At 37.1% G+C, this 255,769-nt stretch overlaps 2 protein-coding genes across 2 annotated transcripts; one reads left to right on the top strand and one right to left on the bottom strand.

Annotated features, from left to right (window-relative positions):
- Positions 1-16,429: 16,429 nt before the first annotated feature.
- On the bottom strand, positions 16,430-37,394 carry LOC150089657 (hemocyanin B chain-like). Its single transcript, XM_090389581.1, has 9 exons — positions 37,104-37,394; positions 32,796-33,016; positions 30,099-30,304; positions 27,014-27,410; positions 25,828-25,956; positions 24,495-24,629; positions 24,051-24,237; positions 19,770-19,993; positions 16,430-16,781 (listed from the first exon to the last, which is right to left on the bottom strand). Exons 1-9 carry the CDS (start codon positions 37,300-37,302, stop codon positions 16,596-16,598), a joined length of 1,884 nt encoding a protein of 627 aa, XP_090245707.1. The 5' UTR covers positions 37,303-37,394; the 3' UTR covers positions 16,430-16,595.
- Positions 37,395-41,208: 3,814 nt separating this feature from the next.
- Positions 41,209-185,618, top strand: LOC150089656 (uncharacterized). Its single transcript, XM_090390066.1, has 22 exons — positions 41,209-41,323; positions 64,394-64,483; positions 65,270-65,399; positions 101,420-101,507; positions 103,193-103,360; positions 107,213-107,491; positions 107,780-107,917; positions 110,339-110,424; positions 112,676-112,775; positions 114,713-114,870; positions 134,181-134,406; positions 134,572-134,767; positions 137,735-137,932; positions 148,828-148,979; positions 150,710-150,884; positions 154,774-155,188; positions 158,446-158,501; positions 172,099-172,389; positions 172,591-172,662; positions 175,988-176,020; positions 176,919-177,056; positions 185,185-185,618. Exons 1-22 carry the CDS (start codon positions 41,239-41,241, stop codon positions 185,202-185,204), a joined length of 3,294 nt encoding a protein of 1,097 aa, XP_090246192.1. The 5' UTR covers positions 41,209-41,238; the 3' UTR covers positions 185,205-185,618.
- The last annotated feature ends 70,151 nt before the right edge of the window (positions 185,619-255,769 follow it).

Below are 255,769 nucleotides of genomic sequence, written 5' to 3'. Positions count from 1 at the left end.
TAATGGCTCACTTAGAACGTTGTTATTCTCTATATCAAATCCTTTAGCCATATTTCTGACTCGAATGAAGTTCTAAATACAGTACCGCTTTAATAGTGGTAGTATTTTGCGCTGCTCTTTTTCATTTTATGCAGCTTTCCTTTCACGAACGATTAAAACTACTGGTAACTACCACCATCAACTGATTATAAGATAATTAAACAGAAATCGATTGGTGGAGAATATTGCGCAACACCATGTATCACCAGCAGAGCAGAAGTGTCTGTATAGGCTGGTGATGATGTGTGTGTTAAGAGCCAAAGAAACTAAGACTATGAGGTGCCAGTATATATTGTGCGTGTAGTAGCGTGCATTCTTTGGTCGGTTTGCCCGTTTTCTGGTAGAAAAAAACGAAGCTTCTGGGAGATAGAACTGAAGGACCAACTCGGCTAAGTTGTGAAAAAAAGTCGATAAAAGTTCCTCCCATCGAGACAGGGTTCGAACCCAGACCTTTCCTACACGGTACTTAATAACGGCGATCGTAATCACTTTACTAACCCCATATGCGTGTGTCGATTAGTCATGTGGCTTGTTTAAATGCGGATTTACACGTGCCTGTGAAAAGTCAAACAAACAGAATAATGACCTCTAAAAATAATTTTCGAGAGTGGCGGAATCTGAACATTTTATCATGGGTTTTACGCCTCTCTGTTATGAGCGAAATAAAATCATGGTGAAAAAGACACATCTTTAAACGACTTTTGCTCCAGCTGTTAACACAAAGGTTGTGATTGCGTCCTTCTCCACCGTGTGGTTCGAGCTCCATCTAGATGCAACTTTTATGGTTTTCTTTTTTTTATTAACACCATGACTGAGCTAATCGGTCTTCACTGATGGTTTCATGGTGCCTTTTTTCGAGAAATATACAATATACAGACAATACATTGACACCTCATGACTTCAGTTGCCTAGCACAATATAAATAAATCTTTTACTGAAGGGATTAAATATCACAGAAAGACCTACAATAAATACCAGATACTGCACAAAGCCGTGGGGTTAACAAATCAAAGAAACAGCCAAGGCTGCTTAAAATAGTAAAAAGCACTTCTATTGTTCTATATCAAGTTATATATTTTACTAGCTTTGCACTTACCTTATCCTATATTTCTATTAAACAAATCTTTCTCTCTTTCTCCCTCCCTCCGTCCCCCTCTCCTCTCTTTCTTTTATCTGATCCATGAAATGATCTATTCACATCTGGAGAATTGTTTTCATAACTTCAGAAGAAAAAAAAAATAACTTCTTAAAAAAATTCTTAACTCTCTAAAAATAAATAAATAAATAAAAGGGAGTCGGAACCTTACTCTTACAAGCTTTCTCCATTCTCTATCCCACAGATGTTTATTTTCTGCTGGATTCCTTTTCTATGGATGTCAAAGTGTGTGTTATTTTGTTTAGCTCATGTTAGATTCCAATTTATTTCTTCTAAACTAATTAAAACAAGTGGCAACCAGCTAGCATCTGATCACGATTCAACTCTGAAACACACCGAAGTAACTTTTGTTATTTATTCATTCTGATTCCAATCTTTGAGACATTTATGTTTCCCTAAAAATTGCACTGTTCGGAAATTTAATACATTACTTCTATACTTCCATCTGCTGTGCTATTAGTTAAAATATTTCCAAAAACAGTATTACGACAAAAATTCTTGATATTTAAACAATTTTCTTTCCACCACCTCGGCTTCTTGCATCTAAAGACGTTGTACGCACATTTCATCCTTATGTTGCAGTTTCATTGTAGATTTTGTAAATAGCCTTTAAAAATAAATTCTTCCAAATTGTTTTCTTATTCCTTAGCGATCAGTAACATGAGTTCTGATGGTGGATAAATGATAATGTGGAAGTTGGACATGTTCGGAGTTTTCTTGTCTTTCAGGTATTCTTCGCCTGCACGACGAAGTGGGAAGTCTATTGTTCGCTTGTCTGAACGAAGCTGATATCTTTTTCTGCGTAGTCGCTTGTGGTGTAGAAACTGATTCCAGACTTTTGGTGGTCACCCATCTATATAGATAAGGCTTATCGATTATTGTAGGCTACTTGTTTTGTACAGTTTATGTATCATTGAACACAGGAAGCTACACTCCTTCCAGAAGAAGCCTCTTGATATACTTCTATAAAAATACAATTCACTTATTAAATACTTATTTAAGTATGCTCTTTGCAGAAACCAACTACAGAAAAACGGAATCCCTATCAAAATATGACTTTTACATAGTATTGTTTCTTGCATAGCTTATCAATAAATAGTATTTCTCCATATTACTCTCACTATTGCGAAGAAACCATGCACTGGGATACCTGTCCCCTGGGAAGAAATGAAGTCATGGTGAAGTCATGGCCATGGTCGCAAGACAGGGAAATAGCAGTGTCATTTAAAAGTAGAATGTGAAAGGCATGCGCACACTCAGCATGTAGGTAGATGGAACAGAATAGGAATAGAAAATTATCTAGATCCCTTCACAAGAGGCGTGGCGTAATAGTAGACTGTCGCGTAGAGGATATGACCGTTCGCCATTATCCTCTACGTTTTCAGAAAGAGTGGGACACCCAAAATCAACTGTTAGAACACCGTACTCCATTGGATGAAGGAAGGAAACGCAATCATTCATCGCAGTCCATGTAAATCACCATTAATGACCCTCAGAAAATGTCGACAGTGGAAATGGATAATGCTCTCACTATTTGCGAAGAAATCGCAATAGCATCAATAATGAGCTGACTCGAGAAACAGTTTACAGAACTGGGGTCAGTGTTTAATCGTAACGTCATAAAACGGGTCATGGATGTCTCGCAGCTACTCATAAGCCGAGGTTATCCTAAGTTGTGACAATACAATCAATAACTAATGTCATAATAGTCTGCTGTCTACAGTGACATGAATAAATCTACTTTACCTAAGTAGATTTATTTATTCAAAAATACGGCCCTCCCCAAAGAATTGCCTACATTGTGGCAATTCTTTGTGGAGGGGCCGTATTTTTGTATCAGTATGGCCACGTTCCGAGTCACAAATTTGGCACGGTCACGGCGACAGTGGCTTCAGGAGAATAATACGGCGAATTAGCCATCTCCAGCCCAGATCCAAATCGAGCTGAGCATCTTTGGGATGTTTTGGAACAACAGATGAGAGACAGAACGTGATATCCTGGTATAAGCGGAAAGCTAGACACAACCTTATGGTACGAATATCCAAAATTCTAGGCTCCATATTGATATCATTAAAACCCTATGAGAGTCATACAGAATAAAATATTTTTTTTTGCCTAACCAGATGATGTCGGAATTAGTTTAGTGTCCCTATTCCTGTTGGAACCTAACAAGTATAGGAGGACTAAATGAAATAGCATCTGATTAGGAATTAAAGAATAGTGTATATGCTAATGAAATAATTCTATTCTCATGTATCTGTTATGAATATGACAGTTGTCATTATATAGTCATGAAGCATTTTAAATAGCTCGTATTATTCTTTGCATTACTTGAGAAGTTAGCGAAATCCTGAGGAAGTAGATAATGGCGTTACATCTTTTCCAGAGAGGTACAAGGTTTTCAATTTGGTTGAAATAAGAAAAGTTGATCAATACAGGTCTGGAGATCATCGATATGCATTTCGAGATATCTAAAAGATACGATAAAAGTGAAATGACTACAAATTGTGTTTTAAAACGTCTTCTTCGGCTATTATGGTGCGACAGTCTTGACCTCAGTAAGGTTGAGGGTACCAAGTATTATGATCTAAACTGTCTAAATGATTAGGACCAACTTATAGGGTAAGACAATGAACTATAAGTTTTCTCATATTGCACTGTTACTCGTTATAGCGTGGTACATATAAGGGATATTTCGGATAAGAGAAACTTTTAGATTCAGGGGAGAAATCTGAACAACACAGGGAAAAAATTGCATTAACATACTTACCTCCTAACCATCACTCGCTCTTGCCGCACGGTGAGCACCCATGCCCTGCAAGTGCTCGCCGGCACTCTCTCGCTGGACTTAGAAATCATACAACGCGGCCTACTGTACTACCTAGACAAAGGTACCCCACAGACTTTTCTGGGGTTCACTATTGACCTAACCAGCAACAGAAATGTGGAAAAGAAGAGGATACAAACTCACCTGCAGCAGGCATGGCAGGAAAGGTGGAGCAACTCTCAAAAGGGAGAGATCACAAAGAAATTTCTACCCAATATTGAATAAAACTACCCAACCTCACCCAACTGGTTCTGCCCAGGTCTACAAGTAACGTACCTCTTAACTGGACACTGAGCGATTAATGCCAAACTGTCTCTACTTGAGATCCAGGTTGATCCAACTTGCACTTGCGGGGGGCTGGAGAGCTGGCAGCACCTCATGTATGACTGCAGGCTCTATGAAGACCTAAGGAGCAGCAGTGGTAGCACACGCTTCTTGATTAGACCGGGGTTCGAGCCCGTCACCACCAAATACGGAGGATGCGGAAAGGTCAGGGAATGACCACCGCATATCCCCGAGCAATATGGCCTTAGTTGCTAATGCTCCTAAAAAAAAACCAAACAACAACAACTATGAAAACCTACGTGGTGTTTTACTCACCAGAATCCACTACCTACCACGTGGACAAGAACATCACCTCCTAGACACGAAGGAGGAGTATCAAGCCTTCTCGGATTACGCACAGGCACTGTTCGCGAGGAGGAGGAGGAGGAGAAACCAAATGGCCGCAGCCCACAACTCACTACCATTATAACCAAAGAACATCTGTTCTTCAGCTCGCTAGGACTGGGACACCAGAAATGATCCACCCCCAAGAATTAGAAAACTCAGGAAACAAACTATACCAAAATAGACTAACATGGACGGGACCCATGTCCCATGAAAGACAAATGGAGATGACTACCAAACTTAGACACCCCACCAGCTGGGTCTATGTGAACAAGACACACTCCTGAGAACTGGAAGGCTTAGGAAATAAACCACACTAAGGTAAAGGACTAACATGGACCGGACCCAGGTCCCAAGGATGACAACTCGGACATGACACCAGATTGGACACCACCAACAGGGTCATTGTATAGTTTTCCTGCAGACGCTTGTTGGCGATCGCACCGGGCTCCCTTGCCTGGTGCCTTTCCACCCCCTCCCCCTGCGCCGATGGTGGGCGCCCCCCCCCCGGCGCCCCTACTTTCTCCTGGTGAGGCATGGGCCTGCCTCACTGACTTCTGGGGTTGCCTACTCTATCGTCCCCATATTTCTGCCTTAACCCCCCAGCCTTCAGTCTCCCACCCACTCTATCTTTATGCTAGCGAATGTCCCACACACAAAAACTTAATTATGTCAAAATTCCCGTTCGCCCATTCTTTCGGCCTTTATTATGCAAGCATTATCCCCTCACCTAACGATCATCAAACCGACGATGATGGATATATGTATCGCATATATATGGATCTGTCTGTATGTACGTGCATATAAAAGGGCGCGCGCGTTTTTTTTTTTTTTTTTTTAGGTCCTAGCCTCTGAAATCTCAGGAAATTAGGTGGCAGGACCTGCCAGAGTGAAACTGAAACTACTGGATTCCTGGTCTGCTTCCACGGGGCGAAGGTGGGGCAACGTTGGGCCTCAGCAGGGGTCCAGCGGTTAAACGACCAGATTAACAACGGTACATGACACTACACATATACAATATCCATACACTTTTAAACCTCTGGCATTTCCAGCAAACTGGTACACCGACAATGAAAGCAACACGGAGATGGGGGAAACCCCTGTTGCCGTCTGACACTAAATACACCTTACACCTATACCTTAACAAACTTACCCTATAGGAATCTAAAAGTCTAAATTATATAATACTTTCCACGTTTTTTTTAAATCTAGCATTATTTTATAAACTGTTATGGAACTTTAATTTTCACTGCTTTTCTATTGTTAGTGGAGTGACGGGTCCAGGAAAACAAATTGTCATATTAAGGTTACCCGAGAGCAACCACATCTGCCCATGTGTATTATGTCCATAAACTGCAGGTTTTCTGGTAGATTTGCCTGTTTTTCTGGACAAAAAATCCAGTTTCCGGAGAACAAAACTTTGCTATCCACGCTTTAGATGGATTTATTCAGTTACGGAGTGAAAAAAAAAACAACAAAAACTAATGAAAGTGCCTGGAATCATTGACGGGATTGCGTAGATTGGGCTTTTCCACCCAGTGTTGCTGTTGTAGATTTTTAGGCACCTCAGTGACTTAGATCATATTGGGCTATATATATTATTTGTTGTTGTTTGTTATTTGGTTTTTAGGAGCATTAGCAACTAAGGCCATATTGCTCCGGGAATATGCGGTGGTCATTCCTTGACCTTTCCGCATCATCCGTATTTGGTGGTAACGGGCTCGAACCCCGGTCTAATCAAGAAGCGTGTGCTATGCACTGCAGCTCCTTCCCACCTGGCTACGGAGGCGCCTGCTATATATATTAAGTTTGTAAATTGTGTGTATTCTGTGGCCGATTTGCCTTTTTCTGGGCGAACAGCCCCCGAGTTGCCAGGTGAAGGGCCGACCGGGCTAGCCGAGTGGGTAAAGTACCTGCCCGGCAACCCAAAGGTCGCGGGTTCGATTCTCGCCTCGGGCTTGGATCAAAGTACTGCAAAAACCTTGGGAGGTGCAATATGGCCACAGAAGCCGATGCGCCAACAACTACCAAATCAAATCAAAATCAATCAAGCCAGGTGAAGTATCATGCAACCCTCGCTTGAGACCTAATTCAGCCACTTTGTGGAAAAAAAAAATTTTAATTTAAAAAAATAATAAAAATTTCTCACTTAAATGACTGGATTCGAACCCGGGCTCTTTTCGACCTCGTGTGGGAAGGACAGTGCATATATGTCCTGTGCAACCCCCGAGGGCCAAATCAGTGTGAATCGCGGTAGCACAGTGATTTTCCCCGAGGGCCAAATCAGTGTGCTACCGCGATTTGTTGTTGTAGCAGGATTTTAGGAGAATCAGCGACTAAGATCATGTTTTATATATTGTCTGTAAAAATTGCGTGTGTTCTGTGGTCGATTTTCTGTTTTGCTGCACGAAAAACCCGAGTTTCCGGAAGAAAACACCATGCTACCTTGAGTTCGACTAACTCAGCCACGTGAAAAATGCCCATAAAAATTCCTCACGTCATTGCTGGAATTCGAACTCAGGTCCTTTCCAACCTTTGTGGAGAGGACGGCGATTTTACCAACTATGTTACCCACGAGGGCGCTATAAGCGAGAACGACGGATTCGGTTATGGGGAATCTGGGAAATTTCTCCCCCTTAGAGGCTGATTGTTGTTACTGGGTTTTAGGAGCATTAGCGACTTAGACCATATTGCACCATCGTGTATTATGTCTATACAAGTATGTGTTCACGGTCCATTTGTTATGACCTCACTGGTCGCACAGTACATATAATCATCGTTCTCCCCACACCGCGTGGAGACGGTACGTATTCGAATCTCATCAATGATGGAAAGAACTTTCCACAGCGTGGCTGAATTAGTCAGCCACAAGCGAGGATAGCAAGGTGGTTTTTTTCCCCGGAAGCTCGTGTTTTTCATCCAGCACACAGGCAAATCGATTACAGAATACATGCAATTTATGCCATAATCCACTACCGCCTCATAGCCCTAATTTCTTTGACACACACACACACACACACACACACACACACACACACACACACACACACACACACACACACCTGATATGCATTGGTTCAGTTCTCCGGGAAACTCACATGCGCCTAAAACTCTAGAATAACAATCTGATTTGCATGTTGTAGGAGGGGCGCTCTACTTCCTCCATCTGAGGTCGGTTAACTGCAGGCTCTATTGCATTAGCAGTGAAAAATGATGCAAGAAAGCAAGCTTATACAGTAACAGACAAAAAAAAAAAAAAATTAACACCTGCCATTTCACCTATTCATTCCCTCAAATTGTTTGTGTAATTCTTCTTTGAATTAATTTAATCTATCAACTTCCAAAACAAAAGATGAAAGTTCGTTCCAGCGATCAACCACTCGCTGGCTGAAGGCAAACTTCCACACATCTATTCTGCAAGCGTTCTTCCTCAATTTGAATTTGTGCCCCCTCAAGTGTGTGGTCTGAGCAAGTGAAAGAATCCCATCAGTATTGAACTTGCTCAATCCATTAAAAGCTTTAAATACCTCAATAAAGTAACCTCGCAGGTGTCTAGTCTCCACAAGCTGTAATTTGCAGAACTGAAGCCTTTCTTGGTAACAGCACCCCTTTGTTCCGCTTACCAATCTCGTTGCCCTTCTCTGTACTCGTTCCAGCAGCTCCACATCCTTCCTAAAATGAGGCCTCTAGACCTTTATGCAGTACTCAAGATGTGGCCTTATACAATGGGATAATTACCTCCTATTGATGAGGACGTTAGAAATTCCTTCAGTAATCGACGGGAAAAGGATTCAGATCTCTGAATTTGATTCCAGTTGACGTCAAGGGAGTAATAAATGGAGAAACAACGATATTATCACAGGAGACCCTAAGGCCTGAGTATATTATTGTTATAATGACTAAATAATGCAAGGAAGCGGATTTTATTGCATACACAAAAAAAAAAAAAAATAATAATAATAATAAAAGTAATTAATAAATAAATAAAAATAGAATAAAATAAAAAAAGTAAAAGAAATTCGACCATTCATATTTTCTCCTTGAACTTTAGCAAACTCTTCGCTTCAACCACCGTGGCAGGCAATTCCTTCCAGTATTCTACAACACGCTGCTCGAAGGTAAACTTCTATTACTCCCTAAAATTTTATAGTTGTGACGTTACACCCCGCATCCCTGAGATAACCAGTTTCCAAGCTTTGCAGTTCACACTTTCTAAGACTATTTATATGAACATCAATTAGCACTCCTCAATAATTTGGTTTACCCGTCTTCGAACCCTTCCTAGAAGCTCTAAGTTTTTGTTGAAGTGTGGCGTCCAGACCTGAGCCCTCTCCAAGAAAATCATTATATCTTGCCCCTCTAGAAAATCACTCTGGATTCGGCCCTGTGTCGGTGTGTTGTTTAAAGGTCTACTTGAAGTAGCGAGCCGGCGAAAAGCGTTCACTGACCGAATGCTGAGTAAGTCTATTTCCACAGCAGATCAGTTTTATGGATTATTGACGAAATGAATAAAGTCGAAAGCATCGAGAACTTTATATCTTTCTATTAGACGCTATCTAAACTCTTTCTGTCATATACTCCCACCAGTTTCCAATAAATCACTACGATTCGTCACGCCTCGAAGGATATACAGCAGGATATAGTCCGGTTTTATATTCCGCGATGAACAGCATTACGAGGCCTTTGCGTCCTCGAAGAAGGGAGGTTATCTAAAATATCCTTTATAGCTGACTATATTAGTATTATAAAGTGAAGCACATTTAAGTGACGTTTTCCTTTCAGGGTATCTTCTTGTTTTAGAAGTCTACTTTATTACTGTCCTATTTGTGCAAGGCAGTACTTTAAAATAAATCCACATTAGCAATATGGTTGGAACTTTACACGGCTGAAGTCATCTGTATTGCTGTAAACAAATGAGCATCATCGCGGTGTTATCACATTCAATGGCATCTAAGAGTAGAAAACTGGTAAGGAATGTGACCTATGAATGGAAAATGCGTACTAATTCAGTGATCGACAACGAAGTGTCTTTTAAAGTTTACCTCTATGATATCGTTTTCTCAAACACCTCCTCAGATAGGATGTGAAAAAGATGCGACTTTAATTTACTGCTTAGATTGAAGGGGTGGTGAAGAACATGAAAAAATAGGCCACAACAGCTCTTAGAATATACAGTGGAGGATTTCTAACTCTCCTCCTGAAATTCAGCAAATATGTATATATTTCAGCTCAATATTTCACTCGGTAAAATCTATTTCAAACAGTGAAGGAATTAAAATAATTAACAAAGATGAAATGTTTGTTTTGTAAAGGAAACTGCCACCTCAAGGTGATAAAAATAAAATTCGTTTAAATGTCTTAAAAGTGCCCTTTTGAAAATACACAGTAAAAAAAGGTAAAATGCAGCTATTATCAACCCACTGCAGGATGGAAGCCTCCTCAACAATTCATGCTGAGGGAAATGGACCATAATCTGCCACGCTGGTCCAGTGCGGGTTGGCAGATCGACCGTATTCAGCAGTCAGGGGCTTGAACGCCGGTCTACTCAAGGAGCGTATGCTACTACACCCCCGCTCCTGACCACTCGGCTACGGACACGGTTATCCAACTAAAATTCAACAGTTAAGAAACAAAAGAAATTTAGGAAAAACGAACAAGAAATTTCATTAAAACTGTTTCTATAACAGTTTTAATTAAATTAAATTTTTAATTAATTAAGTGTCACAAATGTCCAACTGCTCCTGTACTGACTCATTCATTCATCTTAGTGTGTCCGATTCAACTTGACGAAGAATATGATCATCAATGGGGCACACATATGCACTTCTCAATGTTTTACTTCAGTCTTATTTGGTTTAATTGAATTTTTATTAGTGAATGTCTCTTATCACTATAAATGAGATTTCGATGCAAAGTAATGTTCAAAAAATAGACACGTCTCCGGGGGAAAAAACTTACGGTGCACAGCACTAATATGTTGACAGGACCTTATGGGTTGGTCACTCACGCAGTAGCAATACTTATGTGGATTTATTGGATGATTGTTTCCTATACCAGCATGTTAGAGATTAGCAAAAAGAGAAAGCAGTACTATTGACCTTATTATCAGCAGTTACTTTTCTAACATTAAGAATCTGCAGGTAAAAGGCCAACTAATTGGCAGCGTTCACAGTGTTTGATGTGAATATATTTAAAGATGTAATTATTATCAAGGGCAAAAGAGAAGGCTTTCATAAAGATGACTACAGTGATCTCAGAAATTTGTAAATTATATACAGCGGACGAACTCATGATGATACAACGGAAAATTCTAAATGGAAAACAATTATAGAAATAATCATAGAAACTACTAGGCTTTTCATACTACTTAAGAAACATTGTTTAAGGAGTCGACCTTAAATGGACGTCAGATGAAATGATGAGACGAAAATAGAGAAGACATGGCAGAGAAGAAAAATGCTTGGGATGCATATAAATTTATCAGATGATACAGATGCTTAGAGTAGATATAAAGTAGCCTGCAATCAAGTCAAAAAGGAAGTTAGACAAGCTAAGGCAGATTGCAAGAAGTTTCTGGAAAGAATGCAAAAAAAGCAGTAAAAGCTTCTTTACTTATGTAAACAGCAGAAGAAAGGAACGGGTTGAATCACACCAGGCCACTTAATATATCAGTGGTTTAACTGTCGATGACCCTGCTCAGGTTACATCTGTGGACACTGTCTTCTTGGATAAATGTTATTAGCGGAGTTCCCCAGGCACTCCGCTAATAACATACTCGGTCCGTTGTTGTCTTCAGTATTTATTAATGATATTGATGAGGGCATATCAGGATTAATGTCTAAGTTTGCAGATAACGTTGACAGGGTAGTTAATCGTAGTAATCAGGGTATGCTACTGCAATAAGATCTAGACAAATTAGGCAGACGAACTGAGAAGTGGTAACTGAAGTTTTATATTGACAATTGCAAGGCACTTCATAGGGAGAGCAATAATCTCAGATTAAAGTACTAACTGTGTGATACTAAACTCAGGGGCACTGGAGAATGAAAAAAACCTGGGGCTAAATTGTGAATTCAGGTTGAAGTTCTCTGAGCAGTCATGACAGGCTGCCTGCCAGCAGAGCCCATGGGGTTTTGTCGATGACACACAGGAATTTTGCAAGCAGGGATAAAGGAGCTGTTATCTCTTTGTACGAGACCATGGTTACGCTGTCTTGAGTGCTGTATACAGGTCTGGAAGCCTCACTTTAGGAAGGATGTAGATCTGCTTGAACAGGTGCAGAGAAGTGCAACCAGATTGGTGAAGGGACCAATAGAGTGCTCTTACCAAGAAAGCTTCAGTTCTGCAAACTGCAGCGTCTGGAGACTAGGCAACTGCTGGAAGATCTGATTCAGATGTTTAAGGCCTTGAATGGATTGAGTAAGCTAAATGTTGAAAGCATCATTTTCCTTCTGTCTCTTCTGAGATTACACGCACGTTGGGCCATAAATTCAAGTTGAGGAAGAATGGTTGTAAGATAGATGTACGGAATTTTGCCTTTAGCCAGTGGGCGGTTGATTGTTGGAACAAACTTCCATCTGTTTTTGTGGAAGTGGATTGTTTGAGAAAATTCAAGGAACAGCAAACCAAATTCCTGGAGGGTATGGCTAGATGAAATAGAAAGTGTTTTTTTTTTTTGTCGACCCTGTATAAAGTTTCTTTCAACAGGAAGGGGGATATTGCAAATTATGGAGTGTTGCGCCAATCGTCTGACTTAAATCCAATAAATCTTTTATGGGATAATCTAGACCTCAAGTCCGTCATGTGTGCCCATCTTCACAAAATTTATGGAAATCCGCGAAGATCTCTTGGAATAATGTTAATCAAGACACTGTTATAAAATTAATCACCAGAATGCCAAGTCTGTGTAAGGCAGTAATATAATCTCGTAGAGGATATTCTGATGAAAAAAAAGTCAGTATAGGTCTTAATATTAATCCGTTCAATAATCGTATCTGTGATTTCAAACTTTCGGGCGTGAATGTATATTTACAGCTTTAATTTGAACACATTATTTTGTTTATTTTTTTAAACTTTCTTTTGACTTTTTATTTTTAATATCTGATTCCCGAAAGAAATTTCTAATAATCGATCAATCATTACCACATTCTTGAAGTACAAGCAATTGTTTCAGCCATAAATATTCCATCGCTTAATGTCTGATATTTTGCGTTCATTGCTTCCCCCAGTTTGTTTCAAATCTCTTTAGTAACATTAAGTGTGTTGCTTAATGTTTCGACGCTAATGTCCTATATTATGTATTACATCTCCTCCTATATTGCATTCAGTATCTAATTCTTTCTTCATTAAAGAAGGTAAGTCGCATATGACATCAACGGCTCTACTTGGCTCTTAAAACAGTATAAGGGAGGTGTGAAAATTAGTCTCAAACTGCAACAAACTCCAATATTGTTCTGTAGAATCTGAGATAATGCAAGGAACTGGTTGATGGTGGTGCCATTGTGACTTGTCTTAAAAACGTCTGTCCCTCTTTGTTCTTTCAGTTCCTCTTTGTTCAGCATTGTCAACTCACACTTAAACAAAGTTTTCCTTTCTTTTATAATTATATCGCGGTGCATGAGGGAACTCCTTGAAATCGATAAAGATTCACTACTTTATCTCTGCAGCTGTCAGTGTTCGAAATCTGATGTTTCTTCCTTTTCCTGGAAAGTTAGCGAAATCCAGTATATTAAATTTGGTTTAATTGATTCAAGGTACGGTTGTGGAGTTGCCCAGATTCGATTCTCGATCCCCATTGGCTCTCGAGTTTTCTAATTCCCTCCAAGACTATTTGTTTCTTTGGAGATGTGTATTAAATTAATTCACGGAATTAAAAATTCATTAGAAAAATCATGTTTAAGCCAGGTCCGTATGGCCCAAGTTATACAGTGGGCCCCCTTTTGAAACAAGGACGTTTTTCGAGAGCACGATGAGGAAAATAAGTCTTGATTTTTGTCTTAACTGCGTAGATTATTTGGTTATTTAGTTTCTTGTCTTTTTGACTTAATTTATCAATAGCTATAGCAATTTTTGTTAATGAAGTACTGTCAAATGGATTTCTAAATTTGCTCTATCAGAAAGCTTCAGCACTATTTCGTTTTTAAGAAAAAGAAACTGTCTCTTAATAACAAAACATGGTAATAAAAGAACCATATTTTGTAAAATTCATCAATTCATTTATTATTATGTCATAACACGCAATTTATGTGAATTAAATTTTATTAGTAGTAATCTCAGACTGATTTTAATTCTGACATCATTTAAATATCACTGGAACAAGACCGACGCTGCGATTCGGACAATCAAAGAACTTGTTGGAAATAGAAACCCGAAACTGCTACATCAACATATTATTCGATGCATTAACCCCCTTGCATTTTATGCATCTGTAGTATGGTCTTCTGGTTCTCCAGCAGACGTTTTGCTGTATTCAAAGCCATGATGCTAACAAAGTTTAACCAATAAAACCGCTGCAGAGATCAGATTATACAAAAAATTTGTACTTGTCAAAATGATTAGTTGTAAACTCCTCTGACATACTGTGGTAGTGCTGGAGTATAAAAGGAACGTTTATAAAAGAAACCCGGAACGTGATGTTGACTAGTTTTAAAGAATTTTTTAATATTAGTCACTTCCCAAAGCGGATAAAATATTAATGAGTTGCTATATTTTTCGGAATATGGTAACTCTTTACAGCTATCGGTATTTTTATTTCTTTTCAGTGAGAATGTTTTTTTCTCTTTCAGTTCAATGTAAAGAATATTCAAGTCCTGATGCATCAGTGTATTGCGTTTGTATATCCTTAAAGCAAATTATGCCCAAACTCTGGGTCTCGAATTTCTACGAATCTCAAAATTATTCTGAGTTTGAGAAAACCATCTGTGCTGGAATATATATAAGGAAATTGGCAATGAAAGGTGGAAAGTCGTGTGCCACATTAAATTGTAAGGGAAAAAAAAGAAAAGAAAAATCCTTTGAGAACGGGAAGAACGACAACAAAATTTATGTTCCCATTAAATATACAGTTTTACATTTCTTACATATGTCAATAATTATATTTTAATCGTATTGGTTTTCCGTGTGAACTTTCGTTAATTAGCAAATTGACTTCATATTCCTGTTCATTGAAACGCGGACGTTTTTATTATAAATAACGCAAGTATTTATTTCAAATGTGTCAGCTAAATTTAAGTAATATATAGTATTTCAGTCGCGCACAAGCATGCTTTATAAACTTAACAGCCACTTGATAGCATTATTTTGTTTCTTAACTTCTGGAATGGACTGCACTTCCACACTTTCCAACTGACTCTAACGATCATCCTGATTTTGTGGGGACTCTTTTGCTGCATGGTCCTGCAAAACAAAACAGTTATAGCAAGTGGAGAAAGGAAGGAAGAGGGTGATTCATGATAACTTCCCCTTTGTTTCGTGCTATACCGTTCTTGTCAGCAATCCTACACCAACTCACAGCTGCATTTTCCCATGAATGCAATCGAAAGTTGGGTGAGAAGTATGCACAACACGCTCATCCATGTTCTTTCTTGCTGTCGACTAGTCACCAACTCATTCGCAAAGAATTTAATATTTAAATTAAATGGTAAACTTTAAAACGATGTTAGATAGAGAAGAAAATGTTTGAACCAATTCATAGTTGATTTTATAACTGCATATATCATCTTAATATTACAGGCCACACAAACTATGTTTAAAGAAAATGAAATATCTTCTATTATGGAACACGTCTATAATTTTGCCATCAGAAATGATAAAAACTAGAATATCATAGAATACCGCAGAATCCATCGAAAGAGTATTCATTGGATTATATAATATCCACATTGTAATATCCACAATCCAACGAACACACTGGTAGAATGGTACACTAGCAAAATCTTCGCTTAGAGATTTCGTCATTATAAAAGGTTTCACAGAGTTCTGAATTAAATTATTCTTAAGTCCAAGTTGTTTTTAGCATTCCCGCATCGAATTACGCAATATTTAGTGATTAACGAAGTACAGAAGAAAGCTTATTTTAAATTTTCTAGGATTTCCAGTTAGATTTTGTAGCAAAAATTCTATTATAATTATTTCGTGCTTAGCTTTCTAAAAACAGGAGCTTGTAGGGCAATGCATCTTTTAGTCTCTTTTCAATTTTTTTTTCTCTAAGTAAAGCGCGTTTAATATTTCGTCTTCATGTGAATTAATCTATATGTAGTGTATCTATCAATGGACCTAGTCGGGCCCTTGTAAAACTAAGTAGGTGTTCATTTTGAAGTTTTTTTTTTCTGTATTTTCGCCAACGAAGTTACAGAAAAATTGATAAATAAACAATGCTGACTGCTACAGAATAATATGGAGATCTTTAATAATGTATTTAAATGAGACGTTTTTAAATTAGGGGGTAATGGAGAATTCCGGGAAGGGGATTGCTGGAAAGGTGACACTGTCCAAACACAATACTGGATTGGAGATACCTTATACAATGTGACGTTACCAGTTAGAGAAAGGCCAATTTGTAATTCTTGTTCTTAATCATTATGCATATGAATGCGTTGAAGGGTTTGTAACGTAATGCTCGTTTATTAAAATTATTTATCGTTGTGTACAAAGTGTGAATAGTTTATTTCTGGATTCTACATGGAAATTTGTTTCAACTCCTTTCAAATTTCCAAACATATAAAATAAAGCACATCTGAAACATGTTAATTCATTAATTTATTTTTTTTACATACCCAACTTGTTACATCTACTCCAAAAAAGATTTTTTTTTTTCAGTTTCACAGGCGAAATTAGTATTTAAAATTTTTCTTTATCATTCCATTACTGAAGTGAATCTTTATAAGGACACGAAGAACATTCTGCTTAGTGGTGGATGATAGTTACGATGGTGTTCGACATATTTGGCAGCAGCCATTTCTCCAAATGATCCTCATCAACCTCACGATCGAAGGGGAATCCCATTGCACGCTTGTCGGGATACAGTTGATCTTTAGCTCCGCAGTAGCTCACAGCGTCAGAACAGACACCAGTCTTTCCGTGGTCGCCAACCTATAGAGATAAAAGTTGGGAATCGGTAAAAAATATCAGTAAATGAAAAAAAACAAAAAAACAAAATTAGCCAACTCACGTTTAAATAATCCTTTATCCTTATTGTCTACCACGATGAATCCCTAATTCAAATATATGCAGAAATATTCGTGATTCGAAGGTGAGCAACAGATTAAGTAACAGATTCTGTTTTACGAGAAGAAAGATAAGACTGGGTTTTGGAAGGATTAAACTTAATTCAGTTTTATTCTCCTCGCTGGATGTGTGCCAAGTTATATCTATTTGGGCAGAGCAGGGCCTGTCGAACTACAAGATGGATGGTATTGTATTATATCATCATTAGAAAAACTAAACATAGGATTTACAGGTGAGGTGTGGAAGTAGGTCATGAATACACAAGAAGAAAATCGTGGGTGAAAGAAGAGAATCTTGAGATGCTCCGGCATTAGTTGAGAAATTAAATGACAAAGGGGTCATATACCATCAAATGCAATAAGCGGTAAGAGAGAAAATTGTCTATCGAGTTTCAAAATTGGAAAGAGGTCGACCATAAGATAGAGATTTGAATGAAGACCTTTATTTTTGATCAAACTCCATAGTGTATAATAAGTTAAATAGAAGATTTAAAAATAAATTTTAAAGGATATTTAAGAGTCATCTTCTGAACGAAGTTTTAGGAACAAATAGATCCTAAAACTTGTTAATTAGTTTAAAAGCATAAAATACTAGATAATAGAAGAATAGTTGGTTCTAAAAAGAGGCTAGCTAAATATGTAATTGAAGATGAAACTTTTCACAAGAAAGTATCATAAGATGAAAGCTAGGAGGAGAGAGAGAGAGAGAGAGAGAGAGAGAGAGAGAGAGAGAGAGAGAGAGGAGAGAGAGAGAGAGAGAGAGAGAGAGAGAGAGAGAGAACCAGTAAAATTATGAACTAAACTGTATATAAAACAACAGAATGATTGACTTCTGTAATTGTCATACTGAGTTTTGAAACAAGGGTCTGAAAGTGCGCTCATTCATTCGTCGAGTGAAGAAGTATTAATGATGTCCTAAGATCATTAGTGATCTTAGGACTAAGTGAGGTCTAAGTGAGGGTACCTGAGGGTACCCTCACTGGTACCCTCACTGGTACGGTTATAATTACAGTCCACCCACGCCAGGTGGAAAAGGCCAGAGTTCAAATCCCGTCAATGACGCAAGGCATTTTTTTTTTTTTTCAAAACGTGGCTAAGGAGGGTTGCTTTTTTCATTCGGAAACTCGGTTTTTTGTCCACCAAACGGTAAATCGACAGAAGAATACACACAGTGTATGGACGCATTATACTGACGTCTCATAACCTTAGTTGCTTTGGTGTTTAACACACACACGTACACATCTTAGATCAGTGGCGCTATAGCTATGGCCTGGGAGGAGGGTAGCAAACAGATGCTTTCCTTGGATAATAACAAGACAACACAACAAAACACATACTGCGCAAACATGAGCCCATTCTCATTTCTGGCCATTGTACAGAGTTCTGTATTCATGTCCACACATGAGTAACAGCTGCCTGTCAATGCGGTATCTCGGCTGGAAAGGATATCTTTAATATTCATTGTTAACTGGAGACCGAGAGCACATCGAGGATGTCTTCTAGTAGAGCACTGGAATGTGGAGCTTGGGTATTAGATCCTAGTCTGTGGTTTTGTGAGGCGCTCTTGATAATCTTCTTTGAAAAGGTTTATTTAGTTTGTTTTAACACTGTAGGGATCCCGATTTCTGTTGACATCAAAATGAGGAGGAAAGCTTGTATGAAAACAAAAGATTCTTGTACTCTCTTCGGTTGTTAATCCACAGAGAAGATATGGGGTTATTCATATTTGACACTATGGATCTCCATCCAAGAATGGCTGGCTATTTCGGAGCTGTGTAAGTATTCTGCCTAGATACATTTCAGTGTTCGTTTGTTCCGTTCGTCCATCTTTTATAGGTCTGTCTAAAGTATATCAGTGTGCAACCAATCGATGGCTTGATGTACTTTGCGACATCCTAGCACCTACCTTAAGAGAAGAGCGCACACATCCATCTTCCAGACATCCACATCTGAAGTTTCATGTTTGACCCAGTAATTGACTACATATGTTCAGATGCCACCAAATGCATGTGAAAAACTGCACATACGTCTTTTGGCAACTTCTAAGTTTCAGAACCTCTTGACTCTTCGTACGTATAATAGGTACTCAGCTCTGGTAAAGATGATATCCTTTATGTATTAACTCTCCCTTGTATGTGGGGTTACGTATAACAGGGTGTATGACTAAACTTTCGTATAGTTTCCAATTTTCTTAAGATTCAAGAAGTTCTGTAGACGAGATAGAAGAGGAAGACTGCTAATCGAATAACAAGACCAAACAAGGTCTTCCTATAAAGCAAGCAAAAACAAGAATCCGATTAAAGTGTTTAAAAAAAAAACAAACTTACTTTGTTAGGGCCATCCAAGTCCGAACTTATAACCACAAGTGTATTGTGTGGTCGGTTTTCCTGTTTTTCTGGAAGAAAAAGCAAATTTTTCTTATACAAAACTTGAAATTCACGCTAGAGACCGACTAATTCACCCACGTCCAAGGAGGGAAAAACGCACATTAAAGTTCTTCACGTCATTGACACGATTAGAACCCGAACCTTTTCCACCCAGTGCGGGTAGAGAAAAGTGATTATAGCCACTTTGCTACTCGCTGAGACGGTTTACTGATATAGGAAGTGTTGAGATCAACTTTCTCAAAAGAAACTAATGATAATATATCAATCTACAAGCAAAATCAGATGATAAACATGAAAAATGAATATTCTGGGTAAAACAAAGTATGAAAGTCCAAAGAACAAGAGTTATACGCGCTACGAATCACTGCCTTAAATTTTTCTTTTGTTATTATTATCAAAAATGTAGATGATATACGAAACGAACAGTTATCATTTGTAACATAGGATGCAACTTTTACAATACTTACCGCATCCATACGCCTGTCGGTGAGCATGACAAATAGATGGAACTTCATACCCTGTTCGTCACCTTTTGGAACAAGAAGATGATCAGGCCAACCACAGCTGCAAAATTCTTTCTCATGCTCATCAGCTAATTCTCCTCTAGCAAGTTCGTCAAGGGATTTCGGATCCTTGATAGTGACACTAGATTCGGACGATTTTCTTTCAATAATGTTGTCCCCAGGTTGCACTGAAAAACAGAGAAAATAAAAGCAGCTATTCATAAAAGAATATTTTATTCAATTCAGACTGAATTCAAATCCACTCAAAAAAGTGTATTATTTAAGTGTCAAATACGTTCAGTGAGCACTGAATTATGACCATCTACCTAATATCGTGTTGGGCCACCAATTGCACAGATAACAGCGGCTATTCGCCTAGCCATTCACTCCACGAAAATATCCGTAGGGATCTGCAGCCATGCTGCCTGAAAGGCTTTCCACAGTGTCGAAATGGATGGCGGTTGCGTGTCTATGCGCCTCACTTCTCGTTCCACAGGTGTCCAATTCGATCGAGGTCAGGCGAATTTGGAGGCCAATCAAGATGGGTGATATCTTTACTGTGTTCCTCAAACCACTTGTGCATAGTGCGGAACCGACGATATGGCTCATTAGCGTCTTCGAAGATCCCGTTTCTGTCTGGAAAAAAATGCAATATGGTATGGTGCACATGGTCTCCTAAGAGATATCGGTTGGCTACAGCAGTGAAACGTTGGTCCATACGATCCACAGGTCCTACTTTTTGCCATAAAAATATCCCCAATATTAAGCAACCACCGCTGCCTGCCTGGATAATGAGCACCATGCACGATGGATCCATGAACTCGTGTTGCTTGCGCAACACACGAAGGCGTCCGTCAGTATGTTGCGCCAGGTATTTGGATCAATCAGACCAGCAAACTAGTTTCCAGTCCTCCAGTGTCCAACAGTGCCGTGTTGTTTACACCACGGAATACACCGTCGATGATGATCAGTGGTGGGGAAATGGTGTCTTTTGGGTCGTCTGCTGTGGAACCCCATTTGTCTGAGTGTGCGTCGCATCGTCATTTAGGATATTGTACTTGCATTTCCCATATTGTACTGCGATATCAGCTGCCTCACAGTGACCTGTCATTCAGTCCTTACAACGCACTGCACCTTTTGCTCCCGTTCGAGGCCATTCTTTGTATACCTTAACCACAGTGGGCCTTAAGCAAACGACGAGACATGCCGTTTCCGATACGGAAGCACCCGATGCACGAGCTGCCATAGTCATTAGCTCTTGAAACTCCATGTAGGTAGCACAGTTGATTAGATTGCCCTCTTCCCCACATTGGGTGTAAAAGGCCGGAGTTTGAGTCCTGTGGCTGTTAGTCGGTCTCAGGTGAAGGATAGCATATTTTTTTCTCATGAAACTCAGGTTTTTGGTCCATAAAACAGAAAATCGACCTCAGAACACACGCTTTTTAGAGACAATAAACATGGAACAATATGGCCTTAGTAACTGCAGTTCCCCTGCCGATTCAATATTTTTGACATGCCAACAATGTCGATAGTCGTATTGATACGCCAATCAATCCAATATAACTGTTCGTCATTAAAATTGCCTGATTCGCGAGGAGTTACGTATACATTTAGTTGAAATATATCAGATAAAACGGTATTCATTAAGAGAAAATGCAGTTTTATGTTGCAAATTAATTTCTTTATTCTCAGAATACGAGCAATATCAATATTTTGTTATGGCTAGGGCAGTGATCTCGCATCTCCCCCTCTCGGTTAGAACATCATCAATGTTCTTCCGTACCGTGCGGAAAAGGAATCAAGATGGGAAAAATGCGTATGGCTTTTTTTCACACTGTGGCCAAGTAACATGGTCAAAACCCATGGTCAAAGAAAGGTGGTCTTCTCCCTACGAAACTTGATATTTTCGTCCGGAAAACAGGCATCCAACCGAACACGCACGTCTCTTGGCATACTTTTGTACAGTCCAAGCAGTTTGTATTTGATTTTATTGCTGCATTTGAGTTTTCCAAAGAGGTCAGTGTACTTTTCATTATATCAAAGCAGTGCTCCATCGGAGAAAGAGCGAGTTGCCTTCCAGATCTACAAGAACTCTGCAGCATGAAGATGATTACATTACTAGGCGTCCAGAGTTCTTATGTGTAACGCTGCTCTTCATTCTCCACTAAGCAAACCTTTAGATTAGTCAACAATTATTCATGGGGATAACTTATTTAGTGATTCCCCAGACATAATCGGCCGGCCATCAGAATTCCTCCTAGTTGCTAGTCTTTATGACCGAAAGGTGTTCTTTTGATTTGTTCATTATCTGCTTCTCCCTTACGCATACTCCAGTTCACAGTCCCTCAATTTTGTATTTGATCTGACTACTTCATAAAATCATACAGATAAAATTTATATGATTTTAAACAGATAAAATGGATCTTATTCAATGCTTGGAATAACTAATCTGGGCAGCCAATGAAGAAAGTTATTCCTGGTCTAGTCCGTAGCTATATGACAAAAATTTCTTTATCTCAGTTGTGGAAAAAAATGGGATCTTTAAACTTGCAGTTATAAATGCAGTGCAAATGCAAATCGTCTAAACCCTTTATCTGCCTTATCAGATGCTGGTATTTCCCAAAGTGTCGGAATCCATTTTGTGTGTCATGCTCCAGTTGGAAAAAAAACCAGCGCTGACAATGCTGGTTAAAAAAAAAAAAAAAAAAAAAAATATGTTATATTAGAGTCACTCAAGAAATAACTTATATGCCCATATGTATTATGTCCATAAATTGCGTTAAGTTCTCTTGTCGATTTGCCTGTTATCTAGTTTTTGGACAGGAAAAACAACTTTGCTATCTCGTATGCCTGTCACCGACTAACTCAGCTGCGAAATGAAAAAAACCCATAAAAGTCAGTCGTGTCATTAACATGATTCTAACTTGGGCCTTTTCTTCGGTGTGTTGGGGGGAGGGATTATAACCACTGTGCTACCCACCTAGACTAACAATTTGAAACAATTTTAACGTGATGAACAGAATGACTAATGCTACTTAGACTAACAATATCTAACTACTTGCTTGCAGGCCGGTTCAACTTAAGAAGAATTTTTATACAGCTTTCAGAGCAATCAGAAATAATGCCGAAATTTATTTTCTTTCAGGCCTCTCTTCTGCCAACATAGTGGACTTGAACTGCCTATAGGTGGCACATATTGTTGTTGTTGTAGGGTTTTACCGATTAAGCGACAAAGGCCATATTGTTCCATATATATTCTTTGTAAATTGCGTGTGCTCTGTGGTCGATTTTCTGTTTGCTGGACGAAAAACCCGAATTTCCGGGAGAAAAAGCCATGCTACCCTCGCTTGAGACCGACCAACTCAGCCACACTGTGAAAAAGGCCCATAAAAAATTCTCCCGTCATCGACGGGACTCGAACTCAAGTCTCTTTTCCACCCAGTGTGGGTAGGACGGCGATCCTACCAACAGTGCTATCCACGAGGGTAGGCGACAGATGGCCCAACCAAAAATTAGCCGGAAGGATTAATACCATGGAAGTTTACTGCTAGTTAACCTGGGCTTGTTATGCATATAAAAAGAGATTTTTTTCGATTTACTTCTTATTTTTTATAAATTAGAATTAAAATAAACTGTTTATTTTCTGTTTGTTCTTCCCATATATCATGACTACGTTCATCCGACTGCGTTTATATTTTCTTAGTTGTTTGAAAAGGGATGGAGAATCTCATAAGAAAACTTTACTTCCATTGTCGGAAACAATTATTTATAAAATAAAATAAGGAAACGGATTGAAATAAATCTATTTTTGTATATAATAACTCTAGTGTTGACTGCCAGTACACTGTTATCGTACTGAAACTTCTTGGCTGAACTCTGGGTTTTAAAACGTCTATATACAGTTTAGATTGGCTCTGAATAGGTAGAAGGAAGAGAAGCCTGAACGAAGACAAATTTGGGTATTTCTCCGGGTGTTCCGAGGATCATATAAAAGTTCGTCTAAATCCAGACCAGTCTGCAGGCCTTAGGTCTAAGTAATATTGACCATTCTGTGTATAATATTAAATGGTTTTAAATTGATAACATCGATTCTTGGGAACTCAGATAAGATTAAATTGTCCGCTCAATGGCTTACCTCCAGAAATAAAGGCGAAATTTTTATGGTCGTATTAATTTATGTTGTAAACAAATGTTAAATAAATTAGAGCATATTTAAAAAAAAATAATCAAGAAAAATCAACTTACACGCCACTTTAAACTTGTCCATTTCTATTGCTAGGCGTCTGAGCGTGTGAAGATCGATATCGTTGCCAAGCTCATCCTTGACGGGAGCCAAGAAAATTCGAACGGTTGCTTCTTTGGTCTTGGAACCTTTGTTGAAAACATTGATCTTGTAAGTGAAGGGTTCGTGGTCGATGTGTTGGTATCTGATCTGTATGGAAGAAAGATTGTCTTATTAGAATACGCGATTGTAATTGTACTTGAATGTTTTTTTTTTTAATATGGCAGTTCGAATGCAAAATTAGAGAAATAAAATGACAAAAAGTCCCGAGCATAAAACAAACAACCTATACCCAACTAAGTTCCTACGATATAATGTTCGTGTGCTTGTCACAAAACATCCATTTATAATTACAGAATACTTTCACCACTCTTCAATATCCTGAAAGTAATGAAATAAAAGAATACCTTAATTGCACCAGTCCTGGCCATATTGTAAGCACGGCTAATATTGAGTTCATCCTTGGTGAAGAACGTTGTAATTTCATCTGTTTTTTTAGCACGAATGCAGGTAGATTTGATTTCTACACCGGTGAAACCAAGCTAAGAAAGAAAAAAAGGTCTTAAATTTTTACGTCGATATCATATACAGTAAGCTAATTGTATGTTATTTCTAGAAAAATACCTCATAACTTTAAATCAGCCATTAAGAAGTTTTGTTCCAACAGCTCAACTTAATACTAGGAAGTGGTGGAAAAGGGGGGACTTTAATACAATTAATCGAAATTACTCCAATATCTTGGCGAAAACCACCTCTAGCTCTGCAGGAACACAAATTTATTTCCCGGACTTCAAATTTTCTTTCGGATATAAAAACCTTGCTTTAAAGTTTGATAAGGGTACATAGCTTTCATTTTACCCTTATCTAGAACCAAAACGAATGCCATTCACTTCAGGTGATGTTTAGTCAATGACTCTCGTTTATATTCCCATTTCTAGTATTTCCCTCTTTAGAAAGTAATGTATAGTTTAATAAAGATGATGGTGACTTTTAAAGGAACATTTTTATGCCTGTTTCTAAATTATTGACAAAAGTATGAAATCCTCTAATAGATAAAACATGCAAACTGGTGTTTGAACACACTTATACAAATAAAATACACACAATAATGTTCATGTAGGACCATATGAAATTGGAGAACTATAATTACATTCCATGTACTAAGGAACTTCTAAAAGCAACCAATCGGTCAACTGGCCCTCTGTCCAGGATTCTTTATGGAAATGCTTTTTTTCACCTCTCAAGTGTTCTTAAGCAATAGAGCCTTATACTTACACATTTTTGAGGTATCCAAAGGGGAATAGGGTACTTTAGGATAATTAATCCATTGAACGCCATGTCTTAGCTTTACGATATAAGCAGAAATTCCCTGGTCACCACAGTTTCTGGATTTGAATTAATTCCAGAATCTGTGGGATTATTTGCGGGCGAATCTGAAAAACTTGATCCTTACTTAATCGGGATTTAAGCATTTTAACATTTTGGAAATGTAACGAATCGCTTAACAATTCTAATTCTGAAGTCTAATTCGTTTGTCTAAAAATTAGTTAATTTTATATTGGTTTTAATCTAATTATTTTATTTGCCGCTGCAGTGCTAGTAGCAGAAAGAATATTCCATAGAATCATGTAAGTCCTTTTACAGTTGTATTAATGACAACAGGTTATTTATTTCCAAATAAATATACGAATATACTTATATTTAGCATACTGCAAAAATATTTCTTCTTTAAAATCTTACCTGGTGTTTAGTATAGTGAGGCAATGACTTTTTGTACTCTAGGAGCATATCATCGATAAACCTGTGCCAGCGATAGAAGATGGGATCACGGAGAGAGGTAGCAGTGTCAGACATAACGCCAGGGTTAAGCTGCAAATAGAAAAAACCAAGCTGATAAGAAAGATATCAATCTTTATAACTACAAAGACTTAAAAAATAAGGAATTGTGTAAGTTTGTGCAAGAACTGTGGTTAATAATGGCATTGCATAATATTTAAAAGTCATATATAGTATTAATCTACAAGTATTAATTAAAGAAGAGGAAGGTACTGAAGAAGTTTTTCTGTGGACGAAAGCCTGAAGATAGCATTTCAGAAACGAAGCTGAATGATAAATTTTAAAATTGTTACGTGCTAGGGAGGTGTACATTTAAAAAAAAAAACGCAATAAAAGTAAAATTGTTAAGCTACACTTGGTCCCAGTGGCTGACCATCATTTAATTCATTAATCGTATTATTTGTCACATTGGTGCATAATCTTCTTTGTAATTGAGACTAAAAATTCGCTGAGCATTTCTCGCAACCCCAAAATTAACGGCATTTTAACTTCATAAATCATGTAAGTTTTTCACTACCCCGCTTCTATTTCACTTTCAAGAAATTTGTGTTTGAGGATTCTTCGATAAGGAATGTGTGGATGTTTATTAATTTGCTTAAAGAGGACGAGGCCAATGTGTTAAATAACGAAAATTAACGTGAGAAGCTTTTATAAATCAACTCCAACGCTACTGTCAAATGAAATTTCAGCGATGTTCGTTGGGGTTTTGCGAGATTTGTCAACTGCAGCATTTCCATAAAAAAGATTATATACAATTTGTATATCACTGTTGTATACAAAACCGAATCCGTGTAACTGCATAAGGAGAGCATTTATAGACACGTGATTGACGCTGGTGGCTGTGGCATCATTAAGACTGTGGGCAGTTTTGTTACTTACATTGGTTGTTACTTAAATCTAAGATGTTTTCTATACACTTTTATGCCAGTTTTACTTATTATTGTTTTATATTTTTGGAAGGACGTCTAAATATTTTGGGCGGTGTAAGCATAATACAGTTACTTCTAACAAAGTAATTACATTTCCCATTTTTTAAACCGTATTTTAAATAATTTGTTTAGCATATATTCCCAATGTATATTCCCTTTACCTGGAATCGGGAATCAGGATCCTTGATTGCTGCAAACAGAACATGGCCCCAGTTGTGAATGCTGCCGTAGTATTCTCTATTCACAGAATCGTAACTGGATTCAATCAAGTCGCCAAGAACATTAATTCCAGTTTCCTCATCTAAGGGAAATTCTGTGCCGGTTTCGTCAACAACGTGTCCTAATTGTATGGCGCCTATTATACGGTCTCTCCAGCGTTCAAGATCCTGAACAGCACATTCTGGAGTATCCTGAAGTGTCGAACCAGCAGTACGGAAAGCATAAGGCATGAAGTTGATGGAAGCCACAAGATGAGAAGAATACCCTTCCATTGGTTCTTCGAAGTTATGGAAAGGTATCATCCTGGGAAGTCCATTAGACAATCGTTCACAGTCATATCTAAAGGGAAGTAGTAAAACAAATATTAATATCACACAGAGATGGACATTAATATTGAGTTTATTATGATCAAACTGCTAAGTATTTTATGATGTATTAGTCAATTATCCTTGCGTAAGGTAGACAGAGGAAGAGGAGATGTCAACAACTCAGCTATTGAACAAGAAGACGTCCATGGACGTATGTTTATAAAATAGACCGCTGAAGTGTTCCAAGGGATTTCCACTCTAAATATCAATACAACAAGACAACCATAACAAATATTTTTATGGTTATTTACCATATACAATATCTTATAATGAGCATTAATATCCTAAAAATTCCAAATATAATTACCTGAAAAGAAAGAAGTTAATTATGATACCGTGTTATAACAAGATGACTGCTATTTTGTGAGCGGAACATATTTCATAGCGGATTGCATCGCCATGTGCTACGTATAGAGCCTAAAATTATCGTTATAGAATAATGACTTCCTTGATTACTTTATAATTCAATTTTATTTACATGCCAACGAGTTCTTTGCATACTTTTGTTTTCAGACTTTCACTTTCCCGAATATGCTCAATTGACTCCTCACTAGCATTCCATATATTTAAAAAGAAAATCAATCTTAGATTGATCTTTTTTTAAATACATGTTTATAATATTGCAAAAGCACATGCCTAAATCAAGTAACTGAACTAATTATGTGCAAATAAAACTTAGACTGAAAGATTTAGAGAAAGCGTATTTGATCCTTTCACACTACCATATCCAGTCGTCGACATCCTCATGTTTAAATATTCTCTTCTTCTGAATGGATGATTTCAATGACTTCCCTCCAACATATTAGTTGAAGGTAAATTGTTAAAAAATGAAACTTATTTTAGAATCACACAATGAGGCATTCATAAAGCAGATTCTCTCCTAGCCAAGCTCCTTGGTCTCCCATTCTCTCTGATCGATGAACAGAAATTACGGAATGCTGATATTATGCTTGTGCCGTTCCAAAATTTTCATCTTTTTAAAAACTAAGACCTCAAGAAATCCATATCTCAAGACCATATTCAATGCGAACATCAAATACTCGTCGATTTCTGGAAGACTTCACTTTACTGGATTTTCTAGGAGGGAGTCTTTATTTTTGTCCAATCAATTAAGAACAGAAAAGAACTTTAGTTATTGTGAGAATACTTTTATTTTAGTTAAATGATATCATAAAAGTATAATATTCCCACATGTCCAAGAACCTAAAAAAATATTTTTGCGCCTTTGTTTGTTTTGTTGTTTTCAATAAAGTTCTGCATGTGAAGGCTTTTGGTTTTGAAAGAATTCGCGTTTCATTCGAAGATATCAGGACTTTATAACTACGCTCTGTAGGAGTGTACGTTGCAGGGTACAACGAGGGGAAGTGGTCTGCATTGTTCAACGTTGTATCTGATGTCAGTTGCGTCATCCTCCTAACCGACCTGCTGGTCAGCATGAGCTGCTGCAGCCGTTTCTCATTCTGTTCAGCCATCGCCAGTTTCACACCACAAATTTTGTACAAGCAGTTTGTTTTATTCCTTCTCTCCTCCTACTACTACTTCTGGTACACCGTCTGCGTCGGTTCTCACAGTGGTTATAATCAGTGTCCTCCCAACATTAGGAGAAAAGGCCTGGGTTCGAATCCTGTAAATGATGCCAGCAACGTTTTTTTGGTTTTTTTAAAACTACTTGGCTGAGTTAGTCGATCTCAGTTATGGACAGCAAGGGTTTTTCCCGGGGAAACTCGGGTTTTCCGTCCAGCAAAAGAAGCAAATCGGCCAGAGAACACACGCAAGTTATGGACATAAATACACTTGGGCAGATGAATTTGTTCTCACTTGGCCTTGACATAACAGTATTCTTGATACACTTGCAAAACGGTAGATTGGAAACAATCCACTAGACACACTGTCTTGGAGATGGACCACTGCCCATTGTAGCAACAGTTTTGCCTCTTTAAAAGTCTGTCATATTTTGGTCTCTTTCTATGCTCATAACATGTAACACTACATGCCAGCAGCACGTGCACAACGCCATGCATATCCTGTTAAATTCGTCATGCAGCCGAGCTTTTATTCCTGTTGTGCAGTCCACTTGCCTCCATTAGGATAAATGGTTCTATTTCAATATCGTTCCAGCGTATTGAAAGTACTTTTTGTTCCTTTTTTAATATTCATTTTTAATCCCACATGAATCATCTGAGCCATTCAAACATATTTTGAATGAATGAACAACTAGCAACTCTTTGGTTTGAGAATTTAAGATATTTCCACTGAATTTTGCTATTTATTCTTTAAGAGATAAAATAAAATGAAGAGAAACCTTACTTTCATGTTCGATTTCCCGAAGAGCCAATGAAATGAAAAGTTCATGATTATATTTGTTTAAGGAGAGAATTCACTATATACGGTAGATCTTTGAGTGCAGAAATATTAAGGAGACAGCTGATCGTGGTCACCAATTATAAATAAATAATAACAACAGTAATAATAAAACATGAGGAAAAGCGAAGGTGAACGAAACGGGTGTTCTAGAGGCATATAACGATTTCGTTGCATGAGAACCTTTCGGCATAACTGTGACTAAGAAGGAAAAAAATATTTTATCCTCAATTCTTTGAATAGAAGTAATAGATTTAATTGAGACTAATTAAGCCCATCAGATCCCTAAGAGGCTTACCTTGCGCACATCTGTTGGTGCATGTAGTAGAAGAGTTCTCCCTTGCGATCCTTCACTATTCCTGTAATTTCAGGCCTCCATGTGGCAGGGTATACCAGATGCCAATGCCAGTGGTGCACATTGACACCGATATCCTCTCTGTAGTAGGCTAGTTTGTATTCGGGATCCAGGATATTTCCAGTTTCTTCCATGTCGTGAATAACATCCTAAAATATAAAGAAAAAAATTATGAAAAACCACAGGCTTATTTAACAGATAGGACGTTACAAAAATTACAGATAAAAAAAAAAAAAAACAGCGGGAAATTAGTTTAGGTATTGAACAGAAGAATAGCAGAAAAGAGGAACGAGGTATAGCCAAATGTTTCGGGACTATGAAAAGTATAGTCTGCGATTATTCTTGGACTAATTATGTCGCAATTCCTCTTTTCATAATTTTCAACAATGAAAATTTCAAATTTTGAAAAGAAAAATATTGCACGTTGTTAGATCTGGAGAGTACGAAGGATGGAGGGGGGGGGAGGACAATAGACAAGCAATTTTTGTTCAGAAAACTCTGTACATTCAAAGAAGAGTAAGCAGGAGTTGCTGTTGTGAAGATACCAACTTGCAGTGATCGTTTTCTTTGGACGCTTTCGCTGTACATCTTCTGTAGACGTAGCAGAAAATCTCTATATAAATTTTGATTAGCAGTTTTTCTCAGTGGGTTGAATTCCTTATGTGCACTTCCTCAATAACGCAAGACACAATTAGAATGCTCTACACATTGAAATGAACTTGTTGGTTTTCTTCGGCAGCAGTGATTTTGGACTCTTCCTGCTTGAAGACTCATGATTTTTTTGAGTCTCCCATAATCCCATATTTTGCCACCTATGATGATCTTAGAAAGGAAATGTTCTCCCCGAATCCCGAGCTTTTCCGACCGGAAAACCCGCAAAATGGCGAGTGAATACACATGCAACGTATAGCCATAATGTACATTGTGTACGAGTGTTTCTTCTCCAGCAGTCCAAAAAGAAAATGTTAGAAAGGCAAGGTAGACCTCTTTAAAGTGTTTTCTGGAGAACCTGACACACGTTGACCTGACTATAGTTTTTACGTCTGTTAGCAGAAAGGAACGGTTTTGCGGTAATTCGTCAAAAATCGAAATCTTGCGTCAAAATGCTTTAACATGATCGAGAGCTAAATTATGGATAGCCACTTACCTGTTTTCTTAAATAAGTTCTTTATTTTGTTTCGCATTCCCATCTGCTTTACTGAAGTTCATCGCCATTAATAAATGTTATTCCAATTTGGAATTTTGGAAAAACATTCCGATCATTCGCTTTAAAAACAATGGAAATGTCTAGGTTTTGCTCACTGTTTCATCTCAAAATGCATATTTTAACACATTGGCTCCAGTAGTACACCACCCGACAAAATTAACAGAACATTTAGAAAACGTGATGCAATCCTATTATTGTTATTATAAATCTTTTTGTTTATCCGTCGAAGACGACGGCCATTAAATCTAACAGCGAAAAAACATTAAATCTAACAGCGAAAAAACATTAAATCTAACAGTGGGTGAAATAATAATAATTTTGAATTAGTCTATTAAGGTGTCCTTGAAAGCATGGTAACGTTTTATATTTCATAACTTCGTTGCTTATCCTATGCAATATAAGTAATGCGCAATGAGACCATGAAATGAGGAATAATGGTAACATAATCAAGCGTGGATTCATAGAAAGCTTGCAATGTGCAGAAACTGAAGGTATAAATCAGGAGATATAAAAGAATATTTGCAAAGAGTAAAAACGAATAACACGGAGAAGAAAAAAAGAAGGCAAATGCTATCTAAACTAGACCCTAGTGAGTTTTTTAATATTCTGAAACCGAATAATCAACGGGCACAGATTACGCAACTGTAGTTGACCATGGGTGTGACAATGGGTTTACTTTTATATAATCTGTGTAAGACAAAGTCTGGCACAGCAAATCTAAAAATAATATGAAAGTGAGGATGGGAGGCAGGAATTCCCATCTTGTTTCTTACTCAAAAGTTAATTTTTTGTCCTTCTGGAACTTTGGATCTGTAGGAATTTAACAGTAGGTTTTTTCGGAATTCAGTTTCGTGGGAAAGCCGTATTTGGATTTTAAAAAATATGTATATAGTTTTATGGCTTTATGCAAGTTAATGTAAACAGTATGCAATAATGTGCATAAATTATTTGTTGCTTGGACTTGACCTAAGCCGAACAGGAGAAAAACAGCCAAATGCAGAATGTGAGCGAATAACCACATCTTTCGACATAACAATACCATTATACGAAAAATCGGTGTCACTCATTTATCTTCGATGTTAAATAACGTAGACCATTTTTTAAATTATAATTTTATTTGTACTTTCTTATTTATATTAATATCTATTGATTTATCAGGTTGTAAATATTATACGTGTACAATCTCAGACTAAAATTATTTGATTTCTTCTATCTTTCTCGTTTAATATAATTTCATTCGTTTGGATGATCTTACTATTGGTAGCATGCGCGATAGGTGCGTCTTTCTGCATTTAATTAATATACTTCGAATTAACAATATTACTTTTCTTTATTTATTTGTTTTTTATTTCTTAATTTTCATTTTATTACAGATATCTGAGCAAAAGTGAACAAATGGGGACTGAGCAAAACAGAGACTAAGCGATACATACCTCATCTTCAGGGATTTTGGTGCTCTCGTAGTAAGCTTTGTTTAGAGTCTCTCCAGGGATGAATTTGTCAGGGAATACTTCCTGGAGTGGTGGTAGGGACACGCCACGGCAATCAGGCCGGTGGAGGACAGCCACTGAGACGGCATAGGTGTACAGACCTTCATTGACAAAGTCACGGGCTTGATGGCAGAGCTCTAGGAATTCGTCGAAGGTTTCAGCAGCTGTAGGAGACGGTAAACAGGTCATTAAATTTTGGAATAATTAATCCTACTCTTTCCCTCTCCTGGTGATCGCTTTAAGTATACTTATAGAGGAATTTTAAACTTGCGAAGAAGGTTTATTTCGAGAGTAATTAGGCTTTCTACAATATAAAAATAGTATTACACTAGCCATTCTCATATCCTTGGTCTTACACGTGCTACTGAAGAGATAGAAGGTATTTATGATCAACGTGACCTTTTGTGGCTTTTGGCTTTCCTGCTGTATATCTGTAATGGTTTAAAAATATTGTGCAGAACTATCACAATAATAATTATTTATTTGGATATTTATTGTGTGGCGGTTGCAATCTTGACCATATTTACTTTGTGTGGTCAAAACAAAGTTTACGCAGCATTTGGAAAAACTTTACTCTAGAATCAAGAAAAAGGCAGATCATTGAACTCTGTAGGATTGAAAGAGAGAACACGCAAGGCTAAAGGAATTTTAAAATCACATTCCTTCATACAAAATTTGGATCTGTTGTGGAATACTTTTGTTCAGTTGTTTGAGCCAATAGTGAGGTCCCAAATACCATTAAGAAGTAAATTTTCTGCTTATAGTCCCGTACTACATAAAGTCAGGGTAGTTAACAAGATAAAGAGAAAATACAAGGACATTACACGGTATTTAATTGTCATGTGGGTTGACCACGTTTATTCAAAGCACGCGTACTTATGCGCCATGTACCATGTACATGACTACTCGGCTACCATGGCCGTGTATGTTTAGAGAACACAAAATAAAATTATTAGAAGGGAATATTAGAATTATTAAAATTATTATTACTGAAAGACTATGGAGTTTTTAAAGAAATCCCGTCTGTAGAAATTTCGCAAGAATATTAGTAATGCCTGCTGTCCGTGTTGACAGAAAACAATTTATTTTTGTATAGTTTCATAAACCAGATGAAGTCAATTAGTTATATCACTAAAGAAAATAACGTTGTTAATGATCAATATTGCTACATCCTGAATTTTTATGTTTTATAATACAAAATATATTAAAATAAGTCTTTACTAATTTATGGAAAGTCATAGTCAGGAGTAACCTGCGGTTCTAATCCGAATCAATAATGGTGGAGTAGAAACGGAAAACGCTGCAAACTTCAATTTTTTTTCCCCAATTTTCCTATAATTTAATATGTCATTTTTTTTAATCTGATGGTAAAGACTGCGTACGAGGATTATTCAACATAAATCGTTCTATGTGTGACAGTTCTCACAGATGGAGAAAAAAATATGCATACGTACATTTAAATTAATACGTCAGTATGCTAGCTCATAATAAGACTTTATTTTGTTTGCTCTTTGTTACCGTTCTGTATGTGTAATTTTTCAGAATTTCAAATAGAAGTTATTTCCGAAACGAACTGACTCTCAGCGAAGAAGAAAAAAGGTACAGTGGAAGCACCTCGGTCTCAAAGGGTGAAAAGCATGTTGACTCAAATTTTTACAGGAAAAATTAAGGTAACTGGTTCCGTCTACCACGGTGATATTTTTACGAGCTTTTTGAGAACTTGATACCAACATTAACTAGGCAGTGTAACGCGTTTTAATTGAACAGTCTTCGTACGTTACAGAGTTAATAGAAGGTACTGTAATACGTCATTCTATCAAATCACACGTTACGAATGTTAGTACATTAATTGAGGAGCCATTAAATACATCATTAGCAGTTATTTTTCATAATAGATTTAATTATAGACTTGAGAGAAACTACTAAGAAACTAAGTGGAAAAAGTCTTTAGCTTTATGTTTAATCGAAATGAAAATCGAAAACGAGTTGTGGATAAGTTCCGTTTGTTTACTGACCAAAAACGAAATATACTTTCTAGATATTTTATGCTTCAGTATTTACAGATATGAAACGCATGTTTAGTTCCATTAGCTCCATATTTATGTGAAAACAATACTGTTTTAAGTTTAATTTAAAAAATTACAAAATGTATGAGTCATTTTAAAAATTGAAAAACCAATTAAGATTAAAAATTTTACGAAATCAAAATCAATCACTACAGAAACTTCTCTAAATGTAGTATAAAATCATTAGAATGCTATACAATATTTTATCTCGCAATAAATTTATAAAATTACACTGAGCTCATTCAATGTAATTCAATTTGGTGCGTAAGATAAGGTCGCTGCTGACATCAAAGTACAGTACAGTACGTGATCAGAAACTGATGTTCGAGAAACTTAGCTTCTAATGTATATTAATAATAAATATGAACATTTCCAAAAAACTCAAGAAGCACTTTTCATTATCAAACTCATAACTGGTAACCTGCTACATGGAGTAATTAATTTGGGAAAGAAATGCGAAAGAAAAGCCACTGCTCAAGAACATTCCGCGAACAAGAATTAAGAAATCTTCGAACGTTAGAATTAATAACTAATATCTTCGCACGTTTAGAATTAATAAAACAGAGAATAATAGAGAATGGAGCAGAATGATTTTGTTGAAAGATCTAAGACAACATAATTATAATGGTGGTCGGTACTCAGAGTAAATTATTTTGGTTTGAGAATTCTAAAAAAATAACGTCCACAACTCTCATGCTCAGTCGTAGATGAAATTAGAGTTATATGTAATAGGGAAAAGATAGATATAGCTTGTCTTCAAGAGCCTTTTGTAAGCAAAAGTTTTACTATTGAATATCTGTTGTCTTCAGGGATAGTTGAGTGTAAATGTCAGCGTCTTGAAGGCAGGGATAATAGTTTTCAAAAGAGACTTAGTAATAACCGTAATGGATTCATTATGCAGAACACATGCTGTCTGCCTACATGGCCAATCCCAATTTGGTTCTTTTTACATTATTTCTATACATTCTCAGTACAATACTGAGATTGAGCCGTATATTCGATATGTAGGAAGTGTCCCTCAAACGGTTTGGCGACACACCAGTTATAATAACGATGGATTCAAATGCTAAAAGATCACGGTATTGTCGAATCACTGATCAAAGAGGGTCAAAACTGGATGAACTGGCTGCTGCTGCTGACAGCTTGGTAGTTCCTAATACATAATAATAGGTACCTAGTGATCTCACTGTAGATAGAAGCTCCAAAACGTAATAAGTACCCTATTACAAAATTTCTATAAGCACCCCTATATTCTCTAGTTCTCTTAGATCTGAGTTGCGAGCCAATGATAACATAATTGTTATACTATTCCGATCTGAGTTATACTATTATCTGAGTTAAATATGATGTTATACTATTCCGATTTTAAACTCTTCTCATCTACATCGTGGTTATAGCTACTATAACTATAAATAGTCACAACTGACCTTTAAGTCTTAGAGAACATCACTGGTTCCTGGTTCTCAGATGATTTTACGACAGTTAATGAATAAGGAGAATTATCGCACAGCTTCAGAACAGTTTCTTTCAGGAATGAATAAATAAGTTAACTTTTATGATCTGCGCTTTCAGGGCCCAGAGAAGGTTGCAACTTTATTGCCATTGTTTATTCCAGAATATAAACTGCAACAGTTAATAATGTGATATTATAACTTAGATATAAGTAGATTTAGCTCGCTAGAGAGGGCTTGGTTCTAATTCTGTCGGAGAATGAAGGAATTCTAAAGGTCTCTTCAGTCGGGGCTGTAGTTAGTCGATCTTAGGAGGAGGAAGTTGGGTTTTCTGTGAATTAGTCGATATTTTAGCCTACACAACATGCAAATCAGCCTGTGACCACAATAGCCGAAGTACCATAAACATTGGCTCACTATGGTCTGGGTATCAGATGTGTCAAAAATTCTCAAGGATACGATAAGACGATTTTAAAGGAGTTAAATCTCCAAATTCTGGTTAGATTTTGAAAAATCCTGTATTTAAAAACAATGCAACTGTACATTTTTATGTCTTAGTAACATAGATATATACATTGGCTTCTTCCTATCTACGATTTGTTATCTCTTAACTGAGGATTATAATAAAATTATAGCAAAGCGCCGCAGTTAACATCCTTTCATGATGATTATTTAATGATTATCCTAAGTAGAGAGCTACAGGGAAAATATTGAACATAATAGAAAATACTTACAGATCAGGGCTTCGTACAGTTGAGTAGCTTCCTTCAGATGAGGTTCGAAGAAACAAGAGAATATCTGACCGCGTCCCAGAACTCCCAGACCCCTTAGTTTATCATCACGCTGGACGCGGAGACCAAACTTATCACGGGTGTCCAAAGCCACATATTCGAACAGCGGCAAAATCCGGTCTTGCTTGTCTTTCACAGGCATGGTGATCGCCAATTGCGATATTTACCTCTCGGAGCAAAAACCAAAGAGGAAGGTCGGGTCAGTTAAAGGACGCGATCGCGCGGGCAGATGGAATTACGTTTTTATATAGCTGTCATTTTTTGGGACGGGCAGCTTCTCCGAAGTGTTTTTATCGATGGTTGTCTAAGGAAGATAAGGGAAGGCGCTGATCTAAATAAATCGCTGTAAAGATAGCCATTGCAACGCCACTTCCTAAATAGGGCGAAATGCCGGAAATGGTTATTAATAACTTTCCTGTACGTATAGGAATATATAGAGACAATTCTTAGAATTATTTATTGTTAAGAAATATTAGAAAAGCAGCGTTGGAAACTCTGACGCACTCTTAAATTGCTTTATGTATTTAATAGAACGTTTTAATAATTACCAGTATCAAGCAGTAGTTAGAAATGTCTGTTGTCTGATTACTTTATTGATTGCTTTTCATATTTCTATAAAGAAGTATTAATAGCAATTAAACTGTCTGTTTTAAATTGACTAAAGGAAATTTAAACGTGCAGTTTCGAAGCTATAAACTTTAGAACAACGACATTTTCCTTAATTTAATCCACCATATCTTATTACTATTTTGTTTTTTTTAATAATATGAATATAGTAGGTCCTTGATATACACTACTTCGCTTATAAGAGATCTGTTAATCGAAAAATCAGCTGTCAAACACACATGCATATGCGTGCACAAACTATTTATGCAATAATTGTTCTGGACCATGCCGTGTACACAAGTTCAAACGTTGTTGTTTTTTTTAAAAAGATGGGAAAAGTGAGAATTTAGAAACACAAGATTCCGTTTATACTTTACTGCTCCCCCTCCCCCAGAGGAGTTCCTAATTTCATCGTAATTCTTCACTGTAGTCAATAAATTAAGGCAAGGACGTTAATGATGGGAAGTGTCTAATTTTTAGGGCATTGTACGGATTCTATCTCGCAATTCGCATAATATTGTTAATATTCTTTAAAACTTATTTTCCGAAACAGAACTTTAAAATTATAGTAATCTATTAGATTACAGTTTTAAAGAAAGCGTTAATGCAGACAGACGTACAGACTCGAGAGCTATTTAGCATTTGTATATATTGAAAGGAAGGCAATGGAATTCCAATAAATAAATATCTAAATTAATAAAAAGTGCCATCGTGAAACCGAAATTTCATGACCATAAAGACTGGTTTTTTTTTTTTTTTTTTTTTTTTTTTTTGTGGTAGGATGCTAGAACTCACAACTTTCAAATTCAAAGCTAAGGAAACTTGATTCCTTTTTGGTGTATGACTAGCCCATTTATTTCATTATGCAACAATTTAACCACGCTTCATATTATTTATTATTTCATTTCATTTCATTATGTTTTTGTTTTATTCGTATCTTACCTAATATGAATTGTATCCAAGAGAGGTCCATCCCCATAGGCGAATATACCCTAAATGATCTCGAATCCTGACCTAAGCGTCTCGAACCTGACGCCCGTGACCTAAGCGATCACGGGCGTCAGATTAGAGAGCGCACCGTACATGCAGACGAATTGCAGTGTCCAAGGGGACCAACCTAAAATCCAACAACAACAACAACAACAACAACAACAACAACAGGGGACCCAATTCGACAAAAAAAATCCAAGTTTAAAAAAATAAAAAAGTGAATAAAATACAAATAAAATAAAGCATCCATTATTTCAAATCCAGTGAGGAGATAATTTATTTATTTAATTCATTTCTCCGCATTTCTGAGAATTTATTATAAAATGTTTAAGTTGCAAAGATAAATAATAATTTACCAAAATTCTTTTTTAATTTTTGCTATTGCAATTTTAATACCTAATAACTCAGCCACTTAACAAAATACTTCCCCAGTTTAAAAAAAATAAATAAAAAAAAAACTTATCCTACATCTACCCTTGCGGTCTTGGGGGTGCTCTGATTGTATTGTTGCCTGGGGAACCAATTTCGCAGCTCACCTAAGGCGCCATTTTTTGGCAGATAGTCTAACGTCGCCTATTCTTGTATTACACATTTTTGTACAAAGCGTAGAAACACCTTTAAGTAGCAATTTCTCATTTATCTTGTAATTGTGTTCATGCATAACTGATAGCAGAGGACAAGAGGAAAACAACAACAAAAGTGAACCTTACATTTTCATTCCTATCTTTATCCTTATAAGCTGTTTTGTGCACTGTAAACAGCGTCTTTTTTAATGTTGTCGCAAAGATACTGTTTATCTGCAAAATAATGATCGACATCACGAAAGAATGAAGGCGATGGTATAGACTGGCACAAGCATTTCTTGACATAGTATCAGTAGCTAATTAAGAAATGCTGCACCGAATTTATAATATATTAATATACAATAAAGTTTTCACAAAAAACAGTGCTTTCTCTCTGAAGAAAGCAGTATTTTTGAAGACGATATTTAGAATTCGAACAAAAGAGGCAACCTCGATCCAAAGTATCTAGGGATACAAGACATACTCTTTAAGAAGTACATGTATTATTTTTTGTGGTTGATATACTTTACACGATTTTAGCTTTGTCAAGTTTTGTACTCTTTTACATCTTTGAATTAAAGTCTCTTTAGCTTCTCTGAAAAGAGAAAAAAGGAACTTTCCCAAACTCTTGTAAAGTTTTGAGGTGAGGAAAAGGCAAAAAAATATAAAACTGATTATAAAATGTTTACGTTCCACGTTTACATTTATGTAAATATAGTTATTGCAATAAAACGTTCGAGGGGCACACTAAACTTTCCCTCTAAATTCGCTACTGTTTCCAATATTTCTAAGTTTTTCTCCAAGGATTTTATCTGTTTTTTTTTTTTCGAAACAGAGATATTGCTTTGTTTTAATAATTGATTTGTGTAACTATTCCGCTGCATTAACATTTTTTGACAAACCGATTCTGATGTACTCTGGTGGCATCTCTATTTTATAACTCAGCCAGAGAAAGATAATTCAAATTTGCCGAAGTCTATTGGGATATCTTTATATATCAATCATGTGGCAATTGCCAAGACAAACCGTTCGAAAGAGCGATGACAATCCAAATATAAAAATACTTTTGTTAATGTAGTGTTTGCCACTTTTCTTCTTGTTTTCTTTCTTTTCTCAATTGGGTAGGTGGGACTAGCGATAATACATTTCCCATTATTTGATAGTTGGTGGCATGTTCCAGCATATCTCTTGATGGCTGCACTGGCGTGTTTTGAATATATTAAGTGAAAGCCCGATCAAAGTCTTCAACTGTGACTTGTATAAAGTCAGGAGAGGATAAAAGCATTCATGTTTCATGGAAATGTCCCCGAAATATCTTACGCTCTATTATTGGCAGTATAGCAAACTCCCGTTTTCGTGTTTTTTTTATATTTACTGCTGTGCACACAACAAAATGAGTACGGAGCAATAAGCAGCACACTCTATTGAATACGTCATATGTTCGATTTTCGGTACGCGTAGTTTCCCAGGAGACTTCGGCATAATAAATGTAGAATATAAAAATCGAACTCATTGATATCACATGTTTATGCTGTCACCGTGACGTATTGGAAACTTCATTAGATCTTAGCGGGCCATTCGTTGTGAGTGTGCTTAGGTGCGACTTAATTTCATTGTGATGTGAACACCTGTTGTGATGTAAAAGACCGCAGTGGCGCCTTCGTTCAACCCAGGTGTGACTTGTGAGTTGTCCAGGAAACAGAATCGTTGTTGTACACAAATGACGTTGACTGGTAGACGAGGCCGTGGGCCGTGTGATTGAGACAGCCATCAACGAGAGATAGTAAGCCATGGAACCTATTAGCTTTCCAGTTTTTGAATTTGATTTTGTTTTTGCTCTGCGATTCTACTTATTAGAGATAAGTAGAGTCGGCCTCTCATTAAGACACTGCTGTAGAGAAATATTCGCCCGTTAGAGGATGGGGACTGGATACAAGTCATCATCTGAACAGTCATGGATTATGCATTGGAGATGTCGGATCTGGATAGCTGTCCTCTGTTTCTGTAAGTACAAAACTACTTTGTATTATTGCTTCATAAAGAAAATAACGAGGAATCTTTTTGGTCTTCACAAATTGTTTTTGCCTGATTAGTTTTATATACAAAGAGAATTGAGTTTATTTTATTAAAAGTTTAATTTTAAAATTTTTATCAGTAATCTTACACGCTGTCTTAGATGGATAGTTGGTTAACAGTTAGAAGGGAGAGAGGGTCCCTCAAAATCAGTCTATCTATTTGGGCCTCAGTACTCGCTTAAATGTCTTAAATATTCGATATAACATCACATAGATACTCCTCAACCTTCAGTGGTACTTTTATGCATATGACACTAGGTATGCATCTAGGTGGATCCGATATTTAGGGTCTCAAATAGTTTAAAGATACACCTTATTTTATTGTAGGGCCTATAAATGATGCCCTCCAAGAAAAAAATTAATATGGTTGAAAATATACAGAAGAACGTTTAGTGTTGCTGAATATTCTTCAGAATATGGGAATAGATCCAACTCATAAGAGATAACAAACGTGTCATCTGCCAATGTACACCTAGACACGAAGCTCCAAATTCGAGAAAATCTTCAACGTGACCAGTTAGCCGTTAGCAGCATATTTCACCGGATTTTACTCATTCAGAGTTTTTTTTTTTATTATTCCGAGGACTTCTAAAGGGGGAAAGTTTTCAGAAATAAATTCTTCCGATATGGTTTGTCTGAAGACAGCTAGTGCTGGTGAGATTTTGAAAAAATCGAAACCTTTAGCACGTCCTATGTAGGATTTATTTCATTGTGTTTTCTATATATTTTCAAGCGTTTATTAATGAGATATTTGATTTCCTGTATTTCAATTAGTGTTACACTCAGTATATTATTCTGTGATCTACTTGCCTGATACAGGACGAAAAAATCTGAATTTCTAGAGGAATCAAAATTTCTCAGGAGAATTGATGGAAATTGATTCTCAGATCTTTTCTACATGGTACGGAGAACAGCAGTTGCAAATATTCATGTATTCACTGTCTGATACAAGCTTAGTTTATGCGATATTTCCATATATGAAGAGGATTATGTACATTAAACATTCATATAGCAAAGTTAGACTGGCATATGGAAATAAATAAATTAATTAAGAGATGGTTTATTAAGCAATTTTAGCACACTCTTTCGAGGTTTTTGTATTCCATACATGATGGTTCTAATGGAGGATACAAAGTTCCTCACCCTATACAATTATTCGTATTATCGAAAACACTGATATAGGAAGTTACATCCTTTTAAAGATAAACATTCCTTTTCGTTTTTACAATTAATAGGAACAGTTAAATAAATGGTTATAGCAACAGCGGAAGTAAAAAGTTAGAAATTAGTTTGAAGATATAGAAAATTATATAAAACTATTTTTTTATAATAATGTTTAAAGAAAACTATAAAAATCGGTTCTAAGCGGATAAAGAATTAGTTGAAGGGGTAAACGTTTTCAGTTCTATCAAAATAATCAAGTTCATATGAAGCGACAACACAAACTATAATTTATAAAATTGATGTAATCTTAAACCATAATTTATAGTAAATATAAACAGTAACAAAAGATAATTCTGTTCCGCTATAGTAATGAAGATTACAAAGCATGAATTATAAGAAAAACCGTGCTGTATTCACTTTGAAGTCAGACAGATAGCATAAAAATATAACCATATCACATGATCATTGTTCAATTATCCGACATGTTCTGTATGCTGTATTTTACGCAGTAACGGTAAGTCCCTTTCTTCCTGCCTATTCCGATATTCATTACTTTAGTTTTTTCAATTCTTTTCACTTACTTCTGTAAGGTCATCCATGATCTGTATGCACCACGTAACATAACCACTTTTATTAGCACAATCTATTAGACTCTTACCGCAAAATTTTAAAAAAATTTAATCTTTCTCAATACGTGGCAACAGCTCACGTGCAACACAGCATACAGAACATGCCGGAAACAGAAGCAAGAACATTGCTGTCTTTTTCATAATTTCGGTGGATGACCTCTGATGATGACACTGAGATTGTGAAAGACACCGCAATGTTATCTTATTTTGGTCGCCTTTTCACTTCTTATCTTTATTGTAATTTCCTGTCTATTTCTTCTTCTTTTTCATACCATATATCGCTCACAGGGTATATCGTATATTCAATAGGTTTAAATCAAATTCTTCTTCACACTTTCTACATACAATATACTATATATATATATATATATATATATATATATATATATATATATATATATACATTATGGCTATAGGGTACGTTTTGCTAATGCAGTGTCCCTGATCCATAAGCTATGTTATCTTCTTTTTCGTACAGGCACATTTCACCCCCATATTAATTACTGTCTTAATACAATTATTCTTTACTATATATATATATATATATATATATATATAAAGATTTTTAATATTAATTGAAGAAAAAAAATATGTTAAAGTTAAATGGTAGTAGAAGTCACGAGCTAATGAAGACCAAGCAGATATTACCAAACAGGAAATCGCAAAGTGTAAAAAAAAATCAGTATAAAAATCAGTATGAAGTGTCAAATGAGGCAAGGAACCAGCATCAGCCAAAAAAACAAAACACACTCTATTCACTTCTAATAATTTGTCTAATTCATTCTTAAATTTATTTTCCTTGCAGAGTAGGTTTCCTCCTCAAATCACGCTTCCAGACCTGTATGTTGCATAGCTGAAATTATCTCATTATCCGCTCTCGTGGGTAGAACAGTTGGTAGGATCGCAATACTTTCCACACCGGGTGAAAAAGGCTTTAGTTCAAGTCCTGTCGATGAAGTGAGGAATCTTTATGTGCCTTTTCCAAAACGTGGCTGAGTTAGTCGGGCTCAGGCAAGGGTAGCATGGTTTTTCCCTCCAGGAACGTCGGGTTTTTCGTCCAGCAAACAGAAATTTGACCACAGAGCGCACACGCAATTTACAGACAGTATATACGGAGCAATATGGCATTAGTCACTGATGCTCCAAAAACCCTACTGAAATAAACCTGCTTATCCCTACTGGCAAAATAAGCATGCCTAGTTTCTGGCAGCTGTATCAGTGGAGAAACACCCTCCCCCCCCGCAATCCTTATGAGTCCTCCTATCTCTTCAGTCTGCGGCATGGAGGCTCAGGAAAGTTGAGAGGTTCCTGCCCATTGAAATGCTTTAAATGTTCAAAAGATAGACGCTGACTTCAAGAAGTTTAATGAGAACAAATCCTACAGAAGACGTGCAATCAGCACAGTTCTCAACATAAGCGGAGTGGTTATCTATGCGGTCCCAAGAGCCGTGATGCACTAATGACCAGGGGACCCCAACGCTGACAAGAAAGCATGACACTACGATGACCATCGTGGTAAAAAAAAACTATCCTCTGTAAATAACTATTCTTTTTAATTAACTTTTCGTTATAATGATATGTCAAATCTCTAGCAATATTGCTGTTATGGCTATTGCTTCAGTCCTCTATGTAATCCCTTTATTTCTATTCACTGACTGCAATTAAGATATAGAGAAAATTCCTGTATATCATTTGCAAAACACTGTGAGCTGTCCAAGTAGCCCGCTCTGCACTGCCCTGAGAACTTACCGTCTAACAGCATAATTACTCCCATGGTCTTTTGCATTCTTCACTACCCTGGGTTTGGTACCACAGTTATATTATTCTGAGATTACCGTTGCCCATATGCAGTACCTTTCTTTTTGTCAATGTTGAACTTCAATTGTCACTTCTCAGCCCATCTGCATAGGTTTTGTAGATTTTGTTGTAGTTAGTCGCATATAGCCTGTCTCATTCTGTGATTAATATTAAATAAATAAAATTTGGAACAGTGAAGTTAGGTTGGGTTGCGTTGCTACAGATAAGCATCAAGGAAACTAAGGCCAAGTTTCTTTAACTGAAGAAAAACCACTACAGAACACTTTTATGGAGAGAAAAAAGGCTTCCCAGTTCGTTCATTAATAACGAGTATTCTTCCAGTCAAGTTCTTAATCCTGAGGATTTTACACAGGGTTATATAGTGTTCCTATTCCTGCTTGTGCACGTTGCGGGAAGGGAAAACACCCGGAATAACTCATGCGGGGAACTTTCATCTCTCCGAGATTGATCATATCAATATTTTACTAACTTATGCGAACTTCTTGATGGGTGTAGAATTGTAGAATCTGAAATAAACAGTGCGCGATGAGGTATTATTATCTGTGGGCAACTTATTTTTTAGAATTCTGAGGAAAATTATGAATTTTTATGAACGAGTGGAAGACGAGCTTTCCAATCACAGATAAATATACAGAACATCCAATTATTTCAAAATGAAATTGCAAGTTTGTCTACAGACAGAGAATCCAAGAATTATATCACAGATTCATTAAGCAAGATTCGCCTGGAGTGTTCCCAGTTTTGTAGTAACCATCCGTGAATATCGTTTTCAAAAATTTAAGATTTAAATCCCCTACTCTCTTTTGTGTAGTGTTTTGTATAGAAAGAACAATGCGTCACATCGCAAAGTTAATTTACTTAAAGCGAACGATCTTCGAAATAAGTTATCCCTTATTCTAAATTTTTTAAAATCATTTCGCTACTCGGAATTGTACTGATTTTTAATAACGCACTCAATGTGTTTTAATGCAAAACGATGCATTTTCTTCTTCTCATTTCCACCTCCATTTGCTCCATTAACTAAATAGCTCTTATTTGATTAATTTGCGGTATAACGTAGGCCACTTCGATAACGACTCCGCCTGTTTTATTACTTCAATAACAGTAGAAGCGTACCAATTTAGCTCAGTCTAGACTTCTGATGTCGTTTTTAAACTGCATTGAGCTTCATTTATACTTTCGAAGTCCAAATGAAAAGAGTCGACACCTGCTGCTACTCCTCTGTGGGTTTCTATGTAATATATCACTGCTTCTAGCCATGATCACCTCTTACAATTACGGACTGTGGTGAAAGATTGGGATTTGGGGTAGCTGTCTTCGAATTTCAGAATTCTACCATGCACTTTTCAGAGATGGCTTTTGTTACTTATCAGACTGTCAGATCGATGCTAGGAGAGAGCACTGACAGATTACTTCAGTTCCTATGCAGAATGAATGAAAAAATGGCGTGACCACGTTTCGAATAAAACACATTCCGTGACCGATCAACCTTGACTAAATACGATCATGGAGTCACTGGGTAATTTCGTAATTGTATGATAATTTCTTATATCTCAACAACATATTTTATTAAATTTGGGCAATGTTCAAATTTCTAACAAATCTTCAGTCGGCATCTCCCATTTCCTTCCTTATTTGTTTCCGTCTAATGTTCTCTTCTAGAATTTTCTAGACTGGCATAGCATTACATTGTATTTTAAAATCCAGACTTATAAAAGCTTTTAAAAACTCACCAGACTTAAAATTATTTACTTTATTTTCACAGTGCAATGCAACCTTTTGTCATTAAGAAATTAAAATCTCTTTTCTAATTTGCCTGCAGTATTTAGCTGTTTCAGTGCATTCACTGAAACATTGTATATATAAACTAGACCATAAGGCAATGGTCAGGCCACATCTTGAGTATTGCATATAGGTCTGGAGGCGTCATTTTAGGAAGGATGCGGAGCTGATAGAACGAACACAGAGAAGGGCAACGAGATTGGTTAGCGCTTACTACGAAAGCTTTACTTTTGCAAATTGCAGAGTCTGGAGACTAGGCACCTGAGAGGTGATCTGATTGTGGTGTTTAAGGCTTTGAATGGATTGAGCAAACTCAATACTGATGGAATTCTTCCTCTTGCTCAGACCACGAACATGAGAATGCACAAATTCAAATTGAGGAAGGACAATTGCAGAATAGTCGATAGTTTAAACAAATTCAAGAGAGAACTAGATAAAATATTGAAGGGAATGAATAGGTATAATAGGAGGTGTCGTGATTTATTTTTTTTATTTATTTTGGTTGATGCTGTATAAGCTTGCTTTCTTATATCAGTTTCCACTGCTAATGCTAATATCTAAGAACATTTTCTTAGTTAAGACAGAACACTTTTCCCTTGATTTTTCTGCATTTTCGTGTTCATTGATGGAACCAATCAAATGCGTAACATGAAATGGCTGGTTGTTGTAGGGTTTTAGGAGCATAAGCAACTTAGGCCATGTTGAGCCATATTTAATATGTTTTCTAATAAGTTGCCTGTTTAACAAGCAATGTTACACTCAACAATAACAACTTTTCAAATAGAAGTCTACGCCTATAAACGCGAATTCGATTTTTATTTTTGCAGTCTCTACTGTACTAGCAGTGCCGCCCTGACAATAATGGATTCTAAAAAAATTTTCTCGGAACAATTATGGAAATTAAACAACGTCAACTACTGGCAAAATAAATATTTTATAGATAAATAAAATTATCTGTGTAATGCCATAAGGCAAGTAAAATAACGCACGCACGTTTCTTTCGCAATGGCATTACGAGCGATGAGGGATCAATTATTAAATGAATTTGTAACGTACTTAAGACATGTTGAAGGCCAAGGGGGCTTAGACACATCACGAAGCTAACTCCGAAGGAAACTTGGTAATTTAAAACACTTATGGCGTTATTACTAGTGGGTGGAGGATTTCAGAAAAACTCCTTTCGTTCTTCTCGGCCAGACCTGTTGGTTAATACCTCGCGATGTTCAGGATTTTATTAACCACCGTCCCAGCTAATACAAAAGTTACAATCGCCGCCATTCCGGTCCCACTTGGACGGGGAGAAATTTTATGAGTTTCTTCCACGTCGTGAAATTCATTGCATTCGTGGAAGAAGCCCATGACCAACTTTTAGTAACCCTGGGTATAACTCCCACACTAAAGGCATTGGTTTATTACGTATAGATCTATATACTAGAGTTAATAACCAAAGTAATCTGGGGAGAGGTCGGGCTACTAATCGCTCCTTACGGTTGGCAAAACAAAAAACGGAGTCTCTTGCTTTTAATGGGAGTTAGAGAGTCATGGTGTTATAGAATCTCACTGTTCCAACAGGTCAGTTCATAACTTATCTAAAGTTCTGAGTAGTGGTTAACGACTGAACTCTTTCCAGAATGTTTCGTGCATACTCAGTGAAATTCTAGTCTGGAGACCTGGGAGGATAATTCATTATCCTCCCATTAAAACGAATTTTAAGATGAAACAGATTTAAAACGAATCAAAAAAGAAAAAAATCTCATCCATCTAAAATGAGACGAAGCAGAGCATTATCTAGGGTTGCAACCTTTAAAGCTGTAACAGAAAAAAAAGTCACAGGGACTTGACAGGGAGACCTTCAATGCAAGGGATATCGTCTCCTCTCATTGAAGGAAATAAATTACGCTGAGAGAGAGAGAGGGTCTCAAGGGGTGCAATAAATCATGTTCAAGTAACACCCTACTCTACGAAAGTATTTCAAGCTATCAATTCTTCTTTTGCGGAATCCAGGGATATCTGCATGAAAAATATAGATTCACGAGTCTGAACTCCTTACACACTGCAAACAATCTGCTGACAATCTCTTGCCGACAATCTGACAATCCGCCGTCTCTAAATGGATGGCTGACGTTTGCTTTTGTTTTTCGATAAAACACGAATCAATTCGCTGCAATGAAATATTCTAATGAGAATGCTAATGTCGAAAACAAGGAAGCAAAATTAATACTCAGTAACAGTCCCATAGCTAATGAATCTGTCATAACCTAGCAAAAAGCTAAAAATTATATTTTCATAAACTACCGATTACAACTTGGAATAAGAAAACTATATTTCTCGCGTTTAATATAATCCAATTATTCTTTCGTTCCATTTGAAGTTTTTTCCTTTTCCATAACTCTCTTCAGTTTCTATATGACATGAAAAATAATTATAATTCGAGTGTAGCCATTTTACTTTTGAGGCATAGCAGTGTGTTTGCTCAAACCTCTGTTCGTGTCTTACCTTGTCAACCTTGTGTTTCTACTCACGTGATTCTTTATACCAGCGTAAACGTTTAGCTATTAAAACTACCATAGTTAATGGTAGCGTTATGGCTAAAAGTTTACAAACCAGCACATCCGTACTTTTTAAGAAAATGTTTTACTATCTTTCATTTACGAAAGTAACACTGTCTCATTCCATTTTTTACTTTAATGGCAGCTATGATTTTTCTGTGAATATTTAAGCTAGTAGGAATCTTTTACTGATACTTTTCTTTGTAATTCCATCGAAACAGTGTCAGCTACACTGTTGAAGAAGGAGAGTACTGGCAGCTCCATTAGTTGATGCAACAAAGCGTTTCAGAGGACTCGACTAATTTTGCAATACACGAAGGATCCAGTTTCAATATGTTATGATTGTCGCAGTATAGTTAGCAAGAAATTTTTCGTGTTAATAAAAAAACATGAACAACAGCGACTTTGCACTATGACCAATGACTTCGCATTATGTCAGTCCCACGCTATCAAGCATGTCATTTTTATTAAATGGAATTTTACACCTCCATTTAAAAAAAGACGGTGTTCCTTAATGATATTTCATAATAGTTTAGCAGTCATTTGAATATCAAAATCCAGTTTTATGAAGAAACCTTTGGGCCATCATTTAGAATTGCTTCGTAGACTTTGAAATATCGCTTTCTGCAATATCAGAAATGTTAACGTAACAGTCAAAGTCAGTGTTGTGCAATATTTTTCTCGGAAACAGTGCGTAATAACACGATGATCATTATGTGTAACTGATTTTAGTAATTTCAGACCAAAATATTGAAATCTATTGTCATTACTACAGTGGATTCATTAAGAATTATAAAGAGAGAAGGGAGTTAAGAACACTCTACTTTATATTATTATAAGTTTTTATTTTTGTAAGAGATGTATATGCGGTAGAGTGGTGTTCAGGAAAACAGACATAAACTGAATAAGTGAAGAAGAAAAGTTACTCCACTGAGTGTAGAGGTAAATCTTGTATGGATACTGCTTGATGCTGCGTCTGGAGTGATTTGGAAAAACAAAAAGAGCAATAACTGATATCATTCAAAAGAACAGTGTCTCTAGAAATCTGAAGAAGCGGAGATGATAAGAATGATAAGAAGCAGAGTCCATTGTTAAATGGCGGGAGGAAGGGGTTGATTTACCTGATTATTCTTTTGAACAGAGTAGAGGAATTCTTAGAAAGGCTCACCGAATTGTGAAGACAATGTTCATTTGTTCAAGATTAATAGTTGTTCAGAAGGTATACTTTTAATGTTCTTTGCGTTAAAGTTTTCACTCTTAAAAAGAAATAAACCACCTGGAGGCATCTTTATTTGTTTTCTATGTTACTATGGCAGTGGTTTCTCACGTCTTATGTGGGCTATGTTTGGATTCTGTCGGAATCCGAACACATATTTCCTAAAGAATTCCTAAACTTCTTCAATCACTGCTTTTCCGTGAGTTATTTCGGGTTCTTCAGCACGCACAACGTGTAAATTGATCCGTAAACATTCACTTGTACACACATTGCGTATACAAAGCACTATGGCATTCGATGTTAATGCGCTTTACACATAATAATTGCAACAACAGTACCTATCTATGTGTTTGGTTTCCGGATGTTGTTTGGGACCATTGTTGTTGTTGTTTGTAGTTTTATATTATATTCAAGTTCTGTAGTTTTGTGGCGCAAAAGCTGATTCGGCTATATTGCGCCTTTTGGGACCATCGTGGCCCACATCTTTCTTATGGTGCAATTTTCTGTTAGGATCAATCTAACAATCTGCCTGTTGTTCAGTTCGGATTTTATCATTGTCTGTTAAAGATCGGTTACAGAATACCAAACCAAACCAACCTTTTTCAACATTTCCACATCATTTTCGAAGTTTATACGCACTCAGCGCTGCGTCGGTTGGTTGAGTTTTAGGAGCATCGGCGACTAAAGCCATGTTTCTCCGTGTATAGTGTCTGTAAATTGCGTGTGTTCTGAGGTCGATTTTCTGTTTGCTGGACGAAAAACCTGAGTTTCCGGGAGAAAAAACAACGCCGTCCCCGCTTGAGACCCACTAACTCAGCCACGTTATGAAAAAGATCCAATAAAATTCCTCCTATCATCGACGGGATTCGAACTCAGGTCTTTTCCACCAGGCGTGAGGAGGACGGTGATCCTACCGATTGTGCTACCCATGAGGGCAGCCCTGCGTCATTACTTCCACTTCTTCTTCTGCAAAACTTCTTGGCCGATTTAAAACAAGTGATATTGTATTATTCTTGTAAACTTGATTCACACTGTCGTATATATATATATATATATATATATGGCATATTCATTCAGCTTCATTAAATACTTTATGACTTTTCTATATCGTACAAATTTGTATCAACAATCATTTTCACGTGACTGAGAAGGTCATCGAAAGTCCAGTAGCGAAACCCAAGTCAGTACTGTCATCTAGAAAGAGAAAATAAATCAGTCCAGGAATTTTACTGTAATGCATTATAAACATCTGATATTTTAACGGTAGTTAAAAAACAATCTCGATCAGAGTGGGATTAATTAATTGGGCGATTACTTAAAATATAAAGGTGTTTGTAGGCTCGTACTTCATTGCTATTTGTTTGATACATTGCAGAGGAAGAAACATTTTTGTTCTTACTTTTTTAAAAAAAAATATATTCCTACTCTTCAAAGCCAGGCTAAGAAAATATTAAAAAGAAAGTGACAAAATGAAGGATCGTTTTGTAGATATTACATCACGTCATAAAGCACATTTTCGAAAAAAAAAAGAGATTAGAAATTAAAGCAGGATTAGAGAGAGAGAGAGAGAGAGAGAGAGAGAGAGAGAGAGAGAGAGAGAGAGAGAGAGAGAGAGAGAGAGATAAAAGTACTGTATGTATGAAAGTTTATAAGAAATTGAGAAGGAATTTAATTGTTCAATTTATCTCGAGTTCGCTGCTAACTATGGTGAGTTGACCAACACAGTCTATGATGTTCATAAAGTTTTTAAATCAGCCTGACAGAAAAATAGTCTAAGAAAATTACGTCGTGAAACAGACAGCCCAAGGGATGAAGGTCACATCTTCCTGAAAACGTATGGCGCACTGTGGCTGATCCAGACGGTTTTTTAGGGGATGGGGCGATATAAAGATGGTGATATATTTCTAGGGGATGATATAACGATGCTGATATATTTCTGGGGGATACGTAACGCTGAATTCTGATGATATATGTGATTCTGAGTACTTGAAAATTTATCTCGAATTATTAACCAGCCATTATATAGTATACATTAAACATGAATAATTACTGTACAATGGCTTAATGTCATAAATCGCAAAGTATTTGTTGAAATTTACCGAGACTCTGGGACGGCCATTTACCGATCATCCCCAACTGGATTCGCGATTGGTGAAGCAGGAGTTTTCTCAAATCCGTTTATTTGTTTGCGTTTTAGGTTAATTGGATTAATGACAACACTCGCGTCATGAGACAACATTTTATCTGAAAAATTCATGTATTCCAAGAAGGAGGGTTTGTGGGTTTTTGTGAAAAAAAAACAAAAAAAAAAAAACGGGAAAAGCATCTCTACCTCTGAGATCAAATGACTCAGCTCCTCTCGAAACGTCTCGATTTCTCCTGTTATTGAGGAATTCCGAATTCGAACTTTTCGAAATGCTTAGGAAGTATCACAGTCACCATTCAAAACGACCTCTCGAATGTTTGTGGAGAAGGAGGAAGGGGGTACCAGATACCTTGATGAAAGATGACTGATTATCGTGCTCTGTTTGTACTATACTAAAGCAACTACGAATACAAATTACCTTCAACTTAATTACCTTAATTTTAAGTTTTATTTTAATTTTAATTTACCTTAATTTTAAGACACGTCCCATTCTTATTCGTGAATAAGGCAAGAATTGCCTGCAACTCAAATGCCGATTTTTTCATGTAAACATGTAGAGATGTTGCTACCTCTGAGGAAGAGTACTTTTTTTTCCCGCAAGATATCTCTGGAGTCCAATGAACTGAATTAAAAATTCAACATACTGTTCAACATAAAAATTCAGCATACGTGATTGAGTCTCTGAGGAAGCGAACTCAAGCCATGGAGCAAATCCAGCCGATAGTTGGCCGATATAGCATCAGACATATCTGATGCTGTGTAGAACAGTCTCAGATATGAATCAACAAGTACAGGATGTTTTTAGTTCCACAGGAGTTACTGTTAACTCGGATTTCAAGTGTAATGGAGACAGCGAATATACTCTGTAAGAAAGGAAGATGATGGAGCACCAGAGAATATTTATCGGGTGCAAAAACTAGCAATATAACAAACAATTTATCAATTCGTAATAGTACTAGTTGGTGAATGGAAAGACATGTGGGGACTGATGACTTAAAGCTTAAACGAACCGATGAATTATAGTTTGCTGGGTCACATTAGGCACGAGGGGGAAAGGAATCAAAAATGGTTTAAGACGAAAAGACTTAAGTGTTACAATTCAATTAGACATACATTTTCCATGCCGTGTAAAGAGGCGGCTAGAAAGGCCCATGGCGTCCTGGCCTTGGTTTATAAGACAATTGTTAGTAGAGAGGAGGATTATCCTCCTCTATAAGACGGTATTTATAGAGAAGAAATATTGTATTTAAGCGTGGAGATGGAGATCGCACCTAAAAGAAGATATAGACCTGGAGAGGATTCAAAGAAGGGCGACAAGATTAGTCATTGGTGAAAATCGATGCACACATGATGAACGGCTTAGAAGGCGAGGACTGCAAATTTTGATAACTAGACATCCAAAGAGAGATCTGATTGAGGTATGTAAGACGCTGAAGGGTTTGAGTAAAACGAATGAGGAAGATCTGTCTTCTCTTTTAGGTGAGACACGAACCTGAGTCAAATACAAAATCGCAGGGAATAACAGAAGACTGGATTTCATGAATTTCATTTATGAGCAACTGGTTGTCGAACACTTGAATAAATTGCCACCAAATGTAGTAGAGGAAGTGAGTCTGGCTAAGTTGGAATTGGTTGGTTATCTCGTAGGAATGGGAACAGTATGGATATTCTGTTTTATTTTATTATTATGATTTTCTATTTTTTTTTTTTTTTTTTTGGTTGATGAAGAAAATATCCGCCTCTCTGTGTCATTTGGCCAAATTCTAATACTGATACTTACCTAAAACGTCCTATTTTCTGGAAAATAAAGTTTATAAAATATAGGTGAAAGATCTTGCAATGGTCAGAGTAATAACTGAAGATTTTTTCCGATAATGTATTTCTCAGCATCAGTTACATATGCAGTTATTGTAATCGCTGAATTTGTCTAGGACACAGGAATAATTATGATAATGTCCATCCCGTGAAGAATTAATGATAGTCTCAAGGCAAGACTCGGTAGACACTTACTGTCTGGAAGTTTGTTTCTTAAGGTACTTGTTATACTTAATGCCTACATACAGTATATTTAATGTCCACATTCGATGTTGCAGATCACATCATGTGCTCCTTTCACTACGTTGTTATTCTTGTTTCTGATAGTCTGTTTTTGGTGCCAAAAGAACTAAGTTTGTGGGGCGACAGTATATTGTTCTTGTTTTTACTTCCAGGTCAGAAGAATTTACAATTGTTTATCGCATTTAGCAGTCACGGGCTTGAACCACGGTCCACTCAAAGAGTGTGTGCTACTGCACTTTCGCTCCTGACCACTCGGCTGCTAATTGAATGTATTCTGTGGTCGATTTTTATTATGGTTTCTCTTTGCCATTAGCTTCATGAGATGCATGAATCACTTCCGCAGAGGGATTCTCTTGTACAGTATTTTGAAATTTAGTTGAAGAAGAAGCGAAATTTAAATTCGAGAAAGCATAGTATATATTTATTTCATGTTGATGGTTCTGCCAGTGGACATAACGTCACTTTACTATGTAAGTAATAAATGCAACGTACAGTATTATCGCACGTTCATGTTTACTTGTAATTGGAGTACAAATTTTTCATCAACTTATTTTTGGAATCGTATTCATTGAAATAAAAGGGTAAAGAGATGCAAGAAAATACATAAGGGACAAAATATAAAGTGAAAAAGAAACATTCTGATATATATATATATATATATATATCAGAACGCTTCTTTTTCACTTTATATTTTGTTCTTTTTTCTGTCTATATAAGCTGGTTAAGCTTACATTATGTCGGGAGTGTGGCTCTGCTCTGGAGTGCTGGTTCTGTTCTATAGTTTATTTCTCGCTGCATAAGGACCACCGCTCTGCAAATCCTCTGCATTTGTGGGATCAATCGGGGGATGGGAGGATGGTTTGACCCTTCCATCGGTTCGCTTTTGCGACGATTTGTCTAGCGATTGAAATGCAGCGATTCCATGACCATTATTAGCCTCGTGGTCCTCTGTCGATATGGGGCATAATGGTCAGTCTATTATTTTGTTACTTTGTTTTATTTTAGTATTCGTTTTAGTCCCGTTTTGGTGATATTTCACGTCTGTCGGAACCGGTACCTTACAAGGGAGGTGCCGATAAATTATTATATAATTGGCTTTATATTTTAAATTTTAAATGGATTTATTATTAATTGGATTTAATTGAACTTCTAAATTATTCGGAGACTTTCGGCTACAGGTTCAGTCGTATTATCTTTACTTTTATCCTCCCTGTTGATTTAATTTTTATGTCAATTTTTCGCTCTACAGTTTTGCTATGCCATGCTACTGGCGTATGTATTAATTTGATTTTTATTTTTTATATTAATTATCGATTATATATAAACATTTGCTGGGAATGACAGGATAGAAACCAAGAACTTTGGATGAGAAATGTTATTAAGAAGTCACAGTCAAAACCAACTAACTTACTACTGGAAAAAATTACCAAATTGCTTTCAGCAGAGGCAGACAAATTGAACTTTTTTTTTCTTTTTCTTAACTCACGAATACGCTTTATTTAATTAACGTGGTGCTCTTATTGAAGCATAAACTGTCTCCTGAATTCAACTAACTGCTTTAAACTCACGTAGAAAGTATTTGTTATTTACATATGGAAAGTATTTAGTAATGTGCATTTGTTAACTGTGTTCGAACACGCATTTATTTCATCGCCTGGATGCACCAGTCTCCAAACAATACCATCTTCTGAACAAATGCATAGTTTATTTTCCAGCTCGTGCGGCGAACCATCCAGTAATTAATCTTTCTTCCTCTTCCAATTCGAAACAGCTGACCGTTCCTAATATATTCGATTCATTGGTGATGACAAATGACGCTATCGCCATTAACAAAGTGCTATCGTAGAAATTCGATTTTATGTTCCTTGATTTACGGCTCTTATTAATAAATGAAGCTTTGAAAGCTGTGGGTTATTAATGCGGCTAATTCACCCCGCTAATGTCTGGAGGTGCCTGATAAACACGTTTCAATGGGTAATTATTTTTGTAGGCGGCAATCTTCCACTTCTATTTTAGCCTCTTTGTTCCTCTGTGCACATTTTCAACTATAGTCGCACATCTTCCCTGTCTTAATTGATTAACTTAATGTTTCTTTGACTTGCGTGCTATTCTTAAAGTTTATTTTCTTAGAGTTAAAGGTTTGGTCGCTTTAGGCACAGCGTTATGAGATGTAAGTATTACGTGTCGATATTGGTGATAAGCAGCGTAACTTCTGGTTAAGATATTTAAGAAAGAGAAATGGATGGTTTCAGTGCTAGTGAAATCGTATTTCGATAATTTCTGTGAGCTCTGTCTAGCTGTTATGCATGATGAATAATAGTCTTGTGTTATAAGATTGATCTGTACATTAGAATTACAAAGGAAAGGAAAAGAACAGTTGTAAACTTTAAAATGCTCAATGAAATATGTTACTTTTCAATACATTCAACGGGGAAGCTTGAGAAGTACTTTTTTCCAAATAGACGGACTTAAAAAAAGACAATTTGAAAGAAACAATGTTTCCGATATGAACAAGTTGCTTCATGTCAAAAGTTTAAGTAAATATTGTACTATGTTTAAAAGACTTTCTTCAATCTACCAGAAGCAGTTCAACAAATATGAGGAAAAAACTTTAAAAGTTGGACCAGCATTAATAGTAGAGATTATTTCACCGCACCTTAGGGTACTTTCTTCAGCTATTTGAATCAGTCCTACATCTCTACCTGAAAAGAGCCATTTCTTGTATAACGCTACGTTCCCTACCATATATTTTCTTTTCTCGGCCTCTTCTGTGCACTTTTCTATCTGTATTATCCTTTTCTTTTTTTTTTTTTTTACTCTATCCTCTGCAGGCCGCCTCATCTTCCCTTCAGAACTGTCCAACCTGCAACTTCTATAAAACTATCCCCAATACCTTCCTTGATAGCATAGTGGTTTGCAACTTACCCCTCATTTGAAAAGACCTAGGTTCGAATCCCGTGGTAGATTGGAGGAAATTGTAAAGGTCTCGGACGTACTTAGCCAATCTCAAGAAGTGGGATTCTCCGTTAGATTTTTTGTCAGGTATTTAAGCTCGTATAACGCGAAAATCAGCCATTTGTACAGATAAGGAACTTAACTGTCAAAGTTTCATAATTAAGTTCCAGGATGGAGCCAATTTAAAGAAACCAGGTATTAGAAAATGTCTTGAGCTGCTATCGCCTTGTGAGATTGCTTGCTTGTAGAACCGTTCTAAATATTTTAAACGCATTTGAACTGACTGAATTCCTTCGTTACATTTCGTTTAATGTCTGTACACTTTAAAATCTTTATCCTTTCAGTGTGGATGTGATTTTGAGAAAACGGATAGTGTGCAGGGATGGGAACTGCACACAAATTTTGGTTGTTTGGTTCAAAATAAAAAACAAACTGTCATTTATTAGGCCACCCAAGAATTAACTTATATGCCCATGAGCATTATATTCATAAATTGCGTGTGTTTTTGGATGAGTTGCGCGTCTTGTACTTCAACCAACCAGTAGAAACCATTAATGAGTCATTTGGCAAGTTTCAGTCGTCTTTCGTGAACAGTAAATGCACGCGCATTTTTCTGTACTCTCGGATGTGGTTCAATGCAGTGCATTACAAAATTACTCTGACTTCAAACGCTGGTCACTCACGAACTGGTGAATCAAGGGAATGAGCTGTAAACATCCTTAAATATGTAGTAGCTTGTCAGGTGATGGCTGAAGTAGTGCCTCCCCCGTTGCCTTATATCGGAGTACGTGATTAGCTTTCGCATCACAGTAAATGAGGCTGCTATGGAGATATTTAAATTAAAAAAATGCGATCATTTAACATCACATCACTTCTTTTTCGACGATCTGAGAGAGAGAGAGAAATTAAATGAAATGAAAGCCTTGACATTTAAAATACATCGCTATACTTCACTTCTGAGAACTATTTTATAAACAGTTAGTTCTTTATATAAAAACATCCCATCCTTTGAATCTATGTCCCATTCTTGGACTACGAAATGCCGATTACAAACTGTATATATTTAATGTCAGCTAAATCAACAATTCTAAAATTAGTCGCTGTAACCCTATAAAGGTCTGCTAGCTTCTTTAAGGAACACGGCAAGACTTTACTATTATTATTATTATTATTGCTCTTTATATTATTTCTCCCCTGATTAGGGGTTCCACCTCTTGATGGATATTGCTACCAAGTACACAGGGTGGTTGTTGTTATGTCTGGTGTTACTGTTGGTCGAGGAACTCTCTGACTATCCTACAGATGTTGAGGATTGCGACTTTCTGGAGTTCTTTGTAGGTGTTCTCTGGGAGACCTATTGCTTCTAGGCTGTTAAGTAGGATCTTTGGCAGCATACCATATCTGTGGTTGACACGATGATCGGGATGGTCGTTACTTGTTGCATATGCCACATCTCTTTGATTTCCTGTCTTAGGTTCGTGTACGTTCGTGTTCGTGTACTGATTTTTCCCCATGGGTTTTCTGCATGTTGCCAGTGTTGGGTACCGCTATATCAATCAGATAGGTAGCCTTTTCCTTCTTGTCCACAAGGGTTATGTCCAGTCTGTTGTGAGGGATTGTCCTATCCGTTATTATGGCACGGTCCCAGTACAGCTTGTGGGTTGGGGTCTCTGGTACTGCCTGGGGTTCATACTTGTAGTACTGTACACTTTCTTCGATCAACTGGTATTTCCTTGCTAGCTTCTGATGTATTATCCTGGCTACCTGGTCGTGTCTATGAGTGTACTCAGTCTGGGTGATGTGTTACATCCAACACGATCCAACACATCACCTTGCACTCCGTGTTGATGTGTTGGATCGTTTCTGAGGCCAGGTGGCGTCGTCGATATGTCATCGGACACTCCGGGCTCCTTGGCGATGTATTTTCTATAGTTCTTGGTGTTGATTACCTTGTCTTGGATGACGAGCATGAATCCTTCAGTCTCGAGGAAGAGCGTCCCGCTCGTGAGCCATGCATTGAAGCAATTTTATCTGTGCTCTTGATGGAGATCATTGTAGTATCTGCCATGGAGTGTCTTCTCTGCCCATATTTCTAGCATCTTTTGTACCTTCTGGTTGGGGGGGACTCCTCGCTTAGGTTGAGTGATGTATATCGCTTGTCTATCTTCCTTATGGCCTGGTGGAGTGCGGCTATGTGTTTCTGGATGATAATCCTTCAGATAAACCATTGCTGTCTTCTGTTGCTCAATGAGGTCTATCAGGTCCCTTCCTCCTTCTTCCCGGGCAATTGTCAGTCTCTCCACGGCAGATTTCGGATGGTGCTGACGGCTTTTGGCCATCATTGTCCTGGTCTTTCTCATGATATCCTGCAGCTCGGAGTTAGTCCAATCTATGACCCGGAACTAGTTCGTTAGCTCTGGGACTGTATGTTTATGGCTTTAACTGTATTCCCTCCGTCCAGCTTTGCTTTCTGCAGGGTTCTGAGTCTCTGATGGTATTTTTCGGTCAGGCAAGCCTTAATTTCCTTGTGTTGTAACTGCTGAGCCTGCATAATCCCCAAGTATTTGTAGGCCTCTCTCTTTCTGCCATGGCTTCGATGTCTTTACCACTCTGCAGCTGGTAGTTTCGGTTGACTAATTTTCCCTGACACAATCCGTGGGTCTTGCATTTGTCTAGACCTTCCATCCTAATGTCATTGCTGAATTCTTCGGTGATCTGGAGTAGTTGCTGAAGGTGCTTCTCGGTTCCCGCGTAGAGCTTGATGTCATCCATGTGCATCAGGTGGGTGAGGGTGTACAGGTTCTTCCTTCCTTCTTTGAGGTTATATCCGTACTTTCTACTGTTGGGAATGGTAGATAGCGGGTTAAGTGCTAGACAGAACCACAATGGGATCAGGGCAACTCCCTGAAAGATTCCTCTCCTGATGGGGATTGGTCTCGTTGTGATGTTTTCGACCTTAATGGTGGTACTCCATTTCGCCATCGTTTCTCCTAGGAAGTTTGTCACTATCTGATTGACGTTGTAGATGTTCAGCGCCTCTATTAGCCAGCTATGAGGCACGGAGTCGAAGGCCTTGCGGTAAGCTTCTTGTAGGCTTGCTGCATTCTCCCAGCTTAACATCGTATATACTTACTGGCCCTGCTCCATCAACTCCAAACTATTTCAATTTGGCTTGTCCGACACCAATCTCTGCTTATGTGGTGCTGAGGAAACATGGACGCACATTCTGTATCGCTGCAGCCTGTACCATGGCGACAGATATACTACAAGCTGATATCAGCAACTTCTCTGAAGGAAATGAAGTGGCACTGACTGAAAATTCTCAATCGTTCTCAGCTCTAAAACAATTCTGCTCTGCTGTTTTCACCAAAAAAAGCAACTCTTCTCAAGTCTATCAACATATCAACAACAAGGAACCAACCCAACACCTGCAATGTCTATCGATATCTCTTAAAACTGATATTACCTGCCATCTCCTTTTTTTTTTTTTTTTTAGCTGGTACCCCAGTTTGGGCAGCTGTGGGTACGGGATTAGCTAGCACCCACTGGTATAGCACTACCACCAGAGGGTGCGGTTTTCGTTCTTCCTAGGACAGAAAAAGACTGCTGACTTGTGGTTCCTGTGCCACAATTTATACTGATGTGATTTGCATTGTAAAACCGTACAGGCTTATTACACCTATGACAGTGTAATTAACATGATTATGTATATCATTGTAAATAATTGTATATCTATGTATATCATTGTATATAATTGTATATCTATGTATATCTATGTATATCACTGTATATCTATGTATGTCGTTGTACATAATATGTATGTATGTACATAGCGGATTTGTAGTTTCTGGCTAGGGGCCGCTTGTTTGTTTTTGTTAATAAGAAATAAATAGGAGGCTTGCTCCATAACCGCGGCATCTATATCCTTTGCTCAACCGCTTGCATCCTTTCTGCTGTTCGGCCATTATGTTCTGGCTTTCCAAGTGGTCTGATATCTTCCTGGTTATGCAGCTGGTCAGGATCTTGTACATTGTTGGGAGGCAGGTAATTGGTATATATTTTTCCGGGTCTCTTGTATCTTCGTCTTTAGGCTTCAGATATGTGATTCCTTGAGTGAGAAACTTCTGGATTGTCTCTGGGTGCCTTATCATTCGGCTGAACTGCTTTGCCAGGTGCTTGTGTGTGCAAGTGAACTTCTTGTACCAGTAGTTGTGGAAGTTATCTATTCCTGGAGTTCGCCAGTTGTAAGAATTCTTGATCGTCTGTTTTACTTCTTCCCGAATCTCCCACCCTCTCATTTCTTGTTCGTCCTTGGTTTTCTTGCGTTCTAGCTCTATCCAGGTGGCTCGGATGTTATGTCTTACCTCCCTGCTCCATATGTTACCCCAGAACTCCTCAATCGTCTTCTTCTCGGGTGGAGCTCTCCTTGTATCGGCGTAGTCTCTTGCTGAGTGCAAGGAGGTTCTGCTTCAATGTGTCCAAGTACTCTCCTATTCTCTGATTTTTTGTTTCATGTTTGTTGTGGACGCTGTCTCTCTTGAGGATGCTCTTTACTTTTCCAATTAATTTCTTGTTTCTATTGCCCCGTTGGTACTGGGTCAATTGCCCTATTTTGATTCTTAATTCTTCTATCTTCTGCTGAAGTCTTCTTTCCCAAGCTGGTTGTTCCTTCTATATTCGGTTCTTCTGCTGCTGGACTCTCGTTTCTCTTCCATTAATCCTCGTGGCTGCTACTGAAGCACAATATACGGCTGTGCGGATGGCTTCCAGTGTTGCACCATTGCTGTTGAGGTAATGCGGTATTATGGACCGATTGAGGTGGTCTGTGACTTTCCACAAGTTCCCTGCTCCATATGTTTCACATGAATGGACACCACAATCTATAGGACTCAATCTATAATCTATAGGACCCAATCCATAATCTATAGGACTCAATCCATAATCTATAGGACCCAATGCCACTGAAAATGTTGTCATTATGCCTTCAGAACAAATAATTGTTTGGTAAGTGTTTAAAAAGACGACTCTTCTCGCACGTTCTGCGTCAAGAGAGACTCACTAACGGAACACACTTCATCCCAAACTCGATAAATGGTTTCAACCTGCCGCCTTTCATCAAGCCATTTTTGCAACAATTTACAGCTCGTGTCTCATCACCTTTGAAGATAACTTAGTTGTTATAATCACCATCCTCCCCATACTGGGTGGAAAAGAACCGAGTTAGTCGGTCTCAGGCGAGGTAGTATTTTTTTTTTTTTCATATAAACTTGGGTTTTTCGTCTAACGTACATACAAATTAACGACAGAACACATGCAATTTACAGACATAATATATGTGTCGCAATATGGTCTAAGTCGCTGATGCTAAATCCTGCAACAACAACAACAACGCGCCTTACCGCAATCCATTATTGCTACATATGAAGCATTTTCCCCATTTTTCTGAACTGAGATTTTTTTCCAATAAATTAAAAAAGTTCTAAGAGACAAAAGGTCTGGAAGCCAATTCATCATTAAAAAGATCAATTTTCCTGCTTGAAAAATGTCTTCTCGACAAAATCTACCCAGAAAAAAAAAAATCCTATACCAGGTACATAAGGTGTCCTACCGGGGACACATTTAACAGTCATTAGCAGGCGTTAAAAACGTTTTAATTTTCAGATGTTAATAAAATTTATCGATAATAATATAACAATGTTTTTATTTTTATTAATAATAATTACATATCGGTTAGTGAAACTATTGGTCTGTGATCACTATAGTAGGATATACAATTTTTACATTTAAGAGTTCACGACTAAATACACCATCTATAGTTGTACCATTACGTGTACTATTTATCGGAAAATTTGATGACATGTCCAAGTTGAAGAATGTTTTCATAAATGTGCACAACTCTTTTCCAGCCTCAGAATTTAATTGTAAAAAAAAAAATTACATTCAATCTGAAAACACCAGGCGACTTGAAACCAGATGCATTTCCCAATTAACGCATTTCCCAGTTTCCGATAGTGTCTTTGTTCTTAAAACCTTAATATTTCTGTTTCTAAATTTCTTAGCTTTCCAATGATATGCTATACGTCCACATATCCCGTTTATTACGTGAGAAAATTTCCTCGATCACATGTTCATATTTTCCACTATCCTGAAAACACTACTGCAATTTTCAGAGGTTTGAAAGTTTTTCCTCTAGTATAGAGCTAAGATGAAGCTCCGTGCAAAATTTCATCACATTTGGTCCAGTAGAAGATAAATTTAACTGGAATAAATTTTCGTAACGCTTTTCGCATGACGGTTTTTCGTTACAATTTGTTTGGAATAACGCCAGTAAAAACGTTTCTAACTTAAAAATGGATCCATCAAATGGAATCTGGTACGTATAAGAATTCACTGAAAAGTACTGTGCTGCTGCTGTATATGTTTTCTGATTTTTCGTTCATATCTAAGTAAAAAATGATAAATCCTTTTTTTGAATGCTTTGTACAGGATAAAGTATTTTAGGCTAAATGTCTGTCTATGATATTATCTGGAATGCTTTCTTTAGCGCGTGCATATTTGTACTAAATATTTAGTAATTGAGCAGAGATGCAATTAATATTGAAATATCGTATATAATAGTGCTATCGAATTTTCTAAATTATTGCTTTTAAACAACTATTTCCATTTTTGTTTTATTTTTCAGGTTGCTCAACGAGCCAGGCATGGTGGGTCGAGAAGACGGCACCTTTTCGGATAGGAATCAGCGGATCGACGTTATGTGTCATCGACACAGGTGGGTCATTATTACCGTGCTATATTCGATGCTGCATCCTCGTTGATAGCAAAGCGGTTATAATTACTCTTCTTCCCACAACAGTTGAAAAATGCTTGAGTTGGAATTCCTTCAATTACGCGAGGAATTTTTTTTTTTCACAACAAAGTTGAATTAGTCACTCCAGGCAGTGATTAGATTTTATTTTTATTCTCGTAAACCTGGAATTAATTCCAACAAAACGAAGAATAGATGCAATTACAGATACATTGACGCCTTATAGACTTATTATTATTGACGTAAAAATTATGTTATAACCATCAAAACGTATCAAGAAAAAATATTTTTGTTGAAATTCTATCAAATATTTTTGTTGAAATTCTATCAAATATTTTTGTTGAAATTCTATCAAATATTTTGTCGATTATAAGATTTAATTACACTGAATCATATAATGGACAAAATGCATTTTTATGATTCATAATCATGACTACAAAAACTGTGGTGCTAGCCCTACGTACCACTCGTAATTAAGAAATTTAATAGACACGCTTACGATCGTGCGTCACTCGATGTTCACCAATATTACATCCGAACTTTGTTGTAAAATAAATAAATAAAATAAAAGCATTAGAAAACCAGTTAAAACTAATAGAACCACATCCCATTGTTTTAATGAATTAAAAGTCCATGATCTGCTATACCAAGAGATTTCTTAATTATCTGTACAAAAAAGTGATGATAAATCTTTATTTAAATGAATAACTCAGATTTTCTTATATTTATTTTCACATTCTCTATATCTAGGTTACTATAATAACAGTGAAACATTCGAGGAAGCCGCAGTGACTCTTAGACTGGAGAATGACCGAGAATGTATTCAGTGCGAAGTCACCAGCTACCGTGGAACTACAAGGAATACGTCATGTGCCACGATGTAAGTACTTCACCAAGTTTTTCATTTCTTTAGCGACAACTTTAATGCTTTTAGGTGATGTAAAGACAACTTGGGATAAACGTTGAAACATTAACAGCTTCTAAAATGTAGATTTAAAACAGTGAAACGAGAATTAGGAATGATGAATCCAATTTGAAGACATCGAGTCCAGTTAAATATTAGATTTATTGATATTGATGTTAAGTAGAAGGAAAGGGAGGACAAAAAGACAAAAAGCAGTGTTATGGAATAAAAATGTCAGTTTTGTACTCTGGGACAGTTATTTGAACCAGAATCATAAACGTTTATTTTTATCCTGGAGGAATAAATTAATGGATAAAGAAAAAGGCAAATCCATAGTATTTATTCAAGCGAAATTAGATTTGTAGAACGAGAGAAAAGTGGACCACACAGAGCCACGCAAGCTTGTGATAGAGATGCATACAAAATTCAAACGGAGTATGTGAAATGTGCAGCGAAATATGTGTGACACACATCTCAGATGCGCACAATGGATTCGTTTAAATCAACGCAGCGTGCAGTAGCCTATTTTCAACTACAGAGGGAATACTTCAAAGTGAAATTTTTGTCACGAGCAAATTATTTATAAGTGGACAGTCAATACAAGTACAATCGATTCATCACGAATCTTCTAAAACATGGACAGCCATATCATGACATTAATAATGCAACGATTGTGAACTTGAATGACCTGGTTAGGAGAAAGTATGGTGCAACGCTTCGTGAGATGATAAAAGCAATGAATGTGTGTTGGTACCGAATACACCATAATATACAATCACTCGAATTATAGTGTACCATTTTATTGGTACTACTACATTCAGCTCACTGTCTGGAAGCCATGTAATAAATCAGAACTGCGTTACTGCACTACGGTGCACAAAGGGAAGAGATTTCATTGTGAGGCGTTCAAACAATTTCCCAACAGCTCGGCTCTTAAGTAACACAAAAGAATTAAAATGCAGTGACATCAAACCCTAAGCCAGAGAGAGTAAATATATAAATGTTAGAATAAATATATACACGTTTATATATAATATTTTGTAATGTAAAGTAAAATAGGTTAAGGAAGATTCATTCGACGAAATTTCTAAGTTATGAACATAAATTAGTGAGCAGATTCGACATATGAATAGTAGCGTAAAGGAGGATTCATCTGTCCACATCGATGACCTCCAGTTCTGCTTCCATCCTTTACGTTCCTGGCATCAACGCAGCCATATTTTCTGGTTGGTGTCCAAGGTCAGTGCTGAGTTAGTCGGTCTCAGAAGAGGGTATTATGGTTTTTTCTTCACATACATTATATACAGCACAATATGGCCTAAGTTGCTAATGCGCCCAAAACCCTACAATAACCAAATCAGTGGCTTCCGTGGAGGTCTCTTACTCCAGTAATGCATTTTTTGTATGGGTATTTGCATGTTGCGAGGTCATATTCCTTGGAGTATACCGCATTAAATAGAAAAGTTAACTGTATCGTCTTTGTAACGATTGCTTTGATAACCCTCTCAAGACATTAAGGATCTCGCTCGGCCAACTTACATTTTCAGTTGATTGATTCATTTGTTGTTTAATGGCGCATTGGCAGCTGGAGCCATAATGCGCCAAGTTAATACATTTTCAGGTGGTGCATCTGTTCACAGATGTTTCCATGAATTTTCCCATTCATTAAAGACTCAAATGACACTAAAAACAGAATAAGATTTCTTTTATACTCCAAGATGGCCACGGGTCAGCGAAAATTTACAATCAGACATAATTGGAAATTCGTGAGATCTTAGGGTTCTCCATTGCAAGGAATTTCAATGACAGTACAATTAAAATGACTGAAATTTTGTCTTTAGTTGAATCACATGGTTTTATAGTTCTTTACTACACAAACATCACGCTTCACGTGACCTATTCAATTTACAAATTTTTGCATATGATCCAAATCACCAAGTTCCTAATAAAGTGTCCAAGTAGCGTATATTAATATAGTTCATAAAATTGTAGATTGAAATACAAGTTAATCGCTTTTGTTTTATTCGTTTATTGTTATTTTGTTAGGTCTTTGGGTGACAACAGTTTTTTGTATGAGAACCCACCTCGAGATATATAATGGAAGCGACTGAGATTAAGTTTCATTTAGCCAAATTTTGAAATAATTAACAAAAGATTAGCTGATGCGACATAAGCCTGCTTCCTTGCGTAATTTTCCACCACTAATACTGAGTTTATAGAAACATTTAACTTTTCTTAACCTAGTTGTTGGAAAGAAACAAATATGGTAATAATGGAATAAAGGGAACAAAGAATAAGACAAAGTGTAATAAAACGAAAATGATGCCAATTAGAGAAATAGATTCTATGCAAAAATCATTTTGCTTGATAAGTTCAGTCGAATTTAATTGGCAGAAATTCAATGTGATATTTGACAGTTTCTCAACTCCACCATACGTCAGCACATCTTGATCTTTTTAAGAATTCACGAATGGTTCTAAGTGTAGTATATACGATAGAGCCACATTGCAATAAAAATGCAATGAAAAAGGAATTAGGGCAGATATATAGGCACGTGCCAATTTCGCAATATAAGAGAGGTTTTTGCTGATGTTATTTTTTCTTAATAGTATCCACTACTTTGAAGAAACGATGTTAGAGAAAATAGTGGAGCGCGAGAAGTAAACATGATACTTCATGCCGAAATGAATAAAGCTATCCTGTCCTTGTATCATAAATAGATGAAACAAGTTTGAATATGGATTGTCTGCGCTGCCAGCTGGTTTCAGTTGACGTGACAGAGTGTTTTTGCAAGTTGTTTTGAAGTTGCGTGCGATCTCCTAACTGCTTATCGAGTAAAGTATTTCAATGTACGATATTTTTATATTTAGAATTAGTTCAAAAAAATGTTTCCATGTTATGAATATAGCTTGTTGATTTGATGGTTTTCAGAAATAAAAATAACAGATATATCCACACATGTATTATGGATAATCATCATCATCATCATCTATCATCGTTCCGCTGTTCCACGGGTCGACGTATAAAGCCTCACCATCATGCCCTGTCCGTGTACTTCTCTCCGTCTTTGATTTCACTCCAATTTCCTCCTCTCTTAATGACATCGGTTTTTATCATGTCCTGCCATCTCATTCTTGGTCTCCCCCTTGGTCTTTTGTCCCTTAATTATAAATTAAACATTCTTCTTGGCAAACGCCTCTCTTTCATCCTCTTGACATATCCAAATCATTTCAAACGGGACCTTCCAATCATATTTCTGGAGTTTTTCAACCTGAATTCTCTCCCTAATCACATCATTCCTGATTTTGTCGCGTCTTGTCTTTCCGGCTATGCTCCTCACAAATCTCATTTCTGCCCCCTGAATTCTGCTTTCATCTGTTTTCCTCATAGTCCAATTTTCAGATGCATATGTCAGAATTGGTACGTAATAGGACTGATATATAGCCTTCTTACACTTCAGTGGTATGTTCCTGTTCCAGATCAGATCTCTTGTCTGCTTATAGAAATTCCCACCCGCTTGTATCCTTCTACTTATTTCTTCGTCTATTACTCCAGTCTTTGTAATGGTGCTTCCTAGATACTTGAAGTTGTTAACCATTTTTAGCTGTTTCTCTTCCATTGTAATGTATCCGTCAAGCTCGCCACTCCTCTTTAGAACCATTACTTCACTCTTCTCCTGACTGAAAACCAGTCCAAATTCATTGGCCGTACTAGCCCATATATCAACTTGCTGTTGCACTTTTTCTCTGCTTTCTCCCCATATGCAGAGGTCATCTGCGAAGAGCATGACTTTCATCTGGTTCTGTCCAAGTTGTTCCACCACTCTACATTGCACATAATTCATGACAGCTATGAACAGTAGTGGTGACAGGACTCCTCCTTGCCTCAAACCTGATGTTATTTCGAAGCTCTCCGTCAACCCCACCACTGTTCTTACTTTGCTCATTGTATTGGTGCACATATTCTCAATTCTCTCCACAAGATGTTCCTCTGTCCCCAAGTTTCTCAAAACCTCCCACACTTTCTCTCTCTCTTTACGGCATCAAACGCTTTCTTTATATCCAAAAATGCGATCCATAATTCTTTATTTTGTTCATAACACTTTTCCATCAGTTGCCTGATGCAGAAAATTAGATCCACCGTTGATCTGCCAGGCCTAAAGCCGTACTGTTCTTCGGCCATCCTATTTTCAATGGTTTGTCTTATATTCCGCTCTAACACTCTCTCATACAGGTTAATCATATATGATGCCTCTATAATTGGAACGCTTCTTCCTGTTCCCCTTCTTGAACAATGGGATGAACAAATATTCTTTCTAGTCCTTCGGCACCAGTCTCTCATCCCAAATCTTACGGAACAGTCTGTATTTCCACGCTATCCCTGCCTCGCCTGTAGCCTTCAGCATTTCTCCATTTATCTCAACCATACCAGCAGACTTACCTGTCTTGATGTCTTTCCATGCCTGTACTATATCATTCCAAGTCAAGTCTGTCTGCTCTCTCTCCGTATCTTTGCTTTCATCCGCTCTTTTTGATCGACCTGCCTTTGTCAATAGATTTTCAAAATACTTCTTCCATGTTCCTCTTATCTCTTCGTCCTTGGTTATTAGGTTCTCATTCTCATCCATCAAGTATTTCCTCTGTTCACCCTCTCTTCTCCTTTTCCTCACCATACCATACAGCGTCTTTTTATTACTGTCGATGAGTTTCACTCCATTCTTCCAACCACAGTCTTCTTTCCTCGTTAACTATCCTCTTGGCCTCTCTCTTCACGGTTTCATATCTCTCTTTATTCTCGTTATTTCTGTTCTGAAAGTAGGTCCTGAATGCATTATTCTTAATTTTCACAGCCTCTCTCGTCCTATCATTCCATCACGGGGTTTCTTTCCATCTCCTTCTATTGCTTATCCTTCCACAAACCTGCTCTGTCAGGCCTACTATACAGTTAATTGAATGAATGCTTTCCAATTGAATGTTTTCCATTCTGATTCCACGCTGTTCACCACTGTCTTAGGTACAACCTTCCTTAAACTCTTCTCTGAACATCGCCCTTTTTCCACTTCTTTCAACTTCCACATCCGTAGATTTCTCTCTCTTGTTATTTTCATCCTCTTCAATTTAGGGAATCTTAAAACTCCAAAAACTAAATTTGTGACTCTTTCTCTTCTTGAACCAGGTGTTTCCTATGACCAAGCTGTTCCATAAACAGAAATCCAACAGCCTGTCCCCATCATCATTCCTAGGTCCCCAACCATGAGCACCCATAACGTATTCCAGTCCTTGTCTCTCCACTCCGACCTTTGATTCAAGTCACTCACGATAACTATATCTCCACCTGTGATGTTCTCTTTGAGCTTTTCCTCAAACTCCAGCTTCTCCATTTCTTCTCAACCGGTTTGAGGTGCATAACATTGTACTATCTTCAATGTTTCGCTTCCATTTATTTGAGTTTAGCTAACATGAGTCTGTCGCTGATATTGTTCGCCTCCATTAGCCTTTCCTTAATCCTGTGATCTATAATGATGGCTACACCCTTCCTCGCTACATCACCCCAGACCAATATAGGAAATAGCCTCTTCATAACTCTCTACATCCATTTCCTTTCCATTTTGATTCACTCAATCCAAGTATGATTATTTTTCTGTTCTTTAAGATGTCCACACATTCCTCAATTTTTACTGACAATGTCATAATATTGAGTGTGGCTAGTTTAATATACGTCGTCATCAGCTTATCTTGTTGGTTGCAGATACCACCACGTCCGGGCTGATTAGTTTTGAGGCTTCTTTTTCTATTAAATGCAATAAATTTAAGCTGCCGATTTGCCAAACCTGTCGCGGACCTGTTATGGATAATATGGCTAATAAATTGTAATTGTTATTTTATACAAAGCAGGCGTTGAGATTGCGCGAAATTAGATTTCAGCGACAACATCAGGGGAAAAGAAGAAGATTAACAGATCATTCACTCAATCGGGGATGAGAGTACGGAGATGATCTTCTGATGTTCTAAAATGATCCAAGCAATAGACGATGCTTTCTGTCAATTGATAAAATCAAATTTCCACTCAATGGGTCACTCAGCTGCGATTCTCTCCCTTTATTGTATTGTCGGTTTACGTGAATTCCACTGTACACAACAGAAGTCTTCTTCCTTGTGTAATTTATATTATTGGACACAGTAACTCTCAGCTATCTATTTTGAACAATCCAAGCTGTAATGTGGAAGCGACATTTTTATTTTTTAGCTGAATATACAGGACAGCAACAGACACTTTTCACTGCTCATACCATACGGTCTGCGCGGGTAGCACAGTGGTATCGACACCGTCCTCCCCACACCGGGTGGAAAAGGCCCGGGTTCGAATCCCGTCAATGACGCGAGGAACTTTAATAGACTTTTTTCACTCCGTGGCTGAGTTAGTCGGTCTTAGACTTAGACAGCAAGTTTTTTTTACCCAGAAATTGAGGTTTTTTCGTACAGCAAAACAGGCAAATCGACCAGAGAACACACGCAATTTACAGACACAAAATGAGGGTTTATGTAATCAATTATGGGTGACCCTAATATAATAATTTGATTTGATTGGCATGGATTAGAAAAGTAGGCAAATCGACCAGAGAACACACGAAATTTACAGACCCAATACATACGGGTAGTTGAAATTACATTTCCAGGTGACCCTAATATATATATATATATATATATATATTTTTTTTTTTTTTTTAATTTTTTTTTAATTGGCATGGATTGAGACTGACACACTGCCGAGAAGAATCATTTCCCACACTTAAGGTCCCTGGCATGGTTGTTTTGTGGGGCTTGGGTTTTACCGGCCCCGTATAGCTGTTTTGATTGTCCATCAGGTTAGATCAACTGAAGACAAATGTATTAATGAGAGTTAGGATAGTAGTGACGTACTGCCTCGTGGTGGGAGTGTGATGACCTGTCCCTGACACGAGGCCAAAGGTCGCACCATTTCTGATTAAATCTCTTTTTCTTTATTTTTGCATTTAAGTTGACCCAGAGATTCGGGCCTCTGTTTATAGTTATATTACTTTGCTGTTGTTCGATTGTGACATTATGAAACACATGAGACCTATTTTATTTACGTGCTAGAGCACTGGGCGAAAAATGTGTATCGGCTCATTTAAATGCAAATACGATATATATCGTGTTCCATAAAATTCCTCAGTGGTAACGGAAAACCCACTTACTGGTCATTGTGTCGGAGAAACTGGAGGCTCCTGTGAAGGATTCGGCCACCACGGAGAGCCTGCTGGTTGTAATGGTGAAGATCTTGGTTCGGACTGGTCTACTAATGAGCTGCGTATTTCTTAGTAGTTAATGAAAGGATGCTACATCCCCTGTTCATCCCATTATGGAATAGACTTGTATATGGATTGTGTTCCATTTTCTGAGCAGGGCTATTATTGATTACGACCTCAAATTTGCAATGTGATTGGTACACTAGCTACATATGTTGTTGCAGTTACAAAGTCCTTGACTTATCCTGATTGTGATTTTATGTAGCGAATGCAAAGCTTTATGTGGTCGGGTGAAATAGTTAAATATTTCCTCTTGAGAAAGACGACTTATCCTCTAATCAAGACCAGCAGACTCATGATCAGCTTTAGTGCGAAATAACTGTTTTATTGACATATGAACTAATGAACTGACATACCATTCGAATTGTCTGCGCGTGCACAGTGGTATCGTCACCGTCCTCCCCACACTGGGTGGAAAAGGCCTGGGTTCGAATCTTGTCGATAACGCGAGGAACTTTAATGGGCTTTTTTCACTCCATGGCTGAGTTAGTCGGTCTCAGGCGTAGATAGCAAGGTTTTTCCCTCAGAAACTGAGGGTTTTTCGTCCAGCAAAACAGGCAAATCAACCATAGAACATACGCAATTTACAGACACAAATACGGGTTAATGTATTTAATTACGGGTAACCCTAAAATAATAATAATTTTTAATATACCCTTCGAATTGGGAGTATTATATTGATGCTGTGTATGATGTTATCAGACGATTGATGCTGTATTTGATTTCATCCGTACGCAGACAGACGATCCCTGTGTCTCCATGTGAAAGGAATGATAACCAACTAGTGGCAGTATATGTTGTGCTAGAAATTACCTGTACAGTATTGCAATAGATGGTAGGGTTGCCAAGAAAATTGGCTGGGCCCCCTTCTTTAATAAATAATTTAAAAAAATGCCCATCGGATGTGGAAAGAGGCAGTTGGAGTCTAAGAGATATAACAATGATGAGTGCACCCGTATTACGGGTGAAATAATTAACAATTTCCTTTCGCTATTGACAGCAGGTGTATTACCGAGAAAATATAAATGCGTAAATAGTCTGTCTGAAAATAATTCTGTATTTATAACGGGCTTATAACGGCCAGCAGCTTATTCGAGATTTGTTTTATTATTTGGTTTATATGTTTATTTAGTTTATTGGTTTAGTTGGTTTATTTTCTGTTTAGAGATTTCTTTATATATCGATTGCTTTGGTCATAGTGAGCTAATTCATATAGCACTCCAATTTATATGGTTCATTTATTGCATATTATGACTGTACAAGCGCGTGAGTGTTCATGGGCAGATTTGCTTGTTGTGCGCTATACAAAATCCAGAATAACTCACACAAAAACCTCTATTCACTGTGCTGGAGATCAGCTAAATACAGCTCTGATTTAGGAGACCTTTTGGATTCCTCTGGTCTGCGACATGATTCCAATCTGGCCTTTTCCAGAGGAGTGACAAGTGGCATACCAACTATGCTGTCATGGAGCACATTATTCGAGATTAGAACAAAATTATAAAGGGGCCACAGACCTATACTGTATGCATACAAAATGTACCACTTTACAAAACATAAGCAAAAACGTAAACAATCATTGAGAATTATCATAATGAGGAATTTTAAGATGAACGATCCAAAATATTGAGATAAATTAAACTAAAAATATAAAGGTTGTTTAATTGAGCTTCTGATGGCTATTCCATTTCGCTATATCTCCCATATAGTTCAATACACTTGTCCCATATTTTCCTTCATTTTCTAAATATTTCAGAGAAGCCGTTGTTTGAGACAGATTTATGACATACATTGAGTGACGTTCATTAGCTGAGTGTGTGATGGAAAATGGCAACTTTTATTTAATCCTTAAGCTTAAGAAATAGAAATAAAATGACATGAGACAAGATTTTTACCATAGAGAAGATAGGAAACTGTTTTGAAGCGTAATTCAATATTGTTTCTGCAAAAATAAAACACTGAAGTCAGACTAATCGGTCTGTAGTTACCGATTTCACTTTATAAACTGCCATTATGTACTAGAGATACGTTGCCACTTTTCCGATCCAAAGGAATCTGTCCCGAGTCCAATGATGCCTTCATAATTAGCCTGAATGGTTCAATACACTCTCTGGACGCCTCCGTCAAATTTATTGGGCATGTTCCATCAACTTTAGGAGCCTTACTTGCCTTTAGGTTCGATCATCTGTCATTTCAAAGTCAGTAATTTCATATATCTCAGCCTGTCCTAAGCAAAGGGTCTTTTATCAGTAAAGACCGATGCGAATACCTATTCTATCCATTAGCAACAACAACTGGGTTATTTTAAGACCTTCCCACACCCATTATACAATGGTTCGGTTTGATCCATTTTCTTCTTATTTGTATTCACGTGTATGAAAACTCGTTCTTCCGATTCTTTGCTCTCTTAAGCTATGCTTTCTCATTCTCAGCCTCCCTAACCGTGTCTGTAGTATTACAAATTTCACATTATAAACTGTCATTATTTACTGGCGATACGTTGTCACTTCTCCAATCCAAAGGAATCGCTTGTAGCCGTTGTAGGCTTCGTACTTTTCATCGTCCCGTTGACTTTCTCATGTCATTTTTCTGGAATTTCAAGGCTTTTGGTAGCGAAAGTGTTACAGATAGTGATCGGTATGTTTGAGGTGGTTGCGGTTTGTTGTGTTCGCACACCAGTGATTTTTTATTCATTATTATTATTTTTGAATTTTGTGATTCTACAGTTTCTGCTAATCAAGTTGTGATTCCTTTAGTTTTACTAACTAGTTCAAGTCTGTTATTACTGACTGAGATGGTACTGTAAGTTTTGATTGTAGCGAAATTTCACGATTTCTGGATAAACGGAGATAAAATATCTATTATTCCGAAGCCAATGATTAGGAAAATCTGGCCGTTGTTGAGTGCTGCTTTTTTTCAGAATTATGGATAGGTCTCATAACAGGAAGGCTGTGGAGGGGGAGAAAAGAGGATGAAATCGGAGTGTTTCCCCCCTTTCCTCATGTTCCAAAACTGCATATTGATGGGTCTAGGAAAAGTGTTGACCCTAAGACAAGACACTGATGGGTAAAACTATACGTCCTAGCTCAGCTGGAGCTAGTTCTCAAAATACTGCTTTAGTGATTAATAATGGTACTCAGAGTGGTAGGCAAGTTGGAGGAAATGAAATAAGTAAAGTTGCGGTTCAACTCACTGAGGCTTCACAAAAGGACGGAGTGAGTTCAAGTAAGGAGATAGAGCTTTCGATTAGTGATAATAAGTTTGGAAACTAGACACCTTAGAGGAGATTTGATTGAGGTGTTTAAGGCTCTGAGAGGCATCAGTAAAATGAATGAGGACAAAATTTTCAAGATTATAAATGATGCTAGAACTAGGGGACATAAATTCAAGTTACGGGGGGAAATGTTTAGATTGGACTGCAGGAAGTTTTATTTTAGCCAGCGAGTTATAAATTACTGGAATAAGTTGCCTTCGTGGGTGGTAGAGGCCGACAGTTTGGGGAAATTCAAAGGTCATCTGGATAGTACTTTCGGGTAAGGGAAGCGCATAGGATGATAGGATTAAATTCCTCTTTATTTATTTTTTATTTCATTTTATTATTTTTATTTATTTATTAATTATTATTATTTATTTATTTATTAATTATTATTATTTATTTATTTATTTAATTTTTGTTTTTATCATTGTTTTGTTCGGATTTTTTTTTTTTTTTTTTGGCTGGTGCAGCATAAGCCATAGGCTTTCTTGCACCATACGGCCGTTACTAATACTAATACTAATACTAATATTTTACGGGAGGAACTTATGTGTGAGCAGGATGCACAGGTGGAGGATATTGGTATAGAAAATACGCCATTTCTCCCCACATGTGGAGGTGATGATTTTGCATTGGATATGGACAGTTTCTTTGAGGGGTGTGGAAGGAAAAGTACTGGGACAAATGTGAGGGAATCTGATATTATTGTAAGCAGTACACATGAGCAGCGTGAAAGATATGGAGACGTCTCCACCATTTATGAGTTACTTACCAGATTGAAGAAGCAAGTTAGTGGATTATACTACTCATGAGGTTAATAAAGTGACAAAGGCAGCGTCAAACTTTATACTTGACAAATTGGTGGACATAGAAGTCATTACAACAGCATTGCTTATAGACAATGAGAGGCTAAAAGCTAAGTTAGAAGACATTCAAACAAGGGCAAACTTGTTTGAGGTTATGAAGGGCCAGTCCCTCCCTTTGAATGGAAATGAAACTTATGCGGACAAAGTTCGAGTACTAAAGCCAATTGATTATGAACAGTGTATTTATAATGATAGGTATCTAGGCGACGGGGATGCTGAAGTTAACGTCGACAGGAAATCTAAGAGAGGGGGGATGAAACTCTGCGAAATAAATAGCAGCATATGATTATACTGAGACTAGGAGATGGATCTGAAGCAAAATCAAGTCAGGAAATAAAAGACACTGTAGTCAATACACTTAAACAGGAGTTCAGTGATATTAAGATCAAGAATTTAAGAAGTATACGAAATAAGGGTATTTTAGTGGAGACGCAAAGGGATTTGGATTTAAAGAAAATTAAACACTCAAACTCACTCTAGTTGATAAGGGAATTAAATGTGATATGCCAAGACTGAACAATCCAGCTATATTCATTTATGATATTCCAAAAGAAGCTACCCAAGAGGAGTTTATAATGGAATTATACCATAAAATCTTAAAGATTATGGTTTCGAAGAGGAAGAAGTAAAGGACAATGGAAAGATTAGGTTTAGTACTGGAAATAAAGTGAAATCTACAAATTGGGTGGTGAGCTTACCCCCTAAAATGTTAAAAAGCTTAATGAGCTGTGACAGGATATTTCTGGGTTACAGTTCATATAAGTGTAGGCGGTTTAGTATTGTAATTAAGTGTTTTAAATGCCTAGAGTTTGGCCACTCTGCACACATAAGGTAACATCTTGTGGGCATTGTGCAGAGGGTGGGAATGTGTATACAGATTGTACAAACAGGGATAAGTCTCCACTTTGTGTGAATTGTAAGAGGAAGGGGCGGTCTTTTGAGCATTCTATTAGGGATATTACATGTTTAGAGACTAGAGCATTGGAACTAGCTAGGGCGAGAGAAAATTATGGATAATCCATCCCAAAGTAATTTGATTGATTATGAACAAACAAATTTAAGCTTATGTTGGGCTGCAATTTTGGCAGCAGAATGCATGCTCAGAGATCCCGTAGTGTTTTAGCTCAACTTAAGAGTTGTATTATTTGATAAAAATATAATGTGCTTTTTTTGCAGGAGCCATACCCAATGTTGGTAAATGGTCAGTATAAAGTACCTGGGTTCCCTGTAGGAAGTCAAGTTGTACATGTCACTGGAATTAAACCTAAAACTGCAGTTGTTGTACTGAATAAAGATATTAATGTGGTTAAAATAGCTGGACTTTGCAATGAAATAGCTACGTGTGTACATAAGTACCTCATACATAAAATTTTATTTAGTAACAGTATATTGTTCACCTAATGCAAATATAGAAGTGTCATTGAAATATTTAGAATTAGTTATGAGAATGGTTGGAAGGGAAATGTATTGTTCACTATGGAAGTAAATGCTAGATCCCTTCTGTGGCATTGTCACAATAGTGATACCAGAGGGGGAGATGTAGAAGAGTTCATTGACTCACGATTTGAACGTTTTGAATAGACCTGGTGAGTTATACACTTTTGATAATCTCCGTGGTCAGTCTAACATTGATATTACTCTTGCAAACTATGCTTTGTCACAAAGAATTATAAACTGGAGTGTTGAGCTGGATTTTACAACTAGTGATCATAGAGCCATCATATTTCAACTTACAGTGGACACAGATTTATTCCTGTTCTCAAAATAATGAAATTATAAGGTTCAGGTATAAAAGTATTAATTGAAACAAGTTTTGTAACTTGGTAAAAGAGGAAATTGAGTCGGATCAATATAAATATGTGTCTAATATGAATGCAGAGGAATTTGTATTCTACATTGAGAACATAATTTACAGTCCGCTGTATTTTTCAGTTAAAAAATGAAAGGAATAAAGAAGTTGGTTCCGTAGTGGAATGAACAGTTAAGTTTTAAGCGTAGAGAGGTATTTTCAGCCAGGAAGGCTTTTCAGCGTCATAGGTCATGGAGTTTGCAGGAAGCCATGTATTATAAAGAAACCTATAAAATTAAGAGGGCAGCTTATCATAAATTAATACTTAAAAGTAAAACGGAATCATGGAAAAACTTGGTCTCGGGGGCGGGTAACTCTGATCCCTGGGGCCTTGTGTATAAGTTAGTAACTAATAAAATGCAAATCAGTCTCCTGTTATCTACTATTAAGTCAGGTAGTTGTGAAACAAGTGACTAGGAGACAACAGTTGCTGGTATAGTTAACTGTTTATTTCCAGATGATAATGTGGGGGATGATACTGTAAATCAATTGCATATAAGCTGTGATAATTGTAATTATATTGGTTCAGGTGCGGATACTTTATTTATGGTTAATGATCTTAAACAAGTTTGTTTGGGTTTAACATCAATAAAACTCCAGGTATTGATCTTGTTGAAAATAATGTAATACTCAAAATGGTTCAGGTCTATCCACATCTAATGTTGGAAATTTTTAATAAGTGTTATTTAGCTGGTAGCTTTCCTGGATATTGGAAGGTTGCCTTGCTAAAGTTGATACCCAATTACTTTACTTCCAAATATGTCTAAGATTTTTGAAAGATTGTTACTCCTCAGATTAAATGATTGGTTTATTAAGTGTAATTATACACTACCGTATCAATATGGTTTTAAACGAAAATGTTCCGCTGAAGATGCATTAAAGACCTTGTAGATTATGTTGGCTCTTCAAATAGTTAATATGTATTCGTTATTTATATAGACTTTGAAGGAGCTTTTGATAATGTCTGGTACGAAAGCATACTTTATTCTTTGCGCTTGTTGAAATGTCCTCAATTGTTATATAAATGTTTGTCAAATTATTTGCATGGCAGGAAGATTTTGGTAAGATCTCAGCATTTGGTGTACTCAAAGAATATTTGACAAAGAACACTTCTTACATCAACAAAATATGAGGAATAACCATTTATTACAACTCTCTGCCTCCTGTCCTGAAGCAATCCAAGAGGTTGTCCCCATGGATCTGTTTTGGGGCCAACCTTCTGAAACATGGTATTGAATTTATGGTTACAAAACACAGATATGCAATGCCATAAAATTGCATTGCATATCTGTGTGAATGTGATGCTTGTGCTCACTGTGAAAGTGTCTCTTCATCGGTTTCTGTTGTAGCCTACTTGTCCAGCTCGTGATGATCAGTCTCTAGGATGTGAGTCTTGTGCTCATCTGTGGACAGTGTCTCTTCAAAGGTTTCTGCTGTAGCCTACTTGCCAGGTTGTAGTGCTGTAGCTGAGGGGATGACCATTGCACAGCACAGTTGATTTGTAATGTGAATGTTAAATTTTCATTGTAAATAATTGTATACTATGTCTATATGTATAGCGGATTTGCCAGATTTTTTGGCTAGAGGCCGCTTTACTCAATAAATGAAAAAAAAAAAAAGTTTGCTGGACGAAAAGCCAAGTTTCTGGGAAAAAAAACAAACCATGCCATCCTCATCTGAGACTGACTAACTGAACATCGTTGTGAAAAGATTCACAATGACTCATCGCATCATTGACAGGATTCGAATTGAGGTCTCTACCAGTATTGGGGGGGGGGAGTCTTTATGCTATATTTTCTTCATGGTATCTATGCGTTCGTGGTTTCTGTGATTATTGCTTTGTAGGTATTCCATAATTCTACTATATTCACCCTCCATCTACAATCCGCTCAATTATGATGCCAAGCAACGCTTTAAACTCTCATAGTCCCTTTTTCTGAAATTGAACCGTGCCTTTAACTACTAAAACATCTTTCTTTATCTTCCAACTAAAGACGGCGTGATCACTACCAGCCAATGGTTCCAGTACTGAAAGCCCTACGATGTCAGCTAATTCGTGAGTAATGACGAGGTGTAGAATATTCGCACCCCTAATATTTTCTGTAATTCAAGTACAAATGCTAGTAGCTTGGTAGATCAAGAGATACTTGATTCCCTAACGAGCTCCCGGTTAAATTTGTTCCTCGGGAAAGCACCCGTTTCTTCAGTGACTCAAATTCTTCTAGAAATGCATATATAAATACGTATTATCATTTAATTTTCTACAACCTATTTTACGAGTGTGCAGGCGCCTTCGTAGCCAGGTGGGCAGGAACAGCAGTGCGTGCACACGCTTCTTGATTAGACCGGGGTTCGAGCCCGTGAGCCACCCAATAAGGAGGATGCTGAAAGGTCAGGGAATGACCACCGCATATCTCCGGAGCAACATGGCCTTAGTTGCTAATGCTCCTAAAAACCAAATAACAAACAAACTAGTGTGCACTGTAAATTTATTGTTTATTACTATTTGCTTATTATTTACTATTTATCTTTATTATTACTTACTCATTACATTCTATATAATACCATACTTCATGTAAATGTAATCTTGAAATGGTTCTATAGATCCTAGTGATATTACGTCTATTACAGTTTTCTATTTTTTATTTTATGCAAAAACAAGCATATTTGAATTAACTGTTGCAAAGATTATCTCTCTCAGGCAGACTGAGAGAGATAATCTTTGCAACGGTTAATTCAAATATGCACTTTGTACATATACAGTACAAACTACATGAAGGCTGAGAGTAACCTTGAGTATCGCATGCTTGTTGGATAAACAGGAGGAAAGGGTAAAGCAGAAATATAGACTATACAGATGACATTTTTGCGAGACACGCTCGCATGGGCCTTGATTCTGCTTTCATTGTTGACTGCAGCAGTTGTGTTTACATTTGTAGCCAAGAGACCCATATCGATCCGAGGACATTCCGCAGTATTGCTATCCCCATCATAATTCATCGGTTTAGACGCAGCGTTTTGAAAGGTTGCTATGGTGCGTATACTCACAACAGTGTCCTAACCCTTCAATATCTATCTTTGTTAGATATTGAGGTAGGTGGCCTGATGATTTAAATCATAAAATAGACTATCAGGAAACCGGGAGGGTGATCGAAGTTAAAACAATTACAGATGTGATTTTAATGAGGTGAACCTCATTTTTTGGTGAGTGATACAGTACATAGTTTACATCAAACACCTTCCACCAATTTATGACACATTTCGAAGGAAATATTGCGCGGTTTCTCCAAATCAGTCTGTAATTTAGAAATTGACGAGAAAATTTTTCTCTCTCGACAATTTTTTCACATGTATTTAAAATTATCCCACAGTTGCGCTATTGGGCTCAGATTGAGTATCGCACATCGAGCTTTGTGACAAGAATTATTATTCTCAGCAATAACATTCTATCAGTGTTAAAAAACGGCGTTGTCGAAGGTGTCACAATATTGCTCCATCTGCTTGGTACCATCCAAAAACCATCCATTTAATAATAATTTTGGTTATTATATTATTGTTTGTGCGGTAGCACAATGGTATCATCACAGTTCTCCCCACATCGGGAGGAAAAGGCCCGGGTTCGATCCCGTCGATGACGCGAGGAACGTTTAGGGACTTATTTCACTCCGTGGCTGAATTTATTGGTCTCAGGCGTAGATAACAAGGTTTTTTTCCAGCAGAAATTGAGGGTTTTCGTCTAGCAAAACAGGCAAATCGACCAGAAAACACACGCAATTTACAGACAATTCACATGGGCATATGTAATAATTTGGTTTGGTTTGGTTTGTGATTCTATTGAATGGATGGTGCCAAACAGAAAATGCAACATTCCGTCATCGTGGCTCAGTTGTACAGGTTTTTCGGGTTGTCGCCATACTGAAGTTCTTTCTGATGAAAACAGCGGATATCGAGATTCATCTCTCAATGGTATCCTATTCTTCTGTTCCTTCAAAGACCCTGAACAATGTACTACTGTACCAAATGCTGCGCATTAATTTTCCCAATGAGAAATTTGTAAACAATACTTTCTTCATGGAACCCTGTTGACGTAACTCTCTGAGTGCGCCTCTGTAGCCAGGTGGGCAGGAACAGCAGTGCGTAGCACACGCTTCTTGATTAGACCGGGGTTCGAGCCCGTGCCCACCAAATACGGAGGATGCGGAAAGGTTAGGGAATGACCACCGCATATCCCCGGAGCAATATGGCCTTAGTTGCTAATGCTCCTAAAAACCAAATAACAAAAAAAAAAAACAAACAAGTAACTCTCTGAATGGGACGGGTCGGGAGTAAGGCACATGTAGTTCCCGTTCCAGTTTATGATTGAAGAATAAGCTGGTCGAAACGTGTCATTCAGTAGTGAATGATCTTCTTAAATATTCTTTTAGCGGTATGGTGCGCAGATATATCAAGAATACATCAGGTATAACCTGCGTGGAGTGTAATCTGTGTTTAATTTTTTAAAGAATTACAGATTACTATCAAATTAATCTAACGTCGATTCTTGTTAACTATGAAACGAATCTGATCCAATAATCTTTCTTTGCTTTTCTTATGAATTGTCGGGCTTTTGCTGTGAGTTATTTAGAGGTTATGAGGTTGAGAGTATTAGAATATTCGAGGATTTGGTTCCTTGCTGATGTGATGTGGGGTGATGTGGATGAGGTGATGTGGTCTCAATCGCTTGTTTTTATAGGCATAAACAATTTGCATAATGTGCGGCTCTGTAAGGTGGTAGATCGATTTCTATTGGACATTTGGAATTTGCATGCGTATTATATCAAATATTCGCCTTCGGCAACGCTCTTCACAATAAAATATTCATGAAAAACCTTTTGTTCTGTTAATTTTGTCGAGCAATGCACAAAGGATCCATCGTACGTCACAACTCTTAACTATTTGCTGAGTACGGTACTCTGCACTTTCTCATACATGGAACACTGTGCATTTCATTATGTGAAACAGTTTATGTAATGTTTTAGTAACTATGTATTGTGTATTTGTAAATGTAATGATGTATATTTGAAGCTTAGTACAGTACTCTGTGTAACCCTAAGTACTACATACGCGTACGTTCATGGTTGAATAAAACCATGAACGTGCGACCCTCGAATGAGATCAGCTATCTTGGTTATGGTGTTAAATAGCTAATAAAGTGCTTCCCTTATCGTCAGGAATGGAATCCAGGACTCTCTTTTACTGCTCTATCAGTGAGGACCATTAAAATGACAAGAAGTCCCAAATTCAATGAGAATGACGGGATTTTGGACAGAATTTCGCATTGATAAAAACAGTTAGCCAGAGCATATTCAGTTTTTTGAATTTCTAAACTATCATCATTCGATTTATTGTAGTATTATTTTAAACACTGCAATAAAAGTCTGAGAATTGTGCAATGAAAGCACTCTTTTACTTGATCTAAATAAAACTTTCCACTCTTTTTCGAAATGACGACAGGATTTAGTAATTCTTGATCCCATTTAAGTTTATCTTATCACTTATGTCGTAAATCATGAAAGCTTTTCCGTATGTTAAAAGTAAGCCAAATGCTAAGCAGGTTTCGAGAAAAAACACATTTGCGATTTTGAAGTAAGACAAACTATATGCTTAAAGTAATTTATAAGGCAGATGAGGAAGTTCCTTGCGAGGATCATAGACAGTTTTCCGTATTTCATAGGCAAATATTTTACCTATGATATACCGAAAACTGTCTGCGAATGTGATTTCCATCACATTCACAGACAGAAAATATTCCATAAACAATATTTGCATGCCTCAAAGATGGAAAAGCTTAGTGTATAAATAAACAGTGATAATATTCAGCTTGAATAATAAAATTTTTAAGAATTGAGAATAAAATTTCGTATTAAAAGGATTATTGTGATATTTTTGCTATTTTCGTACTTTAACAGGTACAGTATAAAAGAGTCTTGAGAAAAAAGTCTTTAGGCAGAGAAATAGGCATTGTCCATCTTTCCAAAGCTATTTCTATACAACGGTCGCACAGGATTATAAAATCCTATCCCGCTTTTACAAATTAATAACTTCAAAACTACAAGTCTTATCGCAAAATAGTTTTTTGCATTGCAATCAATGTACGTGTGATTTACAAAAAATAATAATATAATAAATAAATAATAATAACAACAAATAAATCAATAATAATAATAAATATTTCTATATCTGGCTAAAGAGGAGAGGGCAGAGCCATTAATTTACAAAACGAACACGAAGCTAAACTTTTCATCGATCGTTATTGGCGATGAAATCTTAGTAATTTCAATCCCTCTAAGCCTCAGTACTGTTTCCCCCCCCCCAAAGAAAACACAGTCTACTACTTCTGTGTTCATCTTTGATGTCACTCAAATTTCTAAAGAGGATCACCTATCTCTGTTGGGAATCATCCTGATGTCTAATCTCTCTCTTGGCATAAGCACATGACAATTATCGTTTTCTTTGCATTAAAAAATTGTGACAGCTACTAACTCCCTGCAAATCTCAAATCTATTCTACAATAAAATATTGTTGACACATCTACCCTAAAATCCAGAAAGGTTGAAAGCTGTCTCCAGAGCTTTCGACCTTTCTGAACTGGCATCTATAATTTCTCCACCGTCTTCCAAACCAGTAGGAACACGCGTCACAACCAGTCAGCATCCACTCATTGTTCAATTCCAAACTCTTAGAGCCAACATTTTTCTCCATTTATCCCTTCACTTCTGTTCCGTGGAACAATCTTCTTCCACATGTATCTCTCGAAAATTACAAACTGCGGAAATTTAGGTCTAATGTCAACAAATATTTTCTGCCTTCTCAGCGTTCAACCTATGCTTGATACTAAGTACTGTACAGTAGGTTCTAATACATTTCGTGTTTAGAGTTTTCATTTAAAAAATAGTGGGAATGCCGACAACCAGATAGTAGAAGGACTGGGACACACAAAAAACAGAGTGAGCGGAAATGGCAAATCTTAATGAGCTGACTCGAGAAGAACTAGGATAAGTGTCTGACCAACAACTGTCTTAAAAGCACTATATAGAATGGTTATTATGGTTTCGTAGCTAGTAATAAGCAGAAGCTCTCTTCCAGCTGTGTACTCCATCGCCTATCCCTGCTCTGAAAACAGAAGCCTGCACCTTACAGTAGTTTACAGTATATATATATATATTAAAGAGGTCCTAGTCAACCTATGGTAACCCCGCTGTCAGTTAGTGACAGAACGTGATGTGGAGTGATAAATCACGTTACATATTCCGGGAATCGGATGGACCCGTCTTGGTATAGCCTATACTTGGTGTAGCCTATATATATTTGGTGGTAATATTGTGATGGCGTGAACTAGTTTCACCTAATTTGAGCTTAGTCCACTGGTTGTCATCGATTAAACTATGAGTGCAGTTATCTATTGTGATATCGTGAGCAGTTCTGTCTTGCCTACCGTCTTTGCTACAATAGTGTCTACAAATTACCGTCCTTCTTCCCCTTCCCAGTGTGGAAAAGTCTTGGGCTCAGATCGATTCTTGATGGAAGAAGGGATTCGAGTTGCCTTAACACACACATACGCGTGTACACATAATCTGCTCACCTGCATTGTGGTAGGTTCTTGGAGAGATGTCGTACTCGAATCCGCACAACACTCCGTGTTACAAAGCACTATCATTACAATAGTAGTTTGAGGAATAATATGGTGAATCTGCCCTTTGTAGCCTAGAGTTCCAGATTTGAATCTAACTGAACATCTTTTTATGCTTTAGAGCGACAGTGAGAACACGAAGTTCTAGATAATGCATAGAAGTAGTAAGAGGAGTGACTCAAGATGCGTCTTCCATACCAAGCACTAATAAAATGTGTCTGCCAAAGTGTTATTGAGATTATTGAAGCTCGCGAGAGTCAAAATCTATGTTAAAAAGTTATTTTTTTGTAACCAGATGTTTTTTTCCCTTCATTTAGCATCTCAAATACATATCGATGGAGAGTGTATTTCTGCCGTTATGCGATGGTGAAGATGGCAAAATCATCAAAGAAAATTATTCAGTGGACATTTTTGTACGAATGTACAAAAGTGCCCACAGAATAATTTCGAATTAAAATATAAATAAATACAATAACATCCACTAAATTGTCCTACATGCTTTCTCATAAGGTTCAGGAGGCATATTTGATCATATGACGACTCTTTCATTAAATTTAAATGATTTACGATAGTTATATAATGGTCACATTTATTAAAAAACGAAATTATTTTTGGAAACGGTTAGTTGCTGGGGACATATGCTAATGCAGTTTTGAACGCTTGGTAACAGACAAATTAGACCTATTTTTCTACCCATCCGCTATTTCCTTTGCTAAAGGTGAATAGCCGAAGAAGTTCAATAAGGCTTAGAGATATTTGCACAGAAGAGTTCTTCGTCGTATTTGCTGTTTGCTTATCCACTGCAAGGATTAGTTATTTGTGTCGCCGCAGGTACGCAATCGACGTACATGTAGCAAATCTGCCGACCGCTGACCTTTCACCAACTTGATATGGAGGAATATATAAATTCAGAAACCGCTTGAATTATGGCTTAAATGTAATTCTCACACCTCTCTTTCTCAAACTCTCAGTATTATCTTCTTATGAACAAAATTAAATCAAGGAATATCAAAAGTGGAAATTTTTTTTGCGAGAGAAGGAAAACCAATGTATGAAAAGTTTCTATAAAATATTAGGAAAATTGAATTCATATTAAAGGAAGTCACAGCGTTGAATAAAGTGGGAATTTAATATTTTTTCTTTAGATTTCTATGGATATAACAAGTGACAAACCTGCAGTATGCGAAATTTGCAACTCGTACAACTCATATGAAATTAAGTCAGCACATTTATTCAGATTTTATGTTGTAGAATTTGTTGTAAATTATGCAATATTGTCTGCTGTAAAATTCTGGTTCAACTATTCATGAATTGTTGTTAATATAATCTTCATATAATCTCTTAAGAAAATTTATTCGCTTTTTCAGAATCAGCCAAGGTTTAAGAAAGTATAGATATTTTTTTGTTAGGCTTGCTACATCAATTTTATCAATGTAATATCATGAAGGTGCAGCCAATCAACTCCATACACCTTCAAAGGAAACTAAGTGGCCGAATCCAGTATTCTAAGATGGTATTTAAAACAGGTTTGGCCAAAAAGTCGTACACATGCTTCAGACTTTAAAAGGGGAACATTTAAAACAAATATTTAAAAATTTAGTGTAATAATAGCCGGTTATTTGAAAATAGATTCCATGTATAAGATAACAAAACTTCAAGCATGTGCAAGATTAGGAAGATCCAATTTATTTAAGTTTTGCTTAATACATGCAGAATAAAGGAAAGCTTGGAGAAAAGTCTAAGAAATTCACTAAGAAAACCGACCTTCTCTGATGCTAGCAATTTCCAGGACAAGTCTCGGATAATGTTACTTCTAAAATTCAAAATTTATCATCCCACATTTGTAGAAGATCTTAACGAAGATTATCGTGATTACAGATTTGAATTTGCAGAAACAGCCTGCGATGCGTTTTCAAATACTATGGCCCGATGATGCTATTTTCAAATTAAAGGCCAATAGACAAAATCTTATTTATTATGTCTCAGAGAATTACCAGATAGCAGTGACCAAGAATTAACTGCACCAGGAGTAACTGTATGGATCAAAATTTGATCAAAAGAGATTACCCTACTTTTGTTTGGCATAGTCATGGATGGAAGCAACCTGGACATATTAAGAATAATGTAGTCTCAGCTATGCCATGTAAACGTAATCAAAAAGATGTGTTTTTCATTCATGATGGAGTCTTTTCTTCTTCTCGTTATCCTAATATTATGCTAAGCTTTTAGAGTGAAACATTTCATGGATGATGGATCGTTCGTTGAAGTGTTGTCGAATGGCCACAGCATTTACCTGCTTGAATAACTTGAGTTACTTTCTGTGGAGGAATATCAGTCTATCACTCTATGCATAGGACCACTGAATATTTTCATTGTCAAAGAACGTAAATCATTATGAGTGGATTCGTCGTCTATCGCAGTATTTATTAAAAATAGTAGAATTTTGTGAAACAGAAAATGACGGTTATTTTGAACACATGCATTGAACTATAAATATTTTTCAGCTAATAGCTAAATGTCTTTTACGTATTAAGATTTATATTCTATGTAAAATATTTTATGAACTATGTTCAAATAAAGACGTCCCTTAACTTTTGACTCACTACGTACATTATCAAAATACTTTTTGAATATGTTTATCTCTAGTTTTGCATCTACCGAGACGTCATAAATCACCTTCAGAGAAAAAAAGCAACGGTTATGATCGTCGTTCTTTCACACAATTTGGGAAAGTTCTGCGTTCGCGTCTCCCCTTGATGGGACGAACTTTTATCGCAACGAGCTGAGTTAGTCGGTCTTGGCAATGGACTCCGCTGAAATAAAATGTTATAGTGGAAACTCGAGTATTTCGTCCATCAAACAGAAAAACCAACCAATTAAAAGACACGCTCGAATAAAGACATAATATATTAACGTTTCATGGCCTTGGCAACATTAACGTTTAACACACACATATATCGTTCGAAAGGTTTTGGTATTTGTGATGTTAACCAACTTAAATAAACCAATTTTGATTAGGAAATTGCTAACTGAATATGCAATATACGATTTATTGATATACTGTACGTGGATAAGAAACGAACTGTGAACAGGGGAAGATTTTTTTTATACTTTTTAATTTTTTTTGAAAAAAATTAGTATTTATATACGTGATTGTAAAGGATGATGAGGTATATATACGAGGGGTTTCCGAAAAGTAAGGTAACACATTTTTTTTCTTAATAATGGTGAAAGGGAATTAGATCAAACGCGGTGGACAGATAGACCCGTTAATAACGTTCAAAAAGACCGCCAGTGTAGTGTTGAGTACTGTCGCCTCACAGCAGATTCCAGTTGCAAAATGGCGGCTACCGTGCAAGTGTGGTCCAAAACAGGTGTTCGTGAAGTTATTCGCTTTTTGCAAGCAAAATGGGCTTCGCCAAGTGACGTTCACCGTGAACTGGTTGCTGTGTATGGCAAAAAAGGTGATGACAAAGTGTGTTTTTGGTGCAATTGAATTTAAAGCGGGCCGTGTTGACATTGAAGATCGACATCATGGCCACATTGTTCTGGGATTGCCAAGGCGTTCTGTTGGTGGATTTCTTTCCGAACGGAGGAACAATCAACACAGCTTTACTGTGAAACGTTGGAAAAACTGAAAGCCAACATTCGACGCAAACGACCAAGACTCCTGACAAGCGACGTGATTTTGTTGCACGACAATGCAACTCCACACACCACTCGTGAGTGGTTGTGCCGTAATCTTTGGAAAACTCTGTAGCGCCTTCAGACTTCCATTTGTTTGGCCCTCTGAAAAAACACTTTTCAGGAAAGCATTTCACCACGGATGAGGAAGTTCATCAGGCGGTGCGATGTTGGTTACTGCGTGTGGGCACGGACACTTCTTCACCACTGCACTGGTGCGCAAAACTTAAGGACCAACACTATTTCTAAAGGTTACAACCATAAAATCTTTACTTAAGGTACTCTTTACTGATGAGAGTAGATTCAGTCTCAGCAGCGATTCTGGACGTCAGCTAATCTGGCGAGAGGTTGGCACACGCTCTCACCCCGCAAACATCACTGAAAGGGGTCGATATGGCGGTCGGGGTGTTCTCGTCTGGGGAGGCGTTATCTTGGATGGACGTACACAACTCCAGATACTGGAAAGCGGTACTGTAACCGGTGAACGCTACTGTACTGAGGTAATCCTGTTCTACTGAGGTAATCTCTGTTCCGAGGTGCTATTGGCCCCGAGTTCGTGTTTATGGATGATAACGCCACACCCCATCGCACTGCAACTGTTGATATGCTTTTGGAAAGTGAGGACATTGTTCGTATGGACTGGCCTGCCCGTTTCTTCCGATCTAAATCGTATTGAACACATATGGGACGCTCTGGGGAGACGCCTAGCGGTATGTCCATACCCACCAGAAAATGTTCACCAGCTGAAGATGCCGCTTACAGAGGAATGGACGATGTTACCGCAAGAACTTATCAACAATGTTGTTCATTGTATGGACAGGCGGTGCAAAGTCTGCATCGACATTAGGGGGTGGCCATATCTCCTATTGAGGACCACCTCTTCCCTTTGTTCCATCTTTGGCCGTGATGCATCTGTATCATGGCAGCCAGTGCTATGTTGCCATTTTTGAATAAAGTCCCTCTGTACCGTTTTGTTTCCGTTGTTGTGTCGGTGTTGTTTCCTTCATCAGTTCTGTACCTCACGAGGTTCCTTTGGTATGCTTTTCCCATATTCAGGCCACTCCTATGAGAAGCTACAGGTAAAAACCGGACTGGTCCTTAAATTTTGCACAGCAATGTTAATATTGATAAACTGATCCATCGTTGGGACAAGTGCATCAATAAAACTGAAGACTTTGTGGAGAAGTAGTGCATGTTCATTTATTTCTTGGTGTGCAATTTCAACTTCGTATTATTAAACATCATCGAGAGAAAAAATGTGTTACTTTACTTTTCGAAAACCCCTCGTATAATTTGTTAGATATAGCTTGTTTTAACAAATAAGAAGTAAATAATTTAAAGTATTTATGCTTGAAATATCGCTTACAGTCTTATAATCAGCCTACCTGCTAGAATGCCGTGGAATATCAGTTATATTTGTTACAATACATTTTATTGATCTGTGCTCCTTAACTGAAGTAGTTATTTTATCAGACACTCCTAACGGTTGTTTGGCGATGAATATTAATGTGGAATGCATTAAGATGGGAAAAAGGTTCCTCTTCAGCTGTCAACCTTGGACTTTCAAATCACGTATACGAAAGCAACATATATCTTTCAACAGCTTTTATAATAGCAATGCTAGTTGATATTTTATTACTACAGGCAATAACAAGAGGAGGACCTTTGTATAGCAACAGCATGCGCACTAAACACGTAAACTGTGTTCTTGCAGTGATGGAGTGTTGAACTTGACAGGTATTCGTTGCTGTACAAAGGGAAAAAGCCAAGCAATCAACTTCACTAACAGCCAACCTTGAACAATCAACTGTAGATACTAAAGTTAAGCAATAAATAAATTTTATCAATAAACTCATAATGAATTAATCTACAAATAAACTGATGTTTTCACCTTGAGTTACCTACAAGCATTTTCACATTAGGAATTTCCTAAGCCATAGCTTGCACAACAGCAATAAATTGTATATATATAAAATGCGTGTGTTCGTTGATCGGATTACCTGTTTGATGAAAGACTGACTAATTCGGTCACGATGTCAAAAAAAAGTTCTTCCATCTACACTATAGCACCGAATCCCATGCAGGTACATTTTCGTTTCGTGACCTTCGAAATTAGGAAATATTGTATTTACTTTCTTATACGCTTACTACTTAATTTACAGTTCGCCGGGCAGTGTAATAAAATGTTACAAAGTAACATTTCAAAAGAAAGAGCAGAACTGAATTAATAGAGGACACTGGTTCTTAATGCAGAATTCCTTGTACTGATGTAGACTACGCAAGACGCCAAGATGACTATAAAAAAGGAGTCCACTTGTACTGTATGCAACCTACATGCAGTATAAGTCGACCTAGTCATATCCTAGAATTTTTTTACATAGGCAATCTAGCCTTCTGTTGTTTTTGATAATTTGTGGAAGAAATAAAGTTATGTCTGAAGTTAAACAAGTATTAAACCGGTTATCATTTGAATGCTTGGCTTACGAGACAAGTAAATGGTACCAAGAGTACCATTGTCGTGTATACGCTGACTCAGGCATACACGACACTTTCTAATAATTTACTCGATCATGTGCGCCTACGTGATCCGTACTAAAACAGGAAGGACCTACGTGCGGTTTGTCACTAGTGACTGACCAGTTATTGGAATCGACTGAAGCTTATAGATTATAAACTATAATCTTTAAAATAGACAATAGTTTATAATCTATTTTAAAAATTACACTCAACTTTCATTCTGATGTTCGTTAATGAATAGGCTACACGCCCACGTACATTGAGGTCATAAATCCTAGTTGGAAGTTAATCCAGGAACCAACAATTGTCTATTTTAGAATTTATGCAGTGGGAAAATAAATATGAATTTATGTGTGGTTAAAGTCATATAACGTCATAGTAAGAACAGAAATAGAGATGGTGTCTGTAGTCATTACCATCGATGATTAAAAAGACCACGGCTTTGTGAAAGGTAATGTAACAAGTAGAAGTCGGAAATATATTAGGCGGGACTGAAAAAAAAAAAAAGCCATATTAGATGGCCATCCGAGAACACCCTCATTCATCTAAACATATGCCATATACCTATAAATTGCATGTGTTCTCTGGTCGATTTGCCTGTTTTTTTTGGACGGAAACCATAGTTTACGGGAGAAGGGAATCGTTGCTACCACACCTGAGAGTGACTAACTCAGCCAAGGAATGAAAAGAAAAGCCTGAAAAAGTCCCTCGCGTCATTGACAGGATTTGAACTGGGACCTGTTTTACTCAGTGTGGGAGGGGCGGCGATCATAACCACTCTGCTATTCGTGCAAACTATTAGGAGAGAGTTCATTTCAATGGGCAATGGACTAATAGAATACGTCAATCTCCCAGAAATGGAATGTATCTTGATGTGTGTCATCATGCCTTTCTTACCACCAGGCTGGGTAAGGAGGAAACCCAATAATTTAATAATAATAATGATAATAATAATAAGAAGAAGAAGAAGAAGGGGAGCGATGGCACAGTGGTTGAGACACTGGGCTACCAGCCTGGTGTACCCGGGCCAGAGTCCCGCTTTGGCGGAAATGAGTGCGTCTCCATCACGCTGGGAGACCAGTATAATAATAGTCATAAATTACAACAACAACAACAACACTACTACTACTACTAACTTCGAAGAGGTAAAAATAATGCAAATTAACGCACAATGGGCCCGGGCTGTAGTTGGCCAAATCAGGATTCGGGCAGACGAGGACAACACGGACGTAATTATCCTGCAAGAGCCGTACGCCCATAAGAACCAGATCAGAGGCTATAGAGCCAGATCAGAGGCCTATAGAGCATCAACCGTTCCACGGTTGATGCTCTATAGGCACTGCTCACTGAGGCCCGCCAAGCAGACAGGAAATACATTGTACTTCCTGATGATTACAATTGATTTCGAGGGGGAGTTCGACACCCTATGGTGGCCGAGCGTCCTCCGCAGACTCAGGCAAGAAAATGTACCAGACAATTTGTTCAATATCATGAAAAGCTACCTCTCAAATAGAGTGATCACAGTAAGCGCTCCTTATCAGAAACTCACAAGATGGATACACCGTGGCTGTCCCCAGGGCTCGGTCCTGGGGCCGACCTTATGGAACATGGTGATGGACGAATTTCTATGCCTTTTTCTCGGGGAGGTTCGTTCACAAGCCTTCGCTGATGACCTCATCCTGACGGTGGCTGCAAATTCCAGGGCCCAGCTTGAGACCTTAGCAAACCACGCACTCCAAATCCTCCAGGACTGGGAAAAAACACACTGCCTGACCATATCACCATCAAAAACAAACTCTCTGCTTCTTAAACGAACTCTCTGTATTACAAGATCGCCACAGATTAAAATTGGAAACAAGACCATAAAGTTGTCGGAGCAACGGAAATATCTTGGCATAGTGCTAGACAGAAAACTCTCCTTCCAAGCTCATCTCAAATACATCAGAACCAAAGTAAGGAACTATACTGTCATGGTTGCTAGGATCTCCCGTCGGGACTGGGCTCTCAACAAGCGAACCCTCTCGTTGTATTACAAGGCTATCTTCATTCCTGTGATTACGTATGCAGCCGGAGTTTTGTTTGGCAAGGCTACGACTGCAGTAAACAGACGAATCCTGGATTCCACTTAACGCACGGTCCTGCTCTCCATCTCTCGTGCCTTCTGCACTGTGAGTACTGACGCCCTGTAGGTCCTGGTGGGGCCCTCCTCCTCGATCTGGAGGTGGTGAGAACTGGAATGTTGTATCATCTTTCTAAGGGCGTGTCTCAGACCTGCTTGGGATTCGAGCTGAATCTTACCAACAACCAAAAAATAGAGAAGAGGAGACTTCAAGCACACATGCAGCGGATGTGGCAGGACCGCTGGACAAATTTAACCAAGGGGGAAATCACCCTTGGTTAAATTTGTTAAATTCATCAGAGATTCAAAGATTCATCCCAGATATTAACAGAGTCTATCCAAAATCCCCAATATGGTTTTCTCCAGGCCTGTATGCCACGTATTTGCTTACTGGCCATGGTGCAATAAAGGCAAAACTAACAAACTTTGGCCTAGAAGAGGACCCAACATGCTCCTGTGGCGGAAATGAGGACAGGGATCACTTCATGTACGAGTGTCCCCTATACGATGACCTCCGCTGCCAGCTTATCACAAAGCTGACTTATATACCAAAAGGCAAAGAAAACCACCTATTGGATACTAAGGAAGAGTATCAAGCTCTCACCAACTACGCACAGCAGCTTTTCATGAGAAGACAACTAATCGCAGCAACGTGATAACCCTCTACTGAATGAACCCACGGACCCTGATGGTACTGGAACAAGGCAGCAAAACTTGACCAGAATTACCATCATTGGTGTGAACTACCATACATTCTCCAAAGATGTCACCCACCAAAGATAACTACCAAGTGAAGAACCTTTGAATAGAGACAACCCACAAATTAAGACAATCTAAGAAAGACAAAAGGTTCGTATATTACTGGACTTGACTCTCACGGATGTGACCAATAAGACAATCTCCTAGATGAAGACTGCCAACGCCACCGGCGTGCCATTAGATGGCACGCCGGTGGCCATCTAATTCTGCTTTTCTTGGCCAACTAGCATTCTGAACCGGCTACCCTAACTTGGTTCACTTTAACTCTCCCTCCCTTGGTAGGGAGAGGGGGGACGGGTTTCTGTCTCCTCCCCCTCCCTGCCACATCCCTTTTCTCCTGGTGGGGCCAGTCCCCACTGACCTTTCTGGGGTTGTCTTCCCTATCATCCACATATTTCTATCTCTCCCCCCCTTCTTCAGTCTTCACCCCTACTCTAACTGAATATCCATTTTATTTATTTATTTTTATTATTATTTTTTTTTTAAGGCCCTTGTTACTGAAATCTTAGGAAATTTGGCCTGCCAGAGTACTTACTTCTAATGCGATCCCTCTATGCCTGACCTGCCTCCTCGGGCTAAGTGTGGGCAACGGGGGGGGGGTCGTACTAGGAACCCAACGGCTAAAAGATCAGAGGAACAACACGACATGGCAGTACACAACATAAGCATGTACCTTAAACTTTTTTAAAATCTCTGGCCTTCACAGTGTTCTGTGTTTCCCAAACAGAGTACACAACACGGAGATGGGGAAACCCCTGGGGCCGTTAGACAGTGAACACTTTACACTAATAATAATTCCTAATAACCTAAGACCTAATAATAATAATAATAAAACCATCGTGAAAATGGCATCAGCGGTTCTACCTCCCCCAAGTCGAAGAGGTGACGGCTGAGGCATATAGTGACGCCTTCTCGTGTCACTGCCAAGAACTAACACGACGATTGGCCGTAACCCGAAGCTAATCAGGTTCACCTCCATCTATGGATGATAATGTCGAAAAGAAATAATAATCATACTGCATCGAGTGTGGCGCAGGATAAAGTCACTCGCGCTCAGGCCTTACGGAGAAGGATTGGCTCCAAAAGTTAGAGACAGTCTCCACAGGAAGACAGTCGAGCAAGTGGCGTTGTCGCTCCCCAGATGGCTACCATAAGGGAAGGGCAAGACCATCCAGTCCAACCAACTGGAAGTGCTTCTTGCGCAACTGTGCTAGTGAAGTGGAGCATCAGACTGGTAAAAAGATCGAAGCCATAACAGAGACCTAAAAATACCTGGGGATGATGCAAGCGCGGCAGTTAAGAGCAGAAGGAGATCGAGGCCTGCCTGGAGGAAAAATACCATAAGAGACTGATAAGCCTGATCAAAGCAAAGGTGAATGGGGGTGAACACAGTTAAAGCCATAAACACCTATGCAGTCTCAGTGCTAACATACTACTTCGGGATCATAGATTGGAGTAACATCGAGCTGGAGGGTACTTTCATTAGCATTAATTAGCCTTAGTAGAGGCATATGATGCAAGAAAGCAAGCTTATTCAGCATCAGCCAAAAAAAAAAAAAAAACCCACTCCCATTTCACCCCTCCGTTCGCTCGAAATACCTGTCCAGTTGAGCCTTAAATTTGTTTAGGCTATCAACTTCAACAACAAGTGATGGAAGTCGGTTCCACCAACCAACCACCCGCTGGCCAAAGGCAAATTTCCGCACATCTATCCGACATCCGTCCTTCCTCAATTTGAATTTATGCCATCTGAGCTGATTATTCTGAGCAAGATGAAGAATCTCATTGGCATTGAGCATGCTCAAACCATTCGAAGCCTTATACATCTCTATCAGATCACCTCGCCGGTGCCTAGTCTCCAGACTCTGTAATTTGCAAAACTTAAGCCTTTCTTCGTAAGAGCAACCCTTTGTTCCATTCACTAATCTTGTTGCCCTTCTCTGTACTCGTTCCAGCAGCTCTACATCCTTCTTGAAATGAGGCCTCCAGACCTGTATACAGTACTCAAGATGTGGCCTAACCATACCTTATACAAGGGAATAATCACCTCCTTATCCCTGCTAGAAAAATTCCTGTATATCATTGACAAGACACCATGAGCTACTCTTGCAGCTCGTCTGCACTGTTCAGAGAACTTCATATCTGCCTGCACAATTACTCCCAAGTCCTTTTCATTCTCCACCACTGTCAGTGTAGTACCGCAGAGTTGATACGTTGCTCTGGGGTTACTGTTTCCCATATGTAGTACTTTACATTGGTCAATGTTAAACTTCATTTGCCACCTCTCAGCCCATCTGTTCAACCGTTCCAGATCCTGTTGCAACAGCATAGCGTCAGTGGTGTCCTTAACAACCCTGTCAACCTTTGTATCATCTGCAAACTTGGACATTAAACTTGATATCCCATCATCAATATCATTCATAAACACCGAAAACAACAACGGACCCAACACTGAACCCTGAGGAACTCCACTAATAACATTAGTCCACGTTGAGCAGTGTCCATTGATTACCACTCTCTGTCTTCTGCCACTCAACCATCCCCTTATCCATAGCAGCAATTTGTCTCCAATGCCACACTGCTCCAATTTGTGCAGCAGTCTTCCATGTGCAACAGTATCAAAAGCCTTTCTAAGATCCAAATATATAATATCAAAGTTATTCCCTGCATCCAGTTCTTTTGTGACTACATCATAGTATTCAATCAAATTGGTCAGGTAAGACCTGCCCTTAACAAAACCATGCTGCGTCTGAGATATAACTGAATTCTTGTCTAGATGATCCTGCAGTGCTTCTTTAACCAGTGCCTCCATTAATTTATCTGGAACAGAAGTTAAACTAACAGGTCTATAATTACTTGTGTCAGCCTTTGATCCTCCTTTGTGAATTGGGGTTACATTTGCACATCTCCAGTCTATGGGTACCTCTCCTGAGTCCAAAGAAGCTCTCATAATTATGGCTAGGGGTTTGCGTACTTCTTTTGCTGCCTCCTTTAATATAACTGGATAGATCCCATCTACCCCAGGTGCCTTTTTTATGTTTATCCTCAACAATCTCTCCTCCACTTTCCTCTCAGTTATTACAAAATCATCCAGCTCACTGCCAATGTTTACTTTACCTACATCATTCTCCTTCGTGAATAATTCTTCATGCGTGAATGTAGATGCAAAATACACTTTTAGATTGTTAGCCACCTGAGCAGGATCCTCAACTGTTGAACCATCAATATCCAGTGGACCAATCTGATTCATCCCTTTCCTTCTTCAGTTTAAATAGGTAAAGAACTCTTTTCTGTTTTTCTTTGCATCCTTTGCCAAGGATTTTTCGTAGTCTGCCTTTGCCTGCCTAATCTCCTTTGTGACTTGGTTACAGACCAACTTATATCTATCATAGGCTTCCATGTCACCCATTAATTTGTATGTATCCCATGTATTTTTCTTCTCTGCCACATGTCTCATTAGTTCATCTGACAACCATTTAGGCCTAAACCTTGAACAATATTTCTTAGTTGGTATGTAAAGCCTGGTAGCCTCCAAGATTAGTTCCTTGAATGCTTCCCATTTTGAGTTTGTTGTTGGTAACATCATCAGTTGGTCCCACTGTATAGAATTTAAATACTGTCTCAGACCATCATAGTCGCCTTTACGAAAACAAAAACCCTTCCCTTTACCTCTGATGGTAGTTACCTCCTTGAGTAAATCCCACTTCAACACACTGTGATCACTGCCACCTAGTGGTTCATTTATCTGCAGATTCTTAATGCATGAAGAATCACTACTGATAATCAAATCAAGAGTATTGCTCCCTCTTGTTGCCTCACGAACATGCTGATGTAGAAAACAATCATCCAATAAATCCACAAAAGCCTTGCTAGTGTGCGAGTGACCAACCCACAAATTCCAGTCAATATCTGGGAAATTAAAGTCCCCCATTATAAGACTCTCTGATTTACTGGCCCACTCTATTTCCCTGTACAATATCTTATTATACTCATCAGAGTCATTAGGCCTATAGCACACTCCTACTCTCAATTTTGATTTCCCTATGCTTATGTCACACCAAACTGACTCGACACTGCCCTGTCCATCGATGTCGACTGGCTTCACTTCCTTGGACTTTATGTGTTTCTTAACTAATAGCATAACCCCTCCTTCCTTCCCTCCTGTCCTGTCTATCCTTCCTATACGCATTGTATTCCCCAAATTCCAGTTCTGCATTCCTTATATCTGTGTGACACCACGTCTCTGGTATCCCAACAATATCTGCCTTTGATGTTTTGAGCAATACCTCAAATCGTGAGAAAGACAAGGACAATAATGAACAAGAGCCGCCAACACTACCCGAAGTCAGCCGTGGAGAGACCTCCTCCGAAAGAGGGAGGAAGGAGCCTGATATACCTCATCGAGCAACAGAAAACAGCGATAGCTAACCTGAGGGATTACTACTAGAAAAACACAGCAGCACTCTACTAGGCAATAAGGAAAATAGACAAGTGGCCTGTACTGTAGCTAGAGCTTTTTCCGCCTGGAGCGATCCCTGAGTTTGCTGCCCCTCTCAGTACGCACCAAAAATACTACAAAAAGTCAAAACGACGTATAGGGAAATAAATTAAAACACTATGTTTATGTTTGAAGTAAAACTTTAATTCTAACATTCTAAAATGTTATTTTGCTTGCTTTTCTGTTAGCAAAATCGTCCATGACATTGTCGAAGTCTATTTCATCACTCAGTTGTTGTTCTACAGATCGTCGAAAAATAAAATTGTGTCTCATGTGAAAAGTGTCGCCCGGAGCGGATTGTGCCTCCCTCTAGCTACTCCACTGCAAGAGGCATACCCCACTCAACCTAACCCTTCCGCCCAAACGACACAAACGAAGATAGAAAAATAGGCAAAGAAGACACTCATGGTAGACACTACAATGACCTCCACCAAGGCCATATAAATAAAATGGCTTCCAATATATGGCTCATGAGCGGAACGCTCTTCCCCGAGACCGAAAGATTCATGCGGCCTGTACTGTAGCTAGAGCTTTTGCCGCCCGTGATACTATCGAATGTAAATCGCAAAGGAGCCCCGAGCGTCAGATGACACATGTCGACGATGCCACTTGGCCTCAGAAACGATCGAACAGATCACAGCAGAATGCGAAGTGATTCAGACAGCGTACACCCGTAGACACAACCAGGTGGCCAGGATAAAACATCAGAATCTGTCAAGGAAATACCAGTTCATCAAAGAAAGTTTACGTATTACAAGTACAAACTCCAGGCCGTACTAGAGACCGCGCCATAATAACGGACAAGACAATTCCGCACAACACACCATAACTCTTGTCGACAAGAGAGAAAAGGTTACCTATCTGATTGATATATAGCGGTGCCCAACACTTGAAACCTCCAGAAAACTCACAAAGAAAAGAAAGATCAGGAAGTACACGGACAGGAGATCAAAAAGATGTGGCATACGCAACAAACAACGACCATCACGATCATCGTGTCAACCATCGGTATGGTGCCAAAGACCCTAAATAACAGCCTAACCGAAATAGGTCTCCCAGATAACACCTATAAGGGACTCCAGAAAGTCGCAATCCTAAACATCTGTAGGATAGTCAGCAAGTTCCTCGACCAACAGTAACACCAAACATAACAACCACCCTGTGCATTTAGTACCAGTACCTGTCACAGGGTGTAACCCCAGCAGGAAGAAATAAGATAATAGCAATAATAATAATAATAATAGAACGGCTGAATACCTGTATATCTGTATTAACAATAACGTCCCACAACCTGAAAGAAAAGAAATAAAAACTATGAAATAGTGGTAAGTATCATGACTAAAACCTCATGTATGTTACCATTATATTAAATGTTACCATTAGTTTTTAAATAACGCTAATTTTTTCTGCTTAATATCTTACTTAATTTCACTTAGGAATTTATTTTGACAGATGGACTAAGAGTAACCAGAGAGGGCAGTGGAAATATTTACGGGTTGAATTTTTTCAACTAGACAGCTCGTCAAGCATAAATGTGAAGGTGAGTACCACAATGAAAATTACATCATTAATTCACAATATTTAAGAACTGCTCTAGAATACCGAATGCATTTAGAGAATAAACTAGTGCATGTGTGTAAAAAAAAGTTCTTTAATAAGGAATTTAGATTAAAATATTAACATTAAAAGATAGCCCTGGTGAGTAGCTCAGTGGTTATTTATTTTATTTCTTTTTCTTTTTTTCCCACATCGTTGAGATTAGATTACATTCTTCCGAAAAGTTGGCTTTTACACCAAAAAAAAACAAAAAAACATTCAGACCTACCTTAAAGTACATAAAATTTATAGATAGTATGAACCAGAGCTGTAATTCTCAATACGTTCTACGTTAATATCAATATTTGTAAAACTTATATTAGAGTAACAAATAATTTTAAAAATAATTAAAAATCAATTTAACGCAATAAAACACAATTTAACACAATTAAAAATCAATTTAATTCAATTAAGAATAAGAAAATTAATTAAAAAGAATTTAACTAAAAAAAATTAAAGAAAAAAATTCTTTTAATTAATTTTCTTATTTTTAATTGCGTTAAATTGAGTTTTATTGTGTTAAGTTGATTTTTAATTATTTTTTAAAATTATTTGTTACTCTAATGTAAATTTTTCGATTTTTTCGTTTTAATTTCTGGAGAGTATCATACGGAAGTGTTCTACGTACTATATTGAGGTAAACTTCTCTTATTATTTTACAAATAAAATTTATAGGAAAAAATATATTGATGCATCATGTTCTTAGTTCCTCCGCTCATATTCTAAACGACCTAACTCAACCTTAAAGTGTAATTAAAATAATTATGACCTATTCCTTGTGTGCAGCTTATATACTGGCGAAGGAGCCTGATATACCTCATATACTGGCGTCCACAAGTTACTTTACTGTCATAAAATTTGAGACGTTCAGAAAAATATGTATTTGATGGAATTCCACCAAGTCTTTCTTGGAAGCTTATCATTATAAGACTCAATTACGTTATATTTGAAAGGAACGTGCCTCTGTTTTCATGAATAATAATCGTGAGATCACGACTTTGCCAAACTCAACTTCCAGTTCTACATAACTCACCTCTAATAGGGAATATGATTACATCTAGACAGCCAAACAACTACCAGAACGAGCTTTCATGCTGTTTAATTAGCTAATGATAAAGGTAATATATATTATGGTAATAAATCTTGCTCTTCTGGAGCACATCTTAGAGGACATCTTAGCACATGGAGGATTTTAAGATAAGGTCGATATGTCTCAATCTATCAATCGGACACAGGTCAGAGGATACCTTTGTATATCACCAGAGCAAACCTTACCATCGAAGAAACAGCTTCAACAAAAAACTGGATATTGGCGTGCATGAAAATCTCTTCTATTGGCATTTCGTTCCAATGCTTGAATCTCATAAGTGTTAATGGTTAAAGTTTAATTACTTCAATTTATGCATAGTAATCGGCAGTGGCGAAACTATAAATTCTAGTCCCCCTGCCAGGTTGCCCAACATTTATGTGATCTTTAACAATCATACCAAATCAGAGCCGTCGGGCCCCCCTGACTTCTCGGAACTCCCGCGGTAGCGGACCTCGCAGTATGGTAGTTTCGCCACTGTTCATGGGTAAATTTCTTTTATTGTGTTAATGAAAGTCTTAACGTTTACATTTCTTTTAAAGTCGTTGCTTTTAGCTATTTGGTCTGATGAGTCACATCGCTTGGATGTTTATTATAATGGGCACTACGTTGCACCAAAGAACAGCAAGTTAAGAGAAAGAATATATCACCTAGGAAGAAGCGATCCCAGATCATCTGGAAGGAGATTTTTGCCTAAATTCAATCATGAAGTAAGTAGAATTGAGAACCTTGTAATTTTACACTCTAGCCTAGTATGGAAACAGAAAATAAAATATCGTAAAACGAAACGAAACTAGTAAATGCGTTCTTCCTTCTGACATAATAAATCTTTTCACTTCTCAAGCAAACAAATCAATCTCAGAACGGAAGCAGTTTATAGACATCATATACTGAATCCACTGGTCCGAGTTCAGTCGCTCTCAAGGAGCCACAAACATCGGCCAGTCCATGAACATTATATATCTTTATTTACTGAATGTAACCTTCACTGAACCGTGATGCTTATCGCTTAAATGATTTTATTGTTATTGTAATTTTTTACGTTATTATTCACAACTTCAAATATTTAAACATCAATTTCAATTTAATCTAACATAAAGCCTATTGGCCATTCTTATATCAAGATTGAAGTAAGTTGCACAGAAAAGTTTGCTGTAGCTTCAGAATTGCGTGGGATTTTGGACATGTGATCTAAGTATAACCGAATGCTAACTTTACTAAGACATTTACTAATATTAATGCCATCAGTTTTAATTCTTAATCGGATTAAAGAGTATTGGGTTAAATCTGAATAACAACTTGCACTAATTTTGGCGTGTAGAGTCGATGAATTATTCTTTAAGAAAAGAAAAAAAAAGGAAAGAAGCTTCCTTTGACCCAGAATAAAATCAAAACAGTCGTCGCGTATTAAGAAATTAATTTATCTGTACCTAAATGCTTTTATTTTAAACTCGTCCTGAAGAATGGAACAAATATCAGTGTTAAAATCAGAACACCGGAAAAAGAGACCAAATAAGGAGCCCCATCGTGGATATCCAGTTCGACTTTGAACTATACCAAACTGTCCGCCTCGACCACATGGCAGGTAATTTATTTCAATGACCCATAAAGTTGCTCGAAGACAAACTTCATTAAATGTAGTCTTTGCACCTCCTCGATCATTTTACTGATTCCCTTTAGGACTTTGTGTCGATCAACAGCCCTTTCTAGAAGCTCTATTCCTTTCTTCAAATGTGTTCAATAGAACTGAACGTAATATTCTAAATGCGGTCTCACCATCATAAATTATGACAACCTTGCATTTCTGCGGATTCATTAAAACTGTTTATTTGAAGAGTTCTCCACAACCAGCACTGTGGTTTCGGCTGTTCTCCCATTCAATGCGGAAGAGCCTGTATTTGATTTCCGACTTGATGAGAACTTTTCATAGACTTTTATTTACATTGCGAGTGTCTTGTGTTTTTTTTTCTTTCCCAGAAACCCAACAAACAGTACTTATTACCTTTGCTGACAGATGCAGATATTGATTTCTGCACGAGCTAGTTCAACTCATACTTTGTCCATGCTTGCAACTAGCGGGAGCGCTGTAACAGTGACAGATCAAACCCACTTTTAGTTCTACACACTAGCGCAGTAACTTATTTAACAAGTAGTGAGTGTTACTGACTGACCACTTTTTTCTTCTGGTTAGAATTTAAAATTAAGGAGAGCAAATATTGGGGGGAGGGAGGGGAGGAATGAATAGAATGGATCGTTGGTAGACGGGTATGATGTGGATAATAGTTAAGAAAAGTTAAATACAATCGCGGCAACCATTTTTTTCAGGGGATATAATAAATAGCGTCTTCTATTACAAAAGGCTGTGACTGCTATAAAGGCTGTCATTAAGTTGTATTTGCATGGTTAAACTTCCCCCCCTTTTCTCAGTAACCTCCCCAACATAGTTATGGCTTATCTGTGTGCCTTGTTGCTTTGTTTAGGACCGGGTTTCGTATATCCAAAATATAATAGGTGAGATTGGATGACCCATCTATCCAAATTATATCGCGATTTGAACCAGTTTTTGCGTTGTGTAACTGAGAAAGGATTTAATTAATAAATTTAATGAAATTACCTTCCTTAGCGCAATAATTTTTAATTGAACTTAATAAACCCCAGGTGATTATTGATGTGATCTGAAGTCAGCAACGAGGCAGTATTGGTAACAAAACAATCATTTATTACAATATATAAAAACACATTACAAAGGAAAATACACATATATAGCTCATTCTCACTCTTATAACATTTCATCCTCTTATTAAAATCAAAAGTTATTATCATTTGTTTTTATACCCCTTTTAGTATTATAGTGCTTTAACATTACCATGATTCCTTATAATTACACTTCTCTCACAAGGGCTAATATAACAATCATTAGTAATTACACAGTTAATATAAAAATCTATAGTATCCGTAAAACATATATATATATTTATTTGGCTATTTGCCCATGTTAAATATCAACTGAGTACCAACATCTTTTTCACCTCTTTCTCCTCTGTTTAATTTTAAAACAGTTAATATTTCAGACATTTAACATTTAAGACTTTTAATATTTTGAGTACATACATTGGATTATCAAAGCTTTATGTTAACCAGTTAATATTCATGGTACCTATACTGTTGTACCGCGACATGTAATACAATTCATGTGTAACATATATAAAACATAGAGAGAAATCAACTTAGAAAGGAATCATCTTTTAAAACTGCGTCACCATAATATTCCATTTAAACTATCTCTCGTTCTCATACATACATGATGAAACATTTCGCTTACCGTTTTCCTGTATCTTTCCCTCGTTTCGATCGAGATTTCTCCCTCTAAGGACGCTTCCCTCTGCTTGATACTGCTGCTGGAAAGTTGCTTGGTTCCTCAATATGATTTTCACTGGCACACTTCTTACTAGATAGCGTTTTCACTATAGACCAAAGTCGCGACTCTTTTAATCTTCTAAGTCGAACTATTTTCCAATTCTTCTTACTAATACTATACTACCTGTTTCTCACTTAACAACAACAACGCCAACACTTTTACTTCTTAATTCTTCTCAACTCTCAACTCTTAACTCTTAACTCTTCAACCCTCATTTTTCTCTCCTTGATTTTATATTCAGGGTAAAATCTTTTGGGTATCTTTCCATCGCTTGTCTCATTGGATGTTCTAATTCCAAGGCCAAAATCTTAGGCGGTCCTTGTGCCATGTCATGGTCAAAGAATCTGTTGACTCTTCTTCTGGACCACTTAACGAGCAGCCAACCCTAAATACGTCATGGCTACTGACATGGGTGTTACTTTTGACCATTTTTGGGCAAGCGAGATTGTTATTCAATATCACCATCATTCGGAAAGAGCTCAAGGTATTTTGTTGTTTATGTGGGGAAGGAACTGTTCTTCCCCTGCTATAGCATCTTCCCATACTTGCCGAAAACGCTCGTGTGTTTACAAGAGAAGACACTTTATCCCATGACCTACATGACCGTTTAGCAGAAGTTCTTATAGCTGAAATGTACTGTACATGACTTTCTCCTAAGCAAAGTTACGAGTGGGCTGGGTCTTTAGAAGATATTTAACATTTTAATTCTAATTTCGAATAATATTTATTTGATTTTACTGGTTTCCGTCCTTGTTGATGGTATTACAATTTTTATGAATTTCGACACACAATCAAAAATAAATATCAGCAATTAGGGAAACCAGATTAATACTGAATTTATCAATTACTAAAGATTTAATTTATCCGGAAAGAGAAAGGTGGGATTCATACCACTGGTAACACAAAATATGAACCTTTAGGGTCGATGAACTAGCCATTTATTCATTTGAGCAACATAAATATGCCTATTGAGTTTAAAAACAATCAACCAACCATTGACCTATTTTACATTCCCGATGTCGATAAATAAGTAGTTGTAATAGAGTTAAGTAGATATAAGCACGGGCTCCTTGCCTTTTGCGCATTTTGTCAAGCCAAAATTATTTTGGATTGTCTCTAATAAGCGCTATTATACCATTTATAGGTGGCAGGTGATAATTTTTTCGATAAACAGACAGGAACATTATATCTTCACCTGCGTAACTCGCTTGTGGTAATTATTCGATCTGTTCCAGTCCTCCATTTCACTCTTCAGCTACCGGACATTGCAGGAGTACTTAAGATTGGTAGAAAATATGAAGCAAATGTGGCGATTGTGAAATTTTTGTCATCGTATTTAGATGTTCCTCGAGAAGGAATTAGATTGTCCTTAGTTGACTGCGGTAAAAATTCAGCAACTTATCCACCAGGTGGCTTAATTGAGGTAAGCAATTTTTGTACAATGAGTAATAATTTTTGTCCAATAAATATCAAAAAATAAATGAAGAAAAATTTGTTTAGGTCATTTTAAAAGACGCACATTTCAATTTCGTTTTCATGAAGTCACTTTCCTGGTGCATGTTGCTGCCAATTGAAGCGATCTTCTAACATTACCACAATATTGAACTTTATTGTGTTAGTAATCAATATGTGTTGTGTCGAAAGGTTAATTACTGAAAATTTATTTATTCGTTCTTAGTACGCTGAGATTCTTACTTTTTTTTTCTTGTAGATGGAAATAGGGAACCCACCTGGAGAAGAACACCTGTCCTACCAGATGGACATGGAGGAAGTGCGGAATGCTCTTTATTCTACTGAATCTCGTATTGAAATGAACAGACTTCTTAAAAAATATATTCATCAACTTCTAGTATGTATTGTTAAATTTAATTTTCTTTGTATAACTTTGTTAAAAAATAAAATTTTATTTTACTGTTAAGCGCTTTTATATAATGTTCTTCACAATGTGCTAAATAAACGATATTCTGGATTACATTACTCAACTAAGACGTAATTTGACTCGAATTGAAGAGTTGCATTGAAGGTTATATTGTAAATAACTAAATTAAAAAAAAGAGAAAATTCTATGCGAATTTTAAAATATCTAGTCTTTAGTTTACAGTTATGTATAATTGTAGATCAACAGTCGGGGCAAAGTTTCGGGGCAAAATCTTCGCATTAGGTTCCCCAATTAGACATAATGAATACACAGTCCTACTAACACGTTTCTGTAAATCTAATTAAATCATTTAAGGTAATTTCACAATTCTTTGTCATCTACTAATGCTGAAGAATTTAGTGTGAATAATACAGAATGTTCAGTTAATATTTCGATATCTGCTCTTTAAGCGATTACACTTTCCAAAAAAAAAAAAAAATAATAAATATCACATTTAACATTAACTAATATTGGTTATTGCTTCGTTTTTAGTATGGTTCTTTTATTTATGCACGATATTGATCCGCTTATATTCTAAACTTTATTTTAAAATAACATTAAAGATAATTTATATAAACATTAGATATAATTACCATCTAGTAGATCTCGCGCCGTATGCTGCTGCCATCTATCGTGTACTATGGCAATTAAGAAATGAATTTGGATACGCATATAAATAACATTCTTGTAAATGCATGTAAATTGTTTTAAATGGAACAAGTAAAATACTGAAAATAATTGTTGATTATATGTATTCATTTTTATATTACAATATGTTTAATTACTTCAAATTAATAGCAATAAATATCCTTCCATCGGCTTCAATCACAAACAATCCTAACCCTTCAGGAAAGCGAATAATAAGAGGTAATTAAAAGAAGCCTTCCAGAGATAACTTTTATAAGAATTACTGTATTATTATTATTACGTCTAATTATCCAGCTGGCTTATTTTTTTTCCTGATCATTAGATGTACCAGAAGATAGTTTTCAGTGTTTAATTAAAACCGCCATACCTAGTGGATGCAGTTTTAAACAAAATAAGAGAAAAGAAAATCTAAGTCATTATTAATGACTTAGATTTTTAGATTTGCTTTATTAATGAGGTTTCAAGAATTAACAATCAAACTACTAAGATAAAAAAAAAAGCGCATGTCTTTCCGTTGTTGATTGTATAGTGAAGAGACAAAGAACATTTAAGCAATTTTTCTCATTATTTATGGGCGTTCCCATGTATATTGGGTATATGTGTTAAGCGCCAATTTGTCTTCGCCATGTCTGTCCGTCCGCATATAACAGACGGACTCTCAGTGGGCGGATTTTCCTGAAATTTTATATTTGGACTTGTTAAAAATATATGTTGAGGCAAACCAAATTTCATTAAAATCGGGCAAATAGAAATCCAGAAATTATTATTGTTTTTTACATACAATCTCTATACACTATTTTGATTTAACCAATAGTTATAACATTCCTTACAATATTATGCCAGTGAAAACTAGGTCTAACAACACATTAATAATGTGTATTCGAAAGCAATGCTAAAACGGCCCATTCAAATTATTAAGGCTTGTTCGCACGTGAGCAAAGCGCACTTATCGTCTTCATGTAGCAATTTTATTCATTTAGAAATATCTGTGAAGCAATCCTAAATTTCATTAAAGTTTCCCAAATCTATAAAAATTTTTCCATACAGAAACGTTACGGATGTAGTGCATTCAGCTTTGACCTTTTCAGAATTCGAGGACCTATTTAGAACATTCTTAGGGATTTTTATGTTAGTCATGTGGACAGGCAACTCCCTTATATACTCTCCACAAATTCTACCTCACGGCTACTCATCGCGAAGCTTGGTTAACACTTCTTAAATATAGCTATCGAAGCTTTTAATCCCTGAAATAAGTTATTTGGTAATCCGATCCGCCTGAAATATAACCAACGCGTACATTGCTTAAGTTGTTCTTATTATCTCGGATGTGTATTTTAATGGCAAACGTGTAACGTTTAGTTTCCCTCTAGAACATAAGATGTCAGCAAGAAAAAGACAACTTCAGTCGATAAATAGCTACAAATGGGTTGTCAGCTACAATTAAATCCCGAAACGAACGTTTCAGGATTTAACGTACCATTGTAAAGTAATAAAATCTGCAATTAAAAAGAGCGCTTCTTGACAGCAATTAGAACTATTTTGGGATTATTAACAACAGGGGATGGGGCTTAATATACCTCGTACTGGTCACAATACATGTGATCAGTATGATTAAACTGAGGAATGTAGCTATACCAATAATTTAATTTCTTTTGTTACATTTGTCGTGATTTGTTTTTGGCAGCTGTTTTATTTTAATTTCAGAGAAACGGAATGTACAATGTCAGCACAGAATGGATCAAACGGAACACGTTTATTCAGACGAAGCGGGTTAAAAGACAAAGACAAGAGTAAGTACCTGACTAAGTATAATTAACAGAAAAGGGTGATTTGCTTCTTTTATGCGAAACTGATTATAATATTTTTATGAGCAGCAAACCTGATAAAAGTTTTAATTATGTAAAGTTTTCCTTTGTTTTCAATACTTCACACCAATATACAAAGAGTGGTTTGTATTAATTTCTAGTGCAATGGCTGAATATCAGAGGTTCTCAAACTTCTATACCTTGAGCCCCCAACATATCTCATAAATTTCATACCCTCTTACAGAACTAGTGCAGATAAACCGATCTGATATGAAATTTAGCTGTGAGTATATATACTTTTATAAATTAACATGAACTTCACTTCATTTAATATCAAAGAAAAATAAAATACGCTTCATATCTGGATTAGTGGGATGGTTAGTCCATATTTCGTTAAAAGAGTGCTTTTTAAAAACAATACGTCCCCAAAAACTAAGTGCGTCCGCAGGAGGCCATCATCCTGCACCTGGACAAATTCTGACCTGTGTATATTTATATCAGCATTTCGCTTTAATAGTTATATTATGGGTGTTCATTTTTCAATTCTGCCCGATTACCGCCATATAGCAACTTTTTAAATTCTTGTTTGAGGTTGTGACACACCACAATTTATGGAATGTATTTTTTTCATTTAAAATCTGGTATTTAAATTTATATGTTTCTCCGACTGAGTATATTTTTCACCACTGTCAGTTTTAAAAATGCGGATTCGAATTCCACTGAAGCCTCAAGAAACTTATTGAGACCTCTTGAAGCCTTTAGCCTCTTGCGCTGTAAAACAATTACGGCAACAAATATCTGCTGAAGCGAGGCTGAGTTAGTTGGTCTAAGGCGATGGCGTTGGATTTTCCATTTAGGACAATTAAAGAGTACGTAGAAAATAATAATGACGGATGCTTTTGCTTATTGGATTAGTTCGTGTGAACTAGGCTCTTAAAACTGTCGAACATCAGCCACGAAAACAAAAATATAAGAAACAGCCAGCAGTTTTATGTAACCCTTTCATTCGGTAAATCTTTTATCACGAATTCTATCACTACATCTATAGGAATTTCTTTGTCTGCTGCGTATCATGAGTTATAAAGAATTCAAAGGTGAGCATTCATCTTTTTCCTAATATTCTACAATCTAGAATTAAGTTTTATTGAAACTGTAAATACACTAACAAAGACAATACTTTCTAGAAAATGATGCATACATGACAGATTCGAGTTGCACACAACCAATCGCTTGTAAATTCCATGATTTCCTGCATAAAAAGGAATATAATACTGCAGTTTGTTTTCATGAAAATGGGCTCCTCTGTATTGACACTATTCTACGCCTGAGTGTAGGTCACTGAAGTACCTCTCTGGAATACTTCGTCTCTCAATCACGGTGTTTTATATGGTTGGTAATACTGAGCAAAGGGAGGAACGCCGCATACTGCCATTGTTTTTAAGGTGGAAGAGCCCTTGCGGGTAGCATAGGGCATATGAACATCGTCTCCCCACACCGGGTGGAAAAGGCCAAGGGCAGGAGGAATTTTTATGGTTTTTTTTCACCACGTGACTTAATCGGTGTTAGGAGGCCCATCGTGGCCCATAAGGAGCCCCATCGTGGCTATCCAGTCTGACTTTGAACTATACCAAACTGTCCGCCTCGACCACATCGCAGTTTTTCTCCAAAAAACAACATATATTCGGTTTAATATGTTCTAAGTCGCCAATGCACTTTAAACCCAATAACAATTTAATGTATGTGGTGCATCTGACGGTCTATCACAAGAAAAGAAAGCCTTTCCTGAATGGAATTACGATGCCATCATAAAGACCCGTAGACTAAAAGAATGAGTCATTATGCTTTTGGTCCCCAGAAAAAGTGCGTCACTCCAAGTGACACGATGTGGCAAGGCCCACTGGAGCTTAGTTTTAACCAAGATTGAATGGCAATACTACCCTGTCTTCCTAAATAGAGGAACCAGTAAAAATTTACACGAAAGTAGAAGAAATACTTAAGTTTGCTCCTGTATTAATAAATTATGTGGAAATTTCATAAAAAAATCCATAAACAATTTTTTTTATGAAATTAAACAATATAATGAAATTAAAACAGATCCTTCCTGTAACTTTTGAAACAGAAAATGGCTACAGACTACACATTCTTACTTTGAATTATTATTTTTTCAAAAAAAAAAATCTATATAAAACACGAATGGATTATGCATTCTAATTAACCGTGATGTTTCATTTATTAGCGCTAAACAGTATCTTTATCATCTGGAAGTAGAGGGAGAACCAACAACACTGTCCTTAGAAAGAAGCTTTTCCCTTTCAGTAACTGCCTATGATCAAAATGTAAGATTTAATATACCTGCATGCAATAATTATTCTTATTATTCTTTTGTAAGAATTCTCATTTTAATAGTATTATGTAGAGCAAGTGTAACGAAGTTTTTAGCACCTAGACATGAGTGGAAAATGTTTACTGTCGATTTCTCACCTTTTTTCAAGAGACACACATTTTTTTTGGGATGGGTTCTAGAAATTTTAAGGAATACTGTAACCTTTCTTTGGTCCCGTCAAACAGTTGAATTGGATTGGTGTTTAAGTACAACTACCTTCTTTTAAATCTTATCTTCAGGACCTGAGGACAAACGTTGAGCGCAAAGTATTAGAAAAAAAGGGATATTCTTATGTAACATAGTAAAACGTTTCTTATAGGTTTTAAGGTGTTTGTTTATTACATTAATTCACCAGGAATATGCGGGTTCAGTATTTTTGCCCAGTAGTTCTTCTTTTCAGCCGAAAGTTACAATAGTATTGTCGTTAATGAACTAGAAAATGCTATACTTATGGTCATCAGAGCGCGGTACGTGAATTGGATTAACCAGTAATGGACAAAACTGGTAATCTTGTTACCAGGAAATTAGGACAGAAACTAATAAATGTGGGCATGGTATTATCCAATGATGAATTAAATTATGCTTACAGTAGATACTTGGTATCAACCTAGTTAGTGTAGGTGACTGTATTCGAGTAGACTTAGTTATAATTTATCAAGGTAGTCATATACATTAAAGAAAAGAAATATCGCACTCTGAGTGGAATATTTTTATGAGAGTTTTTTTGTGGACAACTTAGAGGAATCTATTGAATGACACGTTCAAACAAATACTTAGAGTTGAAAGCTATTCTAATATAAGCTTATTTTTCTTAAGTCGGTTTCTCTTTTTATATATCTGAGCTGGTTTTGTTGTCTAGCTACATAACTTCTTTCTACACTTAGCTACTGAGAAACATTCAACGTTCGCGAGCTGTGATGAAGAATTATTGAAAAGTCTGAATGTTTTTTTCCAGTTCAAGATTTGTACTGGAAATCTTGAACTGGAAACTGGACAAAATTGCAGATTTGGTATCTGCAATTTTGTTTGCATCGAGAATAAATGAAGCGCTTCAGTTGTATCTGCTATTAGACCTAAAAAGAAACTACAGTACTGTAGGAGCCAGTTGTGAAATTCTTTCCTCAGTATGACGATATTTATTCACATAATTTCAACTGTCATACTGTAAAAAGGCCTCCGTGGTTTAGATATGAGCACATAATAAAATAAAATGCTTATATATGGTTCAGATCGGAAGACAACTACGAATCTTTTAGGGGAACTAGCTTGTTGAAGGGGGATACTTCGGATGGACACGGATGAAGGGGAGAACCTAGCGTTTCTAAGCATTATTTTAGCGCGACAACCTTTGGTGTTTCCAGCTGAAACTAATCATTTACACTCAACAGATCTTTATTTTTGTGCAGTAAGAGCATTAAAAAGGAATAAATTTGAATAAAAGCTACATTGAGCATACCTCCAAATTTAAAAAGTTATAAACAAACACAATTATATTATTACGTTATTATATAATGTAAATATTTTAAAACATGCATTTGTTAGAAATTGTTTTAAGTAAAACTAATTGTTTTTTATCAAAATCGAAGAGATTTCATAGATATTGAGTTGCTTATTTGCACGCACTAGTTTTTATCAAAATTCTAAACACTAGCAATAATTTCGGATTAAGGTATAACTGTTAACACTTTGAAAAGTTTTACTTGATCTAGTTTAAAGTATCCACTGTGTTCCTCCTCCACAAGAACCTATCTGCAAATCGAGTTTTGTGATTAAATCTGCAGTGAAGAGTTCGATATTTTTAAATGGGGGAATGATGAGGATACTTGATTAAAAAAAGTTTACTCGTTAGAAGCTTTTTATTGTACATTGACAAGGTTTTATACATTGCAGGGGAAAGTGGCAAAGCGTCCCCTCGATTTAGGATGGTTTGCTGTTTTGACTATCACAGAAGGAGGCGACAACAGTGCGATAGAAGGAGAAACAACTACCCAATTCAAGGATGGTGAAGCAAAATTAAACTCTCTAAAGTTTATGAAGGTTGGAACTAAGTAAGTAACAATTTTTTTTATTTTTTATAAGACTGTACAGCACTTGCTTTCTAAGACAGGCACAGAATGATCATATACTTTGAATAAATGAATAAAATAAGCAGATTTATTAAATTTCCGTTAAGAGTTATAATGATCGAAATAATAATAGCTTGATGTATGTTTTCGTTTTCATACAAATACCATAATTGCAGCATTATTATTACCTGTAAAGATGTTACGTTCTTGTGATATACTAGTAAAACCTCGTGTTCTACGAACTCAGTATTATCATCACAAGCAACGATCGTTGGGGAATACCCATTAAAGTAAAATAACGCCACGTATCACAATAAACGGCTCCAGAAGTCGAATATGGGAACTGCTCCCTGTTTCTAAGGAAGAAATCTGCAGCGAAATGTAAAGAACAAGAAGATACAATTGTTTACAGCATAACAGTTAAAAGAAAAGGCAATATGGTTACAACCAGAAATCTTATCCTTACTTTTGTCTCACTTTGAAATATCAAACGCAATTAAGGCAAGCTTACTTCTTTAATTGTCAAGTAAGAACATACACACCTAATTCATTAAGATGTTTCGAACGCCAAACAGCTTGTAGAGGGAAACCTTGTCCCTCTACAAGTTGTAGAGCAAGATATCCAAATGGTAATTGTTGAAATCCCAATTCCAACATACATGCCGACAATAGCAACTAGAAAAAGGTATACAGTGTAGAAAAACTGAATGAATGTTTCATCCTATGGGACAAAAAAAAACAAAAAAACAAAACATATTCAGTCTGCTACTACATGTAATCTTTCAAAGGAGGATACCATAATCGAATTATATTCAGTAAGAACACAAACAGATATAATTTCTCACCATCAGAATCTTTCATTCCTCGTGCACAATACTTATTGACAAACCAAATTTATTGGAAAATAAAGTGAAGGAAGATGCTGATGCTACTGTAAGCTTACTTCCTTTATCATTTTCCCAATACCAAAAAAAAGTAAAAGTAGTGAATACACTAGTCTCAATCTCTTCAAAACACACATGTACTAATCAAAATAATCGGACAGTAAAAGAAAGTAAAAGAACGTTTAATCTCTTTATCGGAATGTCAACAAACAAACATTGAAGGAAAAAGAAACAGAAGATGAATCAGTCTTAGATATATTCGTAGATGAAGAAATGGAATGCACATATGTCCAACAAAGAAAGAAAAAACAGGAAGAGAAACCAAATAGGGATAGCATAAACTTTTAACTCTTTCGGAAACAGACCGATGGATCTAACGAATGAAACCATGAATACAGTAATTCGGTAGAATTGTGGAGGCTTGCATAAAAACTAAGATCACAGCCATGCATTTATATAGAAACACAAGGCAATTTGTGGTCTCTGTTCGGAGGAAACCTATCTAAAGTCCCAAAATGACTCAAATATTCGACACTGCAAAATATTTCTTAAGGACAGAATTAACAGATCAGCACATGGCGGTGTTGCGATTGATGAATAACAATTTCAGATCCAATAAATATCGCTTAATAGTACTTAAGAAGCAATAGAAGTTCAATTAACAACTTTTTCTTCGAAGAGTGTATTCCGTTTTTCTCCCACCAGGAGGTGATGCCACTCATAATGAGCATGATAACATTATGCTACAACTAACTTCTCCTTGACGCCAGATGATTTTAATGGATGTCATCCTCTCTGGGGAAGAACCAACCTAAGTTCTCAGATCATAAAATAGACATTAAACCAACATAATCTCCCCATCCTTAATGGTGAAGCGGAGACATTTTTTTTCATTTTCCTACTCGCTAAGTAACTACCTAGAAATTAGGAGATAACTCAATGGACAGCGACCTAGTGACTCTATTTTTACAACAAGGGCTCCTTGCTCACACGTAACAAAATTCCAAGTCGGAAACTAGAAACTATAAAATATGAAGTGCGATATGGCCCGATTTAATATAAACATAAATCAAGTATCAAATATCTGAATACCGAACCACTTTTCTTTAGGAATACAAAATCATGGTGGGCTACTGAATGCAGTGGGCATGTAAGGAGCAGAGCCGGAGGGAAATTTTCCCCCGGCACCCATTCACTGAAAATCCAATCCTCTTAAGAGGTTCCCCGCGAAAAAGCAAGACATCAACACAAAAGAAATATAAATTGGATTCGTGTCACTTCATCGATAACAAAATCCGTAACTGCTGAAATACTGTTGGAATAAATATATGGCAAAATATATAATTTCCTGACATTTTAGACTATTTTATTTCATAAATCGTCGTTACGCAATGTTGTTATACAAAGGTCAACAGCTGAATCTACAAAAATTGTTGGTATGATAAGAAGGAAATTTGTTAAAGTATTAATCATCATCATCATCAGCCATTTTCAATCCAATGCAGGAGGAAGGCCTGTTCAGCAACTTTCCAGTTCCTTCTGTTTTGTGCAATGGCCATCCATTGACTACCCACAAACTCGTGAATTTCATCTGTTCTTTTCCGTCGTTGTCTTCCAGGTTTTCTTCTAGCTCCTCTAGGGTACCATTCTGTTATTTTCTTAGTCCATCTGTCATCATGTCTTTGAGCTATGTGTCCTGCCCAAGACCATTTTAGTTCTTTAGTTTTGATAAGAATGTCCTTTACTTGAGTTTGCTGCCTAATCCATGTGTTTCTCTTCTTATCTAACAGTCTGATTCCCAATATAATTCGTTACATTATTCGCTGTGTAAGTCTCAGTTTCTCTTCCATTCTTTTGGTGAGTGCCCAAGTTTCACTTCCATAAGTCATGGTGGGGAATATATATTGGTTCATTATTTTACGTTTCAGACAAATTGGGATATTGCTCCTCAGTATGTGACTATATTTCCTGAATACTATCCATCCAAAATTTGTTCTTCTCTTGATTTACAGCCATTTATCATTATTACAACTAATGACCTGTTCCAAATAAGTGCACAGTGTGCATAGTATTAGGGTCAGGCGCCACCTGTGGTTCCCACATCTGCGCCATATGTTCGCTGTGAAGGACTACAGTACTATTGTAAATGCCAGAAAAGTGTTGTGTGTTGAATACGTAGTATTATGTTGAGTTCTGTTGAGTGTCCTGGCATTTGGCCGCAGGGCCCCTGGTGGGAATCCACGTTGCCCGCACACACCACTAGGAGGTAGCCAGGCTGCCTCCTTCCAATGTCGCCAGGAAGCTCTGGAGACCCTGGAGGAGACAAGGTCGCAAGAGCTTCCTGGACGGAGGCAAAAAAAAAAAAAAAAAAAAAAAAGGTATAGTCGGGAAGTACAGAGTGTACACAAGTCCTCTGCAACAAATCCTAAATCTGCCATCGTCATATTCAACAACAAGCTGGATATCACTGTTATCTCTGGCTTATGTAATCAAAATTCCACCTGTATTTTAGTCTCTACATCAACTTTCTCGTTCTACTTACTGTCACTATATTGTCCACCATCAGCAGATATTAATTTATCACAAAGATATCTAGAACAGGTGTTTGCTATTTTAAATCCCACATATTTAATAATTATAACTGATTCAAACGCAAAATCTTTCTTATGGTTCAGCAGTGTCTTGGACAACAGAGGTAGGATTTTGGAGGAATTATTATTCACCTACAATTTAAATCTGCACAACTTACCCAACCAACCGCATACCTTCTCAAACGTCCACGGAGAATCAAACATTGATATAACCATTTCAACGTCCGCCATGTCGTCGAGGATCTCTGATTGGACCATACATACTGACTACACAAACAGTGACCACCGAGCAATCACTTTTAAGGTATCTCTCCTTCCAAATTCTACAGGTCCCCCTCCTTCTCCTCCTCCAAAAGATCTCAGAAGATTTTCTATCAAAACCATCAAATGGCCTTTATTTATGTCTTCAATTCACCAGGATTTTAACGTTGACACTCGCCGGTCTTTGAACCAGTTCAATTCCTCAGAATATGCATTCTATGTACAGGCTGCCTTACTTCGTGCTACAGAACGCTCCGCTAAGAAGAAAATTAGCAAGCATACTACAGTTCCATGGTGGACAGCCGAACTTTCCACTCTGCGCAAAAAAGTACACAAAGCACGCAGAGACTTTCAACGGAGAAGGTACTGGCCTGAACCAGAAGTCACCAGACTAAAAAATATCTATAAAGGCCAGCGGAATGAATACGTAAATACAATTGCAAAACAAAAACTTGCCTCCTGGCAACACTTAGTTCACTCCACAGGAAATTCTGATCCCTGGGGTCTATTATATAAAATTAGCAAAAACAAGTATCACTCTCATGAAGTGTACAACACTGTAGTGAACAACAACACAGAAACCACTAACTGGAATGATTCAGTTAACGCCATCCTGGATCGCTTGCTTCCCCTGGACGATCTCACCACAGAAACTCCAGAACAAATATCTATCAGGAATAGTAACTCAACCTACCACTCCCCATATGCAACAGATCTCTTCACTCTTCCCGAGCTAAAGCTGGCCCTAAGCAAAATAAATATCCATAAATGTCCGGGTTTAGATCTTGTGGAAAATTCTGTAATTATCAGATTTGCTGAAATCTTTCCAGAAATACTTCTAACTATGTACAACAAATGTCTTACTGAGGGGATATTTCCAAATCTCTGGAAGGTAGCTCTGATCAAAATTATTCACAAGCCGGACAAAAATAAATCTGATCCCAAAGCATACAGACCCATCTCTCTTTTGGCAAACCTTGGCAAACTATTTGAAAGACTGTTAGCACCCAGAGTAGCAGATTTAATTGAAGGCCAAAACTTAATGTCTCCATCCCAATTTGGCTTCAAGAAGGGAAAATCCTGTGAAGACGCCTTGGTCTCTTTAGTTAACCACATATCAGCTTCGAGGGCAAAATATGAAATGGCCATATTCATTGACTTCGAGGGAGCTTTCGATTCCCTCTGGTGGGAGAGCGCTCTCAATCGTCTTACCAAAGCCAAGTGCTCTCAGCAACTATTCCAAGTTATTAGAAGCTACTTCCAAAATAGACTCATCCAAGTAATCTCAAAACAGCAATCTCTCTCAAGAGTGTACACAAGAAAGGAGTTCCAAATAAGTACAGTATATTACTCCACCTTTTCAATTACTGCTCCTTCAATCATTATTTCCCTTTCTGTGGCATACTTGTTCATCATTACTTTTGTTTTAGCCATATTCATCTTTAGTCCAAAATCCTTACTGACTCTGCATAACTGATTAAGATTTTCCTCTAATTCTTTGGGATCGTGGCTTATGACCAAAATGTCATTTGCAAATCCTAAATGGTTTAGGTACTCTCCATTCACATCGATTCCTTTCTGCGACCAGTCTAATCTTCTGAAAGCTTCCTCAATGGCAATAGTAAACAACTTCGGAGATATTGTCTCCTTGTCGAACTGCTTTCTCAATTTTAAATTTGCTACTGTCTTTGTCTAGTCTAATAAAGGAGGTAGCATTCTCATATATTTTCTTCAAAATCATAATATGTGGGATATTTATGCCTTGTCTTTCCAGTGCGCGAAACATTGCCTTAAACTGTATGGAGTCAAATGCCTTTTCATAATCCACAAATGCCAGGCATAATGGTGTTTTATATTCATTTGCTTTCTCCATTAGCTGTAATATTACATGAAGGTGATCCATAGTTGAGAATCCTGTCCTAAAGACAGCTTGCTCTTTCGGTTGATTCTCATCAAGTATTCTTCCTAATCTGTTAGTAATGACCTTTGTGAACAACTTGTAGATGTGGGACAACAAGCTAATTGGTCTATAATTTCCAATTTCTGATTTATCTCCTTTCTTATGCAGCAAAACTACGATTGCATTATTCCACTGCATAGGCATCACACCTTTTTTAATGCAGTTTGTGAAGAGTCGTGCCAGTTTTTGTGCCATGTCTCTTTCTCCCAATTTTAACAACTCTACAGTAACTTCATCTTCCCCCGTGGATTTCTGATCCTTCATTTTCTTCAACGCATGTTCTACCTCATCAGGAAGAATATCGGGTATGTCGTATGTGTTACTAATTTGCGATCCATCTTTCCCACTGCTGGCATTATTCCCTCGCTCCTTGTATAATTCTCTATAGTAGTCTTCTGCTATTCGAATTATGCCTTCTCTGCTGTTTATAAGTACACCATCGATATTCTTCAGTTTCAGTATCATTTGTCTTTCTGTATTACTGCTCATGGCTGCTGATTTAAGTCCTTTGTTTTCCCTTAATGCTTGTTCTACTTTTTTGTGTTAAATCTTCTTAGGTTCTCTCTGAGTCTCTTTCTAATGGCTTTGCATAACTCAGTATATTCAATTTTGTCCTTGTCAGTGTTTATCTTGCTCTTCATTTGTCGCCTTCGGTTCATCATGACAAGTGTTTCTTGACTAATTTTTTCTTCTTTGGATTTCTTTTTACGTATAGGTTTCTTGGGCTTCATCACTTTCAGAAAGTTGTAATGTTCCTCGTCGATATCTTGATCCTGAGCTGTCTACAGAAGCTCAAACTTGTTCTGAAGTTCCAGTACATACTTCTTTTCTCCTCTTCTGTTATCTGAAAGACCTTCGCATTATTTACTCGAGTCAGTTTTTTCCTTTCTTTTCTTAGATCTACATCGTGTGCATCTTACCATTCTGTGATCACTTCCAGCATTTACCTTGTTTAGGACGGTAACATCATTCACGATATGTCTTCTGTCAGTGAGGATGAAGTCGATTTCGTTAGTTGTTAATCCATTTGGGCTCTTTAATGTCCACTTTCTGTTCTAGTTTTCTTGAAAAAAGTGTTCATTACTGATAATCCTCGAGATTCTGCAAATTTCACGTCTTTCACCTCTTTCATTTCTTTTACCAATTCCAAAATTTCCTATAGTTCCCCTTTCTGCGCTGTTTTGGCTCTTTCCAACTTTACCATTGATGTTCCCCATAATGATAGTGTAGTGGGTTTTCTACTCATCTAGAAGACTCTCAATTTTGGTGTACATTTCTTCAACCTGTGGGGGTTGTTTTCTCCAATTGTGGGGCTGGGGGTATTATTGTTTTTCTTGGTTGCCCAAATTTTCTTTATATTTTAATTATTGTAATTTATCCCCTTTTTTATATGTATGTCCCCGTAGTCCAATCCTCCCACTTAGCATCTGACTTGTTTGTTCTCAGAAGATTACCAGACCCAAAGGGGACCCCAATTATTTTAGGTATTTTTCCACCGGATTGGCTGAGTTTCGGAATGACAGACTCCAACACATGAATGTAAAATAAAACAATGTTTATTAACATATCATACAGAACTAGCAATAGTATTTAGTCAAACTATATTTGGCTGGTGACTTGTTATCATTAACCTTTATATGCGTAAATATCTTGTTCAAACTCAATTGTTTCATCATCACATATCCTATTCTAATACACATTATTATTCATTATGACATGGTCTCTCTTCATGTTCTTTACAGGGACTTCAATAGGTCGTGTCATACACTTTACATAGATTCTTCCCACTCTTCTTCTGAACAGTCTGTATAATAAACCAACAACTACCTGCCAATGAACTGGCTCACAAAAACCTTCAGAGTTCGTGTCTCAATTTGTAAGAAAATTTCATTTATTCAATCAGACAACAGGAAATATCAATCAATTCAATTTAACATTACCTTTCAGAACAGTTAATCCTCCATACCTTTATATATCTCTTATTAATTAGCCCCTACTCCAATCAGAAATACTCTCCACAAATCAACTCATAATAAATTGAAATTTCAACCTTTAAATTCATACATATTATAAAGACCTTTCCCAACCTTAAACAATTATCAGTTATCTATTATACCCTCTCCTTCCAGCAAGCATTTATATGAGGAGCTTCACTTCAAATTATAGGCTGCGTCCGTCTTAAATACATTACCCCTTTATTCATATATTCATTACTTAAATATACACATTTTTCTCCTAAAGTCCTCTCCTTAATAAATTAAGTACACCTATTTCGGTAAACTCTCTAGCACTTACGTGTTTGGCCTGGAACTTCCCTCTCTGCTTGGCTTCCTTTCATATCGGTCATTCAGGTACTGGAATGCGGGGGCGCTCATTTGGGGATCTCGGTGATTTATGGTGTTTCCCTACCGGGTACTGCACGGCTGGAATCAATCAGTGTCGCATACTCTTTACCGGTCAGCATTTCTTCTTCCGTGGATAGAGGGGTTTTCGAGTAGGTCAATGGTTCGACCACTCATTTGACTGGCTTTGCCTATATAATTCTCAGGGTGTGATTCTTCCTTCTTCCTCACTACGGCTTCCATGTTTACAGGTGAACATTCCTACGGACTGTCGGGATATGCAGAATTTCTATCACTGCTTCCATCTATCTCAGGTCTGCAGCTATCACCCAAATTAGACTACTGCTCTGCTTAGTATCGTTCTCCAACTCTTTCAATTCATTCTCCAGACCGCTCCGTGAACTTCTTCAGCCTCCTCCGAAAACTTCTTCCGAATGCCACGAAAACTTTTCCAGAATGCCCGAAAACCTTTTTCGGAATCTCCCTCTCAAAATTCCCTCTATATTCTTCCTGGCCAATAGGAGATCTGCACATCCTTTTTCCTGTGTTCTCATTTGTCTCCTCTCCTCTTCCGTGGGCGGGTCTTCTTTACTCTTTGTGTCCCCACTTCCGTGGACCTCGAACATACGAGAACAATCCAGAAAGAGAGGCGGAAGTTCAGGTCAACTGAGAAGCGTCACAGCTCCTCCCGTGACCTCACGTGCGCACACCTGGTGACGTCGCCCACCTCTAATAGCGTTTCACCGTGAAATCTTTAAGAGGGCCAGCTTAAGCACTCTTGGCCCTTACTATGGTGCATCTGCCTCTGTCTTAATGGGGATTTGTCATGGTATATTACTTTCACTGACTCGTCAAAGAACTTCCATACAAACAAGCTACAACTACACAAGGAGTGACTGGAAGGTATTTTTGAATTCCAGTGCTACTTAACTCATGTTGTTTTTACCAGAAAACCACTATTCGTATTACAGTTAAATTCTCATAATATTTAACCATTTTTATTAATTAATGTAAGGACGGGTCCTTACATAGCATTCCTCTTCCCCTAAAAAAATTTATATTCCATATATAAATTTTTTTCTTTTCTGTCCTCAGACGGATATGACCTTATCCCAGATCCACTTTATCGACAGCCAATCTCCTCTAATTGCCTTTCTATATTTTCTAATTACACTTATATACCAGACATTACTTAAACTTATATTAAGCTTCATTAACTACTCCCATCCCATATTTTCGTCGAATACTGCTCCTAGATACATTTGCTGCATCCTGTTTATTTCCTTCAGTTTGTGTGCCTTCTCCTCACTGGAAGCTTCAGTTCTGTAATTTCCTAATCCTTCGATTCCTTTAATTTCTGTTGCTCCATTTAATTTGCGATCCTTCTCATCACAGCCATTCTCTCCCCCTTCATGTGTTTTCTCTCCCGAATGTAAACCGACCCTTTCTCTCGTTTCCAAAATTCCTACGTTTAACACCCTCCCCTTCTCTTGGCACCTTCCCTCATTATTCCTATTTGTTTTGGTGTTCTTATTTAATTCCCATTTGTTTTGTGTAACCAGAACTTTATTATCTGTGCTTGCCTTACACCCTTTTAATTCTTTCCCACTAGCTTCCATTGGAGTTTCCCCTTTCTCTGGCTCATACTGGGCTCTGCCGCCTGCCTTTCGCCTCCTGTCTACCTTTGGACTCGCCTGGGTATTACTGCCGAAGGTAATTCGGCCATTTCTCACATCTATTCTGGCTCTTAATTTCCTTAGTAGGTCCGTGCCTAGTATTGCGTCGTGTCGACGACTGTTTATTCTGTTTGCCACAAAATATGAATGGGCCACCAAGTTATCACATCCCTGTATTCTTACCTTGTCTCTGACAATATAATCGGTGTGAATTTCTTCAGCACCTACCCCCTCCACAAGAAAATCGCGGCAACATCTTATATCTCCCTTATTCGGCCTTTTGCAGTATCTAATGAGGTAGTCCCACATTAAAATAGACCTCGAGGCCCCTGTGTCCACCAGAAACTTACCTGGTACCCCTCCTAAGCTGCCTCTCACATATAATAGGTCGTTTCTACTGCCCTTAGCACTTACCGCACCTAAAGATATGACCTTTCCTTTGGCGGTGTTTAAGTGTAATGATGGCCTCCCGCAGCGGGCATGTCTAAAAGATCCATGTCTCTTGACTACGGCATTGTTAATGCACTCTCGTTCATTCCGATACCCCCCTTGTTTTGCGCAATGCCTTTCCTCCCTGTGCTTGTCCATGTTTCTGGGGTTTTTTACGTGTGGGTACCTGTCTTGTTCCCAATACTCTTCCCTTTCCCAGCTTTCTTTAGTACCCTGTTTCACTTTGCAGTAGCGGGTCCAATGGTCTGAGTTCTGGCACTTATAACACCATTTTCGACCGCCGTCCTTGTCTCCCCCCTCGTTTGCTCGTGAAACTGTACCCAATCTTTGTTTCACTTCCGTTTGTTGCTGCTTTTCTCTATCATCATTGCTTAAAGAGAGCCTTTCCATCATCCACTCCATCTTTCTTTCGATGCTATTTAAATGTTTAGCTAACTCTTCGATTTCGCTTCCCCATTCCCTTGATTCCTTTCCTGTTTCAGGCTGCTTTCTGTCGGTCATTGCGTTTATTTCCCTTGCCCCCGTATTTCTGCTAAAGTTCTCGAGCCTTTCTTCCTCTAATGAGTGTGTGTACGCTTCTGTTAATGTTTCTGGATTTTTTCTTAGTACTTCTTTTTTAAAATTGTGCCTGAGCCCTGTGATGAACTGTCCAGTTAGTATTTTTTCGAATGCCTGTTTCTCCGATTCCGATGTTTCTGTGTTTAGTTTTAAATTTAGGAGGCGCTGGTGGAATTCGCTTACTGTTTCGCGAGTGGTTTGCGTGTATCCTCCCAATTTTCCTACGCTTGTTAGCAAGTCATTCTTTTTCCCAAATAATTTTCTTAATGTCTCAGTGAATCTGTGGAGCGTTACTATTTCTTCTGCCACTGTAGCCTGCCTGTATTTTTCTAATGCCTGTCCTTCTAGTTTAAATTCCCCTATAGTTATGACATCCATATCGCTTAACTCTTCCTTATCCTTAATTAGCTTTAATTTATTAATAAATTTTTCCACCCTTTCACCTGATTCCCCCTTAAATGGTTTCAAATACTTGCTGTATTTGATTTGTCCTGACCCCTTTGCTACCCCGCTTATCATTCTCACCTCTGGTTTTTCTTGGCCTTCATGTTCGTCACTGTGGCCCCCAAAATTTTCGCAGTCCTCGCCGCGTTTCCTACCATTTCTTGGCATTTTTATTTTATATCTATTAATCTCTAGCTATCAACTTTAACTAATTAATATGTCTGCCGATTAATCTTTCTACAATTCTTTAACTATATTAGATAATCTAATTCAATTTACCATTAACATTTACCTGCTTCATCAATAATCAATTAGTAAAAATTCAACACCCAATAATTGTACCTATCTATCCTTGAAGTTTCCCTGTCCGGTCTCACTAATTAATTCAATTGTACATAAATAATAATTTCCAGTTCAACGCTTAATCAATACTTGTCTCTAAAATCCACCGTTATTTACCTGTTCCATCTAAAATTCATTCAACAATAATCAACTCAGTAATATAATTCTAATTTACGCTTTCTGGCTCGCCAGCTGAATTTTTTCTATCAGTTTCAGCAACTGGATTGCATGTATATATACATGTATATATATTTTCCTGTCGTTCTGAACTCAGCCTTCCATTGTGCAGAATTATCCTGGCTTACGCTCGCCAATTGTGGGGGGGTACTTGTTTATACTCTAGTTTATTGTGGGGGTATTATTGTTCTTCTTGGTTGCCCAAATTTTCTTTATATTTTAATTATTGTAATTTATCCCCTTTTTTATATGTATGTCCCCGTAGTCCAATCCTCCCACTTAGCATCTGACTTGTTTGTTCTCAGAAGATTACCAGACCCAAAGGGGACCCCAATTATTTTAGGTATTTTTCCACCGGATTGGCTGAGTTTCGGAATGACAGACTCCAACACATGAATGTAAAATAAAACAATGTTTATTAACATATCATACAGAACTAGCAATAGTATTTAGTCAAACTATATTTGGCTGGTGACTTGTTATTTCATTAACCTTTATATGCGTAAATATCTTGTTCAAACTCAATTGTTTCATCATCACATATCCTATTCTAATACACATTATTATTCATTATGACATGGTCTCTCTTCATGTTCTTTACAGGGACTTCAATAGATCGTGTCATACACTTTATATAGATTCTTCCCACTCTTCTTCTGAACAGTCTGTATAATAAACCAACAACTACCTGCCAATGAACTGGCTCACAAAAACCTTCAGAGTTCGTGTCTCAATTTGTAAGAAAATTTCATTTATTCAATAAGACAACAGGAAATATCAATCAATTCAATTTAACATTACCTTTCAGAACAGTTAATCCTCCATACCTTTATATATCTCTTATTAATTAGCCCCTACTCCAATCAGAAATACTCTCCACAAATCAACTCATAATAAATTGAAATTTCAACCTTTAAATTCATACATATTATAAAGACCTTTCCCAACCTTAAACAATTATCAGTTATCTATTATACCCTCTCCTTCCAGCAAGCATTTATATGAGGAGCTTCACTTCAAATTATAGGCTGCGTCCGTCTTAAATACATTACCCCTTTATTCATATATTCATTACTTAAATATACACATTTTTCTCCTAAAGTCCTCTCCTTAATAAATTAAGTACACCTATTTCGGTAAACTCTCTAGCACTTACGTGTTTGGCCTGGAACTTCCCTCTCTGCTCGGCTTCCTTTCATATCGGTCATTCAGGTACTGGAATGCGGGGGCGCTCATTTGGGGATCTCGGTGATTATGGTGTTTCCCTACCGGGTACTGCACGGCTGGAATCAATCAGTGTCGCATACTCTTTACCGGTCAGCATTTCTTCTTCTGTGGATAGAGGGGTTTTCGAGTAGGTCAATGGTTCGACCACTCATTCGACTGGCTTTGCCTATATAATTCTCAGGGTGTGATTCTTCCTTCTTCCTCACTACGGCTTCCATGTTTACAGGTGAACATTCCTACGGACTGTCGGGATATGCAGAATTTCTATCACTGCTTCCATCTATCTCAGGTCTGCAGCTATCACCCAAATTAGACTACTGCTCTGCTTAGTATCGTTCTCCAACTCCTTCAATTCATTCTGCAGACCGCTCCGTGAACTTCTTCAGCCTCCTCCGAAAACTTCTTCCGAATGCCACGAAAACTTTTCCAGAATGCCTGAAAACCTTTTTCGGAATCTCCCTCTCAAAATTCCCTCTATATTCTTCCTGGCCAATAGGAGATCTGCACATCCTTTTTCCTGTGTTCTCATTTGTCTCCTCTCCTCTTCCGTGGGCGGGTCTTCTTTACTCTTTGTGTCCCCACTTCCGTGGACCTCGAACATACGAGAACAATCCAGAAAGAGAGGAGGAAGTTCAGGTCAACTGAGAAGCATCACAGCTCCTCCCGTGACCTCACGCGCGCACACCTGGTGACGTCGCCCACCTCTAATAGCGTTTCACCGTGAAATCTTTAAGAGGGCCAGCTTAAGCACTCTTGGCCCTTACTATGGTGCATCTGCCTCTGTCTTAATGGGGATTTGTCATGGTATATTACTTTCACTGACTCGTCGAAGAACTTCCATACAAACAAGCTACAACTACAAGGAGTGACTGGAAGGTATTTTTGAATTCCAGTGCTACTTAACTCATGTTGTTTTTACCAGAAAACCACTATTCGTATTACAGTTAAATTCTCATAATATTTAACCATTTTTATTAATTAATGTAAGTACGGGTCCTTACAAACCTCTTCATCATTATGGCTCTATTTTTTAAAGTGTGTATCGTAGGAGCAGACCAAAGACATTATGATTGGTCTATGTTGAAACATCTTGGGAAATCATCCGTGGTGTGCCGTACTCATTCTTTGTACAACTTACTGATAAGTAAGTTGTACAAAGTAAGTTTGTACAACTTACTGATAAGTAAGTTGTACAAACAGTATATACAGTATCACAACTTAACACACACTGAATATACTGACGCTCCATACTTAGCCTGGAGTTGTCTTGGAGATAAATCAAAAGCAACCGATCTATTCACGGAAAAACAGTTTTTATAACTTTGTTTGTCTGTACGTATAAATTATTTTTAAGCATTCCTAAATACAAAACATTATTCTTAGACATTCTTAAGTTTTTATATAAATTTATTATTGGTAGTATTAGTATTAGTAGTAATAGTGGAATATAATGCAAGAAAGCTAGCTTATACAGCATCAGCCAAAAAAAAAAAAAAAAAAAAATCCTGTTTCACCTGTCCATCCTCTCTGACAATTTATCTAGTTTTCAAACTACCCACCTGTACAATATCAGCTGGGGGTTGTTCCAACGATCAACCACCCTCTGCTGAAGGTAAATTTCCGCATAATTCGACAGCGGCGCCTTGGTATCCAGGTGGGCAGGAGCAGCAGTGCGTTGCACACGCTTCTTGATTAGACCGGGGTTCGAGCCTATGACCACCAAATACGGAGGATGCGGAAAGGTCAGGGAATGACCACCGCATATCCCCAGATCAATATGGCCTTAGTTGCTAATGCTCCAAACAACAACAGCAATCAACAGCAGCATAATCCAACCTGCAAACGTCCTTCCTCAACTTGAATCTATGCACCCTCATATGCATAGTCTGAGAACGAGGAAAGATTCCATCAGCATTGAGCTTACGCAATCCATTCATGGTCTTAAACACCTCAATCAGATCGCCTTGCAGGTGTCTAGTCTTCACATGCTGCAATTTGCAGAACTGAATCCTTTCCTGGTAAGAACAACCTTTTGTTCGTCACAACAATCTTTTTGCTCTTTTTCGCACTCTTTACAACAGATCCACGTCCTTCTTAAAATGATACTTCCAGACATGTATGCAGTACTCAAGATGTGACTAACCATTGCCTTATACAATGGGATAATTACCTCCTTGTCCCTGCTTGCAAAATTTCTGTATATCATTGACAAAATCTCATGAGCTGTCTGGCAGCCTGTCTGCATTGTTCAGAGATCTTTATATCTGACTGCACAATTATCCCGTCTTTTTCATTCTCCGTTGTCCTGAGTGTGGTACCACACTCAGGACAACCGAGAATTGTACGCTAATCTGGGCTTATTGCTCCCCATATGAAGTACATTGCATTTTTCAATATTAAGCTTTAATTGCCATTTCCCAGTCCATCTGCTTAAATTGAGTAGATTTTGTTGCAGCAGATTGATACTTCTTCAGCGGGGAATCGAACCGCCTGCGCGTGGCAGGCGAGCATATTCACCGCAGTACTGCCGGCGAACTTGAATACGTTTCGATTACTTTTTAAGAATTTATTTTTAATGTCTCCAGAAGATATTTCGTAGTTTATTTTGCCTGTTGATAATTTCCATATGTTTTTCTACTTTATGCACTAATAAAAGAGTTATTAAAACGCAGTAATTTTCTTAATTACACTCTCCAAGCTGTCGGAAATTATTCCCATCTTAATTATTCTCACTGAAATAAGACACGTGGCTGAAAACATTAAGCGATAATGGACATTTCCAATTTCCTTCCGAGACATTTAATTAGTGGGTTAAAACCCCAGATGGTAGATTCAACACGTTAAGAGAATTATTAAACTTTTATTTTTCGATTTAAGAAAGATTAATGGTATAATTAAAAATATATAATTTGCGAGGGAAAATTATATCAGGCCAGTTATGATAAAGAAAAATACGCTCTAGTTTAATTGTTTGTACTTATGGGATTATTAACTCCTATAGTGAGGTAATTTAAGTGAAATAATACTTCCTTATGGCAGTATTATTTCACGTAAAGTTGAGATGAGCACGGCTGTATTTCAAGGGCCCGATCTCCCCTCCTCCTGTCACTTTAACATCAAGCCCAGGTCAATATTAATTTGTAATCTGGCTGGAGCCGGGACATCGAAATCGAAGTGTTTTTGGTTTATGTCAAAGAAGTGAGAGTAAAAATTACATCTTTTTTATTTTAAGAAACGAAACCATAATTACTGAATTATCCACTACTAACCTTTCATATTATGGCTCGTATCATATTATGGATGGGAGTGGAACAAAATGTACTTTAGAAAAGGACATTTCGTTTCTTTTTTTCCCCATGTATCAATTCGCTCAGGTAAACTCATAGCAATGGGGTGATACACGTGTTACGCTTAGCTAATTCACCGAACATAACCATTTTTAAAAGTACGATATGCCCATTCTTCCACAAAATTGCTTGCCCTCTTGAAAACAGGGATTTCTTTTCCCCTTCCTGCTGACAACGTGCGAAATTTTATTATGGTGTGATGTATTTTTCCATATACTCCATTCACATTCATAACAACATTTGCTATTCTTATGTGTGGAAGTACACATCGAAAGAATAAAAAAGGAGGAGAAACTTGTACTATAGTGTACGTGTACAGTGCAGTACAAATTTCTTCACAACTTTGTTTTTTTCTATTTCTTAAGTTAATTCTATTTTCATGGCGAGAATAAACAGATACGCTTTGAATTGGTTTATATTTCGGGCGCACTGGATTTTCATTTCTTAAATAATTTCTTTTTCTGTGGTAGATGGAAATGAAAAATGAATGGCTAGTTGTCTTATTACTAATCCTGTTACAAATTAATAATTATACAATTAATTGTTTGCGCTTCACTTACAACGCAATATTCACTCATCATTCTGTATAACTGCTTATTTCCATTTGAATTTCTAAAAAAAGGTTGAAATACAACACATATTTCACGTTTCTGCAATGATTCTTGTGATAAGAAATAATTCATGGTTTCAGTTTACTAAATATATTTAGTAAACTGATAACAAAACACAAAATTCTCAAAAAGCAGCTTTCATATGCGCGAACAGAGAACAATTTAATTTTGTGCATCCATCGTATTGTCCGTTCATTCCTCCAAACAGCACATGGTAAGAATTGTAACATCCAGTGCTTCAGGTATATAGATAGCTTATGTGAAAAATAAATAAAAATTGCCACATTTCTATTAGTCCGATTTTAATGAAATTTGGGAAGGCGTGACAAATCTACAAGAGCTAAATATAAATAAATAAGAAAACATGATTAAAATCTGTCCACTGGGAGTCAAGTTGGATGCAAACAGACGGACGAATGTAATGAAGACAATAGGCGCTTTAAAATTTCGATCAAGGTCTATAGTCGGTCTTCAATAAATATGTGCTCCTTGCATGGCATTTGTTCGCAATTGCTTAAATTATTTTTGGTTATAGCGGCCACAAACCAGTAAATAACTCCGTAACTCCAGAGTTTTACATGTTCTATGAAACTTAATTATTGTACATTAAATAGTTAAATAAATACAGGGTCAGCCAAAATCTATATGACAGCTTTAATCAAATACTACAGAAATACAGGAAGTCATAATAGAATGAAATGACTTCCTCAAAAACTTCAAGCTTTGGAGGAACACTTTACCAGTGTGATAATGCAAAGTTTACTATTGAAGTTAAAATTTCAAGCTGTAGAGGACAATTGTTTTTCCCCTTTAATATTTATTTTTGAATTTATTGAGATATGGTAGATCTGATCAAGATGGTATATTTCACAAGTCCCCAGGATGCTCACTTCGTGATTTGGTTCTATTCAACGAAGTACACAACTATTGCTATCAGAAAATTCAGAACAAAATTCTAACCGAGCCACCCATCAAGAAGAGTTTTTATCAGTGCTATAAGGGGTTCACGAAAATAGAATACGTTTCATCATCTCGGCAAAGGAGATACCACCAAAAACATCGGAGGTCAATATGGAACGCATTCAAGCAGAATTCGTCGCTAGCCCAGAGAGGTATAAAAGACATAACAGGAATGCATTTCATCTGCTGCGTATGACCATTATAAAAGTGATAGGAAAGACTACGAATGATGTTCTGCAAGTGCAATTGCCACAGGAGACTCACTGTTAACGAGAAATGAGTGAATTTCTGCAGCGACACGTCTACTCATATGGAGAAGGAAGACAGCTTCTTGGAAAGAAAGTTGTTTCACTTGAATACCAAGTGAAACACATTTCTTCAGTTTTTACACATTCAGTAGCAAGGTGAGTAAACAAAATGTAAGAATTTCAAGCACGGAACTGCCAAGAAGTTGTGGAGTACCAGTTTGATACTACAAAGTTTACTGTCTTTTGTGTAATGAGTTGCCTAACGATGTGTAGACCTTTCTTCTTTGAGTGCATTATGCGAGTGATATGCCTGGACATTCTACAGAATCACTTGATGCCACAGCAATAGGAACAGAACAACGGGGCCCATGGCCTTTGAAGAAGAGGATGTCACACTTCCATACAGAAGTCCGTGTCTACCTCGACTTTCGATCAATTTCTGGCAGACGGCAGAAACTGATGGAACGTTTCCTGGAAGTATAATCGCACCATGACGTTTTCGTGATTATTTCGGCTACCGCTGATATTGGATGTTGCAAGTTTTCTGTAATGGAGTGAACGGATTAATATATCATTTTATATTGACTGCCCTTTCGAAGTTGATAAACTAAGGCCTTGGCCTTCTCCTTTATTTCATTGATATGCTTACTTCTATCCCAAAAACAGTTGCCTTTATTCTTATTCTTGACACAAGGAAGGCAGGTGTATTTTGTTCTTTCCAAATTCCCGGGTTGTGTAGATACTTCTGACAATATAATGCGTATTTCTCATCAATAAAAATATAAGTCTGTTCTTATGTGTAGGAAGTAGTGCTCATTTTCTTAACTTTAACACGGTAGATCGAGTTATGCTGAAGCATATATGGAAACGATTACAATATCGCTGGGATATCAGCAGATATTCCAAGATATTGGGAGATCACTCATGCTCTGAGTGATTAAATGGCATTAGGGCGTCCTGCAATTTTATAATATTGAATAAAGTTATCAATTAGCTTTTGATCTGACTGAAAAGACGATTTAAACTGGAGCGTATTTTTAGATGACCCTATACAAAGACAATGTAAACTTGTACAAGGGCGATCTAGTAATTAATGTCGTGATTTTATTTACTGTTTCAAACTAGGAAACAAAGATATTCGGCACTCTTCACAGCATTTGATACAGCATTTGTTGTTTTACTAGTTACCACACTTATTTCTGTATAAATTTTAGCTATAGGATCCAGATTACCGCAGAAACAGCAAAACATGAAGTCGAGCCGAATACTCGCCCATGGACATCCAGTGGCATCGATGTTAAGGAGTTGAACTTGAGCTTGAAACCGGCTACAGAGAAAGTTCCTTATAATGCAATAGAAGGTGAAACCTTTTCGCCGTATGCTGGAGTTTCCATTTATGACGATACTTCGACACGCCCTGCCGACCAGGCCTATTTATCTGTAAGTGAAAGTACGATGAATATTATCTTAAATGAATTAAATTACCCTCACGTTCAAGTTCTTTCCTAAAAGAATTCGAATAATTTATTTCTGTATGTAGTCGTATAAATTATAAGATAGTTTATGTAACCAGTTACTATTGACAATTTTCGTTTGTATTTATAGAAGTTTAAGTGGACCGCCACCGTCGAGTTGCTGTATGATTTCTATCCAGGGACGTTGTTAGGAACCACGACTCTCCATCCAACTTCCAGTGATATTTATTTCGAAGATCTTCGGCTATCGAAACGGGGATATTCGTACATTTTGAAGATTTTGGTGAAAACAGACGACGGAAAGTGGAGTCTGTCATTAAATTTTGGTAAGTGTTGGAATCCTTTGTCTCTCAAAATGGTTATTTAAAACCAAATCGGCGGGTTAGTTCAAGACGCCATTTTTTTCGGAAATTTCAAGAAAGCTAGTTTTTCATGAGTATTTATTACACTATGTTGTAAAGTCCGCACTGGTAACACAATGGTTATAATTACGTCTTCCCCACTCCGGGTGGAAAGGTCCTGGTTCGAATCCCTTCAATGACGCGAGAACATTTATGGGCGATTTTCACTCCGTTCTTGAGTTCGTCGGTCTCAGACTTGGACAGCAAGGTTTTTCTTCCAGAAACACAGATTTTTCGTCCAGCAAACATACAAAAATACCAGAGAACGCACGCAATTTATAGACATATTACATAGGGGCAGATGATTTAGTTCTCTGGTGGCTCTGATATGACACTTTACTTCTTTCATACCATGCTGTTAGATAAATACAGTAAATTAAGATGCTTAAGTAGCCAATACATTAAATTTCTTTCAAATTATTTATTAAATTTCATAAATATGTTAATCTGAAGATAATGTGACTTTCTTATATTTCAGTTTCTATATTTCTATTTTTCATCATTTCATAATCGAAGAAAGACCATAATGAATTAACTTTAGCGTATTCTCGTATTGATATGACAGCATTTTGTACTCCTAATATTTAGGAAAGTGAATTCTTACGCTGTGTTAAAAACACAGCGTAAGAACAGTTATCAACCCATTCGGGTTCAGGCTAATCCCCTTCCAACCATAGGATTATACAGCTGTTTATTAAATTAATACAGCTGTTTATAATACTCATTAATAGGACTGCTTATTTGATGCATTTTACTACAATATTAGGGAAAATATAAGCGCTATAATGGAAATTTTATTGAGCATTTGGATTGTAAAATATGAATTATTAAGATAGAATAAATATTTATTTGCTTTTCATGAAAGTAGAATTCGATGGAGGCTATTAATTATAATTCCTATATATCTATTTAATCAGTCTAGTTAAATTTATTCCCCACCAAACGGCCACGATTATTAGACAGAAGAAGAAATAATTGCTGTCGAGAGAACATATTCTTAAAACCTCCTCTTTATTCTGCTTTCTCCTCTTTTTATATTATTTTATTATGGTTGTACAACCAGAATAAAATATATTCTTAAGCAGTTTTGTCATGGCCTGCCTGTTGAAAAGGATCTGGTCAAGGATGCCCGTATATAATCGAAAATTAAATTAAAACCCAGGTACTTAAATATGGTTAACACATAAAGTCTGAAACAACTCAAACAAACAAAATAAGAATCGTTAGTTTTATTATAGACTAGAACGAATCGAGAGGGTAAACATAATGCAAATATGCAGTTAAGCTATTAAAACTGATACTGTAAAACAAGACAAAAATTAATACAAAATAATTATGCTTTATGTTTAGTTAATAATAGCATGGATTTAGGTATTCAGAAGCATCTCACCAACAGAACTTGTTGCAGTTAGCAGCAATTTACACATGCGGTAGAAAAGTGTTGTTCAATGCGAAATTCTTATTATCGACTACTTTTTACGTTAAAAACGTTTTTATTGGCGTTATTCAAAATTTTGTAACGAAAAAGCGTCATGCGAAAAGCGTTACGGAAGGGTCATCTTCAGGTTCCGCCAGAAGCGAATTATTGTAACTTGCATTGTTGCAATCATATTTATATGATGGCAATGATAATTTAGCTTCTACGGGACCAAATTTAATTAAATTTTGCACGGAGCTTCACCTCAGCTCTATACTAGGAGAAAAACTTTTAAACCTCTGAAAATTGCAGTAGTTTTTCCAGGATAGTGGACAATATGAACTTGTGATCAAGGAAATTTTCTCTCGTAATAAACGGGATAATGTGGACGTATAGCATATCGTTGGAAAGCTAGGAAATTTAGAAACAGAAATATTAAGGTTTTAAAATACAAAAAACTTTCGGAAACGCGTTAATTCGAAAACGCATCTGGTTTCAAGTGACCTGGTCTTTTCAGATTGAATATAAGTTGTTTCTTTACAATTAAACTCTGAGGCTGGAAAAAAGTTGTGCACATTTATGAAAACATTCTTTAAAGTGGACATGTCATCAGATCTTTCGATAAATACTACACGTAATGGAACAACTATAGATGGTGTATTTAGTCGTGAACTCGTCAATGTAAAAATTATATATCCTACTTTAGTCATCGCAGACCAATATTTTCAGTAACCGATATGTAATTATTATTGATAAAATAAAAACATTGTTATATTATTATCCATGAATTTTATTAATATCTGAAAATTAAAACGTTTTTAACGCCTGCCGATGACTCTCAAATGGAAAACACGTTAAATAAGCTAGCGGAAGGATACATTATGTCGCTGATACAGAATTTTTATACAAACTTGAATCCCAGTCCACCCACACAATGAGCCTTCTATTCTCTATAATTTTTAATAATCGGTTATCTATATATAAATGGTTTATTAAATATAAAAATACAGATTTATTTCGAGATGAAAAACATTTTAATAAGAGTGCTAAATAAACGTTATTTTATCTTTTCTGAGGGACAAAAAGTTTGTAGTCACTCTGTTATTCTATTATTCTTTACGATTATTATGATAATTATATTATAATTATCATAATAATCGTAATTATGCCATAATTGTCTATTTCTATAGAAAATTAACCTGATTTTTAACTTCGCATTTGAATATTTATATTTTAAAAATTTCTGTTTATTTTAAAATTTATTGTTTGTACTAATTATATATGTTGATAAATTAAAAACAAAATAAACTGAACAGAATTCTGAGAATACTCATTAATGATAGAATTATTCCACCATTTCTAATTTTTTTTAAAATAAAAATGACTGTTGTTAATTATGACTTGTTTGGTGTGAAGGCGATATTCTAATCCAATCCTCTGAATTACATAATAAATCGTTGTGTTTGTGTTCTCAGGTCCTTTCGACGTTAACGCTCCCGTGGATTCAGAAAAACCAGATGAAGAATCCAATCAAAATCAAACGGTGACTATAATATTCGATGGAGATTTCTCAGAGGTAGAAAAGGATCAACAACGGTTCGAGATTTATTTTCTTAATGATTACGGTGGGAAGTATTCCGATGTCAAATGGAAATTCATCAGTGCCAAAAAGGGTGAGTTCGTAAATCAATAACTCATTACGCTTTCCTTTCGTGCTCTGAATGTCATTTCGTACCAAATTTTCGTATTAAACTTCTAGAATTTTGAAGAATCCGTCGTGAGAAACTTTTTTCCACAATCTACAACATATCTGCTGAGTTTTCAGTGAGTTATTTTAAAAGCTTTTTATGGTTTTGCAATATTTACGAAGTGATAGATTGAAATGCAGTGTTGCACCTTGGGTTGGATTGCTCGAGAAAATTAACAGAACAAAATGTTTTTCAGGAATATTTTATTGTGAATAGTGTTGCCGAAAGCGCATATTTGATATAATAGGCATCCTAGCATACAAATTCTGAGTATCCAGTAGAAGTCGATCTACTGCCTTACAGAACTGCACATTAAGTATGCTATTCATGCCTATGAAAATGCGGGTTGCACCACATAACTTCATTCCCGTTTTTTGGCTTGCTCAGTGGAACAGCCACATCTCCATTACTCAGGATGACGTCGTGTAAATGATTCTTTGAGATGATGAGACATTAGACTTGAAGCCGGGCAGTCGCAGGCGGAGGTGACACTTTGGCTTAATGTATCACACAGTGTCATCTTGGTACTATGGAAACAGTTTCAGGAAACAGGAACACCATTACAAGAAGAGCTGGCCAAGGTTGCCTGAGGGCTACTTCAATCAGAGCAGACAGCTATCTGGCTCTGACAGCAAGACAGAATCCTACGATGTCCTGTCATCAACTGTCTCGTGAGGTTGCTATGGTTCTCAGGTGAAAACATTTCCAACCCGACTACACTACTGGTTCCAGTGGACTTTACTCCTCATGGAAACTAGTGGTTTGTATCCCAATTAATTCCAAATCACTGCAGAACTCGCCGTAACTGGTGTTATGAACATGCGACTTTCAGCCCTGATAAATGGGATGCAGTTCTGTTCTCTGATGGGTTCCATTTTTGCCTAGAAACAGATTCTAGACGTTATTTCATCTGGAGACATGGATGAATGCGGTACCATCCCTCCAATATCAGGGAAAGGGACCTTACGGTGGAGGCAGTGTTCGTTCTCGTGGGGATGAAATAATGATCAACAGCCGCACCCTCTCGGTACCGTAACTGCGCAGAGATACCGAGAACGGATAATCGAATCCTATGTGCAAATTTTTAGGAGTGTGGTTAGCCCAGATTTTCTTTTTATGTACAACGCACTGCACATAGAGCTCAAGTAGTGGAGGAATATCTTGCAAGTGAGATATCCAATAACTGCTGTGGCCAGCACGATCATCAGGCTTAAATCCGATCGAACCTGTGTTGAACGCCATTGGGCATCGAATTGCACGCCGACAGCTTAGCCTTTGGAGAGGATCATAGGCCGTACTGATGTCATGTGAATATGTTTTCGAGCATCTTGTATCGACTTCTTTAATGTAACTCTTTTGGTAATTCTGATACAACCCCTATAACTGTCCCTTATTACAGTCCGAAGTTTCTCACTGTCTCCTCATTTAGCATTATCAATAGTAGAGGCATACGATACAAGAAAGCAAGCTTATGCAGCATCGGCCAAAAAAAAAAAAAAAAAAAAACCCTCCCATTTCACCCCTTCATTCGTTCCAAATGCCTGTCCAGCTCAGCCTTAAATATATTTAGGCTATTAGCTTCCACAACAAAAGATGGAAGTCTGTTCCACCAATCACTACCCGCTAGCTAAAGGCAAATTTCCGCACATTTATTCTACAACTGTTTTTCTTAAATTTGAATCTATGCCCCCTCAGGTTCTTAATCTAAGCAAGAGTAAGAATCCCATCAGCATTCAGCTTGCTCAACCCATTCAAGACCTTATACACCTCGCAGGTGCCTACTCACCAGGCGCTGCATTTGCAGAACCTAAGCCTTTCTTGGTAAGAGCACCCCCTTTGTTCCCCTTACTAATCTTATTGCCCTTCTTTGTACTTGTTCTAGCAACTCTACATCCTTCCTAAATTGAGGCCTCCAGACCTGTACTACGTGTGGCCTGATCATTGCCTTGTATAACGGGATAATCACCTCCCTGTCCATGCTTTCAAAATTCCTATATACCATTGACAAGACTCCATGACCTGTCCTGGCAGCCCGTCTGCACTGATCAGCGAACTTCATATTTGACTGCACAATTACAACCAGGTCTTTTTGACTTTCCACTTCTTCTCTGAGTGTAATACCATACAGTTGGTACGTTTCTCTTCGGTTATTGCTACCCATATGCAGTAGTTTTCATGCATTTGTCAATGTTAAATTTCAGTTGCCACTTATCAGCCCATTTTACCAATTTATCTAGATCCAATTGGAGTAGCATACTGTCTTTACTGTCGTTAACAACCCTGCCAACCTTTGTATCATCTGCAAACGTGGACATTAAACCTGATATACCTTCATCAATATCATTGATAAATATACAAAATAACAACGGGCCCAACACCGAACCCTGGGGAACTCCACTAATAACATTTGTCCACGAAGAGCAGTGTCCATTGATTACCACTCTCTGTCGTCTCCTACTCGACCATCCTTTTATCCATTGTAGCAACTTCCCCTTAATGCCATACCTCTCCAACTTGTACAACAGTCTTCCATGTGCAACAGTATCAAAAGCTTTCCTGAAATCCAAGTATATAATATCAAAATTATTTTTGGCATTCAGTTCCTTTGTAACCACGTCATAGTATCCAATCAAATTGTCAGACATGACCTCCTTTTAATAAACCCATGCTGTGTCTTAACTATTACTGCAGTCTTGTCTAGATGATCCTGCAATGCTTCTTTCTTTAACCAGTGATTCCATTATTTTCCCCGGAACACGTTAAACTAACAGGTTTGTAGTTACTTGTGTCACTTTTTGAATCCCCTTTGTGAATTGGTGATACATTTGCACACCTCCAGTCCATGGGGACATCCCCTGAGACCAAGGAAGCTCTCATAATTATGGCTAAGGGTTAGCTTACTTCCTTTGCTGCCTCCTTTGATATAACTGGATAGATCCGGTCCACCCCAGGTGCCTTCCGTACGTTTAACTTCAACAATTTCTCCTCCTCTTTACTCTCAGTTATTACAAAATCACTTAGCTCCCTGTTAACGTTTGATAAACTTCTGGCACTCCCCTCATTGAATAACGCCTCATATGCGAATGTAAATGCAAAATAATCATTCAGTTTATCAGCTACCCGAGCATGATCTTCAAAAGTCGAACCATCTATGTTAAGTGGTCCAATCTGATTCATCCCTTTTCCTTCTAGAGTTTACATAAGTAAAGAACTCTTTGCTGTTTTTCTTTGCATCCTTTGCCAAAGATTTCTCGTACTCTGCCTTCGCCTGCCTAACCTGCTTTGTGACTTGATTACAGACTGGATTATACCTGTCATAGGCTTCTGTGTCACCTGATATTTTATATGTATCCCATTTCATAATTATTCTATGATACACCACTATAACAATTTTTTTACCCGCTTCATTGCAAGCTAAACGAGTTACATCGCATTCTATACGTGTTCTCTTATTTTTTTCGAGCAGAGTATTGGTAATTGTATATGATGCAAGGAATCACGTTTGCACAGCATCAGCAAAAAAACCAAAAAAAAAAAAAAAAACCGGCAACATCTGTCCATCCCCTCTAATATACAGTATATATGTCTAATTCCTCCGTAAATTTATTCAAACTACTCAATCTCATAATACCAGATAGAAGCTTGTTCCAACAATCAGTTGCTCTCTGCCTTATAGAAAATTTGTCGTGCAACTATTTTTTTTGTTCAATTTAAATGTATATCCCCTTAAGAGTGTCACCTCTGAAAGGGTAAGGATTCCTTCAGCATTTAGTTTACTAATTACAGTTAAAGCTTTGAACACTTTGATCAAGTTTCTTGGCAGGTAACTAGTTTTTAGACGCTCCCATTTGCAGAAATGAAGTCTTTCTTGATAAGACAACTCTTGTTAATCGTGTTGCTTTCTCTCTGCAGCCACTGCAACATATCAATATAGTTAATAAATATTGAAATCAGTACGGGACTACACTGAAAAATGAGAGACCGCAATAATAACATTAAGTACAAGTAGAGCAGTGCTCATTATTAACTATGTTCTCTCTTCTACCAATGAACCATCCATTTATCCACCGCGGTACTTGCCCTTAATATTATACTGTTCTAATTTGTTACTGTCACGTGGAACAGTGCCAAAAGCTTGACATCATAATTAATTTTTGCGTTCAGCTTCTTTGTTATTGCGTCATTGTCTCTCCACCAGACTGATTACAGAAGGTCTTCACTTAACAAATTCGTCTAGTGATTGCCATATAAATATAAGATGATCCTACATTACTTCTTTGACCATGGACTCCATTATTTTCTCTGAAACATACGTCACTTTTACAGGACTATGATTATTCAGTTCGCTCTTTGATTCTCCTTTATGAAAGGAAAGTTATTTGCACATCTTCAATCTGTATACATCTCTAATTAGATCCCACATCAACATATATACTATATGTTGATGTGATCTAAATAAAGGATCCGCTTAGCAGTTCCTTTATTTATAGTCTTAATGCATGAAGAGCCACTGCAGATAATCAGATCAAGAGTATTGCATTTTCTTGTTGCTTCTTTAACATGCTAGTATAGTAAATATTCATCCAATGAATCCAGAAAAGGTTTGTTATTGTATAAGTGACCAATCTACAAGTTCCAGTTAATATCTTGAAAGTTAAAATCCCCTATTTCAGAACATTCTGATTTGCTGGCCTATTTGTCCCTATAGTTATTCATTATTGTTAACAGAAGGGGCTGCTTCTACAGGGATGGGATACACTTAAATAGAAAGGGTGCAAGAATATTTGCTAATGCTATCGAGGCAGTGTTAGGTCTGTCGGAAAACTTCTAGCTTGGGGGGGGGGGATACAAGGACTAATAGATTAACAGTAGCCACTGGCAGAGGTGAAAGAGATTCTTGCACTGCTTCTATTGGAATGAGCAGAAGCCTGAAAAATAAGATGCAGGATATTTCAGAGACTGCTGGGAGTCATTGCGGTACAAGTAAACACATGGGTTTTGTTAGGGTAGCTAAGAATAGGAACAGGTGCATGTATACTTGCGTGTACACCAATGCTAGGAGTTTGGTAAATAAATTTGATGGATTTGAGGTATTGCTCAAAGCATCAAAGGCGGATATTGTTGGGATAACAGAGACGTGGTGTCACACAGATATAAGGAATGCAGAACTGGGATTTTAGGAGTACAACGTATACAGAAAGGATAGGCAGGATAGGAATGGAGGAGGGGTTATGCTATTACTTAAGAAACACTTAAAATCCAAGGAAGTGAAGCCAGTCGACATCGCTGGACAGTACAGTGTCGAGTCAGTTTGGTGTGACATAAGCATTGGGAGATCAAAATTGAGAGTAGGAGTGTGCTATAGGCCTAATGACTCTGATGAGTATAATAAGAAACTGTACAGGGAAATAGAGTGGGCCAGTAAATCAGAGAGTCTTATAATGGGAGATTTTAATTTCCAAGATATTGACTGGAATTTGTGGTTGGTCACTCGCACACTAGCAAGGCTTTTGTGAATTTATTGGATGATTGTTTTCTACATCAGCATGTTCGGGAGGCAACTAGAGGGAGTAGTACTCTTGATCTGATTATCAGTAGTGATTCTTCATGCATTAAGAATCTGCAGATAAATGAACCGCTGAGGTGGCAGTGATCACAGTGTGCTGAGGTGGGATTTACTCAAAGAGGTAACTACCATCAGGGGTAAAGGGAAGGTTATTGCTTTCGTAAGGGCGACTACGATGGTCTGAGACAAATTTAAATTCTATACAGTGTGACCAACTGATGATGTTACCAACAGCAAATTCAAAATGGGAAGCATTCAAAGAACTTATCTTGGAAGCTACTGGGCTTTACATACCAACTAAGAAATATTGTTCAAGGTTTAGGCCTAAATGGATGTCAGATGAACTAATGAGACATATGGCAGAGAATAAAAATGCATGGGATACATCTAAATTAACACGTGACACAGAAGCCTATGATAGATATAAGTTTATCTGTAACCAAGTTACAAAGGGGGTTAGGCAGGCGAAGGCAGATTACGATAAATCTTTGGCAAGGGATGCAAAGAAAAACAGCAAAGAGTTCTTTACTTATAAAAACTCTAGAAGAAAGGAGATGAATCATATTGGTCCACTTGATATCGATTGTTCAACTGTTGATGATCCTGCTCAGGTAGCTAATAAACTAAATGAATATTATATTTTGAATCGACATTCACACATGAGAAGTTATTCAGCGAGGGGAATGCCAGAGGTGTATTAAACTCTGGCAGTAAGCTCGATAATCTTGTAATAACTGAGAGTAAAGTTGAGGAGAAATTGTTGAAGATAAACACAAGAAAGGCACCTGGGGTGGATGGGATCTATCCAGTTATATTAAAGGAAGTACGTAAACCCCTAGCCATAATTATGAGAGCTTCCTTGGACTCAGGGGAGGGAATGTGACCCCAAATCACAAAGGAGGATCAAAGGCTGACACAAGTAATTATAGACCTGTGAGTTTAACTTCTGTTCCAGGAAAATTAATGGAGGCACTGGTTAAAGAAGCACTGCAGGATCATCTAGACAAGACTTCAGTTGTAGTTCGGACACAGCATGATTTTGTTAAGGGGAAGCCTTGCCTGACCAATTTAATTGGATACTATGATGCAGTCACAAAAGAACTGGATGCAGGGAATAACTTTGATGTTATATACTTGGATCTTAGAAAGGCTTTTGATACTGTTGCACTTGGAAGACTGCTGCACAAATTGGAGCAGTGTGGCATTGGAGGCAAATTGCTATAGATAAAGGGGTGGTTGAGGGGGAGAAGACAGAGAGTGGTAATCAATGGACACTGCTCATCCTGGACTAATATTATTAGTGGAGTCCCTCAGGGTTCAGTGTTGGGTCCATTATTGTTTTCTGTATTTATAAATAATATTGATGATGGTATATCAAGCTTAGTGTCCAAGTTTGCAGATCATACAAAGGTTGTCAGGATTGTTAAGGACACTACTGACGCTATGCTGCTGCAACAGAATCTGGAAAGGTTGAGCAGATGGGCTGAGGTGGCAAATGAAGTTTAACATTGACAAATGTAAAGTACTACATATGGGAAACAGCAACCCCAGAGCAACGTATCAACTCGGTGGTACTACACTGACAGTGGTAGAGAATGAAAAGGACCTGGGGGTAATTGTGCAGGCAGATATGAAGTTCTCTGAGCAGTGTAGACGGGCTGCAAGAGTACCTCTTGGTGTCGTGTCAATGATATACAGGAATTTTTCTAGCAGGGATTAGGAGGTGATTATCCCCTTGTATAAGGCAATGGTCAGGCCACACCTTGAGTACTGTATACAGGTCTGGAGGTCACATTTCAAGAAGATGTAGAGCTGCTGGAACGAGTACAGAGAAGGGCAACAAGATTAGTGAATGGAACAAAGGGTTGCTCTTACGAAGAAAGGCTTAAGTTTTGCAAATTACAGTGTCTGGAGACTAGGCACCGGCGAGGTGATCTGATAGAGGTGTATAAAGCGTTGAATGGTTTGAGCATGCTCAATGCTGATGGGACTCTTCATCTTGCTCAGAATAATCACCTGAGAGGGCATAAATTCAGATTGAGTAAAGACAGATGTAGGATAGATGTGCGGAAATTTGTCTTTAGCCAGCGGGTGGTTGGTTGGTGGAACAGACTTCCATCCCTTGTTGTGGAAGTCGATAGCCTAAATAAATTTAAGGCTCACCTGGACAGGTATTTTGAACGAACGGAGGGGTGAAGTGGAAGTTTGTTTTTTTTTTTGGCTGATGCCGCATAAGCTTGCTTTCTTCCATCATGTGCCTCTATTAATGCTAATTATACTGATCAGTCATTTGGCCTTCAACATAATCCTACTCTTATTTTTGTTTTCCCAGTATTAAAATACTCAAAAATATTATGCAAAATAGTACAGGACAGTACGGTCTGTTAGGATATAAGCCGAATTTAAAAATTAATTAAACGAAAACAAAACGTGTCTATAAATTTGTAAGAATTCCGAACAGTTGGTAGAAAGGTACTAAAATTGTTAAAGATTGTGATTAGAGTAAAACCTACACAAGAGAGAAATTTAAATGTGTTATGTCCCGAGAGAGTGCAGCGTAAGGATTAAATAAATAAAAAAACAGTAATTATGCAGCTGCCGAAATTTTATTTTCTACTGAACTTAAGAATTTAAACTTAATCTGTACTGAAGAGAATGCAATTCGCAGAATTAGCTTCAAGAAAGAACAAAATTTTCAAACGATCATAGAAAATAACTACATGAAATTACAGAAATTGACTTTAAAAGATATTTAAGAAATTAATCAAAACAAAAATTAATCTATTAACTCTTAACCGAAACTCGCATATGGCAGATATAAGTTAATCTGTAATCAGGTCACAAAGGAGGTTCGGCAGGCGAAGGCAGATTACGAGAAATCCTTGGCAAAAGATGCTAAAATAAACAGCAAGGATTTCTTTACTTATATAAACTCTAAAAGGAAGGGGATGAATCTGATCGGTCCACTTGACATCGATGGTTCGACTGTTGATGATCCTGCTCAGATAGCAAACAAACTGAATGAGTATTTTGCATCTACATTCACACGTGAGGAATTATTAAGGTTTGAAAATGGCAGCAGGTTATCAAATTGTAGCAAGATACTTAATGATTTTGTAATAACCGAGAGCAAAGTGGAAGAGAAATTGTTGAAGTTAAACGTAAGAAAAGCACCTGGGGTGGATGGGATCTATCCAGTTATACTAAAGGAGGCGGCAAGGCAACTAAGCAAACCCTTAGCCATAATTATGAGAGCATCCTTGGACTCAGGGGAGGTTCCCACGGACTGGAGATGTGCAAATGTATCCCCAATTCACAAAGGGGGATCGAAGGGTGACACGAGTAACTACAGACCAGTTAGTTTAACTTCTGTTCCGGGTAAAATAATGGAGTCGCTGGTTAAGGATGCATTGCAGGATCATCTAGACAAGACTGCAGCAATAATTCAGACACAGCATGGGTTTGTTAAGGGAAAGTCTTGTCTGACAAATTTGATAGGATATTATGATGTGGTTACAAAGGAACTGGATGCGAAAAATAATTTTGATATCATATATTTGGATTTCAGGAAAGCTTTTGACACTGTTGCGCATGGAAGACTATTGTACAAATTGGAGCAGAATGGTATTAAGGGTAAGTTGCTACAATGGATAAAAGGATGGTTAAGTGCTAGAAGACAGAGGGTGGTAATCAATGGGTGCTGCTCTTCTTGGACTAATGTTATTAGTGGAGTCCCACAGGGTTCGGTGTTGGGTCCACTGTTGTTTTGTATATTTATCAATGATATTGATGAAGGTATATCAGGCTTAATGTCGAAGTTTGCAGATGATACAAAGGTTGGCAGGGTTGTTAATGATAGTAATGGCAGTGTGCTACTGCAACAGGATCTAGATAATTTGGGCAGATGGGCTAAGAAGTGGCAACTGAAGTTTAACCTTGACAAATGCAAAGTACTACATATGGGTAGAAGTAACCCCAGAGAAACGTACCAACTATGTGGTACTACACTTAAGGTGGTAGAAAATGAAAAAGACCTGGGAGTAATTGTGCAGGCAAATATGAAGTTTTCTGAGCAATGCAGACAGGCTGCCAGGGCAGGTCATGGGGTTTTGTCAATGATATATAGGAATTTTGCTAGCAGGGAAAAGGAGGTGATTATCCCTCTGTATAAGGCAATGGTCAGGCCACGGCTTGAGTACTGCGTACAGGTCTGGAGGCCTCATTTTAGGAAGGATGTAGATTTACTTGAGCGTGTACAGAGAAGGGCAACAAGATTGGTGAGGGGAATGAAGGGATCCTCTTACCAAGAGAGGCTTAAGTTCTGCAAATTGCAGTGGCTGGAGACTAGGCACCTGCGCGGTGATCTGATTGAGGTATATAAGGCCTTGAATGGGTTGAGCACGCTGAATTCTGATGGGATCCTTCCACTTGTTCAGATTACGAATCTAAGGGGGCATAAATTCAAATTAAGAAAAGACAGATGTAGAATAGATGTGCGGAAATTTTCCTTTAGCCAGCGGGTGGTTAATTGCTGGAACAAACTTCCATCTGTCGTTGTGGAAGTTGATAGGTTGAATAAATTTAAGGAGGAACTGGACAGGCATTTGGAGGGAATGGTGTGATTTTTTTTTTTTTTTTTTTTTTTTGGCTGATGCTGCATAAGCTCATACATTTGCTTTCTTGCATCACATGCCACTACTACTACTACTACTACTACTACTACTACTACTCCTACAATCCTCTAGAACACAATTCTCTAAACTAGACAGTTATCATAATCGCGTGTCTCTGTGATTGCAAACTTCAAAAATTGACTTTCGGAGTGTAGAGATTCTTCTCATCAGCTATAGTATTTATACAATATATAGTTATAGTTTTTCTCGGGTTGTAGCACAGTAGCTGTAATCGCCGTCTTCCTCCCATCAGCTAGAGCAGACCCGATTCGAATCCCGTTAATGATGCTGTAACTCTTCACCAATTTAAAATGAAGAAGATTTCTGCAGATCTTTATTTTTTCAATGCTTATCAATAATATACAAAAAAGTCTAAATACCGTTATGCAGTAATTGTGTGCTCCATCTCTTGATAAGGTATTTTAAATATTCTCAAAAGTTCTCTCTTCCAGTATAACTGGATCTTATCATCTACTTAGTTCATTCATTATGCTGATCCGAAAGGAGAAACAATTTATTACTTTATTACAATGTATTAATTATAATAAATACTCTTTGGAATATTATTTTCTTATTTGTAGGAAGTGTTGAATCAACAGCTGTATTTACCGGATTTAAAGAGAAACTTGACTCCACAACACAACAACTAATGAAAGAACCGGAAAATAAAACCCAGTTTAATTATAACAAAAAATCTCCAATGAAGGTTACAAACGTTATTGTGGAGGACAAGGTATGGATATTATAAGTTATGGTTAGCCTACTTATTTATTAAAATTGTATCGGTTTCCTAATGTGTTTAGGTTATGAAATCTCTTTCCTAACCTCAAATAATATTAAACCTATTTAAAATGCATTAACGTTTTCGTGTTTGCTCCTTACTGCTATTCTTCCCTTCTTCGCAAACTCCAGAACATTGATAGTTCTTTCTTTTCTTCACTTAATACTTAATACCTGCTTCTTTATAGGTTATAGACAACTCAGAGAGACCTTCCACAAAATATCCAGTTGGAAGAAGTCACCAATTATACAGTTGGCCGATGGCAAAACATCGGCCATCTCTGCAGCAACTTATGGCTTTGTAAGTGCGGATTATGGCCATAAATCTGATTTGTTTGAAGTTCATGAATTTGAATTCCTGTCAACAGCAAATTTCAACGTTTACCGGAGTAGTAGAATATGACCACACTTTGAGGTCCTCTTCTGCTTTTAACTAAAATTTCGACATTCCAATGGAAATAGCAGCGTATCCGGTTTAAGGGAAACCGCAACAACCATGTAGACTAGACTTTTACTTTCACCGAGTGCAGTAAACACAGGTTGAAGACAGAAGTTCCTATTAGTAGAAGATGTTGAAAGCAACCAATGCAAAAAAGAATGGAATCAGTAGCCGTAGTATGAGCACGATGATATCTCGAAGCCGAAGAGAAGCTTTGGGTTGGGTTGTTTTAAATAAATAACGAGATAGTTAAAGATTTGAAGACTCAGTCTATTAATTCTGTAAATTGGCTAGCATATTGAGCATTCCAGAGCTGGGCTGCGTGAATGAACTTTAGTGTCCGAGAAAAACAAAAAAAACTTGCAACTGTTGCTAGAGATCGACTTATTCAGAAAACGTGGGAAAACAAAAGACTATGATGGTTACTTCCTTTCAGAGAAAGTCAAATATAGGCCGTTTCCAGACGATGCCGTTTCCACAATAAAAATATCTCCACTGCACTGTGCTATTCTTGAGATAGAAGCAAGGCATAAGAAACTCTTTCCGAATAAGAAAGGCTGGCCTAAAAGTATATCCGCTATTTCCATTATGCTCCCAAAGAAATCTTGCGAAAACTATTCTTATATTGTCTGTGAAGGATTTTGCAAAGCTCAAGAACAAATTGGTTTAAATGTAAAACCTGCGGTAACAGAGCTGATGAAACTTGCGATTGGTGTAGTTGATTTTATTGCTGTACATGTCGCGAGAAAAATACTGGTGTTTCACTCTTGATGTATGATTTATTTGCTGTCGAGTTCAGTTCATTTAATAGTTTTGAAACCGACAAAAAAGGTACTCCAACTATTTAAAGAACTTTCTATTTTTTTCAAAACAATTTTTGAAGTTAAATTGGCTATTTTCAGTAACCTTCTCTTATCTAAATTCCTCCGTTTAAAGTCATGGAGCAAAATATGAGAAATGCACAATGATGAGACAATAAAATCTACCCTTTAAACTCTCCGTGTAATTTTTTGGTGAAGGGCGGCTTATTATGATTTAACCCTTATGCTATTTCATATAAACCAGTTTTCACTAAAACTCTTCACTTTCATGTTTGGGAAAAAATATTATGCACATTTGGAAAAAAAATGTAACCACTTCTATTCATACTTGTACCGATTATATTCATCAAAATCTAGACAACGTAACACGATGCTAAATTCCATTCATTCAATGTGCGAGGCACAAACTGATTTTCTTTCTAGTTGCAGCAAAACAAGGAAGAGGAGTCACCAAGGAAAATAGAGAAGGACGACGATGCTGAAGAGGCAGAAAAACCAGGACTTGCAGATGCGTGGATAGCTGCTATAGTTATCAATGTGATCTTGCTGGTGCTTTTCATAGCGTTTGTCTTCTACTGTTACTGTAAGAACAAGAAAAGTAAGTATCAAGAATCGTAATCTCTCTCTCTCTCTCTATATATATATATATATATATATATATATATATATTACAGCATAGTAAAAATAAAAATATTGATTAAGTCCAGCAAACAACGAAGGAAAAGCTAAAAATAAATAAATAAATATTGGTAATGTATATTACAACATTTGCTTAAGCACCATTTTATGTTTGGTCTCGTGTCATAAATTATGCATCACTTCTCTGTGTTAGGGAGGAAGTACAGTATAGTCTTATTGCTTTCCTCTGTGTTCTATTTATTTTACGGCTTTCCAAGTAGGCTAGCAATCTTGTGAAGATCTCATTCTCTTTCGATTCTGTTTCTTACAGCATAACGGCCATAATTGGGCGCACTCTTCGAGCGATTGTATTCATTATTAGTTACAATAGCATCTGGTTAACACATTTATCTAACTGCTGAAATGCTGATTTTATCAACCACTGTGGATTTGCCTTCTTTTCTTCATTAAATTGCTTATGCGTGGCCGAATTTTTATGGCCAGTGTGTTTGTACTTTATGCTATCTTTTACGAATTTCGATTTCTGAGTTTGTTATGGGAGGGGGCTTACCTTTTACTTGCTAATTGGAATTGCCCACCGATATTTCGTTGATTCAGAATTTTTGTTTTAAACATTTATACCTCATACAGTATTTTATTTAATTTACTTCTTCCATTCTTCATCGTTTATATGTTTCATTCTTTTCGATTCCGGTTTATTTTTATTACTTATATTTGCGAAATTCATATATGATTATTTTGGCAGCTTCTGATATGTTACTTTATTTTAATTTTTTTTATGTTTACATTATTTCTTTAGTACCACCAGCTTAAGCTGAGTCCCTACAATCACTTGCCATGGTGTTTTTTATTTTTTTAAAACGCGCCTTGTATGGTGTCAAAAATGAGCCAGAAATTTTCCTTTCTCATCCCTGGTATAGCCATTGTATAGCTTGCAGCTGCATGAAAATCTGTACTTTTTGTAATATTAGTTTTAATATTTTTATTTTATTATTTTACTAAGTAATAGGTGAGGCAACTGAATTTAACTCATGAACTCCATTTCATCAAGAGAGGCTTGATAGACTTCGGTAGCTGTGAACCTTTTGGTTTTCACTGATTATTTATTTATTAACTCTAATGACGGATTAAGAATACTGCACTACATCTAAATTCCTAAATTGTTGTAGGCAAAAAATGACCAGTGTATTGAAAGCAGGTATATCTTTCTCCAATGAAATAATTTAGTTGTTAGACATCTACATTGTAGATTATCTTATTTACAATACAAAAGGAAACTATAATCCTTAGCCACGCATTATACTTGTAGATAGTAAAAAATGTGAAGAAAACTTAATTAGAGATAATACAAGACACTTAGCACATTAAAAACAAAAGCTCAAGATTAATAGTTCTCTTTATAGTTAATATAAGTATGCTAGCGGAATTCGAAGGTGTAGATTCATTCAATTAGCTCAATTTATAGCTTATGAAAGTTCCATTTGATCAAAATATTTGCAATGAAAACGAAATCTGTTATCCTCCAGTGTAGTAGACCAATCTGCGAATGCTTTTTTCGGAATTTGTTGTGGTTGTGTTTAATTTAAAAATCCAGTATATTATAATGTTTGATGACTACTTTAAGCAACTGTTCCTCGCCAGATCAAGTCCTATTTTCCCTTCTTATGAAAAGTTTTTTTTGTTTCTGATAATAAATAAATTTTCTGCTTTATACTCCGGGAAGACTGCACGGTTAGAAGAGTTCACAAGATACAGAGAATACGAGAAACAGCAGGAACCGGAAATGAGATTTATTATAAGAATTATTACTCTTAAAGTTTGCTTGATGTTATCGTGTGAAAAAATTCGGGGGGTGTTCCATGGATAGCGAGTAAATAGAATTGTTAACTATCTGGAATTTGATGACCGGATTTTCACCACAGAAGAAAAGATTAGTCAGTTGTGCTTATATATTTCGTAGATAAATGTTCTTGAGTCTCATTTGTGTTTATAAATTGAACGAAAGTCTACAATTCAATATTTGTCTGACTTAATGTAAATCTCAGTTATTTTTCCTGTGAGATTGAAAATATTTTATACGAGCATAAAGAGAAAATATTTCACATAACGTATATAATAATAGATGTATTTAGTGAGTACATTTATTCCACAATTGTTCTACTCTCCTTAAAAAGGGGAAATTTTTCATGGAGCAAAATCTATCTCCATTGAATCTATTTCTCGTGTCTCTTTGTTTTGATCGTATCTATCTGGATTCTGGGAAAGATTTTTACCATCTCCAGGAGAATCCTTCACATCTTCTTAGGATGGAATGTTTGGCAGTTTCATCTGATGAAAAGGAACATTGTCGCTCTTGCTAAGATATGCACACACACACACACACACACACACACACACACACACACACACACACACACACACACACACACACACACACACACACACACACACACACACACACACACACACTGGACTGAAGTTCCAAGCACGAGGAGACGCTCACGCCCTTTAATCACTCAGCAGCGATAACTCGCCTCTTCAATTCGACGTAAGCAGGCTGAATGGCTTCAAAGAATGATCCTTCAGAACTATGAAATTCTTTGACAAGCTTGACATTGACTGTGAGCTAAAGATGCGAAGGAAGGTCTAACCCGGAATACAGTTATTCAAGAAAAATATGCCTTTGCTCCAAGCCCATTCCAGGTACTCCTGATTTCCACCGCTGATACTCCTAGGTGGTCTTGCAATGAATCATAATCGGGAATAGTTTAGGCGAGAGGATCTAGTTGTTTTCTGTTTGGCTTCCCCCTTTTGCTCTCACCCATGTGTTAATTTTTAATGTGATGTGATCCTGATGTTGGAAAATTTTACATTTTTTTTTCGATTTTGCATCGGTAAGTCCACATTACCTTTTTATGTAAAGCTGTTTATTATTCACAATACTTTTGTTCACTCAAATAAGATTCACTCAAATTCAGATAAAAAATAAATGAGCTTCATTGTGAAGCCCTTTAGTCCCTTTAGTTTGAATTCGAAGTGAAAATCTTTCTTCTCTCATGGAAACTTCCGTTATAATTTCCCACTTGGTTTGCGAATCGTACAAAAAATACACATCAATATGACGTTGCTACTCTGCTTAATCCTCGATATTTTGTCATCACCACGCAAAACCCAGAATGTGACGGGTCACATTACGAACCTGAACATGAAGCGCGACTGCAACAGACGGTCAACCGTACAACTTATAAACGTGTCAGCGCATCGAACATGATGTAACAAGTTTCACGCTCTTCGATCTAAGTGAAAATCAGTACGATATATTTCAGGGTCTTTGTGAATGTAGAAGTTTGTATCTCACATGATTTTATAAGCTTAGTACAATCTTTTAATGATCTGCTCCTGACTTTAATGCTGAGCCTTCGTCCATCGCACATATTTCTACTAGATTCCATATGAAATATTTGATTCAAAATTTTAAATAGTCAAAATATTTAAACATTTATAAATCAAATAAACAGATGCTTTTATAAATCAACTGAAATATTATCATAATTAATCAAGTGATGGTAATTTAGTGAATGAATTTTCAATCCAAAAGTTATTATTTTTTGCTATGGTCTTATGAAACTCGTCGTAGTGTTAACAGGAATTAGAAATAAATTATAATGCATTTAATAGTGAAAACGTTTACAGGAATGAACCAAATAGGGATTTAATTTTGTATATTTAGCACCTTCCCTATAGATTATTCGGAGATAATTTTATTCTATAGATTACATATTATAGTCAGAGGTAGTGAAGTAGTTAATTTCTGTGCACAATAGTTAACGAAATTTTCGAACTTTCAGAAAAACCGTCCAGTGAGGATTCGATTGAAGGAAACTTCAACGGGGAGCCTGATCGAATGTACGCCGAAAAAGCGGCGAACCACATGAGAGGTGGAATTGCGGGCGAAAAGATGGCTTTGATGGGTTCAGATGCTTCCGTATTTACTGTGGAAGATGAAAGACGTAAACGTGATTACGACGACGTAGACATGTACAGCAGAACTGAGTCGAGGGCCCGATGCACATGTCCAACACCTGAATGTTACTGCTCAGTGGGAGACCACAAAGAAAGTGATCCACTACCGAGTTCTCCTCTTCGCATAGAACAAGAGGAGCCAGAACCACTTCCAGAACCCCCACCTCCACCTACTCCATCCCCGTTACCAAGAGAGGAAGAGGAAGATCAGTTTCAGCACTGGAGGCCTGACACCGCTCCGTAAGTTGCCTAATAAAAGAATTCTAATCTTAAATTTGAATGCACAAGTACAGTTTTACTTGGTTGTTTTCGTAGTCTTGTTGAGAAAAAAACGCAAAATAAAATGCTTATTTATTCACATAAAATAAAAAAATAATAATAAATATTTAGAGTATATTATATCTCCACTTAAATGTATCCCCATTCACATTGTTTGTCGATTTTGCTATTATATATAACAAATGTATTAAATAGAAGCTTAATTAAATATATTAACGCTATTTTTAATGAAGTATTTGGTTGCCTCAAAGAAAAACTGCATGGTGTTTTATCTAATCCTTGTTCTACTAAAATGTTAGGGAATGCAGTTAATAGCGAGTTGGTCCTCCATTAGCTGCAATGACAGTACTATTCCTCCAAGGCGTTGCTACATTCAGGTATTTCTAGTAATAGGCAGACGCTGTTCTTCTCTGATTCGTCTTTACCAATGGTCCAACAGATCCTTGATTGGATTTTAAATCCTGGATGTGTATTTAAAATTCCACCCTTCCGCAGTTCTTACTCGGCGGGCAGGGCATTATCATCCATTTCATTACCGCGTTATGGTTTGTCCAGAAATGAAAGAAATGTAAGTATTGAATAACACTATATCACATTTACTAATAATGTTTGACTTCTATACAGAATAGAGTATTAATATTTTAAACAAGAAAACAACCAAGATAAAAAAAAAGTCACATAAAACATAGAAACCCTTCATTTGGTTAATCGAAAATAATATTTAAAAATGTACATTTGAACGTCTTTATCTTATGCTGTAAGTATAATCATCCTTAATAAAGGACACTAGATATATTTGCCTATCATAGCTTCATTTCAACTTCTGTGGCGAGTTTTCCATTAACTGTATGTCTTTATAATTTTTACTCTTAATGTTACCGAGAAAACCGTTCACTACAAGGCGAAACGAATTTCGTTCAGAATCGGTTATTTCGTCTTCCACTTCTTTAGAAGCCAGCAGCTATTTAGCTTCTAGACCAATAAATATGCTACCTTTCACTTTTGTATCACACAGATTCGGAAACAGATCGTATGGTTGAAGCTGCCACCTTGAGGATCCAATGCTTTGACAAATGGTATAGAGAGGTAGAAGCAAAACTTTATTTCTTGGAACCAAGGCATTGCTTACTACTTTGCACGCACTATGCTATACCTGAATTCTGGCAAATTATTCTCATTTCCTGTAGTGCTGATATCATTTCCTGCTGTCCCAGTGTTAGGGAAAGCAAATAAACTTAGTGCAAATAAATTCAAAAGGAACCCTGCGTCTTGTAATCCCCATGGACGTCCCTATTATACTGGTCGTATTTGATCTTCTCTAATACATGCTTCGTATTTCCGTAGTCATCTTTTATATGAGAGAGTGCGTAGCAGGAAGGATGGCTTTATATTTTGATTGTGAAGCAACACAGCTTTCAAATTTTACTCGAACTCTCTATCAAAATATGACACTCTTCTAGATTATGAATAATACGACTTTCTTCACTAAGTCCAATCAAAGTAAATCAAAACAACAGCACAAAAATTCTTCAACAATTTAAAAATTATTCCTCCAAGTGAAAGTGTTGCAGATGGGATTCTGCAGATTCTATTCTTTTAAAGGAGTTACTAGATGATGGCATTGGATTTAGTTTTATCAAATCGCTCACTAAATCATGTAATTCTCGTTGATCACCAAAAGTGCGCTTTACTGGAACAGGCTTAAAAGGTATAATCCCAATTACCCTGTTCGCTAGATTTCATACCCAAATCTGAAGTCTCTTTTCTGGAAGGTAGATTGGAAATTGGCAAGTTTTCTTTGTGTGGCACCGGACCAGTAGAGAGTGGTATGTTAGAATACACTAAAGCTTTTAGATTTGCAGACATTTTAAACTTTGATATATCCATCATACAGGGGTAGTATGATGGTTTGTCCGCTCTCCATATTCAAGGTATAGCAAAAGGCATGCACTTATAACTGCCATGAAACCATCCCTGCAGCTGCCACTGAAGAAACGAAGTGTGCACAATTTGCCATGGTCACACAGAGACATTCCAAAAAAGGCTTTATATGCACTGCAAAAGTTGGTGCCACCAACGATTTTATACTTTACCTGTATATTATCCACAGACATAGTAGAACGAATCTGGAGATAGTTTGCTAAAATTCTGTATCAGGGACATAATGTGCCCTGCCGCTTAGCATATTTAACCTGTTTTCCATTTAAGAGTCATCGGCAGGCGTTAAAAACGTTTTAATTTTCAGATAATAATAAAATTCATGGATAATAAAAAAGCAATGTTTTTATTTTATTAATAATAATTACATTACAGTCTGTGATGACTACAGTAGAATATATAATTTTTACATTGAAGAGATTTTAGTTCACGACTAAATACACCATCTATAGTTGTTCCATTACGTGTAGTATTTATCGAAAGATCTGATGACATGTCCAAGTTGAAGAATGTTTTCATAAATGTGCACAACTCTTTCCAGCCTCGCAGTTTAATTTTAAAGAAAAAAATTGCATTCAATCTGAAAACACCAGGTCACTTGAAACCAGATGCCTTTTTTCGAATTAACGCATTTCCCAGTTTCCGAAAGTGTTTTTGTATCTTAAAACCTTAATATTTCTGTTTCTAAATTGCTTATCTTTCCAACCATATGCTATATGTCCACATTATCCCGTTTATTACGTGAGAAACTTTCCTCGATCACATGTTCATATTTTCCGCAATCCTGTAGAAACTACTGCAATTTTCAGAAGTTTGCATTTATAAGTTTTTTCTCTGGTATAGAGCTCCGTGCAAAATTTCATTAAATGTGGTCCATTAGAAGACAAATTATTGTTGTCATCATACAAGTATGATTTCAACAATACAAGTTACAATAACTCGTTCTGGCGGAAGCTGAAGATAACGTCACTTCCGTAACGCTTTTCGCATGACGTTTTTTCGTTACAAAATTTTTGGAGTAACGCCAATAAAAACGTGTTTAACATCGATACTTATTTTACGAATACTGCATTCTCATGCACAGTATATCACACTAGTGGTACGCGCATATTGTAATACACATAAATGTCACAGAAACGTACAACCTCAATTGCCACCAAACTATTGATAATAGAGAATATTCACATAAGACTGGATTCAGCAAACGAAATAGATCTAAGAAACAGTGAAATGTGAACAAAATCATTTTTTCGTTGCATAGTGTTATTTTTCTATTTCAGAGCAGAGGAAACACTGCTTCCTGGAACTCCTGTTGTCTTGCCGCCACCAACACCAAGTAAGTTTATACATTTTATAGAGAAATTAAGTAACAAAAATTAATAATAAAATAAAATTATTTCTCTCTCTCTCTCTCTCTCTTTTTCCGAATATCGACATTATATTTACAATTATTATTCCGTGATCTGCATGTTTTACGATTTGATTTTTTTCGTGAATTGATAGTAAAACATTCAAATACAACTTTATTATTTCTGCTTGTCTGAATGTATCATCATATATTAATTGATATTTTAATTTTAATCTAATAATACCTTATGACATTCATATTACTATAAATTTCGATTATTAATCCTTTAGTGCTTTGTTACCTGAAAAAAAAAAAAAAAAAGGTTTTCATCAACCAAATTGGCTGCACAAGTAAAAAGTGGTTTATTAAAAATATAGGAAACTGCGTACAACAGACAACTTATAATTTTGGAAATAAAGTGCCGAAAAATCTGATAAAAATATAAACCCATAGAATGGTAAAACCATGGTAGTCAGGGCCGCTTCTTAGTGGAGTAAGAGAAGTGCAACGTCTCTGTCTCCCAATTGAAAACGGCCACAAATTCTACCAAAGGAGACACTTTCAGTCTCGATAATAAGGACCGGATGGGCCAAACTTTAATTCTTGCATCTGGACTCCACGAACTTCATGATCGGCCTTGATAGTAGCTTTCGGTTGGTAGGCATTGTTGTTTCCAACTGTGCAGTCACCACCAAGCTCCATAAATGGATTTTTCAACCATTCATTCGTTTACTGAATAAAGAGTGAGCTCTTTCGCTCTGAGAAGTAAAGTTGTTATAGTAGCCATGGATACAAAATGTATTAACTTAATACGCAGTTATAAAATTTCGTTACAAGCTAAAGCTAATAGAATATATTGACCCGTTTACAACGTTGTACGGTTAGATACAGTATTGCGCTTGTAGCTTCTGAACTATATTATTCTAAACTATATTATCTAATTCGTATTTTATTTTTTGTTCTTACAATTTATACATCAAACAACTTGGTACGAGAATAATAAACTAATATCGTGTTATTGCAATTTATCGCAACGTTGCTTTTGTGATACCCTAACTTACGAGCATAGAATTAGTTTTCATATACTATGTTTACGTAATATTTGGCTTAATCATATAGATGAATTGTGTGTGGGGGGGGGGGGGGTACGGCAGCATATCGAGTCAAAAGCAGTTGTGGCTTTTTATCGAAATTTAGTCGACACGTTAGATCGCTTTCAGCTATTCGTTTGAAGAGAGATCTGGGTTCGATTTTTGCCAGCGAGTGGAGGGATTTGTAAAGTACTTTTCAATGAGGGCACTAGTTAGTTGATCTCAAACGGAGGGAGTACAGTTTCTGCCCACATTCCAGATTTTTAGCCTCACGAAACATGCAAATAAGCCTGTGAATAGGCGGTTGTACAGACAAACTTGAATATATGAATATGAATACATTCTTCGGTGCAGTTTAAACAATAATTTGAATTTTGAGCCTTATCATTTAATATCTTTATTTTTATGATATATCAGCAATATTTTTTTTTAAATTTACGGCACTTATTTAATTGTACAGAGTATGTTATGTTTTTTTTAAGCCATTTTAATTATATATTAGTCTGTTTGGTCGGTGGATCATATAGCTTTTTTGTTTAATGAATCCTGATCCAGACTTCAAAGCGATTTTTGATATTTTCGATTCGAAAACCGGCTAAATACCAGACAAAAAAAATCTAAATCTCAGAAAGCTTCTTCCATGATGCCAGCAACTCTGAAAGTGAGTCGAATCTGATTCAAGATGCACTCTAAGCTTAGACGCTCAATATATAGAACTATGCGAAAAGGCGGCTTTGTTAATAATAAAGAACAGTTGAATTTTGATTAGAAGAAATATAACAGTCGAATAGTACAGTTGAGAACCAACAGATGGCAGCACTAACTGAGGAGTGAGATATGTTAGCCCGAAGGATTGTTAAGTTAAAAATTTAGAAATTTGACATCCAGAGCTTACTCAAAATGTCAGGCTTGTATATAAACATGCTTTCAACCTTTGCATACGTATGCATTTATATAAGCGTGCTGAAAGTTGGCACCTTTAATGCGGCGTGTATATTAACTTTGAAAAAGCATTAGATTATTTGGTAGTTTAAGATTAAAATATAAGTTTTTAAAACAACAGTAATGATAGCTTAAGAGGCTGATTGTTTTGTTATATAGAAGACAGTTATTTCATTTTTTTCGACTTTAACAGTTAAGTCCATCTTCAAAATGTGAACTGCTGTTCATCAAATGAATAATAATTCTATTCCTCCTTCCATGGTGGGATGGACAGCGATTTCGTTAGTAAGTCGTACATTTGTCGGTTTGATAGAAAAGAAAATGCAAGTTTTTAGAGAAAAAAAAAACAAAACAAAACAAAACATGCCTCCATTCGCCCGCTAACTGAGGAGAGAAAATAACTCATAAAGGCTCTTTTCGTCTCTGATGGGAGAAACCAATCGAAACCAACCCACTTTCATTGGGGTTGAGAAAGGGCAGTGAGGCTACCGCTGCGCTAACTGCAAAAGTTTTGCTTTTTCTTTTTAATAAGTTGCAGTATAAGAAGATTGCATGGAAGAGATGGGTCTTCCGTATTTGATACCCAGAGAATTCTAACATGGTATAAATTGGCGGTGATTTCATCAAAACACATTCGTTCTTGTATTTTGAAATCCGGGAAAAGATTTTACTTTCATTTAATATCTGCTCGTTTCGTAAGCACGCATAACGAGGTTCAAGATGCTCGTGGTGCTCTTCTTGTTTGAATTTAAAGGAAAGAAAATTTTCTGTCTACTGGCAAGACAAGTTATCCGTTCTGGTGAATTCAGAAGTTATCATTCACCTGGTAGATTATTTATTATACAGCTTCATTATTTTTTTTACAACCATGATTTGCAAACAAAAAAAATCCATAAAATATACTTGGCAAAACTGAATTCAGATTTTTGTATTCAAAATCCTAGGAAATGCAGTTGAAAGTGATATTTCAAAAATGAAACGAATGAATTAAGAGCAAAGAAAAATTAGTCCCGTGAGTTTGCAGTTCGAATGTGTATAAACGTTGGCGGCATATTGGATAACCTTCTCAAAGGAAATTACGGAACTTGGAATATCATTTCGGAAGAACCGTTTCTGTAAAAATATCAGTAGAACACACAGCACAAACTGGACAACTAAATCAGAAGAGGGAGAAATCAGTCATATTAATATTGATTACCGTAATATGATTGATTTCTTTTTAATAAATACGTTTTAGAAGATGATGGAAATATTAAGCATAATCATAGTCCTGAAATGATAAGCCATGCCAGGGAATCATGGATTTGTTGCGCTAAATGTTGCACTGAACCAAATGGAGGTCACTTTGAACAGCTGCTTTAAGTTTTCCTTGTAGTGGTTCATTTCAGTTTCTTTTTATGTTTTGTAATTTATGATTAATTAATGAGATATTGAAAATCTCAGAAATAGACTTTTGAGACATGTTTATAGGAACCCTTTTCTTCTTTTTAGCTGTAAAATACGCCTCGCATTTATTCTCTGCAATTTTGAAACAATCGATACATAAAGTCCTTTTTAATTTCCTTGAATGCAGTGCGTGGGAAAAAATTTCACCTCAAAGCCATAAACATTCCTACTGCACTGCTCCAAACACTTCTAAATCACAAACATAGATACGTTTAGGTCAGTTGGGGCCCTAAAAAGCCGTGGAATTCTGGTGCTCACTACCGTTATAAAATTTAGTGTACTTGGATGTATATTTAAACTTTTGGGGTACCCAAATGCTGGCCCTCTAGACCCGCGCCTGGTGGACTTATGCGCAAACTCGCCGTTGGTCACAATACTTATTTATAACATGAACAAGTTTGTTAGAAGGTGATGTAATTCTCCACTGAATTTTTAACACTGTACAGGCTAACTCCCAGGAAACCTCCAACTGGCTTGATTCAGCCAACCTAATCCTTGACAGGTTATTTCCTCCAGACGATGTTGCTGAGGATCTCCCAGAGCATACAGCAATTAGAAGAGCAAATCGAAACTACGCCACAGAAAGCACAACGGATCCTTTCACCCTGGAAGAGCTGAATGCAGTATTACAGAAAATAAACCCAAACAAATGCCCTGGCCTAGACCAGATAGAGTATACCTTCATCTTTTGTCTGTTTAAACTAAGGCCGCTGTACCTCCTCCTGTTGTACAATAAATGCCTCCAGGGAGGTATCTTTCCCAAGGACTGGAAAACTGCTCTTCTGCGCCTGATAAAGAAACCACACAAGCCACCTTCAGATCCCCGCTCCTTCCGTCCCATTGCACTCTTGGCAAATCTCGGGAAAATTCTCGAGCGTCTTATGGCCCTAAGAGTCTCGGCGCTTTTCCAGGCGAAAAATCTAATCTCTTCACATCAATATGGCTTCACACCAGGACGCTCCTCGGAAGAGGCCCTTTTTGACCTGGTATTACATATCGAAAACTCCGAAGCTAAGTTTGAACTGGCAATCTTTGTCGATTTTGAGGGAGCGTTCGACACTGTCTGGTGGGACAGCGCTTTGGAGCGCCTCCGGTCTGCCTCCTGTTCCCATCAATTATATAAACTTTTCCTTAGCTACTTCTCCGAAAGAACTGTTATCCTAAAATCTAAGTATCAACATGTCCTCAGGCCTGTCTCTCGGGGATGCCCCCAGGGGTCGGTTTTGGGGCCTGTGGTGTGGAATATGGTTCTACAGAATTGGCTCTCCCGTTCTTTTGAGAACACCAAAGTTGTTGCCTTTGCCGATGACCTTACCATCATTGTGTCTGGAAAATCTAGGAGTGCCATTGAACATAATGCCAATCTGGTCCTGTCTGATCTCTCCTCCTGGGCAGCATTGAACAAACTCCGCATTAACCCAAGTAAAACCAAAATGATGCTCTTTAAGCACAAGCTAGATCTCAGGCGTCCACCACAAGTTAAAATCTCTGGAATCCGGCTACCCATAGTTACTGAAGCTACCATTCTTGGAGTGGTAATTGATCACAAACTGAGCTTCCTGCCACACCTCACCCATCTCAGATCAAAAGTCAAGAAACTCTCTGGCTCCATTATTCGTATTTCCAGGAATGACTGGGGCCTTTCCAAGAGGACACTTCGTTTGTACTATAAAGCAGTCTTCCTTCCAATCGTCACATATGCAGCCGGTGCCTGGTTTCACCGAGTTGGCTTGGTCCAGATGAGAAACAAATTGAGTTCCATCCAACGTACAATGCTACTGGCTACCCTGAGAGTTTGCAGAACAGTTTCTACAGCAGCCATCCAAGTCATAGCTGGAACTCTTCCTCTGGATTTGTATGCTGCTTACAGAGGACTAGTATTTAGAATCAAAAACAGCATCCCCACTAAGTTCCTTGACATCGAGCTTGATCTTGACACTGACCCAAAAGCTGAGAAAGCCAGATGCTACAACGAGTTAATGAACATTTGGCAGACCCGATGGGATACATCCCAGGTTGGAGTGGTTACTAGAAGATTCCTTCCTGATGTAACCTTTACATCCTCTAATTTGGTTTAATCCTGGCTTTCCCTCACCATGGAGACTTCCTTCCTAGTTACTGGACATGGCTCACTTAATGAAAAACTGCACCAACTAGGCCTCTGCACGACTGACCTGTGCTACTGTGGAGCCAAGGAAAACTGGAGGCACCTCCTTTTTGACTGTATTCTGTACGAAGACTTGAGACAAGATTTAGTGACCACCATCCCAATATCAGAAAACCAATTAGACCAGTTACTCCAAACCCCTGAACGTTTATTTGCTCTTCACAACTTTGCTATGGAAGTCTTTTCTCGAAGGAGGAGATCATATAGAGTGGTCAACACCCCTGGCATTGGGCCTGAAGTGGAATAGACAATGGTGTTTTTTTTTTTTTTTTTTTTCTCTCTCCTGCTCCTCCTTGCATTCTGTTTGGAGTCAGCCACTCCACATTACTTTTATTTTATATATATATACATCTATATATATATATATATATATATTTTTTTTTTTATTATTATTTTTCTTTATTTTATTTATTTATTTATTTATTTATTTATTATTATTTTTTTTTTTTATTTAATTATTTTTTTTTATATATATATTTTCTTTTCTTTTTTTATTTTTATTTAATTATTAAAATTTTTTTTTTTTTTCTTCCCCTTTCTTTTTGTCTGCCCCTCTGGAATGGGCCCCCAGAGGATCCTGACCTACCTGCTGGCAACATCATGTGGGTCAGTGTCTCTTTTGAGACAGTACGTGCATTACTGGGACTGGTCCACCTTCCCGTGGTGTGGACGAGTACCCAGAATCATCTGTCCAGGTGATTGATGCTTCTGGGTAGCCAAGTGGCCAGACGCAACAACAGAACACACACATAATACACACAAACCTACGTCACACACATCTGGCCCAATTGTAGTGATACTGTCCTTCACAGAGATACGAGGCGGAGTTGAACAGATGTTCTAGGTGCCGCCCTTTACAAAAACACATGTCCAACATGTCCACATGTCCATGTCCACTGTTATTCCGGAACAAGATTAATACCCCTCGAAAACCTGAATTTTTGTACGTTTTTTGCGTGAAAACCTACTTTAAAATAATGCACTTTGAACAGCGGAGAACCGTTCATTTTCCAAGGCTCTTCTGTTCTTTTTTGGCCTTTGTGCAGGAGACTTGATCATTAGAATGAAGGTTCTTATCAGTACTGAGATGTCTATAATGTCAATAAATTATATTACTAACACAAAAATTGTATTCATTCCTTTGATCACTGGTTCGAATTAAAATCCTCAATCAGTTTATATCTATAAATTTACTTGACGAGTTATTAAATCACCATAACAAGAAAATGTGAAATAAAACAAAAAAGGAATATATACAGGGAATTGTAAATTATTGTCGATTAACCGGCAAATTCACTCTAAGGCCAATTTATGGCTGAAGTAAAAAGTGAGGTGGGATCATTAAAAAAAAAACGGAATAGCTACTTTTAGTGAATAATATTTTTTCTTAAAGCAACGATTTTTTTTTATCAGATACTCATAACTGTGTCTTAAAAGGCATTAGGGAAAAAATCAAAAGGAAACAGAAAAATGCATTGAAGAAAGAGCGATTTTTTTCGTGCACTTTAATGTCATGTCTTTGTTTCAGCACACTTGCAACACTTTTACTGGTGAGACGTTAAATACTGCAAGCCATGAGACTTTGGCCATCTGCTGCAAGAAAATGGGCGAGTCAGCAGATATTTCCGTAGCATTTATTCACCCACTCCCAGGAGAGAAAGGTCTTGCGTTCACAAAATGCATTCTATCAACCAAACAGAGAGAGAGAGAGAGAGAGAGAGAGAGAGAGAGAGAAGACGGATTAGTAAATCGGAACAGTTTTATACATCAAGCCAGGATATTTTGGATTTAAGTAGGTTTGTGGATCCTGGCAATTTCCGAATGAGTTCTAAATACAACACTGAAATTAGCGGACATAAAATTAATCAGATATAATTTCTTTACGTAAACTTATAAATGACATAATATACTTCAATCATTCATCTTCTTCTATCTGGTCAGAAATGCATTTGATGATGCAGATCCAGTTATTTCCGCGTTCTTCTGTTTTTTTTTTTTGCCCTTACGTGCATCTGTCCCTAAAGGATTTCAGAGTTTATATCAAACCTCTAAAAACAAAGCTGTCGAGACTCAGCCTACTCAAAAAGGGTGGGGTGGGGGCAACATTGTACATCTTTATTTGCTCTCCGCATCTAAATAGTTGAAAAACCACTACATTTGAGTATATTCTGACTTTCTCTTTAGCTGCTGTTTTCCTTTGTCGACTGCATAAGTTGTGAAGCGTGTACTGTAAGCCGGAGAGGCTGAGCTTAAAGCATCTGTGTAGATGGAATAATGTGATATGTGAGGGAAATCTTCAGTAGTAGAAAAAACCATAGAGGAAAGGGAAAATCTTCTAGAAGCCGACATTCGTTTTTCATTCGCAAAAGACAAAATAATTAATAAATTCTAAGCTAAATTTATTTATTATTTAACTTGACACGAAGTACAAGAATCGTGAATATGGAATGTAAAAGAGTCGTAACGAGACACAATATATAATTCTTCTTCCTGCGTGAAGACGACTTGATATTTATTTTCTTGGTCTTTACTAGACTAATAAAATAAATATCAGGGTGAAATTTCTGTAATTTTTTTAAAATTAGTAGGGAAACCAATGATTATTTTCTTTGCATCCAATGGACGGAGTGCACCGAACTCAAATTCAAACACGCTGCATTACTAGAAGAATTTGAATCACTGAAGAAAGGGATACTGTTCTGTTTGAAGGCGATTTAGTTTCATTGGGAGACTATTGTAGGGGTAAGGTAACATTTTTTTTTTGTAATAAAGATAGGTGGACCAGAACCAGGGTGTATTTTCAGAGAGTAATAATTGATGATGTTACCAATGGATTGTCAGATTTTAAGGGGTGAGGGTTAAAGAGAGCATTATTCATGTGGCGAGAATTCATGTGGGGACTAATAACATTAAACAAACACGATCTCATGATTTGTAGAATAAATATAGGAACATGCTGAAAAAAATACCCGAGTTAGTTCAGAATGTGTATGTGTCTGCAATTCCGCACAGATTAACTCAAGAGTTGAGGGATTCTGCTTTGGGGGGGAGGGGTATTTTTATCAGTGTTTCCAGAACTTGTAGATAGAAAGAATCAATTTTATAGAGTTGGTATTCATTTGAACAAAGATAGTGCAAGGGTTTTTCTAATATCATTGAGAATACCTTAAGAGTTCAGGGAAACTGCTAGTTAGGTAAGAGAAGAGTAATATAGACAGGCGTTTATCTGACATATGGGCAAAATAATGCTTGCACACGTCTCAAGAATTCTTTGTTGTTTCTGCAACAGCCGATTTTGTTTTGAGAGTGGCAACGTTTAGTTCTAAGGGTGAAACTTCTAAGTTCCAAGGGTAGTGAACTACTACCCTTGGAACTTAGAAGCTGAAACTATAGGAGAATACTTAGTCTAAACTATGTCTATAGTAATTTCAAGATTGGTATCAAAAAACTGGGTAAATCGAAACTCCTGGTTAGGACAACTGATGCTCGCATAATAGGGCTAACAGAAACTTGGTACCACACGGAAATTGGGTATGACGAATTCCACTACAGCAGGTATAATCTTGAGGAAAGGTTGGTGAAGACATACAGGGGAACTGGCCATTGGATTAAAATTTTTAAATAAACTAGATGGATATTATTTGTACCAGAATTTTAGAGAAAAATGCCAGCGGTAGGAAGGTTCTAGACCTCAAAATTACTCACAAATAAGGTGACACCATAAGGCTTACTTTACAGGAACCATTGGCAGGTAGTGATCGTGCAGTCGTTATTTGGAAGATGAAGAAAGATGTTCCAGAAGTAAAGGCACTGGTGTTTATTTCAGAAAAGGGAACTAACAGTTTAAGTCGCTGTTTGGCATCCATTAGGTGGATTGCAGAGAGAGGGCAAATGCATTAGAATTATGGAATACCTTTAAAGCAATAATCACTGAATTATGAACATACACATAATTTAGAAAATACAGCACGAGGAGGAGCATGATTCCGAGATGAATGAATACAATATGAAAGTTGCAGAGCGATGAAAAGTACTGAAGGCTGCAACCACTACAAGATGATCTGTAATAATACCACAGATTGGGTTAAGGGAGTTTAAGAGTGACTATCAGAAAGCAAAGAATGGGGACAAGGAGTTTTTCATATAAGTGAATACAAAGAAGAAGAAACCGAATGAAATCAGACAAGTGATTTGATCAGACACGTGATTATCCCTCTGTATAAGGCAATGGTCAGGCCACGCCTTGAGTACTGCGTACAGGTCTGGAGGCCTCATTTTAGGGATGTAGATTTACTTGAGCGTGTACAGAGAAGGGCAACAAGATTGGTGAGGGGAATGAAGGGTTCCTCTTACCAAGAGAGGCTTAAGTTCTGCAAATTGCAGTGGCTGGAGACTAGGCACCTGCGCGGTGATCTGATTGAGGTGTATAAGGCTTTGAATGGGTTGAGCACGCCGAATTCTGATGGGATCCCTCCACTTGTTCAGATTACGAACCTAAGGGGGCATAAATTCAAATTAAGAAAAGATAGATGTAGAATAGATGTGCGAAAATTTGCCTTTAGCCAGCGGGTGGTTAATTGCTGGAACAAACTTCCATCTGTCGTTGTGGAAGTTGATATAGGTTGAATAAATTTAAGGAGGAACTGGACAGGCATTTGGAGGGAATGGTGGGATTTTTTTAAATTTTTTTTTGGCCGATGCTGCATAAGCTCATACACATGCTTTCTTGCATCACTTGCCACTACTACTACTACTACTACGTGCACTGGGTGTGGGAAATTCATAGATAACCCAGATGAGTTGCTGATAAATCTGTCAGGTACTTCGCATCGCTCTTTACTGACAAAAGAGACCCTTTTGAGAAGGAGAGTTGTGTGAGTATGGCTGAGGCATATGAAATTAGTAATTTCGAAATTACAGATTACTGTTTACTAGAAAAAAACTTTCGAGCTTAAAGACAAATTAAGTCCTTGGAGAACATGGCATTTACCCAGTAATTTTGAGCAAAATGAGAAGAGTGTATATTGAACTATTGAGATTATTTATTTAGGCATCATTTGACTCGGGAGAGATTCCATTGAATTGGAGAAGTGGCAACTTATAGCCAATACATAAAAGCATTCTTGTAATAATATAGAATACATTTAAAGGTAGTGAGAGGAGCATATCTAGGAGTTAACCTCGACAAAATTAGTTTCGAAGGTAGTCGCTTGAATGACCTTCAGAAGGCCTTGAGATGGTGAATTTATTCTGAATTAAAGCGTGCCAAAGGAAACTGAATACTAAGATAGATTTTTCACTTTCTTAATAAATTTGTGTTCTGCCTCGCTTACGGCCTTATATGTCCAGTTAATCACAGAAGACAGTGCATTACAATCGCTTAATTAGCGACGTCAAATATTTGGTTTAAATTTTGTGTATAACATCATTAATGGTACTTAACAAGAACTTTAAATATCACCGAATTATAAAGATTTGTTACCTTACGCATCGAAAAGTCCTAAACACCAGTAGCAGTGCTTTATTTAAAATAAAATTTCGAACTGAGTGTAGATATACTTACCTTGTACTTACTTATAACGTACTTACATTTCCACTTACTTATTTATTATGTATTTTTAAATAAGTTAACTTGGATCTTTTTATTGATCGAGATGCATATTTAACTAAGGCTGAGGCTAATTAAAATCGAGTTAATAAGTTTATGAATTTTATAGGTAAATTATAAGCCTTTAATATAAACAAAAAACGTGCACCGTTACCGTGTTCAATGAAAAATAGCACCGTACGATGAATTTGAGAGTACATTTACATTTGTCACGTTTTAATCGAATTTCGCGTTGTTGATGAAGACTATGAGGCGACAGTATAATGTGTTTGTAAACTGCATGCATTCTGTGGTCGATTTGCCTGTTTGCTCGACGAAAACACCAAGTTTCCGGGATAGATAAAAAATCCTTGTTATCTTCATTTGAGACCGACTAACTGCCATGCTGCAAAAAAAGACCATAAAATTCCTCGCGTCATTGACGGGTTCGTATCCAGAATTTTCCACCCGGATTGGGGATGGAGGACTATAACCACTGTCCTTCTCGAGAGAGCGTATATTGCGCATTTATCCTATGCAACACCTAATTGGGAAATTACCAATAATTAATTTTTTTAATAAATAAATAAATTAGACAATGTTTTCTATAAAAACAACAATCACTTCATACTATGGACATTTCAAATAGAAATTAATTGCTATATCCGTTATAACCGATTTTAGAGGCAAAGACGGTTATTATCATCTTTATACACCATAGGTAAAAGCCTTTAGTTCGAATCTCGTCTAGAAACAAGGAACTGGAAAACTGACCAAGAATGCGTGCAATTACAGAAGCAATACCGAGCCGCAAAACTCAAACGAGGTTTGCAGACACCCAAACATAATGAATCGATGAGGCATAGCTTTAATTGCTTTGTGCGAATTACACACACCACCACTAGAGAGAGAAACAGTATTTTAGCGTCGAATTCTCTTCTGAATCAAATAAAAAAAAAAATCACTGATTCTGCCCTAGGTAGTAGTTTCCTCTGTTCTGGTCTAGTCTAGAAGGTCACACGCACGCCTCCTTTCTAACTGCATTCAAAACTCAAATGAAACTCTCGTGTCAACTAATTTAGCAATTAAAAAAAAAAAGAAAAAAAAAAGAGTAGATGTGAAAACCGAGCGGAAAATTTATGCTAAAAAGTTAGTTAAATTGTGAAGGAAAAGGACAACGAGATTAATTTCTATTCAAGTTCATTAAAACGTCTTTCTCCTGGTATTATTACGAATCCAACTGTGGTATACCCATGAACCATTATTATTATAATTGTGAATGCAGTTATTTGTATGCGTTAAGCTCTAAGGCAGCTAAGGGCATGAAACATCTGCATGTATTCGTCTATTTGCCTGTATGAAAATCTAGAGTTCTGAGAAAATGCAACTCTCGTCGAAACAGGATAAATCGTTCACATTGCAGACAAAAAGTCCATAAAATTTTCTCCTTATCAACAGGATTCTAAACTACCTTTTTTTCCAATACTGTGTGAATGAACGGTTGTGTCTACTGTGCAAACCACGAGGGCTCTTATATGGGACTTAAGGGGAACACAGATTCATCAGTATTTTTACTCACGCACTTGAGAAAACAAGGTTGCCAGTCAGGTCAGTATTTCAGGAAGTGAATTTTATAAATTTATAAATTTACGAACGGTCTTTAATCATGTTTATTAACAAGCTGGAAGGAGTCCGTTATTCTTTAGACTGTAATTTGTGTCCAAATTGAAGGAAAAAATGACAGCGTCAGCAAGAGATTTCACCTTGGTGAACCCGACTTTGTGATCTTTTCAAGTGTCAAAAACATCAGAAACGCTGCATCTCAGGCACGGTTAAACCAAGGATTACACTCTTTTAATCTCTGCACGTATCAGAAGTAGCATAACACTTACAGAATATGAAAAGTAGTCCCGGTGAGTCAGCATTTGTCTCTTTTAATCCTAGCATTAAGTTTGGCGAAAGCTCAAGCACGTTCTTAGTGTTTTAGTTTACATACGGTTGAAGAAATACTTGGATACACAGCACTTTTTGAAGCACATTCTACTTTGTAAACTTATGGGATAATTCATTCGATGGTATGTACATGATTGTTTTACTTTTCTAAGTGCGCATGGTGTTATTTACGCCGAGAAAAATAAAACCTTGGTTACAAAGCATAGCTGGAGCAGCAATCGCTAAGTCGCTTCTCCATTGAAGTAAAAAAATATTTCATCCACCTTGCGTTATGCCAATTAATTTTCTTTTTAAATAACAAAAAGTAATTATGCAATTTCTCAGCTTTAATCTAAATAATCTAAATAAACTGCTTTTATCTTTCTAATTATTTTCCTTGGTTCCGTTTTTCACCCGCAGAACCTGAACCTGCCAAACCTGTGATGAATAAGTATTTGGTCTATCTAATAACTGATAATGATGGTTCTCGTGACCTTATTGGTGACCTAATATTACCTGACGACGATCATCTTACCCTGAGGGACCTGCGTGAGTACCTGGAAGATGTGGAATCCCCTGTAGCTCATATCACCTTTGATCAAAAATACCGATTCTTATCAGAAAGATATAGGGAAGCTAATTTCCAGGAAAGCACAATTTTAGTGAACCGTTTCTATCCGTCTCGAGGTATCAACATTCAGATTATAGAAGGTAAGTTAAGAGTGTGACCATCTTGAACAAGAAAGGAAACTGCTTTCATTTTAACAAATGCATTGTGTTCGTTCTGTTAAGAGGATCGAGCATTGCTTCTAACTTTATGTCATAAAGCTATAGAGCTTTTATATTATTATTATGTAAATGCCATTATTAGTTACATTTATATGCACGTATTTATTCCTATTTATTTTACAGAAAAGCAAAGAACCCCAACTCCTAATCCCACTCCTCCTCCAAGCCCACCTAGATTGCCTGAAGAAAGTATAGGTCAGTATTAATTACTAGATAAAAAATAATAAAATGAAGCAATTTAAAAAAAAAATCTTTTTCAAGAGGATGTTTCGAAATTCCTTACTCATAGGGAAATCCGCACTAAAGTAACAAATATTCAAATTGCATGCCGTGTTTTATTTACTCATGAGGATCTGAACCTACCTGCCTATTGGAGAGATCATCACTATACACTTTTAAGTATCATCGTATAATTTTGAATTATGAATGATGAATTTTGAATTACGCTGCCTACATTTATAAACAACAAATTTTACGTGTTACTAAAGGAAAATATCTAAGAGAAATAACTCAGGACTTTGAGAAGGCGACGTTCTGTGGATTTTCTGGGCATGTTTCATCGAAGTAGGTAGGTAGGTTTTGTGGAATGAATCCAGAATTCGCCTTATTGGAAGAATAGCTATATTCTTGACTGAAGTGTGTCCTCCCAAAAAAAAAAAAAAAAAGAAGAAAAAGTCAGTTAGATTTAGCTTCAATTTTCCAATGAGTATGAACCTCCATAGCATTGACTCTACATAAAATTCAAGATTATTCAAAAATACAGGTTTTAGGAATCTTTACAATTACGCATTTGCTTCAGGAGTACACAAATCCTTCCGTAATAAGCAAATTAAATTAAACCTTTGGGAAAACCAAGAAATATGAATGAAAGTTAGGACAAGTATCCTTCAATAGTTGTTACTATGGAAGTATACTCTGTAACCTGCATTATCTACTTACTTTGAAATGGAATCTTGTATGAATCAATTTAAATTTAAGTTCGTCAGTTGAGTGGTACTGGATAAAGGAAGAGTTATTAGCAGTTCAGTAATAACTGTTTTGATATGACCATCTTTATTAATAAATAAATCTTCTGTTTATTTACTCTGCGAAGACCACATAAGTAATAGAAGTTCACAAAATAGAAACCATAAGAGCATTATTGTATCTTATGTATTCTAACACGAGGCCAAACTAACCGTGTACTTAAACGCTGATCACTTGACTATGTTAACCATTATTAGATATTGAAATAAGCATCTTTCAAATGAATGTCGAGTGGTAAATAACAGGAATACACTATTTATTGAATCAATATATAGAATAGAGTCAGTTCATTACGGAAACTATAAGCCTTATAAAATAATGAAACCATAGTACTTAGCTTACGTCCTTTCCGATAATGGAAAGCCTGCTGTGATATCATAATGACTGTGTATCGCCCCAATAACTTCTGTATTTTCAGTCCAATTTGAACCAGGTAAGAGGGTTATGAGGAGTCCATGTAATGTTTTTGTTTCGATCCACTGTATTGAAGCAAAATAGCTACTCGAAATATAAGGGTCATCCATTTAGAAGGTATATCTACAGTCTGGTATAAACCAAATTTACAGTATATGTGAAAAGATCGAAGAATACTCTCGCAAGGATGATTTTATTTCCATTTGCCATCTTGTTTCAGAATAACACCACTATTTCAAAACCATCGAGATTGTAGCCTAATCCTAAGGAACCAACTAAATTAATCTGGTATTTATATATCGAATGGTTTTGCAGTCGTAGCAGTGGGGGTAATCTCGCCTTCTTTTATGTAGCAATTCGAGAAGCATTAGCGATCATGGATCATTGGCTGGACCGAAAATATTAACTACGTTGTTGAGGCGGAGTTACAAAATAACAAAGCCATAGTTCTAACTCTTCATTTATTTAGGCGGCATTTAATATTTATTGTAATAGACCTGTACCTCTCGTAACACTGTAAAGATATGGATTTGTGACCTCCAAGAAACTGTTTCCGCATTAACTTGATAGACCAACATGTTACAGAATTTCTTAGCGTAGAATGAATTTCTTCGTTTAGTGGAAGTTGCTTCCCAATCATATTATTATCTCTCAGAATGGGTGTGTGGTAGACTACAAGCTTCTAAGGTTTAAACGCAGATCGTTGAAGTAAAGAATCTGAGAAGAAATTCAGAAGATACTGGCAAACATACTGCGAAAAGTAATCGTACACCTGCGTCAAAAACAGACAAGTGCATCCAATGGGTTGGAAGCAGTGGCCCACCTTCAGGATATTTTATTCAAAAAAGTAAAATGTTTGCTAAAATGCTTTAAGCGTATATTTCATTTTTATAGCCTATTTTTCATAAAAAGATGGCGTTTAAATTTATATTACGTTTAAAATGAATTCTTCATTTTAAACGTGATATTATACTATTGGTCCCTCATATTGTGAGGCAATCACAACGAATTGTCTTAGGTCAACATTAAATCAACAAAAATTCCTAAAAGGAAGAGAGCCAGTTGTTATTTTTTATTATACGGTGCTACCACCTGTCAGACATCCTTTTAGGGAATTATTATGCCCTCATCGGTGGATGAATAAGCACTAGAAATGCATCACCTTACAACTCTGTGATCTTTGTACTCGCAATATAAGAGATGCCAAGAAGTGGCCTACGTTGCAAATAAATAACACGTTTTTAATGTTATTGGTTTCGTGGAGCATCAACACCTTAAGTCGTATTGCTCCAGAGCGCGAGTCGGTGAAAGTGTGTGATCACTAACCGATTTGCATGTCTTTCGGGGGAGAAAACAGTATAACTCATGCTTCAGATAGTTTAATTACATTCTCGATTGCAAAGGACTTGACGAATTTTAAGGTTTGAAAGAGATTCGAACTCGAAGTTTTCCAAACGATTGTCATTTCTAAAATGCTGCTCATTTTTAATGAAAAACAGATAATTCAAAGGGAACAGCCTCGTGATAAGAGATCTTAGTAAAAGATCTTTGTTTTTACATCGCACACTGTTATTTAAGTAGGCCTATATGAAAACGTTACATACCGTGATTTTTTTTATGGTTTATGATTTTCACAATCATTAAGCTTATATACTCTAAAGCATTAATTCGCAACTGGTGTCTGCAGAACATTTTTGCGGATCCGTTAAACTTTTTATTATTATTGTTGCAATTTTAATTCCAATTAATATACTTGACCATAGTAGAAAATTAGGACATGGGTGTAGGGGGATAGAAGATCAAGAGCTCGTTATTCTGACACAGATAAGATTCGTTGAATGCTCAGAACAATGTGTATTTTTGCTGAAAGCAAACTTAGGTTGTTCAGAAGATAATACTTTACCACAGCTTTAACCAATCCTATAAGGAACAGTAAAATTTATTTTAAAATCTGCTTTGATTTTCTGGATAACGAAAACTTAATATTAATGTCCTTATTTGCAGTTTCAAATTGACTTGGTACTTTGCTTTATATTTCCATCTAGTTTGGTAAACCATTAACGTTATGTTTTTCTTCTAGAACAACCTAAGAGGAGAAAGAAAAGAGCTTACGGTAAGTTTCCTTACTAAATCTGCTTTGTTTTCTATTATCATTAAATTTTCCAAACGCATATTTTTACATACATTACACGTTTAACCAAGATTTAATTTAAAATCTCGCGTGTAGCCATAATGACTTCGGACGCACTCGGGGCTTTTAGCTGAAACTTTACCCAAAACGATGCCAACGATGTTTTCTACTGCCATTACAAAGCCTTTTAATGCTGCAATCTGAGTATCCGAATTAGCTAAACGGGAGTAATTAGTAGTAATCTAGTTTTGCCTTTTTGGCAGCATCGTTCTGTCCCATGGGCATCCCTAGAAAGGGTTAAGAAAATGCCACCGTTCCAATCTGGAATTTCAAAACGTAAAAAGTTTGTTTTTTTTTTTAAATAAAATTGTAAAAATTCAAATTATATTTATCAATATGTCAAGCTTTACATAAGTAAAAGTAATATAAGATGTGTGTCATTGGACTTCGCAAGTAATGTGTTTTTCCAATAATTAAATTTGCTTTCTTGGACTTTTCTTATTACCATACTATAAGCAAAGGGATAGTATGCTACCATTACAAGAAGTCATTCAAGTAAATGAGGCTGTGCCTTACTTCTTCATCCTCACGTGGTTATAATCTTTAACTGCGCATTTGTACATCGCCCAAAATGTCAATGTATTGTTTTGTTGGGTTGTTTTTAAGTTGTCCTAACTTTTGGTTCATAACATATATTTGATTCATTATAAGGAATGGCTACTGCTACTGTTGTTTTTCGATAGTTCAAATCCTTCTTCTCCTCACAAAACAAAGCATAGCGATAATTGGTAAAAGGAACGGAGAAGAACTTCTTGGAAATAAAGAAGTTACTGAGTGCTTATAGAAAGAAACTTGACAATAATTATTTTATTTTCCATAGTTGGCCCCCTAGGGATATGTGCAGCCCCTGACTGTGACTCTGGAGCAAGAATGAAGTGTCTGGACTGCGGACAAGTAGCCTATTGCAGCAATGAATGTGTGAGAGATGATCAACTCGCACACAGGAAAATATGTTTTAGTAAGTAGCTTTTTTAAAATAATTTTCTTTGCTGACACTTCTCTTGCTAAATCGCGTACGAATGAATAAAATTAGCATGCCTCATAAATGAAAATATTTGCTTAATAAGCAAATCAGGGGTACGCGCGAGTATTAAAAGCAGTTCTGTCATCCGGATTGTCTGCCTAATTTTGCTGTCAAAAACCTTAATTGAGAAATAAGGGCAAAAGACAGAAAGGGAGTTGTATTCGGTAAATATGGGTTCGTAAGCCTTTTTCCTTTGGAGCTAGCAGAGGAAACAAGCTTCAGTCGTGTCAAAATACTGGAGACTTATTTCTAAACGGAGTGAGTTTCCCATATAACTCCCAGGAGGAAGTAAATAAGGTAACATTATCTGCAAATAGTAGAAGATTATATGAATCCTGTCGCGCACCTCTTTTATACTGATGGGAATGAATTGTTAAAGCGCCACTTTTCACTTATCGTAGCAATTTAACAGTTCAAAGATAAGTAATCTTTACATGTGAGATGTCTAGCATGCGCCTTTAAATTGAAACCACAAGAAGCCCTAATATTACAATATTTAGAAAGCAGAGAATTCTCAACCGTTATTTTTCAATAAAACTGCACGATCAACGTAAGTTCCGTGAAACAGAATTACAGCTGTGCATTGAATATTTATTGTTCGCACTGGAAGTTTCACCAAATAATTTCATTACTTTATTTTGCGAATCAGCCATAATCGCACTCCGCAGAACGACAAAAGGATCGACGGTATCATTTCGTTAGTTCGCAAATCGTGTACCCTCCCCGATTTCAATATAACTCGTATCTAAAGTTTTTGAGTGTTAAGAGAAAGAGATATAAATTTTATACTCTTCAGAAGTCTTTAATCTATTTCCTTAGAAAAGATTGCAACATTATGATGCTAAATTTAAATGTCAGATGTCTTGTCAGACTGATTTGGTGTATTTTAGGGTCTTAGAGTGAAGAGTAGCTGAGCATTCTGAGTACAAGGAATGCTGATGCCGCACTTAAATATACAGCTATACTGAATTCCCAGATGCGAGATTCCTTAGTTCAAGTCTTAGACGCAAGTCTTAAAACATGCTGAATTTAATTCTTCTTCGATACCAATAATGGCATTTAATTTGGCTTCATTTTGTGGTTTTGAAATGAAGATTTTTGTTAACAACGTTGCAATGCTTCCAGCAATGTTTACATTGTATACGCTGACATATAGATTTTTATCTTATTTATAGAGAAAACTTAGAAGGATTTAGAATGTTGTTCTTATTGAACAAAAGACAAAGTATAATCAAGAAAAGTAGAGGTTCAGCATTATTAGAGGAGGAATTATTCTTTTTTTTAACACAGTATTTTTGTATCGTATAAATATTTACATGCTTTTATTAAGATTGATATTTCATAAGTTGCTGAAATGCTACGAGAGCGAAAGAGAGATCGGATTTTTCAGAGAAATCTTTTATTGATTAGTCGTCACAGTAGTTAGAAATTCCTAATATAAATATTGCGACTGAGGGAGAGATCGGTTCTGCTGACGAAGAAGAAAAGAGAAGATAATTTTTCCATCTAATACACAGTGCAAGCTGTGGAGAAAACTAACACGTTTCATAACGCCTTGGATGAATCAGTTGAAGACCCCAGCTGAGAAAGTAAGCGATACCTCGTGCGTCGTACCATAATAAGTAATGATGGACTTTCACGTACTAGCATTGAACCCCAGAAATAGCACATTCCAGCTTTTGTGAAATGACAAAAATTTCTTTTCTGCTAGTTTACTTCTTTCCTTTCAATTTGACAACTGTGTTTTTTATATTATATAACGCACCTGAGCTCGCAAAGCAGCAGCAAAGTATGCAAAAGTTTATATATGTAGGGTTGAATTAATAAATCAGTTAAGTGTGAAGATGGAAGTGTAAATTACAAAAAATGCCAAAAGCTAATAGGAAAAGGATAGCAGAAATATAAGAAATTGTAGGTGCGAAAAAGAAAGAAAGGATGTGAATATTCTGTATGTTATGTTATAAAATTATAAGCTGAATTGTAAAGCCAATTAGAGAGGACCTGTAAAGTAAAATGATTAAATTAATAAAAGCAATAGTAGCCAGCATCAGATATGGGTGGGAAAATTTTGCTATAAGTCGAAAAAAGGGGTTAGAGCAAATATGCAATTAAATCTGATGTTAGCAAAAGTAAATAGTGATACATGATAAGGTATTTCATCAGGAGACTGCACCTGATCATGCATCAAGGACTGCGTTTCTATACTTGTCCGTATCTATGAATGAGAAGACATTTAAGAATAAACTAAGTGGGATCAAAAGGGGAAACTCTCACAAACTTTGGACAAGGTCCATACTTTGACTGAGTGGAATAAATTTTGCACAGACCTTTCTTTTCCCTAAATCTGCATGTAGAATTTGACGAATCGTCTCCTTATTCAGAGTGTCAAACAACATCTTTTCTCACAATTTCCCAAACTTTTGCAACTCTGTCCTTATTTGAAGAAGTTGACCGACGCCGTCACTTGGGTCTCGCAAACGTCCTCACACCCGTCTTTGAACTACTTATACCATTCAAACACGCTGGTAACGTTTCATTACCATAAACAGTTTTTAACATTTAATGTATGTTGCAGATTTTCTCAGGTGAAATAAAATTTGATATTCCTTTGTTGCACCATTGCAAAATTGTGACGCGGATCGTTAACGCTACTAACGAAACTAGTTGCTACTTGCCACCTGTCAGCTTACTGAACAATCTCTGTACCATCATCTGTTGCAGGCAGTTCGAACTACAACATACCACTTCCGTTTATTTTCAGACTCATCGAACATGACCGGAACAGCAACAATCCCGGAACTTTATTGTCACACCTTGTATATCGCATTAATATCGTGTTCATCCTTGTATATCGCATGTATATCGTGTTCATCGCTCCGTTCCTAAGAAAAAAATAAAATAATAAAATAAATAGAATTTACCGAAGGATGTGTTGATTATAGAATTTGTCTAAATCCCAAGCCAATTGAAAAGAGTCAAAACAAAGAAAGTTTCGATTCGATAAGAAATTCCAAACAAATGAAAAAAAAAAAAAAAACAGATTGGCTGTGCTCAGAAAGATTGAAGTTGCCGCAAAAAACGCTACTCTCTCTAACGTGAATGCTAACTAAGATTTTTACATTCCCAAAAGATTCTGATACTTTTATCAGACACTACAATCGTGAAAAATTGAATTTTACATCGAGAAAAAATAAATTCCCTTTACATGTACAATTGGATAAGTTTTCGATCCAATAAAAATTCCATAACGCTTGCCGCACTTATTTTGAAAATTAGATAACATGGACTGGCTTCATTTTAAGTGTCGAAATTCGGAGTGCCTACAAATTACGACTGCAGACTGTAATAGCAATGAATGATGTGATGCAAATAATACGCGCTGTTTTCTGCATCTGAAATATCTGTTTTGTGAAATTGTTTTTTAGGTGTGTTCTTCTAACGCATGTTGTCATTTATTACGACGTCATGTTTATATATAATATATACCTAACGTTTATTGCAAATGACCTCTCCCACAAACAAAAAGGCGAAATGTGTTCACCGCTTAATGCAGACTGAATCAGATCTCGGATCAACCTATTGCAGGTTCTTCGTCATGCGCGATAGCGATTTATTCATCAAGAAACATTATTACATCTGCTCATCTAAAGGGTCACTAAAATCTCGCCAAAACACTGGCTGTTAACAGGGCTCAATAAGTTACCTGAATGCTATTTTTTTTTTTTTTGGAAAATAAATAAGTGCATATTAAAAGAAATGCCAACACAGCGTTCCGTGTTTCAATTCGAATTCAAGTGTTCGTTACCTGCGTATGTCTTACAAATCTTATCTTACAAACATGAAACTACACGACTTCTCGTTTTACTTTTCGTCTATACAATCGATTAGTGGTCTCCAGCAAAACATCTCAAAGGTAACATCTCAGTGGATATGGCAAGTTCATCATATAATTACCCTGAAATCACTCGCTGCTTTGTGATACGGAGCTTTGTAATGCGCCGATACAAATATGGCCTCTGCCCAAAGAATATTGTCCTAACGCAGGTAAGACAGAATTGTTCAGAATGTTATAATGGACAGCTATATTCACGGTTTCATCAATGGCAACCAACGCACCAAGTTCACACCATCTAAACGAGGCATAACAAGGGGAGTTGAATAAGTTATCTATCTTGACTATAAATATGCTTGATACGCATACAGGGGACAAAATTTAGTCAGCTGTGAAATTTTAAAATTAATACTGTGTAATCCCGTTTATGTTATTTGGTTATTCGACCTTTTGGTCTTGTGTTGTGTCACACATACGGCGGCTCCTGAACTTGGTAGTTCCACTCCCCCTTGGTACACTCTAATGATACGTACCTCTGTAAAACAGCCAGAAATGAGTGTAGTACTATGTTTGTGGGGCGTGTGTCTTGTTGTGTTGTTTATTTTTTCTGACATTTTCCCACGAAAGCAGCTTTCCAGTACTCGTCAACGTTATGAGGAGGGGTGCCACACCTATTCTCGTGCTGTTTTTAATGGACTAAATCCCGCACTCATTGCTAGTAATAGGGCAAGTCCTATGGATGTCAGCAATTCCGTATCAGTAGGACCCAATCAGTGGTATTGAATCAAGCAAAAAAAAAAAAAAAAAAAAAATTCACTTCTTCACTGTTGTGAAGAGGAGGAAGAGGCCAAAAAATCCTCTTCTTTAGAAGAGAGCTAGCAAAAAGGGGGGAGGAGGAAGATGGACCACAATAAAGGTCATGATATGGTCAACAGTCTCAGGCGCTCTGGCCCATTTTATTCATACAAATGTCTATCAGTCAAATATGATAGAGACACATTCTGGAAATAGAATAGAATAGAAATTCAGATCAGGAAGAGACACATTCTGGAAATAGAATAGAATAGAAATTCAGATCAGGAAGAGACACATTCTGGAAATAGAATAGAATAGAAATTCAGATCAGGAAGAGTCACATTAGGAAATCAGAAGAGGTACAGTCAAATCAGAAAGTCAGGTCAGAAACAGTTGCATCAAGAAGTCAGATCACGTCAGGTCAGGAGGATACAGTATAGTAATAAGGCCAAGAATTATATATCGAGTCGCAAACTACATAGTCCATATTATAGAAGAAGGTGGTCACCTCCAGTACGCACAAGTCCAGGATATAAATCAGAGATCAGTAAAGTCGGATAGAGACAAGTTCTGGAAGGCCCGGTGTAGTTTAAAAGACCAGGTAATTTGGAGCCATGATGAATCCACTACAGAATGGAAGCCCCCTCAACGATTCATTTTGAAGGAAATGTACTATAATCTACCACGATGGTCCAGTGCGAGTTGGCATATCGACCGTAATTTGAAGTCAGGGGGCTTGAACCCCGGTCTACTAAAAGAGCCTGGGCTACCGCACTCGCGCTCCTGACCACTCGGCTACGGAGTCAAGTACAAATAGAAACATCACAGGAGACTTTCTCTCTCTCTCTTCTTGGCTCACTTATCTGCACAACTGGCCATTATCACTGCCTTTCGATGCCGGACCAGGCTTTCTTTCTTGCACGTTTACCTTAGCCCTAAACTTAACCACCGCCTTCACTGCCTATCACTGCATTCCGATGCCGGACCAGGCTTTCTTTTTCTCACGACTTTCTTTTCTTGACCACAAAGAAGTCAGATACAGAAAGGACACACTTTCTCCAATTATTCCTCCCGAACTTTACTATTTCCCTCATGTTTGGAACGCCTCCCCCAAGGACTCCAACCAATCCCCATACTGTTTAATTTTTTTTCATTCCTATTTGCTAAAACAACTAAACCCAGCTGTTTCCCTAGCGCACAAACCAAACCTTCTCTATAAATTTCTTATATTTTTTTTTTCACACGGCAGTATGGCCCTTTCATGTTGCTAGTCACCTCCAAATCATTAATTTGCGTGAGTACACACCTGTTCTAAATATATCGAGCTTACCCAAATTTATCAGCCACCCTGACGCCGTTTCTTTTTATTGCGAACACTGGACGTCCACTAATTTCCTGTTTACTTTCTAATGGTAGCTTAGATCAAAAGGGACGCTTGGTAATCCAATTTTACGGTACTATTGTTCTTGCCCTCAGCAACCCTTTCGCGCCTGTTCACAAATGACACCCCCTTCTCTAGTCATTGCGCTGTCTCTGTTTGTTCTCTTGTATTATTTAAATTACTTGTTTACCTTTTTTTGCCACTATTTTAATTCCCACGCCTAAAACTGTCCATTACTAAATCCAGTGTTCTTCCAACTTTAACCTTATTTACATTAAAACTAAATATCCCATCTTAATACTACTATCTTTAAATTAGTACTCGGGCATTAATGCTAATTCTCACTTTCCATCGCCCTTCCTGGATTTATTTTAGCAAAACAAATATTTCTATTAAATTTGTAAGATCTACATCTCACAGTGCCATTTGTCGCACTCTGGGTAGGCTAACACCCCCAACCTAAAAAGTCAGCACACTATGTTTCAAAAGTCTGTAAAAAATAATAAAAAACGTAATCTACTAAAGTTTTGATTCCATAAAAAAATCACGTATATTGTAGATATTATTATAAAAACCTAATTTCTGCAACGGTAATCGAGTTTTCAATTTTGTCAGACTTTTGGAACACACTATACAGTAAATCTCGGATAGGATTTTTTTACTTTTATCTAGAATCAGGTAGCGCAAAAGCACGTGGGAATTCTTATGGAAGAATGACAACAGAAGGAAATTTTCTGAGCCCTTGTATATCCCAGTACTCCCTTTTTTGTGAGAAACTATAATTTTTCCAGCTATCGCTTTCTATACGCGAATTGTGAACTTAGTAAATTTATCCCTTAGCGCGTAGGCGTTCATTATCTTCAATGGTCTCTGTCTTCTCCCTTGGGACCTTTCTGAATGTTGGCATATTATGTTTGTGAATTCTGATTTTTAGTATTTATTTATTTATAACCGCTTGTAAACAACAAAGAACTGAGTTATCTGACAAGTCTACGCATACTGTGGAGATATTCAAGCAGAATTATATTAATAATAACAATCAGCTTTGTAGGTGTTAAATAATAAATTATTCTAGAACCATCTCTTTCTATGTTCCTCTCACATTACAGCTCAGTAGTCCTTATTGTATAATAATAATACAAAATATTCTTCATCCACCTGTAACAAATAATTATAAAATAAAATAAATAAATAAATTTTCTGTTTATACTCCGGCACGACAACCAAGTCAGTAGAGTTTACAATAAATCGTCAATACAAATATTTATCGTATTTATTATCACTCACTGTAGGTAATATCAGCGGCTAATTACTGGTTTACTGGTTTATTAATTATTAAAAGGTAGGCCTAATTACAGTTTAAATGCTAGAAAAGAATGTGATATTAATTCTGTAGATAAAAAAGCTCTTATTTTATATAGTTGCTAACATCAAAGATGTTAAATTTCAAAGGTGCGAAATCAGATCAGAATTTCTTTAGCAGATAGTTAAGAGACTGATTGTCTGGTAAAGGACTTTTCATTTTAGACAATGAATAATAAGAAAATCTTCGGAAAAATGTGAGTTTTCTACTCATCTTACTTTTACGAGGAATTGTTGCTGAACTTGAATTCCCCTTTAGTTGTTTCCTTTCTACCAAGAAAAAACTGTACTTAGTATACCTCCTTCGGGATACGGAGTCTCAGTTGCCCTTTGACCTATCTTAATTAATATTCATTCGTTGCTCAGCCATTCTTGCACATCGACTGGCTCTGAGAATGTGCTGTGAACCACAGGCACAAACGGCGATACCTTCCCCACACCCTATCGACAGGAATTAATTAGCCTAAACTTGCGTGGTGGTCGAAAAGGAGTTTAGCTTTTCTCGCTGTTAATTAATTAAATTAAATATTTTCCGCAATTGAAAAAAATATTCTGAGATTTTTTATTCATTTCCAGATTAAAAGTATCACTGTCTATTTTAACATTAGAATATATAATTTTCTTAATTTTTTTAATAAAAACGTTTATTGCCATTAATGGATGCGATATTTTACTTTTTATTTTCTTTTTAGAGCCCCCTTGGAGGTTATAACATATTTGGATGAATAACATAGAAAAGATGAAGAGGAGTTCCCTAGAAACTGAAGAACTTCTTGTACAGTGCAGTGCTTTCCGAACTTCCTTATGAACGGAATAACTTCTATATTCTAAGAACTACAGAATATAAACACACACACACACATACAGAAAAAAATATTTTTTGGGACTGCAAGGAAATGTAGATACAGAAACAGTCGCGGAAACTAGGAGTCTCAAAGGATCAACACGTGTAACAGTATCAGGAAGATCCAGCAGGAGAGGATGGACCAATTAATCGCAGAGAACCAGATAAAAATCTCATGATGGAAAACAACTGATGGAAAATTATTCGGAGTTCTTAAACAGTTGCTAACAGGCGCACAAAAGGCACACTAGTCTTCAAAGTATTACAACAACCGGGCACTATCATGTATATATATTGAATGCGTTATTCATGTTCATTGAGTGTGGTTTTAGTAGACTAATAGAAAACCGAAGTAGTTTTATAGCCATTTCATTTAACAGATCGATATGTATATAAGTCACCTATTATTAAGCTTAATAGTCTGTTATACAATCGACATAAAAATGCAGCACAGTTTTAAACTGGAAACCGAATATTAAAATTTTTATAGTAATCTAAAATACTTTTCCACATATCTAGTATTTGATGGTGGCATAAAAATAGATGTGTTTTTTTTTTTTTTTTTTACTTTCTACCAGTTTTAATCAGCTTATAAGAATAATTATACTCCTTACCATGAGTTAATTAATTTTTTTTCTTTATTAGGGTTTATTTTTATATTTATATTTAAGTTATTTTATTTATTCAAATCTACTGAACTCAACTGGCACATCATAAAATAGATAGGTGCATCGCATAAGATCAAATAAAATCAAGTGCCGTAATTAGGATTAAAATTTATAAGATGGTAATGCGCTTAAGTGATTGCGAATTAAGTAGAATATATTCTTATTTTTGTATCTGGGAGAAGAGAGAGGGAAACGTATTTAATTTATTTTTCTAATTTCGAATTGTTAGATTTTGTTTCCAAAATATTGAAGGGATTTTATATATATTATTGACGTTGTCATCACCATCTGGTGGCTACTTATAATTTTACATATAAATATCTATCATTACACCCACTGGAAGTGCCACTTGCACAGCATACTCACACAGATTAAACCTTTGTTAACACGAAGATCACTTTGTTAAATTTATAAAGTTGAATTAGGTACGTTGGGAAATTGTTTCAGATCTGCATTGAGGTTGAACGTTCCTGGAAGCTTCCGTACAAAAAAGTGATTAATTCTTACAGATGCATCTTTGCATACTAAGCTCTTTTTATTTCTCATAATTGATAAATTACTTTTTGATACCCATGGGAAGTGGGGAAAAACATATTAAAAACATTTGGGGTATAGAATATATTAAAACATATTAAAAATGTCCTGTTTTGATACTCCAGCACTACCACAAACACATAGATTAAAAGAGTTTAAAAGCAATAATTTGCCAATAATACGATCATTGCTGCTACTCGATTCCTGCCCAAGAGCATGAAGGCAGTGTTGCCATCACATTTTGCGCAATCGTCACAGAATGTTATGGAATGCAGAGCTGGTATGTTTTTATTTTATTGAAACAATCATAATGATAAAACTGCAGAAGGTTTCCACTAGATAGTTAAACTTATACTATGGAAGTTTATTGTAACGAAAAACCTCAATGCAGACAATGACAAAACCAACCTGACACCATTGTGCCTTGAGAATGACAAAGCGTGTTTGTTATTTGTTGTATTTTAGCGGTGATTGTCTTGTTATTGTGTGTAGTTTCTGCTCAGTGGAATAAACAGTTGCGATCTTATGAATGCGCAGTCTTTTCTTCATTTATTAAGTGCACCAAACATATTTATTCATTACGTTAGGCTAATTGTTATTTTACTGAAGGTTAAACACACATCGAACATTATATTTCGTGAAACCATTGTACTTCAATAACAAATAAATAAAAACAATTAGTGCAGTCAGACATTTCGCACTTTTTGATTTTATCTAATCTAATCTTTTCTTTGAACTAATCAACCTAGAGAACTATTGTACTCGCTTAGTCGAAGTTACCGTCAAGTGCCGGTTAACCACAATAGGTTTCAGCTAAACGGTAATACGTATTCCTGTGCATCGCAGTCTTTCCCCCATTTCGGGTGAAAGAGACCTGAGTTCAAGTACCGTCGATGCGTAAGGAATTTTTATGTGCCTATTTCACAACGTGGCTGAGTTAGTCCTTCTCACGCGAGGGTAGCATGGTTTTTTCTACTGGAAATTTGAATTTTTCGTCCAATAAACAGAAAATCGACCACAGAACACACGCAATTTACAGACAGTATACACAGAGCTACAGGGCCTTGTCAGTCGATTTGTTTGTTTTCTGGATGAAAAATCTAAGTTATAGGGAGATAAAATTATGCAGTCCTCTCCGACACCGACTAACTCGGCAACAGTGTGAAAAAATCCCATGAAAATTCTTGCCGTGTTCAAGGGATTCGAACCGAGCCAACTTCAACACATTGAGGAGGAGCATCTATTATAAGATTTTTTTCTAGTCGCGAGGGCTTGGCTCGCTTGATCTCATTGCAATGATCTTCAACTTAATCCCTGGACATATACTACGGTGAGGTCAACGGAATAAAAGTCCTCTCTGCCAGAGAGGACTTTATTAGGCTGAATTAACTCTCTGCCACAGTTCGTACAGCTTTTTTGTAATAATAATAATAATAATGCTGATGCTTATGGGATTTTGATCAGGAAGAAGCGAACGCAGAATGCCAAAGGAATGTATTCGTAGCATGGTTTGTTTTTTGTATATTTGAAGGGAAGAAAAAAACTGAATAACTCATGGCGCCTTACGTAATTCGTCCAGTCAGCGATAGGATTAGAACCAGATTTCAAACAAATTTAAAACAAAATTAGTCACTACACCAGCGTGCTTAATCAAATAATAAAAAAATAAAAATAAATAAATCGCTTTGCAGTTGAATAAAATTCATCAAACAGTATCAAATATACTGGTGTGCAAAATTTAAGGACCAGCACTATTTCTAAAGGTTACAACCACCACAAAATCTTTACTTAAGGTACTCTTTACTGATGAGAGTAGATTCAGTCTCAGCAGCAATTCTGGACGTCAGCTAATCTGGCGAGAGGTTGGCACACGGTATCACCCCACAAACATCACTGAAAGGGATCGATATGGCGGTCGACGTTATCTTGGATGGACGTACAACTCCAGATACTGGAAGGCGGTACTGTAACCGGTGCACGCTACTGTACTGAGGTAATCCTTCTCCATGTGCGTCTGTTCCGAGGTGCCATTGGCCCGGAGTTCGTGTTTATGGATGATAACGCCACACCCCACCGCACTGCAGCTGTTGATATGTTTTTGGAAAGTGAGGACATTGTTCGTATGGATTGGCCTGCCCGTTCTACCGATCTAAATCCCATCGAACACATATGGGACACTCTGGGGAAACGCCTAGCGGCACGTTCATACTCACCCGAAAATGTTCACCAGCTGAAGATGGCGCTGACAGAGGAATGGACGATGTTACCGCAAGAACTTATCAACAACATTGTTCATTGTATGGACAGGTGGTGCAAAGCTTTCATCGACATTAGGGGTGACCATATCTCTTACTGAGGACCACGTCTTCCCTTTGTTCCATCTTTGGCAGTGATGCATCTGTATCATTGCAGCCAGTGCTATGTTGCCATTTTTGAATAAAGTCCCTGTGTACCGTTTTATTTCCGTTGTTGTGTCGGTGTTGCTTCCTTCATTATTTCTGTACCTCACGAGGTTCCTTTGGGATGCTTTTCCATATCCAAGCCACTCCTATGAAAAGCTACAGGTGAAAACCTGACTGGTCCTTACATTTTGCACTCCAGTGTAGTATTTAAAATCAAAAATAATTATCTCATAATTACGTTGATGGCGAAAGAATTTGACAGGAATTTCTTAAATTTCGTTCTGGCTGCAATAAGCACTCTCAGTTCGAGAGTGTTTATTGCAGTACGATTATCTCAGGATGATAATAATCTGAGGTTTTCATTCTACAATCGACCTGGAATATTTGCATTTACAGAAATAATTAACACATATTCACCTCTGTTTTTGAGCATCCTACTCTTTTTGAGGGAGGAAAAATCATATTGCGATTCCTCGCGCCTCAGTTCATTCAACCACCAAGTTTGATGGTGAAGTAATAAATAAATAAAATACTGTTCAGTTCTCTTTCAATCGACTGTAGAGTTACTGATGAAACTTTATCAGCCTTCATTCGCTGTGAACACCTCCCGATGCATTCCCTCATTCTCCATTCATCTTTCTGAGCAATAGATTGGCTAAATAACTGTCAGGGACATCATTCAACAATGCTAAAAATTACATTCTCTCATACCACTTTAATAGACTGTGTACGTAATTAAACTAGTTGAGTTTATTATCTTTAAAGGGTTTAAGTAATTTATTTAAATATATTTAGAAAAGTACAGTAAAATGATACATCGAAATTAGTATCTATATTCATCATAACATTAGATGCATTTAATGCTCTGGTCACTTTAAAATTCGAAGAAATCGGCATCATTTTATGTCATTGTTCCATATCAAACAGAAGTTATTAGGTAATTAGTCCCAAGAAAGACAATTTCATTGCCTGAAGATTTTAAATGTGTAATTTTACTTTAACGAAACGATCTTAGATTTTATTCAGCTCCAGGATGTTCATTATTTTCCCTCAACGAAATAAGTAATTTTTTTAAATCTTAAATGTCATTTAAGTATTTCTCTCTGTACATTTGTAAACTCTACTTGTGTAATACTCAATGTTTTGATCATATCTACAATATTGTAGAAAATAAATAGAGTTCTATCCATGATTCTCTTCTTTTCTTTCTAAGGAGATATCAGTAGCAAACTGACTCCAAGTGAAGGAAAAAAAGCTGAGTTTTTTAAGCAATCGAAAATCGTTTGACCAAAAAATTTCGGAATCCCACTGGTATCCACTTTGATGGATACTCTTTCTGATGCGCTTCGGGCATGCAGGCGATAAGTAAAGCATTTCGTTTCCGCATATTAATAAACATCCTTCACACTTAGATACGGTGACTTCATAAGAATTCCCATGCCCAGTGCGGTTCTCCACTATAGACGAAATATGTTTAAATCATGCGAAGGACATATTATTTATAAGTCGGAGACTTTTCCTCCTCCTGCAGATAAATTCGCTATTTGCTTTATTTTTGATTTTTATTTCTTTACCTCGACTTTCGTGACATGGGCAACGTAATGCAGCCTAAGGACACATCAAACGCCTCGATTATGGAATCAGTTTATACTGTCACTTATGTCTTCTTTTTAACAAAGTTCAAGTCCGTTATCTGCTTTAAGAAATCTAATTTAAGAAATGAGAGATTACATTTAAGGAATACGAGCCTGTATTAGGGTAACTTTCTTAATAGGCTTTCACTTAACGAAATTGCTGACGGTGCTGTCAGCTTTGTTGTCAGTAGCTGGTGTAATGAAATAACTTTAAAGGGAAGTTTGCCAACATGATACAGCATTGATCAAATTAAAGCGCGTGTCCATCAAAGTCAAAATGAAGCGGACTGGAACGAAAATGTGGGTTGGAAACAAAAATTCCTACTTTAGGACGATTAGTGACAATCGTCAATTATAGTATAAAAAAATTCCCTTGGTGATAACGAATGTGCAACAAAAAAGTACATTCAGGAGAAGGGTTCGGGGAGTTGCCGAGATACAAGAGTGAGAGAGAGAGAGAGAGAGAGAGAGAGAGAGAGAGAGAGAGACGTTAGCCTGCAGAATAATAAATATGCGTTTAATAACGCATATTTATTCAGACAACTTTTCCACTGCTTAGTTATACACGCATGCATTTTTTACATGCCTGCAATCTACGTACTTAAAAAGTGCTCAGAAGGTTGGTACATCTGTTTTCGGTTCCCATTTGAGCGGGAGAAATGTTTTGGGGATTTTTTACCCCGTGGCCCATGTGTCTCGGTCTCAGGCAGTAAAACTTCATTTATTCCTACTGCTGTATTTTTCCTACCTCCACGGTTCGACTGTCAAATCAGATCACTCACTGCAAAGCAGAGCAAGTTTAAAGCTAAATTAACACCGTCAAAAATCATAGCCAAGTTAAAATAACAAATAAATAACTGAGAAGTCAAAGGAAATTCCTATAAAAAATAAGTTTTGCTTACGTTTCAAAACTTAATCAACAAACTTCAGAGTTTAAAATGCGTTAAGAATATCTGAGGGGACCCCATCTGCTTGAATTTGTGCTGGACAGCCATTGGAAAGTTGGAGTCTGGTCAGCCTCAAGCAGATGCATTCAAGAGACTTAATACTGATCGTGCCTTTGTCCACAGAATTCATAGAGTATTCCAAGAGTGATAAACCGGTATCAGAAGAAATGGTGGAAGTACTTGTAGAGCTGACCCAACAGCTTTGATTGAAGACAAATACATTGGATTGCTGGCACGAAGAATAAGGTAGTGGACGCGATTACAACTGTATTCGGACCTTTTGCTCGCTATAGGAATCTGTGCTTACCTCTGCCATACGAAAGAATTGAACGAAATTTCAGCGGGAAGGAAGTTGTCACTTTGCCTATGCAGAACCATTCACTGAGATTTGATTTGTTACATCCAGAACAACGAACGAACATGGTGAAGACAACAAGTGCTTGAAATATTGGAGAACGCGTTTAATTTGACAAGAAATTGGCAAGAGATTGATTTTTTTATTTATTGAACAAGAACGGAAAATACATTTTCCTCCTATAATAATTCATTTACATTCTATGTACAATTGAGATGAAATAAAGTAACTCTGGAGAGAGCATTTCCATTTCCGAAAATTATGACAGCTTGTTGGCATTTGATCAGTTTCTTCTTAAGGTCACATGTTGAATGTGATGGACTCTTCATTTATGGTGAATGGATGACCCTCACTGTTCCATCCTCTGCTGAGATGAATGAAAACTTCGGGTCTGTGATGGCGGAATTCTAGTCGAATTTTGCCCTGCACAGGAGGCACGTCGTCCTTCTTGCGTATTTCAGGTGGAAGTTGTAAATGATGGCCTTCGCAGCAATGAATAAGAAGTTGCACGTGATCTGGGCGTGTGTTGTCTGTTTAGAGTGCAGCATGCGGCAATAGTCCTTTTGAGTGTGGACTCGGTTGCAGACGACTCTTGTGGCATTCAATGCATGCCCAATTATCTTGTTTTTTTAGGATCATTGGCGACTAAGGCCATGTTGCTTCGTGTATATTGTCTGTAAATTCATCGTTGGTCGGTTTTCTGTTTGCTGGTAGAAAAACCCGAGTTTCCAGGAGAAAAAACCATGCTACCCTCGACTGAGACCGACTAACTCCGCCATGTTGTGAAAAAGACTCATAAAAATTCCTATCATCATCGACGGGACTCTAACTCAGGTCTTTTCCACCCGGTGTGGGGAGGACGGCAATCCTACCAACTGCGCTATCCACGAGTTTATTTTGTTATTCATAGAACAAGCCAGGTAGGTGTGTTCCAGTGTTCCTGGAGTGCCACAAAGGAGGCAGTAATTTGAGGCATGTAATCTGAACCGGTGGCGCGCAACTGGGGTGGGAACAATGTTGTCTCACGGTCTCCACTGGATTTCTGCCTCCAATTTAGAACATTCTTCTATTACGGAAGGTTCCACTGAAAGTTAGGCTCGTGGTGTGTGGAGGAGGGCGCAATGAGTACTTTTCAGGTGAATAACGGAAATATCGTGATTGCCCGTCGTGATATAATTAGCTTATATACATTTTTGAGGGGTGTATGCAATAGAAGTGCCGTGGCGTTTGGTTATGTGATAAAGGTTGGTGCAGGTGAGGATCCGGTAAAATTTTCAATAACTTTCCCCTGAGTCTTTCCAATGAAGGCGTGGTGTCAGAAGGTCGCATGTGGTCTTTAGGCCTGACCGGTTCTGCGTAGGAAAAAAGGTAATGGTCCTCAGTTGCAGGGTCCGTTATTTTTTTTATCACAGAAGGGTGCTTCTGAGAGTACAGCAGAGTGTGATGAAGATTTCAAGGGTGTTGTGAAGGTTTAACTCCTTCCAAAGGTGCAGTGCGTCTATATGGAAGAAAGGTAGTTAGAGTGGTGTTGGGGCCATATCCATCCTTAAAACTGTTAATAGAATTATCCTTCTGGTGAGTATTGCTAGCAGTTTATCCAGAGAGAGAGAGAGAGAGAGAGAGAGAGAGAGAGAGAGAGAGAGAGAGAGAGAGAGAGAGAGAGAGTGCACGCGCTTCATTTGTGGTGTTTTTAGAAAAAAAAAGGTCCAGAATGATGTGATTTTGTCTTTAAGGGAGACCAACCACTGTCCACCGGGCGTGAGCGGCTGGCAGAGTTTAGAGAAGGATATCCAGTTGGTTTTTTTCAGAGGAAGCTTTGGATGGATGCTTGGAGATGACGATGGTGGAAGTTAGTAGGTCGGTTTGAACTTTGAGGGTGTTCCAGAGAACACTCGTTGCCATTACATGTTTGTTATATTACATTTATTTACATATATACAAATATACATGGATACAAAAACTTTATATTTACAATCATCTGATTTTATGTAAAAAATTCTTTCCAATTATAAACCTTCACTTACAAACTATGAAAAGCAATATGTATGTATGAATAAATGTAAAAATGTATAGCATGTTTTGGGTGGCTTCTAGGCGTTAGCCAAACTCCATCTTTAAAAACTGCTGAAAACAATATCACTGTCTACAGGCCTGAATGAAAACGACAACAGGTCATCTGTTACCTGGTGCTCATGAGAGAGAGAGAGAGAGAGAGAGAGAGAGAGAGAGAGAGAGAGAGAGAGAGAGAGAGAGAGAGAGATTTTAGCCTGCAGAATATAGCAGTTTTGGGCTTAAACACTATGCCGTCGTTTGCAAACATTGAGGAACCCACATTCACTAAAATAAACGAATTTTGCTAGGACTCTCTTCAATTTCAATTCATTTCTTTCATCCTAACCGTTACAAATGCCCGTTGAGAATCAACCTGACTTTTAGGTATGACATTCTATGTCTTTTTTACGTTTCCTTAGAGTGCCATGAGAATGAGAACTATTTTTAGTAGAACTTGTTTTCGAGAAAAATTAAAACTCTAGTACTGTTTTCTAGAGAAGAAACTGGATGGTACCTTTCACTACATTTCAAGTATTATTGTTGTGAGGATTTATAATCGTCGAATCATGAAAGGAAGAGAGCAGTTTTTTTTTCATTTTTTTTAAAAGGGAACAACTAAACACAGCAGAAGATGAAACACGAAGATTTAATTCAAGATCCATGATTACAAAACTGCAATCAGCAACATATTGTTGGCTGAAGGGAATCTTTGTTTAGGTTTCTTTCTGAAAGGAAAGTTGAACTTTTTCTAACTTTGCAGTTCCTAATTAATGGCAATTCACGTCGTAACTTGTGAAAGGATTAGATTCTTGAAAATACTTTATCCTAAATATACGAACTAAGTAATTTAGACATAAAAGTAGCAAACACGCGAGTTACGAATGGCGGTCTGTGGTTGTTCCTTTGTTGCAAATAGTTCTAAATTTATGTGCGCGCTAATTAGCAAGAGTGATTACATTCACTTTAGAAAAGAACCTAATTTTTATTCCCGGCAGACTAATTAATTTTTAAACGTAGCTCAGCTTATTCACTTTCTTATTTATTGCTGTTTTGGAGGGCACCTTTCTTCACCCGCATGGAAATTCGTTAATGAACTGAAACAATGATACAAATACAAAGCCTAAAAATCATTTGAAAAAACTGTGACGAGAGAAGACGCTACATTCATCAAAATATGAGTGAATCTTTTAAGTCACATTTGGCAGAAATAGAAAATATTAAAGACAGATAGTGGTAATTTCGTGGATTGATTCCAATTATTTTTCTCTTAAACAAAGGGAAGTTGCGATGAAAGATATCGATTTGAAATGTCGTTTCAGCCTGATCGTGAGAAAAATTAATGTCCCTTAACCCGAGAAGTCAAATTAAGAAGATAATACCGATGAAGAATGGATTCTTAATGACCCTATCAAATATACAAAACGATATTAAAATTTGCAAAATGTTTAAAGATGCTGAAAACTAATTAGTCGGAGCAATATTCCCAGAACGTCTTATTTGCATTTAAGTCAAAGAAGCCTGAATAAATACGTTCATCTCAATGTCTTGAATTTTTTCAAGAGGCATCGACATCGAGCAGATTAATATTCCTTGCGTTTCTAATTAAATGTCTGTTACAAAGATCGTCCTTACATTTTACATGCACAGATTCTCAAGGTGATGCAGTTTTGCATCGATTCTTGGTACAAGAATAATAGGCTGAAGAGTACATCAATCGTGTAGGTGATTAATTTATATATATAAAAAAAGAGACATGGAAATCTTTTCCTTTCGCTAGAGGCATGTCTAAACTAGTAGACAAACTCTTGGAAAACAATTCAATGATACATTATGTTTACGAAAACAAATAAATATAAGATGCTTCCCCTGTAAATCAATCAACTTTTGATGAGTTGACCAAATGATGTTATCATAATCAATCACAGATAGCATTTATATCATAACACTTTGCATCCATTTGTACATAAAATAAGAATACTTCTTCATCTTTTGCAACCTTTACTTAACAATAGCCTATTGCATAAAAACTGGACGCAGTTTTGTGGTTATCTAACTACAGATAACCAGAGAAATTTTAAAGCTCATTTCTAAATTCGTTGATGTATTATACTCTATAATTCTTTAAGGGTATAAATTTTCTGCAGTTTTTAGAGGACGATAGTAACAGTTCAAAGTGCCCATCGTGATGAATAGCTCTGCGCTGTGGTTTTCATGTGGTACGGTGAATGCCTGTGACTCTACACGGTAGAAAGATAAAAGTAGTGTGCTGCTAAAAGAGCCACTCTCTGAAACGTTTGCATCGTTACATCAAGCTTGTCTGTCTCCAAGATCAAATAACTAAACTCCCGATGAACGGATTTTATGAAAATTTTTATATTTGACTTTTTTTGGAAAGCTTTGTCAGATCATTCCATTTAATAAAATTAGTTGTTATTGTAATAGGGTTTTAGGAGCATCAGCGATTAAGGCAATATTGCTCCGTATATACTGCCTATAAATGTCATGTGTTCTGTGGTCGATCTTCTGTTTGCTGGATGAAAAATCCAAGTTTCCGGGAGAAAAAAACATGCTACCCACGCCTGAGACTGACTAACTCAACTAGGTTGTGAAAAGGCACATAAAAATTTCTCACGTTATCCGAACTCAGATCTTTTACAACCAGTGTGGGGAGAAAGGCGATTCTACCAACTGTTCTATCCACGAAGTGTTTTACCAAATTGGGCAAAAGAAATTTTTATATTATGGTTACCAGAGAGCAACCTCGTGTACCTATGTGTATTATGTCTATAAATCGCGTGTGTTCTTTATTCGTATTGACTGTTCCACTGGACGACAAATCGGAGTTTCCGGAAGGAATAAACATTGCTATCCTCTCCTGTTAGGAGTTAGGAGTGAAAAGAGCCCATAAAAAGTTCCTTGTTTCATTTATGGGATTCGAATCCGCAACTTTGCCATTTGGTATCGGTAGGACAGTGATAAAACCTGCTGTATTGCTCGACAGGACACTGAAATTGGACAAACAGAAATCTCACAATTAGATAGTGACATAGTATTTCGGGTTAGGCGCCACATGTGGTTTCCCACATCTGCGCCGTATGTATTCTGTGATACTACTGCATATGCCAGAAAAAAAGTGTAGTGTCTGGTTTATGCAGTATTGTGTTATGTTCTGTTGTTGTGTCTCTGGCTACTTGGCCGCAGGGCCACTAGTGGAACCCTACTTTGCCCGCCACCACCATTGGGAGGTGAGCCAGGCTGCCTTCATACTCTGGCTGATCTCCGCCAGGGTCTCCTGAGCTTTCCGGACGGAGACCAAAAAAAAAAGGAGGAAGAGAGTGGGGAAGATAGTAGAAGTGGTGGAGTCAAAGTAGGTAAAAGGAGGAGGATGAGGAAAGAAGGCATCCTAAAGCGGAAAGAAGAGGTGGGAAGGTAGAAGTAGGAATCACCCGTGGTCTGGGAGCCCACCAAAGGCCAAGGAAAGGAAGACAGCTTGCAGAACAAGGAAGGGCTGCAAGTTGGGAAGGTGCAACGGGAAGTGTCACATAGTGACATAGTGTTTTTTGACAGGCGGCACCGGTGCTTTCGCACAACTCCGCATTTGAATCTCTTGTGAAGTAAGACAGTACTGTCAAGGCCAGATATCATATGTTAGTGTATGTTCATGTTTGCTTAGTGCAGGTTATGTTGTTCATCTGGTCGCTTAGCCTAGAGTCTGTGGAACACCACAGACCGCTAGTTACCGTCACTGGCACTGGGAGCCGAACCAGGTATGTGGGAAGAGAACTCTGGCTGGCCGACCCTGGGATTATCCTGAGCTTCCCAGGGAGGGCCAAAAAAAAAAAAAAAATAATAATTAATAATAATAATAATAAAAAATAATAAATAAAAATAAATAAAAAAATAATAATAATAAACAAAATAAGATAAAAAATAAAGATAAAATAAAAATAAAAATTAAAAATATAATAATAAAATTAATAATAAATAAAAAAATAAATAAAAAAAAATAAAAATAAATAAATAATAATAATAAAAAAATAAATAAAAATTTTTTTTATTTATTTATTAAAATAAATAAAAAAAAATAGGAGAAATAGGAGAAGGGGTGAGAGATTGAGGAGAAGAAAGAAGGTAAGCAGAAGAAAGAGGGCGAGGTAGGGTGGGCATCACAATTAGATAATTCTTTTCATATATATATATATATATATATATATATATATATATACAGTATATTACATATATCTCGCATATTATCCATATTTCTGTATAATTTTTTAGCCGCAGCGCAGAAATTAACTGGAGGAATAAATCTGCAATATAGCGAATTCACCGAAAAGAAAAATTCTCGGTTCACGCACTGTGCATGTTAAAGGGGCTACTTTTTTGAATGGGTCCCCTATCTGTTGTTACTATATAAATAATGAATTATTATTTATTAGTAATAACTATTTGACGACTGTTTTAATATCTAATATTAAACTATCTAATAAGTATTTTATATATTAATAATTATTATTATTTATCGTCTCTCACAGATCCATGATCCATGAAATACATTTGGTATTTCATTTTTTTATTAAAATCCAGGAAGAAATAAGTAAAGCGTTGCAAAAATTTGATTGAATCTTAGAGTATGAGGTAAGTGCAATGAAATAAAAACAATTGCATTTATAAATTATGAGTTAATTAAATGGTAATTAATTTAGTGAAAAGTCAATTAGTTATTTAACAGTCACCTCCATTAATAACAAAAACATGGAAAAAATCAGTTAATTTAAGAAAAAAACAAATAAGCCTGAAGTGTAATGTAAATATAAATGTAAATATTTATAATCTAATATAAATGTCATATTACAGTTATTTCCCTAGAATAATCTCATCCACCATGTGTATTTATGTCCACAAATTGCCTGAGCAGCTGGTCCGTTTGCCTGTTTTGCTTGGCCCAAACCCAAATTTCCACAAGAAGCAACCTCCTGAAAGGTATAAGTAAGGTTGCCAACTCAGAGAAAATTGTAAAAAAAAGGACAATGGTTGGCCGGCCTGTGACCTTCATGAAATATTTGGAGATTATATGTAATTCACTGCGGAACTAAAATTGGCAGAAATAAAATTATAATTCCTACGTGGCATGTGTGTATACATTTAACAATATAGAATGGATAATACAACTCAATACATTTATTCCTATTCTAATATTTATTTATTTTTGAAATCATATGTTTCTTGAGTTTTGACAGACTTTGTTAAAGTCGAATCGACTTTTACTTTTACCACAAAATCTAGTCAATTATTTAAATTGAAATAAATGAAAAGCTCACTTTTTATAAGTTAAACTATCGTCACGCCATTTAGCTTTCATCACACTGAAAATTCTTTCGCAGTATGCAGATGTTCCAGGAATAGACAGAATAAAAGATACCTACTTTGGAAATATTTTCAAGCTTTATCACTATTTTTTAAAATCACGTGCCATTTGCTGCTTGTGGTTGTGCATTCGGTAAAGAGTTTAGAAGTCGAAATTGTTTTAAATTTGATGTGAATTACAACAAGCTCTTGAAAAAGATCGTCAGTATTCTGTCTTTTTTTTTTCGTTTTAAATGGTCGATTATTTCAAGAAAGCCTTCATATTTTGGACACAAATTATTCATAAAGCAAAATCTAGATAACTTGCCAAAAAATGTATTTGCGTCAAAACCAAATCTTTTCTAAATAGTTTATTGCAGATCTATAAAAAAATTTAAAATCTCCTTTTTAGCTTTTTACTTTCTTGTGCGGTTAAATTTTTAATATGCTACGTAGCTTGATAACTGAAAAATTATCTGTCATAACATGGAAGACAACTGCCGCAGATGTTTGTTTGCCCTCCAGTTTTATAATTGCCAATTTGAAGATTTCCATGATATGCTGATCAAATAGTAAATATATTTCAATATATCGTGGTATTTCTCCGGAATCGTCGTCATCAGAGAGAATTTTAAAAATTTATTTTGGACGATCCGTTGGTTTCTTTAAGAAATAAGATTTTAAGGCTTTCCAAGAAAGTAAAATTGTGCCTATAGATGGCTGTAGGGACAGCCAACTCATAGGTACACGGCGAAAACTTTCCTTAAATTCAGTTTCTATAAATTGATGAAATTCAGAGTTCCGCATCTTTTTGCTGATACGAAAAAGTGCCCATAAATTTTTAAGATATATTTTCTACATCAAATTTTCGAAAGCAAATTTTAAAGTGTTGTGCATAAGGTGCACATGGCAATTTGCTTTAATAACTTCTCTTATTTTTTTAAAGTTAGAAAATAAAGAAGATAATAGTACTCAATTGCATTAAATTGTACAAGCATCAAAGGGGGGGGGGGAATGTTCTTTATTGTAACGAAAAAAAGGACAGTCTTTTACAGATTTAAAGGTCACGGACAGAAAGTATTAAAAAAAAGCGTTCCTTTCAAAAAAAAAGAGAATAGGCAACCCTAGATATAAGAGGCTGTCAAAAGGCGACGAAACAACTAAAGTTTGTGCTATTAAATATCTGAAATAACTCCATAAACCTAATAATTTCCACCAAAATATATTGTGGCTTAAAATGTTTGATGAAAATATTTGAAGTAAATGCAGGTACATTCCCTAAAGCTTCATTTCGGAAACTCTGAAATTACTCTGTAAGGGTAAAATCGAAGCGGTTTCTGGCTTAATTTCTGGGAACATTTTGCATTTTTGATCATTTACTTTGATTTTCATCTTTGCCCTCTTCTAATAGGAAGATATGGGAGCATGTGACGTTACAGAGGAAATCCTTTAGACTGCTATCTTGCTATATACGCGGGATAGCACTCGAAATTTGACCAACCTTATTTTTTAAATGGTGCGGATGCTGTCTATTTGAAGAAAAAAATCTGAAATTCGGTCAACCCTGGAGCCATGCACTGAAGTATTGTTGTTGCTATTATAGGGTTTCAGTCGTATTAACGAGTTAGAATATTGTGCCATATATATTATGTATGTAAATTGTGGGTGTTTCTATGATCGATTTACCTCCTTGTTGAACGAGATTCTCGAGTTTCCAGGAGAAAAACCGATGCAACCCTCGTTTTGGGCCGACTAACTCATTGACACGATTCGAACCCAGGCCTTTCCACACGGTGTGGGGAGGACGTGCTGGAGTGTATAAGTGTATAAGTATTTTTTAAATTACTTTTTCAAATAAGTTTTCTTTGGCACTTGGGGTAATATTCTGAGTTATGCTGCAATGAAATTCAGTGGGAAGTTGATAGTCTTGAAGAGAGAGAGAGAGAATCTGAGTCCAGAATGAAACAGTTTAATATTCGGAAAAATTAGCGAATGGTACAGAAATTAATTTATAAATAGCATCAGATGCACCAGTTGTGCTAGAGAATTAATGACGAAGCTTTTCTCAGTGGCAACAGAGTACGAGAATTATTGGAAAATGAATCACTCTTTGAATTACAAAAATAGGAAGGATAACTGGCAAAGTTTAAATTGAAATATGCTAATGGTTGGTTGGTTGCTTGGAATTCCTTGGAGCTTCGACTACTTTGGTGCGGCGTTCATATGATGCTAGATTTTATCGTTTTTATCCTGCTTTGATCTGTTTATCCTTAAATTTTGTATGGGACGTTTTGACAACTCTAATTTCATTTTTATTATTCCTTAAAAGCATTATTTCTTTGCTTTCATCTACAGATATGTTTATTGTCTCATAAGGCATTTCCAATTACAAACTGCAAATTCTCAAGACCCGAAGAGCAGTGTAACCTATTATCACGTCACAATATTTTGTCGCAAAATTATAAGATTCTGAAAGAGACTCACTTTATTTCAGAAGTGTCTCCAGCAAGAGACACAACCTTTATATTTTTAAAGTGAGTCATGAAATGTTTCCAAGACGAGCTTTTACGCTATGACTGAACACGTTCGTTGCCTTGGTTGCATCCCCATGCGTGCACGTTTATCGTAATAAATCAACTCAACGTTATAAGCATCTCTAAAGGCCATCTTTTCTGATTTATCTCCTTCTAGAGTAATGGTGAAAAAAAAAAGTTGTTTTCGTAACAAACATAGATCTTGCAGTACCTATACAGGTCTTCAAGACATCGCGATTTATGGTGTAGTGAATGGCAGTAAGATGCTAAAAGGTTTCAGTAGCAGTCTAAATATCTAAGTAAAGACATTAAATGAAAATAAAGAAATAAAAGAAATACCTGGGAGGACAGGTGAGCGCAACATTCTTCTACGATAAAGATTTTTTTTTTGTTGAGAAATTCTTTTCTGCATTTCGAAAATGTCACACACTTCAAAAATGTAAGATTACACGCTGTTTGTAAGGTGAAAAAATAACAACAACATAATTCCCATCACGTTCTGAGAAAATCTGATGCAGGCAACACTTTCTTGTCCGAACATCAGATTCCAGAAATAGTGGAACTGCGTTTTCTTGCTCGTTTTCGATATGGAAAATACTTTATTTTGTATCTGCTTCATTCGAGAGGCTTTCTGTATTTTGTGTGTTACAGGAAGCGTGGAGATATGAAAAAAAGAAACTTAAATTACGTGGTCCTTTCTTTTCAAACTCCCATATTGAGTGCTGGGATTGGAAATGCATAACTACCAGAACGCTCACGGATATGTAATAAGTATGTACAGGAACGCCTATATTAAATTACCGGTACGCACAAGTCCTGAATTTCTGGAACTGAATCCAAAATAAAAATGATAGAAAGACAATGGTCGGGAAAGCATTAAAAAATATATTACGTTCCTGAAATGCATTCCTGGTGCCAGTAGAATCCGTAGTATTGCTATTCAGTGATGATTGAAAATGTTTGATGCGAAGAGTAGTTCTCTTTTTTGCAACTGAGTTACAGTTTTAATTCTGATTGCCTATGTTTTTCGTTTTATGTTCTATTTCGAGTGTTTTAGGGTTAGTGCAATTTGCTAAAATGCATTTCAGGTTAGTAATGCCTTTTTAATTTCCTTATCCTTTGTCTTTCTATTCTTTTTCTTTATTTTTCGATTCTTTCGCATGAGAATTTAAAGAAGCAGACAATCAGACGTGAATTACTTAATTAATAGTATGAATCAGAGCTGTAATACTCAATACCTTCTACGTTGATATTAATATTTGTAAATTAATAAGAGGAGTTTACCTCAATATAGTTTACTTCAATGCGTAATTGATATTGAATTTGGACTTCGTAGTGTTCCACAAAAAGATGTATTTATTCAACAAGTTAACCAAGTAGTGAATAACATAAAAGAAGCGCTACTTCCTAAATTGAATACACATGACAATTCAGCTTTACGAGAACTTCGGGGAAATAAGGACATCATTATACAAAGAGCAGATAAAGGAGATACAGTGGTAATATTCGATAAACCTGATTATATTAATAAGTTAGATTCAGTTGTTTCAGATACCTCCACTTATCTTGGAGTAGACCCGGCACTGTTTACCAATTTGGTCAATCAATACAATAAAACGTTAACCACATATCGTAAAAACGACTACATTACTATGGTTCAGTTGAAGGAATTGAAGTCCAAAACATACAATGTTCCTGCACTTTTCGGTCAGGTAAAATTATACAAGACTGGATTTCCTATTCGACCTATTGTTTCCTACAGGAACTCGGCATTTTCATCCTTGGCCACACATGTACATTATTTAATAATCTTAAAGACTGTAGACTCGGCGATAATGACAATTTATTCTCACTAAATGTTACCTCGTTATATACGAATGTAAACGTTGAATACACATTAGATATTATTTGGGATATGTTAAATAAAATCTCGATACCGATTAATTATACGAAGCTACCTATTAAGGAAAATTTTCACTTAATTAAACTGTTAGTTGAGGACAACTATATCAACTTTCGAGACAAGGTGTACAAACAAATTTTTGGATTACCAATGGGTTTGAGCCTGAGCGGCTTAATATCAGAGATCTATCTCTCAACGATTGAGCATATACATTTGACACCTTTTCGACCCCGTCACATACTATGGGAGGTATTTAGACGATGTTTTAATTATTACTGATAGTAGTACTAACCAAGACATTTTACATTCGTTTAATAATATTCATTATAGACTCAAATTTACATTGGAAAGGGAGGATACGGATACAAAGTCATTAAACTTTCTAAATTTCACGCTTACCCTGGACTCGAATAAAATCCAATTTAGCATCTATCGAAAACCCACAAACACCGGTATGCTTCTACATTATAATAGCTATCACCCGTTCACCTACAAAAGATCGATTATCTTTAATCAATTTCTAAATGCCTATAAATATTCAACGACGGAATCTGCTTTGCACTCAGAAATACAAATATTAACCAGCAGGTTCTTAAACAGGGGTTATCCCCTTGCCGCAATAAACCGAATTAGGGTACAGGCTAAGGATAGGATACAAAATACTACACCAACCAACGATAGTAATATCAAAAAATACTTTATTTCTGTCCCATATGTTGAACAGTGGCACAAACAGCTTAATAGATTCTTTAAAGATACCGAATTTAAAATTGTGGTCAGGCCAATACGGAAATTACACACTATACTGAACAATCGCTCGGTTCTTTCGCGTTCGCAACACAAATTAATGATCTGGTATACAACATTTCTTGCGGTGATTGCGACTCGTCTTACCAAGGTTCGACGCGATTTTCTCTGAATATTCGCGTAAATAAACACGAAGCCTCAGTTCGTGCTTCTCGTTCAGCAGCGTCAGAATTAGCCTTTCATGCCATTAACGAAAAACATACTTTTTTATTTAACGAGGCCAAAACACTTAATGTTTGACGCAATTATACGCGACTATTAATTGTAGAAACCATAGAAATTAAATTACGCGAGAATTCTATTAATGTTCGGCGGCCATATTTGATCTCCGATGCGTGGACATTTACGCGCATGCGCGAAGACAAATAATCACTATTTAAGTTTCAGGTTCAACCCTATTCGGTAATTTTCATTCCTGTGATCACGACATACGGTCGAAAAGCGTTGTCAGCTTCAGGAAGGAAATTCGTTTTGAATATTTTCGTTAGATTCTTTTTAATTTTAAATTGATTTTTAATTGTGTTAAATTGATTTGATTATTTATTTTTTACTCTGATGTAAGTTTTTTCATTTTTTCGTTTTAATTTCTGGAGAGTATCATACAGAAGTGTTCTACGTACTATATTGAAGTAAACTCCTCTTATTATTTTACAAAAATTACTTAATTAAAGAAGCTCTTTTACTAATTATACCTTTACATCATTGCAAGTAATGTGACTAAATACCTACGGGATATAATATCTTGTTTATTTTTTGTAATCATATGCGATCATTTTAAGCATCTTTTTTTTTAGTTGTGGTCATAAAGTAGAGGAGAATCATCAACTTCTCGAAGAATCTGACAGTTATACTTCCTTCTAGAATGATCTGGCACACGGTTCATTTCTCAGTTGAACTCGTTTATATCTGTAATAACTGCATGTTGTTTTACTACGGATAGAAGTTAGTCTTTCAAGGCATTTTCTATCACCATTAGAACGAAATAAAAAGAGGAAAGAAAGCTCTTTGCTGAATATGCTGGACTTACGTCCCTACTTCCGTATTTACATTTTTAAAATGTGAACCCGGGAGTCGCGTTATATAATAGTTAAAAATGCATTTCTGGAAATACTGCTCTCGAAAAGATAATGTTGCCGCGAACTACTTCATTTCTCTCCACATTCTTTGGAAGTTTCATCCGTTATATTAATCAGCATTGAAATATTTGAGTTGATTTTATTGTTTAATATTTTTAGTTTTTCTCTTCTCTTTATCACGTTTTTCTGAAAGTTAGTTGACATTTCTTTGAAGGCACTCCTTTAAAATATCAAAAATAATTCGAAATAAGTTAGTAGACCAACAGCTGCTTAAATAGACCAAAGCAATAGAATAAGCCTCCGCGAGTTTATTAAGTGCATTTTAAAGTTACAATAAACGCATTTGGCACTAATAGAAAAGCTAAAACTCACGCACACTCACTATTGACAACATTTGGGCGCTGACCGGAAAAATTCCCAAAGAACAGAATATCTGCCAATGAGAAATCCTGGAAAACTAGGTTTCATTGCTAACCACCTATGTGTGCCCTAATAAAGACAATCGGAATTGTGACGATGTAGAATCCGTAGTATTCTGTGATTTTCTATTAGTAGAACCCTCTCAAAGACCATCAATTCGACGGCATGATAGAGGGAGGGTGGAAAGAAATCTGTAAGAAACATGCTGTTGAAACCCAGGAAATGTCTTACTTGTGTGGTTGCTCACTTAACGTAGTAGTTCTGTTCTTGCAGAGCATGGCATTACCATGATTCTTACGGAGTACCTTAGAGTTCTTCTCTGAGCTCTCTACTACTCACCATATACTTCAATGACCAGCAAGCAACAGTAAACTAAAACTTTTTAAATCAAACAGAAACTGTTTGTTGACGACCTTTCAAAGACCTCCAGAGGGTTATCGACTATACCAACGATGCTCATATTTTGCAGCCTTGTCTCGACTTCATCTCGTGTTGGCTCAATGGCAACAATATCTTTAAATACATATAAGTGCAAGTAATTTTTTTAACCCATACATCAGCTAAAACCTTCAGTACTTACTTTTCAGTGTGACCTTCCAAAGAATATTGAACAATATGTTCTTTGGAAGTTCCACCTCAGAGATTGCAACGCTTAATTCTGCTCAGGTCGCGAAGTATCTTCAATATTTCATAATACATTTTCTCCTTGTCTTTTCCAATAACGAATTATTCGTTAATGAGTCCAGTATATTAGCGTATGAAACTAACTTTAATTTTAAAATTCTATTATTGATCTATTATTTCGGTATTATCCCTATTTTATTAGAATTTTTTTAAAGCTGTAAGTAGTCTCATATTATTAAATTAATATTAAATATTTATATTTAATGTGCATTAATAGTATTACACGTTGAATTTAAATTTAATATTTAATAACCTTGAATTTAAATAAACTGACAAAATTTCTTTAAAAAATATAAATCTGCAGTTACGTTGCACACTCTAAAGTACAAAATTTTTGAAAATTTTCTCTGTGAATACGTTTCATCGAATAAACAGATCTAGAGCATTGACGTGTAAGATATTAATTTATTAACTGTGACAGTTTAACAGCTTAAATAGCAGAGTGTAATTTTATTACCAATATGATAGCTTAGGAAAATGTTTTTGGATTTCAAACACTTAAATTCAATAAATTCAGCGCCACAGCTTTAAATATTTGCTGGAAAAGAATTCTGTATTCAGTCGCCATTAATAACTTTATTAAATTTATATAAAGTTATTGTAAGGCTATTATATAAAATTAAATAATCGCTAAAATCAGATTTCATCATTTGGCGTTAATTCCTTCTTTTATTTTATTTTAATGCAGTTAACTTTAGTATTTCAGTTTAACAGAGTTAACAGGTACCATCTGGCACCTGTTAACTCTGTGTTTGTTTCGGCATTCGAAGGATATGGAGGAAAGTTTGTTTCTAGAGAAAGTTGTTGGCTGTAATAGCAGCGCTCTCTCTCCTCCAATATAATTCAATTACTGTAGCAGTTCTTGCTGTAACTGCGTTCAACCCGATTGCTATAAGTTTTAGAAAATGAACAATAAACAACAACCAATTTTAAGCTAGAGAGGAAGTCCATCGGTTGCATTGGTGGTCCCTGCTGGCGTATACTGTCAGATTTCTTCCTCTCTTTCAGTGGCCTTACCATTTTTATGATTTTTTTCTGAATCGATAAAGAAACAGTCACGTTTAGAAAGAATACGTAGCATTGTTAAAGTTTCCGTATCTCTTTATCAGGCTTCAAAGGAAGCTGAACGGGAAATAAACTCTCATTGTTACGTTTCAGCTGAACCCTTAGTGTCACGTAACAATGGAAGGATTTCTATTTTGTGACGAGCTGTCTAGCTCGAAGTTTCCATGGATAATGTTTGTTGACATTTCTTTTACTTTCCGCGTGCGCAGCTTCCAGAACTCTTACCAATTTCTTGCAATCACTCAAAAGTTTAGATGTACTTCTCGGTAGACCGAAGAGAACTTTATCAGTTATTCCAGGCACACAATCGAAAATTACCATAAGTAATTAATGTGCCCTTTCCCCTCGCGATGCGAACCCAGAGCTCAATCAGAGTTGTAACTCGCTAACTTCTTGTAGCACTTTGCTTGATGCATGCGCAGTAACTATGGCAATTAATTATCTCTTGATTTCCCCCTCCTCCTAAAGCCACTAACAACTTCGACATCGGGCCGGCCTTCGCTGTAACAGAGACGCAAAGCTAATTTTGTTCCCACGTAAGATTTTCTTCGTGCAAACAAGTGCAGATTAATAACTTCGTTAGAGTAGCCGGGCTCTGTTGTCAGAAGTGATTGTTTCTTCACTTTACATATACTTTGTACCGAGTTCTACTGCACCTGATAAATACACAATAAAATAAAAAAAAATGTAGTTATTTTAATCAACTATTAAAATCTATTTACGAGATTTAATTTTTTAGAGATAACAAGGGTTTAGAAAAAAAAAGGATAAGTAAAGAACCTGTAAAACATATATTTCTTAGCAATTATAGGCTAAATTATATTTAAAGAGTAATTCTTTAATGAATTATCCAAAGGAAAGAAAGAAAGAAAAGTAATTAGATTTACAATGTATTTATTTGTCTTCAAACTCAAATTAATTAAATAAAACAATATCAATATTTCTTTATTACACATACAATGTACTTTAATTATAAAAATTTATAATAATTATGAAATTATTATTAAATTATTAAAAATTTTAACTTATATTTCTAATTTATAATTGTCTCGATAGAGTGAAGTAAACACAAGGTGGTGTGACAATAAAGTTCCCGGATTTAGTGAAAAAACAAAGTGAAGGAGTTCAAAAATGGTTTTATTTTTATTCAGAGTAATCATCACCTGATTCAATGCACTTCGTTCTAAAAGTATCAGCGAAGGCGTCCATAGAGATGATGTTTAATTCAGTGATTACGTTTTTCTTTATGTCCTCAACATCTTGGACGATAGTTTTCACCTTGGAAAGAGGAAGAATCCGCTGGTGCTACTTCAGTGGAGTAGGGTGGATGGGTGATGTGATCTGTATAATGCCATGTTTACAAAACCGTTAGCACAACGGGTGGCGGAATGGGTAGGAGAATTGTCATGCAACAAGAACCAGCTGTCTTTCTCTAGAAATTGCGACCTCATCCAGGAAATGTATTTCGTTACTCTTTGGAGCACCTGTACATAGAACGAAACACTGATTCTCTCGGGTTCAAGTACAAATTCCTGGTTAATCACATCCTGTTTTTCGAAAAAAACATGTCAGCATCGTCTTGATCTAGGCTTCTGTAAGTAAGAGTGTATATAAGCATCTGGGTCGACCGATACACCAAACACTTATCTCCAATGACAGAACAGTCGAAGAAATTAGCATTGTCTTGACAGTCTGAACGAAGTCATGCCTATCTTTAACTTCGTTATTACTTCGTAGTATGCTTGCATGATGAACATATTCATTTCGATTCTCCACTTCATGCGTTGGCTTCTTGTTCCCTCCTGGGTGGTCACCAGCGCAGTTGCGAAGGAAGCACTTCCAGTTGGTTGGGCTGGATAATCCTGCCCTTCAGTTGTGGTAGCCATACGGGATACAGCATCACGCGCTCTATTGTCATCCACTGAGGTGGACCTGTTTAGCTTTGACATCCAGTGGTGGGCGTTAGTTATGGGAGCGACAACAGATGGCGCCACTCTCTTCCTCGGTCGTCACTTCGACCGTGGGAAGTTAAGTCAAATGAAGCGACTTTCGCGATTTATTTTTCGTGCGGTGGGATTTGAGCTGGGTTACGTGATATTGGCGGTCAGGCGTCGTAACCACTGGGATAATCGCGCCCATTATTATTATTAGTAGTAGTAGTAGTAGTGGCATATGATGTAAGAAAGCAAGTTAATGAAGCAACAGACAAAAAAAATTCCTCCTGCATCATTTGTCCATTCCCTCCAGTAATTTGTATAGTTCTTTCTTGAATTTATTCAATCTGTTAACTTTCACAGCAAGTTTTATGGAAGTTTTTTCCTAAAAATCAGTCACCCGCTGGCTGGAGGCAAACCTCTGTTCATCTATCCTGCAACAACCATCTTTCCTCAGTTTTGAATTTATGCTCCCTCATGTGTGTGTGTAGTCTGAGCAAGTTGTTATTATTGGGTTGAAAGACAGAAGGGCTAATGAGGCCATTGTGTCTATTGATAGTTTATTTACAAACAGCTACCGTTATACATGTTAAATTATATGCTTCAGCACTGTAAAGCTTCAGGGTGTACTGCTTGGTCATTACGGTCCTTTGTGTACATAAAGCATCGTTGGAGAAACACCAACGAACAATTACTTAATCTGTTGCGCTGAAGGTTTTTGTCTGCGACATAGAATCTGATTAAAATTGCCTGCATTTTGATTTGAATCTGACGCCTCGTTTTTTTTTTCTAGTGAATTCGATTTAATGGCAGTTCGTGGCTTGAACTTTCATCTGGTGTTATGAACATCCATGCTCTCAAAAGCTACGAATTCAAAACCGGCTTGTACGAAAATTCGTGTCCATACTTCCAAAACATCTAGTTACATCACAAGTTTTTTCAAGCAGCCGTTTGGTGAGAAGGGATATCAGTCACATTATTTTCTGAATGCTCCTTTTAACGAATAGTGTCGAAACATCTGTTCGGCTCAGGAGGGAAATCATCGGTTTTCAGTCATTTCTGTCCACCTGTCATTGGGAATTTTTTTAGAGTGAAAATTTCCTGCTGGCGAGAAGAAACAAAATTGTTTCACGTCTGGTTGCACAGCTAAGAAAACTGACAGATTAATGGACTTTTTTCGATACCCTCAAGAAAGATGCCCGACTCCTTCTTCTCCTTCTCAGCTCGAGAAATACAGCAACAGATGATGGGCCCTAATACTACTTTTGCACGTACTCTTTAACCGCCTCCTTATTTCAAACAAGACATCAGCGAAGATGGATGGAAGACGTGAATCTCCTGTAAATGCTTCCATCTCATTTTGACCTTTAGTTCCGCCGTCGATATAAATTATGCTGCGCTAGTCGATTCCACTGCGCCAGGTGAAACGCACCTTTCCTGCAGCACTTTTCGCGTCTCCGAAAATTTCTCCGAGAAGCGAAGTGGGATGTGAAACTTTCACTGGGTCATGCGTTGGCATCGGGCACATGGAAAACGATCGATGAATTACTATTTATCGTAATGCTATCTATCGAATCTCTAAATGAGACTCCCTAAAACTAACTGTGCAAAAGAAAGAATCGATGGCGGATGAAGCTTTTGATGTGATGGCGACAAATATTTAATTCTATTTTTTCTAGACTGATTAACAGAATCTTCAGGCTTCCTGTTCTTCCATTTTATATCTACATTTATAGAAGTTACATAATTATGAATTCATAGTTTGAGGTTACGGCATTCTTTTTTGATCCTTGTTTTCTTTCAATAACTATGCTGAAATATTGAAATTTCGGAATTGGTACATCGGTGCCACAACTAGAAATGACTCGACAGTCTATAACGCTAGGGATTATACTACTTGATACCTATTTGGAAAGTTTATTCGAATCTCGTAGGTGTGTGAGAGACTTACCGATGCCTTTGCAACCGAGTTAGTGGATTTTAGAGAGAATTGGACTGTTTAGAATTCGAGCACAGATAGGTATAATCATAAGGGCTGGTAAGGGTAAATCTCCGATCACTCTGCCTCCTTTTTATTTTCTGCATAAGTGCGAAATCCCGGCTATGATAAAATTAAAACAATTGTATATCAGCACCAAGTACCTTCGCTACAACGGGCATGTGTCATTAATTAAGAAATTAATGGCTCTAGATGAAATCCTCAAGAGATGATTTCGTCCAGTAATGGATTAACAATGGCTGACATTGATCTTCCTTTTGCATGTTTCTGTGTTCACAAGTGAAGTGATTCAGCTAATCTGTAGAATATTTCAAAGAGCAGATGTCAGATTCCCTTAGACAGCTCACTTCGGCCGCTTTAGCACGAAGTTTGTAACGAATTATTTCCGTTTACTGTCAAATTACACATTTGTTAGGAAATGTTACTGTTAGTCTTATCTGTAATGAATTATTAAGGATCAACCTAAACACTAAACGTCCAAAAGCGCAATCCTCCGTTTTACTGTAAAGTTAACGTCCCCAGTTAAACACGAAGAAATACGCACAACCATCACGCACAGTGCATTCCTGAAATCCTCATGAACAAACTACTTAGCGTGCGGATTATGGGACTACATAGTTACGGGCTCATGTCGACATCGCTATGGTGCGTACTCCTAGATGACAGTAAATTGGGTTAAAATCTCTGCTACTTAGCCGTGGCATTCGTTGTCCACGGGTGAGAGATTAGAACGTGTAGGTAACTTGACAACGCTCGAAACAAAAGTTCATCCGACAAGGCGCTGGCAAATTTATGACTCCAAGAGAGAGAGTCATAAATACAATTTCCCATGCACACGCTATCTCCAAATTGCACTAACTGTTCTTGACGATCACATAATTAAGCATAAACTGCAAATAATAGAGCCTTTTGGCTTTTAAGGTCGTTTTAAAATATATTAATTTCAAATAATTTTTGTTATTCGCGTCAGGTTGGTTGCTTATAAGAAATAGAAATACTTTTTATATTGCGGTAGTGTATAGTTGCCCTTGAGAATATATGTTTCGACTTTTGTTCTTAACTTGTGTCTTTTCTCCAAGTAGGTCTTCCTTGAGGGTTCACTGGCTACACGATTTATGTTAAAAGGTGTTTGGTGTCCGATTCCCTCACCAGATTGAAGTGGAGTGGAGTACTTTCTGTCAAGGACGCAAGAACCTTTGTCTCCTACAAGGATCAGGTTACTCCATAGTCACATTAAACTCATAACATATTCGTTTAGTAAAGGACATTTCTTAATATTTCTTTCGGACTTTTGTCACAAAGATGTACCCAGACTAACAAAACAAAGCTTTAATCCTCATACAGTCTCCTCTATTCTTATACATGTATCCCGTCCATTTGTTTAATAGATTTATTATTATCTACATATTCGAAAAGAAAAATTCTATCGGGCTCAACCCGCCAATCAACTACGTCACTTTAAGAATTTCCCTTTCATCTTTGTAAGGATGTTAATTAGAGAGACAGTCTGATAAGACAGAAACAGCAGGCGCGCACTCAGCGATAGCGCGTGCGATAACTTGCTTGTGACAGGTGGAGATTCCGAGAGAGTTCCAATACTTATCGCCTACACTTTATATGTCATGACCTATTTCGATCTTCAACAGGAAGAGACAATTCAGTTAGCAGAAACGTTTGGTTCCGAAGTATCCGTAAAGACTTGAGATACGTGAAGATGCCGTTAACAGGTTAGAACATCAAAAAAGTTTTTTTTTTGCCCTTCTTCTTTTTAGGAAGATTGCATTTGTAGCTTCTGTTGCTGGGAGAAAGAAGAGACGAGAGGCTCTTCGATAACTTTATTTTCAAGCCATGCGAACGTTAGAAGTCTGAGCATGTGTATTTGCGCTCCTTAAGAACGATTGCAAACACTGTATTTCTTCACACCTATTGGTAGTCCATCACGTGATACGTATTCTTCCCGTTCAGCGAATTTCTTGAAATATTTCCTGATTCGAGAAATATGACCTATCAACGCGTGAATGGACAGCGTACGTTTCAAAATATTACATTTCTTCGCCATTATTTGGTCTATTTCCTACTCTCTGCGTTTTTGTAATGGCAGTCTCCTATTTCTCCTTTATCTCTGGAAGCGCGGAACATTCTCCGAATTCCACAAAAGACCACAGATTATGTCAGTAATGCGGCTCTTACGTTGACCATACATTTTGTCTACGATGTCGCTGTTTTGATAGCGTAGCCTTTTTACCTCGATAGCAATTCCTCATTTGTCAAATGACAGGTTTTATAGTGTTTACTACATCTTTGTGATAGCTCTTTCGATAATTATCTATAGCCAGACAGCGTTCTACTGAGGAAAAATATGCCAACCGTAATGTTTTTGTGACTTATTGCTCATAAGTTGTAGGCGAAATATTTTCAGTTTTTATTACTCTCATGGCCATCTGCTGAATCGTTTTTATTAACCATTATTCTGTTGAAATACGTTGGACACGCCTCTGTATTACCTTTTTCTTCTCACATTGCTGCTCTAAATGAAGTAATTTCGAACGAATATCTCAATTTATGTGAGAGAAATGTGATCAGTGCATGAAATTTTAATTTTCCTGGCGTACCGCCTTCTAGAAGAACAGTTTGTAATAATTTAAGAAATGATTCTTAAAAGGATTCTTTATTCAACAAATCTAAGGTTATTGTAATGGAATGACAATATAAGAGAAAAATGCGTCGAAAACTAACCTAAAGGCGAAATTCGGAGACTAAATGATAAGATTAAAACACTTTTGTGATTCAAGAAACGAACATGTGGCTACAATGTTTTATAGTCAATTTTAAAATAGTCCAAGGATGGTGAGTAGTTCATTTGTAAAGATAATGTCGCCCTTATAAGATTGCATCAAGTTGGAGTATCTAGTTTATTTTTTTAATGCGCGTTTGCAAATGCTTCACTGTCTTTATTATGTCTGTTCCTCCGCATGGAAAAACTCGACTTTCAGTGGACGGACTTTGATGAAATTATATATATCTCTCTTTCAGAACGATTTGTCGAGTCCGAGTCATCCCAACTCTCGTTAAAATCGGATTAATAGAAATTCCGCAGTGTTTTTTTTTTTTTTTTTAATGTAACGTTTTGAGTTGCCGCTATACATAAATGGAAGTATATATCGATGTTTGGACCTTTCTCGACTCAAAAAAATTTCATCTTTATCCTGTTAGTCTGTGGGAAACTTTAAAGACCAATGATTATAATTACATATATGCGCTGCCAAAAAGAACTGATACACAAATCTCGCTTCTCAACTACCCATCACATGGTTGTGGTCAACACCTCCTGAGGACACTATAAGATTTTTGACTGCTGAGACACTTTACTGGATAACAGAAGAATATGCATAAAATGCAAAGCTGTGCGTTCGTTACCTATTCTTTTTTTTATTGAAGGATTAAAATCTTCAGAAATCTGTAGCAGAATGGTGTGGTGTGAAGCATATATTGTTATCATTTTTAAATGAATGAACAAGCGCGGAAGATTTTCAGTGGCTTATTGCCTCAGTTGCATCTGTTTATATTGGACTAATGAACAAAGAAAAACATACACTTTTGGATGTCACTTGATACTCTTTCATGTAGATGATGACTTTCTTCTTCGCGTTGTTATCAGGGTTAAAGGCTAATGTTTTCATTATGATAAGAAAAAAAGCAGTAAACTAGAGGAAAGAAATTACTAAAACCAATAAAGGACAAATCTAGTATCCTCCAAAGATTTACTAACAATTCTTGGGGGCCTTTACTGTAATCCATGGGAAAATGAAAATGATCTTAGTAGCAAAAGCTTTTATGAAGTAAAAAGATTTTTTCTTTCTTGGTATTATGGCAACGCTACATGACGTGTTTTCTTGTGAAACAACCGTCACCATTGCAAAAACTTGGATTTTAAATCGCGCCGCATTTCGCTTATAAACGGATGTGGCTCCTTTGATTTTTTTGGCTTTTAGGTCCTAAAAAGGCACTTAAAAAGCATCGATTTCGTGTTGATGACCATGTTATTGAAGCTGTGCAAGTCGGTGCTACACAAGTAGAATAAAGAGCTGTTCTTGTGAGGAATAAAAATTCTTGTACAAGGTTGAAACGTTTATATTGAAAAGAATGAGAACTGCTTTGAAAATTATTGATATATATATAAATAACATTTTTCCTAATGTATTGTTTTTATAGTAAAAATTACTTTTAAATGTCCATGGAAGTAGTAAATAAGTCTGTTTGATTTCTTTGAGGAACTCGCTTTTTTAATTTTTTATAACATTACATAAAAAGGTAAACAATCTCTAATAATAATATACGTATATGGAATGCACATTAAAAGCAGTATAAGAAACCGTACCATAATAAGCAATGAATACTAAGGGTTGTGTAGGGTTGGTTTGTGTGGAATTTATTCTAGGAATCTATGGCTATGGGGGCCGGAATTGGTCCAGTGGATGCGTGTCCGGTCACAAGTAAGTAGATTAAAGGGTTCGAGCGAGTAAGCTGTCACAATAGATGAATGGATGAATTTGTAAATTCGTCTTGAGAATAAATAGAAATTTATTTATTTATTTATGAGTTATCAGTATAACTTGTTTGTAAATTGCGTATAACATGGTAGTTTAGGATTATTATTATAGTTAATACCACTCTTACACCACGTGAAATTAAAAATATAGTTTATTAAGCTATTCGACTAAACTACTATACATTAAGGTAACGTTTCAGATATCTTATCGATACCCATCATCAGACCATGCTGTTGGGGGTACAAAAACAGAAAGGGTTACAAATTTGAATACAATTACCAAATTCCATGCGGTCAATTTTTAGAAGACAGAAGAAGACTGCAAGGTACTTTGTAGCTCGACTATCAGAAAGACAAAGCAAATTAAATTTATAATTTAGTTTGCTTTATCTTTGAGCTATAACTCTTCACATTATTCCATTTTTACTAACATTGATTATAAAGTTAAATACGAGCCACTCTAGATCAAATAAATGAAAGCAAATATTTGATTTGAAAAAAAAAATAAGTTTTTAAATTTAAATTCTAGGGGTAAAAAGACAACTAAAAGTATTTTGTAGATTACAATTTCCAGTTTAACACTCAATTTAAAGATTATAATTATTTCCTGTTAATAAACTGCATTAATATATATATTATTTTAATTTTATTTGAATTCATTGTTAAGAAAAGTAACGATATTAATTTTTAAATATAATGGCCATCGAGATAGAAAAAAAATTAAGATAAGAATAAATGGGTTTATATAGTGTAGAGAGCTTTATCAGGTTCAGTTTGTTTTTACACCGAGGCAACTTAGGTTATAAAGAATCTTTAGCGTATTTTTTCTGTAAGTTGCGTGCTTTCTGGATGTGTATTTCCCGTTTCCCATCCCCTAGAATTTACGGGGTGGGGGAGAGAACAGTACAACCCTAGCCCAAGACAGACTACCCCAGCGTGAACAAATTCCCATTAAAGTTTATCTTGTCGAAACACCACTTAAATAGAAAGACAGTAGTAGTAACCACTGTACCACCTTTCGAAATTAAGTTCATTTTATAGGAACCTCGGCTGTTTTAATTTGAGTGGACCCAGGTGGCTCTTTATTTCTCATACAAAATATAAGTGGAATATGAATTCCCTGAATCGATTTCGGAAAGGGAGTTGAGGGATCCTTGGATGGTTGGAAATGCCGAAAAATGAAATATATCCGAAATAGATTGGTTTGTTGTTCTCAAAAAGTTTTTGAAAGAATTAGCAATTTCTTGGGTTGATGTAATTGTCCTCATAAACGTACGGAGTAATATTAAATTTGCATTCCCTCTGGAGCGATATTCCAGAAGGATCGTATGTCACTATGAGACTAGACAGTAAATAGCGTTTACTGCCTCCCAGTTAAGTTCTCTGTTTAATGATTCTAACATGAGTTATATTTCGAGAATTTAGATTGCAGCTTTCTCGTTAGAATTATTTTACGACAGCTTAAATGATTAAACCATTAAGATGATTTGTAATCAAGTTATTTACGACTGTGGATGCTACTATTTATGATTGTGTTTACTTTGGAGAGAAGTGATTAGCGGCGTGATTTATCTGAGAACATTTTATGTTATCCGACCAGTTTGTTTGATTAAGTAGCGAGTTCCCATCGTCCCAAATCGTTCTGTGGAAATTACGATAAATTTGTGTAGTCTTGCTGTTCATCTGGAATGATCATTTAAGGACAATCAGAGGTTTATTGTTGATTTATGAGAGGCATATTTGTTCGTTGGAATAAATTAATTATAAGTGAAAATTAGACAATTAGATATCGGAAAAGAGTTTGTGTATTGTGTTATTTAACAAATTTTTGCCTTGCACATTGGTTAGTAACGTTATTTTGGAGAAATTGAACCCATGCTGTCATGTGTGTACTGGGGAAACTGGAGTTGTCCATAACAATTTGAGGATATTTTCATGATTTTCTTGTGGAACACATTGCAAAGTAGTATACGAATTTGACCGGAATATAAATTTCGCTTGAAGTTTCAATCATACCTTCAATTTTTCAACAGTACCGGTTTTCTAGCTAAAACCTTTTCACTTTATCTCTTCTCAGGCAGAGATAAACTGTCTGAGAAGAGATAAAGAAGTAACTGTCCGTATTCCTAATATTATTTTCTTTTTTTCTCTTTGTACTTCATTTATTACTTTTTTCAAGTATTATGATTTTATTTTCTAGTCTTATATGACGCTATTTATTTTTTACACAGATATAACTAGTGTCCGAAGGAGGTTTAAATTTGCTGGTTTTATGACTTCTCATGATTTATGTACAACTGCTTCGATGTTTCACCTATCAGTATTTCATGCACTGCTTTGTAATATGCATACATGCAGCATGCACAGTCTAACAGCGAATGATTAACAGGAAGGTGGTAAATGGAAACCTCCAGAACAATCTGAATACCATTATTGCTGTTCAGTTGGAAACTATTATTAATAGTTTCCAACTGAACTACCGTCGATCACAGCATTTGATTTATGCCGTTGCTACATGCTGCTGAAGATCTTATACCTGTATAGCGAACATATTTCAAGGAAGAACAGAATTGTCTAGTGCTGATAACTATTACATTTATTCTATTTATTTATAATATTTTGTTCTCAGAAATATTTTGTAAGAAGAGATTGGATATGATAGATAGGAATGATAATACGTTAGAAGAAAGAGTATTTCCAGTATTTAAGTGAATAATCCCAGGAGAGAGGCGGCAAGGTGCAAAAACATAGGAGGAAATTTCTTTTCAGAGATTACTAAACCTGTAACTTTATGTGAAACACTGCAGAGATGGAAAAAAAAAAAAATTAGGAGGAAGTATTCTTGATTCAAAGCATTCTGGACGCTCAGCATCACTCAGAGATCATGTGGACATTGAAGTATCCTGGTCAAGTTCTACCCAGAAATCGACTCGGAAGAATTTATCTGAATTAGTTATTCTACACACACCACTGAAAAAAATAATGAACATGGAATTAGGGTGAAAGCAATTGAACGTGCTATCAATGAACTATCTAATATAGACACGAATAGACGTAAAACGACTTGCAAGGCTCTATTACTACACTTTATATCAGATATAGCATGGCCATTTTGAAACAGAGATAAATGTGACTACTATGCCCTTTGGGACATTATAAAACGAAAGAATTTGTTGGTGGCCACAATAGTTCCTCAGGGAGCTATGCGACTGGAAGAAGAAGACGATTTGTTTTAATTCGGTTGAGTGCGAAACTTGTCTCAGCAGCTGAGCCAGTAACATTTACCTTTGATGGAAGAAAACCTCAATTATCATGAGAAAAGTGAACAGCGTTCACCTTATTCCATGAGATGAGCAGTAATTTCAAGGATCATTTAATTAGTTCATAGTTTCTTTATTGACTGAAGATTTTATAGGTATCAGATATAGCATGGCCATTTCGAAGCAGAGATAAATGTGACTACTATGCCCTTTGGGACATTATAAAACGAAAGATTACTCTACAGCGGCTAGCAGCTGTTCAAAATCTAAGAACAGCCATCAGTGACTACTGTTTTGATATTCAGTCTTCAGCGTGGACGTCATTATCTAATAAAACCTGGGAAGAACGAATCAATGTTCGAAAAATATAGTGATATGACATGATTTCAATGATTAAGGACTCAATGTCCACTCTGCATATGAAAACATTAATGCGTAAGAGTACTCCTCAAAACACATAATTACACTGGGCAGATAAAACTGCAACAGAACGTCAGTTACAGATGATACGTTTCTGAATATTTCTGCTATACAAGTATCTTCTTCTTCTTTGGTCCTTAGCTGGCAGCTGGGGGAGGCGGTTGGCCACGCAACCAGTATGCTGCTGTAGGTGCCGCAGGGTTTCGGACTTGCTCTGTGATGTTCTTCCATACCTTACGATCCATGGCTTCAGTCCTGGCCTGGTTAAGGTCGAGACGTCGGCTCTTCAAGTCATCTTCCACTTGCTTGGCCCACGTTTTCCTAGGCGCGGTCCGTTGGATGCTCCATTGGGTGGGTCGTTGTCTCCAAAGGAGTGTGGATGGTATTCTGTTCGTGCCCATTCTACATACGTGGCCAAACCATCTGAGCCTTCGCTTCTGGATTTGGTCGGCAATGGTTGGTTGCTGTTGGCATCTGGCGCGGATGGTATCATTAGTGATGCGGTCGCGAAGAGAGATGCCCAAGATCTGCCGCAGGCATCGCATTTGGAATACCTCAAGTTTGTTCAAATCTAACTTGAGACAAATCCATGTTTCCGATCCGTAAAGAAGAATGGGCAGGATCAAAGTCCGGAAGAGTCGGATTTTAGTCTTTGTGGAAATGTTGGTCCTCTTCCACAGACACCATTTGAGCGAGGCGAACGCAGTGGCCGCCTGTCCAATTCTGCTGTGAATTTCCATGGTGGATGCAACTTTCTTCTCCTGGACCAGCGACCCAAGGTATTTAAAGTCCTGCACTTGCTCGATCTGGACGCCTTCGAGATAGATGGTGGCTTGCGACCCATCTGTTGTCAGGGCCTTTGTCTTACCAGCATTGATCTTCAAACCGTATGGCCGGGCAATGCGGGCAATGTCGTAGAGGATTTCCGTGGCTTCAGCGTCGTTACCGGCAAGGATAGCACTATCATCAGCAAACATCAGGTCAGTCACATAGTGATCCTTGTCATATTGTATGCCCTGTCTGTTTCTGAATGCTTGCCTCATAATGGCGTCGACCACGATGTTGAAAAGCAACGGGGAGGCTACATCCCCTTGGCGGACTCCAGTTTGGATGGTAAATTCCTCAGATAAATCGTTCTGGATGCGCACCTGGCTGGTTAAACCGTTGTATGCAGTTTGGAGGAGTGTGATGACTTTTCGAGGTACATGTTCAACCTCTAGTAGTTTCCATAAGGCAGGCCGGTGGACACAGTCGAAAGCAGACTTAAAGTCAATGAAAACAATGACGGTTCGCTGTCCACACCGGATCCTCTCCTCCATCAGCTGACGAATGGCAAAGATTTGATCACAGCATCCTCGCCCGGGTCTAAATCCTGCCTGTTCTTCTCGACTGGTTTGCTCGCGATGTTTTTGCAGTCTTGACTGGATAATCTTCATAAAGACCTTTCCAATGATGGAAAGGAGGCTGATGCCACGGTAGTTCTTGCAGTCCCGGTTATCACCTTTCTTGTGGATCGGTACGATAATGGCTTTCCTCCATGTTAACGGAATTTGTTCAGTGCACCAGATGGTTTTGAGGAGTGAGTGTAGTCGGCGAAGCAGTACATCTCCCCCGGCTTTGATCGCTTCTGTGGTGACTTGGTCCACTCCTGGTGCCTTGCCATTCTTCAGGGATTGTATGGCTGCTTTCACTTCTTCTACTGTAGGCTCAACATCGACCATGGAGACCTCAGGGGGGTCGATCGAGAGTGCTGTTGCTGGCGGTCCCTGAGGTGGGTCGTGATTATACAGAGCTTTGAAGAATTCACTCCACCGTTGCAGGCGTTCGGATGGTGATCGCACGAAGGTCCCATCAGCATTCTTGATGTTGTCACTAGTCAATTTAGTCTTTCCACTCAGACATCTGAGGGTGCGGTAGAGAGTGCGGTACTCGTTTTTGGATGCCGCCACTTCAAGATCGTCTGCCACTTGGTTCCAGTATGCTTCTCTTTCTGCTGTCATTCTTTGTCGGACTTCTCGGTTTAGCTGCCGGTACCGTTCAAAGTCGACCAACTTTGCCTGTTTCCGTTTGTCCACGAGGTCGAGGCACTCGTCTGATATCCATGGTTGCGTTCGACGTCGGGCAGGTGGACATAGGGGCTTGGCACATTCCAGGATGGCATCAGAGATCTGCTTTTCTTCTTCATTTATATCCTCGGGCACGGCCAGCATCTCGAAGCGGTTGGATAGGGCGATCTGATATGCCTGTTTGTTGGCAGCATTCATTAGCTGCCTCCAGTCCAGCTTGGCTGACCGAGATGATCTTTTTGCATGCCGTAATTTGAGCTGCACCTTAGCCCGGATGAGGTAATGATCAGATCCGCAATCAGGTCCCCTCATGGCACGAACATCCATGAGTGATGAGCGAAATCTGGCATTGATCAAAATGTAGTCCAGGATTGCTGAGTCCTTGCCAGATGGATTTCGCCATGTAAGTTGATGTTTTTGAGGGTGCTGGAAATGGCTGTTTCCAATGATCAGGTTGTTAGATGCGGCAAAGGACAACAAACGTAGTCCGTTGTCATTGATCTTCCCATGGCCAAACTTGCCCATTGTTGTTTCCCAACCAGATCTGTCCACGCCAATATGGGCATTAAAGTCCCCTGCGAGGATGATCACTTCTGTCTGCGGAATTGAATCCAGCGTATGTTGAAGCTGGTTGTAGAAGTCATTCTTGGTCGGGTCCAGGCTAGTCTCAGTTGGCGCATAGGCGGAGATAATATGGGTCTTGATGGTGCCCTTGACAGTAAGGACTGCCAGGCGGTCCGATATTGGTTGGAAAGCGATCACACTACTGGTGGCCTGAGCATCGACCATAAAGCCCACTCCTGCTTCTCGTTTCTCGCCACCAGAGTAGAATAGCATAACCGCTTCGTTAGGTGCTGGTGGTTGGATGATCATCGTTCCAGACCCGGTGAGCCTTAATTCAGATAATGCTGCGATTGATATCTTGCACCTAAGTAGTTCTTGGGCAATGATTTCCTTTTGTCCAACGTGGTGCCCCGTTCGAACATTCCATTCGCCAATGTTAATTGTCCTTTTCGGCGTAGTAAGTTTATTGCTGTGGCCAGTGATCCACTTCACACCAGCACCCTGGGTCCCCAGTGCTGGCGCATCGGCTACCCCGGATGCGGTAACATTGTTATAACAGCTTGTTCTGTGGCCAGTGGTCCACTTCACACCAGTACCCTGGGTCCCCAGTGCTGGCGCATCGGCTACCCCGGATGCGGTAACATTGTTGTAAGAGCTTGTTCCGAATTTCATGCGGTTTCTTGCCTAGTTTCCCCGGTTTCCCGGTTCTGGTCATTTCGGCAGGATGACCACCCTCCTCCTTTCGCAGCCGGGCTTGGGACCGTCCATGGCGGAGTTATACAAGTATCTAATAGATCATAGTTGCTGATAGACGAATCTTCTGAAAGCAGTGAAGACACATGCTAGATTCCTTTTTTAATCAGGTAGTACGAGTGTATATAAGCATTTTATTCAGATAATTCACAGCTTATTTGTAAGACATTTCAGAAACTCAGAATAATAAAGGTGAAAAAGAAAGTAATCCTAATTTATTCTTCAAGTGCTAACCCGTTTTGCATTTCCTCAAAGGAAATTATACCTATATATTTAATAGCCATTTATTTAATATAAATCTATTAATAGATTAAAATACATTATGTTTTAATATATACTGTATATACTGCATATATTAAAACATAAAGTAAATACAGTATATGCAGTATATGCGATTATAATATTGAAATTCATGTGAAGACAGAGTTACATGAGTTTATTTTTCTGTAATTAGGACAACGAATATGCAAATTTGTTTTGCGTTCTTCCAGCGTTCTTTGTGTATAAGAAAACAACAGGAACAGTCATTCTTTCTGTACAAGGAAGGAGAAACATGACTGCATAATGAGATCAAAGAAAGGAGCGACATTTGCTTCTGTAATGTCTCTTTTTATTGATTTCTTGGAGATCATAATGCACGTCATCACGAGTCAAGCAACAACCCCGACAAAGATGGGAATCAAAAATAAACAGAGAGAGACAGTTCCATGTATATTTAAGTTTATTTTTTTGGCTTTCTTTTCTCTCTTGGTTTCTGTAAACTGTTTCGCAATAAAATAGAATAAATAAATGAAAATAAATAAATAATAAAAATAAATAGATAATAAAAATAAATAAATAATAAACATAAATAAATAATAAATGTAAATAAATAATAAAAATAAATAGATAATAAAAATAAATAAATAATAAACATAAATAAATAATAAATGTAAATAAATAATAAAAATAAATAGATAATAAAAATAAATAATAAATACCGTTTATTCTCAAGAGAGTCCAGAGTGTTTCCTTTACCCTGGGCAACCGCAGATTTTAGTGATAAAAATAATGTTAATTATAATTGCAGTGCACAAATTATTTATTGACATACAATTTGGCGTTATTTGAAACCGAGACATTCTTTTGTAAATGATGATTCGGTTTCGTATTTCAAATATAAAAATAATTTATAAAATAAGACATAACTCAGGTGAGAAATACAATGTGAACTTTATTCAAATTATTTTCTTAATTGTGTTATAATTTACTTCCTTAAATGATTTACGTACGCATGTTAGGACTGGTGGCTGGAAAATACAGCAGCCTACACAAAGCTGGTATATCAATTCATTTTTTAACACAGGGAATAGTACTACATGTCTATTAGTATTAACAGTGATAAAATAATGCAAGGATGCAGGATTACACAGCAACGTCCATAAATGTTTTTTTTTTTTTTTTTTTTTTTTTTGGCTGATGCTACATAAGCTCATACGCTTGCTTTCTTGCATCACATGCCTCTTTTACTATTACTATTACTAAAACTATAAAACGGGTTGCAACGGGTAGGCCTACCTTTCGCCCGGATAAGGGCAGTGACACGGCGAAGCATTGAGTCCACTAGTTCACGAAAGCGTTCCACAGGTATTTCCATCCATACTTGCTGCACCGCTTGCATAATTCCGTCGCATTCCTGGGTGGAGGATCCAAGAGTCAAACGGACCTTTACACAGCATCCTAAAGATACTCCACAGGGTTCATGTACGATGAAGGGAGGCCATTCGATGGTGGCAAAATCTGCGGAATGCTTTTCGAACCATGTTCTAGTCACTACGGCTCTGTGGGGAGGCGCATTGTACTGCTAGAAGAGTCCATTGCCCTGTGGGTGCACGCCCCAGGCCATTACCAACCGTCCACCTGCTTGAACAGTTCCTTGTTGACATGACGGGTGCATAGCTTAGTGCGGTTTCCGGCCAGATACGCACCACCCTTCCGTCCGCCTGAAATAACTAATTGGGACTAATCGGACCAGGAGACCCGTCTCCAATCATCCAAGGTCCAGTGCCGATGTTCTTTCGCCCAGTTGAGGCGTAGAGTCCTGTGTCGTGGTGTTAGCAATGGGACTCTGGTGGGTCGGCGGCTCCCATAACCTACTGCGGCTAATGATCGCCTGATAGTCTGGGTGGAGACGTTTCTGGCACCTCCCTCGTTCAAGTCGGCGGTGATTTGTGCCACTGTCGCTCTCTAGTTGGCTGAAACAATGCCAGACAGACGTCAACGGCCACGTTCATCCACCACCTTTCTCCACCCACAGCGCTATCCACAGTGAGCTGTTATTCCGGAAATGGCGCATTCCCGATACGCTCTTGATACTGTCGAACGGTGATGGTGCAATTACTGTACCACCTCTGCGAGAGAGTGACCCATGCGTCGGGAATCCACTATCATCCCTCTTTCAAAGTCGGTTAACTCACGACTGACATCGAATTACCGTCTACATGAATGCAGTGATGCTGTACCTATATATCTGCCAAGTGGTGGGTTCGTCCACTAGCGAGATGGGTGAGAGCGTCGCTTTGTCTAGGAACCAGGTATGCCATAAATTCGGTCCTTTCAGTGTATATCCTTCCTAAATGAGACTACTAAACCTGTATGCAGTACTCAAGATGATAACTAACCATTTCCTTATACAACGATACGATTACCTTATTCTCTCTGCTGGAAAAATTCTTGTATATCATTGATTGAACTGCACTACTGTTCTTGCAGCGTCTTTGCAATGCTCAGATTACAGATTTCACTGATTACTGATATTATAACAGCATTTATTTATTCATAATCATGAATGCACTTTAATTAGTGATTGATTCAGCAACAAACGAGTGCAATGACATCTCTTGCGTAGAAATCAGAGCTAAGAGACTGCTGAGTTGTTTATAATGAGTCCCAAGGAAGCAAAGACCATGAACTTTAAGGTATATGGTATCTGTAAAAAAGAAAAAAGAAAACCATAAAAGTTCGCTGACCGTGCTGACAAGCAGATAACTATGGCCAGCCATTCTTCTATAGACATTTGTTCTTTCGAATCCAGGTATTTTCCAAAGAACATATGAAAGATTCTGGTTTCAAATGCCGTAGAACAGGGAGGAATTATTATGTCCTAGTTATTCAGTTTCGGCAACGCTTGTTTTTTTTTTTTTTTTTCCTTTCAGAAGACTCAGATGTTTTATCGATCAAAACAAACAAACCAATCACAGACACACATATACCAATTTATGGAGACAATATCCGGACACCTCGTGTACTTTATTGCCTACGCGCTAAAATAACAAAATTATACATCTTGTTATCCACAGCTGCAGTTAATCTATCGTACCTTTCTTCATCAGTTGAAAATTTCTTTCTAGAGAGATGCCATAACACTGGCCCAAAGAGCGTTTAGTACGAGGGTGTAAATCCTGAACTATACTCTACATGCGACAAAACAAAACTTCCCATCCGTACATCTGGAGTCTTTTAGGACCACATGGCTGTGTTTGTACGTATGGCATGCGTTGTCATGAAGCACGAACACGCATTTTTGTAGCAGTGCTGGTCTCCTTCAACGAACAGCATCTACCAATGTGTGTGTGTCTGTGTGTGTGTGTGTGTGTGTGTGTGTGTGTGTGACCGCCTTTAATTTAAGATTATCGAACGCCACTGCCTTTGGAAATTGTCTTCTCTTCTGGACCTAGTTTAAGTTTAGAGCATAAATTATTTCTTTCTACATATCGACCTCGGCGGCACTGCCTGAAGGCAAAAATTACAATGTGCGGGTGCTTGAGATCTCGCGAACTGCAGGCTGTCAGCATTAGGAATTCTGGGCTTATAGGCCTTCGTTTTTTTTTTTTTTTTTTTCAAGTTCACTGAAGAGTAATCTACTTCAAAGAAATGAAGTTAATTACCTGGCTCTTCACGTCTGGACCAAATGATAATATCAAGCGAGTTCAGTGATGCTTCGTGTGAAACATGAGGCTTTCAAGAGGTCACATTTCTTAAAATATTCTTGGTGATGATAACAAAGTCCTTGTAACGTGTCTAACAAAGCGATGTACAATGCAAAATGTCTCATGACTTTATATCAAACGGGTCGTAATAAGTTTAGTTCTATAGGAGTATATCTAGTAGATTTGCTGAATGATTGTAGTAGTTGCGATACCCTTTTTTATTGTACCGGTTTGGTTTGTATTAAAGATCATGAAGCATCAGTGTATCGTATACTTTAAGTGCGTGTATTCCATGGTTGGATTGCCTACATTACTGGATGAAAAACTCCAGTTTCTGGGATAAAAATCCATGCAAATTTGCCGAAGACCAACTAACTCGACTACGACGTAGAAAAACTCCAGGAAAGTTATTTTCATCGAAACGAATTCGAACCCAGGTCGCTTTCACAAGGTGTGGAAGACAACGATTTTAATTGCTATGTTAGAGGGTTCCTCGTCCTTCTAGTCATCATCTAGTAATGGTTTTTATCGGACTTTTAATTTTGAATAAACCTGAAAGAATAAAATACCTTTTAGTTCTGAAAATTACAGCGTCTGGAGAATAGACATCTGCGAGGAGATCTGATTGAAGTGTTTTAAGCCCTAACTGGATTGAATAAATTGAATACTGATCGAATCCTTTCTATCTCTCTGACAACACCATGATGGGACAAAGTTAAATTGAAAAATGATGAATGTAGGATAGAGGTGCGAGAATTTGCTTTCAACCAACAAGTGTTTGATCGTTGGAATTTTAAGAGTACACTCTTACAAATATAATGAATATATTTTTTTTTATTTGAATTAAGTTCATGAAGGGCAGATAAGATTGGGAATTATTAAGAGTTGAATATTAAGTGTGAATATGATAAATATTAAGGTTTGAAAATACTGCATTTAGAAATAGGGAGGTTACAAATGGTGTGAATTAAATAGCAGTTGATTGGAGACTGGGAGTAACAAATACTGTAGTTCAAAGAGGGTGAACTGAGAGTAAAAAAAAACAGTGGCCTGTACTAGAGAAGGGCAGTCATTTACGAACAGGCGAGAAAGGGTTGCAACGAGCGGGAGAACAATAGGATTCAATACGATGCGTTTGATCTAAGCCGCATCTAGACATACTTTGGGACAGTCTGGCGTTTTCGTCAAGAAAAAGAGTCACTGTGGCGGATTTTAGGTAAGTTAGCGACATTTAGCAAGGAAAGTATAAACACAAAAATAGGTAATTTAGGAGGTGATCGGCAGATATGAAGGAGTTTTAATGTGGGGGTGCGAAATAAACGAATTTAAAACAAAATTACAAGAGAGGATTCGGTTTGTTCATGAGGGAGAGAGTTGTGAATTTTTTTAGGAAAGAGTGAGAAATCAGTAGCGGACTGGGATTGATTGAGAGTCCTAGGTTAGGAGGTTAAAATTGCTGAGGAAAAAAAGGTTCAGATGTGAGTCGGGGAGAAGAAGAAAGTTTGGGAGTTGAGTTGTTAAAGATGTGGGAGTTACAGTTTGGAGAGAGAGTTCGGATTTCGTGTAATTGACATGAAGAAGAAAAAAACACAGGGGAGTGAGGCGGAGAGGAAGTGAAGACATAATGAGTTCGGGTCAAAGAGGTGGGATGTGAGAAAGGGCAAAAAAAAAAAAAGAAAAGAAACGAGAGAATGGTGGAGAGAACATAGATAGCTGTTTTTTTTTTTTTTTTTTTGAAGTGTGAACGAGCGTGAATCATGTGTCCTAAAGTATAAAGTAAAGGCGGAGAGTGTCCAGTTGTCGGTTGGTCAGCATGTCTAGCAACGTAATCATTTGCTGTATTTCGTTGCGGTGTACATAGCAACGTAATCGCATGCTGTATTTCTGAAGTTAAAAATGTTAGGAAGCTACAGATGCTAGTGTCTGGTCCGGTCGAGAGTGAGCCAGGTATGCAGATACGTGAGTCGAGAAATCTACGTGAAGAGTGTCCAGTCCCTTCCCTCCAAAGAAGAGATAGACCTCCAGAAAGATTTGAAATGGATGTGAGTATACACATCATGATATAACAGATAAGATTCTAGGTAATGTGTTAATGTGTAAAAGGAAGAAAAAAGTTATTTTATTGAGAAACCTTGAGAGAGAGAGAGGGGGACCCCTACCGTGTATCAGAACAGGAAAGTAACAAAGATGCTTGTGGGTGAGGGTGTAGTAAGTACTACTGATGTAAGGTGATGAAAATAGTAATTGATTTGATATGTGTAGATAGATAAGTGATTTGATGGAAATAAGATTGGTAGTAAGTACTGCTGATGTAAGGTGATAAGTGGTGATTGATTTGATAGACATTGGTGATGTGTAGTAAGTAAGTAAGTAAGAGACAACTGATACAAATGAATAGGTGTAAATCTGTAAAGGAAAAGAAGCTCCTTTTCCTAAGCACTAGTTGGAATTTATTGTGCGAGATGTTATGTTATTTTAGTTTTTAGGAGCATTAGCAACTAAGGCCATATTGCTCCGAGATATACGGTGGTCATTCCCTGAACCTTTCCGCATCCTCCGTATTTGGTGGTGACGGGCTCGAACCTCGGTCTAATCAAGAAGCGTGTGCTACGCACTGCTGCTCCTTCCCACCTGGCTATGGAGGCGCCATTGTGTGAGATACTGACGAAAACATGTGCAGTGACGACTGCTTCAAAAACTGATTAGATGAACTTGCACAATCAAATAAAAATTTGATTTTTATTTGATTGTGCAAGTTCAAGATTATTGGCCCAGAAATTCGGGCCAATGATTATTTCCTTTATTATAAATTAAATTTCGGGCTAACTCTGAGGCTGCATCAGAAGTCCTTTTTCTAATATAATCTCCTGTTGTATAATAAGGAGTAAATGATTCTTTAACTGGTTATTAATTTCTGGTGTCAACTTTTGAATATTCTCAAATTCATTAGGACGGTAGTAAGCTGGCGGACCTCTTCAACATTTCCAGTATTCGAAAGAGAATTTGATTAAAACATTATCTTGTTTTCTAAGGGTATGGTATCATACGCTTGTTCTGATCTCGTCCTGATTTCGTTGTCAGCACTCAATAAATTAAACAAAACATATTGAAATTGTACCTGCTCGTCACACATTTTCAGGGCGCCGATAATGAAACATAGACTAGCCTTTTATAAAAGTTCCTCTCGTTATCAACGGGATTCGAACCAGGGCATTTTCCAGCCGGTGTTGGGATGACGGTGACAATACCACTGTGCTACCGCAATCATATGAGCCCACGTTATTAATTCTTTACTATGAAATATATATATATTTCAAAAATCAGTAACCTCTGGCTGCAAGCTCTACTGGTAGCGATGGACCCAGAGTGCACCACAAAAACTCTCCCCACACACACACCAGTACAATCGCCAACCTAAATTCTTTGCACTAATCCAATCCAATTCTAATTAGATTGCATTGGATAGTCTAAATTGTTGGCACCAGGCAGGATGCCAAAAACAGAAAATCGACCTCAGAACACACGCAATGTACAGACAATATGCACGTGGCAACATGGCCATAGTCGCGATTCTCCTAAAACTCAACAACAGCCAGCCGACTGCTACGCCTCTTTCAAAGTCTCTTAAGTAGTTTGCTTTGTCCATTCTCGCACTGATCGCACCCATCTAGCCTATAATAACTAAAAATTATTAAAAAAAATTATAAAACAAAATGTCCCTTCGATGCGCACCCAATTAATATTGCATGGTATTCACACGTGATGTTGTTACTGAAGAGCACTCCATTTCATGACAAGGCCAGGTGTACATAAAAAATGGCTGTTCTATTTTATATATCAACTTAAGGCGCTTTATATCAACATAAGGAGTTTGCGGGGAGACTATCACCATCTGCAAAAAATTAACTACCTTATTTTTTTATATTTATGAAGATTATAATCATATCAGACATGTGAATTTTCTAAATAGAAGACTGTCCATCGCTGAATGATAGGCAGTATGCTCATTATCATTATTTAGGTAGCGTAAATAAACTAAATCTTGGATAAAAAAAAAAGGTTATGGTTGGTAGCTCTCATAATTTAGTTAATGAGGTATCTCTAACATACAAGTAAAAGCCTTCTGCATTAAAGACGCCACCAAAATAGTTTAATACAGCAATATCCGACGGTTATTAATTTCCTTCACTGAATTCGTTCATAATTTGCGTTATTTGTTGACATATCTCCAAGATGTTAAAGCAAGCATAATTCTACCCAAAAGAAGTAATTTCAGAGATTAATGAAGACTTGAACGAAGCGAATGCTTCTCAAGATAATTATATTCCACGAGACAAACCTAATCGTCCTTCGGTTTGTAAATGGGCAGTTTTTTTTTTTATCTTACAATCGCTAACGAGAGAACGAATTAGAAAACAAAGGAATGCATAAAGGAAACGGAATAATATCCCGTATAATGAACAGAAGACAAAAGCCGCGTGAGGACAGCATTACAGCAGACGGGGTTGCTCAAGTTCTAAGGGCGTTGATCATCGCAGGCTACAACAACAAAACACATCGCTAACGAAATACAGAGACGGTAAATAAGAGGCTCAGGTAATTGAAGACAACTCTCCCAGCAGGCAGTAGAGAAGGTGTGCGTGCCGGAAAACAGCGATGTGATTAGTGCTTAGGTAAGCGGAGAGGACACCTGCTTTTTCTTAACGTAACAAGCGCTTCGTTGTATGTTCGAAGGAAAATCTGTCGGCGCACCTTTTTTATATAAAGAAAGGTTTCATCAGAACACTAACGGAATGTTGAAGAGTATTTGCAGAACTACTACAGCAGACAGAACCAATAGGGTGTGTAAAGGGAGAAAGTGGAATAAAACTGACGTTTAGTTTCTTGGGAGGAATAATTGACTTAAAATACACCTTAAGAAATACTTTTCTCTTGAATTATATTTAAGAAAATTGTGAAAATGCACCCTTAGTTCACGATGTCGTAGCTAATTCTTTGACCTCTTCTTGCTTTGTGGATACGATCGACGAGAAGGACAGATGTCAGATGGTAAACATATCCAACGTTCAAAAGATCCCATTTGCACAGCGACTGAAATTCAAATGGGGAATATTACCAACATAATAAAATAAGGCGAATAAAACATTCTTGGTTATATGTACATTACCTGCATATTTTCTGTTGTTCATTCACGGAGACAGCAGTCATCAGTTTACTGGTAAAGAAGGCCAGGAGTCACGTAAGCTTGGGTAGTCAGGAAAATCACCATTACTCATAGCCGCTGTCTCTGACTCTTCAGAGAGATTTAGCTTTTGAGGTATTCGATAAAAAGAAAGAAAAAACTTGCTATTTCTGGCAGCTAAAGGGGTAGATAATCAATATGGAAAGATCGATGTCAACGGGATGTGAACTTAGTGTAATAAGAATATTCTCTTCCATTTTTTTTTTTGAAAACTGTTTTTGTTTTTTAATTGAAAACTTGAAATATTTGTATCCAACTTTACCAATCCTCCACTATAGATAATATAGCGACTGTCACCTTTCTTGATTATCTACAAGCAGCTGTAGATTTAATCCAGAAGAAAATAAGAATAAGGAATCTTCAGATATGCCACAAGGGATAAACAATGGGGGAATAAAGCGCTTTCTTTATTTAAGACTAATATGACCAGTACTGATATGTCATATTGACTCCAAAATACTTTATCTGTTTAGACGATAAAGACATTAAATATGTTCATAAGTTCTATGAAACGAAATAAAATAAAATTAAGCATTTATTGCTTTATTAATTAAATAATTCAGGTATTACAAAATAACAAAAGTTAAAAATCACCAACAAGCAATATGGCCTTAGTCGCTGATGACCCTAAAACCCCACTACTACAACAACAACACCCTATTCATGGAACGAGAAACCAAGTGCTCGAGGAAAAACCGTACATATCCCAAGACAGACTAACTCTGCCAATTTAAGAAATGAGCTTATAAATTCCTTTCTTTTTGAAGGGGTTGGAACCCAGGTCTTTCCTGCACGATATGGAAGGAGAACGAAGAAAACTATCATATTACAGTTACTCGAGGGAACAAGTTCATCCATCCATATGTATTATATTGGCAAATTGCGTGCGTTCTCTGGTCGGTTTGCCTGTTTTGTGGAAGAAAAATCAGTTTCCAGGAGAAAAAAAAACCTTGTAATCCTTTTATGGGATCGACTAACTCAGCCATGAAATAAAAAAAACCCAAAAACGTTCCTTGGTCATTGACGGAGCGCGAACCCGAGTCTTTTCCACCAGGTGTAGGGAGGATAGTGATTACAAGCACTGCGCTCTGAGCAGGGACTTTAGAAGAAGAGCGATAGTTTCCACTTTGCCACCCAAGAGGATAGTGGATGTGTAATGAAATGTTTGCTGAAAGGAGACTCACAACCGATTGAATATTTAGGAATGATGTCCCATAGAAAATGGATGTATGAATTGAAATTTCTTCAGACCGACTAATTCAGCCACGGAGAGAAAAAAAGCCCATAAAAGTTCCTCGCGTCATCGACGGGATTCCAACCCGGACCTTTTTCACCCGGTGTGGGGAAAATGGTGGCAATACCACTGTACTACGCGCAGACTGTCAATAAGGGAAATTATAAGGGATGGGATTATTCTTCATGGCAACGATCGGCCCCATACTGCCATTAAAAATCATCGCGACACCCAACACGTTGGGGTGGATGGTTGTGTAATCTCCGTTCTTCACCCTTGTAGTCTATACACGTCTCTTCAGACATCCGCTTCCATGGACCGTTAAAAGAATTTTTGTAAGGATAGAAATTTAAGAGCAAAGTTGCAGTGAGAGTGTATGTTCTCCAGTGGCTGCGATCTCGTCCTGAATAATTCTATGATGCGGGGATTTCACGTCGTTGGGAAAAATGTCTACGTGTAGTGGAAGAATAGATCAAAAAATGAATATCGAAATAGGTGAATCGACTCGTAGACGCTCTATGATCAAAATTCTGTTAAATTTTAACTCCTCTCGTATATCTCGAGGCTTTTTTTCAATCTGACAGAGTAAGCAGAATCATTGAGTGAAATCAGCTTTAGAAAGGGAAGTTTATATATAGGTGTCAACAAAATGATCGAGTAAATTAATTATAGAACAACAACCAGTCCTGTTTTCAGCGTAATACTTATATATAATCAGCCTTGAATATTATATTGCAAAAAAACAAAACAGCAACAAAATAATAAAAATAAAAAAAATAAAATAAAGGGGCTCTGCAGAAATAACTGGAAGTTCGTAGTCACGATGTACAACAGATTTAACACGGCTTTTTCCATTTTCCTTTTTTAGAATTTAGAAAATACATCAATAGCATCATGGTACAACACTCAATTTAATATTTTATTTTTCTGCTAATATAATGATTTCTGGCCATAAATCGGACTTCGCCTTCCGAGCCAACGCTACTGCGTGTTATCACGCCACTTAAAATAAGGCAGCTCTCTTAGACCGATCAACAAACTACTTACATAACCATTATTTTCATAATGTTACGCCAGCACGCGTCTACACTGTTCTTTCTCTGATAGGTCGTCTCTCTAATATAAGGGTGCGAAACTCTTGAGTTCGAAAGAAGGAAAATGCACTTGTGGCCTTTAATCACGCGAGTACTATAACCTATGAAAAATTGATTGAATCTCCTGGGCGTATTTTCGCTTCTGGTCTTTATCCTTTCTAAGATCATCCGAGATAGTTGTTCTCAGGCAGGGGTAGTAGTAGAGATTTTATAGACCACACAAGCCGTTCCCTAATTATTCAAGCGAAATTTAAAACAACCACGGATAATGTACTTACTTCTTAAAAGTCTTTGTTCAGTAACAGGCCCTAGAAAAAATATCTGCCAGCTTACACCGTGGTCAACAAATCTAAACTATGGTTCAGAGAAAAGCAAAGGAAATCCCGTCATGTTTGCCACACGTGTTTGCGGGTCTCCTACCTCCACAAAATTCCATTACGTGGCCTTAACGTAATGTTTGTTATCTACAGAGAACAGAATGTAAGTACAAAAGGAGTTACTTCTTCTCCTAAACTTTCTTACAGAAACTTTGATGACCTACGATTGATGTTGTTTGTGGATTTCTATTTCCGAAATATTCTTTGCTGATTCTAGTAGAGGAGGTGGAGGGGATGAACAGAACAACCGAATTTAATTTTATTTGGTTGAGTTGTAATAAAGGATTTTATGTTTTGTTTCGTGGATTTGGGAATAAATAAACAGATTTATTCTTTTTTTATTAACTCAATTAGTAATCTACACTGCTATCGATAAATTTATGAAGCATTCCGCGTATCCAGTTTGCTGTATTACGTTTTCAATGATCGCATTCGTGGCGTTGAGACATGCCTCATAATTAACATTCAACGCATGCGCATACTTTCATCCTATGCCCGAATAATGATCTTTAAGATCATTAATAAATATAATCAACTAGCTATAATTTGCATGTTGCTCTTTTAGTTCGCGTGACTGAGTTTGACGCAGAATGCCAGCCTGGTTTCCAAAATCTTATAGAGCTGTAATAATTTTACTTCCATCTGGGCGAGTGGAAGACATCATTAAATTTAACTAAGGGACGGTGTTGCTCGCGATTGCAGGGCTATTCTTTGAAGAGTATCTAAATCGCGTAGGAAATGCTCTCAGGGTATCGACAGAAAGTTGATCGCACGGTTGATTAAGCACGTTACAGATAATGGATTGGAATATTCGAAAGACCTTGATTAACGTAAAGTAAAGAAGAGAGAGAAGACCAAGAACAGGAGGAAGAGAGAAGACGAATGCTAAACGGACTGAAATATTGGATAAGTCGATGAAGAGTTTGTAACAAAGGAGAAAATAATTTCTTGAATTGCAGCTCATATTTCGAAGTTGTAAGTTGAATCATGCTGTCTTATAACAGGAAGGAGTTTTGATACTTTGTTTTTCTTCCGGAATTACATTTTAATGCGTCTGACCATATTCAGGTTACTGTGAGCATGCGCTTATATTTTGAAGTGATTATGAAATGTTCAGCTAAACACAGGGAAACGAAAGTTTATATTTTCTCTCTTCCGAGTTTATAATACTTGTTCGTAATTTTATATATAATTAGATTCTAGACCACTTCCTTCGCGCTAGCACAGTTGGTAGAATCACCGTCCTCCACACATTGAGTGGAAAAGACTTGAGTTGATGACGGAAGGAATTTTTATGAGCCTTTTACAAAACTTAGCTGAGTTACTTGGTTTCAGGCGAGGATAGCGGGGTTTTTCGGCCACAAACAGCAAATCGACCACAGAACACACACAATTTAGAGACATAATATATACTGCGCAATATGGCCTAAGTCGTCAATGCGCCTAAGAACTCTAAACAAATCTAAGCCCCTTGAAATCAGTGGTTATACAGTTATGTAGAAAAATGCTTAGTTGGCAAATATCAAATATATTTGATATTTTCCAGCAATAAGTATTTCTAAAAACTAAATGCACAGCCAATAAGTACTTATTCAGTAAATGAGATTCTTTGGGCAACAAAGTAACAATGGCAGAAGTTGAACGATTTGGCCGATTACTGTTTATCATCCCCATGGTTTATCACAGAAAATAAGGAAAATGACCATTGCACAATACTTTATTAACATGGGGGATGCAATAAAGTTTTACAGCCTTAAGCAAAATCAGAAAATTCGTCAATTCTTGGTAGTGAACCTCAACTAAACAAATGGATTGATTAAACAAAGTGTTGATGGCATGCTTACTCTTTCACGAACAACACACACAAGGGGGTATGAATTAAAATTTGAAAAGGATAATTGTAGGATAGATGTGTGAAAATTTGCTCTCAGATAGATAATTGATTGTTGAAACAAGGTTCCATCAACTGTTGTGGAGGTGAATAGTTTCAATAAAGTGAACGAAGGATTAGACAAATAATATAGGGAGGGGATGAACGAATAATGTGGATAGGGTTCTTTTAATTGGCTGATTCTATATAAGATTCCTTTTTGCATCGTTTGCTAATTCTGTTGCGAGATTTCTGTAAATAACATTCATTACTGGATATAAATTTTCGTTTTGTTCATATCCAAATTAAGGTAATTGAGCTTGAAAGTTGACATGATATATTTTCCACTGTTTATCACTATTTATTTTTATAGAAAAAGGTTGTTTTTTGTTTTTCAAAACCAGTGCCATCCAGTTGAATGGAGCGATGTTCATTATGAGAGGGTCGCTTCTATTTGTTCTTCGTAGATATTTTATAATTTTCAAATGGTTTCAGAAATTGAGATTTTCAGGAAGTGCAAAAGTAACTGTCAAGAAATTCAAAATTGGTGGAGAAGTCATGGGATCAAGTTGAATGCCGAGCATTTGGATCATCGCCGATACCCCATTTTATCCGATGGCTTTATGGAAAAGGTGTATGGAAAAATCTGATATTTGGTATTCCTGATGGTTTATTTAAAACTTTAACTTTCGTTTTCATTAATAATATATGGATTGTCGTATGATGGAGCTTTTTGCACCATTCTCTTTACTTTGCCGCTCGATTGCATCTACAGAGAGAGAGAGAGAGAGAGAGAGAGAGAGAGAGAGAGAGAGAGAGAGAGAGAGAGAGAGAGAGAGAGATCCATCGTGTGTACTACAACATCTATTATTAACTGACCGCCTACTTCTTCGACGAGTAGAAAGAAATAGTTCGCAATAAAATATATCCCTTCGTTCCAGTCTTGCGTGAGCAAATCCATTGCCCACGAAACTTTCTTTTCTTAAAGTCCTAAACTCTAGAGGATCGCATCCACAGGAGATGACGATAAAAAAGATTTAGAAAGAGTGGCCGTTGCATTCTTTTTTCTGACGACATTGTTAAAACATATTGAACTCCGTGTATTTTGAATAAAACTGAGAATAAAAATATGAATAATTTTGAATAAAAGTGAAATAGTTGTACAAAATGTGATAAAAATTCACATTTCTATCGATATGAATGAAATATGAAACCAGTACGAACGTGCAAGATTTCAGTGGTCAGAAAACTTCAAATGATTGGTATGCTATTATCGGAAGGCTTATGATAATTTTTAAACTAAGCGGAATTGTTAAAGGCTATAAAGTTATTGTCAATGAAATGGTGTGTCAAATACTTTAATTCTAAATAACTAAATTTAATTAAGGAAATTACATTAAAAGAGAACTACTTTAAATATGAATGAGACGTTTTAAAATTATTTATATGCAATATATTATTAATAATATAAGCATAGTTGCTTTTCGAATAGTTACCGACTTGATCTAAAGTGGGTAAGAAGTTTGTGATTCTCGTCATAGTCAGAAAGTCAAATCTTTGCTGATTTCCTTGTTATTTTCAAAACTTTTTTCCACCTAAAAACACGTTTAATGGTCTGAACATATGAAAATTAAAAACATAGGCTAAATCAGAACTAGAGCGGGTTGAAGAAGAGCCTCCCATTTAAAATTCCTCAGGGTATTCATTGTCATCCATGGCTGCATGAGGCCAGTCATTGCCTTCACTCAAACACGTACTTTCAGAGCCGTTTTTCCTTATGGGCCTACCCAGACGGTACCCGGATCCCCAACTCTTAGGGAAGTTCCAAAACTAGATATTGTAGTGTGGATTGAACAGGCTAGCCAATCTAGCGATCCTTCGAACGGTAAGTAATTTGAGGGCCCACTTAACTGGGATATATGCATTTCATTTTAATGTTTTCAAAGATAATAATAGAAATTGTGTTCATAAAAATTATACCTGTCTCGAATTAATAATTTCGAATTATCTGATTTCTATTTTGATTTTTAGCAAGAAGCCATTTCATCTTCTTCGGTTGCTTAGTTCTCCTTCTCCGAGATCTGAATGAAATCATTCAGATATTTATAAAAACTTGTTTGTACACAAGTTTTAATGCCAATTGTTGTATATATGCTTCGAGTTTTATCCAGCATTTTTGATCAAAAACTATCTTGCTTAGTTTGGGCTACTATGGTATTCCACAATTTTAAAGTATTTAATTAAAGAATTCTGTAAATACTGTTCCTTTCAGGTTAAGCCCACATGTGGCTCCACGTAACCCCGGACACAGGTCCCTGTCTTAACCTGTGAATGTAATAATCACCCCTTACTACTGTCTAGGGGGTGGCTCTAGAGCCGAGCAATAATAATAATAACAAAGAGCCTTCTACGGGAAACTGGGTGAACATGAGAAAGCAGGAAACGGACCACCCGAGAAGAAGACGATCGGAGAGTTCTGGGGAAATATCTGGAGCAGCGAAGTAAGACATAACAGCAGAGCACCTTGGATAGAAGTAGAACAGAAGAAAACGAAGGACATACAAGAGATGAGAGAGTGGGAGATTCGAGAAGAAGAAGTAAAACAGTCGATCAGGAACACCCAAAACTGGCGAACCCCGGAATTGATAACATCCACAACTACTGGCACAAGAAGCTCACCTGCATACACAAGCACCTAGTAGAGCAGTTCACTCGAATGATAACGCATCCGGAGACAATCCCGAAGTTTCTCACTGAAGGAGTCACATATCTGAAGCCTAAAGACGAAGCTGCAAGAAACCCTTCGAAATACAGGCCAATCACATGCCTCCCAACGATGTACAAGATCCTGACCAGCTGCATAACTAAGAAGATATCAAACCACTTAGAGAGTCAGAACATAATGACCGAACAGCAGAAAGGATGCAAGCGGAGGAGCAAAGGATGCAAGGAGCAATTAACCATAGATGCCGCAGTTATGGAGCAAGCCTTCAAGAAACACCGCAACCTATACACAGCCTACATCGATTACCACAAGACCTTCGACTCCGTACCTCATAGCTGGCTAATAGAGACCCTGAAGATCTACAAGGTCACTCCGATAGTGACAAACTTCCTAGGAGCAACAATCGCGAAATGGAGTACCACCATTAAGGTCGAGAACACCACAACCAGGCCAATTCCCATTAGAACAGGAATCTTTCAGGGAGATGCTCTGAGCCCACTATGGTTCTGTCTAGCACTCAACCCACTATTCACCATGCTGAACGGCAGCAATAATGGATATAACCTCAAAGAAGGCAGAAAGAACCTGTACACCCACACCAACCTGATGTACATGGATGACATCAAGCTCTACGTGGAAACCGAGAAGCAACTCCAGCAACTATTCCGGATCACCGAAGAATTCAGTAAGGACATCAGGATGGAATTTAATCTAGAAAAATGCAAGACCTACACACTGCACCATGGAAAATTAGTTGGCTAAAACTACCAGCTGCTGGCTGGTAAAGAGATCGAAGCTATGACAGAAGGAGAGACCTACACATACCTAGGGATGATGCAGGCTCAGCAGTTAGAACACAAGGAAATCAAAAAGTGCCTGACCGAAAAATATCATCAGAGACTCAGAAGCCTGCTGAAAGCAAAACTGAACGGAGGGAACACAGTTTAAAGCCATAAACACCTATGCAGAGCTCCAGAACTAACATCCACATTCGAAGATTGGACTAACACCGAGCTAGAAGATATCATGCGAAAGACAAGGACAATGATAACCAAGAGTCGCCAACACCACCCGAAGTCAGCAATGGAGAGAATAACAATACCTCGGAAAGAGGGAGGAAGGGGCCTGATAAACCTGATAGAACAACAGAAAACAGCGATAGTTAACCTGAAGGATAACTTCGAGAACAACACAACACCACTCCACCAGGCCATAAGGAAGATAGATAAGTGGTATACCCCACTTAACCTAAGCGAGGAAACCCTCCCGCCCAAACGGTACAAGAAACGAAGTTAGAAATATGGGAAAAGAAGACACTCCTGGCAGACACTACAATCCTCCAACAAGATCACATCGATAACATTGCATCCGATGCATGGCATACAAGCGAGACGCTTTTCCCCGAGACTGCAGGACTCATGCTGGCTATCCAAGACCAGATAATCAACACCAGAAACTATAGAAAATGCATCGCAAAGAAGCTGGAATATCAGATGACACATGTTGACGATGCCACCTGGCCTCAGAAACGATCCAACACATCATCGCGGGGTGCAAGGTGATCACCCAGACTGAGTACACTCATAGACACGATCAGGTAGCCAGGATAATACATCAGAAGCTAGAGAGGAAATACCAGTTGATCAAAGAAAGTGTACCACATTACAAGTACGAACCCAAGGCAGTACTAGAGACCCGAACCCACAAGCTGTACTAGGACCGCGCCATAATAACGGATAAGACCATCCCGCACAACCGACGGGACATGACCCTTGTGGACAAGGTGGAAAAGGCTACCTACCTGATTGACATAGCGGTGCCCAACACTAGCAATGTCCAGAAAACCCATGAAGAAAAAATTAGGAAGTACACGAACCTGAGTCATGAGATCAAGGAGATGTGGCATATGGAAGTATCAGCCATCCCAATGGGGAATATCAAACATCCCAATCATCGTGTCCACCACCGGTATGGTACCAAAGACTACATAGCAGCTTAGCAGGAATAGGTCTCCCAGAGAACACCTACAAGGAACTCCAGAAAGTCGCAATCCTGAACATCTGTAGGATAGTCAGAGATGGCCTTGAATGGGTTGAACACGCTGAATTCTGAGGTGATCCTTCCACTTGTTCAGATTACGAGCCTAAGGGGGCATAAATTCAGATTAAGAAATGACAGATGTAGAATAGATGTGCGGAAATTTGCCTTTAGCCAGCGGGTGGTTAATTGCTGGAACAAACTTCCATCTGTCGTTGTGGAAGTTGATAGGTTGAATAAATTTAAGGAGGAACTGGACAGGCATTTGGAGGGAATGGTGTGATTTTTTTTTTTTTTTTTTTGGATCATGCTGCATAAGCTCATACACTTGCTTTCTTGCATCGCATGTCACTACTACTACTACTATTTCCTCAACCGACAGTAACATAAGACATTACATCCACCCTGTGTACTTGGTAGCAGTACCCGTCATGGAGTGGAATACCCCAATCAGGGAGAAATAATATAAGAGCAACAGCAATAATAATAATAATAATAATAATAATAATAATAATAATAATACAGGTGTTGTAGACTGCAGGTTTATGAATAATGGGTATACTGTTATGTGATGTCATTTAAGAGCTTTCAAGAAAAAAGAATTAACTGTGAAAGTGTAGTATGAATCTATCGTATTTATTTAGAATTAATTTTATCGGTTAGAGAGCATTACATTAGCAATATTTGACAGATGTTATACAGTTATAAGGATTGGAAATGTATTGGTTGTAATGATAATAATTTTCTTTAAGAATTGTGGGTAAATTGAAACGGAAATCATGAAAACTTGAAGTGAGTGTAGGAGTGATTATAGATTATGTGTTTGGTTCGGTTCATTAACATTGATTAAGACGCAGGCTTATATATTGAGTAGTAATATAAATCAGAGGAGAATATTAAAAATAATAAGTGTGGTTAATTTGGATTAACTGTGTTTGGCTGTAATATTGATTAAGAGATTTTTAAATGAATGAAAATAAGCGAAAATATAAAATTAAAATGAATTAAACGAATGAAAACATTTCGATGGAAATTTAAATGAAGAAGAAATCATAATTTGTTCCTAACCAGAGGGCACGAATACACAATTTTGGGGAGTAATAGAAGGTTGGATCTTATGAAGTTTACTTTCGTACAGGGCGTTGCAGAACATTGGAATGATTGCCTACCATGGTCGAGGTTGATAGTTCGATGAAGTTCAAAGAGGAAATGGACAGGCACGTCTTGGCGAAGGAAAGGTATGAATAATAAATTTTTTAAAGCTTCCTTTCATGCATCATTTAACCATTGTAATACTAATACCAATGGTTTATTTATTTATTTAGGTATGTATATATGTATATAAATATGTACATGTCAATGTACATATTTATATAAAAAGTAACCCTCAGCTTTTGACTATTCTGATCAGGGTTATATTTTGAGTTTTAATGCTTTGAGGGGAGCTGTAGTCACTTATACACCCTTTACAGTATTATTTTCCCTGACATTTATTTTCAACCATGACAAAGCTTCCCCTCAAAGTAAGATAAAATTAAAATAAATAAAATGAAAAATAAAATGACAATGTAAAATTAAAAAAAATAAAATGAAAAATAAAATGACAATGTAAAATGAAAATAAATAAAATGACAATGTAAAATGAAAATAAATAAAATGACAATGTAAAATGAAAAAAAATAAAATGACAATGTAAAGTTAAAATAAATAAAATGACAATGTAAAGTTAAAATAAATAAAGTGACAATGTAAAGTTAAAATAAAATGACAATGTAAAGTTAAAATAAATAAAATGACAATGTAAAGTTAAAATAAATAAAATGACAATGTAAAATGAAAATAAATAAAATTACAATGTAAAATGAAAATAAATAAAATGACAATGTAAAGTTAAAATAAAATGACAATGTAAAATGAAAATAAAATGAAAAATGAAATGACAATGTAAAATGAAAATAAAATGAAAAATAAAATGACAATGTAAAATGAAAAATGAAATGACAATGTAAAATGAAAATAAAATGAAAAGTGAATGTGGAAAAAATAATTAAAAATAAAACACAGAAGTAAATTAAAATTCCAAATGAAACGTACAGGAGGGAGAACAAACTTGTAAGAAAATGATTATCATTATTATAAAAAGTACAGTTTTATTTCTAATATAATTATCTAACACTAAAACTTCGCATTGATTTTCACTAATTCAATATTTTTATTTTCCGCAAGCTGTGGAATTAAATTACTGCTACCAAGGGATATCTTTAATTGACAAACTAAAATGAAGTAAACGTGAAGACTGCGCTTGGTAAAGAAACTTTGTAATATTTAATCCGCGAGTTATATGCTCAGACATTCTTAAACGTATCTAAAATATTTGGAATATTAACTGGTAGGTGTGAGAGAGAGCGAGAGAGAGAGAGATGACTTTAAAATATGCAATTGAAGGGTGAATAGAGGAGAAAGAAAATGAGAGTTACTTCGATTAAAACTTGAGACAAAGCGAAAGAAATCGCAGAAGTGAACTGAAATAAAGGTTCCATATAGAAAACTTATTAAAATCTGCAGCCCGTACACTGTTTTGGAACAAAACCAAACGAAAAGAACTATAGATGCCAGGGAAAATAAATCTCTGTCCTTCTTTCTCTGGCTCCAATGACGAAGTCGAATGAATTCAGTATTTGTTCTAGTAGTATTCATTTTTATGTAATAGCAATTATGTTTGCCACAAAAGCATCATATTCTCATATTATTGATGATATCTGAAAGGAAATAATTCTCTAACAGTCCGTTTGGGCTATGGCACTCGTTAAAAATAAACAGAATATTTAGCTATGCCACGAAGTTCTATTTATTTGTCGTGCAAGAATCAGGTAAACATTTCGGTTTGCTTACAATACGAGATGCAGTTATATGATCGTTTTGAGGAAAAACTTAAGTTTGCTAATATTTGTTACGTACATATAGATGATGCACTACTTCGCGCTCTCTGTACGTTTGCTGTATTTATTCCACAGTTAAAGATTTTAATAAATTTATACGGAATTCACTTCAGCAAATTTAATTCTAAGAGAAAAAAAAAAAACGAGAATTCGTAATGGAAAGGTTTTTGGCCGTTGTTCGTAAGTGGAAAGGTTTTTGGCCGTTGTTCGTAAGTGGAAAGAAAGGAAGGCATTCGAGTAGTTTGACAAATAAATGTGGTACTACTTTGGGCTTATGTAATTTATTGACCACAGATTTTCTCTTCCCGAAGCAAGTGTTTTCCGACATTAATCAAAATCAAGCTGGGATGTTATTGGACGGTCCGTTAATAATAAAATTCCGCGATGTGCCTTTCGTTACTTTCTCGTAATCATGAATAACAGCTAATGTCATCAAGGCCTGTGTGATACAGAAATTTAAATGTAATTCTGGATTTAATTTAATTTCAAAATAATTTACAGTTATTTTTTATATCCACGTTTGATATCATTTTAATCATTTTTATGGTCTTAATTTGAACTCTGTATAAAATTGTACAAACAGAGCATACGTAAATTATCGACCACAAACCTTTTCGCTTATCGAAACTACACGTTGATATCAAATTCAAGGCGTGATATTATTGGTCGATTCGTTGGTAATGAATCTCCTAAATACATGCTTCTCATTATTTGCTTCTGATCATTTCTGGAAGTTTCTGTTAATCAAACTATGCGATATAATTATGTTAATCAAACTATGCGATATACAAATTTGTATTTATGTTAATCGACTATATTTAATCTAAGGTTTAGAATTCGATGCCTTCACCTTGACAACTTCGTTGTGCGTTTATTTTTCGATATTGTGAGCTTCCCCGACCCAATATAATGTTAATGATAAGATCGAATACGGTTAATCAGGGAAATTTACTAAAGTATTTCGGGGAGATAATTAAAGATTTTATTTTTAATTTGCACTTTAAATTATGTTCACACTTAAATTTAATTATACTTGAGTGAATTTACTCAGCCTAGCGGTATGCAACAAGTTCATTATCCTACATTAAATGGCCTTTCTAAGGATCCTTGTACGTAGATGTAATGTGCAGATAACAGCGGTTTCTAAACGAAAAAGGATGCATAAGCAGTCGGAAGAGAACATAATGATTCGACGAAATGGCGCGCACTTTCCTTTTTCTGTTCAAAGAAATACGTTGTGTTACTATTGGTTCTCAATACATTTCTGCCCAAAAAATACATTGCGAAAGTATTATGTTCGCAATTCATTTCACAAAATGACAGCATTAACTTAAATGGTGGGAATATTTTCTTCCTACCCAAGCCTATGGCAGATATAAGCTAGTCTGTAATCAGGTCACAAAGGAGGTTAGGTAGGCGAAGGCAGATTACGAGAAATCCTTGGCAAAAGATGCTAAGAAAAACAGCAAGGATTTCTTTACTTATATAAACTCTAAAAGGAAGGGGATGAATCTGATTGGTCCACTTGACATCGGACTGAATGAGTATTTTGCATCTACATTCATACATGAGGAATTATTAAGGTTTGAAAATGGCAGAAGGTTATCAAATTGTAGCGGGATACTTAATGATTTTGTAATAACTGAGAACAAAGTGGAGGAGAAATTGTTGAAGTTAAACATAAGAAAAGCACCTAGGGTGGATGGGATCTATCCAGTTATATTAAAGGAGGCGGCAAAGCAACTAAGCAAACCCTTAGCCATAATTATGAGAGCATCCTTGGATTCAGGGGAGTTTCCCACGGACTGGAGATGTGCAAATGTATCCCCAATTCACAAAGGGGATCGAAGGGTGACACGAGTAATTACAGACCAGTTAGTTTAACTTCTGTTCCGGGCAAAATAATGGAGTCACTGGATAAAGATGCATTGCACGATCATCTAGACAAGACTGCAGCAATATTTCAGACACAGCATGGGTTTGTTAAGGGAAAGTCTTGTGTGACAAATTTGATTGGTTATTATGATGTGGTTACAAAGAAACTGGATGCCAAAAATAAATTTGATATCATATATTTGGATTTCAGGAAAGCTTTTGACACTGTTGCCCATGGAAGACTATTGTACAAATTGGAGCAGAATGGTATTAAGGGTAAGTTGCTACAATGTATAAAAGGATGGTTAACTGGGAGAAGACAGAGGGTGGTAATCAATGGGTGCTGCTCTTCTTGGACTAATGTTATTAGTGGAGTCCCACAGGGTTCGGTGTTGGATCCACTGTTGTTTTGTATATTTATCAATGATATTGATGAAGGTATATCAGGCTTACTGTCAAAGTTTGCAGATGATACAAAGGTTGGCAGGGTTGTTAATGACAGTAATGGCAGTGTGCTACTGCAACAGGATCTGGATAATTTGGGCAGATGGGCTAAGAAGTGGCAACTGAAGTTTTACCTTGACAAATGCAAAGTACTGCATATGGGTAGAAGTAACCCCAGAGAAACGTACCAACTGTGTGGTACTACGCTTAAGGTGGTAGAAAATGAAAAAGACCTGGGAGTAATTGTGCAGTCAGATATGAAGTTTTCTGAGCAATGCAGCCAGGCTGCCAGGGCAGGTCATGGGGTTTTGTCAATGAAATATAGGAATTTTGCTAGCAGGGAGAAGGAGGTGATTGTCCCTCTGTATAAGACAATGGTCAGGCCACGCCTTAAGTACTGCGTACAGGTCTGGAGGCCTCATTTTAGGAAGGATGTAGATTTACTTGAGCGTGTACAGAGAAGGGCAACAAGATTGGTGAGGGGAATGAAGGGATCCTCTTGCCAAGAGAGGCTTAAGTTCTGCAAATTGCAGTGGCTGGAGACTAGGCACCTGCGCGGTGATCTGATTGAGGTGTATAAGGCCTTGAATGGGTTGAGCACGCTGAATTCTGATGAGATTCTTCCACTTGTTCAGATTACGAACCTAAGGGGGCATAAATTCAAATTAAGAAAAGACAGATGTAGAATAGATGTGCGGAAATTTGCCTTTAGCCAGCGGGTGGTTAATTGCTGGAACAAACTTCCATCTGTCGTTGTGGAAGTTGATAGGTTGAATAAATTTAAGGAGGAACTGGACAGGCATTTGGAGGGAATGGTGTGATTTTTTTTTTGGCTGATGCTGCATAAGCTCATACACTTGCTTTCTTGCATCACATGCCACTACTACTACCTTATGTAAAAAAATGAACAGAAGAGATTCTTAAGCCTCATGGATCTTCGTATGATCTTCCTATCCATCACCTTTGCTTTGTTGGTTTAAACCACTAGAAAAATTGATTAAAAACTGCCATGTCTTTGTTTTCAACAAAACCGGAACTCATAAGCTCGTTTCTCCCTCGAGGCTACGACAGTTGTGCCCAGTGAGATGAACAACTGTATAGCGTAGGTGCCCTAAATTTTCAAACAACAGGAAGTGTGCTAATTGTGTAGGAAGTTCTCCAGAGCAAAATTAGCTAAGTTAGTGTTTCAGTTTTCGAAAGTGAGCTTAACAATGTTTGCATGATTTGCTGTGGGTAGTATAATTGCACTTGGAAAATATGTTTGGTTGTTAAATGAATACCACGTTTAATATTAAACAAATGTTTTAGAATATGTCAAGGCTTTGGCAACTTCCTTCAGGGGTTCTCGTTCCGAAGTTGTCTTAACTGAAGTTGGAAATCTGGAAGCAATGAAAGCCGCCGTAGCCTAGTGGTCAGGCGCGCGGGTGCATATGTACACGTACCGTGAGTGACCGGGGTTCAATCCCGTGACTACTGAATACGGTGCTGTTTCTTGTATTCTATCTATCTTGTGAACTCCTCTGACCGTTTGGTCGTGCCGGAGTATAAACAGAAAATTTATTTATCTATGCGCCAACTTTCTCTCACGGGGCGCAGCATGAATACAGCACTAGAATACTTTTTCATATGGTGCGGAATGGGAGGCAGTTCTTGTTTGCATTTTGGGTGCTCTTAACATGGCCCTACTACTTCTTAGGGGTGGGTGCAAGAATACCATCCTCTCGGCACGCCCTGAACGATGCACAAGCATGAATATTTAAGTAGGAACTGAAAGCGGAGTTAAGTGTTCATTGTATCTTTGTTTAGAAAATATCTCACCTTCCCAGAAGACAATTCCATACTCCACGAAATACCTCTCGATATCTGTTTCTCTTCCAAAATATCGCTTTCCTTACGAGCAGTGAGGATTTTTGTTCATTGGCTACTTTGAAATAGTATAGATTAGGGAACAAAGTAGTTTTGTAAGTGGTTATCTGAATGTGCACGATTTAATGGAAAAATACGGAATGTTATTAAAATAGTTTGTCCACATGGACAAAATCTGCTCTTGGGGAATCAAATGTGGTTTTTCGAAAGTGTTGAACAAATACTTGAGCTTGATAAATGCAAGCTTTAAATCTGACTCTTACCTTCGTATCTATTAAAATCGAGAGAAATTGGTCTGCTTACTCTAAACATCTACCTGGAAACGCATTGGCAGAATTAATCGATACAGCAAACCATCCCTGCAATATATTTCGGTAGGATCATCTCAAGTGGTAGTTCCATGAGAAATTTTCTACTTCCTTCACATCTAATAAGATGCGCATCAGCGATACGTGAAAACACCCTCTTAAACGGGTTACCTAATCTATCCTCCCCTCCCCTCCCCCATCTGCTTTCCTTTCCCCTCTGTCTACAATTCCACAAGGAATCTGTCACTATTTCTGGTCTTGTCAGCGAACTTCTTTCCATCTGATTTACTTATCTGTATAGACGCCAGTCTCAAGGGAGGCCCGTACATCCCTCAAGTAAGAAGAAATACAAACATTCATCGTTCTTGGCTAACCGCATATGTTCCACACGCTATCCGTTGCCAGAGTAACTCAAATAGGTAGTGGGAAAATATATTCACTCACACGTGGCACGTGATTTTTCTGAGGAAGGAAAGAAAGACTGGTTAAGCTGACGATTTTTTTCCCTCACCCTTTTAACCCTTTTTTCCATCTCTGACGAAAGCGAGGGAAGAAGCAGGCATTTAAATGGCTTGGAAAAGTAATTTATGGAAATCATTCAGTTTCGGTTAGATAGAATAAAAGCAGAAATATAATGCTACATATATATAATTAAAATTATACATATTTTATCTACATGATTTCAATATTTACATTGGGTATCGCATCCAGGTGCATTTTAGCGATGATGAGTTGTAGTTAGTATTAGAATTAAGTTCAATCATATCATCAACAGACGTCACTGCCATCTGAAATTAAGACCAGTATTAAATTAAGTGCACATATGTGTTATTAGAATATAAAGTCCTGTGATATCACAGATAAAGGCCATATTTATCTATAGGGAAGCCATGGAGTTATTAAACTTTGTTGAATAGTGTGAAACTTAGTATTGAATAATCCCAAAGTGCTGGAGAAATTCGATTCATCAAGAGTCGCATAAAATTTCTTGATATGTGCACTCTACCAATTGTAACAACCAAAATAAAGATTAAAAGTTTGTTTCAATTAAAATAACACGGTCGTAAGATGAAAGCATAAAATTTTCGGAAAAAAAAAAAGAATGGCTACGATAGCTTTTTTAAAGGTATCGCAGCCATTCTTCTGTTTCTTTCATTTTCTTCTCTCTGACGACACGCAACTTGCACATGCGATGTACTGACCGTTTATGTCCACGCCTACTTTGATGCTGTTTCAAAAATTAACCAATTCCAAAAAGATTATTACCGACTTAACCCCTGGAATACTACAGAATGGTACTCGATTCCTCAACTGAATTTGTTACAATAAAATACTGGGAGCATTCCATTGGTTTACACAATGTCAGAAATTGAAACAAAAAATTAAACATTAAATTGTAATAAATCATATTACATTCTTGCGGATGTTTTGGGTCGACTCTAAGTATCAGTTGGCAAAACAAAGTTTAATAGGTAAGAGATCTCTTACAAGTTTGAAGAAGAAAATCTTTATTGTACAGTAAAGATATAATAATGTGCCCGACATAGCCAGGAGGCCAGGGGCTTGACAATGATATAGAGTAATATAAAAATATGTACAGTATAAAAATTTCTACAGTATAACAGATAACATAACAATTAAAAACGTAGCATTAACCATTCAATAGATATGAGTATGTACATAGTTGTAAGGCAGACAGTACACCAAGGTATGTACACGTTCATATGTACAAAGCACATATTTAAGCATAATTCACACAAGTAAGAATATTTCACAGTGCCAAATTGATGTTCGGTATTGCATTTTCTTGTGAAACAGTTCGTCGATTTGCCTGCAACGTGCCATTCTGCGCCTCATAGCAGATAGCAGTTGGAGGTATCGGTATGAATCGACATCAGGGGCCAAACAAAAGGGGAACAAGTTCGGCCAACGAGTGCCTGTAATTGCGATCAGAAGCGAATTTCTGGAGGTCAACTCCGATCATTAGCAGGGCTTGTACTGTAGGAAGTACTTGTCCAGGTAGGAATCTGTCACTGATCTTCAGCCTGTTCCGTTGTAGCTGAAGAAGAGGGGTGGCCCGTAAGGACGGAAGTGGAACATGCCACTGGCATATATCCCAGAAGTCAGGGTAGTTGATTTTTCCAACCAGCATTTTGACTGTGGTCACAGTTCTCCTCATGCGGATTATTTGAGGCAGTCGTGGGATTTGAAGTTGGTCGGCCATGCTGGTTGTCCTCTGCTGGGGGGAGTCGATGTTTGTGGGTTGCCCACGTCAATATCCAGTATTCATTGGCGAAGATGGGCTTCATGAGAGAAGGTACTGCGGATGCCCATATTTCAGAGGCATACAGAAAGGTAGGATACACAACGGTTTCCAGATATCTGATTGTGGTTCTTGCGTCTGTGTTATGAAGAAGATGTTGACGGGCAATCCAGCGCACTATAACTAAAGTAGGCTATGCTGCGAAATAATATCCGTCTCAAGCAAAACTCAGCGTGTTTTTTCTGTTTTTCTGCCCTATTTCTTTTACACTCCTTTCTGACTCTGAGTTCATTTATAAATTTCTACCCTCCGTGACAGGCTAACCATTTGCTGGCGAGATCTGTGTGAGAGTCCTGTCGAAGATTGGAGGAATTCTTAAATAAAGATCTGTTCGATCACATTATAATTAACGGAAACCCAGTAAAGAGAATTGGGTTTCTCGTCAGATTGGCAAAACCATGCCTTTCCAATTTCAGACTTCATGTACTAAATATTTTTTATCTGAATTGTCCCTATTTATTTAACTACTCATTCTTTTCGATCTTCAACTCATCATCACTGTGCCTTATCATCTTTTACCTTAACGAATGTAAGCCATGATTGCATCCAGTTTTCCTCGATGAATTCCTATTTATAACCTCTACGGTTTTATATTTGGAGATATCTTGCTTTTTACTTTCCACATACGGGAAATTTGAGTGCTCTCAAAAGATCAGATGTAGCATGGATTCCGAATTGCAGCACGGTTTAGGTTGTGTGGATTTGTAGTGAAAGCAGGCCTTACCTAAGCAAGTTTATCTTTCAGCTTCTAGTTACCAAAACTCTTTAAAGAGAAGCGCAATAAGATTAGTAAACTGCTTTTGGGTCTGATCGTTCCTTTACTTTCTACCTGGGAAAGTCCTTAAAGCATAGTCATTCCACGCTTCTACAAGAATAAATGTCTGCGCATAAATATGTATATATATTTATGAGCCCTACCATTAATATCCGAACACCCCCTCCATGGATGGGGAAACAGGCCCTGTGCATACAACACGTCACAGAACCTGCAATAAATATGCACACTGGGCTTCGAACAGACAATTGCAAAAGTGGGCATGCAAAGTGAAGACTGTAGAGCAGTGAAAAACAGTCCTATGGACAGACGAGTCGAGGTTCGCACTCTACCAGTCTGATGGCAGTTCCTGGGTGTGGTGAATGCCAGGGGAACAGTTCCTTCCTGATTGTGTCCGCCCAACACTTATTATTATCTTTATTTTCTCCTAAGAGACACTCGCTTACGGCTATTAACCAGGGGGTGCACATTCATATATACAAATATAAGTTATATACATATCATTGTCTTAATAAATTATACACTGTTTAATTAACTATATTATACATATCATTGCCTTATTTTACATGACAGGCAGATAGAGAGAGAGCATAAGCATAATTTGCAATTTTACAAGGAATTAGAGAATGTTCACATCTACACCACTATTTACAGCGAGATAACAGAAAGATAAGACGTATAATGTAAACATAACAGGAGCACCAGTGCGGAGCAAAAACAGTCCCGACCAGTTCATTCTTCATTTCCTGCATTCTCTTTTGTTTTCATCTGTGGGCTTCACTCAACATTTATAGGTGGAGTAATGCACTCTGAAACATTTCAGTCCTGTACCTCTTCTCTGTGAAAAGCTTTCCTGGGTCTGCTTGAAGATCGTTGTATATCTTAATGGTGTTAAAAGGAAAAAATCGCTGAAGACTTCCCAGCTGCGTGAGCGCGCTACTGAGTGGAGGGGATGCTGTTCTATTCGCTCACTTTGCGTCATGCGGGGCCGAGTCAGCAGGTAGTCAGTTTTCGGCGAGTCGAGTCTCCCGGTCAGCAGTTTTGAAAGCGTGAGAATGTTCTTGGTGACAATTATGTGAGACCAAGGCGTGACATCCAAGGGTGATAATCAGATGGCTGGGATGTTGGAAGATGATCAGTAGGATCACCATTTGTCTGTATGGCTTGCTGATGGGCATTTAGGTGAGGGGGGTCCTATTTAGTGGAATTTCGAGGAGCCGATTTTGTCGACAGAGAAACAACCTGAGTAAAAGTAGGTTTCTGATTCATGTTTGCCTCTGATGGAGGGGTTGATTTCTTTTTAATGCGATCTTGATTTTCTGAGGAAGTAAGGCTGGGGATAGCGATCGCTGGACCGTTTTCCGACCTGGACTTTGCGTACCTTTTATTGGAGGATTGATTTTTTGAATTTTCAAAAATTTGAGGGGGTGACTGCCCTTTGCAGGGATCAGTGTCTTGCAACTCTGCCCTACCTTTGAGGGTAGGCGTCCGTTCTGATTTAATTTGCGGGTTCTCCATCGGTTTCCTTCTTGCAAGTTTTGAAATGCCAGCTGGGCAAGCCTGTAGATTTCGAGTATCCGGATATTTCGTCCGATTGTTCCGTTAATTGCACTTAGTTGAGTTAAGACTGTAATTTACCATCAATTAGTTTCTGTTTGGCTATTAACGTTTTATTCTGTTCATGCAATTCACAGTTTTCCTCTTGGATTCTTTGCAGAGTTTTGTAGATAGGAAGAAGGAGTAACTCGAGTAACTCTTTTAGCATTGAGGTTTGGTGGAGGCAGTGTTAACTCAACTAAGTGTCATGGTATGGGGCTCCTTTCATGGTTTGGCTTGGGCCCATTAGTCGTTATCGGCAAAACCATGAATTCTGTGCAATACCAGGACAACCTGGAAAATTATGCACTTCCAACATTATGGCCGTATTTCGGGGAAGGCTCATACCTGTATCAGCAAGACAACGCGCCATGCCATACTGCTCGGGTCGTAACAGAGTGGTTTGAAGACATGGTTGTGGAAAAGTTGGATTGGCCAACCCAGAGTGTTGATCTGAACCCTATCGAGCATCTGTGGGATGTATTGGATCGTCGGGTACGTGCATGTCGAGATCGCCCAAAGAACAAGCCAGAACTGGTGGCTGCGTCAAAGGCCGAGTAGAGGAACATATCACCTGACATTTATAAAAACCTGGTTGAGAGTATGCCGCGAAGATTGAAGGCGTCACAAAAGCAAAATATTTCAGCACAAAATATGGAATGACACAATAAAAACTTTTTTTTTGTCTAAAGGCAGGTGTTCGGATATTAATGGTAAGGCAGTGTATTTGTATATTACAAATTACTGTGCTTAAAAGTTGACATCCATAATATCACACCTACCGTCACCTTATACAGTCAATAAAATAAAGTTGCATTTCAGCATTATGAAAATAGACACTTTGCTCATAACAGACCAATATTATTATTTTACAGTTCCTTACAAAAATCCCGTTTTCTTCAGCTGTTCCCGAAAGCTCCTATCCATGCACAGGATTGTTTATTTGGCTTTGCTCTCGGGTGAACTCTGTTTCCGGGCTTATGACCTGATATTTTTCATACAAGAATAAAAACGATCATCCCTAATGGCTCTAGCAAACTGAAGACAAATGGCCTTCTGAAATGTGTGAAAATGGGGGTAACTGCCTCAGCAGTCTCAACTCGACATTCCTGACAATGACTAGTTGTCCATTTTCTTAAGCTACTATCTACGAAGCAATTTGAAGAGTAATGGAGTAATGCCTGGATCACCTTTTCACATCTAATGTGCATTACGTTCGATAAATAGTACTTAGAGAATGCTGATACACTTGGCCATGATGGAAAATATGAATTCTGGCAATTACTGACATCTCTAGATTATAATATATCCTGCTAATCATTTAGTCTGTTTATCATACATCTTCGAATGAAACAGATGATAAAAACTGATTAATGAATTGTTACTTTACCGTTGTTAAAATTTCACTTCTAATAAACTAATCTTAAAATACATCACGGTTAATACATCTTAACCGCGATGTATTTCGAGACTTAATTTGTTAATACTAATACTAAAATTTTCCCTATTTAAGGAGCTGAGAGTATACCTAGTAAAGGTGAAATAAAGTTTCAGCTCGAACTATCAGTTATAAAAAAATCTTGTAAAATAACGATCTTTGTTATATGTATTCGCACACTGTGTGTGTATGTGTGTGTGTGTGTGAGAGAGAGAGAGAGAGAGAGAGAGAGAGAGAGAGAGAGAGAGAGAGAGAGAGAGAGAGTATGAGGTTTATGTAAATTTTAAATTTAACTATACTATAAAACAAAATAAAAAAAATCTAAAATAATATATACTGCTTCGAAGAAA

This window comes from Mastigoproctus giganteus, chromosome 2 (genome assembly GCF_048544385.1).
Source record: "Mastigoproctus giganteus isolate SK-2022 chromosome 2, ASM4854438v1, whole genome shotgun sequence".
Lineage (NCBI taxonomy): Eukaryota > Metazoa > Arthropoda > Arachnida > Uropygi > Thelyphonidae > Mastigoproctus > Mastigoproctus giganteus.
The sequence above is the reverse complement of the archived record's forward strand: the minus strand, read 5'-3'. Positions and strand labels throughout refer to the sequence as shown.

Bases quoted from the DNA above. Each gene is read 5' to 3' on its own strand.
- LOC150089656 (XM_090390066.1), top strand. From the start codon at position 41,239: ATGGGGACTGGATACAAGTCATCATCTGAACAGTCATGGATTATGCAT. The intron at 134,407-134,571 runs GTAAGTGAAAGT...TTGTATTTATAG, and splicing joins CCGACCAGGCCTATTTATCT to AAGTTTAAGTGGACCGCCAC. The intron at 150,885-154,773 runs GTAAGTATCAAG...TCGAACTTTCAG, and splicing joins TTACTGTAAGAACAAGAAAA to AAAAACCGTCCAGTGAGGAT.
- LOC150089657 (XM_090389581.1), bottom strand. From the start codon at position 37,302: ATGCCTGTGAAAGACAAGCAAGACCGGATTTTGCCGCTGTTCGAATAT. The intron at 27,411-30,098 runs GTAAGCCTCTTA...ACTTCCCTTTAG, and splicing joins CACCAACAGATGTGCGCAAG to ATATGACTGTGAACGATTGT. The intron at 25,957-27,013 runs GTAAAGGGAATA...TTCTATTTGCAG, and splicing joins ATCCTGATTCCCGATTCCAG to CTTAACCCTGGCGTTATGTC.